Here is a 288,358-nt window from a genome sequence, read left to right on the forward strand (position 1 = left end):
CCACTGTATAAGGTCTTTCTATCCATACCACGTACAAGCTAGCATTACAGGCTCCATGTCCGCTCGCATTGCCTGTGGTGTCTTTCTCATATCTTCATGCACCGTGTCCGGGTCCACCTCATGTGATTCACGTGGGCGGAGCTTACACGGTCATGTGCTCGCGCTGCTATCGTGACGCCTCAGGGTGATGTAACCGGACTTTTGGATCATTTGCGCATGCGCCGCCCCCACATCAGTGCTCATGTCATTTCTGCATCTTCCTGATGATTAGTGTATGGCCCTATATACAGTAAATGTAATCTCCTGTTCTTGATTAACCACGCCCCCTGGAAAATGGCTAGCTCCGAAACGCGTGTAGGGACCGTCACCTGACAGCATGTTTTATAGGTAAAAATGCCCCTTTGATATCTCTATACTATTTCTCAACATGCAATTTATCTGTATTAGCACCTTATCTCCATAATTCTACAGACATTTATGCACTCCAGCACTCTTCTATACACCAGCATTTTTTGTACTTGATTATTCAGTATTGTTTGCACTATGTGCTTATCATAATAACTATTTATTGTTTCACTACTGCTTTTGCACTTCAGCACTTTGATACACATTCATCTTGTATTTTTTCATCACAACATGTTATCACACATTTTATATTTTCTGAGCCATATATGAATATAATGATTATACATCTTCTGTTTTTATAGTATATTTTGTACTCTTTTTGTTGGGCATTTTTGCAATATTATCTCTCCTTATCAGGGGCTTAATTTAAAAAACATGCGCCATCAGCTGATATTAATTATTTGAATAAAGAAATTCTTTCAATCTATTTTATTTTATTGGTCTTTACTAGCACATTTCCTTTCATGATCTTGATTGGTGTGATTGGTCTACTACTATGCATATTAGTGTACTACCAGCCTTTTTTGATTTTGAATTCACATGTAAGCCATTGGCCACCTTTCGGGACATTTTTTCTTTTTAACCAAAAATGGGCCAAGGTAACCTACCAAAAGGTCTTAGGCTATATTCACACTTTGCGGATTTTGCTGCGGATCCGCAGCGGATTTGACCGCTGCGGATCCGCAGCAGTTTCCCATGAGTTTACATTTCAATGTAAACCTATGGGAAACAAAAAACGCTGTGCACATGCTGCAGAAAAATCCGCGCGGAAACGCTGCGGATTACATTCCGCAGCATGTCACTTCTTTTCTGCGGATTTTCAGCTGCTCCAATAGAAAACTGCAGTTGAAAATCCGCAGAAGAAAACGCAGTAAAAACCGCGATAAATCCGCAGTAAAAACCGCGATGGGTTTTCACTGCGGATTTTGCAATTCCGCTGCGGAAAAATCCGCAGTGGAATCTGCAATGTGTGCACATAGCCTTACACTTGAAGAAGGTTTGTTCTGACAGCCTAAATGGAACGTTTTAATCTGAGTTTTCTCAGCTCATTTATGGCCGCAGACTACATTAAAGTTGAATTTAAAGGGAAGCAAAATTTGCAAAATATTTAATGAAACCCAAAAGTAAAAATACATGCATTTAAGTAGAAAATAAAAAGGCCCCAAAGGTGGCTAAGCCCTTTGTCATTTGTTTCTCTTATTACGTATTTGGATCGCCCCCCTAAGGGCAGTGGGGTACTCGGAGCCGGGCACTTCGGTTCTCAAGGGGGATGTCACGGTGGCTGACCCGGTCCGTGGCCCTCGGGAGGTCTGTTAATAAAAGGGGAAAGGTCTTTAAAGGGGAAATGTTCATGACGCCACTTGTGGTATTCGGTCAGGGTGACCGACACTGCTTAGGGGTCCACTGGGGTGATGTTATGGCAGTTAGATGGTATACCTTCCCACAGGTGAAGTATGTCCCCAGGGCTTCCCAGTGTGGAGATGGTGGATGGTGTGAGGCGCAGTGAAGAACGAGGACACAAGGTTGCAGCTTCTTTACCTTTTTACTGAAGGCTTGAGCATCCACAGTCCAGAGCACCAGATCACAGGGCAGGCAGAGTCCGGCCGGTCTGAAGGCAAATCCATAGTCCCCTTATCCAGGTGGAAATCAGTAGCCTTCCTCTAGCGCCCCTGCCTCCACAAGTTGCCACTGTGCCTCCTGGGTATAGGCCGGGCAGGTAACGTGGAATTAGCTCCTCCTGGTGGACTGGAGTGTGAAGTGTGTTGCATGGTTTGTGATACCTGGTAAAGCGATTTCCTTTATTGCCTTCAGACGCATCACCACTCCCCCCTAGAGGAGAATTATATTACTGTAATGACCAGGACCCTGGGGCGCTGCATATTACATTCACACTGGATCTCCTAGTCACATTTTCACACTTTATCCTTTAATCTTAACATCACTCTCTGTCTTTGTGAGCATTGAATATGGTTTCCAAATGTTGTGTTTCTTTTCGATTGTATTACACGCGTTGATTCTTTTGCTTTCTATATTTGTCATTTTCTTGGACATCAAGGTGGCTCAGTGGTTTCTAATGGCTTGCTGCATCGGGCCACACATCTGACCAGAACAAATAAAGTAACTATAACATCTGTACAGAGATGTGGATGTGGCTGCATAGAATACCTAGATTACAGAACTCAGATGTGCTGCTGTTTCCAAAAAGGATCTGAAGACAAGATAAGATGAATAGTGAACAGTGACAATAGTCAACTCAAAACTGACTCCTTTCTCAGGACAACCACATGCCATGTGGCGGTTTTGAGGAAGGAGTCAGTTTTGACTTTGTAACGAGTTGACTTTCCTATCCTGTCTTCGGATCCTTTTTCGAATCAGCATCGCATTTGAAGTCCACATCCCAGGGATTTATGGTATCATTTACATTCATCTGTGGATGATTCAGCAGCTGACAACTGTGCAATATTAGTGGTTGTGTCGCAAACAACCCTATCAGATGAGCACTAGTGATGAGCAAGTGTACTCCTTACTTGAGTTTTCCAAGCATGCTCGGGTGTTCTCCGAGTATTTTCGGCCTGCTCGTAGATAATGTTCTAGTCACCGCAGCTGCATGATTTATGGCTGCTAGACAGCCTAAATACATGTGGGAATTCCCTAACAAACAGGCAATCCCTGCACATGTTCAGGTTATCTAGAAGCCGCAAATCATACAGCTGCAGGGACTCAAACATAATGTACGAGCATGCCCGAGATACTTGGAGAGCACCAAAGCATGCTCAGAAAACTCGAGTAATGAGTACACTTGCTCATCACTAATGAGCACCCAACCATTGTTCACCACCAATATTTAGATAAGTCCGTATTGCGCTTTGCAATTTTTTTTTACATGACAGAATTGCCTCAGACTGGTGGTAGTAGCATACCTGAAGTAAAACCGTGGACTCAGCACAAGAGCATAGTCACTGAGTGTGAGATTTACCCGGGTTTATATAACAAGTCGTGATGAACTTAGAAACATCATTATGGCAATCGGGACAGTTTCTACAGTTTCTACGAAATTTGCTCAAGAGCATAAACATCATAAAAGCATCTCTCATCCCAAATACCAAATAATGTTCACAAATTAATAATGCTGCATAATAACAATCCAAATAAGTATCTCTTACTGTTAAACCATTCTCTTGCTGCAACAGGGCACGGAAGAACAAAAGAACAAAACTACACAGACATCTGGGGTGGACTCAGTGTTGGACTGGAGTGCCAAGGGTCCACCAGTGACATTGACCCTCGAGGCCCACTGTTCAGATACATGCAAATATCACAGTACCATACAAAATACACAAATTTACCTCTGATTCTGTATAATAATAATCCAGATTGTTGGTTGAATGAATGGTGAATGCTGCTTTTGTCTGTACATAGTTAATCAAATATATCAGACCAACTACTGCTCTTGTTTTGTCGTAATTGGCTTGCTCCTTCACAGGGGCCGCTGGTGGATTCAACTGTTTCTCTCTGAGCCAGTCGAAGCCTGGGTGGAACGTAGACTAAGGAATGCTATGATAATTATTAGGTAGTGTTCCATTAGAATAATCCTTTTTTACTAGCTAGAACGGAGAATCAAGTTTCCAATATGGAGGAATTGGCATGATCAGGTCTTATGGGAACTATTGAGCATGGGAATTTTCTCATGGAGATACGACTTGGTCTCCAAAGCTGCTAGTAAACAGACTCACACTAGCAGCCCGATTGCTTAAAAACTTTCTTGTAACATTTTACTCAACATTTATTACAGTCTGTATTTAATCAATATTTATAAGCCAAATCCTAGAGAGGCCCCAAAACAAGGACCACATGTAAATCTTTGTATTATACTTTTCTCTCTGTGGTTTCTACTTCCTGAATTTTACAGTTCAAACAGAGAGTATATCCATTTGCATCATCCATATTTTTCCATGAATTCTTCTTAATTTATTTCCTGCATCATCAGCAACAGATTCCTTCCTGAAGCAAAAGGATCCTTAATAGTTAATGATAAGAGAACAATTAAGAAAGTTGCCACAATGGGTTTTTTGTAAGTTTTCAATACTGTGAAAAAAAAGCAGCATCTTACATTTTCGGCAAATTTTATACACTGTAGATATTTCTTAGAGAAACCTGACCTGCGGTGCGTGTTTCAAATCCACAAAATATCAATTTCTATTGCGACTGCACTGAGTATTATGTTCGGATTTACCCCATAGACTTGTATTATATGACGATAATCGGTAAAATACGCACAAGCATTTTCAGTGCATTTCCAGAATGACTGTATCAATAAACTTTGTGGAAGCCAAATATGAGGAAGTATCGAAAACAGTGCGAGGCAGAAGCGGAGTCCCCGCTGAGCACATTGATCTCCCAGTGGTGAGCTACAGGAAAATGGCACCGCTGATGGTGGAGATTGGGATCTCCGCTTGTCTTTAACCCCTTTCCAATGTTGGGCATAATAGTATTCAAATTTCGGAATCCCTCCCTTTGATGCGGGCTCCAGTGCCAAGTCCACATCGTTCCTGACACACGTCAGCTGTGTTGAACAGCTGACATGTGCCTCTAACGGCCATAGGTGGAATCGCGATCCACTCGCGGTTGTTAACCTATTTAATGCTGCTGTCAATCTCTGACTGCGACATTAAGCTTGTGCTTCTATAAACGCATCAGAAATTCCACCCATCAGTGACCCTGTCATGGGATCGCGGGTCACCTATGGTTTGGCATGATGACCAGAGGTGTCCAGCAGACACCTATGGTTGTAATAGCTAGACTGATTTGAGTGCTGCCCGGTTATATCATCGCGTGTATGTAGCAGACCCAATCGGATTATGGCAGATTCTAGTCTCCCATGGAGACTATTGAAGCATGCAAAAATTAAAAAAAAATGTTTTTAAAAATATAAAAAAATTAAAAATATAAAAGTTCAAAAATCAAACATACACATATTTGGTATCGCTGCATTCAGAGTCGCTCAATCTATCAATAAAAAAAGATTAACCTTATCGGTAAACGGCTTAATGAAAAAAAAAATAAAAACGCCAAAATTAATTTTTTTGGGTCGCCGCCACCACATTGAAATAAAGTGCAATAACAGGCGAACAAATAGATTGTATCTGCACCAAAATGATATCAATTAAAATGTCACCTCGGCATGCAAACAATAAGCCTCCACCCGGCCCAAATCATGAAAAATGGAGATGCTACAGGTCTCAGAAAATTGCGTTTTTTTGTTGTTTTTTTTACCAAAGTTTGTATTTTTTTTTACCACTTAAATAAATAAGAACCAAGACATGTTTGGTGTCTATGAACTCGTAATGACGTGGGGAATCATAATGACAAATTAGTTTTAGCATTTTGTGAACATGTTAACCCCCCCCCCCAAAAAAAGTGTGGAATTGCACTTTTTTTGCAATTTCACCACTCTTGTTTTTTTTTCCCCGTTTTCCAGTACACAACATATTAAAACCAATGGTTTTGTTCAAAAGTACAACTTATCTCCCCAAAAAACAAGCCCTCAGATTACCATTTTGACCTAAAAAAGTTATGGCTCTGGGCAGAAGGGGGGCAAATAAGGAAAACGTAAATATGGAAATACCTCCGGTCGTTAAGCCGAGATCTTAATCCACGCATGTGCCGACATTGAAGCTATTTTCCTGTATCCCACCACTGGTAGATAAATGTGCGCTGCTGGGATTTAACTCCTGCCTCTCATAGACTGAACACCCCCTGTTTCCAGCTAAAGGCCTGCAGCATCACCCCACTCCTTCCGCCGCTGGCTTCTTGCAACGGCGACTCTGCCTCCTGTGACCCTGCTCCTAGTTTTCTAATCACAAATCATTATTCAATTACAAAGCTATTTTATTATTAAAAAATTTGCTAGATTTCCTCTGAAAAAAAAAAGTCTGACTATTCAACTCTTTCAATAAATCAACTGGAATAAGTTGTTCAGGTGTAGGATGTAATGATGCATAGCACCCAGAGTGCTGTGCATTAGGGGACTTTTGGGTAGAACAGAAACAAATATCATTGACTGATTGGAAATTATGCTATGTACATTAACTTTTATGATGTCAGAGGAGGTGATCTAAGCAGTATACTTACTCCAGGTGAAAATGTTGCAATCAAAAGCCTCATCATTCTGCTGTAATTGAGATGAGAAATGAGACATACACTCTATTACGCCGTCTGCTTCCACTAATATGCTTGCCAGAAGGGGATGAGGGCAAACATGACCTGCGTTTGGTACAAATAGTGATGGAATGTATGCTGTCCACAGTGCCAGTTTGTTTGTGATAATTGCTTTATTTTCTATTTCTCTGCCATGTCCGTTGCCCATTTCATATTTGGGTTTAGCATACATTTTACACCAAAGGATTATGTTTAACTAAATTATAAGTTTTGTTAACAATCTTAGCCAACATGGAAAAATATTACATTAATCAGTTAAAAAATGTTCCTGTGCTCACATAATCTTATAAATGTGCCTCTGTTATGTGCTGTGTAATGGCTGTGTCTAACAATGTAGTAACATAGTTGGCACATACCACAGCTCCTGGCCAGGGGGGAAGAAAAAGAGTATTGTCATGGGCTTAACCTGACAGAGAGGAGCCAGAAGACTGCAGCGTCTGATTTCTCCTACTCCTACACTGATTAGAAGCATGTCACCTTCATATTAAATTGTGCAGGTTTCATTTAGCAGTGCAGGGCTTAATCTGCTCAGTTGAGAGCTCCTGGAAGCTTTCCTGCATTAAGGCTTTCAGCTGTTCACTATTAGCCACTCCAATATCCAATATAATCTGGGCCCTGGCAAGCACTCATTGTCATTGTAACTTATGTTGCATGGCTGGAGGTAATTAGTTGTTATATGAGAAGGTGTTTGGTGGATTTATCTGTGACTGTGGCTTGGTTTTGAGTGTGTATTAATTCCCCTTCTCCTACTTTGGTTTTAACCCATCCTCCAATCCCCGGTGTATACCTCTGTTGTTTGTGTGAGTATAATTGTATTATTTGTATTTTTCTTTGTCCCTGTTTGTGTTACCTTTTTAGTTTGTTTGGTGTGTTACAGTACACTACTACTCCCCTCTCCCCTGGGTGGGAGAAGGGTATAGACTGAACGCAGATTCAGTAGCTAAGGCAAGGTATGTGGCCCCAGTGCCTTCACCATCCGAAGTAATCTGGGGAACAGGGTTAGCTGGGGAGTCATGGTATTAGCTCTGACCAAAACTGTTTTTTGATCCAATTGGTAGATCTATGCACTGTCATTTTGCAGCATGCTAACTCATCATGTTTGGAGATCATGACTCCCAGGCAACACTTAGGGTACCGTCACACTAAAACGACGCTGCAGCGATACGACAACGATGTCGATTACTGCAGCGTCGCTGTTTGGTCGCTGGAGAGCTGTCACACAGACAGCTCTCCAGCGACCAACGATCCCGAAGTCCCCTGGTAACCAGGGTAAACATCGGGTTACTAAGCGCAGGGCCGCGCTTAGTAACCCGATGTTTACCCTGGTTACCAGTGTAAACGTAAAAAAAACAAACACTACATACTTACATTCCTGTCGCGTCCCCCGGCGCTGTGCTTCTCTGCACTGACAGTGAGCGCCGGACAGCCGGAAAGCACAGCGGTGACGTCACCGCTGTACTTTACGGCTGGCCGACGCTCACCAGTCAGTGCGGGAAGCTGAAGGCGAGGGACATGACCAGACACCGGGAAGGTAAGTAAGTAGTGTTTGTTTTTTTTTACATTTACAGTGGTAACCAGGGTAAATATCGGGTTACTAAGCGCGGCCCTGCGCTTAGTAATCCGATGTTTACCCTGGTTACCAGTGAAGACATCGCTGAATCGGCATCACACACACCGATTCAGCGATGTCAGCGGGAGATCCAGCGATGAAATAAAGTTTCAAACGATCTGCTACGACGTACGATTCTCAGCGGGGTTCCTGATCGCAGTAGCGTGTCAGACACAGCGAGATCGTAAGGATATCGCTGGAACGTCACGGATCGTGCCGTCCTAGCGATCAAAGTGCCACTGTGTGACGGTACCCTTAGTGGAGCCCAAGATCACTTTGCTTGACAGGTTCACTGGGGGTGGGGGGGAGTGACAAGTTTGTATTCAGTGAGGCATGTAAGCTACACTTCAGGTTATGACCTTGTTCCTCAGAAACTGAGGAGCAACAGATGAGAATAATAATCTCGCTCTTTCAGTTTGACACTCAAGCATTAACATATTCTCTCCTGTCTGACTCACAGTCTCTGCAGATGGTGGAGCATTTTTTAATGAATTTTTTCTGGCGCTGGGTCATATATATGATGACTCTGACCGCATCTCAATGGCTCAGTCCACACTACGTCAGCTTCGGCAGGGAGACTGGCCCACGGAGAAGTATTGCTCCAAGTTTCCGAGGTGGAAATGGAATGACCCTGTGCTCCGTAGCCAGTTCTGTTAAGGGCTATTGGTAAGGGACAAGTCTGCCCTCTCCTGTGGTTCTTGGACTGCCTTAGCTCACTTTGCATAACCCTTTGGTAGACCCGTGAGGTAAAGTGGAGTGAGTATTGTCAAGGACACTGCTTGGGCACCTGGCTTGCAAGGGTGGATACCCAGTCTGTGCCTAAATACCTGTCTGACTTTGGGGATGTGTTCTCTGAGCAGGAGTGCCAATAACTTCCTCCCTATCGTCCTTATGACTGCTCTGTTAATCTTGTCCCTGGGGCCAAGCCGTCAAAGAGCAGACTATATAATATCTCTGGTCCAGAGAGGAAGGCCATGAAGGACTATATCGGGGAAAGTTTGGCAATGGGTCATATCAGACCACCCTCATCCCCCATTGCTGAGGGGTTTTACTTTGTAAGAAAGAAAGACGAGGGTTTAGAATTTTGCGAGCTCAGTCAGATTACAGTCCGGGATCCTTATCTGCTCCCTCTCATCCTGGACCTCTTTAATCAGATCTTAGGCTCAAAATGGTTTTCTAGACTGGATCACAGGGGGGTGTATAATCTCATTCGTATTAAAGAGAGTGATGAGTGGAAAACAGCTTTCAATACACCTGAGGAACACTATGAGAACCTTACAATACAACTCCCCTCTTCTCTGGGTGGGGGAACGGTACAGACTGAGGGCAAATTCAGTAGCTAAGGCAAGATATGTGGCCCTGCGTCTTCACCATCAGAAGTAATCCAGGGAACAGGGTGAGCTAGGGCGCCCCTAGTGTTAGGGACAGGGAAAGATCCCCTGGTCCTGGGCACCTAACAACAGAATCGTGACAAGTATTCAGACAGGGCAGCATAGGATCCCAGCTGACTCTTTCTGTGAGGTTAAACATTTCCCTTTCTGTTGTATCACAGGAGCGAATGTTCCTGTTGCATCTCTAGCACTCATCATTAATCAAATTCCTACCTTAATAGCTTGATTAATGATTTATTTTTGCAGACATGGCAAAAACCCTTGCTCCTATAATAAAATAGACAGGGTAAATGTCTCTTTCTGCTAACCTGCCGCTGCTATGTCGTTTGAATTATCACTTATTTGTCCTCTCCTCGCTAGGAATTGTGGTATGTACCAACTATGTTACTGTACAGTCAGACACCGCCATTACACAGTACATAGCAGGAGCATATTTGCTGCCTAAAATTAATGCCCATTAACATTTTTTTTAACAGTGGTGGGATTAATTATTATTCAAAGTTCTTTTGATTAAAATGCACTTTGTTCATGGGATAACCCCTTTCTCCTTAAATAAAGGATCACTCATGGAAAGTAATTTGTGGCATAAGCCAGCAGTATTGTTGAGGTGCCTACAATTGTTAAACGTGATAAGTCAAACAGTTGCAAAACTATAACCATTTACTGGTTTTTTTTAAATTGCTTTATTCTTTTAAAATTTTAGTTTTTTTGTAAATTACACTGTATTACACAGTGCAATACACACGGAAAAGACCCACGTATTATACTCCTCAATATTCATCAAAAAGGATCACCATTCTATCACATCATCTAATGTAATCACACGGACAACGCATTCCACTAAAGTTTAAGGAGCACGGCTTCCTCTAAAGAGCATTTGGATTCTCCGGTGGGCCCAGGCACTGACATCTGCTGGCATACTGGCCAACAGCTGCCTAGGGTCTCCACTGCTCCAGGGGCCCCCAGCCAGTGGCTATGGGACCCCTGAGTCAAGGGGGCTCGCCCTGTGCCAGCATAGCAGCAGCTGGAGACAGGATCCTGTCCCCGCTGCTAAAGCAAAATGAATATTCACGCTTGAATATTGGAGAGGCGCGAATACCATTTCTCTTTAATAGCGGGCAGCGTTAGCCGCAGGCTGCATCTAACACTACCTGCATGTAAAGCCCCACCACCGCACCACATACGCACGCATGCACAAAGCACCGCACACATACACACACAGGCACACATACACACAGTGCAGCTCACCTCCCGGCGTTCTGCTTCCTGTCTGAGACAGCCCAGCTGGATAAAGTCATCATCCAGAAAGCTGCCGGCGAAGAAGAGGCTGCCGGGATGTGCTGCTGCTGTGGGGAGGTGAGCTGTGCTGTGTGTCTGTGTGCCTGTGTGTGTGTATGTGTGTGATGAGCTGCTGCTGCACTGAGCTGTGCTGTGTGTGTTTGTGTGTGTGTGTGTGTGTGTGTGTGTGTGTGTGTGGTGAAGGACAATGATATTGGTGGGGGGAGACAATGATGGAGGTGATGGGCAATGATGGTGGTGGTGGGGAGACAATGATGGAGGTGATGGGCAATGATGGTGGTGGGGAGGCAATGATGGAGGTGAGGGGAGGCAATGATGGAAGTGATGGGCAATGATTGTGGGGGAGACAATGATGGAGGTGATTGGCAATGATGGTGATTGGAGGCAATGATGGAAGTGATTGGCAATGATGGTGGAGAGGCAATGATGGAAGTGATGGGCAACGATGGTGGGGGAGGCAATGATGGAGGTGGTGGTAGGCAATTATGGAGGTGATGAAATGGGCAATGATGGTGGTGGGGGAGGCAATGATGTATGTTTATGTTTATACCGTGTGGGCTGCATTATAGTATGTGTGTGGGGACTGCATTATACTATATGTGTGGGGGAATGCATTATACTATATGTTATGATCTGGTGGTTTAGGAACAACATGAGACAAGCTCTGAAGGAGGTGGTATCTGTACTGACCGCAGACCCTGAACCTAGCAGCGCAACTAGAAATAGCCGTGGGGGGTACCTGACGCTCCCTAGACCCCTCGGCACAGCCTAAGATCTAACTTCCCCTAAAGATGGAAACAGGAAACCTATCTTGCCTCAGAGAAAATCCCCAAAGGAAAGATAGCCCCCCACAAATATTGACGGTGAGAGGAGGGGAAAATAACATATGCAGAGATGAAATCAGATTTTAGCATAGGAGGCCAGTCTAGCTTGATAGATAGGACAGGAAAGGATACTGTGCCGTCACCGTCAGTATAAAAACTACAAAACAATCCATACACAGTTCACAAAATCTCCACACCTGACTAAAGGTGTGGAGGGTAAATCTGCTTCCCAGAGCTTCCAGCTAACAGAAAAAATCCATAATGACAAGCTGGACAAAAATAGAATGCACAGAACAATAAGTCCACAACATGTGGACTGAAAAGAGCAAAGCCAGAACTTATCTTTGCAGAACTGGTCAGGAAACCAGGAGAATCCAAGCAGAGATGTGAATCCAGCCAGAAAACATTGACAAGTGGCATAGGCTGAAGACTAGAGCCAGGTTAAATAGCAGAGCCAGGAGAGATGATTAGTGAAAGCAGCTGCTAAGGCTAAACCCAAGGAGCGGCAGTTCCACTCAAAACCACCAGAGGGAGCCCAAGGGCAGAATTCACAAAAGTGCCATTTACAACCAACGGAGGGAGCCCAAGAACGGAATTCACAACAGTACCCCCCCCTTGAGGAGGGGTCACCGAACCCTCACCAGAACCGCCAGGCCGATCAGGACGAGCCAAGTGAAAAGCATGAACCAAATCGGTAGCATGGACATCGGAGGCAACAACCCAAGAATTATCCTCCTGGCCATAACCCTTCCACTTGACAAGATACTGGAGCCTCCACCTCGAAAAACGAGAATCCAAAATCTTCTCAACCTCATATTCCAACTCTCCCTCAACCAACACCGGGGCAGGAGGGTCAACCGAGGGAACAACGGGCACCACATATCTCCGCAACAAAGATCTATGGAAAACATTATGAATGGCAAAAGAGGCTGGAAGAGCCAAATGAAAAGAGACCGGAATAATAATTTCAGAAATTTTATAAGGACCAATAAACCGAGGCTTAAACTTAGGAGAAGAAACCTTCATAGGAACATGACGAGAAGACAACCAAACCAAATCCCCGACACGAAGCCGGGGACCAACACACCGACGGCGGTTAGCAAAACGTTGAGCCCTTTCCTGAGACAACGTCAAATTGTCCACCACATGAGTCCAAATCTGCTGCAGCCTGTCCACCACAGAATCAACACCAGGACAATCAGAAGGCTCAACCTGCCCAGAAGAAAAACGAGGATGAAAACCAAAATTACAAAAGAAAGGTGAAACCAATATAGCCGAACTAGCCCGATTATTAAGGGCAAACTCGGCCAACGGCAAGAAAGACACCCAATCATCCTGATCAGCAGACACAAAGCATCTCAAATAGGTCTCCAAGGTCTGATTAGTTCGCTCAGTTTGGCCATTAGTCTGAGGATGAAACGCCGAAGAAAAAGACAAATCAATGCCCATCCTAGCACAAAAGGCCCGCCAAAATCTAGAGACAAACTGAGAACCTCTGTCAGACACAATATTCTCCGGAATGCCATGCAAACGAACCACATGCTGAAAAAACAATGGAACCAGATCTGAGGAGGAAGGCAACTTAGGCAAAGGTACCAAATGGACCATTTTAGAGAACCGGTCACAAACAACCCAGATAACAGACATCTTCTGGGAAACAGGAAGATCCAAAATAAAATCCATGGAAATATGTGTCCAGGGCCTCTCAGGGACCGGCAAAGGCAAAAGCAACCCACTAGCGCGGGAACAGCAAGGCTTGGCCCGGGCTCAAGTCCCACAGGACTGCACAAAAGCACGCACATCGCGAGACAAGGAAGGCCACCAAAAGGACCTAGCAACCAAATCTCTGGTACCAAAAATCCCAGGATGACCAGCCAACACTGAACAATGAACCTCAGAAATTACCTTACTTGTCCATCTATCAGGAACAAACAGCTTCCCCACTGGACAGCGGTCAGGCTTATCAGCCTGAAATTCCTGAAGCACCCGGCGCAAATCGGGGGAGATAGCAGAAAGAATCACCCCCTCCTTAAGAATGCCAACCGGCTCAAGGACTCCAGGAGAATCAGGCGAAAAACTCCTAGAGAGGGCATCAGCCTTAACATTCTTAGATCCCGGAAGATACGAGACCACAAAATCAAAACGGGAGAAAAACAGGGACCATCGAGCCTGTCTAGGATTCAGCCGCTTGGCCGACTCGAGGTAAATCAGATTCTTATGATCGGTCAGGACCACAACACGGTGTTTAGCTCCCTCAAGCCAATGTCGCCATTCCTCAAACGCCCACTTCATAGCCAACAACTCCCGATTGCCGACATCATAATTGCGTTCCGCAGGCGAAAACTTTCTGGAAAAAAAAGCACACGGTTTCATCAAAGAACCATCAGACTCCCTCTGAGACAAGACGGCCCCTGCCCCAATCTCAGAAGCGTCGACCTCAACCTGAAAAGGAAGAGAAACATCCGGTTGACGCAACACAGGGGCAGAAGTAAATCGGCGTTTAAGCTCTCAGCAGCCTCAGAGGACCAATTCATCACATCAGCGCCGTTCTTCGTCAAATCATTAAGGGGCTTAACCACACAGGAAAAGTTGGCAATGAAACGGTGATAGAAATTAGCAAAGCCCAAAAATTTTTGAAGGCCCTTCACAGATGTGGGTTGGATCCAGTCATGAATGGCTTGGACCTTAACATGATCCATTTCTATAGACGAGGGAGAAAAAACAAAACCCAAAAAAGAGACCTTCTGAACTCCGAATAGGCACTTAGACCCCTTCACAAATAAAGCATTATCACGAAGGATCTGGAACACCATCCTGACCTGCTTCACATGAGACTCCCAATCATTGGAAAAAATCAAAATATCATCCAAATATACGACCATGAATTTATCAAGATAATTGCGGAAAATATCATGCATGAAAGACTGGAACACAGATGGAGCATTAGAGAGCCCAAATGGCATCACAAGGTATTCAAAATGGCCTTCGGGCGTATTAAATGCAGTTTTCCATTCGTCACCCTGTTTAATACGAACAAGATTATATGCCCCTCGGAGGTCAATCTTAGTAAACCAACTAGCCCCCTTAATCTGAGCAAACAAATCAGTAAGCAAAGGCAAGGGGTATTGGAATTTGACCGTGATCTTATTAAGAAGACATAGTAACATAGTTAGTAAGGCCGAAAAAAGACATTTGTCCATCCAGTTCAGCCTATATTCCATCATAATAAATCCCCAGATCTACGTCCTTCTACAGAACCTAATTGTATGATACAATATTGTTCTGCTCCAGGAAGACATCCAGGCCTCTCTTGAACCCCTCGACTGAGTTCGCCATCACCACCTCCTCAGGCAAGCAATTCCAGATTCTCACTGCCCTAACAGTAAAGAATCCTCTTCTATGTTGGTGGAAAAACCTTCTCTCCTCCAGACGCAAAGAATGCCCCCTTGTGCCCGTCACCTTCCTTGGTATAAACAGATCCTCAGCGAGATATTTGTATTGTCCCCTTATATACTTATACATGGTTATTAGATCGCCCCTCAGTCGTCTTTTTTCTAGACTAAATAATCCTAATTTCGCTAATCTATCTGGGTATTGTAGTTCTCCCATCCCCTTTATTAATTTTGTTGCCCTCCTTTGTACTCTCTCTAGTTCCATTATATCCTTCCTGAGCACCGGTGCCCAAAACTGGACACAGTACTCCATGTGCGGTCTAACTAGGGATTTGTACAGAGGCAGTATAATGCTCTCATCATGTGTATCCAGACCTCTTTTAATGCACCCCATGATCCTGTTTGCCTTGGCAGCTGCTGCCTGGCACTGGCTGCTCCAGGTAAGTTTATCATTAACTAGGATCCCCAAGTCCTTCTCCCTGTCAGATTTACCCAGTGGTTTCCCATTCAGTGTGTAATGGTGACATTGATTCCTTCTTCCCATGTGTATAACCTTACATTTATCATTGTTAAACCTCATCTGCCACCTTTCAGCCCAAGTTTCCAACTTATCCAGATCCATCTGTAGCAGAATACTATCTTCTCTTGTATTAACTGCTTTACATAGTTTTGTATCATCTGCAAATATCGATATTTTACTGTGTAAACCTTCTACCAGATCATTAATGAATATGTTGAAGAGAACAGGTCCCAATACTGACCCCTGCGGTACCCCACTGGTCACAGCGACCCAGTTAGAGACTATACCATTTATAACCACCCTCTGCTTTCTATCACTAAGCCAGTTACTAACCCATTTACACACATTTTCCCCCAGACCAAGCATTCTCATTTTGTGTACCAACCTCTTGTGCGGCACGGTATCAAACGCTTTGGAAAAATCGAGATATACCACGTCCAATGACTCACCGTGGTCCAGCCTATAGCTTACCTCTTCATAAAAACTGATTAGATTGGTTTGACAGGAGCGATTTCTCATAAACCCATGCTGATATGGAGTTAAACAGTTATTCTCATTGAGACGATAATCAATACAGGGTCTCAAGGAGCCATCCTTCTTAGCAACAAAAAGAAACCCGCTCCCAATGGTGACGAAGAGGGCCGAATATGCCCTTTCTCCAAAGACTCCTTAACATAGCTCCGCATGGCGGCATGCTCTGGCACAGACAGATTGAAAAGTCGGCCCTTAGGGAACTTACAACCAGGAATCAAGTTAATAGCACAATCACAGTCCCTATGTGGAGGAAGGGAACTGGACTTGGGCTCATCAAATACATCCTGGAAATCCGACAAAAACTCAGGGACCTCAGAAGAGGGGGAAGAGGAAATTGACATCAAAGGAACGTCACTATGTACCCCTTGACAACCCCAACTAGTCACAGACATAGTTTTCCAATCCAGCACTGGATTATGTTCCTGTAACCATGGAAATCCCAGCACAACAACATCATGCAGGTTATGCAACACCAGAAAACGGCAATCTTCCTGATGTGCAGGAGCCATGTACATAGTCATCTGTGTCCAGTACTGAGGTTTATCCTTAGCCAAGGGTGTAGCATCAATGCCCCTCAAAGGAATAGGGCTCTGCAAAGGCTGCAAGGAAAAACCACAGCGCCTGGCGAATTCTAAGTCCATTAAGTTCAGGGCAGCGCCTGAATCCACAAATGCCATGACAGAAAAGGACGACAATGAGCAAATCAGGGTCACAGATAAGATAAATTTAGGCTGTATAGTACTAATGGTAATAGACCTAGTGACTCTCTTAGTACGCTTAGGGCAATCAGAGATAACATGAGCTGAATCACCACAGTAAAAACACAGCCTATTCTGACGTCTGAATTCCTGCCGTTCTATTCTAGTCAAAATCCTATCACATTGCATAGGTTCAGGACTTTGCTCAGAGGATACTGCCATATGGTGCACAGCTTTGCGTTCGCACAGACGCCGATCAATCTGAATGGCTAAAGACAGAGATTCGCTCAAACCGGCAGGCGTAGGAAAGCCCACCATAACATCTTTAAGGGTTTCAGAAAGACCTTTTCTGAAAATAGCAGCCAGAGCCTCTTCATTCCATTTAGTGAGCACAGACCATTTTCTAAATTTCTGGCAGTATAACTCTGCTGCTTCCTGACCTTGACACAGGGCCAACAGTGTTTTCTCAGCATGCTCTACAGAGTTAGGTTCGTCATACAATAATCCGAGCGCTTGAAAAAATGCGTCTACATTCAATAATGCCGGATCCCCTGTTTCAAGAGAAAAAGCCCAGTCTTGCGGATCACCACGCAGCAAGGATATGATGATTTTCACCTGCTGAATGGGATCACCTGAAGAACGGGGTTTCAAAGCAAAAAACAATTTGCAGTTATTTTTAATGTTCAAAAACTTGGATCTGTCCCCAAAGAACAAATCCGGAGTAGGAATTCTGGGCTCTAAAGCCGGAGTCAGGAAAACATAGTCCTGGATACTCTGTACTCTTGCAGCCAGTTGATCCACACGAGAAAACAAACCCTGAACATCCATGCCAGAGCATATATTCTGCACCACCCAGATATCAAGAGGAAAAAAGAGGCAAACCAGAGCACAGAAAAAAAAATGGTTCAGAACTTTCTTTTCCTTCTTTTGAGATACATTTAATTCATTTTTGGCCACTTGTACTGTTATGATCTGGTGGTTTAGGAACAATGAGACAAGCTCTGAAGGAGGTGGTATCTGTACTGACCGCAGACCCTGAACCTAGCAGCGCAACTAGAAATAGCCGTGGGGGGTACCTGACGCTCCCTAGACCCCTCGGCACAGCCTAAGATCTAACTTCCCCTAAAGATGGAAACAGGAAACCTATCTTGCCTTAGAGAAAATCCCCAAAGGAAAGATAGCCCCCCACAAATATTGACGGTGAGAGGAGGGGAAAATAACATACGCAGAGATGAAATCAGATTTTAGCATAGGAGGCCAGTCTAGCTTGATAGATAGGACAGGAAAGGATACTGTGCCGTCAGTATAAAAACTACAAAACAATCCACACAGAGTTTACAAAATCTCCACACCTGACTAAAGGTGTGGAGGGTAAATCTGCTTCCCAGAGCTTCCAGCTAACAGAAAAAATCCATAATGACAAGCTGGACAAAAATAGAATGCACAGAACAATAAGTCCACAACATGTGGACTGAAATGAGCAAAGCCAGAACTTATCTTTGCAGAACTGGTCAGGAAACCAGGAGAATCCAAGCAGAGATGTGAATCCAGCCAGAAAACATTGACAAGTGGCATAGGCTGAAGACTAGAGCCAGGTTAAATAGCAGAGCCAGGAGAGACTATTAGTGAAAGCAGCTGCTAAAGCTAAACCCAAGGAGCGGCAGTTCCACTCAAGACCACCAGAGGGAGCCCAAGGGCAGAATTCACAAAAGTGCCATTTACAACCACCGGAGGGAGCCCAAGAACGGAATTCACAACAACTATATGTGTGTGGGGGCTATATTATACTGTAAGTGGGGGGGCTGCATTATGCTATGGGTGTGGGGGACTGCATTATACTATGTGTGTGGGGGCTGCACTATACTGTGAGTGTCAGTGTGCTGCAGTATACTGTGTGGAGGGTGCATTATACTGTGTGTGGGGGGCTACATTATACTGTGTGTGTGTGGGGGCAGCATTATACAGTTTGTGAGGGACTGCATTATACTGTGTGTGGGGGCTGCATTATACTGTGTGGGGGGTTGCATTATACTGTGTGTGTAATTCTGCACTATACTGCGCGTGCATGTCTGCATTATTGTGTGTGTGTGTGTGTGTAGGGGGCGGCTGCACTATACTCTGAAGGGGCTGTACTATACTCTGAGGGGGCTGCATTATACTATGAGGGGGGCTGCATTATACTCTGGGGGGGCTGTAGTACACTATGAGGGGGCTGCATTATGCTCTGAGGTGGTGCAGCAACCCAGGTTACCGGTTGCTGCAGTGATGTTGCTTTTCCTTTGGGGAAGGTGATGTCATGCTCAGAGGCAAAGGAGTTCTCTTCACCAGGTAAGGCACACACATGCAACACATTCTAAATCCAGGCCAGGAGGGGGAGCTCTTGACCCAGATTCAGGGGAGCTTCCCTAGGCTTTATGTATCCTGACCTGGAGGAGGAGCTAGTTTAGTCTGGGAGAGACACTGAAGGAGAAGGAAGTCTGGAACTGAGTGCACGAGATAAATATAAGAAAAGGGTGCACTCTGGTTGATGATGAAATATTTACCGGGGTGCAGTGCCTAGCCCAATAGTATATATGACAAAAAGAAGGGAAAAGGATTGGACTAATACAGGCCCGCACAACCACATAATGTATGAAATGTCAAACTTTTATTATACACCACAACAGAAACATATAAAATCACTTAAAACCACATCATGTGTACATAAAACACCCCTATTCACATGCAATATATCTGCCAGAGCATTTATATTTATAAATGCAACAATACTACCATATACAAATGACACCGTCTGCTCTCATATGTATAAACCGCTACCATAAAGGAGGCTTATATGTAGAATAGTTATAGGACGAGGACCAACACATGAAAAACATCCAAAGTCATATATAATAGGTCCCTGTACACCTAAGTGGTGAGTCCTTGCATCATAATAACATCAATTAAAAAGATCTAAATAAGGTGCGATCTAGATAAATGTGCAGGACTCGCTATATGGCAAGTATATGTAATGAGGGAAGGGTGGAAAAAGAAGGCTCCTAAATGAGCAATAAGATCAGCATCACGCCATAAATACCCAGATGAATCTGAGATGAGGTAAATTGGAGCCAAAATGCTTCTCGGCTATAATAGCCAGGCAGGTCCATATGCCATGAGTAACCGGCATGAAGCTGAAGTGGGGTGTGAGGAGAAAACCCCACGCGTATCGCTGCCGCAGCAGCTTCATCAGGTTAAGTGTACTCTGTGGTGAGCAACTCCGGTTTAAATATAGATCCAAATTACCTGAAGTGCATACCGATGTGCTGCCACGGGGAATGGTGGGCGTATACCGGAAGGAGCGTTACCCGCAATGAAGAATAGTGAAACCGAAGTGTAGGAAATCTCCATGGAGAATGTCAGCGTATGCGCACCCACGGCTCAAGTACCGAGCCGTGTTGCGCACGCGCCGAGCGCTGAAGGCACTCAGAGTCAAAACAAGAGGACAAGGGAGGAGGAGGCGCCAATGAGAGGAACCCTGTGATGGACAATAGAGTACGGGTATAGCCCGTGTGAGCAGTCAAGTAGTCATACAAGGAACCTGTTAACGAGGAGGAATGAATATGTAGTTAGTACACATATAGGCATTTATATAATGGCCACAATAACCACACAGCAATTTTATAATGCATGTATTGTATATAGACATGCCTGAAAATATCTAGATGTGACCGATCATTTGTTGCCAAGGCCAATGGTTTCAAGACTTTGGAACTGAGTGCAGACTGAGAGGCCTGGCAGCCACGAGGGAGCTGCAACCTCTGGAAGGAAGAAGACCTAAAGGGTAGGATGTGGAGTAGCCGGAAGGGAAGGAGTACAGGAGAGGAACAGAGCTCAGAGGGGAACTGTGGCAGGGCAGCCTCAGAGATGAAGCGCAATAGCTGGAAACCGGGAGCCCCAGGCTCTTGTGGGACTCTAGGACACAGAGCAGAACCAGAGGGCACGACACTACACGTTACCTGCAGGCACCATGCCTGAAACGCAGCAGCACCTGAGGAGCCCGGGGCATGTTAGAGTAAAAAGGCTCAAGCTGCCCGTCATGCAGGTACCTGTCCCAGGACAGGGGTAACATACATAGTAACATAGTGACATAGTTATTAAGGTTGAAGGAAGACTTTAAGTCCATCTAGTTCAACCCATAGCCTAACCTAACATGCCCTAACATGTTGATCCAGAGGAAGGCAAAAAAAACCCATGTGGAAAATAGTAAGCTCTACTTTGGGGAAAAAAATTCCTTCCCGACTCCACATACGGCAATCAGACTAGTTCCCTGGATCAATGCCCTATCAAGGAATCTAGTATATATAACCTGTAACATTATACTTTTCCAGAAAGGTATCCAGTCCCATCTTAAATTTAAGTAATGAATCACTCATTACAACATCATACGGCAGAGAGTTCCATAGTCTCACTGCTCTTACAGTAAAGAACCTGCGTCTGTTATTATGCTTAAACCTTCTTTCCTCCAGTCGTAGAGGATGCCCCCTTGTCCATGTCTCAGGTCTATGATTAAAAAGACCATCGGAAAGGTCTTTGTACTGTCCCCTCATATATTTAATGTATACATTAAAATAAGATCACCCCTTAGTCTTCGTTTTTCCAAACTAAATAGCCCAAAGTGTAATAACCTATCTTGGTATTGCAGACCCCCCAGTCCTCTAATAACCTTGGTCGCTCTTCTCTGCACCCACTCTAGTTCAGCTATGTCTTTCTTATACACCGGAGACCAGAACTGTGCACAGTATTCTAAGTGTTGTCGAACTAGTGACTTGTATAGAGGTAAAATTATGTTCTCCTCATGTGCATCTATGCCTCTTTTAATGCATCCCATTATTTTAATTGCATTTGTAGCAGCTGCCTGACACTGGCCACTGAATATGAGTTTGTCATCTACCCATACACCCAGGTCTTTTTCATTGACGGTTTTGCCCAGAGTTTTAGAATTAAGCACATAGTCATACATCTTATTACTTCCACCCAAGTGCATGACCTTACATTTATCCCCATTAAAGCTCATTTGCCATTTATCAGCCCAAGCTTCTAATTTACATAAATCATCTTGTAATATAAAATTGTCCTCCTCTGTATTGATTACCCTGCAGAGTTTAGTGTCCTGTGCAAATATTGAAATTCTACTCTGAATGCCCCCTACAAGGTCATTAATAAATATGTTAAAAAGAAGAGTGCCCAATACTGATCCCTGTGGTAACCCACTGCTAATTCAGTTTTTGTCCCCTTTTTGAATATTGGCACCACATTTGCTATACGCCAGTCCTGTGGTACAGAACCTGTTATTATGGACTCTTTAAAGATTAATAATAATGGTCTATCAATGACTGTTCTTAGTTTCTGCAGTACTCGGGGGTGTATCCCATCTGGGCCTGGAGATTTGTAAATTTTAGTGATTTTTAGCCACTTCCAGCTGAGTTAAGCAGGTGACATTTAATGGGGAATTTTTATCACTAGTCATTTTGTCTGCCATGGGATTTTCTTGTGTAAATACTGATGAAAAAAAGTCATTTAGCATATTGGCTTTTTCCTCATCCTCATCCACCATTTCACCCAGACTATTTTTAAGGGGGCCAACACTATCATTTTTTAGTTTCTTACTATTTATGTAGTTAAAGAATATTTTGGGATTATTTTTACTCTCTCTGGCAATGAGTCTCTCTGTCTCAGTTTTTGCTGCCTTGATTTGCTTTTTACAGAATTTATTTAATTTTCTGTTTTATTTAATGCCTCATCACTACCTACTTCCTTTAATTCTCTAAATGCTTTCTTTTTGTCCCGTATTGCGCCCCTTACAGCTCTATTTAGCCATATTGGTTTCCTCCTATTTCTTGTATGTTTATTCCCATATGGTATATACTGTGCACAGGTCTTATCCAGGATGTTAATAAACGTCTCCCATTTTCTTTGTGTATTTTTGTGTCTCAGGATATCGTCCCAGTTAATTGCACCAAGATCCTCTCTCATCCGTTGGAAATTTTCCCACCTGAAGTTTAGTGTCCTTGTAACCCCCCTACGACACATCTTATTAAAGGATACATGAAAACTTATTTTTTTGTGATCACTATTCCCCAAGTGACCCCCAACCCTTATATTTGATATGCGGTCTGGCCTGTTGGTTAATATTAGGTCTAGCAGTGCCCCCCTTCTTGTTGGGTCCTGAACCAGTTGTAAAAGGTAATTGTCTCTCATAGTTGTCAAAAACCGATTACCTTTGCTGGAACTGCAGGTTTCTGTTCCCCAATCTATTTCAGGGTAGTTGAAGTCCCCCATAATAATGACTTCTCCTTGAGTCGCAGCTTCATCTATTTGCTTTACGAGGATATTCTCCAGTGCTTCCATTATTTTTGGAGATTTATAACAAACCCCTATCAGTAATTTATTATTTTTTCCCCCCTCCCCTTATCTCCACCCACAGGGACTCTACATTTTCATTAGATTCCCCTATATTATCACGCCGGATGGGTTTTAAGGACGATTTTATATACAGTGGGGCAAAAAAGTATTTAGTCAGTCAGCAATAGTGCAAGTTCCACCACTTAAAAAGATGAGAGGCGTCTGTAATTTACATCATATGTAGACCTCAACTATGGGAGACAAACTGAGAAAAAAAAATCCAGAAAATCACATTGTCTGTTTTTTTAACAATTTATTTGCATATTATGGTGGAAAATAAGTATTTGGTCAGAAACAAACAATCAAGATTTCTGGCTCTCACAGACCTGTAACTTCTTTTTTAAGAGTCTCCTCTTTCCTCCACTCATTACCTGTAGTATTGGCACCTGTTTAAACTTGTTATCAGTATAAAAAGACACCTGTGCACACCCTCAAACAGTCTGACTCCAAACTCCACTATGGTGAAGACCAAAGAGCTGTCAAAGGACACCAGAAACAAAATTGTAGCCCTGCACCAGGCTGGGAAGACTGAATCTGCAATAGCCAACCAGCTTGGAGTGAAGAAATCAACAGTGGGAGCAATAATTAGAAAATGGAAGACATACAAGACCACTGATAATCTCCCTCGATCTGGGGCTCCACGCAAAATCCCACCCCGTGGGGTCAGAATGATCACAAGAACAGTGAGCAAAAATCCCAGAACCACGCGGGGACCTAGTGAATGAACTGCAGAGAGCTGGGACCAATGTAACAAGGCCTACCATAAGTAACACACTACGCCACCATGGACTCAGATCCTGCAGTGCCAGACGTGTCCCACTGCTTAAGCCAGTACATGTCCAGGCCCGTCTGTAGTTTGCTAGAGAGCATTTGGATGATCCAGAGGAGTTTTGGGAGAATGTCCTATGGTCTGATGAAACCAAACTGGAACTGTTTGGTAGAAACACAACTTGTCGTGTTTGGAGGAAAAAGAATACTGAGTTGCATACATCAAACACCATACCTACTGTAAAGCATGGTGGTGGAAACATCATGCTTTGGGGCTGTTTCTCTGCAAAGGGGCCAGGACGACTGATCCGGGTACATGAAAGAATGAATGGGGCCATGTATCGTGAGATTTTGAGTGCAAACCTCCTTCCATCAGCAAGGGCATTGAAGATGAAACGTGGCTTGGTCTTTCAACATGACAATGATCCAACGCACACCGCCAGGGCAACGAAGGAGTGGCTTCGTAAGAAGCATTTCAAGGTCCTGGAGTGGCCTAGCCAGTCTCCAGATCTCAACCCTATAGAAAACCTTTGGTGGGAGTTGAAAGTCCGTGTTGCCAAGCGAAAAGCCAAAAACATCACTGCTCTAGAGGAGATCTGCATGGAGGAATGGGCCAACATACCAACAACAGTGTGTGGCAACCTTGTGAAGACTTACAGAAAACGTTTGACCTCTGTCATTGCCAACAAAGGATATATTACAAAGTATTGAGATGAAATTTTGTTTCTGACCAAATACTTATTTTCCACCATAATATGCAAATAAAATGTTAAAAAAACAGACAATGTGATTTTCTGGATTTTTTTTTCTCAGTTTGTCTCCCATAGTTGAGGTCTACCTATGATGTAAATTACAGATGCCTCTCATCTTTTTAAGTGGTGGAACTTGCACTTTTGCTGACTGACTAAATACTTTTTTGCCCCACTGCATAGACACACACCTCCCCCTCGCTTATCTGTACGGTCATTTCTGAACAGACTATAACACTGCAAGTTAACAGCCCAGTCATGGCTCTCATCCAGCCATTTTTCAAATATCCCCACCATGTCATAATTATGCTCCAACAACATTAGTTCCAATTCGTCCATTTTGTTGGCGAGGCTTCTGGCATTAGTATACATGCACTTGATGTTCCTCTCTGTACCTCTATGCTTTCTTAAATTATTAACTGTTCTAACCCCAGTCCCCATGCTACTGCCACTCCCAACTTCCTTATTTGTGCCCAGGTCTCTATCTGCACTATCTTCCCCTCCTATAAAATGAATACCCTCCCCCAATCCCTAGTTTAAACACTCCTCCAACCTTCTAGCCATTTTCTCCCCCAGCACAGCTGCACCCTCCCCATTGAGGTGCAGCCCGTCCCTAGCGTAGAGCCTGTAGCCAACTGAGAAGTCAGCACAGTTCTGCAGGAACCCAAACCCCTCCTTCCTACACCAATTCTTGAGCCACTTATTAACCTCTCTAATCTCCCGTTGCCTCTTTTGTGTGGCACATGGTACAGGCAGTATTTCGGAAAATACCACGATGGAGGTTCTTGCTTTCAGCTTGCAGCCTAATTGTCTGATATCATCTTTAAGGACCTTCCACCTACCTTTAACTTTGTCATTTGTGCTAATGTGCACCATGTCCTCTGGGTCCTCACCAGCCCCTCCCAGTAATCTAAGCCGAAAAAAACTACTTGAGAAAATATACTGAAACACAAGTCATATAAAACCAAATATTTTATTGTTGTAAGACACTAGACAAAACTGAACACAGAAATTTCGAGGAGGCACATGATACCAGAAGCACTTATAAAGGGGCAAATGTAATGATTTTAATTTATAATTATAGTTATACCCTTGCTTCCAGTTAAATTATTAGTACATGCATGAGCAACGATGAGGAAAACAAAAGGGCATAATTAATGCCATCAATTTATCCAAATAAGTGGATATATATATATATATATATATATATACTGTATATATATATATATATATATATATATATATATATATATATATATAAAGCCCTTATAGGTATTCCAAGTATACAAAGTGCATATACTGTAGCAGTCCCTGCCAATATTAAATAGTATAAGGTGCAGAGTGCATATGATAATCCTAATACCGGTGCTCATGCTGGCGATCTGTGCCTCAACCCCACATTCCAACGCGCATTTCACACGTTGCTTCTTCAGGGAGTGATGCATAGGGGGGCAATGCCTGCCATTTATATAATAGCAATACACATCCTGAGCCAATCATGGGACAGTAATCTGTCCACCCATGTCAGACTCGAGCGCCAGGTAGGCAGCACACCGTTCGATGATCCCTGTCTTTGGGACAGATTACCCTATCTGTTCTCCTAATAATTGAGTCCCCCACTACCAGCACCTGTCTGGCTTGCCCTGCTCTCCTATTTCCCTCCTTACTGTAGCAGTCACTCCTCCGGCTTTCAGAGGACATGCCTGGCTGCAGCAGTGCTACCCCTGTACTGGCACCCCCATCATCTGCCAACTTAGCAAACTTATTGGGGTGTGCCAGATCAGGACTAGCCTCCCTTGCACTCTTACCTCTACCCGACCTTCTATGTTATAATCCGGTGACCTTGGAGCAGCATGAAAACTTTCACTGGAGTAGGTGGTAACTATACTGACCGCAAATCCTGATCTTAACACCACAACTAGAAGTAGCCGTGGGGTGTACCTAACAAACTCTAGACACCTCGTCACAGCCGGAGGACTAGATACCCCTATAGATGGAAATAGGAATACTATCTTGCCTCAGAGCAGAACCCCAAAGGATAGGCAGCCCCCACAAATATTGGCTGTGAGTAGGAGAGGAAAGACAAACACAGGCAGAAAACAGGATTTAGCACAAGAGGTCACTCTAGCTAAAATAGGAAAGGATAGAACAGAGTCCTGTGCGGTCAGTATTAAAACCCTTCCAAAAATATCCACAGCAGATTATATAAAAAATTCCTCCATCTAACTAAAGACATGGAATGTATATCTGCAACTCCAGAGACTTCTATACTCAGAGCAGGAATACAATCAAAAAACAAGCACACAGCTTGTGTGCCATAGAAAAAGAAACAGACACTTATCTTTGCTGAATTGGCAGCTAAGCAGGAGAAGCCAGACAGAGATCCAACACTTCCCAAGAAACATTGACAACTGCAAGGACTAATGAGTCCAGCAAACGTAAATACCCCAGTCAGAATTGCAATCAGCAGATACACCTGTCCAGGACTGCAGGCCAGGGACAACTGCATTACCACCTACAACCACCGGAGGGAGCCCAAAAGCAGAATTCACAACACTTCTAACTGTCACCCAGCTTGCTACTTCACTGTCCTGTGGCTCCATCTTACCATCCTCCCTTCATCTATCCCATTGAGCGTCTGCTCAGTGAGCAGAATACTCCTTTCCATATTGTCTATGGACCTCAGTGTTGCCAGCTGCACATTTAGATCCAGAATCTGGGCTTCCAAATGCACAATGTGCTCACATCTCGCACAGCAGTATGCACCCTCGACCGGCTGCTCAAGGATTGCATACATGTGGCAAGATGTGCACTGGATGGCATTAACAACAGTGGAGCACATTTCCTAATGGGGATTGCACCAGACAGAAAAGTTAAATAGAAACACAAACAAATGCAAAGTATTAAGATACAGACAGCAATTCAGTAATTTCTCCCTTGGAAACTCCCTGAATCCAAAGTCACTGAATCACAAGTCACACTTACTGCCGTTCACACTTACTGCCGTTCACACTTACGCTCAGGTCACACTCAGCTCGTTCACACTCGCTAAGCTGAAGATTTAAAGATTTTTTTTTCTCTTTCCCCTCAGCAGTAAGCCACCTTGCTGTTCAATGCACTTCCAAAAAAGGGGTGAACTGGAGGACCCTGTAGGAAGCTTCAGGCAGCAGGGTCCTCACCTTGAAAGGCGCTAGTTGGAAAGGCTCACGGACCTCTACTGGTACAGGAGAACTCTCACTTGCCTCTGAGCTGGCCAGACCACCATCATCCATGCCTGGTACCCTGGACTGTGGCCAGCAACCTACAGTAAACCGGGTAAAGACTTATAACTTGTCTCCTCCATTTATTCATTGGCATACCATCATCTCTGCCACACACCATAGGACCCCTGGGGACCTCGCTTCACCTGTGGGAAGTGTAACATCAGGGCTGCCGCAACATCCCCCAGGGGACCCCTCTAATGCAGCGTTGTTCCCCCTATTGACCGAACTCCACAGGTGGCATCACAACAAACTTTGAACATTTAACCCCCTTTAACGTTGATGCCCAGGGCCACGGACCAGGTTGCAGCTACCGTGACATCCCCCTTTGCAACCGGACCCGGTACCAAGTATCCCACTGCCCTGTGGGCGCATCAACTTTTGGCATCACGAACAGGATTTCGTGCCCTGGCATCGCCAAGTAATGTGCACCATGGATTACAATGGACTGTGTTATACTGTGTGAGATTGAAACATGGCCGCCATTGCTGTACCACGAGGCATACAGAGAACAGGAAAAGATGTGTTGTTATGGGTGGAGTTCAAGAACCAGTGCAAAAGCTGGATCCACCCCCTACAGAGAGTCTAATGCTAAACAAAGATGTCCGTCACCAGGACGAGGCCGCCCCCTGAGGGAGCTAGTGGGAAAGTGCGTGAGGCACAGAAAGGGGAAGCACGTGGAACAGCATGGCAGCAGGATGGCTGCATGTAACCTGGTCAAGACCCTGGTAAACAGCGAAGAAGCACTGCCAGAACTCAGAGAAACCCCAGAAGATGTCCCCGGTCCACAGCGACAAGAAACCTCAGACCTGCAACCTATCCTGGACTGGAGCTCCTCGTCGCAGAGATGGAGGACCTGGCCCAGCAACTGATGAAGACCCAGATGACAGCGGTGGCCGCCTGGAAAGATTCCCTGGTTCAGAGAATGAAGACTATCCAGCAGCCACGCCAACACTTTCCAGCTGCGTCCCCAGCCCCGGAGGAGCCTGCACCGTCGACCTCGGTGGAGCCGGAGAGTGACGCGCTGATGGAGAAGGAGATGCCGCCAACAGGAGATCTGGAGCCCTCTCCTACAGCACCGACAGAGCCAGAAAGCAAGACCCTTCCGGAACGTGAGACAACACCGCCGACGGAAAACCTGGACCTCAAGACTGCTGCCCCAACGGAGCCGGAAAGTGAAGCCCAGCTGGAAAGCGAGATCCCGACAAGCGAGATGCCGAACACTGAGATGACCACGCGGCAGCAACAGGCCCTGTACTTCACAGATCAAGCACAGCGACAACCAGACATCCAGACCCCAGCGGAGGAGGCAAAACAAGACCTTGGCACCGGTGAGACAGATATGTTCACTGCCTCAGTAGCTGAATACACTTTAGTGGGACCACAAGCACCCCCGCCAACCTTAGTGCTCAAACAAATAACAACTGCCATGACTTGGGACTGCATAACTGATGTGCAGCGCCCCAGAGATCTGGTCATTGCAGTATGACACTCTGCCGCTAAGGGGAGTGATGGTACGTCTGATGGCACTGAAGGAATTCTACTGACCAGGTATCACCAGCACACATTACACTTCACACTCCGGCCACTAGGGGGAGAAAAAGGCTTTATTTATTGGGCCACTCCTCACACTGGTAAAACTAGGGGTTGGATAGGAAGTTAGTCAGAAGCTGACTAGGTTGGATTCAGGCAACATCCCGTGGCAGGGGGTGTTGCAGGGAGAAGACACAGGGGGGTCCCTGCCGGGCGTGGGAACCTGGCAGGTGCCTAGCGAACAGAGCAGAACGTTACGGAACCGCGCCAGCACACCCCGTGGCGGTATCTTAAGAAAGTGACACAAAGCGAAGGACATTGTGGAACAGTGAGAAACGAGATCAAGCACAAAGGAGAACCAGTAGGAGTTGTGCCGTGAGACTGAGGCAACATCCTACTGAGGCGCGTAGCCGGTGGCCGGAACACCGCGGGAGTAACTGACTCTAGGCCTTACTTCGAACTCCGCAGGACAGTTAATTATAGGTTGGCTGTCTACCTTAAATTTCCTACGAAGACATAGGGGGCAACGCGTGGAGAGGGGCGTCTCTAGGGTCCTGGAAGAGCCCCGAGCCTTCCCGTCATACGGGTGCGTCCTAGCCATAACATACCTGGGGGACGAGAAACTAGTAACATCTGGAACAAGCGAGAGAGAATTAGAAAGAACGAACGAATGAGAACAGAAGTTGTGGGGACTATTCCGAATGCTCAGCAGGGTAGCACTACAACATACAGGCGCTAGTGGTAGGCACTGATTTCCACTTGCAAAGGGAACTCTGGATGTGCCCATCGGACCGGCCGGTCTCAGAAAGCCCTGTTAAACGTGCTCTGGATTGCGGATCCTGAAGTCTTCAGTAAAGAGGTAAAGAGACTGCAACCTTGTGTCCTCATTATTGTCTGCACCTCACACCATCACCATCCCCCTTACTGGGAAGCCCTGGGGACATACTTCACCTGTGGGAAGATATACCATCCAGCTGCCATTCCATCACCCCAGCGGACCCCACAGCAGCGTTGGTCACCCTGACCGAACACCACAGGTGGCGTCACGAATCCCTGATAGACTGTACCACCTTTATTGGACTCCCCTTAGCAGGGTCGCGGACCGGGTCTAGCCACTGTGACAGCCTCAGAACCGAACCAGAGAGGCCCGGTACCGAAACTCGTGGCCCTGCGTCTGGGGGCGCTCCAGATGCATGTGACGCATTGACTGAGCCAATGACCCCAGTAACATTGCCCCTAAAGGCATGTAAGCCCAAAAAGACAGTTCATTGAAGACACCCTCAAACAGACCTTATGGGATTTCCTATAGAAGCCCAATCTGCAGCTAATAGCGTTACAGTTACTGAAGCAGAGGACTACTGCAAACAGCAGATTTAAAAAACTGCCAACAGAAGGACAACAACGTAGAGCTAAATGGGAGACTATGGAGCAACAGAACTTAACAGCTAAAGCTCAAGCTCGTTTAATTAAACCTGCCAGTAGAGGGCCCACTAGAACTGGAACTGTAGAATCCTTTAACTTGGACAGAGGTTGGGGATTCACAAGAGAGCAAATTGGCCAAAGAGAACTGTTTGTAAACCGCAGGGATGTGGAGTCACACCTGTGGACACCCTGACCGTGATTTGTACCCTGGTGACAGAGTCACTTATACCTGGCACCATGGAGAAAGGGGATACTGCGCCCTTCATGTAAAACGGTGCAATGGATATCCTGGTCACACCTGTGTAGCCACTGAAAGTGGAACTGAAATGCAGACCCAGGCTACACAAACTTTGGAACTTGAACATTCTTCTAAGGAGTCACCTGCTGACCCCTATGTTCATGAACTTCCCCAGTCAGGAAGCTGTGCACGCCAGGACCTGCCCAGGAAAAAGCAGAAGTAAAAGACTTTCACCTGTGTGAAATAACTGTTGTATTTGTTTTGATGCTTGTTTCCTTGCAGTATTTATGGACAAAATGTCCTCTGGAAACTGATTTTATAAATAGTTGGCACCTGTTAAGGTGCACCCTGGTTCTGCCCACTTGCCGGCGTGGATAGGACCTTGTTTGCCTTGTTTACCTTGTTTCTTTACAGACTCAAAGCAGGACTGAATAGATATGTGTACCTGTTTTGCTTTTCAGGACTGGAGCAAAACTACCTGGAGCAGAAGAGACCAGGATTGGTCAATGCGCCTTGTTGATTTCATAAGTTTGCACTTTAACCTGTGTGCACTTGTAATAAAAAGTTATTTTATTGTTATGTTATGCAACGTTCAAGAAGTCGTACCTCCCATAAAGGGAAGCTAAAATTTAACCTGTTCCACCTGTTGAAAAGCATTTCCAAAAATTGTCTTGAACTGTAATGTCTGTTTTTCTTTTCCCATTCCGGGAGTACTGGTGTTAATGGGGGGGAGTGCAGCACCCCAGGTTACTGGTTGCTGCAGTGATGTTGCTTTTCCTTCGGGGAAGGTGACGTCATGCTCAGAGGCAAAGGAGTTCTCTTCATCAGGTAAGGCACACACATGCAACACATTCTAAATCCAGGCCAGGAGGGGGAGCTCAAGACCCGGATTCAGGGGAGCTTTTCTAGGCTTTATGTATCCTGACCTGGAGGAGGAGCTAGTTTAGTCTGGGAGAGACACTGAAGGAGAAGGAAGTCTGGAAACTGAGTGCAGACAGAGAGGCCTGGCAGCCATGAGGGAGCTTCAGCCTCTGGAAGGAGGAAGATCTGAAGGGTTGGATGTGGAGTAGCTGGAAGGAAAGGAGCACAGGAGAGGAACAGAGCTCAGAGGGGAATTGTGGCAGGGCACCCTCAGATGTGAAGCGCAATTGCCGGGAACCGGGAGCCCGAGGCTCTTGTGGGATTCTAGGACACAGAGCAGAACCGGAGGGCACGACACTACACGTTACCTGCCTGCACCACGCCTGAAACGCAGCAGCACTTGAGGAGCCTGGGGCATGTTAGAGTCCCTGTAAAAAGGCTCAGGCTGCCTGTCATGCAGGCACCTGTCCCAGGAAAGGGGGAAACTGGAGGACCCTGTAGGAAGCTTCAGGCAGCAGGGACTTCACCTTGAAAGGTGCTAGTTGGAAAGGCTCACAGACCTCTACTGGTACAGCAGAACTCTCACTAGCCTCTGAGCTGGCCGGACCACCATCATCCGTGCCTGGTACCCTGGACTGTGGCTAGCAACCTACAGTAAACCAGGTAAAGATTATAACTTGTCTCCTCCATTTATTCATTGGCATACCATCTTCTCTGCCACACACCATAGGACCCCTGGGGACCCCGCTTCACTTGTGGGAAGTGTAACATCTGGGCTGCTGCAACATCCCCCAGGGGACCCCTCTAATGCAGCATCAGTCCCCCTATTGAAGTGGCATCACGACAAACTTTGAACATTTAACCTCCTTTAACGTTGATGCCCAGGGCCACGGACCAGGTCGCAGCCACCGTGACATCCCCCTTTGCAACCGGACCCGGTACCGAGTATCCTACTGCCCTGTGGGCGTCAGTTGCTGCATTATACCCTGAGGGGGCTGAATTATACTCTGAGGGGGCTGTATTATACTGTGTATGTCAGGGGCTGCAGTATACTCTATGAGGGGGCTGCAGAATACTCTAAGAGGGGGGCTGTAGTATACTGTCTGGGAGCTGCATTATACTGTATCAAGGATTATCTGTCCCCATCATTCTTCCTCAGCTGGTGTAAAGAAACTCGGAAACAAGCGTTGAACGACTTCAATATTGTTGATCACGCTCGTTTAACGACCTGAACTCAGCGCATGTAAGTAGAACAGAAATGTTTCTGTGTGATGATGCAATAATTGAGCATTTGGGGCCCCACTTTAAACTTTTACCCAGGTCGCACTTTGTCTAAAACCAGCCCTATATCCACTCTCGTAGAGGACTCTGATTAGTTAAACTGTGCACACAAACCCCTGGATAAACACTCTCTGCCTCCAATATGAACTGATCCTGAGCTGTGCAATGGTGTCAGTGTGTCGAACGTGGTGGTGCCTGTTCTTTTATGATGAGGTAATGCGGAAAATAACACTAAGGCCACTACCAAGATGGCTATGGCATTACAGTGACTGGCAGGCAATCCTCACATGTTTATTGGCTGGGTAACAGTGGAAAACATGCAGGGCGGTGATTCAAGCATTACATCCGAGCACAGGACAATGCACACCAAGTACCAAGCACATCCGAGCACCCAGATATTCTAGTGATATCCGAGTATCACCGAGCACGCTCGCTCATCCCTGGTTCTGATCTATTTATGTATGAGAGTAAATAGGTTGTTTGGGTGGTTGGCATCTACAGTATCTACACTATATTTTACTGTGGCACAATCAGTGCTCCATTCCTATTTTCCATTTAATATGTAACTTGTTATGTTCAGGTTTGTAGCTTTATATCATCATTACATGTACAGTTAAGTGAAATATAAAAACTGACCTTCTGATAGAGATCTATTCTAAAGTTAAGCTAGTGTTACGATGAAAAACATGTTTTCCAACTGATAACATGTAGCAGCATATGATTTTATGGGGAAGTCCCACTTCCAGCACTGCCAAAGTTAAAATGTTTTTTTTTTTTTTTTACTGATGGGCATATAATCAGATTTGAACCCGTTAATGACCAGGGGTATTTCAGTTTTTGAATTTCTGTTTTTTCCTCCCCTTCTTCCTAAAACCATAACTGTTTAATTTTTTTGTCAATATGGCCATGTGAGGGCTTGTTTTTTGCGGGACACGTTGCGCTTTTGAATAAAACCATTAGTTTTAACATATCGTGTACTGGAAAATGAAAAAAAAAATCCAAGTGCGATGAAATTAGAAAAACGGTGTAATTCCACAATTTTTTTTTTTTTTTTTACCATGTTCACTAAATGCTAAAACTGACCTGCCATTATGATTCTCCAGGTCATTATGAGTTCGTAAACACCAAATATGCCTCGGTTCTTTTTTATTTAAGTGGTTGAAAAAATCAAATTCCAAATTTGTTAAAAAAAAAGTTCAGTAACAGTTGTTGTCAGTGATCTTTGGATGCCACGAGGCGATGTTTGTTCAGTTGAGCTTTCATTTACATTAAAGGTACCGTCACACTGAACGATATCGTTAACGATATCGTTGCTTTTTGTGACGTAGCAACTATATCGTTAACTAAATCGTTCTGTGTGACAGCGAGCAACGATCAGGCCCCTGCTGGGCGATCGTTGGTCGCTGGGGAAAGTCCAGCACTTTATTTTGTCGCTGGATCTCCCGCTGACATCGCTGAATCGGCGTGTGTGACGCCGATTTAGCGATGTCGTCACTGGTAACCAGGGTAAACATCGGGTTACTAAGCGCAGGGCCGCGCTTAGTAACCCGATGTTTACCCTGGTTACTGTTGTAAATGTAAAAAAACAAACACTACATACTTACATTCCCGGTGTCTGGTCATGTCCCTCGCCTTCAGCTTCCTGCACTGACTGGTGAGCGCCGGCCAGCCGTAAAGTAAGGACGTAAATTAGCTCCAATCGTTAGCGGACACCATGTCGCGTTTGGAGAGCCCCTGTGTGCCTAAACATTGGAGCTCCCCCACATGTGACCCCATTTTTGAAACTAGACCCCCCAAGGAACTTTTATAGATGCATAGTGAACACTTTGAACCCCCAGGCGCTTCACAAATTGATCCGAAAAAATGAAAAAGTACTTTTTTTCACAAAAAATGTCATTTAGCCTCAATTTGTTCATTTCCACATGGGCAACAGGATAAAATTGATCCTATATTTTATTGGTCAATTTCTCCTGAGTACAGTGATACCTCATATGTGGGGGTAAACCACTGTTTGGGCACGCGGCAGGGCTCGGAAGGGAAGGAGTGCCATTTGACTTTTTGAATGAAAAATTAGCTCCAATTGTTAGTGGACATCATGTCGCGTTTGGAGAGCCCCTGTGTGCCTAAACATTGGAGCTCCCCCACATGTGACCCCATTTTGGAAACGAGACCTCCCATGGAACTAATCTAGATGTGCAGTGACCACTTTGAACCCCCAAGTGCTTCATAGAAGTTTATAACGCAGAGCCGTGAAAATAAAAAATAATTTTTCTTTCCTCAAAAATGATGTTTTAACAAGCAATTTTTTATTTTCACAAGGGTAACAAAAGAAATTAGACCCAAATAGTTGTTGCCCAATTTGTCCTGAGTACACTGATACCCAATATGTGGGGGTAAACCACTGTTTGGGCGCACGTCGGGGCTCGGAAAGGAAGTAGTGACTTTGGAAATGCAGACTTTGATGGAATGGTCTGCGGGCATCACGTTGTGTTTGCAGAGCCCCTGATGTGCCTAAACAGTAGAAACTCCCCACAAGTGACCCCATTTTGGAAACTAGACCCCCAAGGAACTTATCTAGATATGTGGTGAGCACATTCAACCCCCAAGTGCTTCACAGAAGTTTACAACGCAGAGCCGTGAAAATAAAAAAATCATTTTTCTTTCCTCAAAAAAGATGTTTTATAAAGCAATTTTTTATTTTCACAAGGGTAATAGGAGAAATTGGACCCCAATATTTGTTGCCCAGTTTGTCCTGAGTACGCTGATACCCCATATGTGGGGGTAAACCACTTTTTGGGCGCATGTCAGGGCTCGGAAGGGAAGTAGTGACGTTTTGAAATGCAGACTTTTATGGAATGGTCTGCGGGCGTCACGCTGCATTTGCAGAGCCCCTGATGTGCCTAAACAGTAGAAACCCCCCACAAGTGACCCCATTTTGTAAACTAGACCCCCAAGGAACTTATCTAGATGTGTGGAGAGCACTTTCAACCCCCAAGTGCTTCAAAGAAGTTTATAACGCAGAGCCATGAAAATAAAAAATTATTTTTCTTTGCCCAGTTTGTCCTGAGTATGCTGGTACCCCATATGTGGGGGTAAACCATTGTTTCGTCGCACATCGGGGCTCGGAAGGGAGGGAGCACCATTTGACTTTTTGAACGCAAGATTGGCTGGAATCAATGGTGGCGCCATGTTGCGTTTGGAGACCCCTGATGTGCCTAAACAGTGGAAACCCCTCAATTCTAACTTCAACACTAACCCCAACACACCCCTAACCCTTATCCCAACTGTAGCCATAACCCTAATCACAACCCTAACCACAACCCTAATTCCAACCATAACCCTAAGGCTATGTGCCCACGTTGCGGATTCGTGTGAAATTTTTCAGCACCATTTTTGAAAAAATCCGTGGGTAAAAGGCACTGCATTTTACCTGTGGATTTACTGCAGATTTCCAGTGTTTTTTGTGCGGATTTCACCTGCGGATTCCTATTGAGGAACAGGTGTAAACGCCTGTGCTATGCCTGAGGCCTGAGAGAAAGGCTGTCCGAGTATGCCTGTGCCAGATGACTCTGGACTGCATCAACTCGTGATAACTCCTTCCATCGTCTGACATCTGTCCAAGGTGTCCAGTCTGTGTCCTGATGACCCCTGATGTCCAACCTGTGTCTTGATGTCCTGATGTCCAGTCTGTGTCCTGATGTCTAGATGTCCAGCCTGTGTCCAGATGTTCTGATGTCCTGCCTGTGTCCTGATGTCCCGCCTATGTGTGCCTCGGTAATCCGTTGGTGCCTTGGGGTCCACTGGGTGGTACCCTTCTGGGAGGTGTGGAATCGGGGGCCTGACATAGTCAAGTTTGGCTTATGTACTGTGTGACTTTACTTTAGTAAGGCTGGTTTCACACTTGCGTTTTGATCTGCAGCGTTTTAAACGCAAACGCATTTAAACGCATTTGGTGCAAAAACGTTTTTTAAGCGCATGCGTTTTTGCATGTTTTAACGCAAACGCAGCATTTTGACGCGTTTACAAGCGTTTATTCCTGCGTTTGCGTTTTTGAAACGCATGATGAGAAGTGTGTGACAGCTGCCAATCATCAAAATCAACTAGAAAACCCACTATAAACAGAAATACCTAGGGTTAGGGTTAGAGTTAGGATCCCTAGTAACCATAGGGATCCTAACCCTAACCCTAAAACACAAACTCTAACCCTAACCCTAACCCTAAAACACAAACTCTAACCCTAACCCTAACCCAAACTCTAACCCTAACACAAACTCTAACAAAATCTAACACAAACTCTAACCCTAACCCTAACCCTAAAACACAAACTCTAACCCTAACCCTAAAACACAAACTCTAACCCTAACCCTAACCCAAACTCTAACACAAACTCTAACACAAACTCTAACACAAACCCTAACACAAACCCTAACACAAACTCTAACACAAACCCTAACACAAACTCTAACCCTAACCCAAACTCTAACCCAAACTCTAACACAAACTCTAACACAAACCCTAACACAAACTCTAACACAAACTCTAACACAAACCCTAACCCTAACACAAACTCTAACCCTAACCCTAAAACACAAACTCTAACCCTAACCCAAACTGTAACCCAAACTCTAATCCAAACTCTAACACAAACTCTAACACAAACTCTAACACAAACACTAACACAAACTCTAACCTTAACCCAAACTCTAACACAAACTCTAACAAACTCTAACACAAACCCTAACCCTAACCCAAACTCTAACACAAGCTCTAACACAAACTCTAACACAAACCGTAACACAAACCCTAACCCTAACAGAAACTCTAACACAAACCCTAACACAAACCCTAACCCTAACAGAAACTCTAACACAAACCCTAACACAAACTCTAACCCTAACCCAAACTCTAACCCAAACTCTAACCCAAACTCTAACACAAACCCTAACACAAACCCTAACACTAACACAAGCTCTAACACAAACTCTAACACAAACCCTAACACAAACTCTAACCCTAACCCAAACTCTAACCCAAACTCTAAACCTAACCCCAACACAAACTCTAGCAAACTCTAACACAAACTCTAACCCTAACCCTAACCCTAACCCTAAAACACAAACTCTAACCCTAACCCTAAAACACAAACTCTAACTCTAACCCTAAAACACAAACTCTAACCCTAACCCAAACTCTAAACCAAACTCTAACACAAACTCTAACACAAACCCTAACACAAACCTTAACCCTAACCCTAACACAAACTCTAACACAAACTCTAACACAAACCCTAACCCTAACCCAAACTCTAACACAAACTCTGACACAAACTCTAACACAAACCCTAGCACAAACCCTAACCCTAACACAAACTCTAACACAAACTCTAACACAAACTCTAACACAAACTCTAACACAAACTCTAACACAAACTCTAACCCTAACCCAAACTCTAAACCTAACCCTAACACAAACTCTAACAAACTCTAACACAAACTCTGTTATGACCTGGTGGTCAGGACAATAATGGGCCTGGTGGTTAAGAGCACACGGAATGACCTGATAGTTACTGATAATAAAGGATGAGCTCTGGGACGTGGGAACTCTGCTGACCGCAATCCCTAATCCTATCAAACACACTAGAAATAGCCGTGGATTGCGCCTAACGCTCCCTATGCAACTCGGCACAGCCTAAGGAACTAGCTAGCCCTGAAGATAGAAAAATAAAGCCTACCTTGCCTCAGAGAAATTCCCCAAAGGAAAAGGCAGCCCCCCACATATAATGACTGTGAGTAAAGATGAAAATACAAACACAGAGATGAAATAGATTTAGCAAAGTGAGGCCCGACTTACTGAACCGACCGAGGATAGGAAAGGTTACTTTGTGGTCAGCACAAAAACCTACAAAAAGACCACGCAGAGGGCGCAAAAAAGACCCTCCGCACCGACTCACGGTGCGGAGGCGCTCCCTCTGCGTCCCAGAGCTTCCAGCAAGCAAGACATCAATAAAAATAGCAAGCTGGACAGAAAAATAGCAAACCAAAGAAATACAAGCTGGAACTTAGCTTCTGCTGGGAAGACAGGTCACAAGAACGATCCAGGAGTGAACTAGACCAATACTGGAACATTGACAGGTGGCATGGAGCAAAGATCTAAGTGGAGTTAAATAGAGCAGCCAGCTAACGAATTAACCTCGTCACCTGTGGAAGGAAACTCAGAAACACCCACCAGAGGAAGTCCATGGACAGAACCAGCCGAAGTACCATTCATGACCACAGGAGGGAGCCCGACAACAGAATTCACAACAGTACCCCCCCCTTGAGGAGGGGTCACCGAACCCTCACCAGAGCCACCAGGCCGACCAGGATGAGCCAAATGAAAGGCACGAACCAGATCGGCAGCATGAACATCAGAGGCAAAAACCCAGGAATTATCTTCCTGACCATAACCCTTCCATTTGACCAGATACTGGTCTTCTCCACCACATACTCCAACTCCCCCTCGACCAACACCGGGGCAGGAGGATCAACGGATGGAACCACAGGCGCCACGTATCTCCGCAATCACGACCTATGGAACACATTATGGATGGCAAAAGAAGCAGGAAGGGCCAAACGAAATAACACAGGATTGATAACCTCAGAAATCTTATATGGACCAATGAAACGAGGCTTAAACTTAGGAGAGGAAACCTTCATAGGAACATAACGAGACGACAACCAAACCAAATCCCCAACACGAAGTCGGGGACCCACACAGCGCCGGCGGTTAGCGAAACGTTGAGCCTTCTCCTGGGACAATGTCAAATTGTCCACCACATGAGTCCAAATCTGCTGCAACCTATCCACCACAGTATCTACACCAGGACAGTCCGAAGACTCAACCTGCCCTGAAGAGAAACGAGGATGGAAACCAGAATTGCAGAAAAACGGCGAAACCAAAGTAGCCGAGCTGGCCAGATTATTAAGGGCGAACTCAGCCAAAGGCAAAAAGGACACCCAATGATCAGCACAAACAAAGCATCTCAGATATGTTTCCAAAGTTTGATTAGTTCGTTCGGTTTGGCCATTTGTCTGAGGATGGAAAGCCGAGGAAAAAGACAAATCAATGCCCATCCTTGCACAAAAGGATCGCCAAAACCTCGAAACAAACTGGGAACCTCTGTCAGAAACGATGTTCTCCGGGATACCATGTAAACGAACCACATGCTGGAAAAATAATGGCACCAAATCAGAGGAGGAAGGCAATTTAGACAAAGGTACCAAATGGACCATCTTAGAAAAGCGATCACAAACCACCCAAATGACCGACATCTTTTGATAGATGGGGAGATCCGAAATAAAATCCATAGAAATATGCATCCAGGGCCTCTTCGGGACCGGCAAGGGCAAAAGCAACCCACTGGCACGAGAATAGCAGGGCTTAGCCCGAGCACAAGTCCCACAGGACTGCACAAAAGAACGCACATCCCGTGACAAAGACGGCCACCAAAAGGATCTAGCCACCAAATCTCTGGTACCAAAGATTCCAGGATGCCCAGCCAACACTGAACAATGAATCTCAGAGATAACTCTACTAGTCCATCTATCAGGGACAAACAGTTTCTCCGCTGGGCAACGGTCAGGTCTATCAGCCTGACATTTTTGCAGCACCCGCCGCAAATCAGGGGAGATGGCAGACAAAATTACCCCCTCTTTGAGAATACCCGCCGGCTCAGGAACACCCGGAGAGTCAGGCACAAAACTCCTTGACAGGGCATCAGCCTTCACATTCTTAGAGCCCGGAAGGTACGAAACCACAAAATCAAAACGGGAGAAAAATAACGACCATCGAGCCTGTCTCGGATTCAACCGTTGGGCAGACTCAAGATAAGTCAAATTCTTGTGATCTGTCAAGACCACCACGCGATGCTTGGCTCCTTCAAGCCAATGACGCCACTCCTCGAATGCCCACTTCATGGCCAACAACTCACGATTACCAACATCATAATTACGCTCAGCAGGCGAAAACTTTCTAGAAAAGAAAGCACATGGCTTCATCACCGAGCCATCAGAACTTCTTTTCGACAAAACAGCCCCTGCTCCAATCTCAGAAGCATCAACCTCAACCTGAAACGGGAGCGAAACATCTGGCTGGCACAACACAGGAGCAGAAGAAAAACGACGCTTCAACTCCTGAAAAGCCTCTACAGCTGCAGAAGACCAATTGACCACATCAGCACCCTTCTTGGTCAAATCAGTCAACGGTTTAGCAACAGTAGAAAAATTAGCGATGAAGCGCCGATAAAAATTAGCAAAGCCCAGGAACTTTTGCAGGCTCTTCACAGATGTCGGCTGAGTCCAATCGTAAATGGCCTGGACTTTAACAGGGTCCATCTCGATAGTAGAAGGGGAAAAAATGAACCCCAAAAATGAAACCTTCTGAACTCCAAAGAGACACTTTGACCCCTTCACAAACAAGGAATTGGCACGAAGGACCTGGAACACCATTCTGACCTGCTTCACATGAGACTCCCAATCATCCGAAAAGACCAAAATATCATCCAAATACACAATCAGGAATTTATCCAGGTACTCTCGGAAGATGTCATGCATAAAGGACTGAAATACTGATTGAGCATTGGAAAGCCCGAATGGCATAACCAGGTACTCAAAATGGCCCTCGGGCGTATTAAATGCTGTTTTCCATTCATCGCCTTGTTTAATACGCACAAGATTATACACCCCTCGAAGATCTATCTTGGTGAACCAACTAGCCCCTTTAATACGAGCAAACAAATCAGACAGCAACGGCAAAGGATACTGAAATTTGACTGTAATTTTATTAAGAAGGCGGTAGTCAATACAAGGTCTCAAAGAACCATCCTTCTTGGCCACAAAAAAGAACCCTGCTCCTAACGGTGATGACGACGGGCGAATATGGCCTTTCTCCAAGGATTCCTTTATATAACTCCGCATAGCGGCGTGTTCTGGCACAGATAAATTGAACAATCGGCCCTTAGGAAACTTACTACCAGGAATCAAATTAATTGCACAATCGCAATCCCTATGAGGAGGTAGGGCACTGGCTTTGGGCTCATCAAATACATCCCGAAAAATCCGACAAAAACTCTGGAACTTCAGAAGGAGTGGAAGACAAAATAGACAAAAATGGAACATCACCATGTACCCCCTGGCAACCCCAGCTGGACACAGACATAGATTTCCAGTCCAATGCTGGATTATGAACCTGTAGCCATGGCAACCCCAAAACGACCACATCATGCAGATTATGCAACACCAGAAAGCGGATATCCTCCTGATGTGCAGGAGCCATGCACATGGTCAATTGGGTCCAGTACTGAGGCTTATTCTTGGCCAAAGGCGTAGCATCAATTCCTCTCAATGGAATAGGATACTGCAAGGGCTCCAAGAAAAAACCATAGCGCCTAGCATACTCCAAGTCCATCAAATTCAGGGCAGCGCCTGAATCCACAAATGCCATAACAGAATAGGATGACAAAGAGCAAATCAGAGTAACGGACAATAGAAATTTAGACTGTACCGTACCAATGGTGGCAGACCTAGCGAACCGCTTAGTGCCCTTAGGACAATCGGAGATAGCATGAGTGGAATCACCACAGTAAAAACATAGCCCATTCCGACGTCTGTGTTCTTGCCGTTCAGCTCTGGTCAAAGTCCTATCACATTGCATAGGCTCAGGCCCATGCTCAGATAGAACCACCAAATGGTGCACAGCTTTACGCTCACGCAAGCGTCGATCAATCTGAATGGCCAAGGACATAGACTCATTCAGACCAGCAGGCATGGGAAATCCCACCATGACATCCTTATGGGCTTCAGAGAGACCCTTTCTGAAGATTGCTGCCAGGGCACATTCATTCCACTGAGTGAGCACAGACCACTTTCTAAACTTCTGACAATATATCTCCGCTTCATCCTGACCCTGACACAGAGCCAGCAAGATTTTCTCTGCCTGATCCATTGAATTAGGTTCGTCATAAAGCAATCCAAGCGCCAGGAAAAACACATCAACATCACGCAATGCCGGATCTCCTGGCGCAAGGGAAAATGCCCAGTCTTGAGGGTCACCACGTAACAAAGAAATAATGATCTTTACTTGTTGAACAGGGTCACCTGAGGAGCGAGGTTTCAAGGCAAGAAACAATTTACAATTATTTTTGAAATTCAAGAACTTAGATCTATCACCAAAAAACAAATCAGGAATTGGAATCCTAGGCTCTGACATCGGATTCTGAACCACAAAATCTTGAATGTTTTGTACCCTTGTAGTGAGATTATCCATCCAAGAGGACAGACCTTGAATGTCCATGTTTACACCTGTGTCCTGAACCACCCAGAGGTAAAGGGGAAAAGAGAGACAAAACACACTGCAAAGAAAAAAAAATGGTCTCAGAACTTCTCTTATCCCTCTATTGAGATGCATTAGTACTTTGGGCCACCTGTACTGTTATGACCTGGTGGTCAGGACAATAATGGACCTGGTGGTTAAGAGCACACGGAATGACCTCATAGTTACTGATAATAAGGGACGAGCTCTGGGACGTGGGAACTCTGCTGACCGCAATCCCTAATCCTATCAAACACACTAGAAATAGCCGTGGATTGCGCCTCACGCTCCCTATTAGTGTTGAGCGATACCGTCCGATACTTGAAAGTATCGGTATCGGATAGTATTGGCCGATACCCAAAAAATATCGGATATCGCCGATACCGATATCCGATACCAATACAAGTCAATGGGACATCAAGTATCGGAATGTATCCTGATGGTTCCCAGGGTCTGAAGGAGAGGAAACTCTCCTTCAGGCCCTGGGATCCAAAGTGAGGTGTAAAATAAAGAATTAAAATAAAAAATATTGATATGCTCACCTCTCCTGCGGCCCCTGGACATCACGCTGGTAACCGGCCGGCTTCTTTGTTTAAAATGAGCGCCTTTAGGACCTGCGAATGAGGTCGCAGCTTCTGATTGGTCGCGTGCCGGTCACATGGGCGGTACGCGACCAATCAGAAGCCGCGACGTCATTCTCAGGTCCTAAAGGCGCTCATTTTAAACCAAGAAGCCAGCCGGTTACCAGCGTGATGTCCAGGGGCCGCCGGAGAGGTGAGCATATCAATATTTTTAATTTTAATTCTTTATTTTACACATCCATATTGATCCGATACCGATACCCGATACCACAAAAGTATCGGATCTCGGTATCGGAATTCCGATACCGCAAGTATCGGCCGATACCCGATACTTGCGGTATCGGAATGCTCAACACTACTCCCTATGCAACTCGGCACAGCCTAAGGAACTAGCTAGCCCTGAAGATAGAAAAATAAAGCCTACCTTGCCTCAGAGAAATTCCCCAAAGGAAAAGGCAGCCCCCCACATATAATGACTGTGAGTAAAGATGAAAATACAAACACAGAGATGAAATAGATTTAGCAAAGTGAGGCCCGACTTACTGAACAGACCGAGGATAGGAAAGGTTACTTTGCGGTCAGCACAAAAACCTACAAAAAGACCACACAGAGGGCGCAAAAAAGACCCTCCGCACCGACTCACAGTGCGGAGGCGCTCCCTCTGCGTCCCAGAGCTTCCAGCAAGCAAGACAACAATAAAAATAGCAAGCTGGACAGAAAAATAGCAAACCAAAGAAATACAAGCTGGAACTTAGCTTCTGCTGGGAAGACAGGTCACAAGAACGATCCAGGAGTGAACTAGACCAATACTGGAACATTGACAGGTGGCATGGAGCAAAGATCTAAGTGGAGTTAAATAGAGCAGCCAGCTAACGAATTAACCTCGTCACCTGTGGAAGGAAACTCAGAAACACCCACCAGAGGAAGTCCATGGACAGAACCAGCCGAAGTACCATTCATGACCACAGGAGGGAGCCCGACAACAGAATTCACAACAAAACTCTAACCCTAACCCTAACCCAAACTCTAACACAAACTCTAACACAAACCCTAACACAAACTCTAACACAAACTCTAACCCTAACCCTAAAACACAAACTCTAACCCTAACCCTAAAACACAAACTCTAACCCTAACCCTAACACAAACTCTAACACAAACGCTAACACAAACCCTAACACAAACTCTAACCCTAACCCAAACTCTAACCCAAACTCTAACACAAACTCTAACACAAACTCTAACACAAACCCTAACACAAACTCTAACACAAACCCTAACACAAACGCTAACACAAACCCTAACCCTAACCCTAACACAAACTCTAACACAAACTCTAACACAAACTCTAACACAAACCCTAACACAAACTCTAACCCTAACCCTAACCCAAACCCTAACCCTAACACAAACTCTAATAAACTCTAACACAAACTCTAACCCTAACCCTAAAACACAAACTCTAACCCAAACTCTAACCCTAACCCTAACCCAAACTCTAACCCAAACTCTAACCCTAACCCTAACACAAACTCTAACAAACTCTAACACAAACTCTAACCCTAACTCTAACCCTAAAACACAAACCCCAGCCCTAACCCTAAAACACAAACTCTAACCCTAACCCAAACTCTAACCCAAACCCTAACACAAACCCTAACCCAAACTCTAACCCAAACTCTAACACAAACTCTAACACAAATCCTAACACAAACCCTAACACAAACTCTAACACAAACTCTAACACAAACCCTAACACTAACACAAACTCTAACACAAACTCTAACACAAACTCTAACACAAACCCTAACACAAACCCTAACTCTAACCCAAACTCTAACCCTAGCCCTAACCCTAACCCTAGCGATCCTAACCCTAACCCTAACCCTAGGGATCCTAACCCTAACCCTCAGGGTTAGGGTTAGGATCCCTAGGGTTAGGGTTAAGGTTAGGGTTTGTGTTAGAGTTTGTGCTAGAGTTTGGGTTAGGGTTTGTGTTAGGGTTAGGGTTTGTGTTAGAGTTTGTGTTAGAGTTTGTGTTAGGGTTTGTGTTAGGGTTAGGGTTTGTGTTAGAGTTTGTGTTAGAGTTTGTGTTAGGGTTTGTGTTTGGGTTTGTGTTAGGGTTTGTGTTAGAGTTTGTATTAGAGTTTGGGTTAGAGTTTGGGTTAGGGTTTGTGTTAGAGTTTGGGTTAGAGTTTGGGTTAGGGTTTGTGTTAGGGTTAGGGTTAGAGTTTGGGTTAGGGTGTTTTCTTGTGTTTTTCTATAAAAACGCATGCAAACGCATGTGCTTAAAAATGCATGTGTTTACATAGACATCAATACGTTTTTTTGCTGCGAAAAAACGCATGCGTTTTTTGCGGCAAAAAAAACCGCCGCAAAAATTACTACATGTTGCATTCCTGCAACACAACGCATGCAGAGAAAAAACGGATGCATTGCAAAAGCGCGTCAAAACGCATGCAAAAAAACGCATGCGTTTTTAATGTTAAATTTTGGTAAAAAAATGCATCCTTTTTTTGCGTTTTTTACCGCAAAAACGCAAAAAAAAAAAAACGCAAATGTGAAACCAGCCTAAACCTTACTTTTTCTATATCTGAACTTGTGCGGTGTAATCAAGTCCTACGTGTCTCTTTCATTGTCCACATGCTCAGCTGCCACAGAACCTTGGTCTCTCCCCTCCCCTAATTCGGGTAGGCCCGGGTCCCCCTCTGTGGTATAAAGGGTCTGTATTGTATCCCTGGGGGACCACACCGTCTTGTTCGGTCATTGTGGGGGCGTTTATGGGCTGGGCTGCAGCAGCGGCTGCAGCTTGCCGTGATACTGCAGTGTTGAAGATAGGACAAGAAAGTAGCAGGTCATGACTGTTGTTTTGATGGTTGAGAGCGAGCAAGAGATAGAATGAAGCGCCATTAGCAACAGAATCAGTGGGAAATGCTAAAGAGCACGTGGGGTTTTTCCTGTAGTTGTAAATTACACATTTTTCATCATTCTTCAAGAGTTAGAAAGCAGGAAGCCAGTTTCACACCCTCACCACAATTTTTTCTGCTAAAGGAAAGTGAAAAATAATATCAGTGCCGGCCATAGAAATTGTGCTTGTTTGCCACCAATGCTTGACTGTTCTTAGTGTTTACATTTCTCAAGCAATCCTTTTTATGAAGCGGGATAATACAGTATACATAATTTTAAGTTTGACATAATTCCCCAAACTAGAGACATTTAAATGTGACAGTCTATCTCACAAAGTGGCATGAAATTAAAATACATAACCAATAAATAATGGAATAAAAACCACACAAAATAATAACACGTAATCTTTATTAATGATAAACAAACAATCTAAAACAGATAAAAATAAGAGGGTGAAACAGAATATCCTCAGATTCACAGTTTGTAAAAAAATAATAATTGCATAAAAATTGGATAATACGATACACCCATTAGTTGAAATTAATAGCCATATGCTAAATACTGATAATGTGGAACCAAGTTCTACATACAGCTAACATACAATAGACACACACATGAATACTAGAAGTAAATAATATGCAAGATAATGTGCAAAAGGTGCAGGTATAGCAGTATGTCAGTGGGAGATATAACTTCATTTCAGTCTCAAATTACTGAGAAACATAAGCCCTACACAGCGCTGGCATGTGTAAGATATAGTCATAAATGTCTCCAGATAAGTAATGTGAAGAATGTTAGGTGATGGAACTCCTAGACTCATAAAGCCAATGAACTGAGTGCAAAGGCTGCCAAGAATTAGAAGGAGAGACTGCAATACACCCTGGAATAGAGGAGGGCCTCAGAAAACATTGTTTCCCCTTTTTTTAATTGTGTGGGCCCCCTAGACTGGTAAAGCCTATGCATTAAATGCAACGGCTGAAAAACATTTATCCCTGGGGGGGTATACATATGCATATGTACTGTATGAGAATTGAAGAGGTAAGCCTCACACACATCCTGTAAAAATTATGAAGAAGGGCATCTTACACACCCTGAAAATATTAAGAGCGTGGGCCACATGATAACTCTCTAAAAATCTGAAGATAGGGCTGCGTGATGATTGTCAAGGTTTCATAACTGACTGTGGCCTAGAAATGCTGCGAGTGACAGCTCATTCGCCCTATGGAATCTGGAGTGCGCTGGACTGTTACAGGTTGTGTGAGTGACAGCCCAGTCATCGAATCTGATCCTGGGGCATGCTGGGCTGTCAGCATTTTGATTGACAGCCCTACTGTTCTATCTGGTTAAGTTTGTGGGCATTTCCTCAGGTGCTTCCTGTTTATAATCTTTTGCAAGGTATCTAGCTGGCTAGATGTTAGTAGTTAGTGTCAGTTGTAGCTTTGCCCAAGCTGGATGTGTTTGCTTAGCTCAGTGTCTCTTTCCTCTGACCCTGTTGTCAGACTTTGAATTTGTTGTGACTTCTCTTCTGGATTCCCGCTTCTGCTTTTGATGCACTCTCACTTTAGGTATTTGACCTTGGACCTGACTACCTTGTTTCACAAATTGCAAGTGAATAGTGACTCAGCATCACATTACAACTGACTGTGTACTTTTTTCTTTTTTCTTTCTCGCCAGTATGGAGTCTGTTCACAGGCTTTGTGACCAGCTGGCAAATTTGCCGGATCTGACTAAGGAATGTCTGGGATCATCACAGTCCCACTTGCAGAGTCAGATAAATAGTTTGACGAACACTGTCTCTAGCCCTTTATTGCTAGTGGAGCCTGCGATGTCTGTCACCTAAGAAGTTAAGCTGGTCTCCTCCGAACCAGTAGTAGCTCTTGCTGATACATTCTCAGGGGCGAGAAACCAGTTTAGAGTGTTTAGGGAAAGTTATTGTCTATTCTTTACCCTACGACCCCAGTCTTCAGGTGATGAGTCCCAGTGGGTGGCAATAATTTTGTCACTGTTGCAGGGGGGCCCCCATACTTGGGCATTTTTTTGTCCCCACAAGCCCCTGAAAGGTCTTCAGTTGGCGCCTTTTTCAATGCTTTAGGGGTTATCTATAATGAACCTGACAGAATCCAGGTAACTTAGGCTAGAATCATGAACCTGACACAGGGGAGCCGCACCGCTGAAGACTACTGTACTAAATTCCGACAGTGGATCACTAAGGTTCTGCAGAATGTCAGGTGTCAGTTTCATAGAGGTCTGTTGGAATCCCTGAGGGACGCTCTGGTACTGCTTGATCCCCTTGTTCTTTGTTCTTTGGCAGAAGCCATTACCCAGGCCGTACACATTGACTGCAGAATTTGTAAGATGAATGGGGCAGTGGGATTGCTTTGTATTCTTCCCTGGAGCAGGCCCATTTCTTTGCAGTAGGACCAAAGGAAGTTGGAGTTGCCAGTTTTCGTGCAATGGAGAAAAAAACAGAGACAGGATCTTGGATTCTGTTTGTCCTGTGGTCTTGTGGGACATGTTTTTAAAGGACTGTTCAGCTAGCACTCAAGCCAGTAAGCTGTCGGGAGAACACAGACTTCCAGGTACTTATTTTCTCATCAGAGAAATAATGCTCAAAATGGTTTTGTCTTCCAAGAGCCAGGCATTGCCAGTATTGGCGTTTATTAACTGTGGGGCTGCAGATAACTTTATTGATTCTGAACTGGTTCTGAAATTAGCATTAGTGACAGTTTGACAAAATCCATTCAAATTTGTTCGATTGACAAAACACTGCTCCGTCAGAACTGTGTCAAATTGGTAACAGTGGAATTCATGCTTCAAATAAGAGTACTTCACTCAGAATCCATTTCCTGTTTTGTCTTGGCTAAGTTACATGCTGGGGTGCTGTTGGGGCTTCCATAGTTGCTCATTTACAATCCTGTTATTGATTTGTGTCAGAAGGAAATTGTAAATGGGGTCCCAAATGTCATAATCTCTGTGCAATTATGCTCTGCAAGTCTGGAGGATCTACCGCGGTCCCTGAAAGACTCCATAGATGTGTTCACGGTAAAAGAGGTGGAGATATTACCTCCTCAATGTCCTTATTATTGTGCTATTGTTTTTGTCCCTTGTGCTAAATTACAGACAGCTCGCTTGCATGATTTGTCTGGGCCTGAACGTACCATTATGTAAACAAAAGTTTACGGAAGTGTCATATTTATCATTCATGGACACATATTCATGACCTTAATGAGCGGTACCACGTGACCGCTCACGCAGGAAGAAGGTGCTGCGCCGGGACAGAGATAGAGGGATGTTCGGCGTGGTGTGGGAAAGGTGAGTATGACAGCCAGGGAGGACGGAGGGAGGATGAAGGAGGACAGGGAGCTAAGCCATGCAAGATGGGAGTGGGGAGCTGATGAGCCATGCATACAGGATGGGAGGGAGGAGGGGGATGAGCCATGCATACAGGGAGGGGGGGAGGAGATGGGCCATGCATACAGGAGGGGGGGTGATGAGCTATGCATACAGGAAGGGGGGAATGAGCCATGCATACAGGGAGGGGGGAGAGACGACCCATGCATACAGGAAGGGGGAGATGAGCCATGCATACAGGGAGGGGGGACATGAGCCATGCATACAGGGAGGGGGGACATGAGCCATGCATACAGGAGGGGGGAGATGAGCCATGCATACAGGGAGGGGGAGAGATGAGCCATGCGTACAGGGAGGGAGGAGATGAGCCATGCATACAAAAGGGGGAGAGATGAGCCATGCATACAGGAGGGCGGGTGATGAGCCATACATAGAGGGAGGGGGGATGAGCCATGCATACAGGGAGCGGGGGGATGAGCCATGCATACAGGATGGGAAGGAGGAGGGGGATGAGCCATGCATACAGGAAGGGGGGAGATGAGCCATGCATACAGGAGGGAGGATGAGCCATGCATACAGGAGGAGGGGAGATGAGCCATACATACAGGGAGGGGGGAGATGAGCCATGCATACAGGGAGGGGGGAGATGAGCCATGCATACAGGTAGGGGGGAAAAGAGCCATGCATACAGGAGGGGGGAGATGAGCCATGCATACAGGAGGGGGGAGATGAGCCCTGCATACAGGGAGGGGGGGAGATAAGCCATGCATACAAGAGGGGGAAGATGAGCCATGCATACAGGAGGGGGAGATGAGCCATGCATACAGGGAGGGGGGAGATGAGCCATGCATACAGGGAGGGGGGATGAGCCATGCATACATGGAGGGGGGGAGATGAGCCATGCATACAAGATGGGATGGGGGAGATGAGCCATGCATACAAGATGGGAGGGGGCATTATAAAGTATGGAGCATCATGTGTGGCCATTATACAGTATGGAGCATCATGTGTGGCCATTATACAGTATTGAGCATCATGTGTGGCCATTATACAGTATTAAGCACTGTGTTGCCATTATACAGCATTGGGCATCATGAGGGGCCATTCTACAGTATGGAGCCATTATACAGTGTGGCCATATTTTTTTTTTGTTTATAATTATTGTTTATGAAACAGTGTGATCAGCAGTACTAAATGGGTGTGGTTGGGGTGTGGATATGGGTCTGACTAGTTGTGAAATAGGTTTGGTCAGAGGCGCGGCCTAAAATTTGCCGTGGCGCTCATTACCTCAAACTTTGTCCCTCTTTCCCTTCTTGGGAGGTATGGTACCGCATTTGCTGGATTACAGCAAGTGCCGCAAATGTGGGCAAATCCCATAGGGAATGAATGAGACCGAATGCAGTGTTGCCGTAAGTGATCCGTTACGAGGCAGATGCGGAAAAACTGCCAGACTGCCAGGCTGCAAAAGGTGACTTTCACATAAGCGATTTTTGCCAAAGTCAATGCCGATAGTGTCATGCTCACCAAAGGGGGAGACAGCACTAAACGTGCCTAGGGCAGCATAAACTCTAAATACGGCCCTGTCACCAGCAGTGTTTCAAAACTTTATGAATCTTTTCTGATTGCATTGGGAGATTTGTTGTTATTTACCTTGATGTTATTTTAATATCTCGTCTGATTTGAATTCTCACCAGGAACATTTATTGCAAAAGATTATTGGAAAATTCTTTGTTTGTGAAAATTGAGACATTAATTTTTTTCTGTTCAGGAAGTTTTATTTGTGAGATACATTTTGTCAGCTAATAGCTTTAAAGTGGATCCTGAGAAGGTGCAAGCTATAATTGATTGGGTTCATCCTAATGACCTAATAGCGTTGCAACGTTTTCGAGGATTCACCAACTATTACAGGAAATTCATTAAAGGATTTTCTCAGATTGTTAACCCACTTACTGACCACGTAAGGGGGTGAACCTCAAGGTTTGGTCACCAGATGCTATTGGGGCTTTTGAAAAATTGAAAAAGTGTTTTATATCTGCTCCTGTTCTATCCAACCCAATCTTCAGGAACCATTTAATTGTAGAGGTGGATGCTTCAGAGGTCAGGGTAGGGGCCGTTTTATCTCAGGGGCCCAAACCCTGACTAACTGCAGTGATGTGCATTTTTATCAAATAAATTTTCCTCTGCTGAAACAAATTATGATGTCAGGAATCCTGAGTTACTCACTATTAAATTAGCTTTTGAAAAATAGAGGAATTTTTTGGAGGGGGCAGTTCATCCAATCGCTCTGCTAACTGATCATATAAATTTAGCTTACATTGAATCAGCTAAATGGTTAACTCCTAGACAGGCCAGATTGTCCTTATTTTTCTTTAGATTCAAGTTCTCTATCACATTCAGGCCAGAATCTAAGAATGTGAAGGCTGACAGACTGTCACTTAGTGATTTTGAACATTTTTTAGGCTTATGCAGCAACAAAATGTACCCAAGAAGATGCAATTCCCTATGGGTGAGCAATATGCTATCGATAAACTTGGAACACGTTTTTGGAGGCTTATATAGCAACAAAATTTACCCAACAAGATGTAATACCCTATGGATCAGCAATATAATACCAATGTATTTTGATGATGTTTTTAAAGGGTTATATACTAAGGAAATGTACCCTAGACCACTGAATAGTCTATGGGTGATCAATATAATAACATTATATAATAAAATTTTGAACACGTTTTTTGGGGGTTATCTACCAAAGAAATGTACCCAAGAACAAGTAATACTGTATGGCTGAGATTTGTAACGCAGCAAAATTTTCAAATTTTTTTGTGTTATTTATCACTAAAATGTACTCCAGAATACAGAATAATGTATGGTTAAGAAAAGTTAAGAAACAGGCAAAATTTCCAAACGTTTTTTTTTTTACTGTTATATAACACCAAAATGTGACAGAAAGCATGTAATATTGTATGGATGAGCTATCTTATACTGAACTGTTTTTCTATGCTTTACATACCATCATAATGCAACAATAACCGTGTTAAACTGTATGGATGAGTCATTGAACCCATAAAAAGTTTTTAAGCAAAAATATTTTGAAAGCGTAGTAGATGTGCTTATACAGTCATAAAGGCTTTGCAAAAAGTGCAAAGCCAGTCAGAAATTATGAGGATTGTCATCCATAGACTCCTTAAAGGCAACAACTGGCAGACCTCATTAAAATATTGAATATTACAAACACTTTATGTTCTGCTGTCATCTGATGGTGAGGAAAAGTGTAGGCTAACCCAGGCTTTGTTAATTTTTATTAGAGTGAGCTTGTGTGCATTCTCTGTTGACTGTTCACAGGTAAAAGGGCCTGTCTGTTATGACCATACCCCAGCAGCTCAGACAGGAAGCTAGCGACAGGGCAGCACAACACTTCCAAGGTGTAGAGGGACAGCGCATGCCAGGTGTCCAGCTTTGAGACTTAATAGTTGAAAGTCGTAGCGCAATTAGGGAGTTTGGTCAGCCAAGTATCTCTCAACGATCTTTAAAAAGTTTTCACTCCTTTTCAAAAATATCCGGTCATCAGACTATGGGCACTAGTCTGGTGTCAAGAAATTGTCCCACGCCTTTAAGAGTGTACCCCTGCCTCTGCTGTGTGTCTCCCTGTCCTCTTTTCCTTGGTTGGGCAAGGAAGCTTGCCCCCTGCTGCTATCATTGTCTGATGGGAATTTTTTCAACATATTTTCAACAATGGCTTTCTGGTATAGCACGATTTTAGAAGACCTCTCCACCTCACCTCAGAAAGAAGCAATGCAAATTTCTCCTTGTATCATGAATCTAGCAGACTGAACAACCAGTACTCTTTATTGGCCAAGATGAATGTAATGCGAGGGTCATGGGAAAGGTAACGATACATAAAGTTGGCCATATGTGCCAAGCTTCATACAGCCAACACTTCCCTTTTTCCACAATGATGATGACTCTGCTTTCTTCTCCTCCTCCTTACTCTCTTGCTCATCATTCCCACCCTTAGCCCATCCACTTAGGAGAGACAGGTCAAAGGTTGTGTGGCTACCAGTCTCTGTTGAGCTGGCCACCAGCTCCTGTTCCTCCTCTTCCCCCTCCTCAGCATCCTTCTCCTTATTGTTACCCAATCCACTCTGAGCATATGAGATGAAGCAGGGCTGGCTACAATCTCTCTGTGTTATGTCTTCCTCAATCCTCACCTGTTCCGCATGCAAAGATTCATGTTTCATTGTGGGCAGCAACTGTTTAAGAAGACACAGAAGCGGGATAGTTCTGCTGACTAAGGGTATGTTTCCACGTGCAGGAAACGCTGCGTGTTTGATGCTGCATAGAGACGCAGCGTCAAACACGCAGCGTCCAGATGTTACAGCATAGTGGAGGGGATTTAATGAAATCCTGTCTCCACTATGCGTGGTAATACGCACGCGGCTGCCCTGCGACTCCGGACATGCGGCGCGTCTTTTAAGATTGCAGCATGTCCGTATACCTTGCTGCGACGCTGCGTTGCCGCAAGGTATAACACAGGGCCCTATGGTGGGGTGCGATGATCCCGGATGTGTGCTATGAACACATCCGGCATCATCGCGTCCCAGAAAGGGGGCAGAGCTTAGCACGGTGCGGAGCTTAGCGCGGAGGGGGTTTGCCGCTCCAACTAAACCGCCGGCCATCCTGAAGGTGGACACATACCCTAAAGTGTCATTGCTGCTCACCATCTTTGTGGAGTCCTCAAGGTCTTGGAGAACCAAACAAATGGAAGAAATCCATGCCCACTCTTCAGTTGTTACATGCGGAGGCTGACCAAAATACCGTCGGGTGTGTTGGAGCTGGTACTCAACCACTGGCCTCTTCTGCTCACAAAGCCTTGCCAACATATGCAATGTGGAGTTCCAGCGCATGGTGACAGCGCACCCTAGTCGGTGAGCTGGCACTTTCATGCGCTGCTGCAGCACTGGTAGAGTTGACTTGTGGAAATGGTCGCTGACGTCGTGTACCCTGACCAGAAGCTCTGGAAAATCTGGGTAAGTTTTCATAGACCACTGAACTACGAAGTTGAGTGCATGTGCCAAACATATTACGTATGTGGGCTTGCCAAACTTCACAGCTGCCATCAGGTTACACCCATTATTATACACGACCATGTGTTTTTGGAGGTTCAGAGGCAAAAATCACAGATCTATCTGGTCTGTTATTCGTTTTAAGTTATTCTGCCATGGTATGTGGTTTGTCTACTTGACAAATTAGCTTCAGCAAAGCCTGTTGCCGCTTAGCAGAGGCAGTACTGCAGAGCTTACGGCTGATGTGGATGGCATGCTCTGAGGTACCACATTGGAGATGGAGGTATCGTCCCTGGGCACAAGCGCTTATCCATATGTCGGTCGTTAAGTGCACAATGCCAGTAAGTGCATTGGTATGGGAGAAAGTGATATTCCTGGACTTGTGCTGGTATAGGGCGGGGACACCATACCGAGAGAAAATGTGGTCGCTGGGGTCCGAGTACTAAGGGATGGCTGCCACCATGAGTCGGAAGAAATCCTCCTTGTCTACCAGCCTAAATGGCAACATTTCCATGGCAAGCAGCCTGGAAATGTGCCCGTTTAGCATTTGGGTTTGTGGGTGGGTGAACTTTCTTTTTTGTTCCAAGCCCTGCGGTAAGGACAGCTGAAGGCTGGACTGGGACAAGGATTTGATGACGGCTACAATCTTATAAGGACTGATGAACCTGGGACCCTGTTTCCAAGAGGAAACCCTCAGCTTAATGTTCCTTGAAGACAACCACACCAAGTCATCAACAAATGGGTCAAGACCCAGTTTATGTAACAGATGGCAGCGGGTAACAGGGCATAGCTGAGAGCCTTAAGGTAGGAAAGCTTTCAGGAGCAGGAACTGAGCAGATTAACCTCTGCACTGCTAAAAGAAATTTCCACCATTTAATATGAAGGTGAAGTACTTAATAATCAGTGCAGGAGTAGGAGAAATAAGACGCTGCGGTCTTCTGGCTCCTTTCTGTTGCAGTAAACCCATGACAGGAGACAGGCATTGCAGTCATGGGCTTTAATTAAATGTTTTGTACTAGGTTTTAAAAGGGAATTGTCATTTATTTCCAATGCATTATTACTGTCCCTTACATACTCTCTCGTACGAATCATGAGTGGTCTGGAAGTCAGGCCTACATAGATAAGTTTGAGGGGACATGTTGCTTAATACACTATGCCGTCGGAGGTACATGCAGGGCCAGGAAAAGGTATCCAAATAGTAGAAAAAAGAAAAAAAGAAAAAAGACAGCGCACTCACCGGTGATGCTTTGGTAGCTTTATTCGGACATCATGACAAACACCGGGAGTCTTTCACAAAGTTTGTGGGGCACCTGGGGCTGTCCAACACCATGAACATGAAGTTCACTTCTTGTTTTGGAGAATCCAAATTAGTTTTTTTGGACGTGAGCTTAAGGGTTAATGCTGGTGAATTGATAACAGAAGTATACCGTAAGCCATCCGCGTCCAATTCCCTCCTTCACTTCAACAGTGCCCATCCCCCTTATACCAAATTGGCTTTACCCTACAGCCAGTTTTTGAGGGTTAGAAGAATAAACAATAGTGCTACTGGTTTCCTTGAGCAATCACAGGATTTATACAGCAGATTTGAAAGGAGAGGTTACCCCCGGTCTTTATTAAATACAGCTCTTGAAAGAGCAACGAACACGGTCCCATATAAAGCGAACAAAGAGAAAAAAGGGAAAAAATTTATATTTAGTTTTAAGTACGGTCCAATGGATACTATGATTAGGTCTGCGGTCAGAAAAAATTGGCAAATATTAGCCCAAGACCCCGACTTAAAAGATATCATTGAGAGAGGACCACTATTCGCCTGTCGGCGTAGCAGGAACATCAGGGATTGTCTGGTCCGTAATAGGATCGTGTTTCCATCAGGCAATTGGTTACAGACAGGGGTACCTAAAGGCAATCACAAGTGTGGTCATTGTAACTTCTGTATTTACCATTTAACAGGGAATTCCATTAGAGTGGGCCCAATTTCTCACACAGTTCGGCACTTCATCTCCTGTAGGACTAAAAACGTTGTCTACGTTTTGTTTTGCCCGTGTGGGTTCTTCTATATTGGTAAGACAGTGCGTCCTTTGTTTGTTCGTGTTAGAGAACACTTTAATTCCATGCGTACGGGGAAAGGGGTGCCCCGTTTAATTCAACATCTAAGAGAAGTACATGCGGGTAATGCGCAGGTTTTACGTTTTGCTGGTCTGGAGAGAGTTTTCTTACCTCAACAGGGGGGGAACCTTGATCGTCTTTTGCTTAGACATGAGGCTAGATGGATTTTGCGCGCTGGTGCCTCGGGACCAATTGGTTTCAATGAGAAAATTGATATGTCGGTTTTTCTGTAACAATTTATGACATTGCTCCTTTGTACAAACCAGTTAGGTATTTCGTGGCTTTGTAATTGTTTTTAAATTTCTTTTTTTATTGCACATTGTGTTTTTTTGTTTTTCACATGTTTTTCCGATCGTGGCCATGTAGCCATGGTGACGCTTTAGGAGGTAGGAGGGGTTATGAGATTTTTCTGTGCATATATGCCCGCCCTGCTTCCTTCCGTCACAGGACCTGTTGAAGTGCTATTAGCACGAAACGGCCGTCGTCTGCGTGTGTTTCACTACCCTCCCTGCAATGTTTGTCATGATGTCCGAATAAAGCTACCAAAGCATCACCGGTGAGTGCGCTGTCTTTTTTCTTTTTTTCTACTATTTGGATTTTCATTGAACTGTGGCAACAGCAGCACCCCGGGCGGTAGAATCTGGCTTTTCTAGGCTCTATGCGGTATATGTTTACAGCGCAAGGAAAGCACTAGGGTCCAACTTATCTAGCAGTGCAGATGTATACATTTTTTCTTATATTTTTTGCATAAGTTGCCAGGAAAAGGTATTTTTGGTGCCCTAGGCAGATTAAGCTCACTGCGCCCCCCTCACCCCGATGAACCCTCAGCACCCAAGGAAAGGAAGGAGACAGAGACTAAGGTAAAGAGACCCCTAAAATACCCTCCTCCCCTTTTTTCACCAAAAAATACCGACAAAAGTAAAAAAAGTGAATGTGTTTTCAAAGTTTGATATGGAATTTGTCATTGTTTGTGAACCATTTACATACTAAAAGGGATAAATAGCAATATTCATCCCTGACATCCTATATTTTAGTTTTCAGACCCAGTCATTGATTCTAATATGACTTAACGATAATGAGGGCTGTTTGATTTCAATTAAAGCGTCCATCATTTAGCAGACGTCCTAATGGAATCAAACAGATCTCATAATAGATATACGGATACATGTGATTGTCTTTAAAAAAGCACTACCATCAAAATTTTTTCCTGTTAAGGACACGTTCACACATTCAGTGCTTGATCAGTGTTTAAAGGGAACCTGTCACCCCCCTCAGGCTTTTGTAACTAAAAGAGCCACCTTGTGCAGCATTAATGCTGCATTCTGACAAGGTGGCTCTTTTAGTTATGCTCCCTGCACACGTTGAAATAAACGCTTATAAAATGTGCCCCCTCATACCGTGAAATCGTCCCGAGGGCGGGTCTTTCCCCCCTAATCAGACACAGCACGGCCGTCACTCTGGGCCTGTGCGCCGGGTGCTGCCTCCTCTTGCTTCATTATCGTCCTTAGATTCCTTCATCTAAATCATTGAAAAAGAAAAAGATTTTGAATAATACAGGGCCCAGGACAGAACCTGGGCACCTTCCTGTAAAAATGTCCCCCATACTGGCTCATTCCTGTAATAATATCTTCCATCATGGCACCTTTCTGCAATAAAGCCCTCCATCATGGGCTACTAATAGAGTCCCCTTCCTAGGTCCCTTCCAGTAATGTCCCCAATCCTGGGCCCCCTCCTATTATGTCCCTCATCCTAGGCCTGTTTATTAATAATGTCCCTCATCAAGGCCCCTTTATGTAATCATTTCCCCCATTCTGGGCCCCAATGTCCTCAATCCTGTACCCCACAAGTCTCCATCCTGGACCCCATATGTCTCTATCTTTGTACTCATATGTCTCCATCCATCTTCATCCTAGCCCCATATCTCTCCATTCTGTCCCCATATGTATCCATCCATCTCCATACTGGTCCCAATATGTTTCCATCCTGTCCCCATATGTCTCAATCCTGGTCCCTATATGTCTCCATTCTGGCCCCATATGTCACCTTCTTGGCCTCATATGTCTCCATATTGGCTCCATATGTCTCCATTCTGGCCTGATATGTTCCATCTTGACCTCATATGTCTTCATCATGGTTCCATGTGTCTCCATCCTGGTTCCATATATCTGTCCCCATTATTGCATTTTTTTTAGTAAAAAAAAAATCTTCTGACATGACTAGCAATGTGTCTTTACTTCTTTATAAGTGGTGCGGATGGGACGGCGCATGGCAGCAACGTGTGTGTTGATGTTAGCTGTTGGCCTCCGCTTAGCTTTCCTGTTAACACTTGCGGTGCAGTCAGGAGGCCGGTTGCTTTCTGTAGCACAATATACAGTATTTCAACTGTAGTATTTTCAGAGAATGCATCAGTTGAAAACTGCAGGCCAGGGAACCAGATATAACAGTATTATTGGAAATATAGGTCTTGCAGTATACCTTGATTTCCTGCAGGCAGGGTAATATAAGAAAAGAGACCCCAGGCGGGGAATGGGGACCGAACTAGCATACACCTTTGTGCTTTCAAGTGCCATAGCTGAAGTTTAGTCCCTGTCCGTAACTGCACTCAGTACAAGTTGTAACTGACAAAAATTCAACATCTAGCTATTCTATACTAAAAGCCCTTATCTCGGCACTGGCTGTCTTAAAAAAGGCATGGAACAAATGCATTTGTATTGCAACCTTTTTTACATGCTGAAAATTTCGTAATTTGTACAAAAATAGATAACTATACAACATTTGACACACTGGACGCTGCTCTTTTTTTAACACTGAGAAGTGTACTACCATGCTTAAAATGTTGTGCCTAAATAATTTGCACTAAAATGTATTATTTTGGACAACATTTAATAATATGGAATAGTGGAGTTGAAGTGACTACACAAGATTTGGCTCAAATTACGCAATTTTACACAATGTTAGCACGTTTTACCACACAATTGGTGGGCTTGTATTATTTCTATGTAGCTACAGGAATGATTTTCTCTGGAGGGTCCAAGGTGCTCCAGCCTGACGCTGGGGTACCCTAACAGGTCTTTAGATATATCTAAACCTATTGTTTCTGAAATTGATAGAAAAGATTATCCAGTTGCTTTCTCATCACTATATACTGTAGTCCACAATCCAATAAGATTCTAAATATAATGAAAAATATCTGCTCCTGTTGAATCAAGATCCCAAGGTATAGAGTATTTTAAATACCGAGATTAGATACATGACCAGGAAATCATCTAGAAGGTTAGACTCGCATTAGAGCAGGGGCGTCATATCATTGGTGCAGCCACACAGGGGTCTGTAAGGAGGCCCACCATCGCCTCCAAAACAGTAAGGAGCTTCTGTCATAGCAGAACTATTGGACTGCAAAGGGCTCACATACTGTTTTTTCACAGGGGCCCTTTTCTGTCTATTATATTGATTGGTGAGAATACATGAGATGAACTCCTACCAATTAAAAATTGATGGACTGTCGTAACAGTAGGCCATGAGTGTGTTCCTCCAGGAGAACTCATTTAAATGGACTGTCGTAACAGTAGGCCATGAGTGTGTTCCTCCAGGAGAACTCATTTAAATGGACTGTCGTAACAATAGGCCATGAGTGTGTTCCTCCAGGAGAACTCATTTAAATGGACTGTCGTAACAGAAGGCCATGAGTGTGTTCCTCCAGGAGAACTCATTTAAATGGACTGTCGTAACAGAAGGCCATGAGTGTGTTCCTCCAGGAGAACTCATTTAAATGGACTGTCATAACAGTAGGCCATGAGTGTGTTCCTCCAGGAGAACTCATTTAAATGGACTGTCGTAACAGTAGGCCATGAATGTGTTCCTCCAGGAGAACTCATTTAAATGGACTGTCGTAACAGTAGGCCATGAGTGTGTTCCTCCAGGAGAACTCATTTAAATGGACTGTCGTAACAGTAGGCCATGAGTGTGTTCCTCCAGGAGAACTCATTTAAATGGACTGTCGTAACAGTAGGCCATGAATGTGTTCCTCCAGGAGAACTCATTTAAATGGACTGTCGTAACAGTAGGCCATGAGTGTGTTCCTCCAGGAGAACTCATTTAAATCACCATTTATTTAATCAGGCTATTCAAAAGTATAAGTAACCTTTTGTTAAAAAAATTAGGTCATCAGTTTATTGGATCACAGCTATATCTGATATGTATCCACACTTATGACGGAATTAGATAAAACAGGTCAGTAACAAAACATTTCTGGCATCAGTGGAGGATCTAACATTTAGAAAACCATTGCGAGCATCCTCTTCCAACCATGATACAAGGCGCACAAATAACTTGTACAGTAATCATCCCACTCATGTAGTTTAGGAAGTGTACAATGAAGTGGAACAATAGCATTCTACACCCCTGATATCTGATGGTACTAATAGTAGGAGAACGATTAGAATCTTGACCTCATTTCTGTGACGCAGCAGCTCAGACTTCTCTTCCTCTTTACTATCTTTGTATCTTTGTGGTAAGTAGTGACACGCTAAAGAGTTTCATGCTGCTATTATTAAATTAAATAGTCTCTAGTCATTCTCATTTAAATTACTACTTTTTTGCCATTGATTAATCCCTCATGGTATGTCTTGTAAAAATATAAATATATTCAAAATGAAAAAAGTGCATCATTTGGATGGGAATTCATTTGATTCCTTGCTTGTCTTCAGTGCTCGTAATGAAAGTTCATAGGTCAAAAACATTGCAGCACTCATTGGAAAACCACGTATGGCATTTACCGTGATTCCCCTGAAAAACACCTGGAAAAGATAAGATTTACATATCGTTATTAGATATTGTCCCACAGTGAACATAATGTAGGCTCTAGCACAACCTTGAGATGATTCACACATTTATAAAGAAAAAGTTTCCAATTTTCATATTACCTATGTGCATGAACTAGAAAAATCCATAGCAATACTTTTTATGATTGACTGCTTGATAGTCAGATAGGCAAATTTGCTGTAATCTTGAACTTTTCATGTTTCGATTTTTGCAAATTCTCTTTGTACTTTTCTCGCTGTTCTGTTTTCGATTATCTAATTTTATATCTTCTTTGCTGTGCCCCACATCGCATGGGGCACAGTGTAGGTCATTGATGTTAATACATGTATTTTGCCACACGTCATAAATGTTATTAACATCCTTGACGTTCCTTGCACCCCACGTGACAGCGTGCGGCCTAGTGAAAAATGCCAGCATCAGAGTACAGGTAAGGCTACGTTCACATTAGCGTTGTGCGGGGCAGCGTCAGCAACGCAACGCAACGCACAACGCATGCAAAAACGCATGCACAACGCAGGTTTTTGTGACGCATGCGTTCATTTTTGCATCATTTTTGGCGCAGAAAAAATGGCATCATGCAGCGTCCTCTGCGCCCTGACAGTTGCGCCAACATGACGCATGCGTCACAAAACGCAAGACAACACATGTCCATGCGCCCCCCATGTTAAATATAGGGGTGCATGACGCATGCGTCGCCGCGGCTGAGCCCGACGCTGTCCCGCACAACGCTAATGTGAACGTAGCCTAAAAGTAGAGAAGACCTAGGAATCTATCAGAGGATCGTTGCTGGTGTGAAAAGTATGGGTAGGGTTGAGAAGAGATTATTATAAGAATTTTTTAATACCTTTCCCACTGAATTAACTTGCACTCATGTATTTGATGCAAATACAATTTCCTGGCTAAATCTATCGAATTTGAATTTTGGAAGATTCGGTTGACACTGATTGTAAGGAAAGCATTTGTAAGACACTATTTATATCACTTATCTCTTGGATTTAAAAAAGATTTAGAACTTCAAGGTGTGTTCTTGTATAAGCAATCACCTACCAATTGGACATGGGATAATTCTTATACTGTGGGGGTTGCCAGAACAAAGTATTTATAAACTCTGTTCCCTCCTAATTCTCCCCTATAACCAACAAGGAGGAACTGAATGAAGCAGCATCCCTATTGATTCCACTTGTATGACATAAGACATGGAAGATGAGAAAATAAGCTGTCTACTCAGTAGTGTTCGAATGGCTCTGAACGAGGCATCAATGAACATCTGCTCCATTCTTCTGCTCCTGGCTACAGCTATTTTCTGCCAGAGGAGAACAGGAGGCAAATGCTGTTAGTGTTAATGGTTGGTGTCCCAGCAGTAGTACTCACACCAATCTAACAATTATTTCATTTCTTGTGGATATGTAAAAGTTTATGTGACTCAGAATATCGCTTTAAGATCTACAGAACTGCAGACTTTGCTTAACATTCCTTAGAAAGTGTGTACAGGCAATTTAATTTCCAACATTGTATTGTTAAAACCACATAAAAATGCAAAACCCTGTGTAAATTGATTTTTTACTATAGACTTTAAATCCGTTTTGAATCCCTATGTTTCCTGGATAAATAATAACATTTATACTTACCTCTGGGGCTCACATGACATTGTTGAGTCAGGCAATCTCTGTGGCCAATCAGTGCTGGCTTCACTCTCCCCTTCTTTGGACAAGTCATACATCCTGAGGAACTCAGAGCTGAGGTCACTCTCTTACTTTTTCTGGATGTCAATTACGTCCATAGGCGAGTATAGTGAAACCAGCACTAAATGGCTGCTGAGATCGCTTGACATAACAATGTCATGCTTGCCCCTAGAGAGCCAGTGCCGACACTGCTGGATCGGCGCCGGCAACAGAGATGAGTATAAGTGTTATTATTTTACTGGGCTGAAAACATAGGGATTGAGATGGGGTTGTTCAAGTAGTGGATAATCCCTTTAAAGTAACATCTGATCTCAAACGTTTTCACAAAATGAAAATGAATCGTAATATTAAGTTAAATTTTCACACAAGCCCTAAAAGTAGATAAAGAGAACAAAATCAAACAAATGAGTAAAAATTGTGGAACCTTTAGCAACAGGACTGTGTTTACCACAAGGTGCCGAAGGGTTCGTGCCTGGAATGGAAGGTTGCAGGGGGTGATGCCAGCAGAATGTAAAAAAAGATTTTATCTCTCCCTCACGTCTGCAGACCAAATAACAAAATTAGTGTTCCTACATCTTGACCTGTCTTCTTCCGTCAACATAGTTGGCCACATTCTCTTACTACAGATCATCTCTTAACTTGACATCAAAGACCATATCCTCTCCTGGATCTCCATAGCCACACATGTCGCATCCCCATTTCCTTACTAATTCTTAATCCTGCTCTCTCTCTGTCGGTTTCCCTCAAGGCTCTGTCCTGGAACCTCTTCTACTAGGACAACACATAATGTTCCATGAATTTGTAACACCCCAGGTAACCGGTTGTTACAGTGATGTTGCGCTCCTTTCGGGGAGGGTGATGTCATGCTTGAAGGCAAGGGAGATTCTATCAGGTAAGGCACTCACATTCAACACTTCTGAATCTAGGCCAGGAGGGGGAGCTCAGGACCCGGATTCAGGGGAGCTTCCTTAGACTTTATGTATCCTGGTCTGGAGGAGGAGTCAGACAGTTGTAGAGAATAGCAGAGGAGTGAGGAAAGGAGAAGGACGTCTGGAACAGACAAAGGGGCCGAGCAGCCACGTGAGAGCTGCGACCCCTTGAAGGAGGGAGAATTTGAAGGCGTTGAATAGTGGAGGAGCTTAGAGGAAAGGAGCACAGAGGAGGGAGAGGCTCAGCAGGGGAACAGCGGAAGAACACCCTCAGAGCCAGAGCTCAGAAACCGGGTACCGGGAGCCCAAGGTCGTGATCACGTGTGCCTGCTATTAAAGAGAATGAATATTCACTGCCTATGCCCATGGGAGTGGAGAGCAGTGAATATTCATTCTCTTTAATAGCGGGCACACGTGATCGCCCTGCCTCTGCAGGAACCCGGCAGCTGCGGGTAACAGTGTGCTAGCTATTAAAGAAAATTAATATTCACTGTTCTGCACGCCCACATTCATGGGTGTGGAGAGCAGTGAATATTCCAGGAGCTGACCTAGTGTGTGAGGGCACATGGCAGTGACATCATGTGCTGCTTACATGCTGTAGACAGCTGCTGGTATCAGCACAGGACACTGCTGCGAGGGATTGGAGGGATGGTAAATAGAAATGTTTATTTATTTATTGGTACAGCATGATGGGGACCATATATACCAGGATGGGGGGCTTGTATACCAGGATGGGGATGGGGGCCATGTATACCTGGATGGGGAGCCATGTATACCTGGATGAGGACATATATATATATATATATATATATATATATATATGTATATATATATATATATATATATATATATATATATATATATATATATATACATATCAGGATTGGGGATATAGCAGTGTCCATACCATAACAGTGTGTCATTACCACATTTTTTGCTTCAGTTTTTTTTCTATTTTCTTATGGTCCAAAGAATACAGTATATCAGACACAAATGCCATATTGTTTACCTGAATACCTTCATTACAGTAACTTTGTTTTATGCAGTCTTTGATTCCTCTGTATTTCCTATTATAGAGACTGTCTGCTTGAAGTCGGCTCTTTACCACATCCATTGGAGTAGCCGTGCCCCAGGAAATGGCTCCTGGAAGATTAAAATTACAAACATTTAAATATATATCTTTTGCTTGTCAAACTACTGCATTTTTTATTATTAAATCATAATGACAACCCAAAACATCCAAATGACCCTGATCAAAAGTTCACATACCCCATTTCTTAATACCATGAATTGCCCCTCTAACATCAATGACAGCTTGAAGTCTTTCAAGGTAGATGTGGAGATGAGGTTCTTTATTTTCTCAGATGGTAAAGCTGCCCACTCTTCTTAGCAAAAAGCCTCCTGTTCCTGTAAATTCCTGGGCTGTCTAGCATGAACTGTGTGCTTGAGATCTCACCAGGGTAGCTCAATGATATCGAGGTAAGGAGACTGAGATGGCCACTTCATAATCTTCACTTTGATCTGCTGTAGCCAATGACAGGTTGACTTGGCCTTGTGTTTTGGATTGTTGTCATTTTGGAACATCCAAGTACATCCCATGCTCAGCTTCTGGGCTGATAACTGCAAATTTGCCTCCAGTATTTGCTGATAATGTGCTGCATTCATCTTTCTTTCAACATTGACCAAGTTTCCTGTGCCTTTGTAGCTCACACATCCCCAAAACATCAGCGATCTACCTCTACCTCTGTGCTTTACAGTAGGAATGGTGTTCCTTTCATCATAGGCCTTGTTAACCACTCTCCAAATGTAACGTTTATGGTTGTGGCCAAAAAGTTCAATTTTGGACTCATCACTTCAAATTGCTTTCTTCCAGAAATGTTGAGGCTTATCTGTCTCTGTGCTATTTTGCGTATTGTAGGCAAGATACTTTGTGGCATTTGTGCAGTAATGGCTTTCTTCTGGTGAAATGACCATGCAGCCCATTTTTATTCAAGTGCCTCCTTATTGTGCATCTTGAAACAGCTACACTGCTAGTTTTCAGAGAGTCCTGTATTTAAGCTGCTGTTATCTGTGGGTTTTCTTTGCATCCAAAACAATTTTCCTGGCAGTTGTGGCCAAAATTTTTGTTGGTCTACCTGATTGTGGTTTTAATTTTACAGAGCCCTGATTTTCTATTTGTTAATCACAGTTCGAACGCTGCTGACTGACATTATCAATTCCTTGGATATCTTTTTGTATCCCTTTCAAGTTTTATACAGTTCAACTACCTTTTCACGTAAATCTGTTGACAATTATTTTGCTTTCTCCATAACTCACAATCCAGAAACATCAGTGGCTGGATGAAAGATGCTAAAGTCTGTCTGGATCCCAGAAACTCACTCCGCTTTTATGCACACACACTGATTACAAACAAACAGGTCACAGATGAGGATAATACCTTTAGCAGCCATTCAAACCCATTTAGGTCAACATCTGGACGTGTTATCAGGTTAAAATCACCAGGGAATGTGAACTTTTTATCAGGGTCATTTGGATGTTTTGGGTTGTCATTATGATTTTAAAAGAGAAAACACAGTAGTTTGACAATAAATAGCTTCACCCAACCACTGACCATGAGTATAGTAAAAGTTTTGGTGTTATCATTCCTATTCTCTGAAAAATGCCAATAAAGCAAATATTCTGCTGGGGTATGTAAACTTTTGAGCCCAACTGCATATAGATATTAACAAAAAAGGCATAAATGAAAAATATTTAGTTCAACTGATCATAAGTGAATTGAATTGGAATATAAAGTACTGGAAATCAATAACATTTCTTCTGATTATTTTGGTGCAGTTTATGTGACTCTTCCTATTTCTTTGAGTTTTGACAGATGTCTTAAGTTAAGGTACCTTCACACATAACGATATTGTTAACGATATCGTTGCTATTTGTGACGTAGCAACGATATCGTTAATGAAATCGTTATGTGTGACAGCGACCAACGATCAGGCCCCTGCTGGGAGATCGTTGGTCGCTGAAGAAAGTCCAGAACTTTATTTCGTCGCTGGACTCCTGCTGACATCGCTGGATCGGCGTGTGTGACACCAATCCAGCGATGTCTTCACTGGTAACCAGGGTAAACATCGGGTAACTAAGCGCAGGGCCGCGCTTAGTAACCCGATGTTTACCCTGGTTACCATGCTAAAAGTAAAAAAAAACAAACACTAGATACTTACCTACAGCCGTCTGTCCTCCAGCGCTGTGCTCTGCACTCCTTCTGTACTGGCTGTGAGCCAGAAAGCAGAGCGGTGACGTCACCGCTCTGCTTTCCGGCTCACAGCCAGTACAGGAGGAGAGCAGAGAAGCAGAGCGCAGCGCTGGAGGACAGACAGCGGTAGGTAAGTATCTAGTGTTTGTTTTTTTTTACTTTTAGCATGGTAACCAGGGTAAACATCGGGTTACTAAGCGCGGCCCTGCGCTTAGTTACCCGATGTTTACCCTGGTTACCGGCATCGTTGGTCGCTGGAGAGCGGTCTGTGTGACAGCTCTCCAGCGACCAAACAGCGACGCTGCAGCGATCCGGATCGTTGTCGGTATCGCTGCAGCGTCGCTTAATGTGAAGGGGCCTTTACTATCTGACATCTTACTGTGAAGTCCTAAGTGTTTAGGAGTCTGTGTAATGTTTAGTGCTCAAAGATGAATACTCTTTTCTAGGATTAGGATTTTCACGTTGTCTGTTAGTACAAGATACAGTGAATCCCTTCCAAAAGACAACCCAATATGAGAAGACCAACCTCTTATTTGTATTATAATTCCTATGAAAGTTTTTCAGCTCCACCATGTGTTAGGCATGTCATCCATCCTATTTGAGAACCCCACCCCCAGAAGACTACTTTTCAATTAACCCTTTAAGGACGCAGACAATTTTTGCTTTGGGCCTTGTTTTTTCATGATTTTCTCCCTAGAACCATAACTTTTTAACTTTTCCATCATTGTAAGCGGGAAGATGAGATTTCTCAGCATTATGCAGCATTTGTGACTGGGACTGCCCCCTACTATTCAAATGAAACCCTGTGGAACTAAAAAAAGGGGGAAGTGTTTTGGGAATGACTGCTCTAAATGGAATACGGGGTCAGGTGTCATCAGAGACACAGCTCCAATCCATGGCGATCAACATCCGTGAACAGACCAGCCGGTCAAGACTTGAATCCTAGCCCAATGCTAGTCAAGATCCTTGAACAAGACCACATCGGTCAAGACCACAGGCTTAGCATTCATACATCCTGGTCCGTTGCAGGTCAAACACCGAAGACTGGGTGCAGACCTCAATCCGGAAGTGGACATCTACTGCACTGATGAGGTCGAGCGAGTGAACTGGGCCATTACTTCCAAAAACACTGATGTGCAGTACAGGGTTCAGTCTTGGGCGATGCAGCAGATGGGACAGGGGGCGGTCATTGTGAGGAGGGCCTAGAGAACATTACTTGACTTTGTTAGGACTTACGGCCTAGCGGGATATAACTCCATTAGCACCTGTAGCTTAAGTGGGGCCATTTTAGTGACATCCTTATTGCTGTGAGTGTTAGACCCACTACAATGTAGCTAGTTAGTATAGAGGATTCATGTTGCAAGTGATATAGTGTGTTTAAAATCATCTTTGCTAATATTGTATACTGTAAATATTCTGTATTCGCAAAATTTAATTTCTACCAAAACTACCACTCCTTATATCCGATTTAGGAAAATATACAGTTACGTTGGTTACTTCCGCCTTGTCCTTGTCTGCATATTGCATTCAGTAACCTGTTTATATATAGGCCATATGAGGGCTAATTTATTTTATACAAGACCAGTTGAAGATTTGAATTACACTATTCATTTTACCATATTAAATACTGAAACTTTTGTAAAAAATTCCAAAATGAAATGGTTAAAAACACAAATGTTGCCGTTTTTAGGGAGTTTTCATTTTAATTGCATTCATTTTTCACTTATTTAATTTAAAAATTGGATTGGTGAAAAACACATGGCATGATTAGCCTTCACATGACCTAGAACCCAAAAAATAATTTTTGCAGAAGTGGTAATTTGACATTTCTTAATATATTATCATATAAACACTGTTAGTAAAGCGAATAGCCCCTTAATCCATCCACTACTCTTTACCATCTTGAATACTGATATAAGATCTTCCACATTCTTTACCAGGGAGGCATACAACAATCCCTCACTGCACTAAACGGCGGTATATACTCGTGTATAAGCTGATTTTTTCTGCATATTTTTTAGTGCTGAAAACGTGCCCCTTGGATCATACAAAAGTCATTGTCCCAGAAAGATATCGGGGGAAGGGAGTGGCGGAGCAGCAGGTCACAGAGGCTAGAGACGGCAGCTGCAGCTTAAAGGCCCCGTCACACTTAGCGACGCTAAAGCGATCCCGACAACGATACGACCTGTCAGGGATCGTTGCTGCGTCGCTATGTGGTCGCTGGTGAGATGTCAAACAGTGAGATCTTCCCAACGACGCAGCAGCGATGCGGCGACCTGTAGCGACCTGTACAACGATGTCGTTGGTCGTTGTGACCCTGTCACATGGCAGCTATTATGACGATTCAGACCTCGATGAGGGACGTCCTGTGTGACGTTGTAGTCACACAGGCGTGCATTTGCGTTGCCTTTTCCGCGCCCATTCAGTTCCGATTGGTGGTTTGCAGATTAAGGAAAAATGAAAACGCATTTGAGACCCCAAACGATACCTACCGTGCACAAAATATAGGTGTCAGAAGAACTGTTGAAGAATAGATACATCGAAGAGGAGTCGCAGGCCGGAGAACTCTACAACGATCTGCAAACCACCACGCGGTCAGGTACAAAGGATGGAAGCGCTACTATGTCGCCTTCTGTTGAAGGCATGACCGCCAATCAGAACGCAGTAGCGACCACCAATCGGAGCGGAGGGGTGGGGAAAAGGCAACGCAAATGCACGCCTATGTGTCGGTGTCTGAGTCGTCAACGAGGTCGTTGGTAAGGTGTCAAGCACAGCGATGTGTGCTACCCAGCGGGACCTCAACGATCAAAAAAAGGTCCAGGCCATTCCGACACGACCAGCGATCTCACAGCAGGGGCCTGGTCGCTGCTACGTGTCACACATAGCGAGATCGCTACTGAGGTCGCTGTTGTGTCACAAAACTTGTGACTCAGCAGCGATCTCGCTAGCGATCTCGCTATGTGTGAAGTAGCCTTAAGAGAAATGAATATTCACAGCACTGGCAGATCGCTCGTTCGGTAGAGCTGCTGACACTGGAATGAGATGAAGCGAGGGTGCAAGGGAAGGTAAGTAGGATTTTTTTAAATTTTTTTTATCTGAACCATGCATACAAGGACATGGATGGGGAGCCATGCATACAAGAATAGGGGATAAGGAGCCTTGCATACAAGGATAGGGGATAAGGAGCCATGCATACAAGGATAGGGGATAAGGAGCCATGCATACAAAGACAGGGATAAGGAGGTATGCATACAGGGATGGGGAGCAGGGCCACCATCAGGGCATTAGTGCCTGACTGGAGTATGGGGCCCAATCAGCTGAGGGGGCCAGCATCAGACCCCGTCTCTTCTGCTGATCGGGCCCTAGCGGAAAGATTCTGCCGATACAGTAACTGAGCCTGCGTCCGAGATGAAAGTTAGGTTACTCTATGCAGGCCCAGGCTAGCAGCTGATGTCAGCGCACACGTCGCCGGTGTATGACATCATTGTCATTCGCCAGCGGGTGCGCACTTGAGAAGCTCAGAGGGATCATTATCGCCGCAGGAGTGCGGCAAGGTAAGAAGAAAGTTTTTTTTTTTATTGAAAGCAATATGTTTCACCAGCAGGATGGAGACACATGGACCATGATGGGAGTCACTGGGGAAGGATGGAAATCAAAGGAGGCAGAGTGGAGACAAGGGACAGAATGAAGACACAGGGGCAAGACTGGCGACACAGTGGCAGGATTGGAGACACAGGGGCAGAATGGAGACATGGGGGCAGAATGGATACAAGGGGCAACATGGAGACACAGAGGAAAGATGGGAGACAGGGGCAGAATGGAGATAGGGGCAGAATGGAGACAAGGGGCAGAATGGAGAAACAGGGGCAGGACTGGCGACACAGTGGCAGGATTGGAGACACAGGGGCAGAATGGAGACATGGGGGCAGAATGGATACAAGGGGCAAAATGGAGACACAGAGGAAAGAAGGGAGACAGGGGCAGAATGGAGATGGGGCAGAATGGAGACAAAGGGGCAGAATGGAGACAAGGGGCCAGAAAGGAGACAAGGGGACAGAATGGAGACAAGGGACAGAATGGAGACAAGGGGGCAGGATGTAGACATGGTGCAGGATGGAGACAGATGGGGCAGGAATATGGGGCAGGATGGAGACAGATGGTGCAGGATCATGGGGCAGGATGGAGATAGATGGGGCAGGATCATGGGGCAGGATGGAGACACATGGTGCAGGAATATGGGGCAGGATGGAGACAGATGGGGCAGGATGGAGACAGATGGGGCAGGATCATGGGGCAGGATGGTCAGATGGAGCAGGAATATGGGGCAGGATGAAGACAGATGGTGCAGGATCATGGGGCAGGATTGAGACAGATGGGGCAGGATGGAGACTGATGGGGCAGGATCATGGGGCAGGATGGAGACACATGGTGCAGGAATATGGGGCACAATGGAGACAGATGGAGCAGGATGGAGACAGAAGGGGCAGGATCATGGGGCAGGATGGAGACACATGGTGCAGGATCATGGGGTACAATGGAGACAGATGGTGCAGAATCATGGGGCAGGATGGATACGATGGAGACAGATGGGGCAAGATCATGGGGCAGATGGGGCAGGATCATAGGGCAGATGGGTCAGGATCATGGGACAGATGGGGCAGGATCATGGGGCAGATGGGGCAGAATGGGGAGATCAGATGGGGCAGGATGGGACATCAGCAACTGCAAAAGTGCAGGAGTTTTAGGAAAAAACCCCTTAGAAACCATAGAACTTTCCTCAAAGAGAACAACATTTTTTACAGGTGTTGTGCATCTATATCTCACAGGAGTTCACAGGGAAACACTGAGCACACGCTTAACAGCGTATCTGCTGGATGGCAAGCTGTATGGTCGCATCATGCAACTATGCAGCCTGCCATGTAGATGTAGTAGAGCTACACCTGTCGTGGGATAAATGGATTATCATCATCTCTGCGAAAAAGGTGAGGATATTGTTGTTTGATTGTTTTAACTCTTTTGCAGACAACAATGGCTTCGGTGGAATGGGCGAGGTCGTAAGTTTGATTTAAATAAGATTCATTCTTTCAATAGCAGACTCCAGCAGACCTCTATGGTTGTCATAGCCAGATTGCTATGAGCGCCACCCGGTGTTTGGCGCTCATAGCATGTGAGCCTTTCTGCTACATACAGGAGATCTGATCATCGCCTGTCTGTAGCAGAGATGATCAGAAAACTGCAGCTTCTAGTCTCCCATGAAGACTATTGAAGAATGCAAAAAGTAAAAAAAGTTTTTAGAAATAATAAAAAATAAAAAAATATAAAAATTCAAATGACCCCCCTTTTGCCCCATTCAAAATAAAACAAACAAAAAAAATCAAATACAGTGCCTTGCGAAAGTATTCGGTCCCCTGAAACTTTTCAACCTTTTCCCACATATCATGCTTCAAACATAAAGATACCAAATGTAAATTTTTAGTGAAGAATCAACAACAAGTGGAACACAATTGTGAAGTTGAACAAAATGTATTGGTTATTTTAAATTTTTATGGAAATTCAAAAACATGATAAGTGGGGCGTACAATATTATTCGGCCCCTTTAACTTAATACTTTGTTGCGCCACCTTTGCTGTAATTACAGCTGCAAGTCACTTGGGGTATGTCTCTATCTGTTTTGTACATCGAGAGATTGAAATTCTTGCCCATTCTTCCTTGGCAAACAGCTTGAGCTCAGTGAGGTTTGATGGAGATCGTTTGTGGACAGCAGTTTTTAGCTCTTTCCACAGATTCTTGATTGGATTGAGGTCTGGACTTTGACTTGGCCATTCTAACACCTGGATACGTTTATTTGTGACCCATTCCATTGTAGATTTTGCTTTATGTTTGGGATCATTGTCTTGTTGGAAGACAAATCTCCCTCCCAGTCTCAGGTCTTTTGCAGACTCCAACAGGTTTTCTTCAAGAATGGTTCTGTATTTGGCTCCATCCATCTTCCCATCAATTTTAACCATCTTCCCTGTTCCTGCTGAAGAAAAGCAGGCCCACACCATGATGCTGCCACCACCATGTTTGACAGTGGGGATGGTGTGTTCAGGGTGATGAGCTGTGTTGCCTTTACGGCAAACATATTTGGCATTGTTGCCAAAAAGTTCGATTTTGGTTTCATCTGACCAGAGCGCCTTCTTCCACATGTTTGGTGTGTCTCCCAGGTGGCTTGTTGTAAACTTTTTACGGATATCTTTGAGAAATAGCTTTCTTCTTGCCACTCTTCCATAAAGGCCAGATTTGTGCAGTGTACGACTGATTGTTGTCCTATGGACAGACTGTCCCACCTCAGCTGTAGATCTCTGCAGTTCATCCAGAGTGATCATGGGTTCTTGGCTGCATCTCTGATCAGTCTTCTCCTTGTTTGAGATGAAAATTTAGAGGGACAGCCGGGTCTTGGTAGATTTGCGTTGTTATGATACTCCTTCCACTTCAGTATGATTGCTTGCACAGTGCTCCTTGGGATGTTTAAAGTTTTGGAAATCATTTTGTATCCAAATCTGGCTTTAAACTTATTCACAACAGTATCATGGACCTGCCTGTTGTGTTCCTTGGTCTTCATGATACTCTCTGTGCTTCATACAGAATCCTGAGACTATCACAGAGCAGGTCCATTTATACGGAGACTTGATTACACACAGGTGGATTATATTTATCATCATTAGGCATTTAGGACAAGATTGGATCATTCAGAGATCCACAATGAACTTCTGGAGTGAGTTTGCTACACTGAAAGTCAAGGGGCTGAATAATATAGCACGCCCCCACTTTTCAGTTTTTGAATTTCCACAAAAATTTCAAATAACCAATAAATTTCATTCAACTTCACAATTGTGTTCCACTTGTTGATTCTGCAACAAAAATTTACATCTGGTATTTTTATGTTTGAAGCATGATATGTGGGAAAAGGTTGAAAAGTTCCAGGTTGCCGAATACTTTCTAAGGCACTGTATACACATATTTGATATCACCACGTTCAGAATCGCCCGATCTATCAATATAAAAAAAATAAGCTGATTGCTAAACAGCATAATGAGAAAAAAATTCAAAACTTCAGAATTGCGTTTTTTTGGTTGCTGCTACATTGCAATAAAATGCAATAACCAGCGATCAAAAGATTGTATCTACAACAAAATGGTAAAAATAAAAATTTCAGCTCAGTGCATAAAAAATAAGCCCTCACCCAGCCCATGATCACGAAAGAGGCGCTACAGGTCTCAGAAAATGGCACCATTTTATTTTTTTTACCAAAGTTTGGATTTTTTTTTCACTACTTAAATAAAAAAGAACCTAGACATGTTTGGTTGGTGTCTATGAACTTGTAATGACCTGGAGAATCATAATGACATTTCAGTTTTAGCATTTAGTGAACATTGTAAAAAACAAAAACAAAAAACAACTGTGGAATTGCACATTCTTTTTGCAATTTCACCGCACTTGGATTTTTTTTCCTGTTTTCCAGTATATATGTTAAAACCAATGTTGTTTTTCAAAAGTACAACTTGTCTCACAAAAATCAAGCCCTTACATGGCCATTTTGACAGAAAAATGAATGAGTTATGGCTCTGGGAAAAAGAGGAGCACAAAACGAAAACCAAAAATGAAAATACCTATGGTCATGAAGGGGTTAATTTTTTTATTTGATATCAATAAAGAAATTCAGAAGAGCTGTATTTATATCTTTTAACATGTTCTGGCAAAGAAAAATTATTTTGCCCAGAAAGTGAAATGGACGATTTTAGCTCTTCTGCTGCCTGAGGTAAAAATTGAAATGAGACCCAACCCTCATCAAAAATAAGCATTCGGAAATTAATAAACTGTACTGTATTTCAGCAGTGAAGAAGCCATGCACATAATATTTACTAGTATCCAGCATTGAAGAAACTGCACTCAGAAACATATGTCAGCAGTGAAAAGGCCATAAAGAAAACTATTAGTGATGAGCGAGCACTAAAATGCTAAGGTGCTTATTACTCGAGTCGAGCAAATCGTAATGCTATGGTGCTCAACCTGAGTAACAAGTATAATGGAAGTCAATGGGGAAATGCGAGCATTTTTTAGGCAGCACCCGCAGGTGGTCTAGAGGGATCTAAAAACTGCTCAAATGAATGGAAACAATGGTGAAGTGGCATGTTTGTTTGTGCAAATCTTCTAGAAATCCTCTGTAAAACCCAAAAGCTCTTTTGAGAGCTGAAAGTATAAGGTCAGGGACTGAGTAGTGACAGTTTTCCCAGCTATTTTGTGGGTCACATTTACACTTTTGTGTGCTTTGCGGTGCTGTGTTCACAGAGAATAGGATGCACGGTACTGCACAACTGACACGCAGCCAGCACCGCTGTCTTGTATGGTGACTGGGGTGCGTAATCTCGCCTTAAACCTCAGGGCAATTTTTTTGTGGCAGCACCGCTGTCTTGTGTGGTTACTGGGTGCATAATCTCGCCTCAAACCTCAGGTCAATTTTTTAGTGGCAGCACCGCTGTCTTGTGTGGTAACTGGGGTGCGTAATCTCGCCTTAAGCCTCAGGTCAATTTTTTAGTGGCAGCACCGCTGTCTTGTGTGGTGACTGGGGTGCGTAATCTCACCTTAAACCTCAGGTCAATTTCTTAGTGGCAGCACCGCTGTCTTGTGTGGTGACTGGAGTGCGTAATCTCACTTTAAACCTTGGGGCAATTTTTTTTGTGGCAGCACCGCTGTCTTGTGTGGTAACTGGGGTGCGTAATCTCGCCTTAAGCCTCAGGTCAATTTTTTTGTGGCAGCACCGCTGTCTTGTGTGGTGACTGGGGTGCGTAATCTCGCCTTAAACCTCAGGTCAATTTCTTAGTGGCAGCACCGCTGTCTTGTGTGGTGACTGGAGTGCGTAATCTCACTTTAAACCTTAGGGCAATTTTTTTTGTGGCAGCACCGCTGTCTTGTTTGGTGACTGGGGTGCGTAATCTCGCCTTAAACCTCAGGTCAATTTTTTAGTGGCAGCACCGCTGTCTTGTGTGGTGACTGGGGTGCATAATCTCGCCTTAAACCTCAGGGCAATTTTTTAGTGGCAGCACCGCTGTCTTGTGTGGTGACTGGGGTGCGTAATCTCGCCTTAAACCTCAGGTCAATTTTTTAGTGGCAGCACCGCTGTCTTGTGTGGTGACTGGGGTGCGTAATCTCGCCTTAAACCTCAGGGCAATTTTTTAGTGGCAGCACCGCTGTCTTGTGTGGTGACTGGGGTGCATAATCTCGCCTTAAACCTCAGAGCAATTTTTTAGTGGCAGCACCGCTGTCTTATGTGGTGACTGGGGTGCGTAATCTCGCCTTAAACCTCAGGGCAATTTTTTTGTGGCAGCACCGCTGTCTTGTGTGGTTACTGGATGCATAATTTCGCCTTAAACCTCAGGTCAATTTTTTAGTGGCAGCACCGCTGTCTTGTGTGGTAACTGGGGTGCGTAATCTCGCCTTAAGCCTCAGGTCAATTTTTTTGTGGCAGCACCGCTGTCTTGTTTGGTGACTGGGGTGCGTAATCTCGCCTTAAACCTCAGGTCAATTTCTTAGTGGCAGCACCGCTGTCTTGTGTGGTGACTGGAGTGCGTAATCTCACTTTAAACCTTAGGGCAATTTTTTTTGTGGCAGCACCGCTGTCTTGTTTGGTGACTGGGGTGCGTAATCTCGCCTTAAACCTCAGGTCAATTTTTTAGTGGCAGCACCGCTGTCTTGTGTGGTGACTGGGGTGCATAATCTCGCCTTAAACCTCAGGGCAATTTTTTAGTGGCAGCACCGCTGTCTTGTGTGGTGACTGGGGTGCGTAATCTCGCCTTAAACCTCAGATCAATTTTTTAGTGGCAGCACCGCTGTCTTGTGTGGTGACTGGGGTGCGTAATCTCGCCTTAAACCTCAGGTCAATTTTTTAGTGGCAGCACCGCTGTCTTGTGTGGTGACTGGGGTGCGTAATCTCGCCTTAAACCTCAGGTCAATTTTTTAGTGGCAGCACCGCTGTCTTGTGTGGTGACTGGGGTGCGTAATCTCGCCTTAAACCTCAGGTCAATATCTTAGTGGCAGCACCGCTGTCTTGTGTGGTGACTGGTGTGCGTAATCTCGCCTTAAACCTCAGGTCAATTTTTTAGTGGCAGCACCGCTGTCTTGTGTGGTGAATGGAGTGCATAATCTCACTTTAAACCTTAGGGCAATTTTTTTGTGGCAGCACCGCTGTCTTGTTTGGTGACTGGGGTGCGTAATCTTGCCTTAAACCTCAGGTCAATTTTTTAGTGGCAGCACTGCTGTCTTGTGTGGTGACTGTGGTGCATAATCTCGCCTTAAACCTCAGGGCAATTTTTTAGTGGCAGCACCGCTGTCTTGTGTGGTGACTGGGGTGCGTAATCTCGCCTTAAACCTCAGGTCAATTTCTTAGTGTAAGCACCGCTGTCTTGTGTGGTGACTGGAGTGCGTAATCTCACTTTAAACCTTAGGGCAATTTTTTTTGTGGCAGCACCGCTGTCTTGTTTGGTGACTGGAGTGCGTAATCTCGCCTTAAACCTCAGGTCAATTTTTTAGTGGCAGCACCGCTGTCTTGTGTGGTGACTGGGGTGCATAATCTCGCCTTAAACCTCAGGGCAATTTTTTAGTGGCAGCACCGCTGTCTTGTGTGTTGACTGGGGTGCATAATCTCGCCTTAAACCTCAGGGCAATTTTTTTGTGCCGTTGCGGTGCTGTTTGTAAAACACAAAGCAGTACTAGGCTGTAGTGCTACCTTCCACAAAGCACTAACTGTTCCTTGTCGCCCAATATCTGCATCTGAACATCTGCAACTATGGCAGAAAAATCCAAAATTCCTAAAGAGGCTGCTGTTGTGAAGGGACAGTGTCATGGACGTGAGGTTGTCATTGGTGCCCAACAAGGCACAGAGTCTGGGGGACCGGAGAAAGTTGATGCATCTAGGTTCCTGGCGAAATTTTCTGGTCTGGAACGTAAATGGGTCTTGAAGCCAGAAGAACAAGGAGCAGATACTGTCTTGGATGGCTGATAAGGCCTCAATGAAATTTTCTAGCAGCACCCAATCGTCCATGACAAAACAGTCTCCTGTCCATACAGAGAACGCTGGGTCATCCTATTCTCAACCTGTTCCTAGTGCATCACCCTGTTGGGAGTCACAGGAAACATTTGACCCCAACCTTGGCCACTCCGAGAATCTGTTTGGTCTATTTCCTTTCGTTGCCACTGGTCTCTCACCATGCGACATTGAAGAGGAATGTGAGGAGGTATTGTCTGTTGATGATGGCCAAATATTTGAAATCCCATAGCCAAAAGAAGGCCACTATCATCCATGTGATATACGGGTGAAGAGGTGGAGGCTGATGGTGATGACACACAGTTGCCATCTGGCCAGTCAACAATATCAACACAGAAGGAGGAGGACATGTACGATGAGGTGGTCGATGATGAGACCACCGATCTGACCTGGACCGTTGGCATGCATAGCCAGCACAGCAGCACAGAGGAAGAAGGTAGAAAATGTATGTAGCACCAAGAAAGGCACCAAGGGCTACTGGTTTGAGCAGAGTGCGAAGTGTGTCAACGGTTGCCAAGAGCAATTCCTCTGTGCTCCAAGCCAGGGCAAGGGTGAGTTCAGCCACTGTCTGGAACTTTTTTCCGATAGTCCTTCTGAACCAAATGTTGTCATCTGTAACATCTTCCATATGAAGCTGAGCAGAGGCCAGGGCAAAGGCATCCCAAGCCCCTCCAGTATGCGGAAAACATGGTAGTCAATCACCCTAGTCGGTGGGTGGAATAACAGGGTACCAAGTTGGTATCTGTGGGTCAAACTACTGTCATGTCGCCTGTGATCCGTCCTTCCCAATCTGCTGGGCAGGAAGCAGGTGATCATCATACCTCTTGCTCACAAGCAGTTGCACAGACACAGGACACAACAAGCTCATCCACTTTTTGTCCCAGCCAATCATCCAATTGTCTGTGCCCCAGATGTATGAAAGGAGGCGTAAATACCGAGCCACGCACCCACAAGCACAAATACTGAACGTGCACATTGCCAAGTTGCTAGACATGGAGATGTTGCCATTTAGGCTTGTGGGGGCACAGTCTTTCCGTGATCAGTTGGCTGTGGCTGCCCCACGATACTCGGTTCCCAGACGTCACAATATTTCCCGGTGTGCCATCCCCACGTTACACCAGCACATCTTAAACAATCTAAAGCATGCTCTCACCAACGCCATAACTGGGAAGGTCCACCTTGCAACAGACACATGGACAAGTACTTGTGGCCAGGGACAATACATCTCTGTCATTGCTCACTGACTCAACGTGGTGGAGGGTGGGGCAAAGTCTCAAACTGGACCATCGCATCTCTTAGCCACGCCACAAATAGCGGGCCCAACCTCAATCAGGGTTTCCACCTCATAATATACATCCTGTCTCCCCTCTTCCTCCTCCTCCACCTCGACATCCTATGCTGAAATACCCTCCACATCACTCCCAAGTTGGGAGCTGTGCAGCAGCCCATCGGAAAAGCAGCAACACGCTCTTCTCATGCTGATCTGCTTAGGTGAAACACCACACACTGCAGCAAAGCTGTGGCAAGGAATAAAACAACAGACTGATCAGTGGCTCTCCCCACTGCAACTCCAACCCAGTCTGGTTGCCTGCGACAATGGGCATAACCTGGTGGCGGCTTTAAAGCTTGGGAAGCTGGTACACGTGCCATGCATGGCTCACGTGCTGAACCTAGTAGTGCAGTAATTTATAAAAGCATACCCTGACTTGCCGTACCTACTTGAGAAGGTGCGCCGTATTTGCGCCCATTTCTGCCATTCCTCAACCGCTGTTGCCAGGCTTGCAGCCCTTCAAAAGCAATTTAATTTGCCAAACCACTGACTCATTTGTGACCTGCCAACACGGCGAAACTCAACATATCATATATTAGTAAGGATAAGTGAGCAGCAGAGGGCACTTGCTGAATACCAGCTTAAACATGCCCGTCACACTGAGACTCAGCCAAGACACATAACTGTCGAGTGGGCGTGGATCGCTGATATTTGTGAGGTGCTTGATAACTTTGAGTACTACACCAAGCTTGTGAGCGGTGATCAAGCTATTATCAGCGTAACCATCCCTTTGCTATGCCTACTGAAAAAATCACTGCAGAATCTAAAAATGGAATCTTTGCGTGCCCAGGAGCTGGGTATGGAGCAAGATTTCACAATGGGTGATTCTACCCAACCCAGACAATATCATCAGTAAAGATTGGGGGATGAAGATGATGACGAAAACGAGAAGGGAGAGGACTTGTTTTTCAGTGGTACTGAGGGGATTTCTCATGCTACAGAGAGGAATCCCAATCCCAGCTTCATGTCTGTCCATTAAGGTTGAGCTGGAGAGGAGGAGGTGGATGCGGAGAGTTAATGTGAGGAGAGGATGGGTATTGTTCCTCCTTCTGGGGTCATAGAAGATTTGCCTCTTTGCAGCTTGGCACACATGGCACACTTCATATCTGATTGTCTGTGCCAAGACTCTCAAGTGTCCTTTTTAATTGTGAGCAGCAAGTATTTCACTAGACAGAGAAGCTGGAAGGTTATGTTGATTACAAATAATAATGCTTTTATTTATATAGTGCCAACATATTCCGCAGCGCTTATAGTGTCATTGCCGATCACCATCTTGGTCGAGTCCTCAAAGTTTTGGAGGACCGCATAGATGTCAGACATCCATGCCCACTCATCAGCTCTTATGTGTGGAGGCTGACCATAATACCGATGGGCATGTTGTAGCTGGTATTCAACTATTGACCTCAGCTGCTCACAAAACCTTGCCAACATATGTAACTTTGAGTTCCAATGTTTGGTGACATTGCACACAAGTCGGTGAGCTGGAAGTTGCAAACGCTGATGCAGCACTGCCAGGGCGGCAGAAGATGTAGCTGACTTGTGGAAATGGACACACATGCGGCGTACTTTCACAAGATTGCCTTGTGCAGGCATGTGCTACGGAGGACAGAGAATGAACTTCAATCCAATATTGCAGCCAGCATGCAGCCAGCGGGTAAGGAAAGGGTGAATCAAAAACCCCCAAACCCCGCCTCCATGGCTAAAGATTGTTCCCTCCAAATTCAGATGACAGTGTCCCTTTAAGTGGACCTTCCCAGTAACAGCATTGATCAGGGTATGGCTGATGTTATGGGGCACATGCTTGTGTAAGGTGTAGAAGGCATACTGGGAGAAATAATGGCAGCTGGGGACCAAGTACCTAGGGATGACCACCGCCATGAAATTGCACAAAGCTTCTGTTTCCACAAGTGTAAATGGCAACATTTCTAGGGCAAGCAACCTGGAAATGTGGCCGTTTATTATTATGGCCTGTAGGTGAGTCACTGCGTATTTATGCTTGCATTCCAAGGACTAGGGTAGGGAAAACTGAACGCTGCACTGGGACAAGGATTTGGTTGCTGAGAGTGATTGCAAATGTGCAATGACAAGTGCAGGGTGAGAGGCATCTTCGCCTGTGTCATGGACAGGGTATTGGCATGCACGCAGACCAGATGAAGTGGCAGTGGTGTCACCCGCAGACAATGTTTCTAGAAACTGGCGTTCAGACCAACTAGTTGGGTTCTTTGTTGTCATGTGCCTGAGCATCTTGGCGGTAGTCAGATGACATGTGTGCTGCCTCTCCTGTTGCTGTCATAGCAGATGTTGCAAATGGCCTCTTTTGGCTTAACTAGTCTGTTTTTAAAAAAGCGCCAGACTCAAGAACACCTAACCCTTGACCTGGCAACTTCACCCATGTTTGTGCTCTGGGGAACAGCTGCCCGCCTCGTGTCTCTGGCCACTCCACTGCCTTTTCTTGACTGTTATGGTGCTGCGAATACCTCCCCCTCTGCACTTCTTTCCTCACTACAAAGTGGGACAGGAAACTAGGTTGACCTAATGTGTAGGTTTGTTGTGCTCCCGCAGCAGGTACAGTTTCACCTTGCTCACGGCCTAGACCTCTGCGCTCACCATTAGCATTACATCCACTTCCCTGTCCCTTACCATGCAACTTGCCCATTTTAACCCTCCGTCACATACAACTGATCTGACAGGCGCTTCTCTTTTACTTTCATTTCTCCTTCCTCACCAGATTGTGAGGAAACCCCCTCCCTCCAGGTAGTCTCCTGTCTCTTGAAGGTCTGTGAAACCTGATATCACAGTTGGATTTCAGAGCTTCAGGGGAGAGGATATAGCTGCACAGATCTCTCAGGCTCATTGTATGTGAATACTTCACATTCAGTAAGGTTGGTATTTTATGTTTTTATTCATCACAATAGTTTATTTAGCTTGTTTTATGAATGTATAGCACAAAATGTGAGGATATTTCATAAAAATAAGGGAGATTTTATAAAAGAAAGTGTGCTGCTCAGGCATATACAGTAGTTCCCTAACATATTCCTTCTCTTGCTTCAGATTATCTGCTGAAATGGAGAGGAAAATGTACAATTTATCCAAACAACTTGATGTTGAGGAAGTAACAAACATGCTGTTAGATGATAGAGACCTCACACTGAATGAGGATTTAGGAGAGGAAAGTGAGATTGATTCTCATGATGAGGTGGAAGAATGTGTCCTGGATTCTGAAACAGAGCAAGATGGTGACAGTGGTGAGGATGAAGAAGTTGGATCATATTATATTGGAAAAGATAAAAATACTAAATGGAACAAGAAGCCATTCCAGAAAAAACGTACTTCTTCTATCAACACTTCATGATGATGCTGCCATCGATCCTGGGACTGGGGCAGAAAAAAACCCGGAGATAATTACATTTTACAATGCCACCAAAGGGGGTGTGGATACAGCAGATCAGATGTGCTCCACTTTCAACGTCAGCAGAAACATCAAACGTTGGCCAATGGTCATATTTTTTGCTATGTTGAATTTGGGTGGTATAAATTCACAAGTAATTTATCTTGAAAACAAGCTTGAACCACTCCGTAGACGATTGTATCTGAAAAAATTGGCCCATGAACTAGTACTTGGAGAGCTACGCAGGAGAAGCGTGAAAACAATCGGTATCCCCTCTCGCCTTCAAGTTCAGCTCAAAAGGTTCCGCCCAGAAGATGATGGTGAAAAGTCACCATCTGCACCACCTCACAAAAGAAGGAGATGCACGACCTGCCAAACGGAAAGCGGAACCAGAAGGCTTTCAAATTATGAATGTCTCAAATGTCATAAAGCAATTTGCCTGACACATGCAAAAATGGTGTGTAATTCTTGCTATTTGCTCTGCAAGTGTGACTTTTCTGGGGAAACCTCAGCATCTACTTCTGATTGAATATGTTTTTAATAGTACTTAAGGTACCTTAAAATTAAGTTTGTGTTCAAAAATTTTCTTTGTACATTTTTTTGAGAGAGTCGAACTGTGGGCTATTTGGCGGGAGTTTTGAAAAGTTTGTATTTCATAGTTATTAGTTTTATGTTAAGTAAATGTTTTTTTTGCAACTGATTATGTGTAGTCTCTTTTATTACATCCCTATGAAGGTCACTGATCACTTTTAGAGCACTGAAATTGCAAACATTAGATATTATAGGTATTTTTCCAGCAGGCGCCTGACAGGCACATTGTATGTGAACTCGTTAGTCCGAATATTGTATGTGACGGAGGGTTAAATTACGTATGATATGCTATTGCTAACCAACCAAGTCTAGCTGTATGCTTTTGATGCACAACTTGCTCAGTATAAATTCTGTATAATATTTCCCTGCTGAAAAAACTTTGCAAGATTAGTATTGTAGGAAAATTAGCCCACCTCAGATGGACTTGTTACACTGCAGTGGCAATATTGCGATGCTATCGCTAACCAACTAAGTCTGGCTGTATGCTTTTGACGCACAACTGGCACAGCATAAATGGCATATAATATTTCTTGTTCAGAACAATTTGGAGGATTAAGGAAAAAAAATATTATTAGCCCTGAGAAGGGCTTTTGGTATGAGTTGCAGCAGAAAGGACTTGCAATCAACCCTGTCCTGTCATACACTATCCCTTCAGCACAATCTCTCCCTAAGTACTGCTAACAGCAGTATGAATATTGATTATAATTACCCCTACGAAGGGCTGTTGTTGCAGTTTAAAGAAATATTAATGGTGTCTTATCCCTGCCTATGCACAGCTAAAACTCTGCTCCTAGCTCAGCAGCGCAGTATCCCTTTCTGCTCTGCCTGTTTCAGTTGGTACATTGGTGCAGTTGGTGCCGAGCATGGCATCACAGGTCTTATAAAGACCTGATGACACTATGCGACAACCAATCACACTAATGCCACAACCAAGATGGCTACTGCATTACATTGACTGGCAGGCAATGCCCACATATTTATTGGCTGTCTAACAAGTGCCAAACATGCAGAGTTGGAACTTGCGCTTGTGCGCGATCATTCATAGTTACTCACTAAGTAACGGGTATCTTGAGCATATTGATGTTCGAGCTGGTAACGAGCAGTGACGAGCACGTTTGCTTATCACTAATAGCTATGTGCCAGCAATCAGCAATTAATAAACCATACATGCAAATATATATGTTTTTCAGCAGTGAAGAAACCATAATCATAAGTATATATAAGCATCCAGAAATTAAAAAATAATACACACAAATACAACCGGTGATATACTGTAAGTATTGAACATGTCAACAATTTTCTAAGTAAATATATTTTTAAAGGTACTATTGACATGAAAGTCTCACCAGATGCCAGTATGAACCGATCCAATCCACATAATAAATGGCGCTATAATAATAAATAATAATAATATGGGGCTGCATTATACTCTATCAAGGACTATGTATTGTGCATTATACTATATTTACTATGTAGGGAGTGCATTTTACTCTGTTAAGGACTATGGGCATTGCATTATACTATATGTGCTGTATGAGGGCTGCATTATACTCTATCGAGGACTATGGGGTGCATTATACTGTAAGGAGGACTATGGGGATTGCAGTATACTCTATCAAGGACTATGAGGAGTGCATAAATGTGCTATATGGAGGCTGCATTATACACTATCGAGGACTATGGGAAGTGAATTATAGTATGTAATATATGTCGGCTGCATTATACTCTATCATGGACTATGGGGAGTGTATTACACTATATGTACTATATTGGGGCTGCATTATACTCTATCGAGGACTATAGGGTGCATTTTACTGCATGGAGGGCTATGGGAACTGCAGTATGCTATATGGAGGACTATGGGGAAAGCATTATACTACAATGGGGAAAATAATTATTTGATACCCTGACGATTTTTGTACAACTACAAAGAATGGGGAAGTCTGTAATTTTTATCGTAGGTACACTTCAACTGTGACAGACAGAGTCTTAAAAAAAACACACAAAATCACATTGTATGATTTTTACATAATAAATTTGCATTTTATTGCATTACATAAGTATTTCATACAAACCTTGTGACAAATGATACTTTCGACCTCACCCATTCCCTCGCGGTGCCGTCAGACAGGGAATAGGAGTTCACAGGGAGGCACTAAGCACACTGTGCTCTGTGTCTGCTGGATGACAGGCTGTATGGTTGCATCATGCAGCAGCCTGCCATCTAGATGCAGCAGAGATGGACCCATCGTGGGACAAATGGATTAGCAGCATCTCTGCGGAAAGTTGAGAATATTTTTTTTAACTCTTTTGAAGATGACAAGGGCGTCGAGGGAATGGGTGAGATTGTAAGTATGGTTTAATAAAGATTAATTAAAGGAGACTGTGTCATTCTTTCAGTTAAAGGACTTTATTCTGGGTGTCTGTGTTTTCAAACAATGTGACTATGGGGTTAGTAATGGGGGCGTCTTATTGATGCCTCTCCATTACTAACCTCAGGGCTTGATGTCACAAAGCTGACATCAACCCCCCCAACTATCACCCAACTTGCCACCATTATAGGGCAAGTGGGAAGAGTGAGACTAAGTGTCTCAATTGGCCCATCTTAGAGATGCGCCTTTTCTGGGTTGGCCGAGGGCTGATGCTTTTAGCGAGGGGGTGGGGGGGTGGGGGGGTAGTATCCATGGTCCTTTCCTAGGCTATTAATATTAACCCGCAAATGTCTGCATAGCCTTTGCTGGTTATTAATTATAGGGGGACACAGTGTCTGCAAATTGAGATCTGGTTTGGCTCTTATCCTAAGTCATGTGACAAGGCTTGTTAAAGGGTCGACATTGACTGTGAGGATTGCTACTTCCAATAGGTGGCACTAGAGTTCTAGTCCTCTTCCTCTCTGAAGAGACAATTTGCATATTTCCCAGAGGAGCATTGCGGCTTTAAGTCTCGTCATCTTGATATGCTTATCATGTCACTCTCCACAAGGAGAAACGATACTTCTTGGATCCCGGTCAGATGCCTCTCTCGCAGCCAAACCAGATCTCCACTTTGCACTGACGAGGGGCAGTACCCCGAAACACAGTGTCTGCAAATTGAGATCTGGTTTGGCTCTTATCCTAAGTTTTGTGACAAGGCTCGTTAAATGAACTGTTAGGATTGCTACTTCCAATAGGTGGCACTAGAGTTCTAGTCCTCTTCCTCTCTGATGAGACACTTTACAGGGGGATCCTATGTAATTTTTTTGGGGTCCCCCATTTTAATAGCCAGCAACGTCTAATTATACAGCTATGAGCTTATATTAATAACCTGGGAAGATCCATGGGTATTACCCCTTTCCCAGGCTATAAACATCTGCTCCCAACCGTCGGCTTTCCCTCTGCTGGTTAACAAAATTACGCAGGAGCCCGCACCATTTGTTTCAGAAAAATTATCTTTTTTAATTAAATACATGAACAGTAAGCTGCACACACTGTACTATTTGTATTTGTCACTAACATCTATATATCGTCCTAGTCTATGTGTATTTACTGTATCTAATCCATCTATTCTATCCTGTCGGCTCCTGCTGTGATTTTACACTATGCTGCTGATGAATTGCCAGCTTTTATTCTATCTATCTATCTAATATATATATATATATATATACATATATATATATATGTATATATATATATATATATCTATCTACTATATAATTGTCTAAGGGTCACTTCCGTCTGTCTGTCTGTCCTTCTGTCTGTCACAGTTATTCATTCGCTGATTGGTCTCGGCAGCTCATACCAATCCTGGGACCGGATACCGCACACAAGCGTCGGAACTACAACGGGCTCTTCGGATGGTGAGTATGTTTCTTTTTTATTTTTTAACCTGTTACATACGTGACTGGGCAATATACTACCTGGCTGGGCAATATACTACGTGTCTGTGCTGTATACTATGTCACTGTGCAATATACTACGTCGCTGTGCAATATACTACATGGCTGGGCAATATACTATGTGTCTGTGCTGTATACTATGTCGCTGTGCAATATACTACGTCGCTGTGCAATATACTACGTGACTGGGCAATATACTACGTGGCTGGGCAATATACTACGTCGCTGTGCAATATACTACATGGTTGGGCAATATACTACGTGGCTCTGTGCTGTGTATTACGTGGCTGTGCAATATACCACGTGACTGGGCAATATACTATGTGACTGGGCAATATACTACGTGGCTGTGCAATATACTACGTGGCTAGGCAATATACTACGTGGCTAGGCAATATACTACGTGGCTGTGCAATATACTACGTGGCTATGCAATATACTACATGGTTGGGCAATATACTACGTGGCTCTGTGCTGTGTATTACGTGGCTGTGCAATATACCACGTGACTGGGCAATATACTATGTGACTGGGCAATATACTACGTGGCTGTGCAATATACTACGTGGCTGGGCAATATACTACGTCGCTGTGCAATATACTACATGGTTGGGCAATATACTATGTGGCTCTGTGCTGTATATTATGTGGCTGTGCAATATACCACGTGACTGGGCAATATACTATGTGACTGGGCAATATACTATGTGGCTGTGCAATATACTACGTGGCTGGGCAATATACTACATGGCTGGGCAATATAGTATGTTGCTGGGCAATATACTATGTGACTGGGCAATATACTACGTTGCTGGGCAATATACTACGTGACTGGGCAATATACTACGTGGCTGGGCAATATACTACGTGGCTGGGCAATATACTACGTGACTGGGCAATATACTACGTGACTGGGCAATATACTACGTGGCTGGGCAATATAGTACGTGACTGGGCAATATACTACGTGGCTGGGCAATATACTACGTGGCTGGGCAATATACTACATGGCTGGGCAATATAGTATCTGGCTGGGCAATATACTACGTGACTGGGCAATATACTACGTAACTAGGCAATATACTACGTGGCTGGGCAACATACTACGTAACTGGGCAATATACTACGTGGCTGGGCAATATACTACGTCACTGGGCAATATACTACGTCACTGGGCAATATACTACGTGGCTGGGCAATATAGTACGTGACTGGGCAATATAGTACCTGACTGGGCAATATACTACGTGACTGGGCAATATATTATGTGGCTGGGCAATATACTATGTGGCTGGGCAATATACTACGTGGCTGGGCAATATACTACGTCGCTGTGCAATATACTACATGGTTGGGCAATATACTATGTGGCTCTGTGCTGTATATTATGTGGCTGTGCAATATACCACGTGACTGGGCAATATTCTATGTGACTGGGCAATATACTATGTGGCTGTGCAATATACTACGTGGCTGGGCAATATACTACATGGCTGGGCAATATAGTATGTGGCTGGGCAATATACTATGTGACTGGGCAATATACTACGTGGCTGTGCAATATACTACGTGGCTGGGCAATATACTACGTCGCTGTGCAATATACTACATGGTTGGGCAATATACTATGTGGCTCTGTGCTGTATATTATGTGGCTGTGCAATATACCACGTGACTGGGCAATATACTATGTGACTGGGCAATATACTATGTGGCTGTGCAATATACTATGTGGCTGGGCAATATACTACATGGCTGGGCAATATAGTATGTGGCTGGGCAATATACTATGTGACTGTGCAATATACTACGTGGCTGGGCAATATACTACGTGACTGGGCAATATACTACGTGGCTGGGCAATATACTACGTGGCTGGGCAATATACTACGTGACTGGGCAATATACTACGTGACTGAGCAATATACTACGTGGCTGGGCAATATAGTACGTGACTGGGCAATATACTGCGTGGCTGGGCAATATACTACGTGGCTGGGCAATATACTACATGGCTGGGCAATATAGTATCTGGCTGGGCAATATACTACGTGACTGGGCAATATACTACGTAACTAGGCAATATACTACGTGCCTGGGCAACATACTACGTAACTGGGCAATATACTACGTGGCTGGGCAATATACTACGTCACTGGGCAATATACTAGGTCACTGGGCAATATACTACGTGGCTGGGCAATATAGTACGTGACTGGGCAATATAGTACCTGACTGGGCAATATACTACGTGGCTGGGCAATATACTATGTGGCTGGGCAATATACTATGTGGCTGGGCAATATACTACGTGGCTGGGCAATATACTACGTGGCTGGGCAATATACTACATGGCTGGGCAATATAGTATCTGGCTGGGCAATATACTACGTGACTGGGCAATATACTACGTAACTAGGCAATATACTACGTGGCTGGGCAACATACTACGTAACTGGGCAATATACTACGTGGCTGGGCAATATACTACGTCACTGGGCAATATACTACGTCACTGGGCAATATACTACGTGGCTGGGCAATATAGTACGTGACTGGGCAATATAGTACCTGACTGGGCAATATACTACGTGACTGGGCAATATACTATGTGGCTGGGCAATATACTATGTGGCTGGGCAATATACTACATGGCTGGGCAATATACTACGTCGCTGTGCAATATACTACATGGTTGGGCAATATACTATGTGGCTCTGTGCTGTATATTATGTGGCTGTGCAATATACCACGTGACTGGGCAATATACTATGTGACTGGGCAATATACTATGTGGCTGTGCAATATACTACGTGGCTGGGCAATATACTACATGGCTGGGCAATATAGTATGTGGCTGGGCAATATACTATGTGACTGGGCAATATACTACGTGGCTGTGCAATATACTACGTGGCTGGGCAATATACTACGTCGCTGTGCAATATACTACATGGTTGGGCAATATACTATGTGGCTCTGTGCAATATACTATGTGGCTGGGCAATATACTACATGGCTGGGCAATATTGTATGTGGCTGGGCAATATACTATGTGACTGTGCAATATACTACGTGGCTGGGCAATATACTACGTGACTGGGCAATATACTACGTGGCTGGGCAATATACTACGTGGCTGGGCAATATACTACGTGACTGGGCAATATACTACGTGACTGGGCAATATACTACGTGGCTGGGCAATATAGTACGTGACTGGGCAATATACTACGTGGCTGGGCAATATACTACGTGGCTGGGCAATATACTACATGGCTGGGCAATATACTACGTGACTGGGCAATATACTACGTAACTAGGCAATATACTACGTGCCTGGGCAACATACTACGTAACTGGGCAATATACTACGTGGCTGGGCAATATACTACGTCACTGGGCAATATAGTACCTGACTGGGCAATATACTACGTGGCTGGGCAATATACTATGTGGCTGGGAAATATACTATGTGGCTGGGCAATATACTACGTGGCTGGGCAATATACTACGTGGACATACATATTCTAGAATACCCGATGCGTTAGAATCGGGCCACCATCTAGTGTATATATATATATATATATATATATATATATGTATATATATATATATACAGTATATGTTTTGAATAACATTTTCCTTGAAAATGATGTGCAAATGACTTAGCGTATATCTCTATGTAAAATCTCATGTTAAAATCGAATTGCAATCTGGGAGCAATCACACTGCATTCGAATGTATATGTGATGCTAGGTGTGAAAAATCGGATTTTACTAGCATGAAAAACGCATGACACTCGTCCGACTCTCCTGCATTCAAAATTGGACCGATTTTAGAATCTCTTGTGCGACTACAGCCTTAAATTGAAACCCATATATAAGTGCTCAGTGTGATCAAAAATGTTATGTAAAATGTTGCCAACAACATTTTCAAATCAATCCACAAAAAAGTAAATCCCCTCTCAGGTCTGTGTAATAATAGGGACAACTATACATAACGAGAGGACACTAGTATGGGATGGCGGTACATAAGACAGGATGTTATACAGGGTGGGCCATTTATATGGATACACCTAAATAAAATGGGAATGGTTGGTGATATCAACTTCCTGTTTGTGGCACATTAGTATATGGGAGGGGGAAAACTTTTCAAGATGGGTGGTGACCATGGCAGCCATTTTGAGGTTGGCCATTTTCTATCGAACTTTACTTTTTCCATTGGGAAGAGGGTCATGTGACACATCAAACTTATTGAGAATTTCACGAGAAAAACAATGGTGTGCATGGTTTTAACATAACTTTATTCTTTTCATGAGTTATTTACAAGTTTATGACCACTTATAAAATGTGTTCAAAGTGCTGCCCATTGTGTTGGATTGTCAATGCAACCCTCTTCTCCCACTCTTGACACACTGATAGCAACACCACCGAAGAAATGTTAGCACAGGCTTCCAGTATCCATTGTATCAGATGCTGGCATCTCGTATTTTCACAGCACAGACAATTGCCTTCAGATGACCCCAAAGATGAAAGTCTAAGGGGGTCAGATCGGGAGACCTTGGTGGCCATTCACGATGATCAATCCACTTTCCAGGAAACTTGTTCATGTAGGAATGCTCAGACTTGACACCCATAATATGGTGCACCACCACATTAATTGACCCACCCTGTATAATAAGGGATTGGGATATACATAATAAAAGAGGAAAATATGTAATATAGAAAGGCACTATACAGTACCAGAAATGATAATATATAAGAATGGTGATATGCATAACAAAAGAGTGGGCTATGGGACGGCGCTCTACATAATGAGTGATTACACTATATATTAAGGGACAGCACTATACAGAATAAGGCAGCAATCACACTTCCATGTAAAGTGTTACTTATTTTTTTCTCATACAGACACATTGAGTAAGTTCTGTGCCCTTTTCTATCCACCTCAAATCTCAGTATTAAAAGGCACAACAGTGCCCCCTGCTGGCTTTATCTGGAACAAATTCCCTCCATGCCTCGCCCTGATGCTACTTTATGCTTCTTTGTAAAATGATGTATGCTATAAACAGCAAATGAATAACAGCTAGTTCACATGCTACATAATGACTTATTATTTTTGACACATTTTTCAATTGTGAAAAACAGTTCACTTTACAGAACCGGTGAAAGATTTCTGAAATCTTTTTTTCTTTCGGGATTTCAAAGCGTATTGTTATGTTTCAGCGTTTTTTCTGCATATTTCACTTATTTAAATGAATGGTAATAATATGCAAGAGCAAACACATCAAAATCGTGTCAAAGCTGTGTGTATTTTACGCATTGTTTTACCTTCCAACACTATTTTTTAGTGCAGAAACGTCTTCAGCGCCAATACTCGCTGTCAATATAATACCCTAAAGGTTCTAAGGATATCAAAAAGTCTAATCTTTAAGGTAAGGACTTACATTTGTTAAGATTTGTAAGGCTACGTTCACATGTTGCATTTTTGCTGCGTTTTTATTGCTCCGTTTTTTTGTCTCTTTTGCATGTTGATACAGTGTATTGTCCCCCCCAAAAAGCATGATTTAACTTCCTTGGGTTTTTGCACCTGATACCTGCGTTTCATGCTGTGTTTTTGCTGCATTTTTCCACTTATCCATAGTTTTCTATGGGTGAAAAGATGCTGCAAATATGCAGAGAAAATGCTGAAAGAAGTGACATGCTGCAGTTTTCCAACACGCAGCAGTTTTCCAAATCAGTTAGGAAAATAAAAGCAATGTGTGTGCGTGAAATTTTTGAAATCTCATAAGGTACCTTCTCACTGAGCGACACTGCAGCGATACCGACAACGATGTCGATCGCTGCAGCGTCGCTGTTTGGTCGCTGGAGAGCTGTCACACAGACCGCTCTCCAGTGACCAACGATCCCGAGGTCCCCGGTAACCAGGGTAAACATCGGGTTACTAAGCGCAGGGCCACGCTTAGTAACCCGATGTTTACCATGGTTACCAGCGTAAACATTAAAAAAACAAACACTACATACTTACATTCAGCTGTCTGTCCTCCGGCGCTCTTCTTTCCTCTGCACTGTCAGCGCCGGTCAGCCGGAAAGCAGAGCGTTGACGTCACCGCTGTGCTTTCCGGCTGGCTGGCGCTGACACAGGATGCAGGAGGAGTGCAGAGAAGCACAGCGCTGGAGGACAGACAGCTGAAGGTAAGTATGTAGTCTTTGTTTTTTTAACGTTTACGCTGGTAACCATGGTAAACATGGGGTTACTAAGCGTGGCCCTGCGCTTAGTAACCCGATGTTTACCCTGGTTACCAGTGAAGACATCGCTGGATCGGTGTCACACACACCGATCCAGCGATGTCAGCGGGAGATCCAGCGACGAAATAAAGTTCTGGACTTTCCTCAGCGACCAACGATCTCCCAGCAGGGGCCTGATCGTTGGTCGCTGTCACACAGAACGATTTCCTTAACGATATCATTGCTACGTCACAAAAAGCAACGATATCGTTAACGATATCGTTATGTGTGAAGGTACCTATAGACTTTGCTGGTACTGTAATACACAGCTTAAAATTTGCATAAAAGACATGGCGCAAATGCAACATGTGAACATAGCTTTATTATAAAGAGATGAGACAAAACAGTTACAAGGTTAAATAAATACTGTATAGCACGGAGTGATTACATTACGCATATTAATTGCTTCTTAATCTATGCGTCAACTTTTTTCTTGAAACACCTTTTAAATATTCTGTTCAGTAGACTTGTTCATTAAAGAAAGGGAAATGTAGAAGAAAAAGGAGAAAGTTCAAAGTAAAAGTTTTCTCTTTGATTGTTCTATTGATTGGCACAGACACCCCCCTTTGTGGTTAACCAACTGCAGGAAGGCGTCATGGCAGTAGTCTCATCTGATGGCTATGTAAGAAGCAGGTGCACAGTGCTTGCAGTTTACACCACAGATACCACTTGCTGCTGTGTATGTCATGTATTGCTTTTTAAGTTCTTTTTTTTTTTTTTGCTTTTTTGTGACTCCTGGATTGATGGCTAAGGCTGCCGTCACACTATCAGTATTTGGTCAGTATTTTACATCAGTATTTGTAGCCAAAACCAGGAGTGGGTGATAAATTCAGAAGTGGTGCATATGTTTCTATTATACTTTTCCTCTATTTGTTCCACTCCTGGTTTTGGCTTACAAATACTGATGTAAAATACTGACCAAATACTGCTAGTGTGATGGCAGCCTAATACACCCATTGTGATTTTATAAGCTACGCTGTCATGATCCCAATGGCAGGGGATCACTAAAGGACAAGCACAGATACAAACAAGCTCTAGGGCGATGGAACCTGAGTTGACCGCGACCCTGAACCTAACACACAAATTAAAGTAGCCGGGGAACGTGCCTACGATGATCCTAGACGTCTCGCTCCAGCCGAAGATCTAACTTCCCCTATTAGAAGAAACACAGACCTCTCTTGCCTCCAGAGAAATCCCCCACAGAAATAGCAGCCCCCCACATATAATGACGGTGAAATGAGAGGAAAGCACATACGCAGTATGAAAACAGTTTCAGCAAAATGAGGCCCGCTAAAGCTAGATAGCAGAGGATACAAAAGTGAACTGCACGGTCAGCGAAAAACCCTTCAAAAAACCATCCTGAAATTACTTGAACTCATGTGCCAACTCATGGTACATGAGGAGCAATTTCAGCCCACTAGAGCAACCAGCAGCAAGAATCACATATCTGCAGGCTGGACTAAAAACCAAATAAAGCAAAACACCAAAACAGGAAAATCCAAACTTAGCTTGACCAGAAGGTTCTAGGAGCAGGGAGCAGAGGTAACAAGACACACTGGATACATTGATAACCGGCGAGGAAATGCCAGCAAAGCCAGGTTAAATAGGAAACTCCCATATGCTGATGGAACAGGTGGAACCCAGAAACCCAGGAAAGACAAGTCACCCAGTACCATCAGTAACCACCAGAGGGAGCCCAAAAACAGAACTCACAACAGTACCCCCCCCTTGAGGAGGGGTCACCGAACCCTCACGAGAACCACCAGGGCGACCAGGATGAGCCCTATGAAAAGCGCGAACCAAATCATCAGCATGAACATCCGAGGCAACCACCCAAGAATTATCCTCCTGACCATAACCCTTCCACTTGACCAAATACTGGAGTTTCCGTCTGGAAACACGAGAATCCAAGATCTTCTCCACAACATACTCCAATTCTCCCTCCACCAGCACTGGAGCAGGAGGCTCAAGCGAAGGAACAACAGGTACCTCATACTTCCGCAACAACGACCGATGAAACACATTATGAATAGCAAACGATGCCGGGAGATCCAAACGAAACGACACAGGGTTAAGAATTTCCAAGATCCTATAGGGACCGATGAACCGAGGCTTGAACTTAGGAGAAGAGACCTTCATAGGAACAAAACGAGAAGACAACCACACCAAGTCACCAACAAGAAGTCGAGGACCCACGCGGCGACGGCGATTAGCAAACTGCTGAGCCTTTTCCTGGGACAACTTCAAATTGTCCACCACATGACTCCAAATCCGATGCAACCTATCCACCACCATGTCCACTCCAGGACAATCAGAAGGTTCCACCTGACCAGAGGAAAAACGAGGATGAAACCCCGAATTACAAAAGAAAGGAGAAACCAAGGTAGCAGAACTAGCCCGATTATTAAGGGCAAACTCGGCCAACGGCAAAAAGGTAACCCAGTCATCCTGATCAGCAGAAACAAAACACCTTAAATAAGTTTCCAAGGTCTGATTAGTTCGTTCAGTCTGGCCATTCGTCTGAGGATGGAATGCAGACGAAAAGGACAAATCAATGCCCATCTTAGCACAGAACGTCCACCAAAATCTAGACACAAACTGGGATCCCCTGTCAGAAACGATGTTCTCAGGAATCCCATGCAAACGAACCACATTCTGAAAAAACAGAGGGACCAACTCAGAGGAGGAAGGCAACTTAGGCAAGGGTACCAGATGAACCATTTTAGAAAAGCGATCACACACAACCCAGATGACGGACATTTTTTGAGAGACAGGGAGATCCGAAATAAAGTCCATGGAAATGTGCGTCCAAGGCCTCTTCGGGATAGGCAAAGGTGACAACAATCCACTGGCCCGAGAACAGCAAGGCTTAGCCCGAGCACAAACCTCACAAGACTGCACAAAAGAACGCACATCCCTCGACAAGGAAGGCCACCAAAAAGACCTGGCCACCAAGTCTCTAGTACCAAATATTCCAGGATGACCTGCCAACGCAGAAGAATGGACCTCGGAGATGACTCTACTGGTCCAATTATCCGGAACAAACAGTCTCTCAGGCGGACAACGATCAGGTTTACCCGCCTGAAACTCCTGCAAAGCACGTCGCAAGTCTGGGGAGACAGCAGACAAAATCACCCCATCCCTAAGGATACCAGAGGGCTCAGAATTTCCAAGGGAGTCAGGCACAAAACTCCTAGAAAGAGCATCCGCCTTCACATTCTTTGAACCTGGCAGGTATGAAACCACAAAATTGAAACGAGAGAAAAACAGTGACCAACGAGCCTGTCTAGGATTCAGACGCCTGGCAGACTCAAGGTAAATCAAATTTTTGTGATCAGTCAAGACCACCACACGATGTCTAGCACCCTCTAGCCAATGACGCCACTCCTCAAATGCCCACTTCATGGCCAAAAGTTCCCGATTACCAACATCATAATTCCGCTCAGCCGGCGAAAACTTTCTAGAAAAAAACGCGCATGGCTTCATCACTGAGCCATCGGAGCTTCTCTGTGACAAAACCGCCCCCGCTCCAATCTCGGAAGCATCAACCTCAACCTGAAAAGGGAGCGAAACATCTGGCTGACGCAACACAGGAGCAGAAGAAAACCGGCGCTTAAGTTCCTGAAAGGCCTCCACAGCCGCAGGAGACCAATTAGCAACATCAGCACCCTTCTTAGTCAAATCCGTCAAAGGCTTAACAACACTAGAAAAATTAGTTATAAAACGACGATAGAAATTAGCAAAGCCCAAGAACTTCTGTAGACTCCTAAGAGATGTAGGCTGCGTCCAGTCACAAATAGCCTGAACCTTGACGGGATCCATCTCAATAGTAGAAGGGGAAAAAATATACCCCAAGAAAGAAATCTTCTGGACTCCAAAGAGACACTTTGAGCCTTTTACAAACAAGGAATTGGCCCGCAGGACCTGAAACACCTTCCTGACCTGCTGAACATGAGACTCCCAGTCATCAGAAAAAAACAAAATATCATCCAAATACACAATCATAAATTTATCCAGATATTCACGGAAAATATCGTGCATAAAGGACTGGAAGACTGAAGGAGCATTAGAAAGTCCAAAAGGCATTACCAAATACTCAAAATGGCCCTCAGGCGTATTAAATGCGGTTTTCCACTCATCACCTTGCTTTATTAGTATAAGATTATACGCACCCCAAAGATCAATCTTAGTGAACCATTTAGCCCCCTTAATGCGAGCAAACAAATCAGTCAACAATGGCAAAGGATACTGATATTTTACGGTAATCTTATTCAAAAGACGATAATCTATACAAGGCCTCAAGGAACCATCTTTTTTGGCCACGAAAAAAAAACCTGCTCCCAAAGGGGACAAAGATGGACGGATATGTCCCTTTTCCAAGGACTCCTTAACATAATCCCGCATAGCAGTATGCTCTGGCACTGACAGATTGAACAAACGACCTTTAGGAAATTTACTGCCTGGAATTAAATTTATAGCACAATCGCAATCCCTGTGAGGAGGAAGCGAACTGAGCTTAGGCTCCTCAAAAACATCCCGATAGTCAGACAAAAACACAGGAATCTCAGAAGGAGTAGATGAAGCGATAGAAATCGGAGGTGCATCATCATGAACCCCCTGACAACCCCAGCTTAACACAGACATTGATTTCCAGTCAAGGACTGGATTATGAGTTTGTAACCATGGCAGACCAAGTACTAGAACATCATGCAAATTATACAGTACCAGGAAGCGAATCACCTCCTGGTGAACGGGAGTCATACGCATGGTCACTTGTGTCCAGTACTGAGGTTTATTCATAGCCAAAGGTGTAGAGTCAATTCCCTTCAAAGGAATAGGGACTTCCAGAGGCTCCAGACTAAACCCACAGCGATTGGCAAATGACCAATCCATAAGACTCAGGGCAGCGCCTGAATCCACATAGGCATCGACGGAAATGGATGATAATGAACAAATCAGAGTCACAGACAGAATGAACTTAGACTGTAAAGTACTAATGGCAACAGACTTATCAACCTTTTTTGTGCGTTTAGAGCATGCTGATATAACATGAGCTGAATCACCACAATAAAAGCACAACCCTTTTTTCCGCCTATACTTTTGCCGTTCACTTCTGGACTGAATTCTATCACATTGCATTATCTCAGGTGACGGTTCAGACGACACCGCCAAATGATGCACAGGTTTGCGCTCCCGTAAACGCCGATCAATCTGAACAGCCATAGTCATAGACTCATTCAGACCAGCAGGGGCAGGGAACCCCACCATAACATCTTTAATGGCCTCAGAAAGGCCATCTCTAAACTTTGCAGCCAGAGCGCACTCATTCCACTGAGTAAGTACCGACCACTTCAGAAATTTTTGACAATAAATTTCTGCTTCATCTTGCCCCTGAGAGAGGGCCAACAAAGCTTTTTCAGCCTGAATCTCTTGGTTAGGTTCCTCATAGAGCAAACCTAATGCCAGAAAAAACGCATCCGCATTAAGCAACGCAGGGTCCCCTGGTGCCAATGCAAATGCCCAATCCTGAGGGTCACCCCGCAGGAAAGATATAATTATCTTGACTTGCTGAGCAGGGTCCCCAGAGTAGCGAGATTTCAAAGAAAGAAACAACTTGCAATTGTTCCTAAAATTCAGAAAACGAGATCTATCTCCAGAAAAAAACTCTGGGACAGGAATTCTAGGTTCAGACATAGGAGCATGTACAACAAAATCCTGTATATTTTGAACCTTAGTGGCAAGATTATTCAGGCTGGAAGCCAAACTCTGGACGTCCATGATAAACAGCTGGGATCAGAGCCATTCAAAGATTAAGAGGAGGAGGAAGTAGCCACGCTGCAATAAGGCTAGGCAGCAAACTCTGAGGGAAAGAGAAAAAAAAAAAAAAAAAACTTCCTCAGACTACTTATCCTCCTACTTCAGCCAATACAATTAACACTTTGTGGGCCGGTTATACTGTCATGATCCCAATGGCAGGGGATCACTAAAGGACAAGCACAGATACAAACAAGCTCTAGGGCGATGGAACCTGAGCTGACCGCGACCCTGAACCTAACACACAAATTAAAGTAGCCGGGGAACGTGCCTACGATGATCCTAGACGTCTCGCTCCAGCCGAAGATCTAACTTCCCCTATTAGAAGAAACACAGACCTCTCTTGCCTCCAGAGAAATCCCCCACAGAAATAGCAGCCCCCCACATATAATGACGGTGAAATGAGAGGAAAGCACATACGCAGTATGAAAACAGTTTCAGCAAAATGAGGCCCGCTAAAGCTAGATAGCAGAGGATACAAAAGTGAACTGCACGGTCAGCGAAAAACCCTTCAAAAAACCATCCTGAAATTACTTGAACTCATGTGCCAACTCATGGTACATGAGGAGCAATTTCAGCCCACTAGAGCAACCAGCAGCAAGAATCACATATCTGCAGGCTGGACTAAAAACCAAATAAAGCAAAACACCAAAACAGGAAAATCCAAACTTAGCTTGACCAGAAGGTTCTAGGAGCAGGGAGCAGAGGTAACAAGACACACTGGATACATTGATAACCGGCGAGGAAATGCCAGCAAAGCCAGGTTAAATAGGAAACTCCCATATGCTGATGGAACAGGTGGAACCCAGAAACCCAGGAAAGACAAGTCACCCAGTACCATCAGTAACCACCAGAGGGAGCCCAAAAACAGAACTCACAACACTACGCTATATTAATGTGCAGCGTAGAACACAAAAAATTTACTTCAGATCCAAACTTTTCTATTTTCACAAGGGTATTAGGAGAAAATGGGCCACAAAATTGCAATTTCCCCTGAGTACGCTGATACCCCATATGTGGGGGAAAGCCGCTGTTTAGGAGCATGGCAGGGAGGCAGCACCATTTGACTTTTTGAACGCAAAATTGTCTGGAATCGATGGCAGGCATCATGTCACCTTTGCAGACCTCCTGAAGTAACTAAACAGTTAATCCCCCCATTTCTACCTCCAATCCTAATACAGTCCTATCCCCAACCCTAACACCAACACACCCCTAACCCTAATCCCAATCCTAACCACAACCATAACCCTAACCACCACCCTAACCCCAATACCAGCCTAACCCCAACACTAACCCTAACTTCACAATCGTAACCCCAACACACCCCAAACCCCAGCACCACACTAAACCCAACACCACAACTGTAACCTCAACGGTAACCCCAACAAAACCCTAACCCTAGCCCCAACCCTAACCCTATCCAAAGCCCAACTCTAACCCTAGCCCAACCCTAACCCTAGCTCCAACACTATCCCTAGCACCAACCCTAACCCTAGCTCTAGCCCCAACCCTAACCCTAACTGCAAAGAATGGAAAAAAATACATTTTTTTAATTATTTTTACCTAACTAAGGGGGTGACAAAGGGAGATTGGTTTACTTTTTTTTTTATTTTGATCACTTTTGTAGGGTCTATCACATAGTTCAAAATGAACCAATAGGTAAAATCTCCTATTGTTGCCTGGTACTGGCTGGCAGATCGTGGCAGGTGCTATACTCTTATTAAAAAGCGGCACTGAGAAATAAGGCCCTTAACTGCCACTGTTAAAAGGCATATCCGTGGACGTTATGGGGTTATCAGGTTTAAAAAAGTTCAGTTGAAAGAATCACAGTCTCTATTGGGATGGCCTTTACTTTGTGGGCTATCCCAATGGGCAAGCTTTTTCTAATAGATTGTTTTTACAACTAGAGGTCTTTTGTCTCCTGGTTCACATATTAGGCTGACAGCTGAGTTACGTGATTATATAGCCATGAGGTATTAGGTTATAAGAAATCTTAATGGTCTCAGCATGATCCAAGATCAATTTATCTCTACTTTTTCTTTACGACTTGCAGCCCTGCAGGTTTTGCGTGTTTTTAGTCAGGACACTTAAGTGCGGAGCCATGGCGTCAGTCTTGTCAACAATGACAATTTTTGAAAAATTCAGTACTATTAGGACTGTTCCCTATCTTGGTGATAAGTTAGGTCATTTTTTCAAGGATAAAATAATTTTTATATTATCAGTAAATGGTGCAGCTTTAAATACTTTAAATTTCTAGAATGTGACGGTTGTGAAGCTTTTCAGACATATGATGTGGAGCCTGATCTTCGATTAGCTTGTCATTTTATTCAAAGGTCTGTGTGTCCTAAAACTTGGCAGGATTACTCTCATTCTTGGCTCAGATGGTCGCCATTTTGTGATAATGCTTTTTCAGCAGACGCTGTTGTGGCTGTTAATTTCATATCTTGCCCAGTAAGGAGCAATTATTCCTATTCTTCTGTAGCTAATATTGTTAATGGTATCTCGCGTTTTTTTCAAAAAGTGTATGTATTGAGACCACTGAATAGTGTCTTCTAGATCAGGGGTGTCAAACTGCATTCCTCGAGGGCTGCAAACAGGTCATGTTTTATTTATTTGTGTAGGTGATTAAATTATCACCTGTGCAGTACAAGGAAATCCTGAAAACATGACCTGTTTGCAGCCCTCGAGGAATGCAGTTTGACAGCCCTGATCTAGATGAAGCAATTGTTAAAAAGATTGAAAAAGATCCTTTCTCTGCAGACAAACGGCGCCCAGTTACTATTGACTTGTTATTAATGTTGTTCGGAGTTTTGGAAGGAGTATGTTCATCTAAATTTGCAATTTTGAATTAGTGTCTGTTAACAAGTTTTCTCCTTTTGGGATTTTTTTGGATGACATTGTTTTAGAGCATAGCAGTTTTAAAATCTGTATTCATAAATCGAAGATTGACCAATTGGGAAGGGGGACGTGGTTACGTCTATCTGCGATTAATGGTATTATATGCCAGGTCCATTGCTTGCTCGACTATTTCGCTGTTAGAACATTTTGTACAGGTCCCCTTTATATTCATTTGCATGATTCCTTTGTGACTAAGTTGCAATTTAATTTCATCTTTAAAAAATCTCTGTAGATGTTTAAATCTGGGACATTGCAAGTTTTCTTCCCATTTCTTCAGAATTGGGACAGCGACCGTAGCTATGAGATTAGGTTTGAGTGAAAGTGCTGTTAAAGAACTTGGCAGATGGGAATTGGACAGATTTAATATTTGTGTTAGAGAGCAGTTGATTTTAATGTAATCTTTCCTTTAGGTTTTGGATAAACATGTGCTTGGATATTGGTCACTCCTTTATACATTAGGCGGAGAAAAGAGCTTGGGTGCTTATTACCTAAGTCGAGCAAATCGTAATGCTTGGATGCTCGATCCTAACGAGTATAATGGAAGCCAATGGGAAACTCGAGCATTTTTCTAGCGTCCCGTACCCCTGAAGGTCTGGAGGGGGACTAAAAATTACTGAAAATGATGGAAACTGTGCTAAAATTGCATGACAACGGAATGAGAAGGCCCCTGTAAGCATATTTGAATCCCCTGGAAATAAATAAGAGAAAAAAGTGTTTTTGCTTTTTTTTTTGCATGTTTGCATTGCTTTCAATGGTGAAAGAAACATTCAACAGGAAAACTGCAACACTACTATATTAACCAGACATAATGATTAAAAAATGAAATAAAACCCCCAGAAGTTTCTTTAAGTATGTATACACTATATGGTGGCCTGATTCTAACGCATCAGGTATTCTAGAATATGCATGTCCTCGTAGTATATTGCCCAGTCACGTAGTATATTGCCCAGCCACGTAGTATATTGCCCAGTTACCTGTGATGACGTCGTGGTCACATGACCGTGACGTTATGGAAGGTCCTTCTCGCGCAGGCGCAGGCGCGTAGGACCTGTGATGACGTCGCGATCACATGACCATGACGTCATGGAAGGTCCTTGTCGCATACCATCTTTAGCACTGGAACGTCGCGAAGAGTAAGAAAGGCGCCGGAGGGTGAGTATATGATGATTTTTAATTTTTTAAAATTATTTTTAACAGATCTTTTTACTATTGACGCTGTATAGGCAGCATCAATAGTAAAAACTTGGTCCTACAGGGTTAATAGCGGCGGTAATGGAGTGAGTTACCCGCGGCATAACGCGGTCCGTTACTGCTGGCATTAACCCTGTGTGAGCGGTGACTGCGGGGAGTATGGAGCGGGCGCCAACTGCAGGGGAGTAGGGAGGGACTAATCGGACTGTGGCCGTCGCTGATTGGTCGCGGCAGCCATGACAGGTACCTGGCGAGACCAATCAGCAACTTGGATTCCATGACAGACAGAGGCCACGACCAATGAATATCCGTGACAGCCAGAAAGACAGAAGGACAGAAAGACTGAAGTGACCCTTAGACAATTATATAGTAGATTTAGTCTAAGCATAGCATAAGCCTAGTCCATCACCTTCCCTTATAACTTTCATGTTTTTGGTATTTATCCTGTGGCTGAGGTTGACTCAGATAGGGTCTGTTCTGTTTGTTTTTTTGGTAATATTTTTCAAATTAATAAAGTTATATTAATATTTATAATAGATTTTTATTTACAATTTTCAGCCTAAATGTAACAATATTCCTAAATAACCACTATTTTGGTTACGTACCTGCAATCCCACCTGCCAGCCACACGGACAAAGCACTCGGCATTGTGTGGCAATCTAATTTCAGCCACTCAGATAAATAAATGTAAGGTATGAAGTACATGCAATATCCTGGAATGTCCCTCAGAAGCATTGCTCCTGCTCCACGATACAGCCCCAAAAGACCTTCTTTCCTCAAAATACAATTCACACAGTGCACTGGACCTTTGTAGGTTGTTTGATAATGACGCAGGGATGTATTTTGGGTCAGAGACATGACATCTGTAAAAATAACAGATAAGTGTAAGTGGAATTGTCTATGATAACATACAATGAAATATTCACTGAGACTTGAATTCTGATGTATTTTTCCTAGATATTTGAATTATGACAATAATCTGGAACTGTATGAATACATTGACATTTGACAACTGTTTGTTGTACATTTTTTTTGAGATGTGCAAAAATGAAGAATTTTTCAAATGAAAACTGTTTCAGGAAGCGCTCCTTTTTTGTGAATTTGTTTTTCCTGAAGAGGTCGTCCAAGGTTCTGTTTCCAAAACTTCTAAATTAACTCATCATGCAGACAGCTTAGAGTAATGGTGTTCAAACTGTGGCTTGGGATGACTAATTGTAAGGCCCAACACAGATTTTCAGTGGGCCTCAATGTTTAAATGCATAGTGGGTCATTGGCACAATTTTTCCACCTGACCGCCCTTTTAGTTTTTGTGAAAACTGTGCGCTCTGCACTGAAAGCGTCCGCCACACACAGAATACTGGATTAAGTCCGACACTGGACGCTGTCAATTTCAAGACGTTATTTGTGAGTAGAGTTAGCACCTTTGTAGAGCCATAGTTCTGCACCTCCAGGATCTGAGTGAGTCTATATACTATGTATAAACAGCAGTCTCAGTGTATATTATGTGATGTACATATATAACAGGCTCAATGTATCCTATGTGATGTATATACAGCAGTGTCAGTGTTTCCTTTGTGACATACTCTATATTCAGTTTCAATGTATCTTATGATGTATACAGCAGTTTCATGTCTCCTTTGTAATGTACTCAACAGTTTTAGTGTATCCTATGTGATGTATACAGCAGTCTCATGTATACTATGTAATGTATATACACCAGTCTCAGTGTATCCTATGTTATGCATATAATGCAGTCTCAGTGCTTCCTAAGATACATATAGCAATCTAATTTCTCCTATGTAATGTATATACAGCAGAGTCTGTTTATCCTAAGATGTGTTTAGCAGCGTAAGTGTCTTCTATGTGATGTAAATACAACAGTCTCATGTCTCCTATGTGATGTAGATACTGAAGTCTCAGTGTCTCCTACGCAATTTATATACAGCAGTGTATCCAATGTGATGTACATACAGCAGTCTCCATGTATCCTATGAGATTTATACAGCAGTTTCAGTGTCTCTGAAGTGGTTTATATACAGTAGTCGAGGTTTTTCTATGGTTTTAGCTATATAATGTCGTATGAGCTTTGACCCTAATTCCACTTTTTTCTTGGCTTGACAAAGGCCCTGCATGGCTGAAACAATGCTTATTTTCTTTTGTGTACACCGGTGTCAATCAATAAAAATAATTTTTGTGGAGGGAAGATACCCAGTGCCTCGGATTTTTGGAGTATGTGCAATTTTTACAATTTAGTGGAGGGACTGTACCAAGTCTGCATGGGACATGGAGTGGTGCATTGGATACACATTGCATTGACAGAAAGCTAGTTAACTGGGAGGCACAAGATAAGTGATAACCTCCTGCTGATAAAATACTGATTTTATTGAAAAAGCAACACTTAGCCCAGTAAGTGACATTGGAATCAGGAGCTTTTAGTTGAAATCCTATGATTCTATGGAAGCTTATAAATAATGGTGGATGCATCCTTCTGTCCGATGCTGGGATGGGTGGCGCCTGCGCAGTGTGGCATCAAAGTCAGAGCGTGTGCATAGCACCAGAGTCAGCACGTTTGCATACCGCACTACGGCACCATTTTATTTAAGATGCTGTGTGTGCAAATTCGTAGACACAGCATCTTCAACAAAATAGAGTTGGATATCGAGGGACATGTATGCGTTGACTCCGGCACCATTTTGTTGAAAAATTCTACTACGATGTCAACTTACTAGTGTGCACGCCCCAGCCATTGGCTTTATCCCTACCCCACACAACTGTCCTTTAAAAAAGGCTCCAAAACCCAAACAAACTGCTGCATCTGTGTACAATTTGAGCTCAAAGCTATTCACCACCTTATCCATCAGCAGAGATTGACCACTATAATATTCCAAAAAACTCCCTTAAACTGCCAAATCAGCTCTGTGCTCCTCAGACAGCCGAACATAATGATGAGGTGCATGCATTCCAGTGGTCGAGCTGGCTAATTTCCCAGAAAAAAACTCTACCCAAAGGCATAATGCGGCATGCAAAATTTAGTCTACCAAGCAGAGATTGCAATTTTCTCAATGTCAATATTTAAACCTGCTGGGCCACTGGCTACTTTGGCCCTCAGCGCCACAACAATCCCATTATGACTACCAGATTGAGGAGTGACCCATGCAGCGAGGTGTTCAGAGGTTGCACTATCCCCCCAGGCAAGTTAGCAAGTCCCTTACGTTTGGTAAAACCTCCCTGACCCCATCACTAGACCTATCCGACCAACCTTCCCCACTTGACCCATATCAGTGAAGCCCATGCCCTGACTACACGCTTTAGATGTTTTCTGTTTATGTTCTTTACTCTGTATTTATCTTCTGTTTCTTTTTATGAAGTAGGCGACATATTCTCTAACAGTACTTACTTAATCATTTATCCTGAATTTGTGGTTTCTTTTACTCAATCTGGGATCTCTTTCTATCACAGCACTCCTTCCCTGCTGTACTTAATTTGCACTCTGCTCTGCTTTCCAGTTCCTTAGATCTTTTGTCGGTCTTTCAGACAGCATAGATCCGAGTTGCCATCATCTAGTTTATGGTTAGAACAATCTAAGAAGAGAACCACTAGGGACTGTGGGGTCAAGATCTCTTGTTTGTACAGGAACCTTGAAGGTTAGTTACAGTTTTTAGTGTGTTACTTATTTTCCCGAGTGACTTGCTACACTTTCGTAACACTCAGGAACAGTACAAAATTTTAACAGCAAGTAAGTTATTATGAATTTCTCAATAAGTGATATTTTCCACCAAAAATTTGTTAAATAAATCTTACCAAATCAGACAAGACGATTTGTTTTCTCATTATGACTCTCATAGTTGTGGTCAACCTATAGTTGATGTCAATTACAGGCCTCTCTCATCTTTTTAAGTGGGAGAACTTGCACAATTGGTGGCCGACTAAATACTTTTTTCCCCACCGTATGTAAAAATTGATAACTACTTCAGGAATGTTTTTGCTTCATAACTCTTGATGTCTATTGAAGAATTATCTAATGTTTGTTAACTTTAAAGTCTATTTATGGCCAAAATCGAAATGATAAGGTCAATGGACAAGGCCATGTAAACTAGGACACTTCCAATATTTGCTCTTCAGTAGAGTGAACATAACATTTCATCAAAATATAACATGTAAATATTCAGTCAGTATTCTTTACTCAACATGTCCTTGTGTCTACTCTATGTAATGTCCTCTAAGGACCATTGACCCTGACCCTGTACTAACAACATAAGGAGCACAGTGCTTTTCGCCTGTGGTAAACTATCACTGTCATAGATGAATAGAACCTCAGTAACTGACACGGGGTAATAGAGCTAATAGTATGTTATTGTGCCAAAACTATCCACAGGTAGAATCTCATCATTAGTAACATGTAAGGGGAGATATAGTAAAACTAGTGCAAGAGAAAGGCATGGCATTGCCAATAGCAGCTTAGTCTATTTTAAGGTGGGACTACATGATGATATGTGTCGCACGACTATTTTAGAGCTTTGAATTTAATGCTAATCAAATGGCCCAAGTTGCAAAAATAAGTTGCAATTCACAAGTGAGTCACGAAAAGTGTTAGAAAATCGAACATATTTAGGAATACATTTGCAACTGTGTTGCAGGTTGAAACAATGCTACAGCCTGCCACTGCGACAGACCAGTATAAGTATTATTCTCATGCATCATTGGTCCAAAAATAGTAGAAATTCAGATGAATCCAAGACACCATAAAGTTATACTTTGAACGTGTGTTTGATGAACCTGGTTGTTTCCAGTCAGCTGCTAATTCATTACTTCGTATTAGACAAGGAACTAACTTTATGGGACGTTATGCCATCCAGCCATGTACCCTAACTGGTGAGTTGGCCAGAAACAATGACGTTCTCCTTGTTATCTTCTATGCCAGCCTATACAGTCAGATCCAGAACAAACTTGCTTTTAGAGATTTACCATATTCCCTTGATGATCTAATTTCTCATAACACCTGAGTGGATTTAAGTTTTAAAGAGAGGTCCCAAGATTCCTGTGTTTTAGTTGCTACAGCTTTTCATCATCTTCATCAAGAGAGGTTAGGCAGAAAATCGTTAAAATTTGCCAGAAGAAATTGTCATCGGGTGACCCAACCTGTTGACTTACTTTGTCTATTTTGTGGTGAATGGAATTATTTTCACATAGACTGTGCCAAACGCAAAGAGAAACAGGAACATTTCTAACCAAAGCAAAGAAGGAGGGATCACCTTGGGGCTAACTAAAGACAAACTGGTTGTAGTTATGTCCTTTGGTATCTCCATATGTACAACACAAGCTTTTAATAATCCCGATCCTGCAGAGAATATTATTGACCTCTCTCTAGCAAACAGGCTGGAAATTACTCATTTCAACATGTAATACACACATGCTAGCCACCTTAGGGATGGACACTTGAAACTAATCTCTGCAAATGGCTTTGTAATTTCTGGTCATTGTATCCAATTCTGGACTCAGGAGAGGACACTTCGGATTGAAATTCTGCTCATTGAGTACATTTATTATTTCACTTTGGCACTTCTTTATGTGTCAATCCTTTTGGGACTTTCGTTGCTAAGACTAAATGTCTCAGTTACTGATTGGTCATCCCACCTGTTTGCCTAGTGAAAATAATAATGTGTTTGAAATTGCTTCAAAACTGTAACTCAAACACCTTTCTTCAAAAGGTTGTCCACTACCTTTAATTAGTTACTAATTTTGCATAAAATGGTTAACCCCTTCACCTTGAAGCCTGTTTTCACCTTCCTGACTATACCAATTATTTAAATTCTCACCACTGTCACTTTATGAGGCCATAACTCTAGATTGAGATTGTTTTTTCGTGATCTATTGAGCTTCAGGATAGTGGTAACATTTCTTTGATATGACTAATGTTTATTTGTGAAAAAATTGGAAATTTTATGAAAATTTAGATTTTGAAATTTTTAAGCTTTTAATCTTTATGCCCTTAAATCAGAAAGTAATGTCACACAAAATAGATAATAAATAACATTTCACACATGTCTACTTTACATCAGGAAAAGTTTAAAACATTTTTTTTTGTTAGGAAGTTATAAGGGTTAAAATTTGACCAGAAATTTCTCATTTTTACAACAAAATTTACTAAACCATTTTTTGGGGGACATCATCACATTTAAAGTGACTTTGAGGGGTCTATATGACAGAAAATTCCCCAAATTTACACCATTTTAAAAACTGCACCACTCAAGGTGCTCAAGACTACATTCAAGAAGTTTACTAACCCTTCAGGTGCGTCACGGGAATTAACCCCTTTCTGACCTCGGACGGGATAGTACGTCCGAGGTCAGAACCCCCGCTTTTATGTGGGCTCCGGCGGTGAGCCCGCATCAAAGCCAGGACATGTCAGCTGTTTTGAAAAAAATAAAAAAATATAAAAGTTTAAATCACCCCCCTTTCGCCCCATTCAAAATAAAACAATAGAAAAAAAAAAAAATCAAACCTACACATATTTGGTATAGCCGCGTTCAGAATCGCCCGTTCTATCAATAAAAAAAAGCATTAACCTGATCGCTAAACAGCGTAGCGAGAAAAAATATCGAAATGCCAGAATTACGTTGTTTTGGTCGCTGCGACATTTCATTAAAATGCAATAACAGGTGATCAAAAAAAACGTATCTGCACAAAAGTGGTATCAATAAAAACGTCAGCTTGAAACGCAAAAAATAAGCCCTCAAGCAACCCCAGATCACGAAAAATGGAGACGCTATGGGTATCGGAAAATGGCGCAATTTTTTTTTTAGCAAGGTTTGAAATTTTTTTCACCACTTAGATAAAAGAGAACCTAGTCATGTTAGGTGTCTATGAACTCGTGATGACCTGGAGAATCATAATATCAGGTCAGTTTTAGCATTTAGTGAACCTAGCAAAAAAGCAAAAAAAAAAACAAGTGCGGGATTGCACTTTTTTTGCAATTTCACCGCACTTGGAATGTTTGTCCCGTTTTCTAGTACACGACATGCTAAAACCAATGATGTCGTTCAAAAGTACAACTTATCCTGCAAAAAATAAGCCCTCACATGGCCATATTGATACAAAAATAAAAAAACTTATGGCTCTGGGAATGAGGGGAGCGAAAAACGAACACGGAAAAACGGAAAATCCCAAGGTCATAAAGGGGTTAATGGAATGTGGACGGAAAGAACATTTTCCTTTTATTCCCCAAAATTTTCCTTTAGACTCAATTTTTTTTATAGTTTGTTGTGCAATTTCTCTTGAGTATGCCGATAGCAAATATGTGGAGGAGAACCAATGTTTGGGCACACAGCAGGACGCGGAAGGGAAGGATTGCCATTTGACTTTTTGAATGTAAAATTTGCTGGCATTAGTGGACATCATGTTTGGAGAGCCACTGATGTGCCTAAGCAGTGGAAACCCCCCACAAGTGACACCATTTTGGAAACCAGGCCCCTCAGGGAACATATCTAGATGTGTGGTGAGCACCTTGAAACCCCAGATGCTTCTCGGAAGTTTAGAACATTAAGCCATGAAAATAAAAATAAACAAATTCCCACAAAAATGTTTTTAGCACCAAATTTTGCAGTTTCACAAGGATAACAGGGGAAAATGGACCCCAGAATTTGATTTTCAATTTCTCATGAGTAGCCCATATGTGGTCAAAAACTACGTTTGAAGCACAGTGTAAGACTCAGAAGGGATGGAGTACCATATTAGGCCGGTTTCACACGTCAGTGGCTCCGGTACATGAGGTGACAGTTTCCTCACGTAGCGGAGCCACTGACACACGTAGATACATAAAAATCAATGCATCTGTGCACATGTCATTGATTTTTTGCAGACCATGTCTCCGTGTGCCAAACACGGAGACATGTCAGTGTTCTTGGGAGCGCACGTATTACATGGACCCATTAAAGTCAATGGGTCCGTGTAAAATACGTACCGCACACGGACGTTGTCCGTGTGCAGTCCGTGTGCCATGCAGGAGACAGCGCTACATTAAGCGCTGTCCCCCCCACTAGTGCTGAAGCCGCGATTCATATCTTCCCTGCAGCAGCATTTGCTGTAGAGAAGAAATGAATAATCGTGTTTAAAATAAAGATCTATGTGCCCACCGCCTTCGCACCCCCTGTGCGCTCCCCCCCCCGCTGTTCTGAAAATACTCACTCAGCTCCCTCGTTGGCTGTCGCTGCTTCCTGTCCTGGCCGCACCTTCTACTGTATGCGGTCACGTGGGGCCGCTCATTTACAGTCATGAATATGCGGCTCCACCTCCCATAGGGGTGGAGCCGCATATTCATGACTGTAAATGAGCGGTCCCACGTGACCGCATACAGTAGAAGGTGCGGCCAGGGCAGGAAGCAGCGACAGCCAACGAGGGAGCTGGATGAGTATTTTCAGAACAGCGGGGTGGAGGGAGGGGGGGTGGGGGAGCACAGGGGGTGGGAGGGCGGTGGGCACACAGATCTTTATTTTAAACACGATTATTCATATGTTCTCTACAGCAAACGCTGCTGCAGGGAAGATATGAATCGCGGCTTCAGCACGTTGCAGGAGACAGCGCTAAACTTTAGCGCTGTCTCCTGCACGGTGCGTGTGGTACCCAGTGGGCACACGGGCGGCACTCGTGTGCTGCACATGTGCCACATTGATGTGCCACAGAAACGCAGGGGCACACGGACATGGATAATTCCGGTACCGATTTTTTCCGGTACCGGAATTATCTGGACGTGTGGGACAGCCCTTACAGTGTAGATTTTGCTGCAATGGTTTGAGGTTGCATTTCACATTGGCAGATCACTGAAAGAAGAGCAGAATGCCCCATAAGTGACTCCATTTTACAAACTATACTTCTCAATGAATTCATCTCGGGGTGTAGTGATCATATTGATACCACAGATGTGTAACAGAATTTTGTACCTCAGGAGGGCCAGAGCGCTATTTGACTCCTGGAGGGCAGATTTTCCTTGAATAGTTTATGGACTCCATATACAGAGCTCCTAATTGCTAGAAAAGCAGAATCCCCCTCAAGTAACCCCATTTTGAAAATTGTACCCCTTTGGGAATTTATCTAAAGGTGTAGTGATGATTTTGACTCCATGGATGTTTTCCAGAAACAAGCAGGGAGGAATGACATTTGGATTTGGGAATGCAGAAGTCGCTGAATTTCTTTTGGGAGGCGAAGAGCCATTTTGCTTTTCCAGAGCCTTTGTACTACCAGTAGAAGCCCCCTATATTTCCATTGACAGATGCCAGACCTGAGCGGGGACTTGCTTTTTTTGCAGCGCTCGAGTCCTGGGTTCAAATCCCACCAAGGACAACATCTGCATGGAGTTTGTATGTTCTCCCCGTGTTTGCGTGGGTTTCCTTCAGACACTCCGGTTTCCTCACACATTCCAAAGACATACTGATAGGGATTTTAGATTGTGAGCCCTATCGGAGAACGCGATGATAATGGGTGCAAACTGTAAAGCGCTGCGGAATATGTTGGAGCTCTAGAAGATAAGGATTATTATTATTATTATTTTTATGAATTGTTTTAAAGCTTCTATTGAGAACATTTTACATAACATTTAGGATCACATTTATCAAGCGCTCTACGCTGAGCACTTACTTTGGGGTTTCCAGCTAAATCTCCAGGTGACGTGACAGATGAAACCCCCAAGGGATCCATTCAATATAATGAGGCAGCAGAGTTCCAGGTCAGACATCACCTACAGTGCCTCAATCTGCCTCATTATAGGGAATCTTTCGTCAGGAGGTCTGTTTGAATTTCAGAGATTTGCACAGAAACCTCGGTGTAAACGTTCAGCCCAGAGAGCAGGATAAATGTGAGGCGAGCCTTACTGTGATCTTTGGGAGGCAAAATGAACAAATCAATAGCAGGTGAAGAATTGGTTTTATTTATTTTTTTACTCCATTCCTTGTACAGTATAAGTGATTAGACAACTTTATTCTACAGGTCGGTGCGATTACAAAGATACCAGATTTACCGTATATACTCGAGTATAAGCCGACCCGAGTATAAGCCGACCCCCCTAATTTTGCCACAAAAAACTGGGAAAACTTATTGACTCGAGTATAAGCCTAGGGTAGAAAATGCAGCATTTACCGGTGAATTTCAAAAATAAAAATAGATGCTCCATACCGTTCATTATTGCCCCATAGATGCTCCATATACAACTGTGCTATATATATTGCTCTGCACCTTTGATTATGGCCCCATAGATGCTCCTTATAATGCTGTGCCATATATGCTCTGCACCTTTGATTATGGCCCCATAGATGCTCCTTATAATGCTGTGCCATATATGCTCTGCACCTTTGATTATGGCCCCATAGGTGCTCCTTATAAAGCTGTGCCCCATATATGCTCTGCACCTTTATGGCCCCATAGATGCTCCTTATAATGCTGTGCCCCATATATGCTCTGCACCTTTATGGCCCCATAGATGCTCCTTATAATGCTGTGCCCCATATATGCTCTGCACCTTTATGGCCCCATAGGTGCTCCTTATAATGCTGTGCCCCATATATGCTCTGCACCTTTATGGCCCCATAGGTGCTCCTTATAATGCTGTGCCCCATTTATGCTCTGCACCTTTATGGCCGCATAGATGCTCCTTATAATGCTGTGCCCCATATATGCTCTGCACCTTTATGGCCCCATAGGTGCTCCTTATAATGCTGTGCCCCTTATATGCTCTGCACCTTTATGGCCCCATAGATGCTCCTTATAATGCTGTGCCCCATATATGCTCTGCACCTTTATGGCCCCATAGGTGCTCCTTATAATGCTGTGCCCCATATATGCTCTGCACCTTTATGGCCCCATAGGTGCTCCTTATAATGCTGTGCCCCTTATATGCTCTGCACCTTTATGGCCCCATAGATGCTCCTTATAATGCTGTGCCCCATATATGCTCTGCACCTTTATGGCCCCATAGATGCTCCTTATAATGCTGTGCCCCTTATATGCTCTGCACCATTATGGCCCCATAGGTGCTCCTTATAATGCTGTGCCCCATATATGCTCTGCACCTTTATGGCCCCATAGGTGCTCCTTATAATGCTGTGCCCCTTATATGCTCTGCACCTTTATGGCCCCATAGATGCTCCTTATAATGCTGTGCCCCATATATGCTCTGCACCTTTATGGCCCCATAGGTGCTCCTTATAATGCTGTGCCCCTTATATGCTCTGCACCTTTATGGCCCCATAGGTGCTCCTTATAATGCTGTGCCCCATATATGCTCTGCACCTTTATGGCCCCATAGGTGCTCCTTATAATGCTGTGCCCCTTATATGCTCTGCACCTTTATGGCCCCATAGGTGCTCCTTATAATGCTGTGCCCCTTATATGCTCTGCACCTTTATGGCCCCATAGGTGCTCCTTATAATGCTGTGCCCCATATATGCTCTGCACCTTTATGGCCCCATAGGTGCTCCTTATAATGCTGTGCCCCTTATATGCTCTGCACCTTTATGGCCCCATAGGTGCTCCTTATAATGCTGTGCCCCATATATGCTCTGCACCTTTATGGCCCCATAGGTGCTCCTTATAATGCTGTGCCCCTTATATGCTCTGCACCTTTATGGCCCCATAGATGCTCCTTATAATGCTGTGCCCCATATATGCTCTGCACCTTTATGGCCCCATAGGTGCTCCTTATAATGCTGTGCCCCATATATGCTCTGCACCTTTATGGCCCCATAGGTGCTCCTTATAATGCTGTGCCCCATATATGCTCTGCACCTTTATGGCCCCATAGGTGCTCCTTATAATGCTGTGCCCCTTATATGCTCTGCACCTTTATGGCCCCATAGATGCTCCTTATAATGCTGTGCCCCATATATGCTCTGCACCTTTATGGCCCCATAGGTGCTCCTTATAATGCTGTGCCCCTTATATGCTCTGCACCTTTATGGCCCCATAGGTGCTCCTTATAATGCTGTGCCCCATATATGCTCTGCACCTTTATGGCCCCATAGGTGCTCCTTATAATGCTGTGCCCCATATATGCTCTGCACCTTTATGGCCCCATAGGTGCTCCTTATAATGCTGTGCCCCATTTATGCTCTGCACCTTTATGGCCCCATAGGTGCTCCTTATAATGCTGTGCCCCTTATATGCTCTGCACCTTTATGGCCCCATAGGTGCTCCTTATAATGCTGTGCCCCATATATGCTCTGCACCTTTATGGCCCCATAGGTGCTCCTTATAATGCTGTGCCCCTTATATGCTCTGCACCTTTATGGCCCCATAGGTGCTCCTTATAATGCTGTGCCCCTTATATGCTCTGCACCTTTATGGCCCCATAGGTGCTCCTTATAATGCTGTGCCCCATATATGCTCTGCACCTTTATGGCCCCATAGATGCTCCTTATAATGCTGTGCCCCTTATATGCTCTGCACCTTTATGGCCCCATAGGTGCTCCTTATAATGATGTGCCCCATATATGCTCTGCACCTTTATGGCCCCATAGATGCTCCTTATAATGCTGTGCCCCATATATGCTCTGCACCTTTATGGCCCCATAGGTGCTCCTTATAATGCTGTGCCCCATATATGCTCTGCACCTTTATGGCCCCATAGATGCTCCTTATAATGCTGTGCCCCTTATATGCTCTGCACCTTTATGGCCCCATAGGTGCTCCTTATAATGCTGTGCTATATATGCTCTCCACCTTTATGGCCCCATAGGTGCTCCTTATAATGCTGTGCCCCATATATGCTCTGCACCTTTATGGCCCCATAGGTGCTCCTTATAATGCTGTGCCCCATATATGCTCTGCACCTTTATGGCCCCATAGGTGCTCCTTATAATGCTGTGCCCCATATATGCTCTGCACCTTTATGGCCCCATAGGTGCTCCTTATAATGCTGTGCCCCATATATGCTCTGCACCTTTATGGCCCCATAGGTGCTCCTTATAATGCTGTGCCCCATATATGCTCTGCACCTTTATGGCCCCATAGGTGCTCCTTATAATGCTGTGCCCCATTTATGCTCTGCACCTTTATGGCCCCATAGGTGCTCCTTATAATGCTGTGCCCCATATATGCTCTGCACCTTTATGGCCCCATAGGTGCTCCTTATAATGCTGTGCCCCTTATATGCTCTGCACCTTTATGGCCCCATAGATGCTCCTTATAATGCTGTGCCCCTTATATGCTCTGCACCTTTATGGCCCCATAGGTGCTCCTTATAATGCTGTGCCCCATATATGCTCTGCACCTTTATGGCCCCATAGGTGCTCCTTATAATGCTGTGCCCCTTATATGCTCTGCACCTTTATGGCCCCATAGGTGCTCCTTATAATGCTGTGCCCCATATATGCTCTGCACCTTTATGGCCCCATAGGTGCTCCTTATAATGCTGTGCCCCTTATATGCTCTGCACCTTTATGGCCCCATAGGTGCTCCTTATAATGCTGTGCCCCATATATGCTCTGCACCTTTATGGCCCCATAGGTGCTCCTTATAATGCTGTGCCCCTTATATGCTCTGCACCTTTATGGCCCCATAGATGCTCCTTATAATGCTGTGCCCCATATATGCTCTGCACCTTTATGGCCCCATAGGTGCTCCTTATAATGCTGTGCCCCATATATGCTCTGCACCTTTATGGCCTCATAGGTGCTCCTTATAATGCTGTGCCCCATATATGCTCTGCACCTTTATGGCCCCATAGATGCTCCTTATAATGCTGTGCCCCATTTATGCTCTGCACCTTTATGGCCCCATAGATGCTCCTTATAATGCTGTGCCATTTATGCTCTGCACCTTTATGGCCCCATAGGTGCTCCTTATAATGCTGTGCCCCTTATATGCTCTGCACCTTTATGGCCCCATAGATGCTCCTTATAATGCTGTGCCCCATATATGCTCTGCACCTTTATGGCCCCATAGGTGCTCCTTATAATGCTGTGCCCCTTATATGCTCTGCACCTTTATGGCCCCATAGATGCTCCTTATAATGCTGTGCCCCATATATGCTCTGCACCTTTATGGCCCCATAGGTGCTCCTTATAATGCTGTGCCCCATATATGCTCTGCACCTTTATGGCCCCATAGGTGCTCCTTATAATGCTGTGCCCCTTATATGCTCTGCACCTTTATGGCCCCATAGGTGCTCCTTATAATGCTGTGCCCCATATATGCTCTGCACCTTTATGGCCCCATAGGTGCTCCTTATAATGCTGTGCCCCTTATATGCTCTGCACCTTTATGGCCCCATAGATGCTCCTTATAATGCTGTGCCCCTTATATGCTCTGCACCTTTATGGCCCCATAGGTGCTCCTTATAATGCTGTGCCCCATATATGCTCTGCACCTTTATGGCCTCATAGGTGCTCCTTATAATGCTGTGCCCCATATATGCTCTGCACCTTTATGGCCCCATAGGTGCTCCTTATAATGCTGTGCCCCATATATGCTCTGCACCTTTATGGCCCCATAGGTGCTCCTTATAATGCTGTGCCCCATATATGCTCTGCACCTTTATGGCCCCATAGGTGCTCCTTACAATGCTGTGCCCCTTATATGCTCTGCACCTTTATGGCCCCATAGGTGCTCCTTATAATGCTGTGCCCCATATATGCTCGGCACCTTTATGGCCCCATAGATGCTCCTTATAATGCTGTGCCCCATATATGCTCTGCACCTTTATGGCCCCATAGGTGCTCCTTATAATGCTGTGCCCCTTATATGCTCTGCACCTTTATGGCCCCATAGGTGCTCCTTATAATGCTGTGCCCCTTATATGCTCTGCACCTTTATGGCCCCATAGGTGCCCCTTATAATGCTGTGCCCCTTATATGCTCTGCACCTTTATGGCCTCATAGGTGCTCCTTATAATGCTGTGCCCCATATATGCTCTGCACCTTTATGGCCTCATAGGTGCTCCTTATAATGCTGTGCCCCATATATGCTCTGCACCTTTATGGCCCCATAGGTGCTCCTTATAATGCTGTGCCCCATATATGCTCTGCACCTTTATGGCCCCATAGGTGCTCCTTATAATGCTGTGCCCCTTATATGCTCTGCACCTCTATGGCCCCATAGGTGCTCCTTATAATGCTGTGCCCCTTATATGCTCTGCACCTTTATGGCCCCATAGATGCTCCTTATAATGCTGTGCCCCATTTATGCTCTGCACCTTTATGGCCCCATAGATGCTCCTTATAATGCTGTGCCATATATGCTCTGCACCTTTATGGCCCCATAGGTGCTCCTTAGAATGCTGTGCCCCATATATGCTCTGCACCTTTATGGCCCCATAGATGCTCCTTATAATGCTGTGCCCCTTATATGCTCTGCACCTTTATGGCCCCATAGATGCTCCTTATAATGCTGTGCCCCTTATATGCTCTGCACCTTTATGGCCCCATAGATGCTCCTTATAATGCTGTGCCCCATATATGCTCTGCACTTTATGGCCCCATAGGTGCTCCTTATAATGCTGTGCCCCATATATGCTCTGCACCTTTATGGCCCCATAGGTGCTCCTTATAATGCTGTGCCCCATATATGCTCTGCACCTTTATGGCCCCATAGGTGCTCCTTATAATGCTGTGCCCCATATATGCTCTGCACCTTTATGGCCCCATAGGTGCTCCTTATAATGCTGTGCCCCATTTATGCTCTGCACCTTTATGGCCCCATAGGTGCTCCTTATAATGCTGTGCCCCTTATATGCTCTGCACCTTTATGGCCCCATAGGTGCTCCTTATAATGCTATGCCCCATATATGCTCTGCACCTTTATGGCCCCATAGGTGCTCCTTATAATGCTGTGCCCCATATATGCTCTGCACCTTTATGGCCCCATAGGTGCTCCTTATAATGCTGTGCCCCTTATATGCTCTGCACCTTTATGGCCCCATAGGTGCTCCTTATAATGCTGTGCCCCTTATATGCTCTGCACCTTTATGGCCCCATAGGTGCTCCTTATAATGCTGTGCCCCATATATGCTCGGCACCTTTATGGCCCCATAGGTGCTCCTTATAATGCTGTGCCCCATATATGCTCTGCACCTTTATGGCCCCATAGATGCTCCTTATAATGCTGTGCCCCATATATGCTCTGCACCTTTATGGCCCCATAGGTGCTCCTTATAATGCTGTGCCCCATATATGCTCTGCACCTTTATGGCCCCATAGGTGCTCCTTAGAATGCTGTGCCCCATATATGCTCTGCACCTTTATGGCCCCATAGGTGCTCCTTATAATGCTGTGCCCCATATATGCTCTGCACCTTTATGGCCCCATAGGTGCTCCTTATAATGCTGTGCCCCATATATGCTCTGCACCTTTATGGCCCCATAGGTGCTCCTTATAATGCTGTGCCCCATATATGCTCTGCACCTTTATGGCCCCATAGGTACTCCTTATAATGCTGTGCCCCTTATATGCTCTGCACCTTTATGGCCCCATAGGTGCTCCTTATAATGCTGTGCCCCATATATGCTCTGCACCTTTATAGCCCCATAGGTGCTCCTTATAATGCTGTGCCCCATATATGCTCTGCACCTTTATGGCCCCATAGGTGCTCCTTATAATGCTGTGCCCCTTATATGCTCTGCACCTTTATGGCCCCATAGGTGCTCCTTATAATGCTGTGCCCCATATATGCTCTGCACCTTTATGGCCCCATAGGTGCTCCTTATAATGCTGTGCCCCTTATATGCTCTGCACCTTTATGGCCACATAGATGCTCCTTATAATGCTGTGCCCCATATATGCTCTGCACCTTTATGGCCCCATAGGTGCTCCTTAGAATGCTGTGCCCCTTATATGCTCTGCACCTTTATGGCCCCATAGGTGCTCCTTAGAATGCTGCTGGTGCTGCCATAAAAAAAAAAAAAATCACATACTCACCTCTCTTCTCAGGACGCTGGCGCTTTCAATAATTACCTGCTCCTCTGCGGCTCCGTCTCCAGCACTGACGCTCAGCAGAGGGCGCGCACTGACTACGTCACAGCGCCCTCTAACCTGAGCGTCATTGCTAGAGGACGCTGCAGACGGAGCCGGAGCGAGGAGCAGGTAATTATAGCGCTGCGCTCCCCTTAACTGCTGCGGCGCGGTCCCTGCAGTCCCTGGCTTCTCCGGCGCTGCGGCTTCTTCCTGTAATTGAGCGGTCACATGGCACCGATCATTTACAGCAATGAATATGCGGCTCCTCCCCTATGGGGGTGGAGCTGCCTATTCATTTCTGTAATGTGCGGTGCCATGTGACCGCTCAGTGCAGGAAGAATCTGCAGCGCCGGAGAAGCCAGGGACTGCAGGGACCGCGCTGGGAGCAGGTAAGTATAATTACACAGCCCCCGCTCCCCCTCCCCTGCTGACACCCGGGTATATGACTCGAGTATAAGCCGAGAGGGGGACTTTCAGCCCAAAAAAATGGGCTGAAAATCTCGGCTTATACTCGAGTATATACGGTATATCGGGTTTTTATGTTTGGCTGCTGTCACACAGTAAAAGACACTTTTATTGCAAAAACTAGTTTTTGCACTGCCATATTTAGACAGCTATAATTTTTCCATATTTCGTCCAACAGAGTCATATGACAGATTCTGTTTTGCGTTTTTATTGGTACCATTTCGGGCACATCACATTTTTTTTCTCTTTCTATTCTGATTTTTGAGAGGTAGAATGAACAAAATCCAGTAATTCAGGAATTGTTCTTTTTTTAAAATTTTTATACCGTGTAGTAAAATTGATAAAACAGCATTATTCTTCGCGTCAGTACGATTACAGAGATACCTCATTTCTATAATTTTTTTCTATTTTGGCGCTTTTGCGCAATAAAAACTGTATTAGAGAAAAAATAATTATTTTTGCATTGCTTTACTCTGAGAGCTATACATTTTTAATTTTCCATTGACAGAGTTTTGTTGTTGTTTTCAATTGCGCTTTATTGCACATTTTGTTTGGGGGTATGATGATAAAGCATAGTTTTTTGCCTCTTTTTTTTTCTTTACTAGTGGGACTGTTTTATAGGTCATGCTGTTCTGGACACGGCGATACCAAATATGTGTATTTTTTTCTTTTTACATAAGTGTATTTATTGGATAACATTTTTTTCTTACTTTTGTTCTTTATTTGGGGATTTTTAAATATATTTTTACACTTTTTTAAATAACCTTTTTAAAACTTTTTTTTACATTGTCCAAGAATGGGGCATCAACTGTATAATGACAGAACGCTGATATGATACTCTGCAATGCTTCTGCACCGCAGGCCAACAGAGCAGTGTCTGACAGGCAGTAAGGAGGCCTGTGAGCAGACGCTTAGCAGACGCTCATAGGCGACCTTTCCTACAGTACCCTGCGGACATCTTGTAGCCGAGTTCACCATGGAGACCATCCACACAATGCGATCGCATCGCGTTGTGTCAAATGGGAGTAAACAGGGAGTAGACAGGAAGTTCACTCCCTCTGCAATGCTTCTCGATGTCGCTGTCACTATTGGCAGCATCATCAGAGGAGGTAAACATCCGCAATCGGTTCTAGCACTCATCGTAGGCACCGCAGCAAGGTGTCAGCTCCCACATACAGCCGACACCCACACATGATCGCAGTGGCACTCAGTGTGATCCGATGTGATTGCGGCGCCATAAATATACGACAGTTTGCGGGAATGCAGCTCCCACTGCACTATATATACACGGCGCAAGTCGGGAAGGAGTTATAGGAAATCTTTCACATGAAAAAATGCTGTTAACCTGTAGATATGGGGTTGATCTGCAGGTTTATTGTACCTGCACTTTGGCAACATTCGGCGTTCAATCACAGGGGTAGCTCCGGCGCCTGTTCAGTCACCACTCTGTGTATAGAGTGCGGTGGCTGTAAATGTTCCCCCATCACTTATTGACAGTCAACTCCGCATTAGAGCTGGCTGTCAGTCAGTGCCGGAGGTCGCTATTACAGCCAACTCTCTCTATGCACAGAGCAGAGACTGAAACTGTGTCGGTACCACACCCATGACTGAATGTTGAACGCTGCCAGGAAAAATAAAGTTAATTTCCTCCTGGCAGCCAGATTCAAAAGGTGTGTGACGAGTAGTGATGAGTGAACTTGTTCGAAAAATGATTGGCAAACATAGATTTGGCATGGATATTACACATTCGGAATTGTAATCGGAAACACAAGCAGAATGTTATAAAATCGGAAACATTCGGTAAAAAGTGCAGGAAAATATTTGCATTGCCACAAAAGTATTTTCAGCACTTTGGCTACAATAATGGTGGTGTATGATGAGTGTGCGGGACACTACGGCTATCGCCGATGTCCCCTGACTGCGGGGCCTCGGCATGGCTCTCACCGGGTCTCCCACGGGGTGACGTCGCCGAGCTCCGGGGGGCCGGGTTTGGTTTGGGGCGGGGCCCCAATCAAAAGAGGCGGCGCTTTGCTTCCTGCCCTTCCGGATCCCCTCACTTGCACCCGGACCTGTCTTGGGGCTGCCAGAAAATGGACCCGCTCCAGGAAGCGGTGAGGGAGAAGATTGGCAGGGAGGGTAGCGGTTGGCTAGCGGCGCTACTGGCCGCGAGCGGCTCCCTCCCTGCAGCGAGCCAGGCGGTGCCGTCGGTCGAGCAGCGATCTGGCAGAGCCTCCCGGCCTCCGGCACGTCTGAGCCCACCAGTAATTTCAAAGAGGAGCGCGCGGCTCAAGCGCGCGCGCATCCTCTCACGTGGGCAGACAGCACAGCGCGACGGCGGCGGTCGGGCAGAGGCAGGAGGGGGGAACACAAGGGTTGATCAGCTCCGCTCATACGTCGGTACTAACCCCCTGGGGAGGGAACGCTCAGCAGCAGCAGCAGCACTTAGTCACCCCAGCTGCACAGGAGTCTCGGGCAGTTGTTAGCATGGGGGGGGGGTTCAGGGCTCAGCGGCGTCTGCATCATCACAGGAGAACGAGGGGACGGGGGAGTCACAGGATTTGTTCTCTCCTACTCTACAGCCTTTGGGGGGGGGGGTGGGAATAATACTGGGAAGGGACAGGAGCTAGGTGCAGCGGCCCAGCAGCAGGAGCATTCTGCCCCCATAATGGGACAGCAGACAGGGTTTGGACACACAGGGGTGAGAATTGAGTCCCCTTTCCCGTCATTCCCGGTAATTTTTTCAACACCTCACCAACTTACTGCTGGGTGTCAAACAGCCCAAGCTCACTTAGCGTCGGGGGTGGGGGAACATCTGAACGCCTCGGCAGGCATATCGCCGATGGCAACCGGTGTGGGACTCCCCATACAGGGTGCTGGCACCTCGGCTTTGGTCGGCGTTCAGAGCGCGAGTAACCGCTCCGCACGCAGCGTGTCATCGTCGTCGTCATCCGGGCATGGCCGCCGTCATAGAAAAAGGCGCAGGGAACGTTATGATAGCAGGAGACGCTCCCACAGGTCCCGTTCCAGCCGTCGCAGCAGGCGGTCTAGAGCGTCAAGGTGGCGCTCTCCATCCTCTTCGGGCAGTTCATCTGGTCGTTCTCGTCATCACGATGCGTCGGAACGCAGGTCCACTTCACGGATCGGGCAGCGAGGTGCTACTATCCATGCACCTCAGGAGCAGAGTCGCTCAGAACCCAGTATACAACCCGGTGAGTACTCCTTTACTGGTGCTTGGGGAGCTGATAGGGGAATTACGGGTAATATGGCAGATGCGGCCCCGTTTAGCGCAGGCTGCGGCAGGATTTTCGTAAACCCCAAGCTGTTGCAACCCGCCACGCAGCCTAAGACAATACCTCCCACACGCCCCGATATTTACAAGGATGGCCTTTTTTGCGGGGTCCCACCCCTGGGGTCACACCTAGATATTGCCGTAAAGGAACAAATTTGGGCGAACAAATTCATAGACATTTGGTCCCTTGTATCCACAGAGCAACACTCGGTGGATAAGGAGAGACGGGTAGGCGAGAGAGTGTATGACAGAAAACCGAAGGTAGCCAAAACTATCAACAATTGGCTGCAGGCTTTCGCAGTTCTAGGATGCGTGATGGGAGAGAAACACCCAGAATGATGCTCCGAGCTTTTCATTTATATGGACAGCATATACAGGTCCTTCTCAAAAAATTAGCATATAGTGTTAAATTTCATTATTTACCATAATGTAATGATTACAATTAAACTTTCATATATTATAGATTCATTATCCACCAACTGAAATTTGTCAGGTTTTTTATTGTTTTAATACTGATGATTTTGGCATACAACTCCTGATAACCCAAAAAACCTGTCTCAATAAATTAGCATATTTCACCCATCCAATCAAATAAAAGTGTTTTTTTAATAACAAACAAAAAAACCAACAAATAATAATGTTCAGTTATGCACTCAATACTTGGTCGGGAATCCTTTGGCAGAAGTGACTGCTTCAATGCGGCGTGGCATGGAGGTAATCAGCCTGTGACACTGCTGAGATGTTATGGAGGCCCAGGATGCTTCAATAGCGGCCTTAAGCTCATCCAGAGTGTTGGGTCTTGCGTCTCTCAACTTTCTCTTCACAATATCCCACAGATTCTCTATGGGGTTCAGGTCAGGAGAGTTGGCAGGCCAATTGAGCACAGTAATACCATGGTCAGTAAACCATTTACCAGTGGTTTTGGCACTGTGAGCAGGTGCCAGGTCGTGCTGAAAAATGAAATCTTCATCTCCATAAAGCATTTCAGCCGATGGAAGCATGAAGTGCTCCAAAATCTCCTGATAGCTAGCTGCATTGACCCTGCCCTTGATGAAACACAGTGGACCAACACCAGCAGCTGACATGGCACCCCACACCATCACTGACTGTGGGTACTTGACACTGGACTTCAGGCATTTTGGCATTTCCTTCTCCCCAGTCTTCCTCCAGACTCTGGCACCTTGATTTCCGAATGACATGCAAAATTTGCTTTCATCAGAAAAAAGTACTTGGGACCACTTAGCAACAGTCCAGTACTGCTTCTCTGTAGCCCAGGTCAGGCGCCTCTGCCGCTGTTTATGGTTCAAAAGTGGCTTTACCTGGGGAATGTGGCACCTGTAGCCCATTTCCTGCACACGCCTGTGCACGGTGGCTCTGGATGTTTCCACACCAGACTCAGTCCACTGCTTCCTCAGGTTCCCCAAGGTCTGGAATCGGTCCTTCTCCACAATCTTCCTCAGGGTCCGGTCTCCTCTTCTCGTTGTACAGCGTTTTCTGCCACATTGTTTCCTTCCAACAGACTTACCATTGAGGTGCCTTGATACAGCACTCTGGGAACAGCCTATTTGTTGAGAAATTTCTTTCTGGGTCTTACCCTCTTGCTTGAGGGTGTCAATGATGGCCTTCTTGACATCTGTCAGGTCGCTAGTCTTACCCATGATGGGGGTTTTGAGTAATGAACCAGGCAGGGAGTTTATAAAAGCCTCAGGTATCTTTTGCATGTGTTTAGAGTTAATTAGTTGATTCAGAAGATTAGGGTAATAGGTCGTTTAGAGAACCTTTTCTTGATATGCTAATTTATTGAGACAGGTTTTTTGGGTTATCAGGAGTTGTATGCCAAAATCATCAGTATTAAAACAATAAAAGACCTGACAAATTTCAGTTGGTGGATAATGAATCTATAATATATGAAAGTTTAATTGTAATCATTACATTATGGTAAATAATGAAATTTAACACTATATGCTAATTTTTTGAGAAGGACCTGTACAGTTCATATAAGTCCCATGGTGGCTCGGCCTGGTGGAAATACGATGAGGATTTCCGCCGCAGGCTAGCTGTCAATCCACATTTGGGGTGGGGGGTAAAAGCCACCGATTCATGGCTGCGGCTGATGATGGCCCAGAAGACTATGCAGCCCTTTCCCGGGGCATCCGCCGGCAGTGCCAGCAATGCTGGGTCGGCAGTCGTACGCAGGCCAGGCACTTGTTGGCTCTTCAACGAGGGCCACTGCAAATTTTACGGATTGTGCAAGTATATGCACGAATGTTCCGCTTGTGGGGGACCTCACTCTACATCAAAATGCTCAAAAACCCCTCAAAAATCGATCAGTAACAAGTCATCCGCGGGGGGTGAGCCATCTGACACCGGTGAGCGTAAAAAGCATGGAACCATGGTTGTCCAGATACCCCAATAAACCGGCTGCAGCTCAGCTAAGTTTTGGTTTTTCGTTCGGTTTTTTCATTCCTTTTATTTTTTCAAGAAAACCCCAGTTGTCAAAGAACTTAAAATCGGCCAGGGAACTCCCGGCCATTTTACACGACAAGTTGAATAAAGAGATTAGAGCAGGCCGTTTTCAAGGCCCGTTTGATTCTCTCCCCTTTTTTAACCTACGGGTTTCCCCTTTGGGCATTGTCGCTAAGAAGGAGTCGGGTAAGTACCGTCTTATTCACCATCTGTCATACCCAAAAGGCAGATCGGTGAACGATGGTATTCCCGAAGATGACACCACGGTAACATACATACCTTTCGACAGAGCTGTGGAAATGGTTAGAAAAGCAGGACCAGGCGCCCTCATGGCCAAATCAGATATTGAGTCTGCATTCCGGCTGCTTCCGGTTCACCCGGACTGCTATCACCTGTTAGGAGCCATGTTCGAGGACAAGTACTACTTCGATACATGCCTGTCTATGGGATGCTCAATTTCTTGCCATTACTTTGAAATGTTTAGTACATTTCTAGAGTGGGTAGCTCGCAAGGTTACGCGTTTGCCATCTATTACGCACTACCTTGATGACTTTTTATTTGTAGGTCCGGCTAATTCGGAGGTGTGTCACGATGCCCTGGTCCAATTTAAGGACGTTATGTCCTGTTTTGGAGTCCCCTTGTCGTCAGAGAAAACCATCGGCCCCGTCTCTGTCATCACGTTCCTAGGAATCAAAATTGACTCGGTTGCTATGGAATTTAGGTTGCCCCAAGACAAGATATTAAAACTGCAAGAACTAATTGCGGGATGTCTATCGGTCGGTAAGGTTACACTAGTGCAAATGCAATCCCTCCTGGGATCCCTGAATTTTGCCTGTAAGGTAATGCCAATGGGCAGAATCTTCTCTCGCAGGTTAATTTTGGCTACGAAAGGTGCGAAACAACCCCACCACAGGATCAGGATCACGGCGCAATTGCGCAGCGATCTGATTATATGGCAGCGTTTTCTCTTTTCCTACAACGGGAGAACATGCTTTCAGGAAAATGAATGTGACAGTGATAGCTTAGGGCTCAGGCTCGGTAAAGTGGATGCGGTGGGTTTCAGCGTCAGTTTTAGGGAACAGACGTGCGCGGACACATGGCCCGAATCGTGGGTAACCAGAGCCTGGACCCAGGATTTGGTGCTCCTAGAACTGCTTCCCCTAGCGGTTGCCATGGAGCTTTGGGGCCAGTTTTTGGCCAACAAACGTGTGTGTTTCAGGCTGGAATCGGACAAGGCCACGCATGCCCTTAATTTCCTATCACCATCCTCGTTGCCGGTCATAAAGGTCATCGGGTTCACAGTATTAAAATGTTTGGAGAGCAACACATGGTTAAAGGCGATCGCTCACAGTGTGGAAAAGGTCGGTGTTATGGATGTTAAACTTTGTTCTGATTCACAGATGCGGTATGGTCAGCAGCCGTGGGAACAGCAGCAAATGCGGGGATGCCCGCTTTCGGTTTGGGATGCCCTGGAGAGCTGATTCCGTTGTTAAGGTCTTCCATAGCTCCTGCCACATGGAAAGCATACGGTAAGGCATGGGATGAGTGGTGTTTGGTGGCAGCTGAAAAACCGGTAGGTAGCTCTGATAGTTTGAGACTCCAGGTTACATTGGCCTTTTTGGCGCGCTTGCAGGCTTCGGGGGTGTCGGGAACAGCGGCTCGCAATCGCATTGCGGGGGTGGCGTTTCATTTTAAGCTACGCGGTTGGCCGGATTCTACCAAACATTTTTTAATTACACAGGTTTTAAAAGGCTGGCGGCGGGCCAGTGCGCGCAGCGATCAAAGGAGGCCCATTTCTTTTACTCTCCTGTCCAATTTGGTTAGGGTATCGGGCTCGGTTTGCGACTCCACTTACGAGGCTACGTTGATTTCAGCGGCTTTCAGCCTGGCTTTCTTCGGGGCTATGCGGGTTAGCGAGATCCTCCCCTCGTCCCGCTGCAGGGCAGGCGGCCTGCAGCTGGAAGACCTGGTGATCTGTGACGACGGGCTGAGGGTAAGGGTGCGCAGATCCAAAACCGACCAGGAAGGCAGGGGTGTATGGTTCCCCCCTTTTTGCCATCAAGGGATCGATTTGCCCGCTATCATTGGTTAGAAGTTACATGCAAATTAGGGGCAGCGGGTTGCAATTATTCATCCATGAGAACGGCTCCCCTCTGTTTGCGTGTCAGTTCCTAGCGATCCTTAGACAGGCATTGACGTTTCTCGGTTTGCCCGCAACGGAATTCGGTACTCATTCATTTAGGATCGGTGCAGCAACAGAAGCCTCCAGGGCTGGTCTGTTTGAATCAGATATACAGAGAGTGGGTAGATGGAGATCTCGCTGTTTCACTAGATATATCAGGCCGGAATTAGTGTTGCAATAAGTTTTGCTTAGATTGCGCTAGTAGGTTGCTTTTCTTTTTCGTAGGTGTCTTCCCTATTGTTGATCTCCCTCTTGTCCTTTCCGTTTCGAGTTTTTTATTTACTAACAACTGTTTGTCTCTGGTTTCAGATGGTATGAGACCCAGCATATGGCTGGTGGGCCATTCTTATATATACTGGGCAGCACGGCGTGCGGAATTATGCCCAGGAGGTCGTTCGCTTGGCCTTACAGGAATGGACGTCATCTGGCGCGGAACAAGAGGTTTAACATGGTCACAAGTCCTGCCAGAGATTGTGCGAATTCCAAGAGTAGCATCCTCGCCTACAGTGGTGGTTATCCACGCCGGTGGGAATGATTTGGCCTCTTTTCCTCTCGCTGAGCTGTTGACCCTGATGAGAGCCGATCTGGACAAACTTCCAGGCTTCTTTCCTGTAATGCGTTTGGTGTGGTCCGAGATGATCCCTAGATTGGTTTGGCGAGGTGCCAGGGAACTGGGAGCCATGGAAAGATCCAGACGCACGCTTAACCAGAGAATTTCTCGCTTCATCAGATTCAAGAACGGTGTGGTGGTGAGACATCACCGGTTAGAAGGAGATAACTCCGGTTTTCTCTTGCCAGATGGGGTGCATCTCAATGATGCGGGTCTGGACATCTTCCTGGATGGGCTTAGAGAGGGCGTAGTTCAGGCGCTCCATTCGTTGGGTGGGTCGTAGCTCGTGTCACGGGCTACTCCGTGGCGGAATGGGTGGTTATGAGGTTGGTGAAGATACCTGCGCCGGGAGTCCGGAGGGCAGTAAATCTCCCTACACCCGCTTGGTTGGCAAAATGTTGCCGGGTTATAAGCTGCGACCTTAATTATTAAGCCAAAAGAGAAAATTGACAAATTGAAGTTGACATTAAGCAAGTTATTTATAAAGTTTAATAAAAGAAGTCATATTTGAAATATTCGGGTGTGGCGTCACTTTGTGGGAGTATAGTTTCTTTGGGTCTCTGCAGTCTGCGGGACACTACGGCTATCGCCGATGTCTTCTGACTGCGGGGCCTCGGCATGGCTCTCACCGGGTCTCCCACGGGGTGACGTCGCCGAGCTCCGGGGGGCCGGGTTTGGTTTGGGGCGGGGCCCCTTTCAAAAGAGGCGGCGCTTTGCTTCCTGCCCTTCCGGATCCCCTCACTTGCACCCGGACCTGTCTCTCTCCCTCCCTCCCTTTTGTTTGAGTGGTTATGTTTTTGTTTCTTCTTTCAGTCGCAGCAGCGGAATGGGTGGTTATGAGGTTGGTGAAGATACCTGCGCCGGGAGTCCGGAGGGCAGAAAATCTCCCTACACCCGCTTGGTTGGCAAAATGTTGCCGGGTTATAAGCTGCGACCTTAATTATTAAGCCAAAAGAGAAAATTGACAAATTGAAGTTGACTTTAAGCAAGTTATTTATAAAGTTTAATAAAAGAAGTCATATTTGAAATATTCGGGTGTTGCGTCACTTTGTGGGAGTATAGTTTCTTTGGGTCTCTGCAGTCTGGGGCACGTGTTTGTGCTGGGTAGGGAAATTGCAGAGCTCAGAGGAGCGGCGTGCTTTAAACTGTAATTTTTTTTCTTCTATCTTTATCTGTGCACATTGCGGCTAGCCACTCAGAGCACAGGAAGAATCCACAAAGTCCTGACACAATGGTTTGTGTTATTGGCTGTTGAAATCACATGTAAGGAACAGACATCTTGTTTTAGTGACATTTTGACAATGTATCAGCGCAGAGAGGCTGCTCCTGATGCTGGGACTGTTTGCAGCTAGATCTTAGGTAGTTAGCTAGGCGGTTGTATATTAGTCAGGTAGTTTAGCTAGCTACTGTCCAGTGTGGCTGTGAAATTGACCTTCCAACATGTTTTTTTGCCATTACTGAGGTCGACAGACAAAGACAGCAGTGCACAATTCATACAAGTGTGTTGTGCACTGCTTCTTGTCCTCCATGCATGAGTATAGCGTTCTAAATCCTATTTTTTCACTCACTTGCTAAATGTGAAACACCATGCCATATCCCACCTTGTCATTTAGTGGTGAGGTGACATTGTTCTGTGAATTGAGCATTTTTTTTCGGCAGTTGCTTCCGTGATTCACCATGCCATATTTGTTTAGTGGCCTTGAAATTCCACAGTCTGCATAGCTCATGTACATTAAAAATATATACCGTATATACTCGAGTATAAGCCGACCCGAGTATAAGCCGACCCCCCTAATTTTGCCACAAAAAACTGGGAAAACTTATTGACTCGAGTATAAGCCTAGGGTGGAAATGTAGCATTTACCGGTGAATTTCAAAAATAAAAATAGATCATTATTTCCCCATAGCTGTGCCATATAGTGCTCTGCACCGTTCATATTGCCCCATAGATGCTGCACAGATGCCCCATATAGTGCTGTGTGCCGTTCATACTGCCCCATAGATGCTGCACAGATGCCCCATATAGTGCTGTGTGCCGTTCATACTGCCCCCATATAGTGCTGTGTGCCGTTCATACTGCCCCCATATAGTGCTGTGTGCCGTTCATACTGCCCCATAGATGCTGCACAGATGCCTCATATAGTGCTGTGTGCCGTTCATACTGCCCCCATATAGTGCTGTGTGCCGTTCATACTGCCCCATAGATGCTGCACAGATGCCTCATATAGTGCTGTGTGCCGTTCATACTGCCCCCATATAGTGCTGTGTGCCGTTCATACTGCCCCCATATAGTGCTGTGTGCCGTTCATACTGCCCCCATATAGTGCTGTGTGCCGTTCATACTGCCCCCATATAGTGCTGTGTGCCGTTCATACTGCCCCCATATAGTGCTGTGTGCCGTTCATACTGCCCCCATATAGTGCTGTGTGCCGTTCATACTGCCCCCATATAGTGCTGTGTGCCGTTCATACTGCCCCCATATAGTGCTGTGTGCCGTTCATACTGCCCCCATATAGTGCTGTGTGCCGTTCATACTGCCCCCATATAGTGCTGTGTGCCGTTCATACTGCCCCCATAGATGCTGCACATAAATCTGTGCTGCCGCTGCTGCTGCTGCAATAAAAAAAAAAAACCACATACTCACCTCCCTTGATTGCAGCTCCCAGCGTCCGGTCCCGGCGCCTCCATCTTCCCGGCGTCTCTGCTCTGACTGATCAGGCAGAGGGCGCCGCGCACACTATATGCGTCATCGCGCCCTCTGCCTGAACAGTCAGAGCGCAGACGCCGGGAAGATGGAGGCGCCGGGAAGATGGAGCGACGCCCGGCGGCTGGAACGCGGACAGGTGAATATAACATACTTACCTAGTCCCAGCGATCCTCGCGCTGTCCCTGCCTTCCTCCCCGTCTTCTGTGCTGCAGCATCTTCCTGTCAGCGGTCACCGGCACCGCTGATTAGAGAAATGAATAGGCGGCTCCGCCCCTATGGGAGGTGGAGCCGCTTATTCATATCTCTAATGAGCGGTCCCACGTGACCGCTGAAGAGGGGAAGACGCTGCAGCACAGAAGACGGGGAGGAAGGCAGGGACAGCGCGAGGATCGCTGGGACTAGGTAAGTATACCTCAGCGCCCTCTCCCCCTCACCCGCCGACCCCACCACTACCGTGACTCGAGTATAAGCCGAGGGGGGCACTTTCAGCCCAAAAATTTGGGCTGAAAATCTCGGCTTATACTCGAGTATATACGGTATATATATTTTTATGTTGCTAACCATGATGCAGCCTGCCGTATCCCCAGTTATAATTTTCTGGCGGTGAAATTAAGCTGTCTGCAGACCTCACGCACATAAAAAATATATATTTTTTCTCTTACTCAACGTGATACAGCCTGGCATATCCCACATTGTAATTTTGCGACGATTAAATTGTTGTGTGTGCTGAGCTGTTGCACATAAAAACAAAAAGACATTTTTTTGCTTTTCAAACGTGACACAGCAGGCTAAATCCAATTTTGAAATTATTTGGAGCATATCTTCTAGGTTATAAAGGCATCACATCACCCACACAAAAGAATATTTGGTTAAGTTACTAATGTTCTACAGTAGGGTAGATCTCTTTTTGAAATTGTTTTTATCATCTAATGTATGTTATACAAGCCTCATCCGCAGGGCCAAAAAATTCTCTTTGGTTACTAATGTCATACAGTTGGGTAGATCTCACTTTGAAATTGTTTGGAGCATCAAGTCTATTTTATACAGTCCTCATGCAACCAAAAAAATTCTTCTGTTACTAACTTTAAAAAAGTGGGGTCATCTTACTGTGAAATTGTTTGTAGTATCTAGTCAATGTTATACAGGCCTCATCCACAGGCCAAAAAATATTTCTTCCTTTACTAATGTCATACAGTAGGGGACATCACACGTTCAAATTGTTTGTAGCATTTAGTCAATGTTACACAGGCCTCATCCAAAGGCCAAAAAATATCTCTTCTGTTACTAACGTCAGACAATATGGTAGATCTCACTTTAAAATTGTTTAATCAATGTTATACAGGTCCCAAAAAAATTTTTGAGTTACTAACGTCATAGATTAGGGAAGATCTAATTTTAAAATTGTTTGGAGCATATTTTCTTAGTCATACAAGCCTCATCCACATTTAAACAATTCTTTCTTGTTTGATTAATGCGATTCAGCACTCCATTTTTCACTTTGTCATTTACTGCCACTGAAATTCAGCTGTTTGCATAACTGATGCAGAGTTTAAAATCTAATCTTTTGTTGCTAATACTTTGCTCCTACCACACTATCTGAGCAACATAACTGGGAAAAAATTGAGGTCATGGTGGAAGGGGGATTAGGCTTGGTGTTCAAGGTGTAAGTGGGGTAGGTGGCAATGTTTGTGAAAGCACTAGTGAACCATCAACGTCACGTCATATACAAAGACAATTGACAACTTCTGTTACTGGACGGGCTACTCCACTACCTTTCTTTGGCAGACGCACAGCGGTAAGCCTTGTTGATGAACCTTGAGTGTTATCCTGCCACCAACACATCATGGACTTGGACCTCATGGAAGCGCCTGACACATGAGCGCCTTCTTGTTGCACTATCTTCAACACAATGCCCGTATTCTTAGGGTTAGAAATAGCGCTGTCTGCTGGGTTGCCACTCTGTTAGATCTACGGTACAAGAATAAATTTAGCCAAATGCTTCCCCCTGGAAAGGGACATGTGCATGCAGGAGTACCGAAACACACTTGTAGACAATCTTAAGAGTGGTTTACCCTAAAACAGCAGTGAGGCACACAGTGTGCACTGCAGTTCTAGACTTTCAACACCAGGAACATCAAAATGTCAATGTAAAAAACTTTAGCAGCAGCAGTGTAAGTGGCATAAGCATTTTTTGTGAACCGCTTCACATAGTTTTTAAACCAGCTCATGCACCAGCAGAACAGAGTACAAGTCTGATATGTTGTCAATGACTGGAGAGGATGGTGCAGAAGTATGTTGAGCTCAATATTAATGCCATCAGGTGGATTTTGAACCCTTTGGCAGTGGCCTAGGCTCGACTATCAAGCCTTAGAGGTTTTGTCATGACCAACAGCCAGCGTTCTCTCAGAACATATGTTCAGCACTGCTGGTGGTGTCTTAACGGATAAGCAAATCTGGCTGTCCCCTATAAGTGTAGATCACCTAAATTTAATCAAAATGAACAAGTCATGGATCTCGAATGACTTTTGCACCCTAGTCACAGACTGGATAGATAAGGTGATGGTGTAGTTTTTAGAGTCATGCATTGATCTAGCGTTATTGCAGTTTGTGACACCTCTGTTGTGGCTTCTGTGTGTTGCTACTGTTCCTGATGTTATAAACAATTTTTGGAAATGTGGAGACACAAAGTTGGGTCTCTATCTGTTGGGTTGCCTATAGTGGAAGGTGGGTCAGAGGCCCCTTTTACTGTTTCTACATTCAGAACAGAATTTCAATATTTGCAGATGACAATAAACTCTGCAGGGTAATCAATACAGAGGAGGACAATTTTATATTACAGGATGATTTATGTAAACTAGAAGCTTGGGCTGATAAATGGCAAATGAGCTTTAATGGGGATAAATGTAAGGTCATGCACTTGGGGAGAAGTAATAAGATGTATAACTATGCGCTTAATTCTAAAACTCTGGGCAAAAACTTCAATGAAAAAGACCTGGGAGTATGGGTGGATGACAAACTCATATTCAGGTGCCAGTGTCAGGCAGCTGCTACAAAGGCAAATAAAATAATGGGATGCATTAAAAGAGGCATAGATGCACATGAGGAGAACATAATTTTACCTCTATACAAGTCACTAGTTCGACCACACTTAGAATACTGTGCACAGTTCTGGTCTCCGGTGTATAAGAAAGACATAGCTGAACTAGAGCGGGTGCAGAGAAGAGCGACCAAGGTTATTAGAGGACGGGGGTCTGCAATACCAAGATAGGTTATTACACTTGGGGCTATTTAGTTTGGAAAAACGTAGACTAAGGGGTGATCTTATTTTAATGTATAAATATATGAGTGGACAGTACAAAGACCTTTCTGATGATCTTTTTAATCATAGACCTGAGACAGGGACAAGGGGGCATCCTCTACGTCTGGAGGAAAGAAGGTTTAGGCATAATAACAGACGCGGGTTCTTTACTGTAAGAGCAGTGAGACTATGGAACTCTCTGCCGTATGATGTTGTAATGAGTGATTCATTACTTAAATTTAAAATGGGACTGGATTCCTTTCTTGAAAAGTATAATGTTGCACGGTATACATACTAGATTCCATGATAGGACGTTGATCCAGGGAACTAGTCTGATTGCCGTATGTAGAGTCGGGAAGGATTTTTCATCCCCAAAGTGGAGCTTACTATTTGCCATATGGTTTTTTTTGCCTTCATGTGGATCAACATGTTAGGGCATGTTAGGTTAGGCTATGGGTTGAACTATATGGACTTAAAGTCTTCCTTCAACGTTAATAACTATGTTACTATGTTACTGTGTGGAAATTGATGCCACTTTAGTGGTGTGTGGCAACAATTTTTGAAATGTTTACACTCTAAGTTGGGTCTCCTTGTGCGTTGCCTGTAGTAGTAGGGCTCCTAGATCGGCATGCCTGCACTACTTTCAGTCCGCTACTTGTGTTACTCTCCTTACATTTTTCTAACATTAGTGCTTTACCAAGCTGATATTTGTGCCACCTGAGTGGTGAATGAGGTATCAAGGCTTCCAGCAAAGAAGGCTTACACCACTCCCTCACCCAACTCATCTTAATTGAAACTTCAATTTAAAGCTGTAAATGCTGGCCCAGACACTGATACATCATGCATGGCCCGTGGCTGACTGCTTCTGTGCTATTATAAAAGGTTCTACTGTGGCTCAATTGGTCAGTCAACTATCTGTATTACCATACTTACATCTTTCTATCAATAGTAGTCTATGAAACTAATGTTTGTGCCACTTGAGTGTGGCTGGAAAAAAAACAGGTTGAGCTGTTGTATGAGGTATCAGGGCTCCCAGCAAAGAAGGCTTACATCACTCCCTCACCCACCTCATCTGTATTGAAACTTCAATTCAAAGCTCTAAATGTTGGCCCAGACACTGCTGCCTCATGCATGGTCCATGGTTGTCTGCTGCTGTGCCATCAATTTTCTACTGCGGGTCAATTGATGCAATTTGTTTTAAATGATTGGACTCCAAGTTGGGTTTCCTTGGTGAGTTGCCTAAATATGGCAGACCTCTCAGGGCACCAGGCCTACACCTGTCACTCATCCATCTGTTACTGATTAATGTTTCAGCTAGAAATGCTGGTCTAAGCCCTGTCCCATGCATCCATGCTGCTCAATTATACTATTTGTACTCTTGGTCAATGGATGTCATTTTTCCCAGTGTTTGCTCCTAATTTGAGCTGTTTGAGAAGTTTTTGTCCCTCAGGTGTTGTCTGTACGTTTGGTTTTGCATCCCATTGAAATCAATGGGGTTCAGATGTGTTTGATGAACCATTCGGTGAACATGGGAACGTTTGCTGAACCAAACTGAACCGAACCTGGAAAGGGTCACTCATCTCTAATAGTCACTCTCCACTTTGTGCTCATAGTCTATATTCTAGATCAGTATTTTTTTGACTCATTCGAAGAAACCACAGTTCTCAGAGGACACCCATTCGAACATAATCGAGAACATACAAACTCCTTGTAGATGCTATCCTTAGTGAGATTTGAATGCAGGACTACTTTCCTTGGACATATGTTGGATAAGAGAAAAAAGTGGGAGTGCAGCAGTCCAATTGCAGCCATTGATTGGCTGTAGGGCTCATGTGACATAAATGCAGTATATGCCTCCCTAGGCACTGATACTGAATAACATAGTGCTTTTCTTGTTACTTTTGCTTTTGGAATGATAATATTATATACAAATAATATCACACTGACTCACTTGGGGTGGAGTGTTAATCCTAATCAATTCAGGCACACCCCTGCTATGTGTTAGGAATCAGCAGTCTATAAAGATAACTTTCTTGTAAAACATTTTTAAAAGCACATATAATACCTGATGAAGGCCGTTGTGGGCTGAAACGCGTTGTTTTGTTCTTATTAAAGTGTCCTAATAAATTTGGTACTGAGCAAATTATCTCAACCTTCAAATTATCCTTGTCTTCCGGAAGCGCCTAGAAAGGAATTTTTTTTTTTCTCTAACCATTGTATTCACATGCAATCCTTGGATCAAGGCTGGCATAGTTCCTGCAATAGTGCTGCATACCGGAATATTATAAGGCGTGGATCCATCATACGGATCAATCAAATGTACATACAAGACATCCAAAGGGTGAGTGCAACAATATATATTTCTTGCTGTGAATATACATCTACACTTAGACCCTGCGCCCCTTGTCTCCCTTTTTATATCTCCTTCCGATATCCTTATACAAATAATAGAGTTATTAAAGAGAACCTGTTACCATGAAATTGTAGTCCACTCTATAGGCATCATGTCATAGAGCAGGGGGAGCTGAGTAGATTGACCTGGCCTCTCCGCTAACTCCCTTGCACCACTCCAGTCTGTCCTCAACTCTGCTACCCGGCTAATCCACCTCTCTCCTCGCAGCTCCCCTGCTTCTCCCCTCTACAAATCCCTCCACTGGCTCCCAATTCCCCATCGAATCCAGGTCAAACTATTAACACTGATCTACAAAGCCATCCACAACCTGTCCCCTCTCTTTATCTCTGAACTAATCTCCCACTATCTTCCCTCACGCAATCTTTGATCCTCCCAAGACCTCCTACTCTCCTCCGCACTTATTCGCTCCACACATAACCGCCTTCAAGATTTCTCCCAAATATCCCCCATCCTCTGGAATTCCATGCCTCAACACATCCGATTATCCACCACCCTCAGATCCTTCACACGGAACCTGAAAACCCATCTCTTCAGGAAAGCCTACAGCCTGCAATAACCATTCTGCCGCCTCACCAACCATCCGAGCTGCCGCCTCACCAACTGCCCAAGCTGCCGCCTCACCAACCGCCTGCACTGCCACCTCACCAACCGCCCAAGCTGCCGCCTCACCACCACCAGAGCTGCCGCATCACCGACCTTCTGTTTCTTCCCCAGTATCCCGTAGAATGTAAGTCCACAAGGACAGGGTCCTCTCCCCTCTGTACCAGTCTGTCATCATAAATTTGTGTACTGTAAATGATATCTATAACCCTGTATGGAACCCCTTTCTCATGTACAGCACCATGGAATTAATGGTGCTATATAAATAAATAATAATAATAATAATAATATAGTTTTGTGAGAAAACATTCAGTGTAACCTGTATTTTAATCATTTATATTCTGCTCTTAGATTTTCAGTCCAGTGGGCGGTCCTATCGGTGACTGACAGCTTTATTTATATAAGTGTGCTTATTGAGAAAATTGTCAGTCACTGATAGGACTGCCCACTGGACCAAGAAGCCGAGAGCAAGGGATTAAATGATGAAAACACAGATTCTACTGATTCTTTTTTCACTAATATATCAATCTCCTCAGCTCCCCCTGCTCTATAATTATATGTGTGTAATTCACATGCCACTTAAGAACTCTAAAAGGAGCTTACCATCAACTACGAATTGTTTGCTAACTTAAAGAACAAACATTAACTCCTTCACTTATTTACACTACCCCATCTTATAGTAAGATTCATACTAATCGTACTATAGTCCGAAGAATACAGCGTATGTCCTTCACAGTCTGTGTTGCATCAGGATATCACATTGGCATATGTCTGATTCAAAAGTTGGCTGTGGGATTCTAGCTCCTCTATATACAGCCCTGTACGGAGTTGCATTTTTTTTAACAAATAATGTCAGTGTGTTTGAAAAAAGGAGTGGAAGATGCAAGAATGTCTTGAGAAAATAGGAAATTCCCTCTGAAATCTAACCTTGAAGTTCCACAATTAGGTCTGTCAGAATTAGCAAGCCAAAAATGAAACGAAAATTAAAAAGTTGGCCAAACAATTTCCATTATATGAAAATAGCACCCGGTTAATAAAATAAAGCTAGGCAAGCAACAACAACACAATAAAAGAAATTCAACATTTCCTACCTGAAGAAGCAGATTGAGTTTGCATTTGCAGTTTTATCTTTATCAGGTCAACAGGCCCACCGATCCCCACAGAAACACATCCAGCTAACATGCTTGCAAAAGTCAAGTCTATAAAGTCCGGAAGATTTTTTCGGCTTTTATCTCGATACTGACTAATAAATCTCTGGGCATTGCTGAAGACACCAAACACGACTGAGTTGTAAATTGCAATACTAGCCAAAGGGAAGGACATTCCTTTAAAAAATCCAGTAACCTAGGAGAAGAAAAATGCAAAAAGCAAATTGGACAAATGGAAAAACTATAACGTTGTACAAAGCTCACTACATATCTCATAGGCCCAGATACATCAGTGTTTATTGACATGAAATACTTGGGAAAGTAACCAATTTCTTGCTCAATGCAAGGTTGCGCAAAGATGTTGTGACTTTTGGCATTTTCACGCCAGATTCAGCAAGGTCAGCCAAAGTCGGTAAAGCTGGGGGGGGAGTTCGGGGCGGGGTGTGCTTGTTTAATTCATGAAAAGTTTGTGGAGCAAATTACACCTCAAATATTACTCCAGGTCCTGGGGTAAGATTTGTCATGACTCGGGGGATTCACAGAAGTAAACGCCACTTGTAAGATGTTGCTGATTCATTGCTCCTTTCTAAGAATCAGGAGCATCAGACTCCACTACACCCATCACCAAGACCAGCATGAAGAACTCTGGTATCAATTAATCCATTCCAGAACTTTGATACGATTTGCTATACTATGTAGCTGTTTTAACATTTTTAGTCCTTTACTTAATATGGCTGCTATGAAGCCCCTGGAGGGAACCCTTTACGGTCCATCTTGTCTACATTTTTGGATAGTGAGAATTTGTACAGGAGTGAGTTTTCCACAGATGTTTCAAAGGAAATTAACTTCCATTATTAATATGGGATGGAGGCAGCAAGATTTGTTGTTCCTCATGCTTAGGAGTGTGTGACTTCTATGTGCACTCTTTAAAGGGCCACTGTCACCCCCCTCCAGCCGTTATAAACTAAAAGAGCCACCTTGTGCAGCAGTAATGCTGCATTCTAACAAGGTGGCTCTTTTAGTTTTTGTTTCTGTTATTCCCACAATAAATGTATTTATAATTCTGCTGAAATACCTATCTTTGTCCATGGAGGCGGGAGTGAAGCCTCCTCTTAGAAGCGCCCAACTGCCGTCAGTCATCTCTTGTGTAGATTTTCGCCGCCCCCTCAGGGCTGTTATTGTGTGAATTCCGGCGCCTGCGCTCTGCTCTTCTGCCTTGCGCAGGTGCAAAGAGCATTTGCCATCCAAGCCGGTGCCGGGTTCCGTTCTGCGCCTGTGCAGGCAGTTCGGCCACCCTGTTACTGAATCCTCGCCCCGCACTGTGTTATGCATTATGCACAGTGCGGGGCTGGGATTCCTGGGCATGCGCACTGCGCTTCTCAGACGCTCCCCAGGTCCCCCGCCTTTCAGTGTTGCCGGAATATACAGGTATCCTTGCCGGCGTTTGGAACAGCCGCACAGAACAATGCTGGAAGGCGGGGGACCTGTGTAGCGTCTGACAAGCGCAGTGCGCATGCCCAGGAATCCCAGCCCCGCACTGTGCATACTGCATAACACAGTGCGGGGCGGGGATTCAGTAACAGGCTGGCCGCACTGACCGCACAGGCGCAGAAAGGAACCCGGCACCAGCGCTCGGACGGATAATACTCTATGCGCCTGCGCAAGGCAGAAGAGCAGAGCGCAGGCGCCGGATTTCACACAATAACAGCGCTGAGGGGGCGGCGAAAATCTACACAAGAGATGACTGACGGCAGTTGGGCGCTTCTAAGAGGAGGCTTCAGTCCCGCCTCCATGGACAAAGACAGGTATTTCAGTAGAATTATAAATACATTTATTGTGGGAATAACAGAAACAAAAACTAAAAGAGCCACCTTGTTAGATTGCAGCATTACTGCTGCACAAGATGGCTCTTTTAGTTTATAACGGCTGGAGGGGGTGACAGTGGCCCTTTAAATGATAGAGTTTAGAGATAAAGAATCCCATTCTCTGCAAGCACATGCATGTTTTATTAGGTTGTTGACTTTGTTGGTAAGCTATTTTAACTCTTTCCCTTTCATATTGCTCAGCTTAGAAGGAACATTGGATAAAACATGAAATGGGTCTACTTTTGCTACTGTGTCCTTCTTTACTTAGAGTACACCCCTGATGCTCTTTAAACCATTCATGACATGGTGATCTTCTGATTTTTCATTTTCGTTTTTTTCCTCTCCTTCTAAGAGCCATCTTTTTTATTTTTCTATCAATATAGAAGTATGAGGGCTTGTTTTTTGCAGGGCGAGTTGTACTTTTTTATAACTACACTCATACTCTCACAAAGTGTACTGGAAAGCTGGAAAAACATTCCAAGATTGCTGAAGTTGCAAAAAGAGTGCAATTTTACTATCTACTATATAAAGCTGAATGTGTGTGTGTATGTATGTATGTATGTATGTGTGTATGTTCAGGATTGGCATCTGCACCGTCGCAGCTACAGCCACAAAATTTTGCACAGTCACACATCTGGACCCCGAGAGCATCATAGGCTATATTGTGAGGCGAAATTTTAACCCCGCACGTTCCAATTCACCAAACAATTTTGCCCCTATCTACATAATGGGGAAAAAAGTGAAAGGAAAAGTGTTGTAGGCGTCGCAGCTACAGCCACAAAATTTTGCACAGTCACACGTCTGGACCCTGAGAGGGTCATAGGCTATGTTGTGAGGTGAAATTTAAATCTGCGCTTTCCAATTCACCAAACTATTTTTCCCCTATCTACATAATGGGGAAAAGTGAAAGGAAAAGTGTTGGAGGCAAATTGACAGCTGCCAGATGTGAACAAGGGGGACTTAAAGAATGAGAGCGATGGCGCAATAGAGTATATACCGTACAGTTGCTAAGGTGTGGCCCCGACATGAGATACTCACCACACACGGGGATATGAACACACACACAAAATGCGCCACACACTACCATGTGCTTGAACACATATACCACCCTCAGCACACATTTCACCACACATACACCAACCTCGCCACATAAAAGTCGAAACACAAAAGTCGCCGCTCAAAACTGGCCACGCGCAAAACTCGCCACATGCAAAAATTAGGCTCACGCAAAACTCGCCACAAGTGCAAAACTCACCTCATGGAAAACTCGCCACACGCAAAACTTGCACACGCGGAAAAATTGCCACATGCACAAAATTTGCAACACATGCAAAAGTTGCCTCACACAAAACTTGCACATATTCAAAAGGCACCACACATAAAACTCGCCACGCGCAAAACTCACCATGCGCAAAACTTGCTGCACACAACTTGCTACACTAATCTGTCACATGCAACTCGACACACAAAAAGTTGCTACACGCATGTTGCCACACAAAACTCATCTCACAAAAGTCGCTACATGCATGTCGCCACACACAACTCAACACACACAACTTGACAAACGAAACTCGCCCTAAAACACACATAAGTCTGGTATTATCCTTCAAAAATAAAAATCTGATTAATAAGCAGACAAACTACAAGAGCAACAAATGTACCATATAGGGAATACGGCAGCTGTCAGTCACATGACCTGTCTATTATGTGTATGTGTGAGCTAATATATACTGCCAGGGGGAGGGCTTCCTGTTGGCTGGGGATTTATCAGGCTGCCAATTTATCTTACAAATACTGAGGTAAAAATACTGAGCAAATAACGTGTGAACGAGGTCTAATACAGGAGATCACACAGGTATATACTATATACAGGGGAGATGACACACAGATATATACTATATACAGGAGAGATGACACACAGGCATATACTATATAGAGGAGGAGATGACATACAGGTACATACTATATACAGGAGGAGATGACATACAGGTATATACTATATACAGGAGGAAATCACACACAGGTATATACTATATACAGGAGCAGATTACCTACAGGTATATACTATATACAGGAGGAGATGACATACAGGTATATGCTATATATAGAAGATGACATACAGGTATATACTATATACAGGAGGATATGACACACAGATATATACTATATACAGGGGAGATGACACACAGGTATATACTATATACAGGAGGAGATGACACAGGTATATACTATATATAGAATGAGATGACATACAGGTATATACTATATATAGGAGGAGATGACATACAGGTATATACTATATATAGGAGGAGATGACACACAGCAGGTATATACTATATACAGGGGAGATGACATACAGGTATATACTATATACTGGGGAGATGACACACAGCAGGTATATACTATATACAGGGGAGATGACATACAGGTATATACTATATACAGGAGATGACATACAGGTGTATACTATATATAAGGGAGATGACAAACGTGTATATACTGAGGTGAAAATGAGAGGTGTGAGGTGAAAATGAAAAGGTGTGAGTGCAAAATGAGAGGAGTGAGGGAAAATAGTGGAGTGATCGGAAAATGACAGATGTGAGGTCGAAATGACAAGTGTTAGGGGGGAATGAGAGGAGTGAGGGAGAAAATGAGAGGTGTGAGGGAGAAAATGATAGATGTGAGGGGGAAAATTAAAGATGTGATTGGGAAAATGAGAGGCGTGATGGGAAAATAAGAGAAGTGACGTGCTATAACTAACCACATATATTTACTATGCCCAGGCAACGCCGGGGTCTTCAGCTAGTGTATATATATATATATATACTAGCTATTGAACCCGTTCTACGCCCGGGTGGCAAGCATTTATATTGGTATATGGTCTCCATCCTGGTATGTGCTGCTCCATCCTGCGTCCCCATCCTGTCTTGTGCTGCTCCATCCTGCGTCCCCATCCTGTCATGTGCTGCTCCATCCTGCACCCCCATTCTGTCATGTGCTGCTCCATCCTGCATCCCCATCCTGTCATGTGCTGCTCCCATCCTGCGCCCCCGTTCTGTCATGTGCTGCTCCCATCCTGCACCCCCGTTCTGTCATGTGCTGCTCCCATCCTGCGCCTCCATTCTGTCATTTGCTGCTCCCATCCTGTCATGTGCTGCTCCCATCCTGCGCCCCCGTTCTGTCATGTGCTGCTCCCATCTTGCGCCCCCGTTCTGTCATGTGCTGCTCCCATCCTGCGCCCCCGTTCTGTCATGTGCTGCTCCCATCCTGTGCCTCCATTCTGTCATTTGCTGCTCCCATCCTGTCATGTGCTGCTCCCATCCTGCGCCCCCGTTCTGTCATGTGCTGCTCCCATCCTGCGCCCCCGTTCTGTCATGTGCTGCTCCCATCCTGCGCCCCCGTTCTGTCATGTGCTGCTCCCATCCTGCGCCCCCGTTCTGTCATGTGCTGCTCCCATCCTGTCATGTGCTGCTCCCATCCTGCGCCCCCGTTCTGTCATGTGCTGCTCCCATCCTGTGCCTCCATTCTGTCATTTGCTGCTCCCATCCTGTCATGTGCTGCTCCCATCTTGCGCCCCCGTTCTGTCATGTGCTGCTCCCATCCTGTGCCCCCGTTCTGTCATGTGCTGCTCCCATCCTGCGCCCCCGTTCTGTCATTTGCTGCTCCCATCCTGTCATGTGCTGCTCCCATCCTGCGCCCCCGTTCTGTCATGTGCTGCTGCCATCCTGCACCCCCGTTCTGTCATGTGCTGCTCCCATCCTGCGCCCCCGTTCTATCATGTGCTGCTCCCATCCTGCGGCACCGTTCTTTAATTTGCTGCTCCCATCCATATGCCCCATACGCTTCTCCATAAGATGCTCCATAGTATATGCCCCGTATCAGGTGGCGAAAGTAACAAATAGATGTGGCATGAAGTGCCACAGCCTCATGCCACAGCAATTTGTTACTTGCGCCACCTGATTCCTTTCCGCCACCATTTTCTTGGTCCTCCTGCTGGCGGAATCGGCGCCTGCGCAGTCCGCGCTTTCCGGCGCCATTTTCTTGAAGACGCACCTGCAGTGTGTCTTCAAGAAAATGGCGCCGGCAGTGTGTTTTCAAGAAAATGGCGCCGGAAAGCGCGGACTGCATAGGCGCCGATTCCGGCAGCAGGAGCAAAAAAATGGCGGCGGAAAGGAATCAGGTGGCGTAAATAACAAATTGCTGTGGCATGAAGTGCCACAGCTTCATGCCACAGCAATTTGTTACTTATGCCATTCCTTTCCGCCCATTTTCTTCGTCCTCCTGCTGCCGGAATCGGCACCTGCGCAATCCGCGCTTTCCGGCGCCATTTTCTTGAAGACACACCTGCAGTGGAGCTGGAGAGTCTTCAAGAAAATGGCGCCGGAAAGCGCGGACTGCGCAGGCGCCGATTCCGGCAGCAGGAATTGGCGCCTGCGCAGTCCTCGCTTTCTGGCGACATTTTCTTGAAGACACACCTGCAGTGGAGCCGGAGTGAGTCTTCAAGAAAATGGCGCCGGAAAGCGCGGACTGTGCAGGCGCCGATTCCGGCAGCAGGAATCGGCGCCTGCGCAGTCCGAGCTTTCCGGCGCCATTTTCTTGAAGACACTCTCCGGCTCCTCTGCCTGTGACTGGTCAGAGGGCGGCGCCGGCGCGCATTAAGCGCGTCATCGCGCCCTCTGAACTGTCACAGTAGAGGAGCCGGGAGACGGAGCTGCACGCAGCGCTGGAACGGGGAAAGGTGAATATACTTACCCTCCTGGCGGTCCCTGACTCTCCGGTGGAGATCGCGGTATGCGTTCAGTGTTTACGCATACCGCGATCTCCTGGGAGCGTTACTCTGTGGGGGCCAGACTGCACCGGCGCTTGTGCCTGCGCAGTCTATAAAGGCTTCGGACAGAGTGACGCTCCCAGCGTTATATTATATATATATATATTTTTATTTTATTTACCATGTGTCTCACTATGATGGTCTTAGGTAAGGGAGAGGGGCCTCAAACTGTTCTTGGAGCTGGGACCCTAACTACTTCTGTCCCGCGGTACGCTTGAAGTTAGAGAGGCCTGGGTCTCTGACCTTGCTTTGCTCATGTTAAGCTCTAATTTGTCCCTTCTCCCACCCCATGAGACAAGGGACAGAAAAGTGAGGTAATTAAGACACAAAAACAAAACAGGGATATCAGAAAACTTCTATCATACAAAAGCACAAACCAACAATAGTGAGGATATGGACAGGGAGGAATAAACTAAATGGAAATAGGGATCATGAGGTAAACACCCATGTACTACAGTAAACTACAGTCACTGTTACAACAACTCCACTCCAGCCACTTAGTTTTAGCACTCAGCACAAAAATAAGAATCTTTCACCAGCGGCGATTAACTTGCCAAGAGTCAGTTAATATAGAGGGGGTTGCAGCTGATAACAACCAGGCTGTATGGTGTCAGCCAGCATGTAAAGAGTACTTAACCCTCTCAGCACCAAAGGAAAGAAACCATATCTATTTACAATAGGACATGAACTACACCATGTCAAAACAAGGCCTGTTATTCATTAGCCATTGTGACCGTCTAACTTCAGGTCTTCCAGGTGGACATGACACCCTCGTGACACCATGTTCACTATATTGTGAAACTGACCTGGCAATAAGATTCTCCAAGTCAAGTTGATTACACAGATACCAAACGTGTTTTTTTTTTATTTACCGTATTTTCCGGCATATAAGACGACTGGGCGTATAAGACGACCCCCCAACTTTTCCAGTTAAAATATAAAATCTTAAAAATCGGGGATCTTCTTATACACCGTATGTCATCTTATACGGCCGGTGACTAATGTGCCTTTTTTTGGGGGGGGAGTGGTCCCGATGACGGAGGGGGCGTCTCATAGGGAAGTGTGAGTATGCCCCATTACCTCATATTATAGCTGCAGCGTCAGCGTGGGGTGCTGGGGAGCGGCGGCGGCGGCTGCTCCTTTGTGCCGCGTGGGTGCTGTGGGGCGGCGGTTCCTTTTGGTACAGCGTCGTGGCTCTGTGCTGTGGGGCGGCAGCGAGGGCGGCAGCGGCGGCGTATCTTCAGGGAGAGTCAGTCGGGGCTCCTCCGGCATCTCCCGAAATCCCGGAGGCGCCGGCAGCTCCATTGCTGCGATGCGGTGGCCTCCGGGAAAATGGCCGCTGGGGGCGGCGCAGGCTCAGATTCAGATCTCGTCCCGAGATCTCGGGAGACGAGATCTGAATCTGAGCCTGCGCCGCCCCCAGCGGCCATTTTCCCGGAGGCCACCGCATCGCAGCAATGGAGCAGCCGGCGCCTCCGGGATTTCGGGAGATGCCGGAGGAGCCCCGACTGACTCTCCCTGAAGATACGCCGCCGCTGCCGCCCCACAGCACAGAGCCACGACGCTGTACCAAAAGGAACCGCCGCCCCATAGCACCCACGCGGCACAAAGGAGCAGCCGCCGCCGCCGCTCCCCAGCACCCCACGCTGACGCTGCAGCTATAATATGAGGTAATGGGGCATACTCACACTTCCCTGTGAGACGCCCCCTCCGTCATCGGGACCACTCCCCCCCACCCACCATAGATACCCGGCGTATAAGACGACCCCCGACTTTTAAGAAGATTTTCAGGGGTTAAAAAGTCGTCTTATACGCCGGAAAATACGGTAAGTAGTGAAAAATTTGTTGAAAATTTGTAAAACATAAATATACTTTTTTTGGGTTCACACTACTGTAGAATACAGACGAGTGCTATGCGAGAAAACATTGCATAGAACTCGAACCAGTGTTAACCTATGAGGCAGCTCTCATTACAGTATTTTTTGTCAGGCGTATTTGACGTGCGTTATGCAATTGTACGCGTATATCATCCAAGACTCATCAATGCAAGCCTATGGGTGTGAGAAAAACTCAGACACCACACGAACCATTCATCTAGCTTGCAACAAATATGCACACATTTTCCTCATTTCAGCCCACTGAGCCATTAAATTCAATGGGGAAAAGCAGTGAGAAATGTAAAGCCATACGGATGTCATAAGGATACATAGGTGTGAGAAAATAGCATCATCGCATCACAAACGCATTACACACGGTTGACCATACGGAAAACACTTGTGTGACTCTCGGCATGGAGACTCGGACCGTTTTTCCATACGTTTAGTTTGACGCCGGCCATACTGGAAAAAATGGTGCCATCAGTTTTTTTCATCAGTATAACATCAGTATGCCATCAGTGTGTCATCAGCGTGTCATCCATGCTTTTCCAGGATGGATAAAAAAGAACAAAATTACACAGCTTCTCCTATACTTTGCAATGGTAAACAAACACAGCACACGGATGGCACATGGATGTCATCCATATAGTATAATATGATAATTATGGTATTACAGCAGCACTACAAAAAGCAGAACATAAAATATTAGGACCCAAATCTTGCACAAGTATACCGACATAACATATCAAATAAATGTGGGTAGTTCAGGTATATAAGTCACTGTTAATTGATATTAGTACACCTGCAATCAGTCATTGTTGTCTACCACCCTTAAGAAATTATTATAGACTAGATGGCAGCCCGATTCTAAAGAATCGGGAGTCTAGAATCCATATATACTTTATTTATTCAAATGTAAGAATAATACAATTAATAAATAATAGTAAGAAAGAACAAAAATAATAGGCAGTATATGGAGAAAACACCAAACAAAAGTTCAAAATTGGTGTGAAAATGTCACTGAACCACTTCACAACTAAATATATATATTTTGGTAAATGGTATTATCATTTTTTTGACGAAATTCGGCAGGAGCTTGAAGAGCAACGTCACTGGGCCCGCCTCCACGCAGTAGAAACTTGCTGTGAGGTAAAAATTCAAAAATCACACCAAAATGGCGGGCGGAGTGTGTCACAGTACGGCACGTTTCTGATTGGTCGCTCGCAGCAGGCGGCAACCAATCAGACACTGGACACTGTTGACGTCACTTATCTCCGGACATTAGCTCCGGACATTAGCTCCAGACATTAGCTCCGGACATTAGCTCCGGACAAAGCCACAGAAGTTGGCACAAATTGCAGGAAGTAGTATTCTAGGCAATTATATATTAGATCCCCATAGCAGTAGGTATCAACGATTTCCTGAATTTCTCTGAATTATACATAGTTGGTATAACTGCATTTGTAAAAGTCCATTCTATCAAAATATAAAATAAATTAATCAGATCGGTTAACGGCATTATGAGAAAAAAGATTGAAACACCAGAATTATATTTTTTTGGCCACTACAACAGTGTATTAACATTCATAAAAAACATCGCATTTACCCCAAAATTATATCAGTAAAAATTTGTGCTCAGGGAGCAAAAATAAGCCCTCACCCAGCTCCAGATCCCGAAAATTGAAAGCATTACTGGTTTTGGAAAATGGCAACATAAGAAAGGTTTTTTTGTTTATTGAATTTCAGATTTGTTTTTCACCACTTAAATAATTCAAAAATAATTCAAAAATAATTCAAAAATTCAAAAATAAGATCGACCAAACAAGGCAACCTTTTACTGTTCCACCACCCCAACCACTCCATATACCAGACATCTGCTCATCCCTAATAACCTCCCTCTCCAACATCACCGAAGGGTAGCTTACTTGCCTCCTTTCCAAATCACACCTCACCACTTGTGCACTTGACCTTACCCCTTCCCACCTGCTTCACAACCTCACTAAAACGCTCATTCCAGCCCTAAGCCATCTCTTCAACCTATCGCTATCTTCTGGTACCTTCCCCTCTGCCTTCAGACATGCTACCATCACACCCATCCTCAAAAAATCAAACCTTAACCCAACTGCTATGCCCTGCTATCGCCCCATATCACAGGTCCCGTTTGCTTTCAAACTCCTTGAGCAGCATGTCCATGCTCAACTTTCCTCCCACCTCTCATCTAACTCTCTCCTTGACAACCTCCAATCCGGCTTCCGCCCCCACCACTCCTCCGAAACTGCCCTGACCAATAACATGACAATAACCATTCTGCCGCCTCACCACCACCCGAGCTGCCGCTTCACCACCACCAGAGCTGCTGAACCCCCGACGTTCTGTCTCTTCCCTATCATCCCGAAGAATGTAAGCCTGCAAGGACAGGGTCCTCTCCCCTCTTTACCAGTCTGTCATTGTAAATTTGTTTAGTGATATCTATAACTTTGTATGTAATCCCTCCTCATGTACAGCACCATGGAATCAATGGTGCTATATAAATAAATAAATAATAATAATAATAAACAACTTATGCATGTTTGGTATCTGCATACTCGTATTGATCTGAGGAATGGCCAAGTCAGTTTTAACGTATAGTGTACATTGTAAAATTCCTTTTTTTTTTTGCAGTTTCAATGCATTTGGATTTTTTCCCCACTCTCCAGTGTATAATAAACTGAATTGTATAATTGAAAACTACAGCTTGTTCCCCTAAAAAAGCAAGCCCTCATACAGTTATGTGGCTAAATAAAAAAGTTCTGTCTCTTGAAAGAAGAGGAGAGAAATATGGAAACGAAAAAATGGAAAATGGAAAATGGCTATGGCATGAAAGGGGTATTAAAAACTTTGAAATAAATTGTAACACATATACATGTTTGTAAAAATGCACATAACAAAATTACTAGAGATGAGCGAACCTTTCAAGGTTCAGTTCGATATGGATTCCCCGAACGGTTCGACAAACCACATTAGATTCAATGGGAGGCAAAAACAAACTCACAGACAACACCTTAAGGGGTGCCAAAAAGCTTGAAATTAGGGGCAGGTACCAGGAAAAGTGGCATCACAGTAGAAATTTGCAAATGGCATAGCAGCATTCAGTCATGGGCCAAGCATGAGTGTCACGATCCATTTTTGGATTTGTGGCAGATCTGGTTTCCCTCAGTTTAACCCCTTCACCCCAAAGCCTGTTTTCACCTAAGTGACAGGGCCAATTTTTACAATTCTGACCACTGTCACTTTATGAGGTCATAACTCTGAAACGCTTCAACGGATCCTGGTGATTCTGACATTGTTTTCTCGTGACATATTGTACTTCATGATAGTGGTAAAACTTCTTTGATACGACTTGCATTTATTTGTGAAAAAAACAAAAATTTGTCGGAAATTATGAAAATTTAGCAATTTTCAAACTCTTAGTTTTTATGCCCTTAAATTAGAGAGTTATATCACATAATATAGTTAATAAACAACATTTCCCACATGTCTGCTTTACATCAGCACAATTTTGGAAACATAATTTTTTTTTGTTAGGACGTTATAAGGGTTAAAAGTTGACCAGCGATTTCTCATTTTTGCAACAAAATTTACAAAACCATTTTTTTACGGACCACCTCACACTTGAAGTGACTTTGAGGGGTCTATATGACAGAAAATGCCCAAAAGTGACACCATTCTAAAAACTGCACCCCTCAAGGTACTCAAAACCACATTCAAAAAGTTTATTAACCCTTCAGGTGCTTCACAGGAATTTTTTGAATGTTTAAAAAAATTGAACATTTAACTTTTTTTTCACAAAATTTTTACTTCAGGTCCAATTTGTTTCATTTTACCAAGGGTAACAGGAGAAATTGGACCACAAAAGACGTTGTACAATTTGTCCTGAGTACGCTGATACCCCATATGTGGGGGTAAACCACTGTTTGGGCACATGGCAGAGCTCGGAAGGGAAGGAGCGCCATTTGACTTTTCAATGCGAGATTTGCTGGAATTGAGATCAGAGCCCATGTCACGATTGGAGAGCCCCTGATGTGCCTAAACAGTGGAAACCCCCACAAGTGACACCATTTTGGAAAGTAGACCCCCTAAGGAACTAATCTAGATGTGTGGTGAGCACTTTGAACCTCCAAGTGCTTCACAGAAGTTTATAATGTAGAGCCGTAAAAAAAAAATTATATTTAATTTTCACAAAAAATGATCTTTTTGCCCCAAATTTTTTATTTTCCCAAGGGTAAAAGGATAAATTGGACCCCAAAAGTTGTTTTGCAATTTGTCCTGAGTACGTCGATACTTCATATATAGGGATAAACCACTGTTTGAGCGCATGGCAGAGCTCGGAAGGGAAGGAGCGCCATTTGACTTTTCAATGCAAAATTGGCTGGAATTGAGATCGGACGCCATGTCGCATTTGGAGAGCCCCTGACGTGCCTTAACAGTGGAAACCCCCCACAAGTGACCCCATTTTGGAAAGAAGACCCCCTAAGGAACTTATCTAGATGTGTGGTGAGCACTTTTAACCCCAAATTGTTTCACTAAAGTTTAGAATGTAGCATTGTGAAAATTAAAAAATCATTTTTTCTTTCCACAAAATGATGTTTCAGCCCGCAATTTTTTTTTCTCCCAAGGGTAACAGGAGATAGTGGACCACAAATGTTATTGTCCAATTTGTCCTGAGTACGCTGATACCCCACATGTGGGGGGGAACCACCGTTTGAGTGCATGGCAGAGCTCGGAAGGGAAGGAGCACCGTTTGAAATGCAGACTTAGATGGAATGGACTGCAGGTGTCATGTTGCATTTGCAGAGCCCCTGATGTACCTAAACAGTAGAAACTACCCACAAGTGACCCCATATTGGAAACTAGACCCCCCAAGGAACTTATCTAGATGTGTTGTGAGAGCTTTGAACCAACAAGTGTTTCACTACAGTTTATAACGCAGAGCCGTGAAAATAAAAAATATATTTTTTTCCACGAAAATGATATTTTATCCCCTATGCTTTCATTTTCCCAAGGGTAACAGGACAAATTGGACCCCAAAAGTTGTTGTCCAACTTGTCCTGAGAACGCTGATACCCCATATGTTGGGGGGAACCACTGTTTGGGTGCACGGCAGAGCTCGGAAGGGAAGGAGCGCCATTTGAAATGCAGACTTAGATGGATTGGTCTGCAGGCGTCATGTTGCATTTGCAGAGCCCCTGATGTACCTAAACAGTAGAAACCCCCCACAAGTGACCCCATATTGGAAACTAGACCCCCCAAGGAACTTATCTAGATGTGTTGTTAGAGCTTTGAACCAACAAGTGTTTCACTACAGTTTATAACGCAGAGCGGTGAAAATAAAAAATTTTTTTTTTCCACGAAAATGATATTTTATCCCCTATGCTTTTATTTTCCCAAGGGTAACAGGACAAATTGGACCCCAAAAGTTGTTGTCCAACTTGTCCTGAGAACGCTGATACCCCATATGTTGGGGGGAACCACTGTTTGGGCACACAGGAAAACTCGGAAGGGAAGGATCCCTGTTTTACTTTTTCAAAGCAGAATTGGCTGGAATTGAGATCGGACGCCATGTCGCGTTTGGAGAGCCCCTGATGTGCCTAAACAGTGGAAACCCCCAATTATAACTGAAACCCTAACCCCAACCCTAACCCTAACCCTAGCCCTAGCCCTAACCCTAACCCTAACCCTAGCCCTAACCCTAACCCTAGCCCTAACCCTAGCCCTAATGGGAAAATGGAAATAAATACATTTTTTTACATTTTATTATTTTTCCCTAGCTAAGGGGGTGATGAAGGGGGGTTTGATTTACTTTTATAGCGTTTTTTGGCAGATTTTTATGATTGGCAGCTGTCACACACTAAAAGACGCTTTTTATTGCAAAAAATAGTTTTTGCATCACCACATTTTGAGAGCTATAATTTATCCATATTTTGGCCCACAGAGTCATATGAGGTCTTGTTTTTTGTGGGACGAGTTGATGTTTTTATTGGTAACATTTTCGGGCAGATGACATTTTTTGATCGCTTTTTATTCCGATTTTTGGGAGGCGGAATGAACAAAAACCAGCAATTCCTGAATTTCTTTTAGGGGGGGCGTTTATACCGTTCCACGTGTGGTAAAATGGATAAAGCAGTTTTATTCTTCGGGTCAGTACGATTACAGCGATACCTCATTTATGTAATTTTTTTATGTTTTGGCGCTTTTACACAATAAAAACTATTTTATATAAAAAAATAATTGTTTTTGCATCGCATTATTCTGAGAGCTATAACTTTTTTATTTTTCTGCTGATGATGCTGTATGGCGGCTTTTTTTTTGCGGGACAAGATGACGTTTTCAGCGGTACCATGGTTATTTATATCCGTCGTTTTGATCGCGTGTTATTCTACTTTTTGTTTGCCTGTATGATAATAAAGCGTTGTTTTTTGCCTTGTTTTTTTTTTTTTTTTTTGCGGTGTTCACTGAAGGGGTTAACTAGTGTGATAGTTTTATAGAGCGGGTCGTTACGGACGCGGCGATACCAAATATGTGTACATTTATTGTTTTTTTTTTTTTTACATAAATAAATGTATTTATTGGGAAATGTTTTTTTTTTTAATTTGGGGATTTTTTTAAATTTTTTTTTTACACATTCTATTTTTTTTTTTTTACTTTCTAACATTGTCCCAGGGTGGGACATCTCTGTATTAGATCAGATCGTTGATCTGACACTGTGCATAGCACACTGTCAGATCAACGATCTGACAGGCAGCTTAGCTGGCTTTCCAGCGCCTGCTCTCAGCAGGCGCCGGCTAGCCAGGTCACTTCATGACCCGGAAGGAGTCCGGCGGCCATCTTGGATCCGGGGACTCCTTCCGGGTCACCGGAGCAACGCGATCTCATTGCGTTGCTCCGATGGGAGAGCGCAGGGAGCCCCCGTCCCTGCGCGATCCCCCTCTATGCCGCTGTCACTACTGACAGCGGCATCAGAGGGGTTAAATGCCCGCGATCGGCGATAGCGCCGATCGTGGGCATTGCTGCGGGGTGTCAGCTGTCATATACAGCTGACACCCGCACCCGATCACCGCGGCGCTCAGCGCGAGACCGCGGTGATCGGTGCGCCGTACTAGTACTGCTGCTGGCACTTATGCAGTGCCGGCAGCGCAGTACTAGTACGGCGGCTGGCGCGAAGGGGTTAAAACCTTTTTCCTCTCAGGTCATCAGGGGTTAATGCAGTTTCCCCTGTGGCCTGCTGTTGTATTGCACTACTGCTGGGTCAGCTGATGTTGGTGGTGACCACTTCCACCATCCTTTAAGGGGTCACCTGGTGCATCAGCTGACTGTCGGTGTTCGTTCATTCTGCAGCGACCTAGCTGGGGGAAGGAGCTTTCTGGGATCAGTGTTCTACAGCTGAGTTCAGTTTTCCTCGTGTAATTTTCTTGCTGTGCAGTGCTTTACAGCAGAAAGCTAAGTGTGATGATCTTATTACCCAGTCCCTTTTGGTGTCTGTCTTTCGTTACCTCTTGTTGTATTAGTGCAGCGGTGGGACCAGTTCTCTCACCTGCCAGTTCCCTACATAGGGATAAGTGAGGGACAAGGTATCCTGGTCAGCAATGGAGTGAAAGAACCCATATAGGGACAATAGCAAGATCAGGGCACATCCTCAATGGAGTGCAGGAGGTGTCCAGTCCCCCATTCCCTACCGACAGGGCCCACCATTGTAATTGTGTCCACAGTGTTCCCAGTTGTTTTATACTGGGTCAGTCACATCATGACAATGAGGGTGTGACCCAGCATTTACAGCTTAGAATTGATATTTTAATGAGGACCTGTGGTTAAAGGAGCGTTGTAGGTCTACTTAGCTGGGAGATCTCACACCTCATGCAACACCTCCATTTTTTTTATTCCAGCAACAGTCGGAAGGTACTAACATCAGTTTTATAGACTAGTATTGGTAGAAAAATGTAAGAAAAGTAACACAGATAGTTGACTGAAAGTTACTTCAGGCCTGCTTACATCACAGAAATCCCACCAGATGGAGACTCAACTTGGAGTCTCCACATTTTAAAACAATAATTATCACACACCACTAAAGTGGCATCTATTTCCACAGAGTAGAAATAATATAATACTCCTCTGACACGCCTTCCACCACAGGCAAACCACCAGATGGAGACCCAGCTTGGAGTTTCCACATTTAAAAAATTGTTTGTAACATGAGCAGCAATAGCAACAGCAGGCACAGAAGACACCACAAAGATGGCACAAGCTTCAATAATGCGAGATCAAAACATGACACTAAAAAACACTCCATTGCCTAGTCTGCCCAATCAGTGACTGGCATGCAAAATTGATCGGAGATCCATGACTTATTTATTTTCATGAAGGTTAGGCAGTCTACACTTTGAGGGGACATCTGGATGCGCTTATCCATCAGAACACCACCAGCAGCGCTGAAGACACATTCTCAGAGAACGCTGGCTGCCGGGCAAGACAAAACCTCCAAGGCGTGACAGGCCACTCTTCCATTTTTTGATGACCAAAATGTAAAAGGGTCCAAACACCCCCTGATGGCATTGATATTGAGCTCCGTATACTCCTGCACAATCATCTCCAGTCGTTCACAATGTGACAGACTTGTACTCTGTTCTGCTGGTGCACAGGCTGGTCTAAAAGAATGTGTGAAACGACTCGCAGAAATTGCTTACGCCATTTACACTGCTGCTGTTGCTGCTGCTGCTAATGTTTTGGCGATGATGCCTTGATCTTCCAGTGGGTAGGACATCTACAATTGGGATGCAAACTGTGTGCCTCACTGCTGTCTTGGTGAAAAACTCTCAAGATTGTCTGCAAATGCATTTCAATACTCCAGGATGCGCGCATCTCTTTTCAGGGGGGAAGCATCTGGCTAAATTTACTCTTGTACTGTGGATCTGCCAAGCCATTAGTCAGCACTATTTCTAACCCTAAGAATACAAGCATTGTGATGAAGATAGTGCTGAAAGATGGTACTCATGTGTCGGGCGCTTCCATGAGGTCCAAGTCCATGCTGTGTTGGTGGCGGAGTAACACTTAAGGTCCCTTCCTCTGTCCCCTCCCGCTAACCACAGAAAACTGAGAGTGTATCGTTATCCTCTTCATCTCCTGACTGTTGCTTGTACATCATCTCATCCTCCTCAATATTTTTTTAGCTTCAGCATCTTCACTAACAATTTGTCTGGTACCATGATTCCCCTTTGATCGCTGTAAGTCACCCTCCCATGTCACCCGCCCATGTCCAGAAATTTGAGACATTGTTATCCCTTCCACATCGCATCCTCCTCTGCTTCCAACACTTCCTCTGAGACCATCACCTCCACAAGCAAAATATTCAAAGTGTGCTCCAGCATGTAGATGACCAGAATAGTGATGCTGATGACAGCATCGTCAGAGCTAACTATCTTAGTAGCCATTTCAAAACTATGCAGGAGGGTGCAGAGGTACTTCACCTGTGTGCATGATTTGCACCACCTCCTGAACTGCGTTGGCCCTGACTATGCAAAAGGACATACTGCACAATGGCTCGTCGCTGCTGCCACAGCCGCTGCAACATGTGCAACATGTGCAGAGTGGAATTCCATCATGTTGGAACATCGTAAATGAAACGGTAGGCCAAAAGACCTCTGTAGCAGTGCAAGTATTGAACCTGTCAGAAGTGAGCACACAGCGATCATGCTTTCTGCAGCAGCGCATCCAGGCCGGGATAGTGGCATAGAAATAGCTGTGCAACCAGGTTGAGGATGTGAGCCATACAAGGCACCTGTGTGAGGTTGCCATGGCATAGGGCCGCCATCACGTTTGCACCATTATCGCACATGGTCTTCCTTGATTCCAGGTTTAGTGGAGACAGCCATTGCTCTAACTCGACCTGGATACCTATACACATCTCTTGGGCTGTGTGACTGCAATCTCCAAGTCTTATTAATTTAAACACTGCCAGATTGTGGTGAGCCATGGCTGCACAGTACGAAGGTGGAGGAGATTCTATCTGCACTGTTGGAATGCGTGTCTGATTGAGGGAGAGGTTGAGGGAAAAAATGGAGGCCCTAGAGGAGGTGGAGGAGGCAGAAGCAATGGAGGAACTGTTAGATACAGGAGGTTTGTCCCACAAACCTTGGTGATTAAAAGACTTGTGGAGATGTCCCTTAACAGCATGTGACCCATAGCCACCAGAGTCACGCAGTGACATGTACCATGTTTGCTCGTCCTGGTGTCAGTGGTGAAATGTTCCCAGGCAGGCATAGATTTTTTTCAGGGAACAGGTGATGTTTTCTGCAACATGCTGGTGTAGCGCAGGTACAGCTTTTTTTGATACTGGGCTACTGGTACTGGGGGACTGCAATGGCAATCAACTTTCAGAAACCATCTGTATCCACAATCCAGAAAGATAGCATTAAAGCGGTAACAGATTGGAGATGGTGGAGTTCAAGTTCTAAGCTTTGCTATTTGTAGGAGGAAACATTCTTTATGTGACCGCAACAACGAGACTGAGAGCTGGCTGCTATGCTGAGAGAGGGTGGTGTATGGAGAACAGGACATACTGCTGGTCTGTAATTGAGGTGCAGGTGGAGATGTTCTGGTGGATTGAGAAAGATGTGTTGTGCTAGGTGCCACAAAGCAGCAGTCATGTCTACTTCCGTAACAGCTGACAGGCTCTCATTCACCTCGACTGTGGTGGGTAAACAATTGTACTTTCTGTGGCTGGAGACTTGAGTGTGATCATTTGGACTAGTGATGGAAGAGGAAGAAGCAGCAGATGGGGTTGATGGTACGGCCGGTGGTTGGCGAGGCTCGCTAGTCTGCATTTTAGCACAGTGAGATTCCCACACTAAGGCATTTTGATTGCCGCCCCTGTGAATTGCACACTTGTAACCACTGCTGGCCACAGGCTGAGTTGGGAATGAAGATGCAGTTCTTATCGTGGTTGCGTAACTTTGCTTCCATGTGGAAGGCCACAATGTAACCTCTTCATCTTCCGCTTCCAACTCATCTGCTGAGCTACTCGGCTGCTACCTCTGGGTTCATATCAAGTGGGATCTACAACCTCATTGTCATCCTCTCTGTTCTCACTCTCTTTACCCTGAGAGTCACCCTCCTCCTCTCCCTGCCGTCATACCACATTACAGTCTGCGTGCACCTCTGGTATCTGATACTCATCAAAATCACCTCCATCCTTGGTGGTTAACGTCTGGTGATGAGGGTCTGGATTCTGCTCGGACCCTACTTCATCCGGCCCCGGCTTCAACATGAAAAAATGTGGGCATCGGTGTATATGCTTTTTTCCTCTGGATTCTGTGATTTTTTGGAGCAGACCTCTGATGCCCATGAATACAATGTTTGAATAGGTCTTCAGAATGTTCCAGCTGAGGTTCCCCAGAGTCAGTTGGGGGTTTGGAAATTTTTGATGCTGTGGGAAACAAGAGTGATTGGGGTGCTACCTCGGAAGATTGTACTGTGTGTGATGTTAAGGAAGAGGAGGAAAGGCTACTTGATGCAGCGCTTGCCATCTACTTGAGCACATGCTTTTTCTGAGTTTCATGTACAAGGAGAACCACTGTGTGGCTGCCAAAGAAAGGGAGTTGAGTAAGCCGACCAGCAACACATGTTGTCAGTGGTGTTTGGATAGGACGAGACGGTGTTTGTTCAGTTGAGCTTTTGTTCACATTAACACCTAACCCATGTACACTTCGAACACCAAACCTATTCCCACTTCCACCACTACCTAGCTTTTTCACACTCATGTTGTAAGTAGCCCTCCCCTCTTATACCCTGCTGTTTCACAACCTTAGGCCCACAGCTTTCAGTTACCTGTCACTAAATGAACAATCACTATTTATTTTCTTAGATAGATAGTGTGAACAACACTGTTATGACTAATGATTTTTAAGTGGGAATATGTCCTTTTGATTTGCCACTGAAGCACATTTTTAGCACAAAAGATTTGCAGTAGCTAATTGCACCTAGTGACTGCACCACTATAGTAGACCTAATGATTTTTATGTGGAAATCTGGCCTTCTGATTTGCCACTGAAATAGTTTTATCACAAACGATTTGGAGTAGCTAATTGTGCCTAGTGGCTCCACCACTATATTAGGCCTAACAATTTGCAAAGTGGAAATCTGGCCTTCAGATTTGTCACTCAAACACAGTATTAGCACAAACGATTTGGAGTAGCTAATGGGGCTTCCGGAGACTGCCACACGGTTTTTGAACAATCTACTTCGGTGCTGGAAGATCGATTTCACACAGGATAAGTTCACTTTCAGCACCAGCTCTAGCACAGGAGCGATCTCTCTGCACTGTGACACTGAGCAAATGGCGCCAGTAAAACAAGATGTCCGTTTTTCATATGGCCAGGAACATGTGACTTTGGCAACAAATCAAAGAAGACCTTGTATCATGAAGTTGTGGATGGTTTCTGCACCCTGATTTATTGCCGTACTCAGCACACATAAAGGTAAGGGAAGAAAGAACAAAAAAGTGCTCCAGCTGTAACCTCTCCACATGATACATGCTCCTCTGACCTAGACACACACCCTCTCCTCATCAAACTCGGCCCCCCGCCCATCACTCATCATAATGCAGCACTGTCATAGCCAAAGTAAAAACAAGAGCATTAGTGGAAATGTGACAAATTACCAAACTGTTACCGACTTTTGCCAATTTTAAGTAAAAATGCTTGTGAAAGCAAACACGAATCTAAATGTGCTACGATTGTGCCGAATTTGAGATTGGTGAATGTTTTCCAAACACGTTCGCTCATCACTAAAAATTACATCACGTCTTCCCCCCAAAAAAATCCTCATGTAGTGAAATTTGCAAAATTAAAAGGTATGGCTGTTACAACTTTGAATGAATAAAAGAAAAAAAATCAACTAGTGATGTGATCAAGTACATCGCAATAATGTCAATATGTATGTGCATATTATATACAGTTCATGCTTTTGTGCATGTCTGTACAATGTACATGTATGTGTAATGTAAATGGATAGCTGCATATTTTATTATATTGTGCTTAATGTCAATGTACATGTAAGTGTGTGTTTATGTGGGTGGGGCTTGAAAGGGGGCCCCTTTTACTGTCATACCTGTAGCTCAAAAAAATGAAATCCAGATATAGGGGGTATTGAACTTTGTGCTAACATGAGAAAAAATCCCCAAATGAATAATGTATAAAATATAACTTTTAATATACACCTTTAAAAATGGGGCATACAACACTTACAAACACCACACACATAAAGTGCACACTGCAAAGACCCTATAGATAAATCCTCTTTAAACTGTACCTCTGCAGCTCCCAGCCTATCAGCGGAGGTTGGCACCCTACTTGTCAGTTGATATGGTGCCCCCGCTCCACGACAGCTGACCCTAGAAGATCATGCTGATATCCAGGCTACATAAAGTATCTAGGGAATATGCCCGTACACAATGGAACAGTATATATTGTATTAACTTCAAAATATAGATCACAAATGCAATTAATATTAGGGATAGATATGAGAGGGATACTTATCAAGGCATAGATGTCCTGGAACCTCTACGCGTTTCGCCTGATGGCTCCTCAGGAGGTTAGATAAATAGATGCAGCATCTATTAATCTAACCTACTGACAAGTAGGTGCCAACCTCCGCTAATAGGTAGGGAGCAGCAGAGGTACAGTTTAAAGTGAGGGATGTCTTATCAAATTTATGACAATTAATATCTTCATTGAGCAAGGCAGCTCAGGCCTTTCCTTTGTCTGAAATACATTTATATGTACGGTATATAGTTGCACTGCCTGTTTTTTCTGACCTATACTATGTGGTACTATCTTTCCATGTTGTGATAGTGTATTAACTAGCACTTATTGGTAGGGCACAACAGGAGATTAGGGTCAGCCATTGGTGAGCGGGGGCGCCACTCTCGTGAGGGTCTGTATATAGGGTGCCAACCTCCGCAGTCTGGCAGGCATACAGACCAGGATTTATCTATAGGGTCTTTTCAGTGTGCACTTTATGTGTGTGGTGTATGTAAGTGTTGTATGTCCCGTTTTTAAAGGTATATATTAAAAGTTATATTTTATACATTATTCATTTGGGGATTTTTTCTCATGTTAGCACCTGTAGCTCTGCTATATTTCTCTTCAGTACTACCCTCCCCCCTCATTGCTTGCCAAGAAGTGAGAGCTTATCCTTGTAGGATCAGGATGAACAATGTAATGCCAGAAATCCCAAGCAGAAAAACTATTGATACACTACATCAAGTGTGGGCAATTCATTTTCCCAAGAGTCCGCATAAAAGGAAAACCAAAATTGAATTTCATACTAAAATTTCATACTAAAAGTATATGTATTTAATGTAATACTCTCATCACTTTTCTAATATACCTGGGGTACTCAAGTGGGACATCATCAAGGGGTCGGAGCTGTGGTCACTGCTGCAGCTGCTGTCCCCACCCTGAAAAAAGCGTCATCGGTGATTTCAATATCAGGGACATAGCCCCCTGAAGACATCCCCTGTGAGTATCCCAGCATGCATTTGAAGATTCTCAAATATTACATCATCAGAAGTAAAAATGAAGAATAACAAGTGTGGCACCCTAGGGTCCTGGTCATCGCAGTGGTATTGCTTTCCTCTCGGGGAGAGTGATATTACGTTTGGAGGCAAAGAAGAATAACTGCATCCAGGTATCACAAACAAGCAACACATTCACACTCCAGGCCACCAGGGGGAGCTTCTGCTCCTATTTATTAGGTCACTCCCCATATATATATAACTGGTAGTCTGTAGGGAAAGTTAGTTAGTTCCGGACGTAGTCGGTTCCAGACCAGAGTCTGAGGAGGATGGAAGGTTAAAGGAGCTGTGCATGCCCTCAGAGCTGCAGCTCCCAGAAAGAGACATTTTAAGGCAGAATCGTATTGCAGAGAGTGTGAAGGAAGTGGAAGCAAAGGAGAGGATACCAGAAGGGGACCAACCCTGCTCAAGCTGTCTCCTTCTGAGGCGCAAAATCCCAGTAGCCGGAACACCGAGGGAGTAAGGACCTCTACGCCTTATTTCAGAGAGCGGCAGGACAGCTAATTACAGGTTACTTGTCCGCACCTACACCCAGGAGGCAAGGTGACACCCATAGAGCCGGGTTATCTAAGAGACCCAGGCTCAAGTCACCAGTCATACCTGTTTGTCCTATCCTATATGGGGGATTGAGAGAACGAAATGCCAAATCTGTGATACCCTTATGTGAAGCCATAGGCAGTAAGGGACTACACCACCGCAATGCAAGGGAAGGCTACTGATTTCCACCTGGACAAGGGGACTCTGGACTAGCCTCCAAACCGGCTGGACTCTGCCTGCCCTGTGATCTGGTGCCCTGGACTGTGGATGCTGAAGTCTTCAGTAAAGGTAAAGAGACTGCAACCTTGTGTCCTCGTTATTCTCACCGCCTCTCACCATACCACCATCTACACACTGGGAAGCCCTGGGGACATACTTCACCTGTGGGAAGCTAAATGGTATACCATGTAGCTGCCATAACATCACCCCAGCGGACTCCTTAAAGCAGCATCGGTCACCCTAACCGAATACCACAGGTGGCGTCACGAACATAAACTGTATCCCTTTAAAGACTTTTCCCTTTTACACGGATGTCCTAGGGCCACGGACCGGGTCAGCCACCGTGACATCCCCCCTGTGAACCGCAGTACCCTCTTGCCCTGATGGGGCACTCCAAACTTGGCATCACGAACAGGATCTACTAAAACCCGTAAATCGTGTCATGTGCGCCTAAAGTCTGTGCCAGAACTGTGCCTAACCGTGATTTGTACTGAGAGAGTGTATGACTAATGAACCGTGATTTGCCACCAAAAATTGCCGCCAAAACCGCCGCCATTGCAGCGCCACGAGGAGCGCCGCAGAAGAAGGGCGTGCTATCATGAAAAGAGACTACCAAAGTGGCGCGAACAGTGATGAATGCCCCCTACGAATGCTATTACTCAATGAGGACCTGCCCATCTGCCAAAGAGGTCCACCTCCTGATTTGCAATGGTGGGAACAAGGAGAAGAAGCCCCGCCCCCAAGAAATGGAGGAGCAGCGTGCGCGTGTAGCCGCAGATCCGGAAGAAGAGGTGGCGACCAGCAGGTACCTGAATAACAATGAAGTGACCCGAGACCATCCCAAGCTGCTGGGGAAGGACCCAAATCCATCGCTGCTGGAGGATCCGGACTTCCTGGAGCCGCGGGTGGAGGAGCTGAGCCACCAGTTCGGGGACATCAGACGCAGGTACAGAAAACTACCCTGCCCCGGTGACCGACCCCGCTCCAGTGACAGTCCCTCTCCCAGACTATGACCAGACCCCAGCCTTCGCTCCTGCTCCAGTGACTCCCAACACCACCGACGAGACACTAATTCCACTCCTAGAGCCCGTGGGCATACCGCTGGACGTAAGCCCTGAGGGAGTGATTTTCCAATGGGATGCTCCAAGAGCCAGGTTGAGCGGGTCCACTGGGGAGGCCCAATCAGGAGGGTCCTGTATTGGAGTCCTCACCTGGGAGGAACAATACCTGATATTACAATGGAAAGAGAGAAAGGAGCATGAAGCCCACCATAAAACACAGGACAATCTTTCAGTGAGGTGGGGTGTGGTAGCGGCCTTCTACCCTAAAAGGGGTTGGGGTTTCATTCAGGAATCTGGGCCACCAACGAAGGTCTATGTCACCCACAATGATGTAGAATCTCATCACTGGGATGGACATCCCGCAGCACACATGAATAAGCTCAAAATCGGGCTTCACTCTCCTCTCTGCTTTTATAGTACCGATGCTTTGGAGCACAGTGCCTTCAGGTGACAAGTGCTGCAATATGCTGCTGATCATTAGAGAGCATATCACAGGGCTTGTCACCTGAAGGCACAGCACTCCAAAGCATCAGCAGAGTCAGTCTGCAGCACACATGACCGAGCTCAAATCAGGAGTCACTCTCCTCTCTGCTTTTATAGTACCGATGCTTTGGAGCACAGTGCCGTCAGCTGACAAGTACTGCAATATGCTGCTGATCATTAGAAAGCATATCACAGGGCTTGTCACATGAAGGCAAGCACTCCAAAGCATCAGCAGAGTCAGTCTGCAGCACGCATGACTGAGCTCAAATCGGGTGTCACTATCCTCTCTGCTTTTATAGTACCGATGCTTTGGAGCACAGTGCCTTCAGCTGACAAGTACTGCAATATGCTGCTGATTAGGGTTGAGCGAAACGGGTCGGCCATTTTCAGAAGTCGACGACTTTTGGCAAGGTCGGGTTTCATGAAACCCGACCCGACCCCTGTGTGGGGTCGGCCATGAGGTCGGCGATCTTCTGAATCTGGTATCGGAATTCCGATACCGAGTTCCGATATGTTTGCAATATCGGAAATCGGTATCGGAATCCATATTTAAGTGTAAAAGAAAGAATTAAAATAAAAAATATTGCTATGCTCACCCTCTGACGCGTCCTGGTACTAACCGGCAGTCTTCCTTCCTTAGAATCAGCTCTTGAAGGACCTTCGGTGACGTCGCGGCTTGTGATTGGTCGCGTAAGCGGTCACATGGGCCGTCGTGCGACCAATCACAAGCCGCGACGTCACCGAAGGTCCTTCAAGCGCTGATTCTAAGGAAGGAAGACTGGCGGTTAGTACCAGGGCGCGTCAGAGGGTGAGTATAGCAATATTTTTTTATTTTAATTCTTTCTTTTACACTTAAATATGGATCCCAGGGCCTGAAGGAGAGTTTCCTCTCCTTCACACCCTGGGAACCATAGTAACCCATTGCACTGCATTGGGTTTCGGCCGACCCCGACCCCAACTTTTTTATAGGATCGGCCGATTTCACTCGACCCGACTTTTGAGAAAGTCGGGTTTCGTGAAACCCGACCCGATCCTATAAAAGTAAAGGTCGCTCAACCCTACTGCTGATCATTAGAAAGCATATCACAGGGCTTGTCACATGAAGGCAATCACTCCAAAGCATCAGCAGAGTCAGTCTGCAGCACGCATGACCAAGCTCAAATCAGGCTTCACTCACCTCTCTGCTTGCATCCTACCGATGATTTGGAGCACAGTGCCTTCAGCTGACATTTGCTGCAAATATGCTGCTGATCATTAGAAAGCATAACACAGGGCTGGTCACATGAAGGCAAGCACTCCAAAGCATCAGCAGAGTCAGTCTGCAGCACGCATGACCAAGCTCAAATCAGGCTTCACTCTCCTCACTGCTTGTATCCTGACGATGCTTTGAAGTGCCATACCTTCAGCTGACAAGCCCTTTGATATGCTGTCTAATAACAAGCAGCACATTGCAGCACTTTTCAGCTGAAGGTACGGAAGGTAAAGCATCGGCAATTTCATTGTGTAGTGTATCATCAACCTATCGGTTTGAGATCTATGGCATTGTTCATCCTGGGCTTACAGGTTGAGCTATCATGTCTGGACTGACCATGAGGAAAAGGGGCAGAACAGCCAAGAAATATAGCAGAGTTCCCCTCCCGACCTTATATCAAAGGTGTGTGTGATCTGTGCTCTATACTCAGCACTGACCAATCATGCAGGAAGTGAGACCAGGGGGATTAAAGCTGTATCTCACACACTGAGGAACCTAAACTATGGAAGGGGCATGTTCTCTCTCTAGGATTTTTCTGTCTGATTATGATTGGGTAACTCATACAGGGAGAAGAAGTACACGCCCCCAGTGATCACCAACAGCTAAGACTCAATTGGAATTTAAAAAGTTAACTCTTTATGTGCTCGTACTTTGATTGCTAATATCTCCACAAGAGAGGCAAAATGAAAGAGAATAACATGTTTTATTCTGCTCTGCAGCCACTATTACATTGTGTGTGTAGTTTTGTGTGTAGTCCAGCAGAAAGGTCCTCTATTACAACGTGTTGGACTTTGCTACTTGAAAGAAAACATGGCCCCAAAATTATTGCTAGTGCACATAACCAGTTTTTGGATTGCCATCGAACCAATGATATGCTATGGGGCCATGTGCATGTCTAATTTTTTCCTCAGATGCTTGAGTTTGATCCCATATTTGGAGTTAATGAAAAACATCAGACCCTGGGCCGTATTTAGAGTTTCTGCTGCCCTAGGCACTTTTAGCGCTGCCTCCCCCTATGGTGAATATGACACTATCGGCAGTGACTTTGGCAAGAATCGCTGATATGAAAGTCGCCTTTTGCAGCAGATCCGGCAGTTTTTCTGGATCTGCCGCGTAACGGATCACTAACGGCAACACTGCGTTTGGCCTCATTCATTCCCTATGGGATTTGCAGCACTTGCCGTGATCTGGCAAATGCAGTGCCATACCTCCCAACTTTTGAAGAAGGGAAAGAGGTATAAAGTTTGTGGCGCACGTAGTCCGCCGCGGCAAATTTTAGTTCACGCCTCTGACCACACCCATTTCACAACTAGTCACACCCATATCCACGTCCCAACCACACCCATTTAGCACTGCTGATCACACTGTTTCATATACAATAATTATAACCCAAAAAAAATGGCCACACAGTGTTCAATACTGTATAATGGTCACACATGATGCTCATACTGTATAATGGCCACACATGATGCTCAATACTGTATAACGGCCACACAGTGCTCCATACTGTATAATGGCCACACATGATGCTCAATACTGTATAATGGCCACACATGATGCTCCATACTGTATAATGGCCACACATGATGCTCAATACTGTATAATGGCCATTGGCCACACATGATGCTCCATACTGTATAATGGCCACACATGATGCTCCATACTGTATAATGACCCCACATGATGTTCAATACTGTATAATGGCCCCACATGATGCTCAATACTGTATAATGGCCACACATGATGCTCCATATTGTATAATGGTCACACATGATGCTCCATACTGTATAATGGCCACACATGATGCTCCATACTGTATAATGACCCCACATGATGCTCCATACTGTATAATGGCCACACATGATGTTCAATACTGTATAATGGCCACACATGATGCTCAATACTGTATAATGGCCATTGGCCACACATGATGCTCCATACTGTATAATGGCCACACATGATGCTCCATACTGTATAATGACCCCACATGATGTTCAATACTGTATAATGGCCCCACATGATGCTCAATACTGTATAATGGCCACACATGATGCTCCATACTGTATAATGGTCACACATGATGCTCCATACTGTATAATGGCCACACATGATGCTCCATGCTGTATAATGGCCACACATGATGCTCTATACTGTATAATGGCCACACATGATGCTCCATACTGTATAATGGCCACACATGATGCTCCATACTGTATAATGACCCCACATGATGCTCCATACTGTATAATGGCCACACATGATGCTCCATACTGTATAATGGCCCCACATGATGCTCCATACTGTATAATGGCCACAAATGATGCTCCATACTGTATAATGGCCACACATGATGCTCAATACTGTATAATGGCCATTGGCCACACATGATGCTCCATACTGTATAATGGCCACACATGATGCTCCATAATGTATAATGACCCCACATGATGTTCAATACTGTATAATGGCCCCACATGATGCTCAATACTGTATAATGGCCACACATGATGCTCAATACTGTATAATGGTCACACATGATGCTCCATACTGTATAATGGCCACACATGATGCTCCATGCTGTATAATGGCCACACATGATGCTCTATACTGTATAATGGCCACACATGATGCTCCATACTGTATAATGGCCACACATGATGCTCCATACTGTATAATGACCCCACATGATGCTCCATACTGTATAATGGCCACACATGATGTTCAATACTGTATAATGGCCCCACATGATGCTCAATACTGTATAATGGCCATTGGCCACACATGATGCTCCATACTGTATAATGGTCACACATGATGCTTCATACTGTATAATGGCCACACATGATGCTCCATACTGTATAATGGCCACACATGATGCTCTATACTGTATAATGGCCACACATGATGCTCCATACTGTATAATGGCCACACATGATGCTCCATACTGTATAATGACCCCACATAATGCTCCATACTGTATAATGACCACACATGATGCTCCATACTGTATAATGGCCACACTGTTATGAAAGGTAATTCAGTACCACAATGGACATAGAGGTCAGCGCACATACAGTGACCTGGCAATAACCCAAAAAACAAGAACGAGCTCTGAGACGTGGGAACTCTGTTGACCGCAATCCCTAATCCTCTCCAACCACACTAAAGGCAGCCGTGGATTGCGCCTAACGCTCCCTATGCAACTCGGCACGGCCTGAGAAACTAGCTAGCCTGAAGATAGAAAATAAGCCTACCTTGCCTCAGAGAAATACCCCAAAGGAAAAGGCAGCCCCCACATATAATGACTGTGAGTTAAGATGAAAAGACAAACGTAGAGATGAAATAGATTTAGCAAAGTGAGCCCAACTTTCTGAACAGAGCGAGGATAGGAAAGGTAACTTTGTGGTCAACACAAAACCCTACAAAAACCACGCAAAGGGGGCAAAAAGACCCTCCGTACCGAACTAACGGCACGGAGGTACAACCTCTGCGTCCCAGAGCTTCTAGCAAGCAGAAAAAAAACAAATTGACAAGCTGGACAGAAAAAAACAGCAGACAAATAGCAAAGAGGAACTTAGCTATGCAGAGCAGCAGGCCACAGGAACGATCCAGGAGGAAACAGGTCCAATACTAGAACATTGACTGGAGGCCAGGATCAAAGCACTAGGTGGAGTTAAATAGAGCAGCACCTAACGACTTCACCACATCACCTGAGGAAGGAAACTCAGAAGCCGCAGTACCACCAACGGAAGCTCACAGAGAGAACCAGCCGAAGTACCACTTGTGACCACAGGAGGGAGCTCTGCCACAGAATTCACAACAGTACCCCCCCTTGAGGAGGGGTCACCGAACCCTCACCAGAGCTCCCAGGACGACCAGAATGAGCCATATGAAAGGCACGAACAAGATCGGGAGCATGGACATCAGAGGCAAAGACCCAGGAATTATCTTCCTGAGCATAACCCTTCCACTTAACCAGATACTGGAGTTTCCGCCTTGAAACACGAGAATCCAAAATCTTCTCCACAATATACTCCAACTCCCCCTCCACCAAAACCGGGGCAGGAGGATCAACAGATGGAACCATAGGTGCCACGTATCTCCGCAACAATGACCTATGGAATACGTTATGTATGGAAAAAGAAACTGGAAGGGTCAGACGAAAAGACACAGGATTAAGAACCTCAGAAATCCTATACAGACCAATAAAACGAGGCTTAAACTTAGGAGAGGAAACCTTCATAGGAATATGATGAGAAGATAACCAAACCAAGTCCCCAACCCGAAGTCGGGGACCCACACAGCGTCTGCGATTAGCGAAACGTTGAGCCTTCTCCTGGGACAAAGTCAAATTGTCCACTACATGAGTCCAAATCTGCTGCAACATGTCCACCACAGTATCCACAGCAGGACAGTCCGAAGACTCAACCTGCCCTGAAGAGAAACGAGGATGGAACCCAGAGTTGCAGAAAAACGGTGAAACCAAGGCAGCCGAGCTGGCCCGATTATTAAGGGCGAACTCAGCCAAAGGCAAAAAGGACACCCAGTCATCCTGATCAGCAGAAACAAAGCATCTCAGATATGTTTCCAAGGTCTGATTGGTTCGTTCGGTCTGGCCATTAGTCTGAGGATGGAAAGCCGAGGAAAAAGACAAGTCAATGCCCATCCTACCACAAAAGGCTCGCCAAAACCTCAAAACAAACTGGGAACCTCTGTCAGAAACGATATTCTCTGGAATGCCATGTAAACGAACCACATGCTGGAAAAACAATGGCACCAAATCAGAGGAGGAAGGCAATTTAGACAAGGGTACCAAATGGACCATCTTAGAGAAGCGATCACAGACCACCCAAATGACTGACATCTTTTGAGAGACGGGAAGATCTGAAATAAAATCCATAGAGATATGTGTCCAAGGCCTCTTCGGGACCGGCAAGGGCAAAAGCAACCTACTGGCACGAGAACAGCAGGGCTTAGCCCGAGCACAAATCCCACAGGACTGCACAAAAGTACGCACATCCCACGACAGAGATGGCCACCAAAAGGATCTAGCCACTAACTCTCTGGTACCAAAGATTCCAGGATGACCAGCCAACACCGAACAATGAACCTCAGAGATAACTTTATTCGTCCACCTATCAGGGACAAACAGTTTCTCCGCTGGGCAACGATCAGGTTTATTAGCCTGAAATTTTTGCAGCACCCGCCGCAAATCAGGGGAGATGGCAGACACAATTACTCCCTCTTTGAGGATACCCGCCGGCTCAGATACACCCGGAGAGTCGGGCACAAAACTCCTAGACAGAGCATCTGCCTTCACATTTTTAGAGCCCGGAAGGTATGAAATCACAAAGTCAAAATGGGCAAAAAACAACGACCAACGAGCTTGTCTAGGATTCAACCGCTTGGCGGACTCGAGATAAGTCAAGTTCTTATGATCAGTCAAGACCACCACGCGATGCTTAGCTCCTTCAAGCCAATGACGCCACTCCTCGAATGCCCACTTCATGGCCAGCAACTCTCGATTGCCCACATCATAATTTCGCTCAGCAGGCGAAAACTTCCTGGAAAAGAAGGCGCATGGTTTCATCACCGAGCAATCAGAACTTCTCTGCGACAAAACAGCCCCTGCTCCAATCTCAGAAGCATCAACCTCGACCTGGAACGGAAGCGAAACATCTGGTTGACACAACACAGGGGCAGAAGAAAAACGATGCTTCAACTCTTGAAAAGCTTCCACCGCAGCAGAAGACCAATTGACCAAATCAGCACCTTTCTTGGTCAAATCGGTAAATGGTTTAGCAATACTAGAAAAATTGCAGATGAAGCGACGATAAAATTTAGCAAAGCCCAGGAACTTTTGCAGACTTTTCAGAGATGTCGGCTGAGTCCAATTATGGATGGCTTGGACCTTAACAGGGTCCATCTCGATAGTAGAAGGGGAAAAGATGAACCCCAAAAATGAAACCTTCTGAACACCAAAGAGACACTTTGATCCCTTCACAAACAAAGAATTAGCACGCAGGACCTGAAACACCATTCTGACCTGCTTCACATGAGACTCCCAATCATCCGAGAAGATCAAAATGTCATCTAAGTACACAATCAGGAATTTATCCAGGTACTCTCGGAAGATGTCATGCATAAAGGACTGAAAAACTGATGGAGCATTGGCAAGTCCGAATGGCATTACTAGATACTCAAAATGGCCCTCGGGCGTATTAAATGCAGTTTTCCACTCATCGCCTCGCTTAATATGCACAAGATTATACGCACCACGAAGATCTATCTTGGTGAACCAACTAGCCCCCTTAATCCGAGCAAACAAATCAGATAACAATGGCAAGGGGTACTGAAATTTAACCGTAATCTTATTCAGAAGGCGGTAATCTATACAAGGTCTCAGTGAACCATCCTTCTTGGCTACAAAAAAGAACCCTGCTCCCAATGGCGACGATGACGGGCGAATATGCCCCTTCTCCAAAGACTCCTTCACATAACTCCGCATAGCGGCGTGCTCAGGCACAGATAAATTAAACAGTCGACCTTTTGGGAATTTACTACCAGGAATCAAATCGATAGCACAATCCCAATCCCTATGCGGAGGTAGGGTATCGGACTTGGGCTCATCAAATAAATCCCAGTAATCAGACAAGAACTCTGGAACCTCAGAAGGGGTGGATGACGAAATAGTCAGAAATGGGACATCACCATGTACCCCCTGACAACCCCAGCTGGACACAGACATGGATTTCCAATCTAATACTGGATTATGGACTTGTAGCCATGGCAACCCCAACACGACCACATCATGCAGATTATGCAACACCAGAAAGCGAATAACCTCCTGATGTGCAGGAGCCATGCACATGGTCAGCTGGGTCCAGTACTGAGGCTTATTCTTGGCCAAAGGCGTAGCATCAATTCCTCTCAATGGAATAGGACACTGCAAGGGCTCCAAGAAAAACCCACAACGCCTAGCATACTCCAAGTCCATCAAATTCAGAGCAGCGCCTGAGTCCACAAATGCCATGACAGAATACGATGACAAAGAGCAGATCAAGGTAACAGACAGAAGAAATTTTGACTGTACCGTACCAATGGTGGCAGACCTAGCGAACCGCTTAGTGCGCTTAGGACAATCAGAGATAGCATGAGTGGAATCACCACAGTAGAAACACAGCCCATTCAGACGTCTGTGTTCTTGCCGTTCAACTCTGGTCAAAGTCCTATCGCACTGCATATGCTTAGGTTTAAGCTCAGGTAATACCGCCAAATGGTGCACAGATTTACGCTCGCGCAAGCGTCGACCGATCTGAATGGCCAAAGACATAGACTCATTCAGACCAGCAGGCATAGGAAATCCCACCATGACATCCTTAAGGGCTTCAGAGAGACCTTTTCTGAAAATAGCTGGAAGCGCACCTTCATTCCACTGAGTGAGTACGGACCACTTTCTAAATTTCTGACAATATACCTCTATTTCATCCTGACCCTGACACAGAGCCAGCAAATTCTTCTCTGCCTGATCCACAGAATTAGGCTCATCGTACAGCAATCCGAGCGCCAGGAAAAATGCATCGATATTACTTAATGCAGGATCTCCTGACGCAAGAGAAAATGCCCAGTCCTGAGGGTCGCCACGCAAAAAAGAAATAACGATCCTAACTTGTTGAACTGGGTCACCAGAGGAGCGAGGTTTCAAAGCCAGAAATAGTTTACAATTATTTTTGAAACTCAGAAATGTAGTTCTATCTCCAAAAAACAAATCAGGAATAGGAATTCTCGGTTCTAACATAGAATTCTGAACCACAAAGTCTTGAATACTTTGTACTCTTGCCGTGAGCTGATCCACACATGAAGACAGACCTTTAATGTCCATTGCTACACCTGTGTCCTGAACCACCCAAATGTCTAGGGGAAAAAAAAGGCAAAACACAGTGCAAAGAAAAAAAAATTGTCTCAGAACTTCTTTTTTCCCTCTATTGGGAATCATTAGGACTTTGGGCCTCCAGTACTGTTATGAAAAGTAATTCAGTACCACAATGGACATAGAGGTCAGCGCACATACAGTGACCTGGCAATAACTCAAAAAACAAGAACGAGCTCTGAGACGTGGGAACTCTGTTGACCGCAATCCCTAATCCTCTCCAACCACACTAAAGGCAGCCGTGGATTGCGCCTAACGCTCCCTATGCAACTCGGCACGGCCTGAGAAACTAGCTAGCCTGAAGATAGAAAATAAGCCTACCTTGCCTCAGAGAAATACCCCAAAGGAAAAGGCAGCCCCCACATATAATGACTGTGAGTTAAGATGAAAAGACAAACGTAGAGATGAAATAGATTTAGCAAAGTGAGCCCAACTTTCTGAACAGAGCGAGGATAGGAAAGGTAACTTTGCGGTCAACACAAAACCCTACAAAAACCACGCAAAGGGGGCAAAAAGACCCTCCGTACCGAACTAACGGCACGGAGGTACACCCTCTGCGTCCCAGAGCTTCCAGCAAGCAGAAAAAAACAAATTGACAAGCTGGACAGAAAAAAACAGCAGACAAATAGCAAAGAGGAACTTAGCTATGCAGAGCAGCAGGCCACAGGAACGATCCAGGAGGAAACAGGTCCAATACTTGAACATTGACTGGAGGCCAGGATCAAAGCACTAGGTGGAGTTAAATAGAGCAGCACCTAAAAACTTCACCACATCACCTGAGGAAGGAAACTCAGAAGCCGCAGTACCACTTTCCTCCACCAACGGAAGCTCACAGAGAGAACCAGCCGAAGTACCACTTGTGACCACAGGAGGGAGCTCTGCCACAGAATTCACAACACCACACATGATGCTCCATACTGTATAATGGCCACACAGTGCTCCATACTGTATAATGGCCACACAGTGCTCCATACTGTATAATGGCCACACAGTGCTCCATACTGTATCAAGGCAACACATGATGCTCCATACTGTATAATGGCTCAGCCTCTACATGATGCTCCATACTGTATAATGGCCACACATGATACTCAATACTGTATAATGGCCACACATGATGCTCCATACTGTATAATGACCCCACATGATGGTCCATACTGTATAATGGCCACACATGATACTCCATACTGTATAATGGACACACATGATGTTCCATACTGTATAATGGCCCCACAATGCTCCATACTGTATAATGGACACACAATGCTCCATACTGTATAATGACTGCACATGATGCTCAATACTGTATAATGGCCACACATCATGCTCAATACTGTATAATGGCCACACATGATACTCAATACTGTATAATGGCCACACATGATGCTCAATATTGTATAATAGCCATACATGATGCTCAATACTGTATAATAGCCACACATGATGCTTCATACTGTATAATGGCCACATATGATGCTCCATGCATGCTGTATAATGGCCCCCCTCCCATCCTGTATGCATGGCTCATCTCCCCACCTCCATGCATAGCTCATCGGCTCCCCAACACTCCCATCTTGCTGGGCTCATCTCTGCCCCCTGGCCCCCTCCATGCATGGCTCAACTGCTCCCCACCGCTCCCATCTTGCAGGGCTTATCTCTCCCCCCTGGCTCCCTCCAGGCATGGCTCATTGGTTCCCCGCCGCTCCCATCTTGTATGGCTCGGCTCCCCATCCTCCTTCATCCTGCCCCCATGCTCCCTGGCTGTCATACAGTCATACTCACCTTTTCCACACCGCCCGCACAGAACGGAATCCTCCACCCCTGCCTGCGTGAGCGGTCACGTGGTACTGCTCATTAAGGTCATGAATATGCATCCATATTGCGGTACCACGTGACCGCTCACGCAGCACTAGCTGCAGTCGCTGAGACCAGACCAGGCATCGCTGGAGTGAGTATGACTCATACAGTATGATGTCTTCAGGGAGGCGAGCGGGCGGGCAGGCTGGGGGGCGGGGTTTAAGGTGACTCCGGCTTGGACTTTATACAAAAACAAAAACCTTGCTCAGGTGCCGCCCCCCGACATTGTGCCGCCCTAGGCACCTGCCCTCAAGTGCCTAGTGGCAAATACGGCACTGATCAGACTGCAATTGAATGACATCTCAGTGGAGTCCAATTTTCACAGACTGTCAGAAAAGAGAAGATGGAAAAGGTTTCCATCTTCTCCTCATCCGAGAGAATCAGATCACACTATGATCACACTCTGACCAGAGTTTGATCAGAAAGTAATTTACAAAAAATGGCTTAATTCTTTCGCATGAGAGAATATATGCTGATTTGACCCCGGCCTAATCAATGGAAGAGAATTATCAAAGTTCTTCAAAACAGAAATCCAATGTGAAAAGAAGAAAGTGATGATTGTTGTTCATGGTCAGCTGTGTGCAAAATATGGTGCAGGTATATGCTTCAAAGTGAAATAATATATTTTTTTTACATGGACTTTATGTCAAAACTGTGGTAAGATTTATTTGGAATATGCTAAATGTATAATGTTTATAATTTTCCTATCTTACTTACACTTTCATTTCTGTAGATTGTGAAAATACAGTTAAACGTTGATCCATATCCTTGGCCAACTTGTAATCGGGCCTGTGAATACAACAGATGTGGAATTACATTTCATTTTAGCTGCTTTGCTCCATTCAAAAAAACCCATAGCGGTGAATAGGAAGATGCCCGGCCACCTTCTCTGTCACTACATGTTGCGTGTTGGTCCCAAGGGTAGGACCCACAACTCTTAGTTATTCATTATAGCTTAGCCTGAAAAGGTAGCACAGTCTGCAATACTTCTGCAACAAAATATATTGAATTACCAATAATAAATAAATGGGATCCACATGATTTTATGATTTATTTCAAAACATACCCCACAAAGATGCCCCTGTTAAGAATAGAAGTTAAGACATTTATCTTATCTTAAGGAGAAACCGTTAGAAGGTTTTTAGGGCTCGGATCAGACTGAGAAAAAAATTGCAGCATGCTGCGATTGTCTGTGAGAATCGGATAGCACTCGTCGATGGACGTCAATGGGTGCGAGAATAAAAAATCACACATCACATGGACCATGCACGTGGAGTCCGATTTTTACACACATATCTCAAAGGAAAACCAACATTTCATTAGCCAGGTACAGTAAAACTCTCAGAATAGAATAGATAAAATAGATAGAAATATGTCAGTGAGATATATAATCAGTACTTTGCGTGTGTAGTGTTCTGTACTTGCATTTAGCTAATAACTAAATAAGTAAATGAAAAAATGATGAGCGGTCCCTGTTATTTTTATTAATTAGCTGAGGGAAAGCAGACAGCTGTGAGCTGCTGTTATTATTCAGAAAAGAAGCCAATATCCATGGAGCTTTCCAGACTATTAATATCAGCTTGCAGCTGTCTGCGTAGCCTTTACTGGTTATTATAATAACCAGCAAAGGCTAAGCTGACAGCTGCGGGCTCATATTGATAGGCTGGGAAGGTCCATGGATATTTTCCCCTTCCCAGATTAACCCCTTTACCCCCAAGGGTGGTTTGCACGTTAATGACCGGGCCAATTTTTACAATTCTGACCACTGTCCCTTTATGAGGTTATAACTCTGGAACGCTTCAATGGATCCTGGTGATTCTGACATTGTTTTCTCATGACATATTGTACTTCATGACAATGGTAAAAATTATTTGATAGTACCTGCGTTTATTTGTGAAAAAAATGGAAATTTGGCGAAAATTATGAAAATTTCGCAATTTTCCAACTTTGAATTTTTATGCAATTAAATCACAGAGATATGTCACACAAAATACTTAATAAGTAACATTTCCCACATGTCTACTTTACATCAGCACAATTTTGGAACCAAAATTTTTTTTTGTTAGGGAGTTATAAGGGTTAAAAGTTGACCAGCAATTTCTCATTTCTACAACACCATTTTATTTTAGGGACCACATCTCATTTGAAGTCATTTTGAGGGGTCTATATGATAGAAAATACCCAAGTGTGACACCATTCTAAAAACTGCACCCCTCAAGGTGCTCAAAACCATATTCAAGAAGTTTATTAACCCTTCTGGTGCTTCACAGGAATTTTTTGAATGTTTAAATAAAAATGAACATTTAACTTTTTTTCACAAAAAATTTAATTCAGCTCCAATTTGTTTTATTTTACCAAGGGTAACAGAAGAAAATGGACCCCAAACATTGTTGTACAATTTGTCCTGAGTATGCCAATACCCCACATGTGGGGGTAAACCACTGTTTGGGCGCATGGCAGAGCTCGGAAGCGAAGGAGCGCCATTTGACTTTTCAATGCAAAATTGACTGGAATTGAGATGGGACGCCATGTTTCGTTTGGAGAGCCCCTGATGTGGCTAAACATTGAAACCCCCCACAAGTGACACCATTTTGGAAAGTAGACCCCCTAAGGAGCTTATCTAGAGGTGTGGTGAGCACTTTGACCCAACAAGTGCTTCACAGAAGTTTATAATGTAGAACCGTAAAAATAAAAAATCATATTTTTTCACAAAAATTATCTTTTCGCCCCCAATTTTTTATTTTCCCAAGGGTAAGAGAAGAAATTGGACCCCAAAAGTTGTTGTACAATTTGTCCTGAGTACGCTGATAGCCCATATGTGGGGGTAAACCACTGTTTGGGCGGATGGGAGAGCTCGGAAGGGAAGGAGCGCCGTTTGACTTTTCAATGCAAAATTGACAGGAATTGAGATGGGACGTCATGTTGCGTTTGAAGAGCCACTGATGTGCCTAAACATTGAAACCCCCCACAAGTGACACCATTTTGGAAAGTAGACCCCCTAAGGAACTTATCTAGAGGTGTGGTGAGCACTTTGACCCACCAAGTGCTTCACAGAAGTTTATAATGCAGAGCCGTAAAAATAAAACAAAATTTTTTTCCCACAAAAATTATTTTTTTAGCCCCCAGTTTTGTATTTTCCTGAGGGTAACAGGAGAAATTGGACCCCAAAATTTGTTGCCCAATTTGTCCTGAGTGCGATGATACACCATATGTGGGGGGAACCACTGTTTGGGCACATGGGAGGGCTCAGAAGGGAAGGAGTGCCATTTGAATGCAGACTTAGATGGAATGGTCTGCAGGTGTCACATTGCGTTTGCAGAGCCCCTAATGTACCTAAACAGTAGAAACCCCCCACAAGTGACACCATTTTGGAAAGTAGACCCCCTTAGGAACTTATCTAGATGTGTGCTGAGCGCTTTGACCCACCAAGGGCTTCACAGAAGTTTATAATGGAGAGCCGTAAAAATAAAACAAAAATTTTTTCCCACAAAAATTATTTTTTAGCCCCCAGTTTTGTATTTTCCCGAGGGTAACAGGAGAAATTCGACCCCACAATTTGTTGTCCAATTTGTCCTGAGTGCGCTGATACCCCATATGTGGGGGGGAACCACTGTTTGGGCGCATGGGAGGGCTCGGAAGGGAAGGAGCTCCATTTGGAATGAGGACTTAGATGGAATGGTCTGCAGGTGTCACATTGCATTTGCAGAGCCCCTAATGTACCTAAACAGTAGAAACCTCCCACAAGTGTCACCATTTTGGAAACTAGACCCCCTAAGGAACTCATCTAGATGTGTTGTGATAGCTTTGAACCCCCAAGTGTTCCACTACAGTTTGTAACGCAGAGCCGTGAAAATTAAAAAAAAAAATCTTTCCCCCCAAAATTATTTTTTAGCCCCCAGTTTTGTATTTTCCCGAGGGTAAGAGGAGAAATTCGACCCCAAAAGTTGTTGTCCAATTTGTCCTGAGTACGCTGATACCCCGTATGTTGGGGGAAACCACCGTTTGAGCGCATGGCAGAGCTCGGAAGGGAAGGAGCGCCATTTGGAATGCAGACTTAGATGGAATGGTCTGCAGACGTCACATTGCGTTTGCAGAACCCCTAATGTACCTAAACAGTAGAAACCCCCCACAAGTGACCCCATATTGGAAACTAGACCCCCCAGGGAACTAATCTAGATGTGTTGTGAGAACTTTGAACCCCCAAGTGTTTCACTACAGTTTATAACGCAGAGCCGTGAAAATAAAAAATCTTTTTTTTCCCCACAAAAAATATGTTTTAGCCCCGAGTTTTGTATTTTCCCAAGGGTAGCAGGAGAAATTGGACCCCAAAAGTTGTTGTCCTATTTGTCCTGAGTACGCTGATACACCATATGTTGGGGTAAACCCCTGTTTGGGCACACGGGAGAGCTCGGAAGGGAAGAAGCACTGTTTTACTTTTTCAACGCAGAATTGGCTGGAATTGAGATCGGACGCCATGTCGCGTTTGGAGAGCCCCTGATGTGCCGAAACAGTGGAAACCCCCCAATTATAACTGAAACCCTAATCCAAACACATCCCTAACCCTAACCCCAACAGTAACCCTAACCACACCTCTAACCCTGACACACCCCTAACCCTAATCCCAACCCTATTCCCAACCGTAAATGTAATCTAAACCCTAACTGTAACTTTAGACCCAACCCAAACTGTAGCCCTAGCCCTAACCCTAGCCCTAACCCTAATCCTAACCCTAACCCTAGCCCTAACCCTATCCCTAACCCTAGCCCTAACCCTAGCCCTAACCCTAGCCCTAACCCTAGCCCTAACCCTAACCCTAACCCTAGCCCTAACCCTAGCCCTAACCCTAGCCCTAGCCCTAACTCTAACCCTAGCCCTAATGGGAAAATGGAAATAAATACATTTTTTTAATTTTTCCCTAACTAAGGGGGTGATTTACTTTTATAGCGGGTTTTTTAGCGGATTTTTATGATTGGCAGCCGTCACACACTGAAAGACGCTTTTTATTGCAAAAAATATTTTTTGCGTTACCACATTTTGAGAGCTATAATTTTTCTATATTTTGGTCCACAGAGTCATGTGAGGTCTTGTTTTTTGCGGGACGAGTTGATGTTTTTATTGGTAACATTTTCGGGCACGTGACATTTTTTGATCGCTTTTTATTCCGATTTTTGTGAGGCAGAATGACCAAAAACCAGCTATTCATGAATTTCTTTTGGGGGAGGCGTTTATACCGTTCCGCGTTTGGTAAAATTGATGAAGCAGTTTTATTCTTCGGGTCAGTACGATTACAGCGACACCTCATTTATATCATTTTTTTATGTTTTGGCGCTTTTATACGATAAAAACTATTTTATAGAAAAAATAATTATTTTTGCATCGCTTTATTCTCAGGACTATAACTTTTTTATTTTTTTGCTGATGATGCTGTATGGCAGCTCGTTTTTTGCGGGACAAGATGTCGTTTTCAGCGGTACCATGGTTAGTTATATCTGTCTTTTTGATCGCGTGTTATTCCACTTTTTGTTCGGCGGTATGATAATAAAGCGTTGTTTTTTGCCTCGTTTTTTTTTTTTATTTCTTACGGTGTTTACTGAAGGGGTTAACTAGTGGGCCAGTTTTATAGGTCGGGCCGTTACGGACGTGGCGATACTAAATATGTGTACTTTTATTGTTTTTTTTTTTATTATTTAGATAAAGAAATGTATTTATGGGAATAATATTTTTATTTTTTTTTTCATTATTTTGGAATATTTTTTTTTATTTTTTTTTACACATTTGAAATTTTTTTTTTTTACTTTTTTACTTTGTCCCAGGGGGGGACATCACAGATCAGTGATCTGACAGTTTGCACAGCACTCTGTCAGATCACTGATCTGACATGCAGCGCTGCAGCCTTCACAGTGCCTGCTCTGAGCAGGCTCTGTGAAGCCACCTCCCTCCCTGCAGGACCCGGATCCGCGGCCATCTTGGATCCGGGGCTGGAGGGAGCAGGGAGGGAGGTGAGACCCTCACAGCAACGCGATCACATCGCGTTGCTGCGGGGGGCTCAGGGAAGCCCGCAGGGAGCCCCCTCCCTGCGCGGTGCTTCCCTGCACCGCCGGCACATCGCGATCATCTTTGATCGCGGTGTGCCGGGGGTTAATGTGCCGGGGGCGGTCCGTGACCGCTCCTGGCACATAGTGCCGGATGTCAGCTGCGATAAACAGCTGACACCCGGCCGCGATCGGCGGCGCTCCCCCCGTGAGCGCTGCCGATCGCATATGACGTACTATTGCGTCCTTGGGAAGTAAAGCCCACCCCACATGGACGCAATAGTACGTCTAATGGCAGAAAGGGGTTAATGACTCCAGCCCTCAGCCACCCAAGAAATGGCGCATCCATTAGATGTGCCGGTACTGGCACTTAGCCTCAGCTCCTCCAGATTGCCCCGGTCCAGTGGCAATTGGGGAAATGGTTTTGGGGTTGATGTCAGCTGTGTAATGTCCGCTGACATTAAGCCAACGGGTTAGTAAATGAGAACTGTCTGTCAGACACTCCCATTACTAATCCCATAGTTAAAAGATATAAACACACACATACAAAAGTCATTTAATTGTAAAAAGCACGGGGAACCATATTGTACATGTATATTCTAAACAGCAGTGTATTTCTTTGCACTTTTATACTGAGATGAAGAAAAAGTCAGATTTTTTTGTTTCTGTAAAACTACAAAAAATAAGAGATTTCATAAAATCACACACATTTTGCTTAGACATTTAGACCTTGTTCACATGTAGCCAAAATGCTGCTGGTCTTTTTTTGCTGCTTTTTTTTTTGCACAGAAATGCTGCTGTGTTTAACTGACCAAGCAAAGTGGATGTGATTTCATGAAAACTGCAGCCCCCTATGCATTTAAAGACACTGCTGAATTGTGTGGTTTTGATGCTTTCTTTCTCTGGAGGCTTCTATGTGGAGCCTCAAAAAATGCATGTAAAAAACTGAAGTTACTTTTTTAAGAGCAGAATCAACGCTTTTCTGTACTATAAAAAGCACATTAAAAACATCAGCATCAAATAAGGGGAAAACGGTTTAAAAAATGCAGCAATAATTAGAGAAGATTGTTATTGTGTAGTTTGCCGCGGAATCCTGCAGAAAATAAAAAACACAATATTTATGCAATGTGTGAACGCAGCCTTACAGACACACAAAAAGCTCGATGTCATATAGTGAACCTGCATAAAGAGAAGAAAGTTCTAGAGGCTCCAATTGAGAATGAAGAAACAAAAAAGTAAATTGACAGGTCCCAATTAGAGATAAGCATGATGCACAGATGACGTCCCATCAGCCCTGGCTAATCCAAAGCCACGTCCAGATGTAAGGAGGAAGATCGGGCTGCGGGTACCTGTACCGAGCCGGGTCTGCAACTGTTGAGGCTGCCTCTGATATTGCCTGGGGGAAGGAATGAGGGACCGGACCAACCCCATGACCCGGGTAGGGCGATATAAAAGAAAAAGCGTGCGCAGTAGCAGGGAGCTTGACGCGAACAAGCAGCGTGCAGCAGGGTGAGCAGAGTGCTCTGCCTCCTGAGTACCAGCGCAGTTGTCAGCTCTAGTTGTGACCATCAGGGTCGAGAGAGAAAGAGGTGTCGCGCACTAAGACACTGTGAATACTGCACTTATGCGCATGAGAGAAGGCTGAGTATCGAACACTCGTTTGTGGCCTTCTCTGCCATTTGCTGACAGCCCACGTACTACCCTGAGAGTGTTGCGGCCTGGTTTACTTTGACTGCACAAGTTCATGGGCTAGGGGCTCAGCGGAAGGTATCGGAGACCGACCGCTGCCGCCAGAAGACAGATTATCATTCAAAGAACCCCCTCTGTGGACATTTTTCCGGCCGCTGCCTGTGCTACAACCCTTTTGGGATCATCTGCGGTGGAGGAGCATAAGGGACACAATAAGTTTAATAACTGGTCTGCCTTCATTTTGCACTTGTTGGTTCTTCTATCTGTTCTTTAACCATTCATCTCCCTGCGAGGAGTTTATACATTATTTAATTAAACTGTTAAATTTGTTAACCCTTGCTCTGTCCCTTGTCTGTCACTTCATCCCGCAACCTGCTTACACTTGACATAGTTGGCAGGATGCGGTCCACAAGCACAGAGGTGGCAGACCAAGCGGCTGTGGGTGTCTCAAGGGCCAGCTTGTCGCTGGGGACCATGCTAAGCAATCTCTGAAAGTTTACAGGGAGCAATTCACTGTTATGAGACTGGTCTGAGCGGGTTAAAGGCATGCTAAGAATGCACCGTATGACCTCCTCTATGCTGGCGGAGAATGCTGTGATGGCCCTGGATTGGGAAGCCAGATGTCCTGTCATGTTCTGGCCCCCACTTGAACGGAACACTTTTACGAAGGGGTTACAGATCTTGGAAGAGATGCAAGGGGACCCCATAGATGTCAGTAAACTGCGGATGTGCTTGTTCAGCCACGTCCAAAGGGGGGGGAGTCTGTGACCCAATATATGAATGCGCTGCAGGAAATACACTCCGCGATCACTAAATGAGATGAAATGGGTGTTGGGCCCCCTGATGTAATATTGAGAAACCAACTAGTGGCAGGCCTCAGGAATACGCTGCTTAAACAGGCCTTGCGGGAGCGCTTGCGGGTCAATCCGAGCATGTCCTTTCTCGAAGTTGGGGCAGAGCCACGTGCGCACAAGTTAGAGCAGGGGATGGCAGCCTCGACAGGGAAGGTCCGGAGCAGGGAGGTATCCGTTCTGCCCACAGCTGAACCAAGTTGGGTTAGAGAAATCTGGAAAGAAATCCAGGATATGCAAGAAAAGTGGTCCAGCTTAAGAGGCTCCGAACTCTTCCGGAGGCAGAACTAACCCCAAGCCCCATTAAGAAATGGGGCAATCCCGAGCAGAAAGACATCCGATTTGTTTTAGGTGTGGGGGACATTGGACATTATGCCCAAGGATGTGCAAGACGAGATAGGCCACTGACCCATCAGCCTTTAAGCCAGTGGCCTCTGTGGCTGGAGGATGCCACCGGGGGCCTGAGCTGCCAAGAAGGAGAGAAGGAAGTCCTGCAAGTTTAGTTTCCCTGTGCCCCGTTGTATAGGCTGAAATGAATGGATGGGCCATCCGTTCTAAAGTTGATACTGGTTCCCAAGTGACCACCATGCCAGAAACTTATTTCAGATGTCATTCTTCTGAGGCGATGTGGTCTGAATGGGGCCCAGTGATCAAGTTGAAAGCGGCCAACCAATTACCCATCTCGGTCGCAGGGGTGGTCTGGATGCAAATTACTGTATGCGGCAAAGATGTGGGCTGGAAAGGAGTAGTGTTGACTGCCGGAGACACTGGCAATGGCCCCACAGTGACGTTAGGGATGAATAATGTGCTGAAGGAACTCGGGACTCTCCTGGTCAGTGAGTCATTAAATGTTTTTCTCAATCGATAGGGCCCTTGCACATCCCAAAAGATGGTGTTCTAACAACTAATACAGGTAGCCCAAGCTCAAGAAACGTCGAGGGAAGGAAAAGTCCTGGGAAAGGTGGTCGTCCCGGACGCTGCCAAACTCATTTTACCACCTGGCCAGATGGTGCTCTCGTTGCCTGTGTGAACTTGTACACCACTTGAAGGAGTGGAAGTCCAGATAGATCCAGCCCTAATTGAACAAGGGCAGGGCTCCTCAATATTGCTCGGACATTAGCCACCATCCACGACGGTATCGTAGTGGTGCGGTGTGTCAACCTATGGGAGGACGATCTCATGCTCTTGCTCAAGAGTGAAGTGGCACAAAGTACTGGGTATGCTGGAAGAACTGATGCAACCAGAGGCCGTTCAGTTAGCAATGAAACAATGAGATCCCTGGACTGTAGCCATTACTGTGTCCTCAGAGCCCTCGTCCAGCACAATGAAAAAGGTGCCAGATCCTGGAATAGATGCGGGCTGAACTGACGGGACTCTCATCACAATAGGTGCAATAAGTGAAAGCTATGCTGGGGTGTTAGCAGGACATCTTTGCCTGTCATGACAATGATTTTAGGTGCACCACAGCCATAACTCATGAAATTCCCACAGGAAATGCCACACCAATTCGGGAGATCTATCGACAGATCCCGCCACAAATGTACCAGGAAGTGAAAGAAATGATGGCACACGTGCAGAGTGGGGTCATACGGGAGAGCAAAAGCCAGTGGGCAGCCACTGTCATTTTACTTCAGAAAAAGGATGGAACCCTGTGTCTTTGTGTTGACTGAATGCCTGTACAGAATTTTTCATTAGGTCTGGCCAGTGGATATTGGCAAGGGCCCACAGCTGAGCAAGACCGTCCAAAGACAGCGTTCATACTGCCCAAGGGGTTGTTCGAATTCAACCAAATGCCCTTCAGTCTTACCCACACGCCTGGAACCTTTCAGCGACTGATGGAGCGGTGCTTAGGAAACATGAACTTTGAAGCTACCCTCATTTATCTGGATGACATCATTGTCTATGCAGTTACTTTTAAGGAGCATCTCTGACAGCTGGAACAGGTGCTGAGCCAGCTGCAGAAGCACGGCCTGAAAGTGAAACCTCAGAAATGCCACCTTTTCTGCCAGCAAATTGAATACCTCGGACATGTATCTGCTAAGGGAGTGAGACCTGCATGTGAGAAGATAGCGGCAGTACAGGACTTGCATACTCTGAAGACAGTGAAGAAAGTGCAACTCTTTATGGGTCTTACGGGGTACTATGGACGGTTTGTGAAGGACTTCAATCCTTTTGTTAATCCACTGCTGGAGTTATTGAAAAAAGTGCCATCTGGTGCGAAAAATTGGACCATCCAGTGGGGGGGGGGGATAGCCAGGAAGAAGCCTTTCGAGCCCTGAAGATGACCTTGACTGAAGCACCCATACTGGCGTATACAAACTTATCTCAACCTTTCATCCTTCATACTGATAGAAATCTCGAGGGACTAGGGGCTGTATTGTCACAGATGAAAGACAGAATGGAGCGAGTGATTGACTACATGAGCCGGTCCCTCGCCGAGTACCTGTCCGGTTCTGAAATCTTGGTTCACACTGACAACAATCCACTAGTCCAACTAGAAAATGCTAAATTGGGGTCATTGTAGCAAAGATGGGTGGTCCGTATGGCGAAATACTGACATAAGATAACATATCGAAAAGGGGCTCAGAATACACATGCCAATGTTCTATCCAGAGTGACCCACGAGCGCCCTGAACATGACCGGGATGAAGAATTGGAGGCAGAAGAAATCCCAGGATTCAGGAACCTCACGAGGATGTTGGCGGTGACATAGGGACAGGTCAAAGAAGTGTTGGGAAAAAAACTGTTGGGACGACCATGAGATGACAACAGGAAGACAGAGAACTCACTCAGTTGAGACAGTGGATGGCCCTAAGACAACTCCCCAGCCGAAGTGAGCAAGATGCTTTGTCCTCAGGAATGCTGCAGATTCTCTGGCATAGGGAGAGGCTCTAATTAGGAGACGGTTTGCTGTATCAGAAAGTACAGTTGGTATGGGAGTTGGGGGTCACCTGGCAAGTAGTACTCCCAGAAAAGTTGATCAGTGATGTGGCCATGGAAGCTCATGCCAGAGGAGGATTATTCACGGACGGGGATGTCCACCTGGGTCTGTGAACATCGACACCACTTGCAGACTCTACATTGATTGGTACAGACTAAGTTTCAGGAACGTGAGCACCATGATATGATGCCTCTGCAAGGGACAGCTCTCAAGGCTGGAGACCGAATATTGGTCCGAGACAAGCAACCCCGAGGCAAGTTAGAGCATCAATGGGAGAAAACTCTGTATTGGTTGAAACGCCACATTGGATCTAGTAGTCCTGTCTATGAAGTTCCGCCTGAAGGGCAAGAAGGGGCCCCTACCCAAGTCGTCCACTGAAGCATGCTATGTCCTTGCCTGTCAGGAGAAAAGAAAAGAGAGCACCAAGTGTCCCTGAAATGCCCACTCCAATTACTTTCGATTGCGATGAAGAAGAGCAATTTGCCTTATTCATTACGGTCCGCTTCCCACTGGCCCAAGGGAAGTGCGAGAACTTGAAGCTCCCAAGATGGCTGCTCCATTGAACTTGGACGCGTCCCTGTTCTTGACTGCCCAACCTGACTCGACTGCCCAACCTGACTTGTGCCGCACAAAATGAACGACCGCTGGAAAACCTCCCAATCGTTATGAACAAGACCAATTTATTTGGCAGCAGATCATTCAAGAGATGGAGGAGTGTCAATGTCTACTGCAAGAACTATCGCCCGTGGAATGGCGAACTAAAGAAGAGGGGGAGTGTAAGGAGGAAGCCCGGGCTGCGGGTACCTGTACCGAGCCGCGTCCGGAACTGTTGAGGCTACCTCCCATATTGCCTGGGGGAAGGAATGAGGGACCGGACCAACCCCATGACCCAGGTAGGAGGGGAATAAAAAAAAAAAGCGTGTGCAGTAGCAGGGAGTCTGGCACGACAAGCAGCGCGTAGCACGGTGAGCAGCATGCTTCGCCTCCTAAGTACCTGCACTGTGACAGGCTGCGGTTGTTAGCTCCGGTTGCGACCATCATGGCCAAGAGAGAGAGAGGTGTCGCGCACCCTGAGGCTGTGAGTACTGCACACGTGCGCATGAGAAAAGGTAGTGTATCGGACACTCATTTGTGGCCTTCCCTGCCATTTGCTGGACGCCAGCCCACGTACTACCCCGAGAGTGCTGCGGCCTGGTTTTCTTTGGCTGCACAAGTTCATCGACTTTTTTATATCTGTGCGAGGAGTTCAGACCTTGTATAATTAAACTGTTACATTTGTTAACCCTTGCTCTGCCCCTTATGCATCCTGCAACCTGCTTACACAGCCACCAGGTACCACTGATCTAGACGCTGGACCGGAGTCACATGAATCGATCCGCTCATTTCTGGTCCCAACTGTGCCAGATACAGCACAGTCCCAGATTTGGGTTTGCGCCCTGCAGTCTTGAGCCTCTGCTGAAAGTCCCTCACTGCCAGCACCCCTCTGACATCTCCATCTGCTAGGGGAGAAAGAAATGGTAAATGGGTGTCGATTGGGGTATGGCCAGAGATATTGCTAAAATTTGTCGAAGCGCTCATAGCACGCCAAATGATCTGAATCTCTTTGTGTTCTTTAAATGAAATCTGTCACCCCCATTATGTATATGACCTATTAATATGGGCATACAGGTAATAGAAATGCTACACTAGTCCTAATGTATGCTTCATATTAATGGTCTTGTTGCTGAGAAATCTTATTTTATTTCCTTATGCTAATGATTTCTTACAGGCTTCAGGGCTTGCGGTGCCTGGAAGAAATCCCTGCCTGCTGTCTTCATTGTAATACTACCGCCCTCCCATGCACATCAGTTATGGCATCATAATTCTGCGTCCTGCACTCCCTCAAAAATCCATACCTCTTCCTTTCTTCCATGGGCAGTACATTCAGGGATCTTCTCCGCAGGTGTCGGCAGGGTACGTCGGGCATTGCGATGTCATCACTGCATCATGCCACCTGTACTGGCCTACTGCCGGACAAGCCAAACAAAGAGAGTGAGGTAGCGGTGGCAACCAAGATTAAGAGAGTATAGGCTTTTTTTGCTTTTCTTTTAGTATCGTGCATCCACGTGTTTTGGTGGCTGTGGTGGCATCATATTATGTGTGGATGAATGTACTGTGGGGCCATTATACTATGTATATGGGTGAATTATACTGTGTACAGGAGGCTATGGGCTATCATAAGGTACATGGAGGAACTATTGGAGAGTCACTCTGTTTATATGGGGTTATGTGGGCATAATACTTTGTTAAGGTCAGTCATCTTCACCTGGGTTGTGTGTGGCTGAAGAGAGCAGAAAAGCAGACAGAGATGAGAGTTGAAGCACCTAAGAAGTTGTCTATTGATGGCAGCGGAATACTCGTAGCAGGTGAGTTGGGGAACGGGATGTGCAGACAGGAGCTTTGTTAGAGTCCCTAAGGGTTTCTGGGGAACGGAAAACTGTCAGTCAGGTCTTGGAAACTGCGAGTCCGAAAAGAGACAGGTCAGCAAGGCTAGGGGCCCACTCAGTAAGGTGACAGCCATAAGTGCATCATTACGTGGTTTCTGAAAAGTGGGATGAAGGATAGTGGTCACTGAAAAGCTCAGCTAAAGTGTCACTAAATTTAGAAAGGTTGAAGGTCTCTAACTTGTTCTGCAAATCACCAACTGCACCGCTGAAAAATGTTTATTAAAGACATGCCACTGTACTGCAACCAAGAAAAAGACATTTGCGTTTTCTGCTGTACTTTATGTACAATCAAACTGCAAGTAAAGAAGGTTTTGGTTTTATGCACTGGTCTGATTTCCCATTCATTGGGTCGCAGGAAATTGGAGCCATACAATGCTCGGCAGACCAGAAGAGCTGGGAAGTGTCCATTACGGTAACCTGTACACACACACACACACACACACACACACTGAAAACAGACCCCATTTTTCTGTACCGGGCAAGGGTATAGAAAACAAGTCTATTGCATGTGCTCATTAACAGAAGAGCGTTGTCAGCAAATTAATTGCACCAAGGTTTGCAGGAGCAGGGTGGTGTTTACTAGGCCTCCAGTTGATTAACAAAATTTCAGTGTGATGCACAACTCCATATGCTGCATCATCTGCAGGTGCAACATCAGGCGGTGAGGTGAAGGGTAATATTATGCAGCATCAACATCAATAGGTGATGAGGGCCTCATATTGTTTACTCAAGCCTTTGAAAAAACAGTACAAAATATTTCATCATTTTAATTTTGGGTGGACATCATCTGTACTGACTTCCCCTCCTCTGCATGATTGGGACCCTGTTCAAAGATGGGTAAAAAGGGGAAAAAAAATTATAAATATTATTTTTTTTATCACTCTATGACTCTGAATCTTCTTTAGGCCTCTAGTTCTCTTCTTCACCATCAAGTTTTGGGTATAGGAAATTTTTGAGTGGAATCTAAACTGGGGTGACATTCCCTGATAGAACCCTACGTAGGACTTTATCCAAGATTAAGACCTTGTGTGGGATGGGTTCAAAGGGCAAAAATTCTTATAAACAAAATTGTTGAAACTTACATTTTTTTTTAGACCTCTGCTTTGTCGTCACCTACCACTTTATTTGGAAGGGGGGAATTTAATACAACATCACAAGTCTCCAGTAAAGGTTCTTCATTCAGCAGTGTCAATTTTTTCACATGTTGATGGAGAGGGTGATCACTTAAAGAATAGAATCTTGATTATTTGTCTCCCATGGTCTAAATACCATGTTACTAAAGGTACCGTCACATTAAGCGACGCTGCAGTGATATAGACAACGATGCTGATCGCTGGAGCGTCGCTGTTTAGGTCGCTAGGAGATATCAAACACTGTAACAGCTGAACGATGCAGGAGCGATCCAGTGACGTACTTATCGTTCTCGCTGGTTGTTCGCTCCATGGAAAAACATTGCAGGCATCGTTGCTTTTGCTGTCAAACAGGACGAATCACGCCGACCTGACGACCAAATAAAATTCCGGACTTTCAGCGACGACCAGCGATGTCACAGCGGGATCCTGATCGCTGCTGCGTGTCAAACACAACGAGATCGCTATCCAGGACGCTGCAACGTCACGGATCGTTGTCGTTTTCATTGGTAAGTTGCCTAATGTGACGGTACCTTAATGGAAAGTATCATCCAAGGGCACATAGACAAGGTTGCCGCAAGAATGAATGACCGCCATCAAGTCCACGATCGTGCATGCATCATTTATAAAACGATTTGCCCTTCAGGTATGCAAAGATACCTGATCCACACAGTTGAATTCTGAGTTGGTCCCTGTGCAGGGAATTCAAATTATTTTCATGGAATTGTAGGCAATGACAGAATGATGTGCCAGATCACAGAAGTAAGTGGGATAAGTTTTGGACAGTTTTTTAGTTTTGAAAATCATGAAAAGTTTGTTTATGCTGTGTGTTAAAAAAATTGTCTGTTGGTTATCACCAGATACCAGCCTTTTACTCATTTCCAGGCATGTTGAAATCACTTTGACTGTGTCTACATTACAGAGCTAGAAATGGATTTAGTACAGTCCTAGGAGACCTCAGGGGGGTTACACACCCTTTCTTGGCAATTATGTTTACCAGCATTTGAAATTCACAGCAAATCTACTCACTGCAAAACAAACTTTTGTGATAAATTCATCAAAGCTGGAGATTTCAAAGTGCAAAAGAGTCAATCATCTCTATTTTTCCACCCTAGGTATCTCTGATCCTTTACAGATTAGTCAAATTGTATTTTTTGAGTAATCTGTAAAAATGGACTGAACAGATAAAACAAGATAACGTGAGGTTACTCAAGGTCAAAATAGCAATGCTGTGCTCGACTTTGTGATGTTACCAGAATATCTGCAATCATTGCAAATACATGTTTAGTCTTGTTTTCGCAAATGATCTATCTTAATATGCTAGTTATGAAAAACGATGGGTATAGATCCCGTACTAAGAAAATAAGAGCAGTAACCTGTAACCTGATTGGACGGTTCAGGCAACACCTCTACTTGTTTCTTTCTGTTTCATTCTAGAAATTGATGAACCATAGTTGGCAAATTTCCAAAAGGATTTCCAGTTTGGCAAATCCAGGCAACCACCTTACATTAAAAATTGCAAGAAAATACACTTAGAGCATAATTTAAATACCTTGACAGTGTCCAAAGGATGCCCCACAACAACACTAGCAGCCCCTATAAGGCATGAAGATTTTGTATTAGTTGCTTCATTAAGTAAGGAGATATACATGAGTGAGCAATTATTTTTAGTTTCAGCACATAGAGGCAAGTGCATTAAACGTATATGATGGTACAAGCCTAATGGCACCCCTTGTTTTATGTTTTTATTATTATTGTTAATTATTTTGCCTCTCATGATGTCTTAGTGAAGTTCTACTTACAGAGGTATTTAATCCTAGAATCATTGGATTGCATAGATCCATAATACAACGCCTGTTAAGGCATGGAACATTTGAATAAGCTTGTGATTCCATGGAAGTTTTTTCTTAACACTAAAATATCTTAATTTATATTCTGCTTAAAAATTATCCATATCTAGATAAGTATCTGTATGGACATGCAAATTTCTATTTATAAAAGAAGTTTATTTCTAGACTTCTAAGAACAATAATCTGCAAGATTATTCTATCCACTGTACATGCGAGTAAGCAACAAACGACCAAACGGAAACCAAAAGCAATGAACTCGAATATAAGTTGGTGTGCATGCAGCCTGTAGACAAGTGTTCCCCAACTCCGGTCCTCAAGAGCCACCAACAGGTCATGTTTTCAGGATTTCCTTAGTGTTTCACAGGTGATGGAATTATTGCCTGTGAAGGTGATGCAATTATCACCTGGGAAATATTAAGGAAATCCAGAAAACATGACCTGTTGGTGGCTCTTGAGTTGGGGAACACGGGTGTAGACGTATGTTCACACTGGCCACTAAACGACCAAATGGGTTTGTAGAACACATTATAAAAAAGATGTGTTCCCTGTGCCAGAGGCAAGTGACCCTATTCAATATCTAATATCCCCTTTATATTTCTAATAATGTTTAAAATGTATTTAATAATTGGAAAGTAGTCAGAGATATATGTGATGCACACACAAAGTAATACTGAAGTAAAGAGCATGCAAACATATACTAACTTACCACCCACGTATCCGGCTACAAACTCCTGCAGGTGGACTCTACCCATGTTACGTTTTAGCAGCAGTATCTCCTCTCTTTGCATGGACATCCACTTAGCATTTGAACGTGTGTATTTGCTTTCTTCCAGCCCAAAGGTTTAAACGTACAAAACAAATTGTTCTTCTGGCAGATGAAGCTGTATTACGTGTGATGAGTTTTATGCTAATGCCAATACTAGTTTATGATTGTCGGCTTTTCTCAGCCTTTCACAACACCCAGTTTAGAAAGTTTAGGAATTCGATCTGATCTCCATGTCTATTGACCATTCAGATTTGTCTCATATTTCGAACAGATAAAACAGGATTTTGTATTTTTAGAGTTGTATGTTAGTTTATGTCTGGTTTCTGCTGCTAATGACATATATCTTTATTCAGATGCATAATCCTCATTTTGGTTTATGATTTACAAGTTAAAGTATAATTAAGAGAATGTGACAAGAGGAATTTGCTAGGTTGTAACATGATTTATTAACTATAGGAAACATGTTTTTATAAAGTCAGTGTTTTAGTGCTACAATAAAATTGTTTTTGCACTGTGAAAAATTGTATTAGTTTAAAGCACCACTCCAGTGTTTTTATTTTTATTGCATCGCCGAAGTGGTGCTTCTTATCTTTGGTCCTTGACCCTAGTCTTATACTTAACCACCGCCGTCTTCATCTGCTATCACCGCCCCTCCGGTTGGTTTTCAAAAGGTTGTGACCTGTCGAATAACTCCAGTGTTTGCTGGAGCGAACTGGAGATCACTTTTCAATGTAAGTCTATGAGAGCCTTGTTCTGACTCTCATACATACACTTCCTGTCATGCTTTTGCCAGAAACAAGACAGGAAACGGCAAGATGGAAGGGAAGGCGGGCTCTGCCATGAGAGATTAAAGACGGGCACCCCTGACTCTTCACTGCACAACCCTTACCTCACTACTGTACCAAGACAGGTTATTTTACCCCGTGCGGCTTTCACGTTCCTATCCCTGTCTGTGCCTGAGAATGACCCCAACTAGTGCAAAGGGCAACAGGAACACTAGTCCTGCTCTAACATTAACACACAAAGGAAAACAGACAAGGATAAAAGAGACAGCAATCACTCAACAGCTTCCATACTACACAAAGAAGAAAAGGGAAAGAAAGGGCGAGGCACACCAAATTGGAGATAAAGTAAAGAAAAATACAAACAAACTTCCAAAAAGATATCTTCAGAGACGGCTTCTAGACGATCTCTTTTCACACAGCTCACACTTCCAGCTCTAAACTAGGAAATAGCAAGCTATCACTGGCAACTACTCAAGCTAAGAGGTGAGTATTTATACCAGAGGGGAGTGGAGAAATCAGAACAGCTGCGATAACTCAGGGTGGAGAGTTCTACGACACAAACAGAACAGTTTAACCTTTGCTACAACAGGTCAAGGGAAATCTGCACAGTTAATTGGAAGGCATTGCAGATCCAACCAGTGCAGGTGCACGTGTAGCCAGACACTGCGATTTTCTGACTCCTGTCTGTCACAATATCCCTGTGACACTCCCATTGAGCATTTGTGAAATTGCGGTCACAAGATGGAACCATAGGGAACGGAGCAGCACGAATGAAAGGTCAAGACAGCGGCAGGTAAGTAGGAGACTAGGATCAGGGACCTTAAATTAGAATCAACCCTCCAGCACTGAAAAAAACGCTGCTGGAATGATGCTTTAAAAGCTCGCTTACTGGGCTATATGCTGTAGCTTTGATACTGTACAGTCATGGCTAAAATGTTTGAGAATGACACCAAAATTATATTTTCCTATGATCTGCTGCCCTCTGGTTTTTATTAGTGTTTGTCTGATGTTTATATCACATACAGAAATATAATTGCAATCATATTATGAGTACCAATAGGTTATATTGACAGTTAGAATGAGTTAATGCAGCAAGTCAATATTTGCAGTGTTGACCCTTCTTCTTCAAGACCTCTGCAATTCTCCCTGGCATGCTCTCAATCAACTTCTGGACCAAATCCTGACTGATAGCAGTCCATTCTTGCATTTTGCCAGAATTTGTTGGTTTTTGTTTGTCCACCCGTCTCTTGATGATTGACCACAAGTTCTCAATGGGATTAAGATCTGGGGAGTTTCCAGGCCATGGACCCAAAATCTCTATGTTTTGTTCCATGAGCCATTTAGTTATCAACTTTGCTTTATGGCAAGGTGCTCCATCATGCTGGAAAAGGCATTGTTGGGCGCCAAACTGCTCTTGGACGGTTGGGAGAAGTTGCTCTTGGAGGACATTCTGGTACCATTCTTTATTCATGGCTGTGTTTTTAGGCAAGACTGTGAGTGAGCCGATTCCCTTGGCTGAGAAGCAACCCCACACATGAATGGTTTCAGGATGCTTTACAGTTGGCATGAGACAAGACTGGTGGTAGCGCTCACCTCTTCTCCTCCGAATAAGCTGTTTTCCAGATGACCCAAACAATCGAACAGGGGATTCATCAGAGAAAATGACTTTGCCCCAGTCCTCAGCAGTCCACTCCCTGTACCTTTTGCAGAATATCAGTCGGTCCCTGGTGTTTTATCTGGAGAGAAGTGGCTTCTTTGGTGCCCTCCTTGAAACCAGGCCTTGCTCAAAGAGTCTCTGCCTCACAGTGCGTGCAGAAGCACTCACACCAGCCTGCTGCCATTCCTGAGCAAGCTCGGCACTGCTGGTAGTCCGATCCTGCAGCTGAAACAGTTTTAAGATATGGTCCTGGCGCTTGCTGGTCTTTCCTGGGCGCCCTGGAGCCTTTTTGACAACAATGGAAGCTCTCTCCTTGAAGTTCTTGATGATGCGATAGATTGTTGACTGAGGTGCAATCTTTGTAGCTGCGATACTCTTCCCTGTTAGGCCATTTTTGTGCAGTGCAATGATGGCTGCACGTGTTTCTTTAGAGATAACCATGGTTAACTGAAGAGAAATAATGATACCAAGCACCAGCCTCCTTTTAAAGTGTCCAGTGATGTCATTCTTACTTAATCATGACTGATTGATCGCCAGCCCTGTCCTTATCAACACCCACACCTGTGTTAATGGATCAATCACTAAAACGATGTTAGCTGCTCCTTTTAAGGCAGGACTGCAATGATGTTGAAATGTGTTTTGGGGGTTAAAGTTCATTTTCTGGGCAAATATTGACTTTGCAAGTACAGTAATTGCTGTTTAGCTGATCACTCTGACATTCAGGAGTATATGCAAATTGCCATTAGAAAAAATGAAGCAGTAGACTTTGGAAAAATTAATATTTGTCTCATTCTCAAAATTTTTGTCCATGACTGTATGTCACAGTTTTATATGCAGAAAAGCAGAAAATTATAATTTGTGGAATAGTGAAACTGCTACCAGGTAGTGCTCCATATTTATGAGCTTTGTAACCCCTCTCCAGTGATTGACAGCTTTCTGCCTATGCACAGTGAACACAGAAAGTCAATCAGTAGTGTTAGAATTCAGAGAATTGGTAGATCTGTGGCAAATATAACAGTGATTTTATCAAAACTGAAGCAAGCCACCCAATAAGTGACTCAATGCTGGAATCAGGATATCTTCACCTACATGATGTTGCTCTCAGATGGGAAATGCGACAATTCACTGAAAAAAAAGAACCTACAGTAAATCAATAAAAAGACATCACAGAAGAAAAGACACCCAAACTTACTGTAAAGTGACAGGTCAGTAGCCATGGATGAGCTGCTGCTCCATAACACCCTGGCATTTTACAGGAAAAACGTGTCCCTGTCCCAATGTGCTTCCAGGTGTGAGGAGTGTGTCATTAGATGCCGCCAGGAACACACAGTTCATTTTAACAAGCAAACATTTACTGGACAGTTCAAATTCATTGGATTGTTGCAGGCAGAATTGGGCACAATGCTTCATAGTTCTTTTTTCCTTAATAAACTGCATCTTTAGCATAACTATCTGTTCCTCCTGGACTCTCCCTATATTTACTGTCACCTCCAGGGTTGAGCGAAACGGATCGGACAAATTCAAAAATCGACAACTTTCGGCAAAGTCGGGTTTCATGAAACACGACCCGATCTTAGTGTGGGATCGGCCATGAGGTCACCGATCTGCGCGCAAAAGTCGTGTTTCATATGACACTTTCAGCGCCATTTTTCAGCCAGTGAAGGAGGATGCAGAGTGTGGGCAGCGTGATGACATAGGTCTCGGTCCCCACCATCTTAGAGAAGGGCATGACAGTGATTGGCTTGCTTTCTGCGGTGTCACAGGGGCTATGAAGGGGCGTGCACGCCGACCGCCGTCTTACTTCTGCAGATCTTAGCATAGGGAGAGGTTGCTGCAGCTTCATCAGAAGAAGGGATATAGTTAGGGAGGGAAGATTAAGCCCCGAAACAGCTTGTGCTGTAGCGATTTCCACTGTCCAACACCACCATTTTTCTGCCACTTACATTGTGTTGTTTTGTGCACAGGGCCTGTGTTTTGGTTTAGTCTCCCCCCAAAAAAGTGAGATTCAAATTCTCACAAAGTGGATATACTTCAGTCCTGTTAGTTTGTCGTACAGTGGGGCAAAAAAGTATTTAGTCAGTCAGCAATAGTGCAAGTTCCACCACTTAAAAAGATGAGAGGCGTCTGTAATTTACATCATAGGTAGACCTCAACTATGGGAGACAAACTGAGAAAAAAAAATCCAGAAAATCACATTGTCTGTTTTTTTTACATTTTATTTGCATATTATGGTGGAAAATAAGTATTTGGTCAGAAACAAAATTTCATCTCAATACTTTGTAATATATCCTTTGTTGGCAATGACAGAGGTCAAACGTTTTCTGTAAGTCTTCACAAGGTTGCCACACACTGTTGGTATGTTGGCCCATTCCTCCATGCAGATCTCCTCTAGAGCAGTGATGTTTTTGGCTTTTCGCTTGGCAACACGGACTTTCAACTCCCTCGAAAGGTTTTCTATAGGGTTGAGATCTGGAGACTGGCTAGGCCACTCCAGGACCTTGAAATGCTTCTTACGAAGCCACTCCTTCGTTGCCCTGGCGGTGTGCTTTGGATCATTGTCATGTTGAAAGACCCAGCCACGTTTCATCTTCAATGCCCTTGCTGATGGAAGGAGGTTTGCACTCAAAATCTCATGATACATGGCCCCATTCATTCTTTCATGTACCCGGATCAGTCGTTCTGGCCCCTTTGCAGAGAAACAGCCCCAAAGCATGATGTTTCCACCACCATGCTTTACAGTAGGTATGGTGTTTGATGGATGCAACTCAGTATTCTTTTTCCTCCAAACACGACAAGTTGTGTTTCTACCAAACAGTTCCAGTTTGGTTTCATCAGACCATAGGACATTCTCACAAAACTCCTCTGGATCATCCAAATGCTCTCTAGCAAACTTCAGACGGGCCCGGACATGTACTGGCTTAAGCAGTGGGACACGTCTGGCACTGCAGGATCTGAGTCCATGGCGGTGTAGTGTGTTACTTATGGTAGGCCTTGTTACATTGGTCCCTGCTCTCTGCAGTTCATTCACTAGGTCCCCCCGCGTGGTTCTGGGATTTTTGCTCACCGTTCTTGTGATCATTCTGACCCCACGGGGTGGGATTTTGCGTGGAGCCCCAGATCGAGGGAGATTATCAGTGGTCTTGTATGTCTTCCATTTTCTAATTATTGCTCCCACTGTTGATTTCTTCACTCCAAGCTGGTTGGCTATTGCAGATTCAGTCTTCCCAGCCTGGTGCAGGGCTACAATTTTGTTTCTGGTGTCCTTTGACAGCTCTTTGGTCTTCACCATAGTGGAGTTTGGAGTCAGACTGCTTGAGGGTGTGCACAGGTGTCTTTTTATACTGATAACAAGTTTAAACAGGTGCCATTACTACAGGTAATGAGTGGAGGAAAGAGGAGACTCTTAAAGAAGAAGTTACAGGTCTGTGAGAGCCAGAAATCTTGATTGTTTGTTTCTGACCAAATACTTATTTTTCACCATAATATGCAAAAAAATGATAAAAAAACAGACAATTTGATTTTCTGGATTATTTTTTCTCAGTTTGTCTCCCATAGTTGAGGTCTACCTATGATGTAAATTACAGACGCCTCTCATCTTTTTAAGTGGTGGAACTTGCACTATTGCTGACTGACTAAATACTTTTTTGCCCCACTGTATATCAGCCAGCCACTTTCTGCCACTTACATTGTGTTGTTATATACACTGGGCCTGAGTTTTGGTTCAGTCTCCCAAAAAAAGGGAGATTTAAATTCTCAACAAGTTTATATACACCTTCTACCTTTTTTTACAGTACCATATAACGGTTGTTAGTTTGGTTAGATTTTCCGAAAAATTAGGAAGTCTGGTGGAAGAGCCCGTGGGCGGTGGTTGCCAGCTGGTACTGATGGTGGTGGTGGTGCATCTGGTGGTAGAGGTGCACAAATCCAAAGTGGCGTTGGACAGAGGGGTTTTATGACCAGGTTGTGGAGTGATTTCGCAATGACCGCTGACACGACAGGTACTGCTGCATCAATTCAAAGTGACAGGAGTGGCATTTGTCCAGTATGGTTACGAACTACTTTTCCTCCCTTATCGATGTTCTCCCTCACAGGTCATTCCCATTTGAATACCGGGCATCTAAACTAGACACCTGGCCCGAATTGGCAGAATATGCATTACAGGAGCTCACTTGCCCAGCTGCTAGTGTGCTATCAGAAAGAGTCTTCAGTGCTGCTGGTTGAATACTGACCGAAAAAAGGACACTTCTGGCTACCCAGAATGTTGATGATCTAACCTTCATTAAAATGAACCAATCATGGATATAAAATTATTTTGCCCCACCTTCCCCTGCTGACACTTAGCTTGCCTGAAAAATGTCTTGATTTTGGCCTCCTATTACTGACTTCTCCAATTCCTCCATTTGCAGCTGCTGAATGTCCACCATAGGCCATTTTTATACCTCCCTAAATGGGCTGACTCCCACCACCAGGGCCGTGGTCACCACCTGGCGCAAGCACCCGTGCGAGTGCCGTTTGCCTGGACAGGTGGGTGCGCCCACTCATGGGCGATGGCACTGGCACAGGGTCCCTCATAGTACAATGAAGTGTCTCTGATGGTGGTGGTGCACAACCAACGTCAGACACACCGTCGTAATATGAGGGGGCCCTGTGCCAGTACCGCTGCCCATGAGAGAGTGTTCCCCCCAGCTCGAACAGTGCTCTACCACTTGCAATACTTACCTCTTCCTGCTCCACCACTGTGTAGTCTGTGCTGTTGAATCCTTCAATGGCACTGCCAATACAAATTTGTTGAAATGATAGATGATAGTTAAAATATACAGGGGCCCTGGCCTCCATTTAGACCAGATACTTTGCGCCAACTACCACTGTCTACTACTCAGCAGAGGAGCCCACCCCTGTACCTAGCTATGCCACCTGTTTATTTATGAACAATTTTTAGGCAGAAATTTAGCCCACTTTATTATTTGGGCCTACTAACTGTGTCTGCCACTCATAACAGTTTTCCTCCACTGAACAAAGCAATGCCGCCTGTTTAGTCCTGTTACCAATTTTGAGCTGCATTTAGCCTACTTTAGTATTTGGGCCTATATCTGTGTTTCCTCCTCATCCTGTCCATTGCCCAGCTACTGCTAGATGAGTCTGCTGGTACATTGACCCAGACCACTACATTCCCCTTGCACTCTACACAGCCAGAATTTGACCCTGCTGAAAGTCAGGTTCCCCTTCCTGCAAACTATACCACCTTACTCGGGGACAAAGAGGAAGGTGCAGATGAAAGTGCAGGTTCCTTCATCAGGTGGGGGAGCATACTCGTTGGCGACGTCACTGGCACAGGGCCCCTCATAGTACGCAAAAGTGTCTCTGCCAGTGGGAGGCGCCACCCGCCGTCAAACACACCGCCGTACTATGAGGGGCCCTGTGCCAGTGCCAACGAGTGGGCCCGCCTGCTTGCTCAGGATCACAGCACTTGCAAAGTTGAAATACTTACCTCTCCCTGCTCCACCGCTGTGACGTATTCCGCATTTCCTGGGCCCACGAGAATCTTGAGCCAGCCCTACCCCGCACAACTTTAGCCAAATGACCTCCAGTTTTCAATGCTTAACTATTATTATAAAGTACCGTATATACTCGAGTATAAGCCGAGATTTTCAGCCCAAATTTTTGGGCTGAAAGTGCCCCTCTCGGCTTATACTCGAGTCACGGTAGCGGTGGGGTCGGCGGGTGAGGGGCTGAGGGCGCTGAGGTATACTTACCTAGTCCCAGCATCCTGGCGCTGTCCCTGCCGCCCCACGGTCTTCTGTGCTGCAGCTTCTTCCCCTCTTCAGCGGTCACGTGGGACCGCTCATTAGAGAAATGAATAGGCGGCTCCACCTCCCATAGGGGCAGTTGCCAGGTGCTACTCCAGGGTGGTGTCTGGCTGTGGCTGCTGATCCTACTTGGGAAACAGGAACACCAGGATTGGTGCGGGCATCAGGCAGGACTAGCAGATGAGCACAGATGAAACTCAGACGAGTAGGATGGCAAGGCTGAGACACAGAGCTGGCAGAGACACAGGGCTGGCAGGCTCGGCAGAGACACAGGGCTGGCAGGCATGGCAGAGACACAGGGCTGGCAGGCACAGCAGAGACACAGGGCTGGCAGGCACAGCAGAGACACAGGGCTGGCAGGCACGGCAGAGACACAGGGCAGGTTGGTGTGGTGTATGAAGGAACAGGTAGGGACCTGTTCACACAGGAGGTGCAGGTACGAATATGATGTAAGAAGGAACAGGTTGGGACCTGTTCACACAGGAAGTGAAGGTAAGGAAACAAGCAGGAAGGAATGAAGTATGAAGGAACAGGTTGGGACCTGTTCACACAGGAAGAGAACCGCAAGGCTGTGGATAGGAAGGGTAGAGCAGCAAGAGATAGGGCAGCAACAAAAGCTTTGCAGAGCGGAACCACAAGAAATGCGGAGAGGAGCTGCAGCAAGAGATTACTACAGCAGCAGAAGCTAAGCAGAGCGGAACCGCAAGGAATGTGGAGAGGAGCTGCAGCAAGAGATTCCTGCAGCAAGAGATTCCTGCAGCAACAGGAGCAGAGCAGAGTAGAACGGAGCAGAACTGCAGGAGTGCAGAGCAGAGGCAAAGCTGCAAGAGAGTGGAGCCCAGGCAAAGTCCCAAAGGTTCAGAGCAGGCAGAGCCGCAAGAGTGTGGAGCTTAAGCAGATTGAGAACATAAGGATAGACACAGCAGGGAAGGAAGCCACAGACAAGGAGACAGAGATAGGACTAAGTACAGACAAGGTAATGGAACAAGACAAGGTACAAGAACAAAGACACAGGGACCAGAATATACAGCCTCCTGGAGGGCAGACAAACAAGATCAAGGCAAGGCAAGGAGAAGAGCCTCTAGAGAGGGAGTAACACAGAGCAAGGCGTGGCAACTCAGAAGCTAAACACAAACTGAGCTAACACATTGCACAGGCCCAGTCCACTGGGTGGAGCTGCACAAAAAAGGCACAAAATCTGAAGCTGGCAAGAAACAGAAACCACAATATGACCTGGAGCAGTGGGTAAGAGTGTGAGAGATGAAAGGCCATGCCGTTATGTCAGCAGAGTTGTTACACTACCAATTGCTATTTTTGCATGGTGCCCCCCATTTGGAATGGAGTTTCAAGGAAGAAGTGGACTTTACTGTATCCAAACATTCCATCTCCAGCTGCAATATGCCAGTAACACATATAGAAGGCCTGAAGTTCCAAAAGCATCAGAAACATTTTCAGTCTTGTCAAGTGAGGAAGAAGAGGGTGTCATGAAGCAATGAAGATAGTGATAAGCAAGCACTAAAATGCTCGGAGGATCATTACTTAAATCGTGCAATTCATAATGCTTGGATACTCGTTTCGAGTAATGAGTATAAAGGGAGTCAATGGAAAATCAGAGAAGTTTTCTGTCAGACCTTACAAGGAGGTCTGGGGGGCAGTAAAACTGTTGAAGAGGATGGACAAATTGCTGAATGGAAAGAGAACAGCATTGGGAAGACCCCTGGAAGCATCTCTGACTCCCAAATCACTGTTGAGAACAATGGTGTCACACTTTTACTCCACTTTAAGGACTGATAATAAAACATTCCATATGGATGAGAAATTGGAGTTTACAGGAAAAAACTGTTAAGAAACATTCTTTCCTGAATAATGGGATCCAGTATCTTTTCTCTTTGCAGAGAGTGACTTGTTAAGCATGTCGAGATGAGGAGACTTAAAGCTGCAATGCTCCTCTGGGAAATATGCAAATTGTCTCTTCAGAGAGGAAGAGGACTAGAACTCTAGTGCCACCTATTGGAAGTAGCAATCCTAACAGTCAATGTCGACCCTTTAATGAGCCTTTTCACATGACTTAAAATAAACCCGAACCAAAATCTCAATTTGCAGACACTGTGTTTCGGGGTACTGCCCCTCGTCAGTGAAACGATACTTCTTGGATCCCGGTCAGACACCTCTCACTCAGCCAAACCAGATCTGAATTTTGCACTGACGAGGGGCAATACCCCGAAACACAGTGTCTTCAAATTGAGATTCTGGTTTGGCTTTTATCCTAAGTCATGTGACAAGTCTCGTTAAAGGGTTGACATTGACTGCTAGGATTGCTACTTCCAATAGGTGGCACTAGAGTTCTAGTCCTCTTCCTCTCTGAAGAGACAATTTGCATATTTCCTGAATAATGAATTGTGTATACGGCAACATTTTAAAATAATAAAAAAATAATTTAAGTAAACCAAAATGTAAATTTTTATTAAAACACTGACATTGGAAATTTCAGTGGAATTTATGGAGGAAGCAAGAACTGCCAAAAATATGATGGAAGAGGGACTCAGATACACCTTGGGCCTTTTAAACATACTTTTCAAATGATCATGAAGTGGTACTCCTAGACTCATAACGGCTATGCACTAAGTGGAAAGCCTGACAAAAATTACAAATAGGGTCATCCATACACCCTTGAAGGCAAACACTTGCGAGACTCATTAAATCATTTTGAAAGTGTAGTCGATGCACTTCTAAATTCATAAAGGCTTTGCAAAAAGTGCAAAGCCAGGAAAAAAATTACAAGTAGGGTCAGCCAGTCATTCTTAAACCATTCAAGGCAACAACTGGCAGGCCTGATTCAAATATTGAAATTTAAAAACATTTTATGTGCTGCTGTCATCTGGTCACGTAGAAAAGTTGGGGCTAATCCAAGCTTTGTTCATTTTTATTAAGGTGAGCCTGTCAAGATTTTCTGTTAACAGTGTTATGTTCTGGTGGCCTAGGAGCAGCATGAGACGGACTCTGGAGAAGGTGGTCCCTGTACTGACCGCAAACCCTGAACCTAGCAGCGCAACAAGTAGCCGTGTGGGGTACCTAACACTCCCTAGACCCCTCGGCACAGCCTAAGATCTAACTTCCCCTAAAGACAGAAACAGGAAACCTATCTGGCCTCAGAGAAAATCCCCAAAGGATAGATAGCCCCCCACAAATATTGACTGTGAGAGGAGAGGGAAATAACATACACAGATATGAAATCAGATTTTAGCATAGGAGGCCATACTAGCTAAAAAGAAAGAATAGAACAGAGTACTATGCGGTCAGTATAAAAACACTAGAAAATATCCACCACAGAAAATACGAATCACCACATCTGACTAAAGACATCGGGGGTATATCTTCATCTCCAGAGACACAGCTTGGCTGCAAAAAATCCTTCACAGACAAAGCTGGACAAGACAAAAACATGAATATGCACAGAACTATAAGGTCCACAGCAGGTGGACAGCAATAACAAAGCCAGGACTTATCTTTGTAGAAAAACACAGCAAACTGGAGAGACCAGCAGGGAAGTGAATCCTCCAAAAACAATGGACAACTGGCAGGGACTAAAGAGTCCTGCAAGGCTATATACCCCAGTCAGTTTTGCAATTAGTAGATACACCTGTCCAATCCTGCAGTCCAGGCACAACTGCATTACCCTCTACAACCACCGGAGGGAGCCCAAAAGCTGAATTCACAACAGTACCCCCCCTTGAGGAGGGGTCACCGAACCCTCACCAGAGCCCCCAGGCCGATCAGGATGAGCCCGATGAAAGGTACGAACCAAATCAGCGGCATGGACATCAGAGGCAGAAACCCAAGAATTATCCTCCTGGCCATAACCCTTCCATTTGACAAGGTACTGAAGCTTCCGCCTCGAAAAACGAGAATCCAAAATCTTCTCAACCACATATTCCAACTCCCCATCGACCAACACAGGGGCTGGAGGATCAACAGAGGGAACAACGGGCTCCACATATTTCCGCAACAAAGATCTATGGAAGACATTATGAATAGCAAAAGAGGTCGGAAGCGCCAGGCGAAAGGACACCGGATTAATAATCTCAGAAATCCTATAAGGACCAATAAATCGAGGCTTAAACTTAGGGGAAGAAACCTTCATAGGAACATGACGGGAAGATAACCAAACCAGATCCCCAACCCGAAGCCGGGAACAAACACACCGACGATGGTTAGCAAAACGTTGAGCCTCCTCCTGAGACAACACCAAATTTTCCACCACATGAGCCCAAATCTGCTGCAACCTGTCGACCACAGAATCCACACCAGGAAGGTCAGAAGGCTCAACCTGCCCAGAAGAAAAACGAGGATGAAAACCAAAATTACAAAAAAAGGCGAAACCGAAGTAGCCGAACTAGCCCGATTATTAAGGGCAAACTTGGCAAATGGCAAAAAAGCCACCCAATCATCCTGATCAGCAGACACAAAGCATCTCAAATAGGTCTCCAAGGTCTGATTAGTTCGCTCAGTCTGGCCATTTGTCTGAGGATGAAATGCAGAAGAAAAAGACAAATCAATGCCCAGCTTGGCACAAAAGGCCCGCCAAAACCTAGAAACAAACTGGGAACCTCTGTCGGACACAATATTCTCCGGAATACCATGCAAACGTACCACATGCTGAAAAAACAACGAAACCAATTCAGAAGAAGAAGGCAATTTCGGCAAAGGCACCAAATGAACCATCTTAGAAAATCGGTCACAGACAACCCAGATAACCGACATTCTTTGGGAAACAGGAAGATCGGAAATAAAATTCATAGAAATATGTGTCCAGGGCCTCTCGGGGACCGGTAATGGCAAAAGCAACCCACTAGCGCGGGAACAGCAAGGCTTAGCCCGCGCACAAATCCCACAGGACTGCACAAAAGAACGCACATCCCGCGACAAAGAAGGCCACCAAAAGGACCTACTAACCAAATCTCTGGTACCAAAAATCCCAGGATGGCCAGCCAACACAGAACAATGAACCTCAGAAATCAATCTACTAGTCCATCTATCAGGAACAAACAGTTTCCCCACAGGACAGCGGTCAGGTTTATTAGCCTGAAATTCCTGAAGAACCCGTCGCAAATCAGGGGAGATGGCAGAAAGAATCACCCCTTCCTTCAAAATGCCGACCGGCTCAAGAACCCTAGGGGAATCAGGAAAAAAACTCCTAGAGAGGGCATCCGCCTTAACATTCTTAGTACCAGGAATGTACGAGACCACAAAATCAAAACGGGAGAAAAACAGGGACCATCGACCCTGTCTAGGATTCAGCCATTTGGCAGACACGAGGTAAATCAGATTCTTATGATCGGTCAGGACCACAATACGGTGCTTGGCTTCCTCAAGCCAATGTTGCCACTCCTCAAATGCCCACTTCATAGCCAACAATTCCCGATTGCCGACATCATAATTGCGTTCTGCAGGTGAAAACTTCCGAGAAAAGAAGGCACACGGTTTCATCAAGGAACCATCAGAATTCCTCTGAGACAAAATGGCCCCTGCCCCAATCTCAGATGCGTCAACCTCAACCTGAAATGGAAGAGAACCATCTGGCTGACGCAACACAGGGGCAGAAGTAAATCGGCGTTTAAGCTCCTGAAAGGCAGAAACAGCCGCAGAGGACCAATTCGTCACATCAGCGCCTTTCTTGGTCAAATCGGTCAGAGGTTTAACCACACTGGAGAAGTTGGCAATGAAACGACGATAAAAATTAGCAAAGCCCAAGAATTTCTGAAGGCTCTTAACAGATGTGGGCTGAATCCAATCATGAATGGCCTGAACCTTAACCGGATCCATTTCTATAGATGAGAGGGAAAAAAATGAAACCCAAAAAAGAAACCTTCTGCACTCCAAAGAGGCACTTTGACCCCTTCACAAATAAAGCATTATTACGGAGGATCTGAAATACCATCCTGACCTGTTTCACATAAGACTCCCAATCATTGGAAAAAATCAAAATATCATCCAAATATACAACCATGAATTTATCAAGATAACTCCGAAAGATATCATGCATGAAGTATTGGAACACAGATGGGGCATTAGAGAGTCCGAATGGCATCACAAGGTATTCAAAATGGCCTTCGGGCATATTAAATGCAGTTTTCCATTCATCACCCTGCTTAATACAAATAAGATTATATGCCCCTCGAAGGTCAATCTTAGTAAACCAGCTAGCCCCCTTAATCCTAGCAAACAAATCAGTAAGCAAAGGCAAGGGGTATTGAAATTTGACCGTGATCTTATTCAAGAGGCGATAATCAATACAGGGTCTCAAGGAGCCATCCTTCTTGGCAACAAAAAAGAACCCCGCTCCCAACGGTGAAGAAGATGGACGAATATGCCCTTTCTCCAAAGACTCCTTAATATAGCTCCGCATAGCGGTATGTTCAGGCACAGACAGGTTGAAAAGTCGGTCCTTAGGGAACTTACAACCTGGAATCAAGTCAATAGCACAATCACAGTCCCTATGCGGTGGAAGGGAACTGGATTTGGGCTCATCGAATACATCCTGGAAGTCTGATAAAAACTCAGGAATTTCAGAAGAGGGTGAAGAGGAAATTGACATCAAAGGAACCTGATCATGAACCCCCTGACAGCCCCAACTAGTCACAGACATGGATTTCCAATCTAACACCGGATTATGTAGCTGCAACCATGGAAAACCCAGCACAATATCATCATGCAAATTATGCAATACCAGAAAACGACAATCTTCCTGATGGGCTGGCGCCATGCGCATGGTCAGCTGTGTCCAAAACTGAGGTTTATTTTTAGCCAACGGTGTAGCATCAATGCCCCTTAAAGGAATAGGGTTCTGCAAAGGCTGCAAGGGAAAACCACAACGTCTGGCAAATTCTAAGTCCATTAAGTTCAGAGCGGCGCCTGAATCCACAAATGCCATGACAGAAAATGATGATAATGAGCAGATCAAGGTCACAGATAACAGAAATTTAGGTTGTATAGTACTGATGGCAACAGAACTAGCGATTCTCTTTGTACGCTTAGGGCAATCAGAAATAACATGAGCAGAATCGCTGCAGTAAAAACACAACCTATTCTGACGCCTGAATGTTTGACGTTCAGCTCTAGACAAAATCCTATCACACTGCATAGGCTCAGGGCTCCGCTCAGAGGACAACGCCACAGTGTGCACAACTCTGCGCTCGCGCAAGCACCGATCAATCTGAATGGCCAGAGACATAGAATCACTCAGACCAGCAGGCGTGGGGAACCCCACCATAACATCTTTAACGGATTCAGAAAGAACCTTTCTGAAAAGTGCCGCCAAGGCATCCTCATTCCATTTAGTCAGTACAGACCATTTTCTAAATTTCTGGCAATACGATTCTGCCGCTTCTTGACCTTGACACAGGGCCAACAAGATTTTCTCAGCCTGATCCCCAGAATTAGGCTCATCATACAACAACCCCAATGCCTGAAAGAACGAATCAACATTAAGCAAAGCAGGATTGCCAGTTTCCAGGGAAAATGCCCAATCCTGTGGGTCACCACGCAGCAAAGATATGATGATTTTAACCTGCTGAATAGGATCACCAGAAGACCGGGGTCTTAATGCAAAAAACAGTTTACAGTTATTTTTTAAACTCAAAAATTTGGATCTGTCACCAAAGAATAAATCAGGAGTGGGAATCTTAGGTTCTAAGGCAGGAGTCTGAGCAATAAAATCTGAAATACCCTGTACCCTAACAGCAAGCTGATCCACCCGAGAAACTAACTCCTGAACATTCATGTTAATACTAGATTCCGTAGCCACCCAGAGATAAAGAGGGAGGATAATACCAAACAGGCTAAGGAAAAAAAAATAGCTCAAAAGCTTCCCTCCCTTCTTCTGAGATGCAATTAACTCATTGTTGGCCAGTTGTACTGTTATGTTCTGGAAGCCTAGGAACAACATGAGACGGACTCTGGAGAAGGTGGTACCTGTACTGACCGCAAACCCTGAACCTAGCAGCGCAACTAGAAGTAGCCGTGGGGGGTACCTAACACTCCCTAGACCCCTCGGCACAGCCTAAGATCTAACTTCCCCTAAAGACAGAAACAGGAAACCTATCTGGCCTCAGAGAAAATCCCCAAAGGATAGATAGCCCCCCACAAATATTGACTGTGAGAGGAGAGGGAAATAACATACACAGATATGAAATCAGATTTTAGCATAGGAGGCCATACTAGCTAAAAAGAAAGAATAGAACAGAGTACTATGCGGTCAGTATAAAAACACTAGAAAATATCCACCACAGAAAATACGAATCACCACATCTGACTAAAGACATGGGGGGTATATCTGCATCTCCAGAGACACAGCTTGGCTGCAAAAAATCCTTCACAGACAAAGCTGGACAAGACAAAAACATGAATATGAACAGAACTATAAGGTCCACAGCAGGTGGACAGCAATAACAAAGCCAGGACTTATCTTTGTAGAAAAGCACAGCAAACTGGAGAGACCAGCAGGGAAGTGAATGCTCCAAAAACAATGGACAACTGGCAGGGACTAAAGAGTCCTGCAAGCCTATATACCCCAGTCAGTTTTGCAATTAGTAGATACACCTGTCCAATCCTGCAGTCCAGGCACAACTGCATTACCCTCTACAACCACCGGAGGGAGCCCAAAAGCTGAATTCACAACATAACAGGCAAAAACACCTACCTGTTTTGACCCCTCCAGCAGCAAACATTTTCTGTTAACAGGCAAAAATGCCTGTCTGTTTTGCCCCCCCAGCAGCACTTAAACCCCCGCTCAGACAAGACAATAGCAGCAGTGCAGCACAGCATTTCCAAGGCATTGAAGGACAGCTCATGCCAGGTGTCCATCTGTGAGACCCAATAGTTGAAGGTCGCAGAGGAATTTGGGAGTGAATTGGTTTTGTCAGACAGGTATTGATTGAACATCTTTAAAAAACTTTTCCCTCCTTGTCAAAGATACCCAGTCATCAGGGCCTGAACATTGGGAGGGTGTCATGAACTTGGCCCAAGCCTTTGAGAGTGTACCCCTGACTCTTGTGAACCTGATGTGTGCCTCCCTCGCCTCTCCTTGTTTGGGCAAGGAAGCTTGTTCCCTGATGTTAGCATTATAATACAAAATCTACAAACTGAAGTTAGCATTGTCTGATTGTAATTTTCTCAACATATTTTCCACAATGGGCTTCTGGTATATTACCATTTTAGTGGATCTCTATACCTCAAGAAGGAAAGATGCAAGGTTCTCCTTGTAGGGTGGGTCTAGCATGTTGAACAACCAGTACTCTTTTTTGGCAAGATGAATGTAACATATGGGCCACGGAAAAGGCAGCAGTGCATAAAGTCTGCCAATTGGGCCAAAGTCCCTACAGCCAACACTTCCTTGTCTCAACCATGATGACTACTCTCCATCTCCTCCCTCTCTTCCTCTTTTTTCCCCCTCCCCATCCCATCCATGTAGGAGAAACGGGATGATGGTTGTGTGGGAAATAGCATCTGTTGCGCTCCTATTCCTTCTCAGCCTCCACCTTCTTATTGTTATCCAATCCGCTCTAAGCAGATGAGTTGAGGCTGGTCTGGGTAGTTGCTCCCTGTCTCATGTCTTCCTTTATCTCCACCTGGTCCGCATGCAAAGCGTCATGTTTGATTGTCATCAGCAACTGTTCAAATAGCCACAGAATTGGGATAATTGCACTGATTGTGAAGTCATAATCATTCATCATCTTTGTGGAGTTCTCAAAGTCTTGAGGAACTGCACATATGTTAGACATCCATGCCCACTTTTCAGTTGTTATGTGCGGAGACTGAACAGAATACTGATGGGTGTGTTGGAGCTGGTATTTCAAGACTGGCCTCTCCTGTTCACAAAGTCTTCACAAGAATTTCTGAAGGCTCTTCACAGATGTGGGCTGAATCCAATCATGAATGGCCTGAACCTTAACCGGATCCATTTCTATAGATGAGAGGGAAAAAAATGAAACCCAAAAAAGAAACCTTCTGCACTCCAAAGAGGCACTTTGACCCCTTCACAAATAAAGCATTATTACGGAGGATCTGAAATACCATCCTGACCTGTTTCACATAAGACTCCCAATCATTGGAAAAAATCAAAATATCATCCAAATATACAACCATGAATTTATCAAGATAACTCCGAAAGATATCATGCATGAAGTATTTGAACACAGATGGGGCATTAGAGAGTCCGAATGGCATCACAAGGTATTCAAAATGGCCTTCGGGCATATTAAATGCAGTTTTCCATTCATCACCCTGCTTAATACAAATAAGATTATATGCCCCTCGAAGGTCAATCTTAGTAAACCAGCTAGCCCCCTTAATCCTAGCAAACAAATCAGTAAGCAAAGGCAAGGGGTATTGAAATTTGACCGTGATCTTATTCAAGAGGCGATAATCAATACAGGGTCTCAAGGAGCCATCCTTCTTGGCAACAAAAAAGAACCCCGCTCCCAACGGTGAAGAAGATGGACGAATATGCCCTTTCTCCAAAGACTCCTTAATATAGCTCCGCATAGCGGTATGTTCAGGCACAGACAGGTTGAAAAGTCGGCCCTTAGGGAACTTACAACCTGGAATCAAGTCAATAGCACAATCACAGTCCCTATGCGGTGGAAGGGAACTGGATTTGGGCTCATCGAATACATCCTGGAAGTCTGATAAAAACTCAGGAATTTCAGAAGAGGGTGAAGAGGAAGTTGACATCAAAGGAACCTGATCATGAACCCCCTGACAGCCTCAACTAGTCACAGACATGGATTTCCAATCTAACACCGGATTATGTAGCTGCAACCATGGAAAACCCAGCACAATATCATCATGCAAATTATGCAATACCAGAAAACGACAATCTTCCTGATGGGCTGGCGCCATGCGCATGGTCAGCTGTGTCCAAAACTGAGGTTTATTTTTAGCCAACGGTGTAGCATCAATGCCCCTTAAAGGAATAGGGTTCTGCAAAGGCTGCAAGGGAAAACCACAACGTCTGGCAAATTCTAAGTCCATTAAGTTCAGAGCGGCGCCTGAATCCACAAATGCCATGACAGAAAATGATGATAATGAGCAGATTAAGGTCACAGATAACAGAAATTTAGGTTGTATAGTACTGATGGCAACAGAACTAGCGATTCTCTTTGTACGCTTAGGGCAATCAGAAATAACATGAGCAGAATCGCTGCAGTAAAAACACAACCTATTCTGACGCCTGAATGTTTGACGTTCAGCTCTAGACAAAATCCTATCACACTGCATAGGCTCAGGGCTCCGCTCAGAGGACAACGCCACAGTGTGCACAACTCTGCGCTCGCGCAAGCACCGATCAATCTGAATGGCCAGAGACATAGAATCACTCAGACCAGCAGGCGTGGGGAACCCCACCATAACATCTTTAACGGATTCAGAAAGAACCTTTCTGAAAATTGCCGCCAAGGCATCCTCATTCCATTTAGTCAGTACAGACCATTTTCTAAATTTCTGGCAATACGATTCTGCCGCTTCTTGACCTTGACACAGGGCCAACAAGAACAAGATTTTCTCAGCCTGATCCCCAGAATTAGGCTCATCATACAACAACCCCAATGCCTGAAAGAACGAATCAACATTAAGCAAAGCAGGATTGCCAGTTTCCAGGGAAAATGCCCAATCCTGTGGGTCACCACGCAGCAGAGATATGATGATTTTAACCTGCTGAATAGGATCACCAGAAGACCGGGGTCTTAATGCAAAAAACAGTTTACAGTTATTTTTTAAACTCAAAAATTTGGATCTGTCACCAAAGAATAAATCAGGAGTGGGAATCTTAGGTTCTAAGGCAGGAGTCTGAACAATAAAATCTGAAATACCCTGTACCCTAACAGCAAGCTGATCCACCCGAGAAACTAACTCCTGAACATTCATGTTAATACTAGATTCCGTAGCCACCCAGAGATAAAGAGGGAGGATAATACCAAACAGGCTAAGGAAAAAAAAATAGCTCAAAAGCTTCCCTCCCTTCTTCTGAGATGCAATTAACTCATTGTTGGCCAGTTGTACTGTTATGTTCTGGAAGCCTAGGAACAACATGAGACGGACTCTGGAGAAGGTGGTACCTGTACTGACCGCAAACCCTGAACCTAGCAGCGCAACTAGAAGTAGCCGTGCAACTAGAAGTAGCCGTGGGGGGTACCTAACACTCCCTAGACCCCTCGGCACAGCCTAAGATCTAACTTCCCCTAAAGACAGAAACAGGAAACCTATCTGGCCTCAGAGAAAATCCCCAAAGGATAGATAGCCCCCCACAAATATTGACTGTGAGAGGAGAGGGAAATAACATACACAGATATGAAATCAGATTTTAGCATAGGAGGCCATACTAGCTAAAAAGAAAGAATAGAACAGAGTACTATGCGGTCAGTATAAAAACACTAGAAAATATCCACCACAGAAAATACGAATCACCACATCTGACTAAAGACATGGGGGGTATATCTGCATCTCCAGAGACACAGCTTGGCTGCAAAAAATCCTTCACAGACAAAGCTGGACAAGACAAAAACATGAATATGCACAGAACTATAAGGTCCACAGCAGGTGGACAGCAATAACAAAGCCAGGACTTATCTTTGTAGAAAAGCACAGCAAACTGGAGAGACCAGCAGGGAAGTGAATCCTCCAAAAACAATGGACAACTGGCAGGGACTAAAGAGTCCTGCAAGCCTATATACCCCAGTCAGTTTTGCAATTAGTAGATACACCTGTCCAATCCTGCAGTCCAGGCACAACTGCATTACCCTCTACAACCACCGGAGGGAGCCCAAAAGCTGAATTCACAACATAACAGGCAAAAACACCTATCTGTTTTGACCCCTCCAGCAGCAAACATTTTCTGTTAACAGGCAAAAATGCCTGTCTGTTTTGCCCCCCCAGCAGCACTTAAACCCCCGCTCAGACAAGACAATAGCAGCAGTGCAGCACAGCATTTCCAAGGCATTGAAGGACAGCTCATGCCAGGTGTCCATCTGTGAGACCCAATAGTTGAAGGTCGCAGAGGAATTTGGGAGTGAATTGGTTTTGTCAGACAGGTATTGATTGAACATCTTTAAAAAACTTTTCCCTCCTTGTCAAAGATACCCAGTCATCAGGGCCTGAACATTGGGAGGGTGTCATGAACTTGGCCCAAGCCTTTGAGAGTGTACCCCTGACTCTTGTGAACCTGATGTGTGCCTCCCTCGCCTCTCCTTGTTTGGGCAAGGAAGCTTGTTCCCTGATGTTAGCATTATAATACAAAATCTACAAACTGATGTTAGCATTGTCTGATTGTAATTTTCTCAACATATTTTCCACAATGGGCTTCTGGTATATTACCATTTTAGTGGATCTCTATACCTCAAGAAGGAAAGATGCAAGGTTCTCCTTGTAGGGTGGGTCTAGCATGTTGAACAACCAGTACTCTTTTTTGGCAAGATGAATGTAACATATGGGCCACGGAAAAGGCAGCGGTGCATAAAGTCTGCCAATTGGGTCAAAGTCCCTACAGCCAACACTTCCTTGTCTCAACCATGATGACTACTCTCCATCTCCTCCCTCTCTTCCTCTTTTTTTCCCCTCCCCAGCCCATCCATGTAGGAGAAACGGGATGATGGTTGTGTGGGAAATAGCATCTGTTGCGCTCCTATTCCTTCTCAGCCTCCACCTTCTTATTGTTATCCAATCCGCTCTAAGCAGATGAGTTGAGGCTGGTCTGGGTAGTTGCTCCCTGTCTCAAGTCTTCCTTTATCTCCACCTGGTCCGCATGCAAAGCGTCATGTTTAATTGTCATCAGCAACTGTTCAAATAGCCACAGAATTGGGATAATTGCACTGATTGTGAAGTCATAATCATTCATCATCTTTGTGGAGTTCTCAAAGTCTTGAGGAACTGCACATATGTTAGACATCCATGCCCACTTTTCAGTTGTTATGTGCGGAGACTGAACAGAATACTGATGGGTGTGTTGGAGCTGGTATTTCAAGACTGGCCTCTCCTGTTCAGAAAGTCTTGTGAGCATGTGGTGTGTGGAGTTCCAGCACAAGGTAATGTCGCACAATAGTCTATTAGCTGACACTTGCATGCTCTACTGCAGCCCCTCCAGAGCGGCGGCAGCTGTAGCTGACTTGCGCAAATGGGCGCTGACGCAGCGTACCTTGACCAGAAGCTCTGTAAACTCTGGATAGGTTTTCAGAAACTGCTGAACAACCTAGTTGAGCATGAGGGCCAAGCATGGTATGTGTGTGAGCTTGCCAAGGTTCACAGCTGCCATCAGGTTACAGCCATTATCACACACGACTATGCCTGATTGGAGATTCAGCGGTGAGAGTGACAGATCTGTCTGGTCTATTATTCCTTTAAATAACTCTGCCGTGGTGGACAAATTAGCTTGAGCAGAGCATGGTGTCTCTTCGCTGGGGCAGTGCTGCAGGTCTTCCAGCTGATGACGATGTGTTCTGAGGTATCACATTGGAGATGGATTAGGAGGAGGAGTTGGAGCGACTGCAGGAACTAGTGTAGGAGGTTGAGGAAACCCTGATAGAGGTAGGATCCTCGGCATCGGTAGAACATGTGCCATACCATGGTGGAACTTTGCCCCAGCCTCCACAATGATCACACAGTATGCCATCAGGGAAATGTAGCATCCCTAACCACAAACACTGTCCACGTGTCAGTTGTTAAGTGGACAATCCTAGTAACCCCGTCAGTAGCAGCGGGCACAGTCTTGGCGAGTTATAGCATGGTGATGTGGTTTGGGAATTGAAGGTGATTAATTGTTTTTTGAGGAAATCAAAACACAGACCCAGGGGGTAAAGGATGTATAATTGAGATGTGGCAGGGGAAGGCTTATTTGAGAGAAGAGGCCGGAGCAAGCCGTACCCCTCCCCCCACGGCGTAGGCGGAGGCCTACATGACAATGGGTGGGAAAGGGGTAGTAATTATGCTAATCATTAGGTGGGAAGGATTTCAGCTGGATGGGTATATGTGGGGATTTGGGGGAGGGATTTAGCACTTCCCGCTCTTTGGGATCGTGAGCAGACATACCTGTCATGTCTGGCGTTGACACTATTCTTGAGGGCCTCAGGGCGGCGGCAGCTTCACCCCCCCAGATTGCTGGAGGCGCAGGTGGCCCACATCATGGCTGCAGGAGCAGGGCCGTCTGTCGCTGCAGCGCAGCTGGAGCGGCGGTCTCGGAGGACGCGGCCCCCCGAGTGCCTGTCACTGGACTCCGGTCCTCAAGCCCCTGCAGGTGCAGGAGCCCCTCCCGGGACCCTCCAGGCCGGGCGCCGGTAAGATCAGTGGCTAGTTGGCCCCGGCCTGGGAGGAATCCAACTGCCAGACAGGGCTCAGCGGTGGGCGCGAGGCCTACACCTCTCAGTGCAGCGGGGCGGAGCCTCGGCGCTCCGGTCAGCGCCTGGGGCCTGTGGGAGCGGGAGGCCGCAGCGGTGAAGCTTCTGCCATGCGTTCTGCCTCGGCTACATCTGGGAATGCGGTGGCAGCGGCGGTCGATGTCGGGCCGGGCGGTCCGAGTCTGGACGTAGCCGGACTGGCCCTACCTTCTGCGGCAGGGAGCTCTCCTGCACCAGGTCGACAGGACAGTGGGATTTCATCGGCGGCTGGCGCTGGGGCGGACGTGAGCTGGGGTGCTGCAGGCCCATCCACCCAGGCACCGTTCTCCTCGGGGATGCAGAGTCCAGGCCCCCTACCTTCCATGCCTGTGATGGTACAGGGCACGCAGGCCGACTTCCTGGGGCTCCATCATCGGCCAGATTCGAGCAGGTCTGTCGGGGACGCTGTGAGTCAGGGACGTCTGGATGCCAGCACTTCGGCTGGAGGGACCACAGATCCCTTGCAGCCCGGTGAGTATATGTCCGTGTCAGGTCTTTGTCCTCCAAATTTGTCATCACATGCTTTTATGGGTAGTCAGGGGGTTGGTAGTGTTGAGAGGGTGGCGGGTGATGTGGGTTCAGCGGGGTTCCGTGAGCTTTTAGGTAATGTTCAGGATTTGTTATCCAGGCTGGAGCATGGTATGTCCGTTCAGAGACATTTGGGTGCCTGGTTGAGCCCACAGCTGGGGCCCATTGGTTCTGTGGGGGCACCAGTGGTGGTGCCTGCACCGATATCGGTCTCGGTGCAGACGGAGAAGGAGAAGGAGTGTAGGGTGCATTTGGATGATAGGGCTCATGGCGAGGTTTATGTGTGTTTTGAGGGTCCTTTAGGGGCGCATCTTAAAAAGGAAGTTAGGGAAAAGATTGCAAAGGACAAATATGTTGACATTTTTTTGTTGCTCCCGTTGGAGAAATTCAATCTGGATAAGAAGAAGAAGGAGGAGGGAAAAAAGGAGGATGAGGAAAAGCGGCGTTGGCGCTTGATTGTTCAGACATTTGCTAACTGGCTGCAGGCTTTTGCCATTCTGGCCAGTGTGATTGGGGAGAAGGTGCCCGAGAACTGCTCGGATTTGTTCTGTTACATGGATTCCATTAGTGAGGCCCACAGGGTTTATGGTGGTCAGGCGTGGCTCAGGTATGACGAGCAGTTCAGGCAGAGGAAAGCGGTTCGGCCGGCCATTAGATGGGATCAAAAAGACATTGGTCTATGGTTGCGGGTGATGGCGCAGTACAAGTTCGGCCATCCCTTTCATGGAGGGGCCGGTGGTTCCTGCCAGGGTTTTCAGTCCGGTACCCCAGGGTCCTCTAGTTCCGCTGGTCAAGCAGGGGGACAAAAATTGGGTGTCTGTTGGCAGTTTAACGAAGGTCAGTGCAGATTCGGAGTCAACTGCAAGTCTAAGCACTTGTGCTCCCATTGTAGCGGCTCCACCCATGGGGCGGCAAAATGCTTCAAAAAGGGTAGAGCAAAGCCGGGAAGCGGTAATACCCATGGGGGTCACACTGGTGAAGTGGGAAAAGATGGTTCCTTATCTAAGTAGATACCCAGATAGGGATAAAGCCGCTTTGTTGTTGTCCGGTTCTCAAGAGGGTTTTGTAATCCCGGCCCCTTCGTTTGCAGTTCCGTGCGTTAGAAAGAATCTGCAGTCTGCCTTGTTACACACCAACGTGGTTTCCGAGAAGTTGCGGAAGGAGGTTGCGTTGGGTCAGATGGCGGGCCCATTTGAGTCCCCTCCTTTTGAGGATTTGGTGGTTTCCTTTTTGGGGGTTGTGCCTAAGAAAGAGGAAGGGAAATTTCGTTTGATTCAGCATCTGTCTTATCCTAGAAGTATATCTGTTAACGACGGGATTGACCCTGGGCTTTGCTCAGTGGTTTATGCGTCTTTTGACACAGTGGTGGAATTCACTATCTGGATGACTTTTTGTGCGACGGCCCGGCTGGGTCTGATTGTTGTCAAACGATTCTGAGAGCAATTGAATTGGTGGCACATTTTTGGAGTCCCTTTGGCTCCGGGCAAAACGGAGGGCCCGAGCACGTGTTTATGTTTTCTAGGTATCATAAATCGATACCATTCAGTGGGAATTTAGGTTGCCCATCGAGAAAGTGGTTTGTTTGTGCGAGGAGGTGCTGCGGGCTTGTCGTTTGAGGAAGTTGTCATTAAAGGGAACCTGTCACCCTGAAAATCGCGGGTAAGGTAAGCCCACCGGCATCAGGGGCTTATCTGCAGCATTCTGTAATGCTGTAGATAAGCCCCCGATGTTACCTGAAAAGGGAGAAAAAGACGTTATATTATACTCACCCAGGGGCGGTCCCTCTGCTGGTCAGGTCGGATGGGCGTCTCCGGTCCGCTGCGGCGCCTCCCATCTTCATTACAAGACGTCCTCTTCTGATCTTCAGCCACGGCTCCGGCGCAGGCGTACTTAGCTCTGCCCTCTTGAGGGCAGAGGATAGTACTGCAGTGCGCAGGCGCCGGAAAGGTCAGAGGCCCGGCGCCTGCGCACTGCAGTACTTTGTCTGCCCTCAACAGGGCAGAGCAAAGTACGCCTGCACTGGAGCCGTGGCTGAAGATCAGAAGAGGACGTCTTGTAATAAAGATAGGAGGCGCCGCAGCGGACCAGAGACACCCATCTGACCTGACCAGCAGCGGGACCGCCCCTGGGTGAGTATAATATAACGTCTTTTTCTCCTATTTCAGGTAAAATCGGGGGTTTATCTACAGCATTACAGAATGCTGCAGATAAGCCCCTGATGCCGGTGGGCTTACCTCACCCGCGATTTTCGGGGTGACAGGTTCCCTTTAAGGGATTTGCAATCGCTTCTTGGGAACCTTAATTTTGCTTGTCGAGTTATTCCCATGGGCAGAGTTTTTTCTAGGAGACTGGCCATGGCTACGGCAGGAGTTCGTGCTCCCCATCACTTTGTACGGACCATAAAGAGGACTTGGCGGTGTGGAGTAGGTTCTTACAGAATTATAATGGCCGGTCGTTGTTCCTTGAGGGAGTGGTTGATAACAAGTCGTTGGATTTGTTTACAGATGCAGCCGGAGGGTCAGGTTTTGGTGCGTATTTTTGGGGGCAATGGTGCACGGCAACGTGGCCTTCATCTTGGATTTCTTCTGGCCTGGTTTGGAATATCGCACTCTTGGAAATTTTTCCCATTTTGGTGGCGGTGCATTTGTGGCAGCAGGTTTTTCGGAACAGGTGGGTTTGTTTTTACTGTGACAACATGGGGGTGGTTTGTGCGATAAACAATCTGTTGGCTTTGTTGCCCCCGGTTGTGCGGGTGCTGAGACAGTTGGTCTTATCGTGTTTGAATTTGAACGCGCATGTAACTGCGATGCATGTTCCTGGTGCTCAAATTCCATTGCCGACTCTGTCTCTCGTTCACAGTTTGATCGTTTTCGGTTACTGGCTCCGGATGAGGAGGTCGTTGGGTTGGAATTCCCTGCAGAACTTTGGCTTGTGGTGTCCGAGATGCAGAGGCATTGATCAAGTCGTCGTTGGCTCCCAGAACATTGGAGGCTTACCAGGCTACTTGGCTGGATTGGGTGGAATTGTTGCGTGCTGCTGGGTGTGGGTCGAGTGAGCAAGAGCAGGCTGGAGTGTTGTTGTCTTGGCTGAGTCGGAGGGAGCTTCAGCAGGTTGGTCTTCCGCCAAAGTGTCGCGAGTCATGTCAGCCTTGGCATTCGGCTTTAAATTGCGTGGTCAAACAGATTTAACCAAGATCTTTCTGGTGAAGCAAGCGGTAAAAGGTTTTCGGCGGCGGCCGCGGCGTATGAATGCTATATGTCCCGTTTCTTTTAGCTTGTTGGAAAGGTTGGGTGGGGTTTTGCCTTCGTTGTGTGTGTCGGTTTTTGAATTGTTTTTATTGTTTAGTTTTTTCTTTAGCCTTTTTTGGGGCATTGCATGTTGGTGAGTTGGTTTCACCTAGCAAAAAAGTTATGGGGGTCTGTTGGCTCGCGATGTGTTTTTATCAGCGGGCAGGGTTGAGTTGTGGTTGTGGCGTTCAAAGTCTGATCAAGAAGGTAGGGGTAGTAGGATCATGTTGGGTTCGGTTCCCGGGGGCGGATATGTGTCCAGTTACCTGCCTGGCAAATTTTTGGGAGTTTCAGCCCAGTCGGGACCGGTCGTTACTATGCCATATGGATGGATCCTTGTTGTCCCGGTATCAATTTACGGTGATTTTCAGAAAGGCAATTGGGCTGCTGGGCCTGGACGAGGCTTGTTTCACTCCTCACTCTTTTAGGATTGGGGCAGCGATGGATGCAGCGTTGGGGGGACTTGGGGTTCCGGTAATTCAGCGCATTGGTAGGTGGCAGTCAGATAGATATCAGAGCTACGTGCGCCCGTAAAGTGGGGGCTGGTGGTGTTGTTTAGGCAGGTGGGGGGCTGTAAGGCTTTACATCGGTTGTGCTGATTTTGAGTTTCTGCTTTGTGTTTTTCAGGTCCCCTGCCTTTGTTGGTGTGTATTTTTGGCCATTCGTATGTCCATTGGGGAGCACAGCGTGCCTACGTGCGGAACGAGGGGAGACAATTGGGTTTTGATCGCGACGTGACAGTAAATCGTTGGCTGGGTTTTAGGGGGATGGTATGATATAGAGTTCTAAAAGAGATTAATAACAGTGTCCAGTTGGACAGGGTTCCTAATATTTTGGTTTTGCACGTCGGGGGTATTGACTTGGGGGCCCGACCCTTTAACCCCTTAAGCTCCGAGGGTGGTTTGCACGTTAATGACCGGGCCAATTTTTACAATTCTGACCACTGTCCCTTTATGAGGTTATAACTCTGGAAAGCTTCAACGGATCTTGGCGATTCTGACATTGTTTTCTTGTGATATATTGTACTTCATGATAGTGGTAAAATTTATTCGATATAAAGTGCGTTCATTTGTGAAAAAATGGAAATTTGGCAAAAATCTTGAAAATTTTGCAATTTTCCAAATTTGAATTTTTATGCCGTTAAATCACAGAGATATGTCACACAAAATAATTACTCAGTAACATTTCCCACATGTCTACTTTACATCAGCACAATTTTGTAACCAAATTTTTTTCTTGTTAGGGAGTTATAAGGGTTAAAAGTTGACCAGCAATTTCTCATTTTTACAACACCAATATTTTTTAGGGACCACATCACATTTGAAGTCATTTTGAGGGGTCTATACGATAGAAAATAACCAAGTGTGACACCGTTCTAAAAACTGCACCCCTCAAGGTGTTCAAAACCACATTCAAGAAGTTTATTAACACTTCAGGTGTTTTTCAGGAATTTTTGGAATGTTTAAATAAAAATGAACATTTAACTTTTTTTCACAAAAAATTTATTTCAGCTCTAATTTGTTTTATTTTACCAAGGGTAACAAGAGAAAATGGACCACAAAAGTTGTTGTACAATTTGTCCTGAGTACGCTGATATCCCATATGTGGGGGTAAACCACTGTTTGGGCGCATGGCAGAGCTCGGAAGGGAAGGAGCGCCATTTAACTTTTCAATGCAAAATTGACTGGAATTGAGATGGGACGCCATGTCGCATTTGGAGAGCCCCTAATGTGCCTAAACATTGAAACCCCTCACAAGAAACACCATTTTGGAAAGTAGAACCCCTAAGGAACTTATCTAGATGTGTGGTGAGCACTTTGACCCACCAAGTGCTTCACAGAAGTTTATAATGCAGAGCCGTAAAAATAAAAAATCATATTTTTTCACAAAAATGATCTTTTCGCCCCCAATTTTTTATTTTCCCAAGGGTAAGAGAAGAAATTGGACAACAAAAGTTGTTGTGAAATTTGTCCTGAAGACGCTGATATCCCATATGTGGGGGTAAACCACTGTTTGGGCGCATAGCAGAGCTCGGAAGGGAAGGAGCGCCATTTTACTTTTCAATGCAAAATTGACTGGAATTAAGATGGGATGCCATGTTGTGTTTGGAGAGCCCCTGATGTGCCTAAACATTGAAACCCCCACAAGTGACACCATTTTGGAAAGTAGACCCCTTAAGGAACTTCTCTAGATGTGTGGTGAGCACTTTGACCCAACAAGTGCTTCACAGAAGTTTATAATGCAGAGCCGTAAAAAGAAAAAATCATATTTTTTCACAAAAATGATTTTTCGCCCCATTTTTTTATTTTCCCAAGGGTAAGAGAAGAAATTGGACCCCAAAAGTTGTAGGCCAATTTTTCTTGAGTACGCTGGTACCCAATATGTGGGTGTAAACGACTGTTTGGGCGCATGGCAGAGCTCGGAAGGGAAGGAGCGCAGTTTGACTTTTCAATGCAAAATTGACTGGAATTGAGGTGGTACACCATGTCGCATTTGGAGAGCCCCTGATGTGCCTAAACATTAAAATCCCGACAAGTGACACCATTTTGGAAAGTAGACCCCCTAAGGAACTTATCTAGATGTGTTTTGAGAGCTTAGAACCCCCAAGTGTTTCACTACAGTTTATAACGCAGAGCCATGAAAATAAAAATTCTTTTTTTTTTTTTCACAAAAATGATTTTTAGCCCCCAGTTTTGTATTTTCACAAGGGTAACAGGATAAATTGGACCCCAAAAGTTGTTGTTCAATTTGTGCTGAGTACGCTGATATTCCATATGTAGGGGGGAACAACTGTTTGGGCGCATGGCAGAGCACGGAAGGGAAGGAGCGCCATTTGGAATGCAGACTTAGATGGATTGGTCTGCAGGCGTCACGTTGCATTTTCAGAGCCCCTGATGTACCAAAACAGTAGAAACACCCCACAAGTGACCCCATATTGGAAACTAGACCTCCCAAGGAACTTATCTTGATGTGTTGTGAGAACTTTGAACCCCCAAGTGTTTCACTACAGTTTATAACGCAGAGCCATGAAAATAAAAATTCTTTTTTTTTTCACAAAAATGATTTTTTAGCCCTCAGTTTTGTATTTTCCCGAGGGTAACAGAATAAATTGGACCCCAAAAGTTGTTGTCCAATATGTCCTGAGTACGCTGGTACCCCATATGTGGGGGGAACCACTGTTTGGGCGCATGGAAAGCTCGGAAGGGAAGGAGCGCCATTTGGAATGCAGACTTAGACGGATTGGTCTGCAGGCATCACGTTGCATTTGCAGAGCCCCTGATGTACCCAAACAGTAGAAACCCACCACAAGTGACCCCATATTGGAAACTAGACCTCACAAGGAACTTATCTAGATGTGTTGTTAGAACTTTGAACCCCCAAGTGTTTCACTACAGTTTACAACACAGAGCCGTGAAAATAAAAATTATTTTTTTTCCCACAAAAATGATTTTTGGCCCCCCAAATTATTTATTTTTCCAAGGGTAACAAGAGAACTTGGACCCCAAAAGTTGTTGTCCAATTTGTCCCGAGTACACTGATACCCCATATGTTTGGGTAAACCCCTGTTTGGGCGCAGGGGAGAGCTCGGAAGGGAAGTAGCACTGTTTTACTTTTTCAACGCACAATTGGCTGGAATTGAGATCGGACACCATGACGCGTTTGGAGAGCCCCTGATATGCCTAAACAATGGAAATCCCCAATTCTAACTGAAACCCTAATCCAAACACACCCCTAACCCTAATCCCAACAGTAACCCTAACCACACCCCTAACCCTGACACACCCTTAACTCTAATCCAGACCCTAATCGCAACCGTAAATGTAATCCAAACCCTAACTTTAACCCCAATCCTAACCCTAACTTTAGCCCTAACCCTAACCCTAACTTTAGCCCCAACCCTAACCCTAACTTTAGCCCCAACCCTAACCCTGACTTTAGCTCCAACCCTAGCCCCAAACCTAGCTCTAACCCTATCCCTAACCCTAACCCTAGCCCTAACGGGAAAATGGAAATAAATACATTTTTTTTATTTTATTATTTTTCCCTAACTAAGGGGGTGATGAAGGGGGGTTTGATTTACTTTTATAGCGTCTTTTTTAGCAGATTTTTATGATTGACAGCTGTCACACACTAAAAGACGCTTATTATAGCATAAAAGTTATTGCGCCTCCACATTTTGAGACCTATAATTTTTCCATATTTTGGTCCACAGAGTCATGTGAGGTCTTGTTTTTTGCGGGACAAGTTGACGTTTTCATTGGTAACATTTTCTGACACGTGACAGTTTTTGATCGCTTTTTATTCCGATTTTTGTGAGGCAGAATGACCAAAAACCAGCTATTCATGAATTTCTTTTGGGGGAGGCGTTTATACCGTTCCGCATTTGGTAAAATGGATAAAGCAGTTTTATTCTTCGGGTCAGTACGATTACAGCGATACCTCATTTATATCATTTTTTTATGTTTTGGCGCTTTTATACGATAAAAACTATTTTATAGAAAAAATAATTATTTTGCCATCGCTTTATTCTCAGGACTATAACTTTTTTATTTTTTTGCTGATGATGCTGTGTGGTGGCTCGTTTTTTGCGGGACAAGATGACGTTTTCAGTGGTACCATGGTTATTTATATCTGTCTTTTTGATTGCGTGTTATTCCACTTTTTGTTCGGCGGTATGATAATAAAGCGTTGTTTTTTCCCCTCGATTTTTTTGTTCTTTTCCTACGGTGTTTACTGAAGGGGTTAATTAGTGGGGCAGTTTTATAGGTTGGGTCGTTACGGACGCAGCAATACTAAATATGTGTACTTTTATTGTTTTTTTTAATTTAGATAAAGAAATGTATTTATGGGAATAATTTTTTTTTCTTTATTTAGGAATTTATTTTTTCTATTTTTTTTTACACATGTGGAAATTTTTTTTTTTTACTTTTTTACTTTGTCCCGGGGGGACATCACAGATCTCTGATCTGACAGTTTGCACAGCACTCTGTCAGATCAGCGATCTGACATGCAGCACTGCAGGCTTACCAAGTATCACACTGACTCACTGGTGACATCTCTAGTTGAAGTCCTTCATCTTCGCTTTTCATCTTCATCCAACGCACATCCTGTGCACCACCACATTATGGCTGTCAGGTCCGAGCATTCCTACATAAACAGTCTCCTGGAAAGTGGATTGGTCATCGTGGGTCAGTTGAATGGCCACCAAGGACTCCTGATCTGACCCCCTTAGACCTTTATCTTTGGGGACATCTGAAGGCAATTGTCTATGCTGTGAAGATACGAGATGTGCACCATCTGAAACAACGGATGCTGGATGCCTGTGCTAGCATTTCTTCTGCGGTGTTGCTATCAGTGTGTCAAGAGTGGAAGAAGATGGTTGCATTGACAATCCAACACAATGGGCAGCACTTTGAACACATTTTATAAGTGGTCATAAATTTGTAAATAACTCATGAAAGAATAAAGTTATGTTTCTTGTGAAATTATCAATAAGTTTGATGTGTCACATGACCTTCCCATTGGAAAAAATAAAGTCGAATACAAAATGACCGACTTCAAAATGGCTGCCATGGTCACTACCCATCTTGAAACATTTTCCCTCTCCCATATACTAATGTGCCACAAACAGGAAGTTGGTATCACCAACCATTCCCATTTTATTTAGGTGTATCCATATAAATGGCCAACCCTGTATAATATAAATCACCCCCATAAAAAATAAATAAATACAATACTCACTTCTCCTCCTTGTTCCTCCACTGATCCGAGAGTCCACACGTCTCCGGATAGCAGAGGCCGAGTAGTGACCTCATCGCGCTCGCGTTCAGTGCCTGCCTTAGGGATACCAGACGCTGAAAGGAGGATGATGGGAGAAGTGCTTGCCGCTCAAACACTCATCAATGCGGTCAAACTTGCTTGTGATAATGGGCGAGGTCCTACTGCTGGCAACGGGCCCTCCCGCCTGCTGAGGGGCCACATAGCGGCCTGGTGGTAGTGCAGGGAGATCAATTCTACAGTTACAGCAGTGTAGCTCCGAGTAGGTTCCCTCAGAGCATGAGGCGTAGGGTGACTGCCCCCTCTGCCCCCTTGGTAGCTATGCTACTGAGCCCCATAGCAGTATAATGCATCTCCTTAGTATTATAATTAGTGATGAGCGAACGTGCTAGCCACTACTTGTTACTCGCCTGAGTATCACTATGCTCAGTGTACACGGGAAGCACAGAGCATTTCCGGGATTATTCTGTGGTAACTGGTGTCTCCACCCAGCTTTTAGGCGGACTTTAGAGACCCTGTCACCATGCAGGGATTGTCTGCCAGGCCATGAAACGCTGCAGCCATCTTTGTTGTGGTCGTGCAGTGATTGGCTTGGCTGCACAGCATCATCCTGAATATAAGAGACCTGGCACCGCCCTGCTCAAAGCATTCTGTTCCTGATTCAGCAACACTAGGGAGAGTTGGGGCCAAGATAGGGTCAAAATCGTGGTTTTTAGAGTTAGTTTAGGTCTGCAACTCTTAAATCCTCAACTCCACAGGAACCAAAAGTCCTTTTTAGGGCTAATTCGTGGGTCCCTATATTGCAGCACTAGGTAGGCAGTGCATAGCATATCCAAATCAGTGCAAGGCATGCAGGCACTGTATGTGCTTCCATTGCTCCCACTGCATCCTTCCCAAAGCTCCATAACTGTCTGTTGCTGCTGCAGCTTCTTTACTATATACCTAGTTGCATATTTTTTTTGCTCCCAAAAAACAAAAATATACAGTCTGTTCTGTCAGACTGAGGCCTGTTGAAAAATCATAGTTTGTCAGGCATACAAAGCATAGTTGTGTGTGCTAGCCTTGTGCCACTTTTTTTTGTGTTTTAAATTCACAGAAAAAGACCTCTTATATCTGCGTGCTCCAACTTAGGGCATTGTAGGCCAGTGGACCACTTTTTCTGCTGTCTGATACTCTAATTCTATACAGCACTATTTAGCATTTAGAAAAAAAAAAAAACAGGCAACAGTTTTGCCAGTGTGGTATTTCCGTGACAGCCCTCATATATCTGCGTGGTCCAACTTTGGGCATTGTAAGCTGGTGGACCCCTTTTTTTGCTGTTTGAGACTCTACTTCTATACAGCACTATTTAGCTTCCAAAATTATAACAAGACCACATATTTGCCAGTGTGGTATTTCCGTGACAGCCCTCATATATCTGTGTGCTCGAAATTTGAGCATTATAGGCCGGTTGACCATTTTTTTCCTGTCTGATACTCTCATTTCATACAGCACTATTTAGCTTCAAAAATTATAATTTTTCTGTGACAGCCCTCATACATCTGCGTGCTCCAAGTTTGGGCATTGTAGGCCGATGTACCCCTTTTATTGCTGTCTGATACTCTAATTCTATACAGCACTATTTAGCTTAAAAAAATATAAAAAGGCCCCATATTTGCCAGTGTGGTATTTCCATGACAGCCCTCATATATTTGCATGGTCCAAGTCAGGTTATTGTAGGCCGGTGTACCCCTTTTTTGCTGTCTGATACTCTAATTCTATACAGCACTATTTAGCTTAAAAAATTATAAAAGGCAACATATATGCCAGTGTGGTATTTCCGTGACAGCCCGCATATATCTGCGTGGTCCAAGTTTGGGCATTGTAGGCCGGAGGACCACTTTTTTTTCTAATTATATACAGCACTATTTAGCTTCCAAAACTATAAAAAGGCTACATATTTGCCAATGCTGTATTTCTGTGACAGACCTAATATATCTGCGTGCTCCAAGTTTGGGCATTGTAGGCCGGTGGACCACTTTTTTTGCTGTCTGATGCTCTAATTCTATACAGCACTATTTAGCTTAAAAAAATATAAAAAGGCTACATATTTGCCAATGCTGTATTTCCGTGACAGCCCTCATATATTTGCGTGCTCCAAGTTTGGGAATTGTAGGCCGGTGGACCACTTTTTTGCTATAAGATTTTCTAATTATACACAGCACTATTTAGCATAATAAATATAAAAAGGCCACATAATTGCCATTGTGGTATTTCAGTGACAGCCCTCATATATCTGCGTGGTCCAAGCTTGGGCATTGTAGGCCGGTGGACCACTTTTTTGCTGTCTGATATTCTAATTCTATACAGCACTATTTAGCTTCAAAAATTATAATTTTTCCATGACAGCCCTCATACATCTGCGTGCTCCAAGTTTGGGCATTGTAGGCCGATGTACCCCTTTTTTTGCTGTCTGATACTCTAATTCTATACAGCACTATTTAGCTTAAAAAAATATAAAAAGGCCCCATATTTGCCAGTGTGGTATTTCCGTGACAGCCCTCATATATTTGTGTGGTCCAAGTCAGGTTATTGTAGGCCGGTGTACCCCTTTTTTGCTGTCTGATACTCTAATTCTATACAGCACTATTTAGCTTCAAAAATTATAAAAGGCAACATACAGTGGGGCAAAAAAGTATTTAGTCAGTCAGCAATAGTGCAAGTTCCACCACTTAAAAAGATGAGAGGCGTCTGTAATTTACATCATAGGTAGACCTCAACTATGGGAGACAAACTGAGAAAAAAAAATCCAGAAAATCACATTGTCTGTTTTTTTTAACATTTTTTTTGCATATTATGGTGGAAAATAAGTATTTGGTCAGAAACAAACAATCAAGATTTCTGGCTCTCACAGACCTGTAACTTCTTCTTTAAGAGTATCCTCTTTCCTCCACTCATTACCTGTAGTAATGGCACCTGTTTAAACTTGTTATCAGTATAAAAAGACACCTGTGCACACCCTCAAACAGTCTGACTCCAAACTCCACTATGGTGAAGACCAAAGAGCTGTCAAAGGACACCAGAAACAAAATTGTAGCCCTGCACCAGGCTGGGAAGACTGAATCTGCAATAGCCAACCAGCTTGGAGTGAAGAAATCAACAGTGGGAGCAATAATTAGAAAATGGAAGACATACAAGACCACTGATAATCTCCATCCATCTGGGGCTCCACGCGAAATCCCACCCCGTGGGGTCAGAATGATCACAAGAACGGTGAGCAAAAATCCCAGAACCATGCGGGGGGACCTAGTGAATGAACTGCAGAGAGCTGGGACCAATGTAACAAGGCCTACCATAAGTAACACACTACGCCACCATGGACTCAGATCCTGCAGTGCCAGACGTGTCCCACTGCTTAAGCCAGTACATGTCCGGGCCCGGCTGAAGTTTGCTAGAGAGCATTTGGATGATCCAGAGGAGTTTTGGGAGAATGTCCTATGGTCTGATGAAACCAAACTGGAACTGTTTGGTAGAAACACAACTTGTCGTGTTTGGAGGAAAAAGAATACTGAGTTGCATCCATCAAACACCATACCTACTGTAAAGCATGGTGGTGGAAACATCATGCTTTGGGGCTGTTTCTCTGCAAAGGGGCCAGGATGACTGATCCGGGTACATGAAAGAATGAATGGGGCCATGTATCATGTGATTTTGAGTGCAAACCTCCTTCCATCAGCAAGGGCATTGAAGATGAAACGTGGCTGGGTCTTTCAACATGACAATGATCCAAAGCACACTGCCAGGGCAACGAAGGAGTGGCTTCATAAGAAGCATTTCAAGGTCCTGGAGTGGCCTAGCCAGTCTCCAGATCTCAACCCTATAGAAAACCTTTGGAGGGAGTTGAAAGTCCGTGTTGCCAAGCGAAAAGCCAAAAACATCACTGCTCTAGAGGAGATCTGCATGGAGGAATGGGCCAACATACCAACAACAGTGTGTGGCAACCTTGTGAAGACTTACAGAAAACGTTTGACCTCTGTCATTGCCAACAAAGGATATATTACAAAGTATTGAGATGAAATTTTGTTTCTGACCAAATACTTATTTTCCACCATAATATGCAAATAAAATGTAAAAAAAACAGACAATGTGATTTTCTGGATTTTTTTTTCTCAGTTTGTCTCCCATAGTTGAGGTCTACCTATGATGTAAATTACAGACGCCTCTCATCTTTTTAAGTGGTGGAACTTGCACTATTGCTGACTGACTAAATACTTTTTTGCCCCACTGTATATGCCAGTGTGGTATTTCCGTGACAGCCCGCATATATCTGCGTGGTTCAAGTTTGGGCATTGTAGGCTGGAGGACCACTTTTTTTGCTGTCTGATACTCTAATTCTATACAGCACTATTTAGCATAAAAAATATAAAAAGGCCACATATTTGCCATTGTAGTATTTCTGTGGCAGCCCTCATATCTGTGTGCTCCAAGTTTGGGCATTGTAGGCTGGAGGACCACTTTTTTTGCTGTTTGATACTCTAATTCTATACAGCACTATTTAGCTTCAAAAAATATAAAAAGGCCACATATTTGCCAGTGTGGTATTTCCATGACAGCCCTTATTATTTGCGTGGTCCAAGTCTGGTTATTCTAGGCCGGTGTACCTCTTTTTTGCTGGCAGATAATCTAATTCTATACAGCACTATTTTGCATAAAAAAAAAAAACAGGCCACATATTTGCCAGTGTGGTATTTCCGTGACAGCCCTCATATATCTGCGTGCTCCAAGTTTGGGCATTGTAGGCCAGTGGACCACTTTTTTTGCTGTCTGATACTCTAATTCTATACAGCACTATTTAGCTTCAAAAAATATAAAAAGGCCACATATTTGCCAGTGTGGTATTTCCGTGACAGCCCTCATATATTTGCGTGCTCCAAGTTTGGGAATTGTTGGCCGGTGGACCACTTTTTTGCTATATGATTTTCTAATTATATACAGCACTATTTAGCATAAAAAATATAAAAAGACCACATAATTGCCATTGTGGTATTTCAGTGACAGCCCTCATATATCTGCGTGGTCCAAGCTTGGGCTTTGTAGGCCGGTGGACCATTTTTTTGCTGTCTGATATTCTAATTCTATACAGCACTATTTAGCTTCAAAAATTATAATTTTTCTATGGCAGGCCTCATATATCTGCGTGCTCCAAGTTTGGGCATTGTAGGCCGGTAGACCACTTTTTTGCTGTCTAATATTCTAATTCTATACAGCACTATTTAGCTTCAAAAATTATAATTTTTCCATGAAAGACCTCATACATCTGCATGCTCCAAGATTGGGCATTGTAGGCCGGTGGACCACTTTTTTTGCTTTATGATATTCTAATTATATACAGCACTATTTAGCTTCAAAAAATATAAAAAGGCCACATATTTGCCAGTGTGGTATTTCCGTGACAGCCCTCATATATCTGCGTGCTCCAAGTTTGGTCATTGTAGGCCGGTGGACCACTTTTTTGCTATATGATATTCTAATTATATACAGCACTATATTTGCCAGTGTGGTATTTAAGTGACAGCCCTCATATATCTGCGTGGTCCAAGCTTGGGCATTGTAGGCCGGTGGACCACTTTTTTTGCTGTTTGATACTCTAATTCTATACAGCACTATTTAGCTTCAAAATTTATAAAAAGGCCACATATTTGCCAGTGTGGTATTTCCGTGACAGCCCGAATATATCTGCATGGGCCAAGTTTGGTCACTGTAGGCCGGTGGACCACTTTTTTCGCTGTTTGATACTCTAATTCTCTTTAGCTTCAAAAATGATAAAAAGGCCACATATTTGCCAGTGTGGTATTTCCGTGACAGCCCACATATATCTGCGTGCGCCAAGCTTGGTCATTGTAGGCCGGTGTACCCTTTTTTTGCTGTCTGATACTCTAATTCTATACAACACTATTTAGCTTCAAAAAATATAAAAAGGCCACATATTTGCCAGTGTGGTATTTTTGTGACAGCCCTCATATATCTGCGTGGTGCAAGTTTGGTCATTGCAGGCTGGTGTACCCCTTTTTTGCTGTCTGATGCTCTAATTTTATACAGCACTATTTAACTTAAAAAATTATAAAAATTCCACATATTTGCCAGTGTGGTACTTCCGTGACAGCCCGCATATATCTGCTTGCTCTAAGTTTGGTAATTGTAGGCCGGTGGACCCATTTTTTTGCTGTCTGATACTCTAATTCTATACAGCACTATTTTGCATAAATTTACTTCACAAAAAAGCCCCCCAAAATTGTATACAGTCTGTTATATCAGGCTAAGGCCTGCCTGGTATTTGGGTTTTAAAAATCGTAGATTTGCAGGCATACTGATCAGATATTATTTTGCTACTAATAAATATATTCGTGTTGAGTATTTGAAATAGTGCAGTAGTCCATTTAAAATGAGCAAGGCAAGGGACAAGAGACGGGGAATTGAATGTGATTATGATGGTGCATGCAGAGGACGAGGTCGTGGCCAAGGTGAAAGTGGGCAACAACAAAGACCCACATCTTCTCGCTCGACCTTCCTGTCCCAGTTTCTAGGTGTTACATCGCTGCCACTGCCGCTCCCTGCGCCCTGCCATTCTCACGTGTCCTCGGCATCCCGGCACGTCTCTACTGCTGCAGCGTCTTCCCCTCAGTGCTTGCTCCCGGTTTCTGCCGATCGACAGGTGCGCGCACGCTAGGTTCAGCGTTGCGCGCGCACATTTCTGAACTCCGTTCTGGTACCTCCTTCCTGTCCTCTCTATTACCTTGGAGGACTCCTGAACTGGAAGTGCTACGCAGCGCCGCTCTATTACCCTGCCTCCTCCTTTCCCCTGTGCCTGATGCTCATTTGTTATTACAAGTGGTCTTGGCCGCACGCCTTTCTGTGTACCTTATTTCCTGACTTGGTTCTTCCTTTGCTCTCCTTAGATCCAGTCCTTGGTGTCCGTCCTGTTTGCCCTGTGTTTCTACCGTACCTGTAAGCCCTGAGGCTCTGCCTTGTCCGTCAGTCCCGAGTGTCTGCCCCTAACACTCCCTGTATAGGGGGTAGTCCATTTGGTCAGCTCGCCCGAGAGAGGATCATTGTCATGGTCCAGTGAGTTCGCTCCTTGGTATTCTCACATGAGTCCTGATAGTAGCCTCAGGCAGATTCTACCACCTCATCGTTCGTATAATTGTCCGATAGATATCGTTCCTGGTACTTCTCCTCCCAGAGGTCGCATTTACCCTCTGTCTCCGTCCGAGACTCAAGCCATGTCCAAATATGTACAAGAGAATCTGGTCAGAGGCTTTATTCGGAAGTCCTCCTCACCTGCAGGAGCAGGTTTTTTCTTCATCAAGAAGAAGGATGGTTCTCTCAGTCCCTGCATTGATTACCAAAGCCTTAATAAAATCACGATTAAAAACAAGCAACCACTCCCTCTCTTTCCAGAACTTTTCGACCATCTTCGAGGAGCACGAATCTTCACTAAACTGGATCTCCGAGGAGCTTATAATTTAATCCGTTTCCATGCGGGGGATGAATGGAAGACTGTGTTTAATACCAGAGACGGTCATTATGAGTATTTGGTTATGCCCTTTGGTTGATACAATGCACCCGCAGTCTTCCAAGAGTTGGTAAATGATGTCTTTTGGGATCTACTTTACACCTGTGTAGTAGTGTACTTGGACAATATTCTTGTGTTTTCACCAGACCTGCCTTCTCATAGAAGAGATGTTCGACAAGTACTCCAGCGTCTGAGGGAGAATCGCTTGTACGCTAAACTTGAAAAGTGCGCTTTTGAACAGTCGTCTCTTCCGTTCTTGGGTTTCGTCATCTCCGATTCTGGTGTACGCATAGATCTGGGAAAAGTTTCTGCCGTGATCGACAGGCCTTGTCCCCTTGGGATAAAAGCAATTCAGCGATTTCTTGGATTCGCGAATTATTATCGGCAGTTTATTCCTCACTTTTCTTCCTTGTCTGCTACTATCTCCTCTATGATACGAAAAAGGGGCTAACCCTCACCAATGGTCAGCAGAAGCCGAAGAAGCTTTCCTGTCTCTCACACAAGCATTTGCTTCAGCTCCTTTACTCCAACGCCGTGAAGCTAATAAGCCCTTCTTTCTTGGTTACCGGGGCCGGAGCAGTTCTTTCCCAAAAGTCCTCTTCCGGTCACCTTGCTCCCTGTGGTTTTTTCTCCAAAACTTTTTCCTCTTCTGAAAGGAACTATTCCATCAGCGATAAAGAACTTCTGGCTATCAAATTGGCACTGGAGGAGTGGAGGTATCTTGGGAGGGAGCCTTACACCCCTTTGTGATCTATACAGATCATAAGAATTTGGCATACATTCGTTCTGCGCACAGACTGAATCCCCGGCAGGCCAGGTGGGCCCTGTTCTTCATCCATTTCAACTTTGAGCTTCGCATCCAGCCTGGTAATAAATACTTCAAGGCCAACGCATTGTCCAGATCCTTCTTGTCGGTGGATATTGAGGAGGAGGCCACGCACATTATCGATCCATCTAAAATCATCACAGTTGCTCCGGTCAGTCTGACCTTTTTACCTCCGGGTAAAGGTACCTTCACACTGAGCAACTTTTGAACGATAACGATAGCGATCCGTGACGTTGCAGCGTCCTGGATAGCGATCTCGTTGTGTTTGACAAGCAGCAGCGATCAGGATCCTGCTGTGACATCACTGGTCGGAACTAGAAGGCCAGAACTTTATTTCGTCGCTGGATCACCCGCTGGATCACTTGTAACCACGGTAAACCTCGTGTTACTAAGCGCAGTGCCGCGGTTAGTAACCCGATATTTACCCTGGTTACCATTGTAAAAGTAAAAAAAAAAAAACACAACATACTCACATTCCGGTGTCTGTCACGTCCCCCGCCGTCAGCTTCCCGCACTGACTGTGAGCGCCGGCCGTAAAGCACAGCGGTGACGTCACCGCTGTGCTGTGCTTTACGGCCGGCGCTGACACAGTCAGTGCGGGATGGTGACGGCGGGGGACGTGACAGACACCGGAATGTGAGTATGTAGTGGTTTTTTTTTTTACATTTACAATGGTAACCAGGGTAAACATCGGGTTACTAAGCGCGGTCCTGCTCTTAGTGACCCGATGTTTACCCTGGTTACCCGGGGACTTCGGCATCGTTGGTCGCTGGAGAGCTGTCTGTGTGACAGCTCTCCAGCGACCACACAACGACTTACCAACGATCACGGCCAGGTCGTATCGCTGGTCGTGATCGTTGGTAAATCGTTTAGTGTAACAGTACTTTAAGACTTTTATTTCTGAAAAGAACAGAAGACATGTTCTACAATGGGGCCATGCCTCCAAACTCACGGGACATGTCGGTTTCAAGAAGACCCTCATTCTTGTATCTCGCTACTACTGGTGGCCGACTCTTCTGCAGGATGTCCAAAGTTTCATTGCCTCTTGTCCTTCGTGTGCTAAGAATAAGGTTCCTAGGCAGTTACCTTCTAGGCTTCTTCATCCTCTTCCGGTGCCTTCTACTCCGTGGCAACATATTGCAATGGATTTTATTACTGACCTGCCTCGTACTTCTGGTTGCACCATCATCTTCGTGGTCGTGGACCGATTTTCTAAGATGGCTCATTTAATTGCTCTCCCTGGTTTACCTTCGGCTCCTGAATTGGCGAAGATTTTTATCCATCATATTTTTCATATTCATGGTCTACCTCAACATATTCTGACCGAGGAGTCTAGTTCACCGCTCGATTCTGGAGATCTCTCTGTAAGTCGATGAACATCTCACTTGACTTCTCTTCGGCCTACCATCCACAGACCAACGGCCAAGTGGAGTGTACAAATCAGATTTTGGTGACTTATCTTCGTCATTTCTCCAATGCTCATCAGAATGATTGGTCTGACTTACTACCGTGGGCCGAATTTGCCTATAATAAGCATACCAGCAAAGCTTCGACCAAGTCTCCATTTTTTTATCGTCTACGGTCAACATCCTGGTTTTCCTCTACCTGTTCCTCCTGCCTCTGCTGTATCGGCAGCTGAACATCTGTCTACTAGAGAGTTCTCCAGGGTCTGGCCGGAGACCAAGTCCGCTCTCGAACTAGCTCAGGATAGGATGAAGAGACATGTGGATAAAAGGCGTCTCGATTCTCCTTTATATCATCCTGGTGATATGGTGTGAGTATCTTCTAAGTTTTTCCATCTTAAAGTCCATACACATAAGCTGGGACCCCAGTACATTGGACCTTTCGAGGTTTTGGCTTGCATTAATAATGTCTCTTACAAGCTTAAGTTACCCGCCTCTCTCCATATTCCCAATTCCTTTCCGGTGTCTCTGCTAAATCCAGTGGTTTTCAATCAGTTTCATACCTCGACTCTTCATTCACCTTCGCCTGTTTTCTCGGATGATGTCTTTGAGGTTAAGGACATTCTTGCCATGAAAAAGCTTAGAGGTAGAACTTTATTTTTGGTCGACTGGAAGTGTTTTGGACCTGAGAAGAGGTCCTGGGAGCCTCGAGAAAACATTCTGGCTCCTCGAATTTTAGCTAGGTTTCTTTCTAGCCATAAACTAAGGGGGCGTAAAGGCGGGGGTACTGTTACGTCGCTGCCACTGCCGCTCCCCATGCCCTGCATTACTCACGTGTCTCCGGCATCCCAGCAAGTCTCCACTGCTTCAGCCTCTTCCCCTCAGCGCTCGCTCCCGGTTTCTGCCGCTCGTCGGGTGCGCGCGCACGCTAAGTTCAGTGTTGCTCGCTCACATTTCTGAACTCCATTCTGGTACCTCCTTCCTGTTCTCTCTATTACCTTGGAGAACTCCAAAACCGGAAGTGCTACGCAGTGCCGCTTTATTACCCTGCCTCTTTCTTTCTCCTGTGCCTGATGCTCATTTGTTATTACAAGTGGTCTTGCCCGCACGCCTTTCTGTGTACCTTATTTCCTGACTTGGTTCTTCCTTTGCTCTCCACTGTCTCCAGTCCTTGGTATCCGTCCTGTTTGCCCTGTCTTTCTGCCGTACCTGCCAGCCCTGAGGCTCTGCCTTGTCCATCAGTCCTGTGTCTAAGCCGTACCTGCCAACCCTGTGTTTTTGCCTTCCAGCTCCTGTCTTTACCGAGTTTGTGCTCCTGTCTCCCACCTGTCAGTTCCCTTCCTCTGTCCAGTCCGTGACTCGCTCTCTAGTCCATCCTTGTTTCCCAGCTTCCATGGCGATAGTCTCCCGCGGGTCTGCCCCTCACGTTCCCTGTATAGTGGGTGGTCCATCTGTTCAGCTCGCCCGAGGGAGGATCGTTGTCATGGTCCAGTGGGTCCACTCCTTGGTATTCTCACTGGAATCCTAATACTTGGTGACTGCAGCACCTCACTATTGAAGGTAGAGCAGTATGAAATAGTTTTTGGTTGGATAGCAGATAATGCTTCCAGTCACTTAGCCACCACCACCATGTCTTCTACACGGTCAAGTCTGAGTAGCCGTGAGTGTGGCCCAGATATTTCTCACCCTGATCCTCCTTCCTCGCACCATGCCGAGTGCCCTGAGGCAACTGATCCTACACTTGGACACTCTGAAGAGCTGTTCAATTTTCCATTTCAAGATTCTGAACTCTTGACTACCAACATCAACAAGGCCGTCGATATTAAGTTCAGACTCCACAGATAAGACCTCAGGAGTGGACATGGGTGTCTGACATATGTACCATCCTCCAAAACTTTGAGGACTGTGCCAAGATGGTGAGCAGCGATGAAGCCATATTTAGCGTCACCATCTCGCTTCTCAGCATTCTGAAAACCTCTCTGATCACAATTAAAGAGGATACATTGAAGGCAGAGCATGAGGACATGGAGCAAGGAACCATACAGGGGATTACACTCAGCCCAGCCTCATGTCTTCTCATTGTGGATTGGTAGTCAATGAGGAGGAGGAGGAAGAACAGGAGCTACTTTCATTCACTATAGACGGCACTACAAACACAGCTGTCATACCGTCTGTTCAGCGGGGATGGCCTGAGGACAGGGAGAAGGAGTATGAGGATGAGGAGGAGGACAGCATGGTTAGTCGTCCTGTTGGTGAGGACACAAAAGTCTTGCCTGTTAGCAGTCTGGCATGCATGGCTGACTTTATGTTGCACTGCATTTCACGTGACCCTCGGATTATCAAAATTTGGGGGACACTTCTAGACCCATGCTGCAAGGAGAACTTTCAATCTCTTCTGCCTGAGGCAGAGAGGTGTACTAAAATGTTGCAGTACCAGAGGGCCCTTGTAGTGGAATTGCTTAGAAAATTCCCAAGTGAGAACGCTGGGAGCAGACTTCAGAGTTTGTTGTACAACCAAGGAGTCAAAGCGAGAGAGACAAAAGTGCAATCCAGCTCAGGCATGGGAACAATGGCAAAGTTCTGAGACAGTTTTCTCAGACCCTCCCATCGTGCCAGCACAGAGGCAAGGGGTGCTGTCACAAGAAGTGCAATGTTTGTGAAGATAGTGAGGGACTACCTTGCAGATAGTACAAATGTCCTCCTTGATTCCTCTGTGCCTTTTAATTATTGGGTATCCAAGCTGGACACGTGGCATGAACTGGCTCTCTACGCCTTGGAGGTCCTGGCCTGCCCTGCTGCTAGTGTTCTGTTAGAGCGGGTTTTTAGTGCCACTGGTGAAATTATAACAGATAAGTGCATACGCCTGTCATCTGAAAATGCTGACAGGCTGACGCTTCTAAAAATGAACAAGGGCTGGATTGGGAAAGACTTCTGTACACCACCAAGTGAATACAGCAAAACATAACCTAAAATACATTCTCTCTTTTGGGAGGTGTAATCTCATGCACCTCTTCACAACCACACATGGGTATACGTTTCAAGATTTGGTCTGTTTGTTGTTATCCTCCTCCTTATCCTCATCCTCTTCATCCAGAACCACTAGATGACCAGGGTGAATGTGCTCTGTACTGTTATAGGTCGGTGAATTTTGGGCACGGGACTGTGAAGGCACTATTTTATTTAGTAAAAACAGGACCCCACATTGGGGAATTGGGCATTACATTACATTAGGCCTACTTCTTAAGTCTGTCTCCTACAATGTGTCCTTTAACTGCCACTAGATGACCAGCGTGAACGTGCTCAGTACTGTTATAGGCCGGTGAAATTTGGGCACGGGACTGTGAAGGCACTATTTTATTTAGTAAAAACAGGACCCCACATTGGGGAATTGGGCATTACATTACATTGGGCCTACTTCTTAAGTCTGTCTCCTGCAATGTGTCCTTTAACTGCCACTAGATGACCAGCATGAACGTGCTCAGTACTGTTATAGGCCAGTTAAATTTGGGTAAGGGGCCTGCGATGGCACTAGTCTATTTTTAAAAAAAGGTACCCCAATTGGGGAATTGTTTGGCAGCTCATGCACTCCATTTTAAGTCTCAGTGACCCACACCACTACATTGGACTTACTTCTTAACTCTGTCTCCTGCAATGTATCTTGTTTAACTGCCACTAGATCACCAGAGTGAACGTGCTTTGCACTGTTACAGGCCGGTGAAGTTTGGGCAAGGGGCCTGCGATGGCACTAGTCTATTTTTTTTTAAAAGTACCCCCATTGGGAAATTGTTTGGCAGCTTATGCACTGCATTACAAGTCTCAGAGACACACACCACTGCATTGGGCCTACTTCTTAACTATGTCTCCTGCAATGTTTTTTCTTTAACTGCCACTAGATCACCAGGGGAAACGTGCTCTGTACGGTGAATTTTGGGAACTAGTTTATTTAGTAAAAACAGGACCCCACATTGGGAAATTGGGCATTACATTACAATGGGCGTACTTCTTAACTCTGTCACCTGCAATGTCTCTTCTTTAACTGCCACTAGATCACCAGGGTGAACGTGCTTTGTACTGTTATAGGCCGGTGAAGTTTGGGCAAGGGGGGCTGTGATGGCAATAGTATATTTTTTAAAAAGGTACCCCACATTGGTGAAACCACATCCTTGTTGACAAATACTTCATAACATTTGTGTACCTTAAAGAGCTCCCTTAAAAAGCTCCTTTTTGTGTTGCCTGGTTGCTCTCATTGGACACAATACACTTCATATAAATTTGAAAAAGCAATGCTGTTAGTTTGGCTCAGTAGTTCATTAAAAATATAGCTTTGTCCACTATACTAGTTTTTCTCCTTGAGAGCCATAACTTTGGCTGCCTCAAATGTACAAATGACAAATATACAAAATGGCGATTTGTAAACAAGATTAAAATACTGTATACTGAATGCATTCAGACAATCACATGGCTGCATTTCTTGTAAAACATTTACAGATGTGACAGACAATGCTCATAGTGACACGATCTTGATAAATGTTTGTTTATTCACTTCACAAACGGTTCTAAGCCTCTATATGTTTGCTGTATGTCTTTGTAAAACATTAAGGTTTACTGAAACTATACCTGTGGTGGTTTGATCTAAATCCTTTTATTTTCTAGGGGTTTATGGCCACTCGTCTAATGACTCCATGCTATCTCAGTTTCATCCAACCTTGAAAAATGGCCACTTGAAGGTCTGGGTGAAACTAGAGTTACTACATAGTGTAAATCACTATACAAGACCAGAGAAACATGACTAAGACAGATGCCAAAACTGAGGTACCTGTACATGTACAGTGTGCTGATACCTGCATAATTGAGGATGCCCATGCAGTGTAGGTAATCTCCCAAGGACTCTCAATTCTAAATATTTTTTTATCTACTGGCTAACACGGTACCAAGATATATATCTTTCCTGTATATTTATTTAATCCTTATATGTACTTATTAACCTTTGTATGTTAACATATGCAAAAGTGTACACACTCACACTATCATACTATTCTTTGAATTTTGCAGTTTGCAATAACATTGCGTTGTATTAGCCTTTTTTTAAAGCCGTGTCTGAACCTTAGTGTTAAAAACATGGCAAATAAAATTGACAAATTCTCCTGTAAATAATTCTGCAAAGAGGAAACCATCATACCATTAAATAATACGAGTGGATTTTCATGGGCCCATCCAGTATGTGGGTTCAAAGGCGTAATGGGGTGTGTCATGATAAGGTAATTCAGTACCACAATGGACATTGAGGTCAGAGCACATACAGTGATCTGACAATAACCCAAAAACATAGAACGAGCTCTGAGACGTGGAAACTCTGCTGACCGCAATCCCTAATCCTCTCCAACACACTAAAGGCAGCCGTGGATTGCGCCTAACGCTCCCTATGCAACTCGGCACAGCCTGAGAAACTAGCTAGCCTAAAGATAGAAAATAAGCCTACCTTGCCTCAGAGAAATACCCCAAAGGAAAAGGCAGCCCCCACATATAATGACTGTGAGTAAAGATGAAAAGACAAACGTAGAGATGAAATAGATTTAGCAAAGTGAGGCCCGACTTTCTGAACAGAGCGAGGATAGGAAAGGTAACTTTGCGGTCAACACAAAACCCTACAAAAACCACGCAAAGGGGGCAAAAAGACCCTCCGTACCGAACTAGCGGCACGGAGGTACACCCTCTGCGTCCCAGAGCTCCCAGCAAGCAGGAAAAAACAAATAGTCAAGCTGGACAGAAAAAAACAGCAAACAAAATAGCAAAGCGGAACTTAGCTATGCAGAGCAGCAAGCCACAGGAACGATCCAGGAGGAAACAGGTCCAATACTAGAACATTGACTGGAGGCCAGGATCAAAGCACAAGGTGGAGTTAAATAGAGCAGCACCTAACGACTTCACCACATCACCTGAGGAAGGAAACTCAGAAGCCGCAGTACCACTTTCCTCCACCAACGGAAGCTCACAGAAAGAATCAGCCGAAGTACCACTTGTGACCACAGGAGGGAGCTCTGCCACAGAATTCACAACAGGGGTGCATATGACTGACTATGCAGCAGGGCTGGCCTTGCTGCCAATGTGTAAAACAAAGGAGTACGGGAGTACAAAAGCTTATTGTGAAGTGGATTTTCCTGGGCCCATCCAGTATGTGGGTTCCAAGGCATGATGGGGTGCATATGTATATGCAGTAGAACTTGCCTTGCTGCCAATGTGTAAAACAAATGAGTACGGAAGTACAAAATGCATATTGTGAAGTGGATTTTCATGGGCCCATCCAGTATGTGGATTCAAAGGTGTTATGGGGTGCATATGAATTGGTAGCAGGGTAGGCCTTGAATTCAATGCAACACTTTTTCAGGAGTCCCCCCTGGACATCTTATGAAAGGGGCATTGTGGTGCGTTGTAATTCTTGGCAGCCCATCCACTCACAGCCTAGGCTACAACAGCTTAGGATACCCACAGTTTAATAATGGCCCTTAAGAAGATTAATGCCGCCTGATGCACCAGTAAAAATAGGCTCTGTGACTTTAAGAGTCCCTCCTTCATAAATGAAACAAGATGGGTCTGTGTATGTGTCACACACCACATGGCCAGCTAGGGTTGTTAAATGTTATAATGTCATTTCCCAGTGAATGCATTTGTAGTGGTTGAAAGCAATGATAAAGTTGAAAAACGCTTCAAAAACACTGCGTCTGAACTAAGCCTAAGTGGGGGAGGACATTTTCGGTCTGGGGTTAAATATTTGGCCTTACAGGCAAGTCATTGATCTGCAAAGGATGTACCTTGACATATTTTTCAGCAAAACCTGAGGGGGATCGTGGTAAAAATACTCAAGTCTCCCATAGACATACATTTGACTCGTTGTTCTGGCCGAGTACTCGAGTACTCCAATCTGCTCAACCCGAACAATGAGCACCCGAGCATTTTAGTGCTCGCTCATCTCTAATTTTAATGCAACCCTATAGTAGTATAATGCACCCCATATTCATATATATTTTAATGCACCCCCATAGCAGTATAATGCACCCCCTAGTAGTATAATGCACCCCCTAGTAGTATAATGCACCCCCATAGTAGAATAATGCAGCCCCATAGTAGTATAATGCAGCTCCATTGTTGTATAATTCACCCAATAATAGTATAATGCAGTCCCACAGCAGTATAATCCATGCCCATAGTAGTATAATGCACCCCCTTAGTAGTATAATGCAGCCCCATAGTAATACAATGCACCCCCATAGTAATATAATGCATCCCCATAGTAGTATAATACAGCCCCATTGTAGTATAATGCTTCCCATAGTACTATAATGCAACCCTATAGTAGTATAATGCAGACCCATAGTAGTATAATGCACCCCATAGTAGTATAATGCACTCCCATTGTAGTATAATGCATACCCTTAGTCATATATAGTATAATGCACCCTGATAGCAGTATAATGCAGCACCACATTAGTATAATCCGGCCCATAGAAGTATAATGCAGCCCCATGGCAGTATAATGCATCCCCTTAGTATTATAATGCGACTCTATAGTAGTATAATGCACCCCCATAGTAGTATAGTGCACTCCCATGGTAGTATAATGCATCCCCATAGTAGAATAATGCAGCCCCATAGTAGTATAATGCAGCTCCATTGTTGTATAATTCACCCGATAATAGTATAATGCAGCCCCACAGCAGTATAATCCATGCCCAAAGTAGTATAGTGCACCCCCTTAGTAGAATAATGCAGCCCCATAGTAGTACAATGCACCTCCATAGTAGTATAAGGCATCCCTATAGTAGTATAATGCAGACCCATTGTAGTATAATGCTTCCCATAGTAGTATAATGCAAACCTATAGTAGTATAATGCAGACCCATAGTAGTATAATGCACCCCATAGTAGTATAATGCACTCCCATAGTCATATATAGTATAATGCACCCCGATAGCAGTATAATGCAGCACCACAGTAGTATAAGCCCGCCCATAGAAGTATAATGCAGCCCCATGGCAATATAATGCATCCCCTTCGTATTATAACGCAACCCTATAGTAGTATAATGCACCCCCATAGTAGTATAATGCAGGCCCATAGCAATATAATGCACCCCTTAGTAGTTTAAAGCATCCCCATAGTAGTATAATGCACCCCATAGTAGTATAGTGCACTCCCATAGTAGTATAATGCACCCCCATAGTAGTATAATGCAGCCCCATAGTAATATAATGAGCCCCCATTGCCGTATAATGCAGCCCAATAGTAGTATAATCCACCCAATAGTAGTACAATGCACCCCAATAGTAGTATAATGCACCCCCATAGTAGTATAATTCACCCTCATAATAGTATAATGCACCACCATAGTAGTATAATGTGCCCCATACTGCGGCTTTTTTTTATTTTAAAATTTCTCCTTACATGGCTGAGGTCCAGTGGTGTCCTCTGCTCGAATCAGCTGAGGTGCAGACCGTCGTTTCAACATATGACAGTGATGTCATATACCGACCACATGCGCGTTCACATCAGCTGCTAGCCTGTGATTGGCTAGCGGCTGTTAAGTGTTCCCATGCGGGAGGAATCTCCTGCACGGCAACATATTTTAACTGAACGTGCTTCTGAGGACTTACATTCAGTTACTGAGCCAGCTATGGCCCGCTGTGGCTCCATACTCCAGTAAAGGCAGCAATGTCTGATGGCAGCCCTGCTTCCGAGTACTGGTCAATATTTTTACCTTGAACGGCACTTTGTCACATACCGTGGAATTGATGTTTTCACACATCAGTTAATAGCATGGATCTGATAGCGATCAGTGACAATCTGAGTAGGTCCCATTCTCATCCGATTTCACAGTTTGCGCTGTCACATATTTTGTGTCTTCACCATTCTCCTGATACTGGTTACTGTCTTTTTCAAGTTATCTTTGCATGATTATTACAATTTTTAAATACGTTCAATAAATGTATACTATTTTATAAGAAGTAAGTTTTATACTTTTGGGGGGTACATAGGCTTCAGTCTGTCCTCTGACATTGTCCACATTGTGTTGGGAGCTTCCCCTATGGACTTTGGCCCTTACTCATGGTTCTGGCATATTTGGTACAAATGTGGACTCCATAACTATCCCTTTTTGGCTGCTTAAATAACATCTGTCTTACTGGCCAATTTTAGATTTTGGATTGAAATTCTATTTACTATGTCCTAACTCCCAACCGTCTCCGATCCAGCGGGAAAGTCACAATTTTGAGACTCTGTCCCACTGTCCCGGCTGGGATTTTACTTTTCCCACACTATGAGAGAGGACTCTCATCATCCACAGTCATACCCTCTATATCAGTGATGGCGAACCTATGGCACCCATGCCATAGAGGGCACGCAGAGCCCTCTCTGCTGACACGCGGCATCGCATCAGACCAAACATACCGCTGCTTTAAACTGCAAACCCGATCGCTAGCTGTGTCGGATGAGAGCAGATATAGTTCCTCGCTCTGACATTGACTGGAACAGGAGACATGGAGAGGTCTTTATCAGTGGCGTACCGGAGCTGCAGCAATGTGAGCAGTCAGCGGCGTGGCCGGATGACATCATTCAGCGCCATGGGAGAGGAAGCTGCAAGCTGCTGCGAGGGAGTGTGGTGAGAGGTGTGTGTAGGTGTGTGTGTGTAGGTGTGTGTATGAGGTGATGGAGAAGGCAATAATGGGGGTGGGGGAGAAGGCAATGATGGGGGCAATGAAAGAGGTTAGGTAACTATGTGTGGCCATTATACTGTACATAGCATCATGTGGGAACTTTATGCTGTGCCCAGCATCATATGGGGCCATTATACAGTACGCAGCATCATGTTGGGCCATTATACTGTATGCAACATCATGTGGGGCCATTATACAGTATGCAGCATCATGTGGGGCCATTATACAGTATGCAGGATCATGTAGGGCCCATTATACTGTATGCAGCATCATGGGAGGCCATTATACAGTATGCAGCATCATGTGTTGCAATTATACTGTATGTATCATCATGTGAGGCCAGTATACAGTATGGAGCACTGTGTGGCCATTATACAGTATAGAGCATCATGCGTGGCCAATATACTGTACGCAACATCATGAGGGGCCATTATACAGTATGGAGCATCATTTGGAGCCATTATACAGTATGGAGCACTGTGTGGCTATTATATAGTATTGAGCATCATGTGTGGCCATTAGACAGTATGGAGCATTTTGTAGCCATATTTTTTTCTGTTTATAATAATCTATCTATATAATCGTCTAAGGGTCGCTTCCGTCTGTTTGTCTGTCACGGAAATCCTGCGTCGCTGATTGGTCGCGGCCGGCAGGCCACGACCAATCAGCGACGGGCACAGTCCGGCCGCGAATTTCGCCCCTTCCTACTCTCCGTCAGTGCCCCCTCCATACTCCCCTCTAGTCAGCGCTCACACAGGGTTAATGGCTGCGTTACACCGCGTTATGCCAATGTGTAACACAGTCTGTTAACGAGGCTATTAACCCTGTTTGATCAACTTTTTACTATTGATGCTGCCTATGCAGCATCAATAGTAAAAAGATCTAATGTAAAAAATAATTAAAAAAAAATCATTATATTCTCACTAGAGTTGAGCGACCTTGACCTTTTTAGAGTCGAGCCGGGTTTCGCGAAACCCGACTATCTCAAAAGTCGGGTCGAGTGAAATCGGCCGATTATGACGTAAAGTCGGGATCGACCGAAACACGAAACCCAATGCAAGTCAATGGGGCAGCATAGTCGGCAGTGAGTGGGGGCCAGGAAAACACCTAGAGTGCCCATTTTAATGTCAAAACCATCCATTCTTCTTAATGAAGCTTGTCAAGCGTAATTTACCTTATAATAATTGGAAGGCATTTGAAATTGGGGGTCATTTGGCTAAAGTTGTGGTGGGTAGGGCTGGTTCAAGTAATTAGTGGGCCCAGGAAATCTGGACCACGTCACGGCAGTGGAGCAGGGAGAGGTAAGTATTTCAACTTTGCAAGTGCTGTGAACCTGAGCAAGCAGGGGGGGCCCACTCGTTGGCATTGGCACTGGCACAGGGCCCCTCAAAGTACAGCGGTGTGTTTGCACGGCGGGGGCGCCTCCCACCGGCAGCAACACTTTTGCGTACCATGAGAGGCCCTGTGCCAGTGACGTCGCCAACTAGTATTCCTCCCCCCACCTGATGAAGGAACCTGCACTTTCATCTGCACCTTCCTGTTTGTCCCCGTGTAAGGTGGTATGGTATGCGGGAAGGGGGACCTGACTTTCAGCAGGGTCACAATCTTGCAGTGTAGCGTGCACGGGAAATGTTGCGTTATGGGTCAATGTACCAGCAGACTCATCTATCACTGGCTGGGCAATGGGCAGGATGAGGAGGAAACACAGATATAGGCCCAAAGAATAAAGTGGGCTAAATGCAGTTCAAAATTGGTAACACAGGACTAATCAGGGGGCATTGCAGTGGAGGACAACTGGAATGAGAGGCTGACACAGAGAGTAGGCCCAAATCAGTAAGTAGTCGAAATGCAGTTCAAAATTGGCAACAGTAGTAAACAGGCGGCACAGATTTGTTCAGTGGAGGAGAACAGCAAGGAGTGGCAGACACCGATAGTAGGCCCCAACCCAACTAGTAGGCCAAATGCAGTCTAACATTAACAACTACTTAACGAGCGCCTGAAAATGGAATTTCAGGACACTAAACCAGGAGAACAGCAAGGAGCGGCAGACACCGATAGTAGGCCCCAAACCAACTAGTACGCCAAATGCAGTTGTTCCGTTTAACCACAATTTAATGAGAGCCTGAAGATAGAAGTTCAGGAAAGGCAACCTGGAGAACACCTTGGAGTGGAGCACACCATCTCTCTACACCCCATACCCAATTTGTAGGTCTAATGCAGCGTAGTTTCCAACAACTACTAAACGAGAGCATGATGATCGAAGCATTGGCGAGGAAACCTGGGGAACACCTTGGAGTGGAACACACCATCTCTCTACAGTGGAACACACCATCTCTCTACACCCCATACCCAATTTGTAGGCCTAATGCAGCGTAGTTTCCAACAACTACTAAACGAGAGCCGGAAGATCGAAGCAATGGAGAGGAAACCTGGGGAACACCTTGGAGTGTAACACACCATCTCTCTACACCCCATACCCAATTTGTAGGCCTAATGCAGCGTAGTTTCCAACAACTACTAAACGAGAGCCGGAAGATCGAAGCAATGGAGAGGAAACCTGGGGAACACCTTGGAGTGTAACACACCATCTCTCTACACCCCATACCCAATTTGTAGGCCTAATGCAGCGTAGTTTCCAACAACTACTAAACGAGAGCCGGAAGATCGAAGCAATGGAGAGGAAATCTGGGGAACACCTTGGAGTGTAACACACCATCTCTCTACACCCCATACCCAATTTGTAGGCCTAATGCAGCGTAGTTTCCAACAACTACTAAACGAGAGCCGGAAGATCGAAGCAATGGAGAGGAAACCTGGGGAACACCTTGGAGTGTAACACACCATCTCTCTACACCCCATACCCAATTTGTAGGCCTAATGCAGCGTAGTTTCCAACAACTACTAAACGAGAGCATGATGATCGAAGCATTGGCGAGGAAACCTGGGGAACACCTTGGAGTGGAACACACCATCTCTCTACAGTGGAACACACCATCTCTCTACACCCCATACCCAATTTGTAGGCCTAATGCAGCGTAGTTTCCAACAACTACTAAACGAGAGCTGGAAGATCGAAGCTCAGGAAAGGCAACCTGGAGAACACCTTGGAGTGGAACACACCATCTCTCTACACCCCATACCCAATTTGTAGGCCCAATGCAGCGTAGTTTCCAACAACTACTAAACGAGAGCCGGAAGATCGAAGCAATGGAGAGGAAACCTGGGGAACACCTTGGAGTGTAACACACCATCTCTCTACACCCCATACCCAATTTGTAGGCCTAATGCAGCGTAGTTTCCAACAACTACTAAACGAGAGCCGGAAGATCGAAGCAATGGAGAGGAAACCTGGGGAACACCTTGGAGTGTAACACACCATCTCTCTACACCCCATACCCAATTTGTAGGCCTAATGCAGCGTAGTTTCCAACAACTACTAAACGAGAGCATGATGATCGAAGCATTGGCGAGGAAACCTGGGGAACACCTTGGAGTGGAACACACCATCTCTCTACAGTGGAACACACCATCTCTCTACACCCCATACCCAATTTGTAGGCCTAATGCAGCGTAGTTTCCAACAACTACTAAACGAGAGCTGGAAGATCGAAGCTCAGGAAAGGCAACCTGGAGAACACCTTGGAGTGGAACACACCATCTCTCTACACCCCATACCCAATTTGTAGGCCCAATGCAGCGTAGTTTCCAACAACTACTAAACGAGAGCCGGAAGATCGAAGCAATGGAGAGGAAACCTGGGGAACACCTTGGAGTGTAACACACCATCTCTCTACACCCCATACCCAATTTGTAGGCCTAATGCAGCGTAGTTTCCAACAACTACTAAACGAGAGCCGGAAGATCGAAGCAATGGAGAGGAAACCTGGGGAACACCTTGGAGTGTAACACACCATCTCTCTACACCCCATACCCAATTTGTAGGCCTAATGCAGCGTAGTTTCCAACAACTACTAAACGAGAGCCGGAAGATCGAAGCTCAGGAAAGGCAACCTGGGGAACACCTTGGAGTGTAACAAACCCTCTCTCTACACCACGGAAGGGCTGATTCTTAGGAAGGAAGGCTGTCGGAAAGAAGCAGGGCGCGTCCGAGGGTGATTATATTCTTATCAGGACAACACTCGGTGGATGCCATATCTGTGTTTAAAATTGAAAAAACCTTTCAGTTAACTACTTGCAGGAGAAAGTTATTGTAGCTGGTGGCCATTTTTAGTACTGTACCAGATTTTTGTTGTATGTGTTTGTTTTTAATGTTAAAATGTCTGCATTTGATATCTCTCCAGTATTTTCTTTTTTATAAGCAAAATTCTTATTTTTATATTTTCTGATGTTGGTTCCAGGGGTACACGGGCAGCAGTGGTGTGGTCAGTGGAGGCCTAGTGGAAGGAGTGACCGCAGACAGGCATCGAAGGCCTAAAATAATAACACATGGCTGTAGGCAATTTTAAATTGGTTCCAGGGGTACACGGGCAGCAGTGGTGTGGTCAGTGGAGGCCTAGTGGAAGGAGTCACCGCAGACAGGCATCGAAGGCCTAAAATAATAACACATGGCTGTAGGCAATTTTAAATTGGTTCCAGGGGTACACGGGCAGCAGTGGTGTGGTCAGTGGAGGCCTAGTGGAAGGAGTGACCGCAGACAGGCATCGAAGGCCTAAAATAATAACACATGGCTGTAGGCAATTTTAAATTGGTTACAGGGGTACACGGGCAGCAGTGGTGTGGTCAGTGGAGGCCTAGTGGAAGGAGTGACCGCAGACAGGCATCGAAGGCCTAAAATAATAACACATGGCTGTAGGCAATTTTAAATTGGTTCCAGGGGTACACGGGCAGCAGTGGTGTGGTCAGTGGAGGCCTAGTGGAAGGAGTGACCGCAGACAGGCATCGAAGGCCTAAAATAATAACACATGGCTGTAGGCAATTTTAAATTGGTTACAGGGGTACACGGGCAGCAGTGGTGTGGTCAGTGGAGGCCTAGTGGAAGGAGTCACCGCAGACAGGCATCGAAGGCCTAAAATAATAACACATGGCTGTAGGCAATTTTAAATTGGTTCCAGGGGTACACGGGCAGCAGTGGTGTGGTCAGTGGAGGCCTAGTGGAAGGAGTGACCGCAGACAGGCATCGAAGGCCTAAAATTATAACACATGGCTGTAGGCAATTTTAAATTGGTTCCAGGGGTACACGGGCAGCAGTGGTGTGGTCAGTGGAGGCCTAGTGGAAGGAGTGACCGCAGACAGGCATCGAAGGCCTAAAATAATAACACATGGCTGTAGGCAATTTTAAATTGGTTACAGGGGTACACGGGCAGCAGTGGTGTGGTCAGTGGAGGCCTAGTGGAAGGAGTGACCGCAGACAAGCATCGAAGGCCTAAAATAATAACACATGGCTGTAGGCAATTTTAAATTGGTTCCAGGGGTACACGGGCAGCAGTGGTGTGGTCAGTGGAGGCCTAGTGGAAGGAGTCACCGCAGACAGGCATCGAAGGCCTAAAATAATAACACATGGCTGTAGGCAATTTTAAATTGGTTCCAGGGGTACACGGGCAGCAGTGGTGTGGTCAGTGGAGGCCTAGTGGAAGGAGTGACCGCAGACAGACATCGAAGGCCTAAAATAATATCACATGGCTGTAGGCAATTTTAAATTGGTTCCAGGGGTACACGGGCAGCAGTGGTGTGGTCAGTGGAGGCCTAGTGGAAGGAGTGACCGCAGACAGGCATCGAAGGCCTAAAATAATAACACATGGCTGTAGGCAATTTTAAATTGGTTACAGGGGTACACGGGCAGCAGTGGTGTGGTCAGTGGAGGCCTAGTGGAAGGAGTAACCGCAGACAGGCATCGAAGGCCTAAAATAATAACACATGGCTGTAGGCAATTTTAAATTGGTTCCAGGGGTACACGGGCAGCAGTGGTGTGGTCAGTGGAGGCCTAGTGGAAGGAGTGACCGCAGACAGGCATCGAAGGCCTAAAATAATAACACATGGCTGTAGGCAATTTTAAATTGGTTCCAGGGGTACACGGGCAGCAGTGGTGTGGTCAGTGGAGGCCTAGTGGAAGGAGTGACCGCAGACAGGCATCGAAGGCCTAAAATAATAACACATGGCTGTAGGCAATTTTAAATTGGTTACAGGGGTACACGGGCAGCAGTGGTGTGGTCAGTGGAGGCCTAGTGGAAGGAGTGACCGCAGACAGGCATCGAAGGCCTAAAATAATAACACATGGCTGTAGGCAATTTTAAATTGGTTACAGGGGTACACGGGCAGCAGTGGTGTGGTCAGTGGAGGCCTAGTGGAAGGAGTGACCGCAGACAGGCATCGAAGGCCTAAAATAATAACACATGGCTGTAGGCAATTTTAAATTGGTTCCAGGGGTACACGGGCAGCAGTGGTGTGGTCAGTGGAGGCCTAGTGGAAGGAGTGACCGCAGACAGGCATCGAAGGCCTAACATAACAAAAATGTCAATACAATGGTATTGTCAGTGGCAGGCATTGAAGGATGTCAGCGCATAGACTAAACATTGGTGGAGCTGTGAGATAATTTTGCAAGTGGTAGAGCACTGTTTGAGCTGGGGTGGGGGGAAACTGTCTTGTGGCCGGCGGTACAGGCCCAGGGCCCCTCATATTACAATGGTGTGTCTGACGTTGGGTGCGCACCACCACCGCCAGAGACACTTTATTGTAGTAGGAGGGACCCAGTGGCAGTGCCGTCGACCAAAAGCGGGCTCACCCACCTCTTCAGACAAACTGCACTCTCACGGGTGCTGTCGCCAAGTGTCGATACCACGGCCCCGTGTGGGGAGTTTGGCCATTTAGTGAGGTGTAAACATGTCGTATGCTGGACAATCAGGTGCAGAAAATTACGAGATTGGAAAAGGCATTCAGAATAGTCCACAGGCAAGACCTTTTCATAGGAAAGCTAGGTGTCAGCCGGGCAAGGTGGGGCAAAAGATTTCGAAATCCAGTTGTGGTTCATTTTAATGAAGGTTAGATCATCTACATTTTGGGTAGCCAGACGAGTCCTTTTTTCTGTTAGTATTGAACCTGCAGCACTGAATACTCTTTCTGATAGGACACTAGCTGCCGGGCAAGCAAGCTCCTGCAATGCATATTCTGCCAATTCTGGCCAGGTGTCTAATTTTGATGCCCAGTAATCAAATGGGAATGACGGTTGAGGGAGAACATCGATAAGGGATGAAAAATAGTTTGTAACCATACTGGACAAATGTTGTCTCCTGTCACTTTGAATTGATGCTGCAGTACCTGTCCTGTCTGCGGTCATAGCAAAATCACTCCACAACCTGGTCAGAAAACCCCTCTGGCCAACGCCACTTCTGATTTCTGCCCCTCTAACTCCTCTCGTCTGCTGGCCCCTGCAGCTCGTGTGAGAACGATCACGGGCGCTGTGTGCAGGGAATGCCAGAAGCAAACGGTCAACAAGAGTTGATTGTTTGGTTGCTAATATTAGTTCCAAGTTCTCATGTGGCATTATATTTTGCAATTTGCCTTTATAGCGAGGATCAAGGAGGCAGGCCAACCAGTAATCGTCATCATTCATCATTTTAGTTATGCGTGTGTCCCTTTTGAGGATACGTAAGGCATAATCCGCCACGTGGGCCAAAGTTCCAGTTCTCAAATCTGCGGTTGTGCTTGGTTGAGGGGCAGTTTCAGGCAAATCCACGTCACTTGTGTCCCTCAAAAAACCAGAACCCGGCCTTGCCGCGCCACCAATTTCCAGTGGCCCCGGAAAAGCTTCCTCATTAAAAATATAATCATCCCCATCATCCTCCTCGTCCTCCTCCTCCTCTTCGCCCGCTACCTCGTCCTGTACACTGCCCTGGCCAGACAATGGCTGACTGTCATCAAGGCTTTCCTCTTCCTCAGCTGCAGACGCCTGATCCTTTATGTGCGTCAAACTTTGCATCAGCAGACGCATTAGGGGGATGCTCATGCTTATTATGGCGTTGTCTGCACTAACCAGCCGTGTGCATTCCTCAAAACACTGAAGGACTTGGCACATGTCTTGAATCTTCGACCACTGCACACCTGACAACTCCATGTCTGCCATCCTACTGCCTGCCCGTGTATGTGTATCCTCCCACAAAAACATAACAGCCCGCCTCTGTTCACACAGTCTCTGAAGCATGTGCAGTGTTGAGTTCCACCTTGTTGCAACGTCTATGATTAGGCGATGCTGGGGAAGGTTCAAAGAACGCTGATAGGTCTGCATACGGCTGGAGTGTACGGGCGAACGGTGGATATGTGAGCAAAGTCCACGCACTTTGAGGAGCAGGTCGGATAACCCCGGATAACTTTTCAGGAAGCACTGCACCACCAGGTTTAAGGTGTGAGCCAGGCAAGGAATGTGTTTCAGTTGGGAAAGGGAGATGGCAGCCATGAAATTCCTTCCGTTATCACTCACTACCTTGCCTGCCTCAAGATCTACAGTGCCCAGCCACGACTGCGTTTCTTTCTGCAAGAACTCGGACAGAACTTCCGCAGTGTGTCTGTTGTCGCCCAAACACTTCATAGCCAATACAGCCTGCTGACGTTTGCCAGTAGCTGCCCCATAATGGGAGACCTGGTGTGCAACAGTGGCAGCTGCGGATGGAGTGGTTGTGCGACTGCGGTCTGTGGACGAGCTCTCGCTTCTGCAGGAGGACGAAGAGGAGGAGGAGGGGGTGCGAACGGCTACAGCCAATTGTTTCCTAGACCGTGGGCTAGGCAGAACTGTCCCAAACTTGCTGTCCCCTGTGGACCCTGCATCCACCACATTTACCCAGTGTGCCGTGATGGACATGTAACGTCCCTGGCCATGCCTACTGGTCCATGCATCTGTTGTCAGGTGCACCTTTGTGCTCACAGATTGCCTGAGTGCATGGACGATGCGCTCTTTAACATGCTGGTGGAGGGCTGGGATGGCTTTTCTGGAAAAAAAGTGTCGACTGGGTAGCTCATAGCGTGGTACAGCGTAGTCCATCAGGGCTTTGAAAGCTTCGCTTTCAACTAACCGGTAGGGCATCATCTCTAACGAGATTAGTCTAGCTATGTGTGCGTTCAAACCCTGTGTACGCGGATGCGAGGCTAAGTACTTCCTTTTTCTAACCATAGTCTCATGTAGGGTGAGCTGGACTGGAGAGCTGGAGATCGTGGAACTAGCGGGGGTGCCGGTGGACATGGCAGACTGAGAGACGGTGGGAGATGGTATTGTTGCCACCGGTGCCCTAGATGCAGTGTTTCCTACTACGAAACTGGTGATTCCCTGACCCTGACTGCTTTGGCCTGGCAAAGAAACCTGCACAGATACTGCAGGTGGTGCGGAAAATGGTGGCCCTACACTGCCGGAAGGGATGTTGCGTTGCTGACTAGCTTCATTGGCCGAGGGTGCTACAACCTTAAGGGACGTTTGGTAGTTAGTCCAGGTTTGCAAATGCATGGTGGTTAAATGTCTATGCATGCAACTTGTATTGAGACTTTTCAGATTCTGTCCTCTGCTTAAGGTAGTTGAACATTTTTGACAGATGACTTTGCGCTGATCAATTGGATGTTGTTTAAAAAAATGCCAGACTGCACTCTTTCTAGCATCGGATACCTTTTCAGGCATTGCAGACTGAGCTTTAACCGGATGGCCACGCTGTCCTCCAACAGGTTTTGGCTTTGCCACACGTTTTGGGCAAGATACGGGCCCGGCAGATGGAACCTGTTGCGATGTTGATGCCTGCTGCGGCCCCTCCTCCTCCGCTTCAGAACTGCTGCCGCCTGCACCCTGTTCCCCCAATGGCTGCCAATCGGGGTCAAGAACTGGGTCATCTATTACCTCTTCTTGTAGCTCGTGTGCAACTTCGTCTGTGTCACCGTGTCGGTCGGTGGTATAGCGTTCGTGATGGGGCAACATAGTCTCATCAGGGTCTGATTCTTGATCAGCACCCTGCGAGGGCAATGTTGTGGTCTGAGTCAAAGGACCAGCGTAGTAGTCTGGCTGTGGCTGTGCATCAGTGCACTCCATGTCAGATTCAACTTGTAATGGGCATGGACTGTTAGCTGCTTCACTTTCTAAGTCAGGGACGGTATGTGTAAAGAGCTCCATGGAGTAACCCGTTGTGTCGCCTGCTGCATTCTTCTCTGTTGTTGTTTTTGCTGAAGAGGACAAGGAAGCGACTTATCCCTGACCGTGAACATCCACTAACGACACGCTGCTTTGACATTTACCAGTTTCACGAGAGGAGGCAAAAGAGCTAGAGGCTGAGTCAGCAAGATAAGCCAAAACTTGCTCTTGCTGCTCCGGCTTTAAAAGCGGTTTTCCTACTCCCAGAAAAGGGAGCGTTCGAGGCCTTGTGTAGCCAGACGACGAACCTGGCTCCACAGCTCCAGACTTAGGTGCAATATTTTTTTTCCCACGACCAGCTGATGCTCCACCACTACCACTACCCTCATTACCAGCTGACAATGAACGCCCCCGGCCACGACCTCTTCCACCATACTTCCTCATTGTTTTAAAAACGTAAACAAACTAACGGTATTTGTTGCTGTCACACAAATTACACGGTGAGCTATAACTTCAGTATGATTTAGCTACCCCTTTACAGGTGAGTGAGACCACAACGAAAATCAGGCACAATGTTACACACTCTGTTGTTGGTGGCAACAAATGAGAGAGATGCCATACACGCAGGACTGTCACTGAAGCACAAATGTAAATATTAATCTCCCACTGATTTGATTTTTTTTTTTTTTGTAAGGGAGACTTTAGGAAAAAAAAATAATAGAATAAAATGATTTTTTCAGGAAGAATTTAGAAACCAAATAAAATAAAATGATTTTTTCAGGGAGAATTTAGAAAACAAATAAAACAAAAAAAGGCTTTCTATGGCCCACTGAGTGAGAGATGACGCACACAGGAGTCAGGAGTGGCACACAAGCCCAGAGGCCAATATTTATCTCCCACTGATTGATGTAGTGATTTTTTCAGGTAGATTTTGGAACCCAAATCAAGCTAAAAAAAATAATAGGCTTTCTATGGCCCACAATTGGAGAGAGAGAGAGAGATGGCACACCCAGGAGTCAAGACTGGCACACAAGCAGAAAGGGCAATATTAATCTCCCACTGATTTGTTTTTTTGTTTTTTTTTTCAGGGAGACTTTAGGAAAAAAAAATGGAATAAAATGATTTTTTGAGGAAGAATTTAGAAACCAAATAAAATAAAATGATTTTTTCAGGGAGAATTTAGAAAACAAATAAAACAAAAAAAGGCTTTCTATGGCCCACTGAGTGAGAGATGACGCACACAGGAATCAGGAGTGGCACACAAGCCGAGAGGCCAATATTTATCCCCCACTGATTGATGTAGTGATTTTTTCAGGTAGATTTTGGAACCCAAATCAAGCTAAAAAAATAATAGGCTTTCTATGGCCCACAATTGGAGAGAGAGAGAGAGAGATGGCACACCCAGGAGTCAAGACTGGCACACAAGCAGAAAGGGCAATATTAATCTCCCACTGATTTTTTTTTTTTTTTTTTTTTTTCAGGGAGACTTTAGGAAAAAAAAAAATAGAATAAAATGATTTTTTCAGGAAGAATTTAGAAACCAAAGAAAATAAAATGATTTTTTCAGGGAGAATTTAGAAAACAAATAAAACAAAAAAAGGCTTTCTATGGCCCACTGAGTGAGAGATGACGCACACAGGAGTCAGGAGTGGCACACAAGCCCAGAGGCCAATATTTATCTCCCACTTTTTTTTTTTTGTTCCAGGGAAAATTTATAAACCCAATAAAAAAAATAATAAATAGGCTTTCTATGGCCCACTATCTGAGAGACAGAGAGAGATGGCACGCTTAGGACAGGCACACAAGCCCAAAGGCCAATATTAATCTCCCTTTTTTTTTAAGGGAGAATTTATAAAACAAAAAAAAAATAAATAAATAGGCTTTCTATGGCCCACTATCTGAGAGAGAGAGATGGCACGCTTAGGACTGGCACACAAGCCCAAAGGCCAATATTAATCTCCCTTTTTTTTTAAGGGAGAATTTATAAAACCCAAAAAAAATAAATAAATAGGCTTTCTATGGCCCACTATTTGTGAGAGAGATGGCACGCTCAGGACTGGCACACAAGCCCAGAGGCCAATATTAATCTCCCACTTTTTTTTTTTTTTTCCAGGGAAAATTTATAAACCCATTAAAAAAAAATAAAAATAAATAGGCTTTCTATGGCCCACTATCTGAGAGAGAGAGATGGCACGCTTAGGACTGGCACACAAGCCCAAAGGCCAATATTAATCTCCCACTGATTGATTTATTGATTTTTTCAGGTAGAATTTAGAACCCAAATAAAGCAAAAAAAAAAAAAAAGGGCTTTCTATGGCCCACTGAGTGAGTGATGATGCACACAGGAGTCAGGAGTGGCACACAAGCCCTGAGGCCAATATTTTTCTCCCACTGATTGATGTAGTGATTTTTTCAGGTAGATTTTAGAACCAAAATCAAGCAAAAAAATAAATAGGCTTTCTATGGCCCACTGAGTGAGTGATGATGCACACAGGAGTCAAGAGTGGCACACAAGCCCTGAGGCCAATATTTTTCTCCCACTGATTGATGTAGTGATTTTTTCAGGTAGATTTTATAACTCAAATCAAGAAAAAAAATAAATAGGCTTTCTATGGCCCACTGAGTGAGGGATGACACAGACAGGGATGGCACTCTAGCAGAAATGTCAATCTTAATCTCCCACAAAAAAAAAAAAAAACAGGGAGTGTCCTTCAATTACTATCTCCCTGCAGTAATCTCAGCCAGGTATGGCAGGCAGCAATAAGGAGTGGACTGATGCACAAATTAAATAAAAAGTGTGTACAAACCAAAAAGATAGCTGTGCAGAAAGGAAGGAACAAGAGGATTTGTGCTTTGAAAAAAGCAGTTGGTTTGCACAGCGGCGTACACACAGCAATGCAGCTATCAGGGAGCCTTCTAGGGCAGCCCAATGAGCTACAGCGCTGAGGGGGAAAAAAAAAAATGTAGCTTCCACTGTCCCTGCACACCGAAGGTGGTGTTGGGCAGTGGAAATCGCTACAGCACAAGCGGTTTGGTGTTTAATGGACCCTGCCTAACGCTATCCCTGCTTCTGACGAAGCGGCAGCAACCTCTCCCTAAGCTCAGATCAGCAGCAGTAACATGGCGGTCGGCGGGAACGCCCCTTTATAGCCCCTGTGACGCCGCAGACAGCAAGCCAATCACTGCAATGCCCTTCTCTAAGATGGTGGGGACCAGGACCTATGTCATCACGCTGCCCACACTCTGCGTTTACCTTCATTGGCTGAGAAATGGCGCTTTTCGCGTAATTGAAACGCGACTTTGGCGCGAAAGTCGCGTACCGCATGGCCGACCCCGCACAGGGGTCGGATCGGGTTTCATGAAACCCGACTTTGCCAAAAGTCGGCGACTTTTGAAAATGAACGACCCGTTTCGCTCAACCCTAATTCTCACTTTCCGGTGTCTTTCCCGCTCCTCGCGACACTCCGGTCCCAAGAATGCATTGTGGTCTCGTGAGATGATGATGTAGCGGTCTCGTGAGACTGCACGTCATCATCTCGCGAGACCGCAATGCATTCTTAGGACCGGTGCGTCGCGACGAGCATCGCTAATTGCCTGGGGTGGACCCAGGGGCCGCCAGAAGGCGAGTATATACCTATTTTTTATTTTAATTCTTTTTGTAAAAGGGATATGGTGCCCACATTGCTATATACTATGTGGGCTCTGTTAGATACTACATGGGCTGTGTTATATACTGCGTGGGCTGTGTTATTTACTGCATGGGCTGTGTTATGTACTGCGTGGGCTGTGTTAGATACTACGTGGGCTGTGTTATATACTGCATGGGCTGTGTTATATACTGCGTGGGCTGTGTTATATACTGCAAGGCCTGTGTTATATACTGCATGGGCTGGGTTGTATACTACATCTCTGTGCTATATACTACATGGGCTGTGCTGAACACTACGTGGCTGTGCAATATATTACGTGGCTGGGCAATATACTACGTGGCTGTGTTATATACTACGTGGCTGTGTTATATACTGCGTGGGCTGTGATAAATATAGTACGTGGGCTGTGCTATATGCTATGTGGGCTGTGCTATATACTGTGTGGGCTGTTATATACTACATGGGCTGTGCTGTATACCATGTAGGCTGTGCTATATACTACGTGGCTGTGCAATATATTACGTGGCTGGGCAATATACTACGTGGCTGTGTTATATACTGCGTGGGCTGTGCTATACCACATGGGCTGTGCTATATACTACATGGGCTGTGCTATATACTATGTAGCTGTGCAATATATGTGGCAGGGCAATATACTACGTGGCTGTGCTATATACTACGTGGCTGTGCTATATACTGCATAGCTGTGTTATAAACTACGTGGGCTGTGTTATATACAATGTGGGCTGTGTTATATACTACGTGAGCTGTGTCATACACTGCGTGGGCTGTGCTATATACTGCACAGCCTGTGCTATATACTACGTGGGCTGTGCTATATACTATGTGGGCTGTGCTATTAACTACGTGGATGTGCAGTATACTATGCGGCTGTGCTATATATTACGTGGCTGTGCTATATACTACATGGCTGTGTTATATACTATGTGGGCTGTGCTATGTACTACATGGCTGTGCAAAATACGTGGCTGGGCAATATACTACGTGGCTGTGCTATATACTACATGGCTGTGCTATATACTATGTGGCTGTGTTATATACTACATGGGATGTGTTATATACTGTGTGGGCTGTGCTATATGCTACATGGGCTGTAATATACACTGTATGGGCTGTGCTATATACTACGTGGCCTGTGCTATATACTATATGGGCTGTGATATAAACTATGTGGATGTGCAATATACTACGTGGCCGTGCAATATGCTACGTAGCTGTGCTATATACTATGTGGCTGTGTAATATACTATGTGGCTGTGCTATATACTACGTGGCTGTGTTACATAGTACGTGGGCTGTGTTATATACTGAGTGGGCTGTGCTATATGCTACGTGGGCTGTGCTATTCGCTGTGTGGGATGTGCTATATACTACATGGCCTGTGCTATATACTATGTAGGCTGTGCTATATACTGCATGGGCTGTGCTATAAACTACGTGGATGTGCAATATACTACTTGGCTGTGCTATATAGTACGTAGCTCTGCAATATACGTGGCTGGGCAATATACTATGTGGCTGTGCTATATACTACATGGCTGTGTTATATACTACATTGGCTGTGTTATATACTATGTGAGCTGTGCTATATACTACGTGGCTGTGTTATATACTACGTGGGCTATGCTATATACTACGTGGCCTGTGTTATATACTACGTGGGCTGTGTTATATACTACGTTTGCTGTGTTATACACTGCGTGGGCTGTGCTATATACTACGTGGCCTGTGCTATATACTACATGGGCTGTGCTATATACTATGTGGGCTGTGCTATTAACTACGTAGCTGTGCAATATATGTGGCTGTGCTATATACTACGTGTCTGTGTTATATACTACGTGGCTGTGCTATATACAACGTGGGCTGTGTTATGTGCTACGTGGGCTTACATGGCTGTGTTATATGCTATGTGGCTGTGCTATATGCTATGTGGGCTGTGTTATATAATACATGGCCTGTGCTATATGCTACGTGGGCTTTGTTATATACTACGTGGGCTGTGTTATATGCTACGTGGCTGTGTTATATAATACGTGGGCTGTGTTATATACTACGTGGCTGTGCTATATACAACGTGGGCTGTGTTATGTGCTACGTGGGCTTACATGGCTGTGTTATATGCTATGTGGCTGTGCTATATGCTATGTGGGCTGTGTTATATAATACATGGCCTGTGCTATATGCTACGTGGGCTTTGTTATATACTACGTGGGCTGTGTTATATGCTACGTGGCTGTGTTATATAATACGTGGGCTGTGTTATATACTACGTGGCTGTGTTTTAAACTACATGGCTGTGTTATATACTACGTGGCTGTGCTATATTTCTCTGCTGTATCTGTGCATCATGAATCATGGAATGTGTTAAAGAGGGGGGCCCACTGAGACTCTTTCGCCTGGGGCCCTCAAAAACCTGGAGCAGGCCCTGGCTACACTGATTGGTCACGCCTGGCTGGCCGCGAATAATCAGCGACAGGCGCAGTCTGGCTGCAAATTGGCGCTGAATTTGAACCACACTTCGCTAATTGGTCGCGCCAGGCTGGCCGAATCCTGTGTATAAATTGCATTATTCTGAAAACTTCATAAATAAACTACATACATATTCTAGAATACCCGATGCGATAGAATCTGGCCACCATATAGTTGTTTATGAAACAGTGTGATCAGCAGTGCTAAATGAGTGTGGTTGGGGCATGGATATGAGTGTGACCAGTTGTGAAATGGGTGTGGTCAGGGCGTGGCCTAAAATTTGCCTGGGCGCCCTGCAAACTTTGTCTTTCTTTGTCTTCTTCAAAAGTTTTGAGATATGCTATGTCATATATACTTCATTATACTCTGTAAATAGTGTAAGTTAGGGAAATGTTAACATTTGTTTGCTCAACTTAAAATGCAAATTACCATAACTGTCTCCTTTCAGGCTAGTGAAACATTGACTTTTATGACCCTAAGTTACGTTGTAACTTTTTAATTCTTTTGGCTGATGTTCTTCTTGTATTTGTTCAAAGAAAGGTTCAATGAACTGGGTTGAAACCAGCAATGACCTACCCAGATTTATATCAGATTTTGTAATAAGTAAAAACACTAACACATTAGTGGCCTGGGTTCAAGGAAAAAAATCACTTGTATCTTCTTTTTCAGACAATAAGATTATTTTAAGGCTATGGACACCTGTGGGGACATTTTGTACCTAAATGTTATGCATTTTTTGGTTAAAAATAAATTTTGTAATCATGTTTAGTTTAAGATTTTCAACTTTTGCCCTTCTTCAGCATAAACAATTTTTATATTGAAAGCCTGTTCAGTCCCATTCAGGGTACTGAGAGCTTAATTTGTAATCCTCACAGAAAAATGGAAGCCTTACTTACAACAGAACCCCATGAGGTGAAAAATACTGATGAAACCACTCACAAATCTACCATTCGTAGAGGTTATAATTGTCCCATGTATTTTATCCCCTTTACCCCCCAATGCTGTTTGCACCTTCACGACCAAGCCAAATTTTACAATTCTGACCAACAGGGTCGGACTGGGCCATCAGAGAACCGGAGGATTCTCCTTTGGGCCCAGGCCCTGATACCTGCTGGCATACAGTGCCAGCAGCTGCCTAGGGCCCCCAGCCAGTGGAGTGTCCCTAATAGCGGCACACCACGCAGCTGCTATGGTGCCCCCGGTGCCAGCGGAGCAGCAGCGGGTAACAGGAAGCTTAAGCCTGTTCCTGCTGCTAAAATGAAATGAATATTCACGCTTCCCTATGCCACTATGGGCGTGGAGAGGAGTGACTTCATTTCACTTTAGAATACAATGTAGGAGAACGTGGACAAATTCTGCACTGCTGAATCATGTATTTCAAAGGTATTGTTAAAAAGTGGTCTTTATTCAACGCGTTTCTGAGTTTCAAAGAACTCCTTCATCAGGAAATACCAGGTGCTGCAGCTAAACAGCTATCAGACCCGGCAGACCATGGCCCCTCACCCCCAGGGGCCGCAAGCCCACATGGCCGCTATGGTGCATGATGCAGGATGCCCTATGGAGGGGTGAGCTGCGTGACACCTTATGGGGGTTGAGCTGCATGATACCCTATGGGGGGTAAGCTGCATGATACCCTATAGGGGGGTGAGCTGTATGATATTCTATGGAGAGGGTGAGCGGCATGGTGCGTTATGTTGGGGTGAGCTGCATGATACCCTATAAGGAGGCTGAGCTGCATGATGCCCTATGGGGAGGGTGAGCTGAATGATGCCCTATGGGGGGTGAGCTGCATGATGTCCTATGGGGGGATGAGCTGCATGATACCCTATGGGGGGGTGAGCTGCATGATGTCCTATGGGGGGATGAGCTGCATGATACCCTATGGGGAGGGTGAGCTGCATGATGCCCTATAGGGGTGAGCTGCATGATACCCTATGGGGGTAAGCTGCATGATACCCTATGGGGAGGGTGAGCTGCACGATGCCCTATGGGGAGGGTGAGCTGCATGATGCCCTATGGGGGGTGAGTTGCATAATACCCTATGGGAGGGTGAGCTGCATGCTACCCTATGGAGGAGCTGCATGATACCCTATGGAAGGAGGTGCATGATATCCTATGCGGGAACTGCATGATACCCTATGGGGTGGTGAGCTGCATGATGTCCTATGGGGGGATGAGCTGCATGATACCCTATGTGGAGGGTGAGCTGCATGATGCCCTATAGGGGTGAGCTGCATGATACCCTATGGGGGTAAGCTGCATGATACCCTATGGGGAGGGTGAGCTGCACGATGCCCTATGGGGAGGGTGAGCTGCATGATGCCCTATGGGGGGTGAGTTGCATAATACCCTATGGGAGGGTGAGCTGCATGCTACCCTATGGAGGAGCTGCATGATACCCTATGGAAGGAGGTGCATGATATCCTATGGGGGAACTGCATGATATCCTATGGGGGGAGCTGCATGATACTCTATGGGTGGGCAGCGTGATGTGATACCCTATGGGGGGGCAGCTTGATACCATATGAGGGTGGGCAGCATGATACCCTATGAGGAGGGCAGCATGAGGGGGCTACATTATATTCTGAGGGGGGCTGCATTATATTCCATGAAGGGGCTGCATTATACCTTATGAGGGGGCTATATTATATTCTGTGGGGAGGCTGTATTATACTATTTGAAGGGGGCTGCATTATATTCTATGGGGGGCTTCATTATATTCTAAGGGGGGGGGGCTGCATTATACCTTATGAGAATGTTGCACTATACTCTAAGTGGGCTACATTATACCCTATGGGGGTTGCATTATATTGCACTCCCCACTTTTCAGTTTTGAATTTCCACAAAAATTTAAAATAACCAATACAATCATTCAACTTCACAATTGTGTTCTCCTTGTTGATTCTTCACCAATTCTTCATCTTTATGTTTGAAACATGATATGTGGGAAAAGGTTGAAAAGTTTCATTGGGTGAAATACTTTCGCAAGGCACTGTACAGCTCTTGCAAAAGTTAAGAGACCACCACATCAAATCCCTGTCATGGGCAGCCCAATCTCCAGACCTTAACCCCATTGAAAACCTCTGGAATGTAGCTAAGAGGATGATGGATAGTCACAAGCCATCAAACAAAGAAGAACTGCTTACATTTTTGTGCCAGAAGCCGTGTGAAAGCCTGGTGGAAAGCATGCCAAGACGCATGACCGCTGTGATAAAAAATCATGGTTATTCCACAACATATTGATTTCTGAACTCTTCCTGAGGTAAAACATTAGTATTGTTGTTTCTAAATGATTATGAACTTGTTTTCTGTGCATTAGTTGAGGTCTGAAAGCACTGTTTATTTTTATTTTGACCATTTCTCCTTTTCAGAAAAAAAAGCAAAATGTATTGCTTGGAATTCGGAGACGTTGTCAGAAGTTTATAGAATAAATGAACAATTTACATTTCACGCAAAAATACACCTATAAAGAGAAAAATCAGACAAACTGAACATTTTGCAGTGGTCTCTTAATTTTTGCCAGAGCTGTACTCCATTTGCTGGAATCGGACATGTATATAGTGAGTTCCTCAATATCTGGCCTAGTAGTAGAAGCAGCCGCAGCCTTGTCCATCACTGGGTAGACAATTGTGTAATTGTCCTGACGATCGTAGGCGGCAGAGCTGTGTATACCTGACAAACTGGTGACAGAGTTGGGATCTATGCGACTCCCCCTGCTGCATATCCTTGACAAAATGGTGGCAGTGGTGGGATCTCTGTGACCCCCTGGTGTAACCCGTGACAGGGACAATACTGATATTCTAAGGGTTTGTTCACAAGGTGTATTATTCAACTGGATACATTCAGTATCTTTGCATGAAAAGTGCTAAATAAATGCAAAAACAACAAGGAGTATATGCGCTGCAACGTAAAAATGGCTTGCTGTTTAGTGTTTTTAGCCTTTTTTTAACTGCATCAGGTTTCCAAATGTATGACGCGGTTAAAGAAGGGACCTGGCGATTCTTCAGACAGCTTTCGCTCGAATTCCAATAACTATATATGCAAGTAAGAATAAAGATGTCAGTGGAAAAATGTCCACAGAGATGCCAAAGATGACACTTCAGCAAAAACACCATCACCATGCGTTGCGAGGATGTCGTCTTCACATCCCCTTAGTCGTCATGCATTGTGTCTTCAGTCCGCCGGGTCTCAGGACAGAGCACTACTGCCTTGCACTCTCCATTGACATACAGTGCATACTCTGCTTGCCTTCATCACTGCACCCTGCAGGTATGTCCATTTTATTAGTAGAATTTGATTGCATACACTATATACAGTATCTAATAATTCCATGCAGCCTTCTCCTTCCCACCATGGCCACTTTTTTTTTAGGTGTATTTTTTCCATGTCAGTTTGTCAGAGCCATATCTGTTTTATTTTTCTGTAGACTAAGTTGCATGATTCTGGCAATTTTTATTTTCTGTAGGATTTTTATGCTTTGTTGCTTTTAAATAATAATACAAAACTTGAAAAAAGAACAAAAAATGTGATTGTGTTGCTATATTCTAAGACCCATCATTTTACATTTTTGCTGTAGGAGGGCGTTTTTGCAGGACAATGTGACTCTTTACTGTTACACACAATTTTTTAAAGTTATCTTGGCAAATGACATTGATCATTTTTTTGCATAGGTCATTGATATTCGGAACAGTGGGAGTCCGGCATTCCGTATCCAAAACGCATGTGAGTGATCATGTGATGTCTGACCGAACTGTCAAGCAGAGCCAAAGCCTAACATTGTGGCAACACTTTAAGATACAGTGCCTGGTGAAAATTGGCCGGGCGTAAAAAGACCCTTCAATGATAATGCATTATCTTTATATAGATGAAAGGTGGGCCCTTAAAATCACATGCTACAGTGGGCCCAATGTCCCCCAGTCCCATGCTGTACTCAGCTGTGAATTTGTACTTTTCAGTACTCTTTCTGGGTAAATATTGCTACTTTTGAATATATTTTAAAATAAAACATGTATTAAAGAAAATAAAAATGAGCACTACTAGAATGAACTTACTTTTCTGTGGCTGCTAATGACCTACATACCATTTCTAAAAAATACTAAAGTCTTCACGAAGGATGAAAAGTAATATTTCAAAATGGCCACTAGAGGTCAGCATTGTCTATGAAAATTGCATGAAGTTCTCTAGGAACAGCGGAAAGTCACAGCCAGGAAGGTTTAATAATTCTCCAGCTTACATACATGTCAGTTTGTGTAAAGCAGCACTGTAGCATTATCTTTTGTTTATTTTACTGCTTTAATAGTGTCACTGATAGTGTTGAGCGACACCTTCCGATATCAAGAAGTATCAGTATCGCATTGGAGCGGCTGATATCCCCAAAAAATCAGATATCGCCGATACCGATACCGATACCCGATACCAATGCAAGTCAATGGGACACAAATATCGGAATGTAAATAAACCCTTTCTGTCCTTCTGCATCCTGTTCAGTAGGGGGAAAGAGTGTGGGCGGTGCTTGGGCGGACACTGTGCGTGCCTGTGTGTGCAGGCGGGGTCTGTGCGGACCTGCCGGGGATCTGTACGGGTGTCTCGGGGGTCTGTGCGGCCTGCCGGGGCTCTGTGCGGCCTGCCGGGGCTCTGTGCGTGCCTGCCGGGGCTCTGTGTGGCCTGCCGGGGCTCTGTGTGGGCTGCCGGGGCTATGTGCGTGCCTGCCGGGGCTCTGCGCGGGCTGCCGGGGCTCTGTGCAGCCTGCTGAGGCTCTGTGCAGGCTTGCCGAGGCTCCATGCGGGCTGCCGGGGCTCTGTCCCATCGGACGATGCCTGCAACAGTGACAGTGATTGACACATTAGCCAATGATGAGACAGTAGTAGTCCCATCATCCGGCTAATGTGTTGAATGTAAAAAAAAACCCCAAAAACATACATACAACATACATACTACATACAGTACATTCATACATTACATACAATACATACATACAGACATACAGTACATATAACATAGAGTACATACTCACCATTACTTGTCATTTTGATCCCCGAAGCCAGTGTCACCTGTAAAAAATATTAAAATAACAAACAACCAATATACTCCCTGTCCACAGAAATCCACGAGTGTCCCACGACGATCTCCCGTGGAGAACGGCAGCATCAGCTGATGCGACTGCTCTCCAGGGGCTCCAGGAACACAATGACAGGAGGAAGGTATCCTTCCACAATGTATTCCTTCACCGCTGTAAAAAATAGTCCCTAGTCTCACTTTTGGCATTGCTGTGTGAGAAGTTTTCCCATGCAGCAATTGCCATGAAGTGAGACTTTATCCTAAGGTAACCTCTCAGTGAAGCACTGCAGGAGCCATTGTCTCCTGTCAGTGTGTCACTGAGGGTCCTATAGAGCAGTGACATCACCCGATGTCACTGTTCTATAGGGGAGATCTGTTGTGAATTCCGCTCTTGGGCTCCTTCCGGTGGTTGTAAGTGGCACTTTTGTGAGTTCTGTTCTTGGGCTCCCTCTTGTGGTTTCAAGTGGTATGGCTGCTCCTTGGATTTAGCTGTCAGCAGCTGCTTCCACTGATTGTCTTTTCTGCTTGGCTATTTATGCCTGGCTCTTTCCTTCAGCCAGTGCCACTTGTAAATGGTTCCTGGTTGGATTCACATCTCTTTGGATTTCCCTGTTATCCTGACCAGTTTAGCAAAGCTAAGTCCTTGCTTGCTCTTTTCTGTCCACAGATTGTGAACTTATCCGTTCTGTGCATTCAATGTTTGTCCAGCTTATCAGTATGGATTAATTCTGTGTTGCTGGAAGCTCTGGGAAACAGATTTACCCTCCACACCTTTAGTCAGGTGTGGAGATTTTTGTAAACTCTGTGTGGACTTTTTGTAGTGTTTTATACTGACCACACAGTATTCCATCCTGTCCTTTCTATCAAGCTAGACTGGCCTCATGTGCTCATCCTGGTTTCATTCTGTGTATGTCTTTTTCCCTCTCCTCTCACAGTCATTATTTGTGGGGGGCTAATCTATCCTTTGGGGATTTTCTCTGAGGCAAGATAGTTTTCCTGTTTCTATCTTTAGGGGTAGTTAGTTCTCAGGCTGTGACGAGATGCCTAGGGAGAGTTAGGAGCATCCCACGGCTACTTCTAGTGTTGTGTTGAGCTTAGGGACTGCGGTCAGTACAGATACCACTTCCTTCAGAGCTCGTTCCATGTTGCTCCTAAACCACCAGATCATAACAGTACAAGTGACCAAAAATGAATTAAATGCATCCGAAAAGAAGGAAAAAATTCTGAGCCATTTTTTTTCTGTGTTTTCTTTTGTCTTTTTTTTCCTCTTGACCTTTGGGTGGTGCAGGATTTGTGCTCTGGCATGGATGTTCAGGGTTTGTTTTCTCGTGTGGATCAACTTGCTGCAAGAGTACAGAGTATCCAAGATTATGTTGTCCAGACTCCGGCTTTGGAGCCTAAAATTCCTACCCCTGATTTGTTTTTTGGAGACAGATCCAAGTTTTTGAACTTTAAAAATAACTGCAAATTGTTTTTTGCTTTGAAACCCCGTTCTTCTGGTGATCCCATTCAGCAAGTAAAAATCATCATATCCTTGCTATGTGGTGACCCTCAGGACTGGGCATTCTCCCTTGAATCAGGGGATCCGGCATTGCTGAATGTAGACGCATTTTTTCAAGCGCTCGGATTATTGTATGATGAACCTAATTCTGTGGATCATGCAGAGAAAACCCTGTTGGCCTTGTGTCAGGGTCAGGAAGCGGTAGAATTATACTGCCAGAAATTTAGGAAATGGTCTGTGCTCACTAAATGGAATGAGGATGCTCTGGCTGCTATTTTCAGAAAAGGTCTTTCTGAAGCCCTTAAAGATGTTATGGTGGGCTTCCCTACGCCTACTGGTTTGAGCGAATCTATGTCTCTAGCCATTCAGATTGATCGGCGTTTGCGCGAGCGTAAAGCTGTGCACCATATGGCAGTGTCATCTGAGCAGAGTCCTGAACCTATGCAATGTGATAAGATTTTGACTAAAACAGGACGGCAGGAATTCAGATGTCAGAATAGGCTGTGTTTTTACTGTGGTGATTCTGCTCATGTTATTTCTGATTGCCCTCAACGTACTAGGAGGGTTGCTAGGTCTGTTACCATTAGTACTGTACAGCCTAAATTTCTTTTAACTGTGACCCTGATTTGCTCATTGTCGTCCTTTTCTGTCATGGCATTTGTGGATTCAGGCACTGCCCTGAACTTAATGGACTTAGAATTCGCCAGGCGCTGTGGTTTTTCCTTGTAGCCTTTGCAGAGCCCTATTCCTTTGAGGGGCATTGATGCTACACCATTGGCCAAGGATAAACCTCAGTACTGGACGCAGATGACCATGTACATGGCTCCTGCACATCAGGAAAATTGCCGTTTTCTGGTGTTGCATAACTTGCATGATGTTGTTGTACTGGGTTTCCCATGGTTACAGGAACATAATCCGGTGCTGGATTGGAAAACTATGTCTGTGACTAGTTGGGGTTGTCAAGGGGTACATAGTGATGTTCCTTTGATGTCAATTTCCTCTTCCCCCTCTTCGGAGGCCCCTGAATATTTGTCGGATTTTCAGGATGTATTTGATGAGCCCAAGTCCAGTTCCCTTCCTCCACATAGGGACTGTGATTGTGCTATTAACTTGATTCCAGGTTGTAAGTTCCCTAAGGGCTGACTTTTCAATCTGTCTGTGCCAGAGCATGCCGCCATGCGGAGCTACGTTAAGGAATCTTTGGAGAAAGGGCATATTCGGCCCTTTTCGTCACCATTGGGAGGGGGTTTCTTTTTTGTTGCTAAGAAGGATGGCTCCTTGAGACCCTGTATAGATTATCGTCTTCTTAATAAGATCACGGTCAAATTCCAATACCCCTTGCCTTTGCTTTCTGATTTGTTTGCTCAGATTAAGGGGGCTAGTTGGTTTACTAAGATTGACCTCTGAGGGGCATATAATCTTGTTCGTATTAAACAGGGTGACGAATGGAAAACTGCATTTAATACGCCCGAAGGCCATTTTGAATACCTTGTGATGCCATTTGGGCTCTCTAATGCTCCATTTGTGTTCCAATCCTTCATGCATGATATTTTCCGCAATTATCTTGATAAATTCATGGTTGTATATTTGGATGATATTTTGATTTTTTCCGATGATTGGGAGTCTCATGTGAAGCAGGTCAGGATGGTGTTCCAGATCCTTCGTGATAATGCTTTGTTTGTGAAGGGGTCTAAGTGCCTATTCGGAGTTCAGAAGGTCTCATTTTTGGGTTTTATTTTTTCTCCCTCGTCTATGGAAATGGATCCTGTTAAGGTCCAAGTTATTCATGACTGGATTCAACCCACATCTGTGAAGGGCCTTCAAAAATTATTGGGCTTTGCTAATTTCTATCGCCGTTTCATTGCCAACTTTTCCAGTGTGGTTAAGCCCCTTACTGATTTGACGAAGAAAGGCGCTGATGTGACGAATTGGTCCTCTGCGGCTGTTGAGGCCTTTCAGGAGCTTAAACGCCGATTTACTTCTGCCCCTGTGTTGCGTCAGCCGGATGTTTCTCTTCCTTTTCAGGTTGAGGTCGACACTTCTGAGATTGGAGCAGGGGCCGTTTTGTCCCAGAGGGAATCTGATGGTTCTTTGATGAAACCGTGTGCTTTTTTTTCCAGAAAGTTTTCGCCTGCGGAACGCAATTATGATGTCGGCAATCGGGAGTTGTTGGCTATGAAGTGGGCGTTTGAGGAGTGGCGACATTGGCTTGAGGGAGCTAAGCACCGCGTTGTGGTCCTGACTGATCATAAGAATCTGATTTACCTCGAGTCGGCCAAGCGGCTGAATCCTAGACAGGCTCGATGGTCCCTGTTTTTCTCCCGTTTTGATTTTGTGGTCTCGTATCTTCCGAGATCTAAGAATGTTAAGGCTGATGCCCTCTCTAGGAGTTTTTTGCCTGATTCTCCTGGAGTCCTTGAGCCGGTTGGCATTCTTAAGGAAGGGGTGATTCTTTCTGCCATCTCCCCTGATTTGCGGCGGGTGCTTCAGGAATTTCAGGCTGATAAGCCTGACCACTGTCCAGTGGGGAAGCTGTTTGTTCCTGATGGATGGACAAGTAAGGTGATTTCTGAGGTTCATTGTTCAGTGTTGGCTGGTCATCCTGGGATTTTTGGTACCAGAGATTTGGTTGCTAGGTGCTTTTGGTGGCCTTCCTTGTCGCGCGATGTCCGTGCTTTTGTGCAGTCCTGTGGGACTTGCGCCCGCGCCAAGCCTTGCGGTTCCCGCGCTAGTGGGTTGCTTTTGCCTTTGCCGGTCCCTGAGAGGCCCTGGACGCATATTTCCATGGATTTTATTTCAGATCTTCCTGTTTCCCAGAAGATGTCTGTTATCTGGGTTGTTTGTGACCGGTTCTCTAAAATGTTCCATCTGGTACCTTTGCCTAAGTTGCCTTCCTCCTCAGATCTGGTTCCATTGTTTTTTCAGCATGTGGTTCGTTTGCATGGCATTCCGGAGAATATTGTGTCTGACAGAGGTTCTCAGTTTGTCTCTAGGTTTTGGCGGGTCTTTTGTGCTAGGATGGGCATTGATTTGTCTTTTTCTTCGGCGTTTCATCCCCAGACTAATGGCCAAACTGAGCAAACTAATCAGACCTTGGAGACCTATTCGAGATGCTTTGTGTCTGCTGATCAGGATGATTGGGTGTCTTTCTTGCCGTTGGCCGAGTTTGCCCTTAATAATCGGGCTAGTTCGGCTACTTTGGTTTCACCTTTCTTTTGTAATTTTGATTTTCATCCTCGTTTTTCTTCTGGGCAGGTTGAGCCTTCTGATTGTCTTGGTGTTGATTCTGTGGTGGACAGGCTGCAGCAGATTTGGACTCATGTGGTGGACAATTTGACGTTGTCTCAGGAAAGGGCTCAGTGTTTTGATAACCGCCGTCGGTGTGTTGGTCCCCGGCTTCGTGTGGGGAATTTGGTTTGGTTGTCTTCTCATCATGTTCCTATGAAGGTTTCTTCCCCTAAGTTTAAGCCTCGGTAAATTGGTCCTTATAAAATTTCTGAAATTATTAATCCGGTGTCTTTTCGTTTGGCTCTTCCAGCCTCTTTTGCCATTCATAATGTTTTCCATAGATCTTTGTTGCGGAGATATGTGGTGCCCGTTGTTCCCTCGGTTGACCCTCCTGCCCCGGTGTTGGTTGAGGGAGAGTTGGAATATGAGGTTGAGAAGATTTTGGATTCTCGTTTTTGGAGGCGGAGGCTTCAGTATCTTGTCAAGTGTAAGGGTTATGGCCAGGAGGATAATTCTTGGGTTGTTGCCTCCGATGTCCATGCCACCGATTTGGTTCGTGCTTTTCACTTGGCTCGTCCTGTTTGTTCCTGATGGATGGACAAGTAAGGTGATTTCTGAGGTTCATTGTTCAGTGTTGGCTGGTCATCCTGGGATTTTTGGTACCAGAGATTTGGTTGCTAGGTGCTTTTGGTGGCCTTCCTTGTCGCGCGATGTCCGTGCTTTTGTGCAGTCCTGTGGGACTTGCGCCCGCGCCAAGCCTTGCGGTTCCCGCGCTAGTGGGTTGCTTTTGCCTTTGCCGGTCCCTGAGAGGCCCTGGACGCATATTTCCATGGATTTTATTTCAGATCTTCCTGTTTCCCAGAAGATGTCTGTTATCTGGGTTGTTTGTGACCGGTTCTCTAAAATGTTCCATCTGGTACCTTTGCCTAAGTTGCCTTCCTCCTCAGATCTGGTTCCATTGTTTTTTCAGCATGTGGTTCGTTTGCATGGCATTCCGGAGAATATTGTGTCTGACAGAGGTTCTCAGTTTGTCTCTAGGTTTTGGCGGGTCTTTTGTGCTAGGATGGGCATTGATTTGTCTTTTTCTTCGGCGTTTCATCCCCAGACTAATGGCCAAACTGAGCAAACTAATCAGACCTTGGAGACCTATTCGAGATGCTTTGTGTCTGCTGATCAGGATGATTGGGTGTCTTTCTTGCCGTTGGCCGAGTTTGCCCTTAATAATCGGGCTAGTTCGGCTACTTTGGTTTCACCTTTCTTTTGTAATTTTGATTTTCATCCTCGTTTTTCTTCTGGGCAGGTTGAGCCTTCTGATTGTCTTGGTGTTGATTCTGTGGTGGACAGGCTGCAGCAGATTTGGACTCATGTGGTGGACAATTTGACGTTGTCTCAGGAAAGGGCTCAGTGTTTTGATAACCGCCGTCGGTGTGTTGGTCCCCGGCTTCGTGTGGGGAATTTGGTTTGGTTGTCTTCTCATCATGTTCCTATGAAGGTTTCTTCCCCTAAGTTTAAGCCTCGGTAAATTGGTCCTTATAAAATTTCTGAAATTATTAATCCGGTGTCTTTTCGTTTGGCTCTTCCAGCCTCTTTTGCCATTCATAATGTTTTCCATAGATCTTTGTTGCGGAGATATGTGGTGCCCGTTGTTCCCTCGGTTGACCCTCCTGCCCCGGTGTTGGTTGAGGGAGAGTTGGAATATGAGGTTGAGAAGATTTTGGATTCTCGTTTTTGGAGGCGGAGGCTTCAGTATCTTGTCAAGTGTAAGGGTTATGGCCAGGAGGATAATTCTTGGGTTGTTGCCTCCGATGTCCATGCCACCGATTTGGTTCGTGCTTTTCACTTGGCTCGTCCTGATCGGCCTGGTGGCTCTAGTGAGGGTTCGGTGACCCCTCCTCAAGGGGGCGGGGCTACTGTTGTGAATTCCGCTCTTGGGCTCCCTCCGGTGGTTGTAAGTGGCACTTTTGTGAGTTCTGTTCTTGGGCTCCCTCTTGTGGTTTCAAGTGGTATGGCTGCTCCTTGGATTTAGCTGTCAGCAGCTGCTTCCACTGATTGTCTTTTCTGCTTGGCTATTTATGCCTGGCTCTTTCCTTCAGCCAGTGCCACTTGTAAATGGTTCCTGGTTGGATTCACATCTCTTTGGATTTCCCTGTTATCCTGACCAGTTCAGGAAAGCTAAGTCCTTGCTTGCTCTTTTCTGTCCACAGATTGTGGACTTATCTGTTCTGTGCATTCAATGTTTGTCCAGCTTATCAGTATGGATTAATTCTGTGTTGCTGGAAGCTCTGGGAAACAGATTTACCCTCCACACCTTTAGTCAGGTGTGGAGATTTTTGTAAACTCTGTGTGGACTTTTTGTAGTGTTTTATACTGACCGCACAGTATTCCATCCTGTCCTTTCTATCAAGCTAGACTGGCCCCCTGTGCTCATCCTGGTTTCATTCTGTGTATGTCTTTCTCCCTCTCCTCTCACAGTCATTATTTGTGGGGGGCTAATCTATCCTTTGGGGATTTTCTCTGAGGCAAGATAGCTTTCCTGTTTCTATCTTTAGGGGTAGTTAGCTCTTAGGCTGCCTAGGGAGAGTTAGGAGCATCCCACGGCTACTTCTAGTGTTGTGTTGAACTTAGGGACTGCGGTCAGTACAGATACCACTTCCTTCAGAGCTCGTTCCATGTTGCTCCTAAACCACCAGATCATAACAGAGTTCGTCGTGTGACCCTCGTTATTATATGGACTACGGCGGACAGGTAGTATACGGTTTATTATTTTATGTTTTTTGCAGGTGCTGAAGTATGGTAAGTATGGTTAAATGAAGAATATTAAAATACTTTTTTCCTAATGTGTGCATGTTTTATTAACCCTTTATTACTATTGGATTAATAATGGATAGGCATCTTATTGACGCCTCTCCGTTATTAACCTGGCTTAATGTCACCTTAGAATAGCAAGGTGACATTAACCCCTTATTACCCCATATCCCACCGCTACATGGGAGAGGGAAGATAGGGGCTAAGTGCCGGAATTCAGCTACAGATGCGCCATTTCTGGGGCGGCTGCGGACTGGTATTCGTAGCCTGGGGGCCAATTTCCATGGCCCCTCTCTTGGCTATGAATATCTGCCCACAGCTGTCTGTGTAGCCTTTCTGGCTATAAAATATAGGGGGACCCCACATCATTTTTTTGGGGGGCCCCCTATTTAAAAAGCCAGTAAAGGCTACGCAGTCAGCTGCGGGCTGATATTCATTGCAGGCTACAAATAATGGCCCCCGGCCGTCGTCTTTCCCCTTCTAGCGCAGAAAATTGCGCGAGAGCCCACGCCATTTTTTTCCATATTGTTTTTTATTTAAACGCTCATTAAGACCTCTTTCATACTTGCGTTGGTACAGGTCCGTCGCTATGTGTCGGGCTGACGTACCGATGCACGTTGTGAAATTTGTGCACGACGTGGGCAGCGAACGCAGTTTTTTAACGCATCCGCTGCCCATTCTGAAGTCCGGGGAGGAGGGGGCGGAGTTTCGGCCACGCATGCGCGGTAGAAAATGGCAGACGCGATGGCCAAAAAAGTTCACTTGAACGTTTTTTGTGCCGACGGTCTGCCAAAACAAGACGGGTCCGTTGCACGACGGACGCGACGTGTGGCCATCCGTCATGATCCGTCGCTCAAAGAGAAAGCAACGCGAAACGCGCGTCAGGGGGCTCTCCGGAGTCATTAGGTGCCTTTCATTTCATCATGGGTAAGAAATTTGATTCTTGATATGCCATTTATATACTGGTCTCTCTGCTAATGGTATGCATGAAGGACACTTGTCCATACGAGAGCCAGCGAATATACCGTAGTATTGTGTGCTACCATTGATGGTTACATATACCATGATATACCATGATGTTTCATACGTTCTTTAGGTACCTATGACTTGGATGTGTATTTTCTAGGGTCTTCCCTTCTTTTGTATTTTTGTTACTGTTGTAAATTTTAAAACGATTCTTTAATAAATATTGCTGTTTTAAATGTTCTCCGTATAGAACTCCATTTCCTTTTTGTATTTATGTATATTCGGAGTATACGTTATTGTCCTGATAGATACATGGGCGCTGACATACGTCTTTTTTCTATAACACACCGAGCGTGTGTGTCCCATGTTATTTCTGTTGGTGTATTTTTATCTGCAAAGAGTTTGTATGTTCTCTCCGTGTTTGCGTGGGTTTCCTCCGGGCGCTCCGGTTTCCTCCCACATTTCAAAGACATACTGATAGGAATTCTAGATTGTGAGCCCAATCGGGGACAGTGATGATAATGTGTGCAAAACTGTAAAGCGCTGCGGAATATGTTAGCGCTATATAAAAATAAAGATTATTATTATTATTATTATTATTATTATTAGTATTATTATATTGCTAGAAACGCAAGTGTGAAAGTAGCCTTAGAAACATCGGCCTTTCTATTATATATCTATAGATATATCTATTGATATATTTATCGATAGATATATCTATAGGTACATAGATGTATCTATCCATATATCTGGCTGCTTTCACACATCAGGTTTTTGCCGTCAGGCACAATCTGACGAGTTTTGAAAAAAACGGATTCGGCGGAAAAAACGGATCCGGCGGAAAAAACAGATCCTGCGGAAAAAATGTATCCGGTGGAAAAAACAGATCCTGCGGAAAAAAAAGATCCAATGGAAAAAAACGGATCGGGTGGAAAAAAATGGATCCTGCGGAAAAAAACAGACCCAGACGAAAAAAACGGATCCTGCGGCAAAAAAACAGATCCAGTTGAAAAAACAGATCCTGGGAAAAAACCAGATCCGGTGGAAAAAAACGGATCCGGAGGAAAAAATGGATCTGGTGGAAAATACGGATCCGGTGGAAAAAAACAAATCCTGCGGAAAAAACGGATCCAGTGGAAAAAAACGGATCTGGTGGAAAAAACGGATCTGATGAAAAAAACGGATCCGGTGGAAAAAAACATATTCGTTTTTTTTTCAAAACTCGCCGGATTCTGCCTGACGGCAAAAACCTGATGTGTGAAAGCAGCCAGATACAGTTATATGAAAAATTGGTTTTTTTGCAACAGCTATTTCAGTTTTATATATCTAATAACTGTTGGACACAGTAATGTTTCTGCCTTGAAATGAGGTTTATTGTACTAACAGAAAATGTGTAATCTGCATTCAAACAAAATTTTTCAGGTGCATAAGTATGGGCACCCTTATCATTTTCTTGTTTTAAATACTCCTACCTACTTTTTACTGACTTACTAAAGCACTTTTTTTTGGTTTTCTAACCTCATTGAGCTTTGAACCTCATAGCCAGGTGTATGCAATCATGAGAAAAGCTACTTAAAGTGGCCACTTGCAAGTTGTTCTCCTGTTTGAATCTCCTCTGAAGAGTGGCATCATGGGCTCCTCAAAACAACTGTCTAATGATCTGAAAACAAAGATTATTCAACATAGTTGTTCAGGGGAAGGATACAAAAAGCTGTCTCAGAGATTTATCCTGACAATCCACTGTGAGGAACATAGTAAGGAAATGGAAGAACACAGGTACAGTTCTTGTTAAGGCCAGAAGTGGCAGGCCAAGAAAAAGATCAGAAAGGCAGAGAAGAAGAATGGTGAGATCAGTCAAGGACAATCCTCAGACCACCTCCAGAGAGCTGCAGCATCAACTTGCTGCAGATGGGGTCACTGTGCGTCGGTCAACTATACAACGCACTTTGCACAAGGAGAAGTTGTATGGGAGAGTGATGCGAAAGAAGCCGTTTCTGTAAGCACGCCACAAACAGAGTCGGCTGAGGTATGCAAAAGCACATTTGGAGAAGCCAATTTCTTTTTGGAAGAAGGTCTTGTGGACTGATGAAACCAAGATTGAGTTGTTTGGTCATACAAAAAGGCATTAGGCATGGAGTCCAAAAAACACAGCATTTCAAGAAAAACACTTGCTACCCACAGTAAAATTTGGTGGAGGTTCCATCATGCTTTGGGGCTGTGTGGCCAATGCCGGCATTGGGAATCTTGTTAAAGATGAGGGACGCATGGATTCCTCTCAGTATCAGCAGATTCTTGACAATAATGTTCATGAATCAGTGACAAAGTTGAAGTAACGCAGGGGATGGATCTTTCAGCAAGACAATGATCCAAAACACCGCTCCAAATCTACTCATGCAGAGGAACAATTACACTGTTCTGGAATGGCCATCCCAGTCCCCAGACCTGAATATCATTGAACATCTGTGGGATCATTTGAAGAGGGCTGTCCATGCTTGGCGACCATCAAACTTAACTGAACTGGAATTGTTTTGTAAAGAGTAATGGTCAAAAATACATTCATCCAGGATCCAGGAACTCATTAAAAGCTACAGAAAGGGACTAGAGGCTGTTATTTTTGCAAAAGGAGGATCTACTAAATATTAATGTCACTTTTCTGGTGGGGTGCCCATACTTATGCACCTGTCAAATTTTGTTTGAATGCAGATTGCACATTTTCTGTTAGTACAATAAACCTCATTTCAAGGCATAAACATTACAGTGTTTAACAGTTATTGGATATATGAAACTGAAATAGCTGTTGCAAAAAAAACAATTTTTATAAAACATTAAGCTTAAGATTAATAGGGGTGCCCAAACTTTTTCATATAACTGTATATGGATAGATACATCTATGTATCTATAGATATATCTATCTATAAATATATCTATAGATAAATATATCCATAAATATATAATAGAAAGGCCGATGTTTCTAAGGCTACTTTCACACTTGCATTTTTAGCAATCCGTCGTTTTGGGAAAAAAACGGATCGTGCAAAAGTGCTCGCAGGATGCGATTTTTACCCATAGACTTATATTAACGATGGATGGCCACACGTCGCGCCCGTCGTACAACGGTTCCGTCGTGTTTTGGCGGACCGTGGTCTGGAAAAAACATTCAAGTGAACTTTTTTTGTCCGTCGCGGTCGCCATTTTTTACCGCGCATGCGCGGCCGAAACTCTGCCCCCTCCTCCCCGGACTTCAGAATGGGCAGCGGATGCATTGAAAAACTGTATCCGCTGCCCACATCGTGCACAAATTTCACAACGTGCGTCGGTACATCGGCCCAACACATAGCGAAGGACCCGTACCGACGCAAGTGTGAAAGAGGCCTTAATGAGCGTTGAATTTAAAAAAAAAAAAAAAAGGAAAAAAGCGGCGTGGGCTCCCACACAATTTTCTGTGCCAGAGGGGGAAAGCCAACGGCCGGGGGCCAAAATTTGTAGCCTGCAATGAATATCAGGCCGCAGCAGTCTGCGTAGCCTTTACTGGCTATTAAAATAGGTGGACCCCCCCAAAAAATGATGTGGGGTCCCCCTATATTTTACAGCCAGAAAGGCTATGCAGACAGCTGCAGGCTGATATTCATAGTCTAGAGAGGGGCCATGGATATTGGCCCCCCCAGCTACAAATACCAGTCCGCAACCGCCCCAGAAATGGTGAATCTGTGAGATGCGCCAATTCAGGCACTTAGCCCCTCTCTTCCCACTCCCATGTAGCGGTGGGATATGGGGTAATAAGGGGTTAATGTCACCTTGCTATTGTATGGTGACATTAAGCCAGGTTAATAACGGAGAGGCATCAATAAGATGCCTATTCATTATTAATCCACTAGTAGGAAAGGGATAATAAAACACGCACACATTAGGAGAAAAGTATTTTAATATTCCTCATTTAACCATACTTACCATGCTTCAGTGCCTGCAAAAAACGTAAAATAATAAACCGTATACTACCTTTCCGCTGTAGTCCAATTAATAACGAGTGTCCCACGCGATCTTCCCTATAGAACAGTGACATCGGGTGATGTCACTGCTCTATAGGACCCTCGGTGACACACTGACAGGAGACAATGGCTCCTTCAGTGCATCACTGAGAGGGTACCTTACGGCAAAGTCTCACTTTATGGCAATTGCTGCGTGGGAAAATTTGTCACACAGCAATGCCAAAAGTGAGACTAGGGACTATTTTTTTTTACAACGGCGGAGGAATACAGTGTGGAAGGATACCTTCCTCCGGTCATTGTATTCCTGGAGCCCCTGGAGAGCAGTCGCATCAGCTGATGCTGCCGTTCTCCACGGGAGATCGTCGTGGAACACTCGTGGATTTCTGTGGACAGGAAGTATATTGGTTGTTTGTTATTTTAATATTTTTTACAGATGACGCTGGCTTCGGGGATCAAAGTGACAAGTAATGGTGAGTATGTACTCTATGTTATATGTACTGTATGTCTGTATGTATGTATTGTATGTAATGTATGAATGTATTGTATATAGTACATATGTAGTATGTATGTAGTATGTATGTAGTATGTATGTATGTAGTATGTATGTAGTATGTATACATGTAGAATGTATGTAGTATGTATGTATGTAGTATGTATGTAGTATATATGTATGTAGTATGTATGTACTATGAATATAGTATGTATGTATTATGTAGTATCTATGTAGTATGTATGTAGTATGTAGTATGCATATATGTAGTATGTATGTAATATGTATGTAGTATCTATGTAGTATTTTTTTTATTTTTTTTTACATTCAACACATTAGCCGGATGATGGGACTACTACTGTCCCATGATTGGCTAATGTGTCAATCACTGTCACTGTTTCAGGCATCGTCCGATGGGACTTGTAGTCCCATCGGACAATGCCTGCAGAGACCCCCGGGCGCCCGCACAGAGCCCCGGCATGCCCGCACAGAGCCCCGACAGCCCGCACAGAGCCCCAGCAAGCCCGCACACAGCCCGCGGCAGCCCGCACAGAGCCCCGGCAGGCCGCACAGAGCCCCGGCAAGCCCACACAGACCCCCGTCAGTCTACACAGTGCCCCGGCAGGCCGCACACAGCACCGGCAGGCCGTACAGAGCCCCGGCAAGCCCACACAGAGCCCTGGCAGGCCCACACAGACCCCCGTCAGCCCACACAAAGCCCCAGCTGCCCACACAGAGTCCCGGCAGGCCACACAGAGCCCCGGCAGGCACGCACAGAGCACAGGCAGGCCCACACAGAGCCCCGGCAGCCTGCACAGAGCCCCGGCAGCTCGCACAGAGCCCTGGAAGGCACGCACAGAGCCCCGGCCGGCAGCACAGAGCCTCAGCAGCCTGCACAGAGCCCCGGCAGGCAGGCACAGAGCACCAGCAGGCATGCACAGAGCCCCATCAGCCCGCACAGAGCCCTGGCAGGCACGCAGAGAGAACTGGCAGGCACTCACAGAGCCCCGGCAGGCATGCACAGAGCCCCGGCAGGCACGCACAGAGCCCCGGCAGGCACGCACAGAGACTCCATTATAGTGCATCATTGCACTATGGAAACTTCCGATTCCGGTATCTCAAAAATATCGGAACTCAATATCGGAATTCCGATACAGCGAATATTGGCCGATACCCGATATTTGCAGTATCGGAATGCTCAACAGTAGTCACTGATGTAAGTTCCCTGTCTCTAGTACTATTGGGCCAAGGTGCTATTCACAAGGAAAGCACTGAACCCTGTAGCTGTATGTCCAATTTACCACAGATTTAAACTACTGTAATGATTTGATATATTTTTTCTAGAAATTGATGCCAATGTAGACTCAATAATTTTATTCATACGTGGATGTGTGTAGGAAAACACATTTTCCTTCTGGTATGTATGTATAATTAATGAGGGGTTAGGAATTTGTTTAACATATTGGTAGTTCTGGGATATTGAATAGATTATTTGCTGGGATTACTAACATGTCATACCTTTGAGTAAGGACGTTATTTTCCGAAACGCGTGAGATTTTTTCATCTACTAGAATTCTCGTTTTCCTTTATGTAATTTTTAATGAAACTCAAATATAAGTTGAAATTAGGGATGAGTGAGCACTAAAATGCTCGGATGCTTGTTTCGAGTAATGAGTATAATGTAATGGGAGTCAATGGGGAATCAGCATTTTTTCGGCAGACCCTACAAGTAGGTCTAAGGGCCAGTGAAAATGTTCAAATAGATGGGAAAAGTGCTGAATGGAAGAAGAAGAGGATAGGGAAGATCACTGTAAGCATCTATGAATACTAGATAGCTGCTGAGAACAGTGGTTCCACACTTTTATTCTACTTCATGGAGTGACAATAAAACATTCAAAATCGAGGAGAAATTGGAGTTTACAGGAAAAAAACATTCTACCCTGTATAATGACTTGTATATGTAACACAAAATGTAAGGCAGCATTTAAAAAATATTAAAAAATAATAATAATTTAAGTAAACCAAAACTGAATTTTTGATCTAAAAAATGGAAAGTTCAGTGTAATAGTTCAGTGTAATTTATGAAGGAAGCAAGAATCGGCTAACATTAGGGGCTCAGAGGTACTCAGATACAATGTATATTAGACATAAATACTGGTCTATCGCCTCAACATACGTATCAAACTATCCTTGTTTTGCCCATACAAAATTTTCTTCAAAACCAGGACCCTCGTATCATCTGCTCACAACCTACATGCACTTCATAGCCATCTGTGTCTATACGCATACTGGTTGGTGACCGGTTCATGCAGCATTATCTGAACACCCCATTTATTATATTGATGGCTGGACCAAACAATGCAAGCAATTGTTACCATCCACCTTCAGTTTCTCCCCTGTTTCCTCTGTAAGCTTGTGAGCAGGGCCCTCACTGCTCTTGATATTTGTTGATTTATGAGATTTTTAAAATTCTGTAATGTCTTTCATTGACTGTCCCCTCTAAAATGTAAAGTGAGGTAGAATATGTTGGCGCTATAGAAATAAAATTATTATTATTATAAAGGAGGGCCTCATACACATTCTGTTCAAATTGTCATCTATTGATACTCTTAGGCTCATAAAAGCTATGCAATAAGGGCAAAGCCTGCTAAAAAATTACAAGCAGGATCATCCATACGCCTTTAAAAGCACCAACTATAGTACCTCATTCAATTATTATAAAGTGGCTGGCACAGGGATCCCAAGCAGGGGAGGGAGCATGTGAGAGAGGCGGGACCTCCGTCCACTGCCTCATGTCACTTGATGTCAGCAGGACCAGCAGTGACTAATCTTCTGGCGCTGGGTAGTGACGTGAACCAGCACCAGGACATAATGGGGAGCATGATGCAGCCAAAGGCTGTTTTTTCTGGGATTGGTGGTAGAACAGTTGCCAGGGTGTGGGGGGGAGTGATCGGCTCCACCCCTCAAGTAACCAACATCACTCATCCTGTAGTCTTCACCAGGGGCAATGGCTACTGTTACTCAGATTACTAATCGGGTGGTAGGGAAAAACCGGAGGAAGACACCTGCAAATTTCCACACTGGTGGGAGAGGCTGTAAGTTCTAAGCTCCCCTGCACCGTTCCACAGGATATTAACCCTTTAGCATCTGAGGAGGCAGATGACAACAAGGTAGACAGTGACGGGGCAATGATGGAGTACAATAGCCGTGTTCCTGTGTGACGGCTGCTCTGGCTTTCATCTAGAGTCAGGCTAGTGAGAACTCTCCTATATGTTTGTCCTTGTCTGTTTTGTCCCATGATTTGTCTAATGCATATAGTGTAGTGGAACATTCGCTGGCCTTAGTTGCCTCAGTTCATTTGATTAGCATTCTGGGGAGTTTGTGGGGCAAATTTGGGTGGGTTTTATGGGTGTAATGCCCCAATTTTCCCCACAGCCGGAAGTGAACCCAGTTAGTGAGTATGTAGGAGGGGATGGGGAAGCACCCACCTCCCAGGCATTATTCCTAGTGCCCTAGCTTTGGGTACATCAGTTACTGGTACGGCAGTGTCGAGATTGGCCCTTTTCTGGGCTGGCATCATCCACAGGTTCTGCAGACCCTGGAATTAGGCTAGATGATGCAACACGAAGAGAGATATTTGTTTGTTTTGATGGCCCGCTAAAGGAGGAAAGTAAGAAAGAAGAGGAAAAAAGACGATATAGATTAATACCCCGTACCTTTTTAATTGGCTGCAGGCATTTGCCATTTAAGCAGGTGTTATAGGAGAAAAGGCACTATTCTACTATATGGATTCTTTTGGTAAAGGCTATAGGGTTTTTGGTGTTGATGCTTGACCTCATTACGACAAGCAATTTAGGCAGAGAAAGGCTATGAGACCAAGTTTATGGTGGGACCATAAGGATATAGCATTATCGATGCGCCTCATGCTCACAACCTGTGCCTCTCAACAGCCTTTTTGTTCAGAGGCTGTGGGTTCGACGGCAGCATCAACATCTTAGGTCAACCAGAGGCCAGGATGTTGCTGGCAGTTTAACAACAGCCAATGCCAATATATCACAGGCTGACGCTTTAAAGACGAATGCTACTTTTGTGGCAGGAATCACGTACAGGCCAAATGCTATAAAAAGACAAAGGGACTTACTGAAGACAGTAACCAGAAAGGGGGTGACACCAGTGAGATTCAAGGTGATGCTTTCACACCTAAGGGCTTATCCGGATAGATTGTAAGCTGAATTGTTGAAAGATGGTTTTAGGTTTGGTTTTAGGATACTGTTTATGACAGATGCACCATTTTTTCGCCCACAGAACCTGCCGGTGGTGGCATACAAACTGAACAAGGAGTTAGCCTTGGGAGGCTTCACCTGCAGATCTCTCCATTGGCGGTAGTTCCGTATAAGGAACCCCAAAAACGATGCTTGATACATAACTTATCGTACCCGGTGGGTTTATCACTAAACGATGGAATCAGCGACAATGTATGATCTGTGTCATATGTTTCATTTATTAAGACTGTTGATTTGTTGCGAAAATGCGGGCGGGGCCACTTATTGCCAGGATGAACATTGAAGCCACCTTTCGCCTCTTACCAGCACATCCGAACTGCTTTCATCTTTTGGGCTGTATGTGGAGCGATTCATTTTATGTGGACTGCTGTTTGCCAATAGGTTGTTAAATTTTTTTGTGCATATTTTGAGGCTTTTAATATGTTTGTGGAATGGGTAACTAGCAACCTATCTGCAAAGTAGCTAAACATATTCATGAGCTCTATATAACCCGCCCACATCACTGATTGACAGCTTTCTGTGTACACTGTATGTAGGCAAAAAGCTGCCAATCAGTGGTGTGGGCGGAGTTACACAGAGCTAAGCATTCAAAGAACTGCTAGATCAGCCGCAGATAAAAGTGATGTTATTAAAATGGCAGCAAGTATTTCATTACGTGATATTTCATTGGAATCAGGGTCTCTGCTCCTACATCGTGCTTCTCCCAGAGGGGGTTGTAAAAACCTGGTGAAAAACTCACTTTAAATACAATCTAGGAAATGAGCTCATTAAATATACCCGACCTGG

General features: G+C 44.9%; 1 protein-coding gene across 1 annotated transcript; it reads right to left on the reverse strand.

Moving 5' to 3' along the window:
* Nucleotides 1-61,938: 61,938 nt before the first annotated feature.
* Nucleotides 61,939-195,582, reverse strand: SLC25A48 (solute carrier family 25 member 48). Its single transcript, XM_069763801.1, has 7 exons — nucleotides 195,251-195,582; nucleotides 194,247-194,290; nucleotides 178,283-178,354; nucleotides 140,995-141,247; nucleotides 105,545-105,802; nucleotides 66,240-66,373; nucleotides 61,939-62,594 (listed from the first exon to the last, which is right to left on the reverse strand). Exons 1-7 carry the CDS (start codon nucleotides 195,336-195,338, stop codon nucleotides 62,463-62,465), a joined length of 981 nt encoding a protein of 326 aa, XP_069619902.1. The 5' UTR covers nucleotides 195,339-195,582; the 3' UTR covers nucleotides 61,939-62,462.
* Nucleotides 195,583-288,358: the final 92,776 nt, after the last annotated feature.

Source organism: Ranitomeya imitator, chromosome 4 (genome assembly GCF_032444005.1).
Source record: "Ranitomeya imitator isolate aRanImi1 chromosome 4, aRanImi1.pri, whole genome shotgun sequence".
Lineage (NCBI taxonomy): Eukaryota > Metazoa > Chordata > Amphibia > Anura > Dendrobatidae > Ranitomeya > Ranitomeya imitator.

Bases quoted from the DNA above. Each gene is read 5' to 3' on its own strand.
- SLC25A48 (XM_069763801.1), bottom strand. From the start codon at position 195,338: ATGTCCATGCAAAGAGAGGAGATACTGCTGCTAAAACGTAACATGGGT. The intron at 178,355-194,246 runs GTATTTAAATTA...TTGTATTCACAG, and splicing joins ATCCTTTGGACACTGTCAAG to GCCCGATTACAAGTTGGCCA. The intron at 141,248-178,282 runs GTAAGTAAGATA...TTCTTCTCCTAG, and splicing joins CAATCTACAGAAATGAAAGT to GTTACTGGATTTTTTAAAGG.